Below are 288,358 nucleotides of genomic sequence, written 5' to 3'. Positions count from 1 at the left end.
CAGCAGGTATTTACTGCCCTTGCAACAATCACGATGAGTGCAGTTAAGTGTAATCTCTAGCACACCTGCAGCTAAACAAGCACTCTGTTACGTAACTCTCAGGATGAATCTTTGGGCACTCATTATTTGAATTTGAATGACAACAATCGGCCTGTGATTGCAGGCATGTTGATATGCCGCCTTGCCTGCAGCCTCTCTGGCAGCTTCTCTGTTGTGTTGGTCTCTCTAACACTGGGAACGCAGCCATTTGGGCGCCTCACTTAAGGGTGAGGACCAGTTGCTATGAAGAAATACAACATGATATTCCTAAAGTTGTAGCCACTCTGTCTGTGTCTGACAAAGTGACCTTTGAAAGATTTAAAAATGGTATTTACCTTCATGTCCAATGCTTCCAGGCATACTACTATCCTGTCTGACCTGTAGCACAACCTACAAAACAAACTGCACAAAAACGTATCATTAGGTACAACACACGTTTTTACTACATCCTTAGACTTGCCTTTGCTCCTCTTTCTAATACTGAAGCTGTAGTGCTATTGTGATAGCAAAAGGAAACAGTAGCAATTCATTCACAAATAATGTGATTTGTGGTGGTATTGATGATTTTCATCATTTGAACCCTTTTAAGGATAAAAGTGCCAATCATCAACTGTTCACATGGTGACAGTGACACAGCAGGGTTACTAGTAGCTTGGTATTGTATTATTCAATGTTTAATACAGGTGATTTGTCTGGAAGCGCTCACCAAGTGTTTGAGTTCTGGGGGGCTGAGCGGGGCGCGAGAAAAACACGTAGAGTAACCAATCAAACGAAGAGCGAACTCGACAACAATAGCGCGAGAAGCATAGATCTTTTTGCCTAAACTGAGCCGGCAGAGGGAAATGCTGTGTTGTATGGTTCAGACTTATGATTTTAAAGCCTCTTTTTGTTGTGCTTTCAAAATATCCAGGTCTTTTAAAACAGAGCCGAGCAGCAGCTCCGAACATCTTCTTCGTGGTGGGCACTGTTGTTTGCTTTGGTGCAGGAAATATGACTTTCTTTTTGTACGGCACTGATTGGCTATGTTTCTTTTGAAGTGGGAAAGTGAGCAGAAACTGAGGTATTACCATACCCACTGTTTTACAAAAAGTAAGGAAGTGGGTGTGGCTTATCGCCAGGCTAGGTTACTAGTAACCTGGCAAGAGCCAAATTGATGTGTAGCCCTCCCTCTAACTCGAGTTCTCCACATCAATCTGTGTCTGGCGAATCCTTTCTGAACCAGGGAGGGACATGAACAGAATGCTTGGAGCTGATTGGGTGAAGCGCCTGTCCACCATGATTTGTTTTAGCCAATCACTCAGCAGAGACGCTGCTATGACTACAACAACAAGGCTCCACTGGTGAAAACATCCGCTGGTGAAAACATACGTCTTTACCAAAGACAGTATGAATACTATCCTATCCTATGTAAAAATGTACAAAGCGCCTCTCGCTGTTGCTCTTTCAAAAAGGAAATGCTTGTCACACCAGGATACTCCGCCCTAAACCACAACCCTGCCTCATGATTGGTTCGAACCAGTTCGGGTTGCTTATGAAGGGTAAGGGCTGGAGCAGCACAACCAGGATTTTGGTGTTTGTGAACATCATGAGAATTGTTATTGTGGAACTCAAACAGATTACACTTACATTGCTACTCATATTTGCTGGGCTTATATGATTTGTGCATTGCTTGCAAAATGAATGAATCCACATTATCTAAAAACAAGGTTCCATTGTGAGTTTCCACCCCAACATTTAACAGGTTGGTTGTAAAAAAAAAAAGTTCTTGTAAACATGTTGTAAACACGGGTTCTCTGTCTTGTTTTCAGCAGCCTCGTTAAAACTTGATGTGTGTTTGTGTTGCTTTCCAAATACAGCCTCAGAACATCTCGCGTGACTTACCGTGGCTTACCTCTCTACCGTTCTTCCTTTCCTGCTGCAGCAGCCACGCTGCTGTTTGGAATGTTCAATAATTTTTGGCTGTGTTTTGTAAGGAGCTGGGCGGCGTGAACTCGTAAAGTTTTAAAGTTTGTAAAGTTTAGTAGTGAGGATGCACAGACAACACCGCCACATTTACACACAAACACACCCATCATTGAATGTTATCTTAGACAGAAACAGAAGATTTAAAGGTCCCATGTCATGTTATTTTTCACCCATTTTAAGAACCCAAAAACATAGTATTTGAGGTTTATTTTCCCAAACTCGCCTGTTTTCCAGAGTTTTAGCCTCTGAAAAGTCACTTTCTGAGCAACTCTACACAAACAGTGCCATATGAAATTCGTCATTAAAGTGGGAACGTGTCATCAAATTGTGTTTGGGTTCGCCCTGCAGTAAGAAAGGAGCAAATCACCCTCTAACTAACGATTGAGGGAATGAATGAAAAAAACACTTTGGACATGTGTATGAAGCCCTAATAGCACTTTATGATGTTTAAAGCACAGATAAATCCATTTAGCTTCACATGGGCCCTTTAACTGTAGATATTCACATAGATATAAAAACTCTACTCTAGTATGCAGGCTAGATTCAGAGTCCATATTCCCTTGCAGACATTACACTTCAGTCCCAGCCAAGGACAGCATACCCTGGCTGCGTGATGCAACGACTGGCTGGCTGTCAGCAGTCCTAACAACGGCGTCACTATTCCAAGCCTACGATAAATAAACCATCTGTGTGTCTGTGCACTAGTCTGAGATGTGTTACCATTTTATAAAAAGAAATAAAAACGTCACATATAAATTTGGGTTGAAGCAGGTGTTGATTTTTAATTTTAGCATTATAAGCATGGTCCAACGGGACAGCTTTTTAATGCATCCAAACTGCCCTTCTATAAGGGTCACTAAGTTAGGGCTAAGGGTTTTTTTTTTTTGTAAATACATAAATGTGTCCAGTAATCACAAGGATAAAAATAACTGGAATTTGTGAGAATTATAGTCGGGCGGAAGGAGAAAAAAAAGAGCTTTTTTCCTCCATGTATTCACGTGTCTCTATCCATGTTGATGGAGAGCAACTGTTCTGCTCGATTTAGACGTCTCCCAGCTTTAATGTGCCGTACTGTGATGATTGAAATATCGTCAGGCCTTTTGCAGAGCTGGAGATTAGATACAGATGTGTTGACATTTTGGACAGTAGCCATGCATCTAATAATAGGATTTGAACGCTCAAAGTTAGCGGTTAGCTCTCATGTTGAACAAAGACTCAAATAAATCAAAGTGAGCATATTCAAGAATGTATTTTCTCTGCTATATTAAAAGCGACTTAATTTTTTTAAGCAATGTTTTGGTCTTCAAGTTGAAATTCCTGCCACTACGGTAATTCTGTTTTTACAGGTTCCTCTACATTGCCTATACTAATATCTCTATACACGTGTGCAGGTGGGTGTGAACGATGTTATTTACAGCTTACAGTGTCCTTTATCTAACTGAGAGCCCAGCTCAACTCAACAACAACCAAAATGCAGTTTTAAATAACAATGGTTTTATTTTACTTTAAATATGGAAATACTTATCCTGGGAATGACACTTTCAGCTCAATGGGAGTTTGAAAAAAGTGTAATAATCTTTAATTCTTTAATCTGACAACCCCCCATTCATATTCTCGCGACATCTTGTCACACGATTGGCCTATATTGTCCTTTCTTTACATTTTAGTATTTCTTTTCAGTTTTTCATCAGTTTTGTTGTATTTAAATGAAAGCATGAAGTCATAATTTGAGTCATAGTTAATTAGTTCACAAAAACTATATGACAATAATCATTAGTTGATTAAATTAATATGAGCGCATGTAATGTGTAGATGCTGTAAATGAATGATGTCATGGTAACAGGCTGCACTGCACTGCTCTCTCTCTCCCCCGGGGTGCTAAACCTGCACTGGCATTGGTCAGACTTTTTGCTGCTCAAACTGCTGACACATCACTTTCTACAGCAAGCTTCTATTCATGACTCATGCTTTTTCTCAAACACAACACAGCTCTCTGACCCTCCCTGTCCCCGTCAACCCCGACTCGCACTGCTCTGTGTTTTCCTCTGTTAGCTCAGACTCTGCCTCTTTAACATGAACTCCATTAGGAATAGCATTTTAGCTACACACGCTAATACACAAATCAACTTGTTAACTCTTCTAAATTAATAATCCTTATCGCCCATGTAGGCAATTGTTACTGTATCCCAGAAAAGGGTTAAAGGCTAATGCTAATAATTTTTCTACATTATGTACAAAAAGGAATCACTAATGTTATTCACTAAGAATTCAAGTACAGATAAGATAGGTATAGTATTTCCACATTTGGCGGTTACTGTAGTTAAGTTAATTATCATGAAAACACATCATTAGCAGTAGTAGTTTGCTGGTAGTTAAATAGCTAATATGCTATAGCACCCACTGGAACACATCAAATATTTAAAAACGTCTACAATTCTGTCGATTTTTGGTATAGGCTTCCTTTTTTTGCAAAGCTTTTTCAGTGTTAGCGGTATTGTAGTGGGTAAAGACTTTCTGTCTTATGTTTAAGGCTTCAACAACAAATTGACAATGAATTTCATTATCAATTTGTTGCGTCGTGGGTTTTATGTTACTGATCGTGACTCAGAGCCGTTTTCTTCACCTGCAGTTCTTTGTGTGTGTGTGTACCATGAGTGTTTGTGTGCACGGGCAGTGTTTTTTTGTGCACACCACAAATGTTTGTGTGTGTGCACGCACCACAAGTGTTTGTGTGTGTACGCGCAGTGTTTGTGTGTGTGCGCAGTGTTTGTGTACGGGCATACGAGTGATTGTGTGTTTGTGTGTGTGCGCACACGATTGTGAGTGTGTACGCACGGGTATTTGTTTGTGTGCATGCACAAGTGTTATTGTGTGTGCGCACGAGTATTTGTTTGTGTGCACGCACAAGTGTTATTGTGTGCGCGCACGAGTATTTGTTTGCGTGTGCGCACGAGTATTTGTTTGTGTGCGTGCCCGAGTGTTTGCACGCATGCCGGTGTTTGCGTGTGCACACACCACAAATGTTTGTGTGTGCGCGAACCACAAGTGTTTGTGTGTACACGCAGTGTTTGTGCACCACAAGTGTTTGTGTGTGCGCACAGTGTTTGTGTACGGGCGCACAAGTGATTGTGTGTTTGTGTGTGAGCATGCACAATTGTTAATGTTTGCGCACAAGTAATTGTTTGTGTGTGCGCACAAGTATTTGTTTGCATGTGCACACAAGTATTTGTGTGTGTGCACGAGTGTTTGTGTGTGCACACAAGTGTTTGTGTGCACACGCGTTTGTGCGTGAGAAACACTTTTATATCAGTTTAATCAGCTTAAGTATGGTTTAAATGTGCTTTATAGATAAATTGTTAAAAAAAAAATTTCATTTATAGACAAATTAATCAATTTTGGAAATAATCTGCTCTGCTTATGTTAACTAGTAGACTTATGTTTCATGATCGAGTGGCCATTGTCTAGATTTTCTATTTCTATCTCATATAGTTGTACATTATGAAAAAATGGGAAATGGGAAAATAAGATGTGAATGTATGTGAGAAAAGTATCAAAACAGCGGAATGGAAAAATTGTAACGTTAACAGAAGACTGGTTGGGTTTGGATCTTTGAATCTTTTTTGTCATCTGTATTTCGATTCCACCGAGTCCACCCATTGCAGATACTGTATGTATGTCATTCTGCTTAGATTATTTGCAGATCTCTCTAACCAATATCCAGGAGAGCTATTAAATGTTAAAAATATTTTCCATATGGGATATATTCCATTTCTATGGTTTTTCCACCTTTAACAAAGTTTCATAACATCACAAACAAATTGCTGTCATCAATATACATGCAATAGCCCGCACAAACCTCATGGATGAATTTAAGCATTTTAAGAAGTAGTATTTTAAATGCCTTAATTTTGGAAGTATTATTGTGTTCTTGCCTCATGCAAGTCTGAAAGACGTACAAGTGCGTAACTGTAACTCTTCCAGAATATCAAGTGATGTTCAGCGTGTATCTCAAACCATCTTGTGCAGCACAACTGTTCCTAGTACTCCAGGTTACTGTTTTTATGGCTGCTTTTGGTCAGCCACGTTGATACTTAGAAGGTGTCAAACAATCCATAAAACTGGAATCTCATTCTATAGGTTTCTATAAGGCTACTGCAAGAACGCAGTGGTACAGTCCTACAGTGTGTTGTCCTGAGGCCAGGCCATGTGCCAGAGACGCCAGCTGCAGCATCACATGGCCTCCCATCAGTGGGTTGTGTGTCACCCACGTGGAGTGACTGTCAACTGAGTCATCTGAAGGAATTCCAACAAAAGCTACATTGATTGGAAAACAAACTAATGTCTTGTTTGTTTTTAGCCACGGCTGAGTTTAGAACCACTTGTTATCATGTTCATGTTACTATTAATGCTCCACATACCTCTCTGTTTCCAGGGCGTGCTTTAATCTTCATAAAGATACTCTGAGGTCATTGCTGTCATCTTAGATCTGTGGGTGAAAGGTTAATTGGTACTAGGTCAGAGTTTAGGTGTGACTCCACAGGCGGATGTCATAGCTGTGAGAAAAGCAAAAAGGAACACAAATCTTCGTCTCCATTCATTATATTTTAGACTATTAACAATACTATTAACAAACTATGGCCAATGTCGCTGGAAATACCAAAATATGTAAACTACAGTACGTCGATATCAATGCTTATTTACCTCACTATTACCACATCATTACCACGCCATTTTATACCTCGAATTACAGAAGTAACCACTTTAGTCTTTGAGTTTGAGTAAAAAATAAAGAAAGTACATTGGTTCGTCTCTCTTTTTTACCCAGTCTAGTGTTCGGACAGAAACCAGCTTTCCACTTCTAACCAGAACCCTGGTTAGGCATACTGGCTACACCCATCATCAATGGATGATTGCAATTATGTGTTTAGTCCTCCCAATATTCTATATCATTTATTACTGTGTCTAAAAAAGAGCAGATTCACCAAATAAAATAGTTCAGAAAGCTATCTTCAATCATTTACCATTTTCATATGGCTAGACTGATGGTGACTGATGCATTGCATTATGGGATTGGGAATCCGGTGAAATGTTTGAAGTTACATTTCCGATACTTTGCTCATTCTTATCTTTATTGCGTTTCTTCACCAGACAATGAAGACAGTGATTCTCTTGATGCCATTTTCATTCAGGTTTGTTTATGGTGTCCCATAACATGTACATTTTGGCCGTATTCGGGTGTTTCCGTAGAAAGAACTACTTGATACCCACTATATCCTGCACAGTGTTGGGGGTCTGCCTATGCTTGAACCAGACAGACAAGCATTATCTTGCACACTGCAATCATCATGTGTTTTAGGACTGTCGGAGGAAATTAGAATCTGGGTGTATAAACCAAGCCCAACATGGAGAAAACATGCAAACTCCATGCAGAAATGTCTGAGGTTCTGACAAGAATAGCATACGTGATGACTAAAGTTTTCACACCCATAATCCCTGTGTCGCACCCCATGAATGTTGTGGTTATGATTTTTAAACTTTTGAAATCCACCCTATTTTTTAGTGGAACTGACCAGTACATTGGTTTTTTCAACTGTGTGTTTACTCTGAAGTGAAAGTTGCCAAGGTCAACAGCTCTGCCACAACAAGCACTCAAGCTTGCGGTAATGTGAGCATATGGATTCCTTGCTCAGCCCTACAGATAGTCCGGAATGCTCTATAGCTTCATGGGATCCCCTCAAGTTAAGGGAACACACTATTTTTAGGCGGTGTTGGAGCATAGCTTCTTGAAGAGGTATGATGGATTAAGCTTCCTGTGTGTTCCATACTGCCGGGGAATGTTACTTTGTTAGTTAACAAGACATTGTGGAATGCACAAAGAAATACTTGAACTTCTGTCACAGTTGCAACAAATATATCAGTATATTTTACTTATATTTAATACTGTACATACTGTACCTTCTTGTGACTTTATAGATAGATATATATGACGTGTGACTGACACTCAGTATATGGTTACGTTGAGTAGCTCCACTCCTACAGTCGGTGTGTCAGTGGCAAGCGTCAGGCCTCGGTCTGAGGTCAGTGTGTCCGTGATGCTTCCAGTGGTGTGGCTGTATGCAGTGCAGACATGTAGTGTTGCATTACTCGAATAACTGCCCGCCTGGCAGCGACCTTTAGGGCAACAGCACCAGGCAGATGAGACAGCATCGAGGCTGATTGATGGGGCAGCCAACTGGAGGAGTCAGAGCAGTGGCAGCAGTGATGGGGGTGGGGGGAGGGGGTGTCTGTGCACTGTCTCACAGTGACTGTCTTTATTGCATTACTTATGATTGACTGAATTAGTTCTATTTTCTTCTTACTAAGGGTGTCCAGATCCAATATTGATATCAACAAGGATTATATCGGCCTGCATCTACTAATAAAAGCAAGAAAAGTCTGTGTGCGTGTGTGTGTGTGTGTGTGCGCGTGTGTGTGTGTGTGTGTGTGTGTGTGTGCGTGCGTGCGTGTGTGCGTGCGTGTGTGTGTGTGTGTGTGTGTGTGTGTGTGTGCGCGTGTGTGTGTGTGTGTGTGTGTGTGCGTGTGTGTGTGTGTGTGTGTGTGTGTGTGTGCGTGCGTGTGTGTGTGTGTGTGTTTCCCATTGTTTAAACCATATAAAAAAATGCGCAAAAACACAACAGAAAGATACAAAAATACACACAATGACTCCAAAAAACATACATTACAGAAAAATACACCAGACAAAAAAAATGTAACAAGTGAAAAAAAAAACCAAACACATAGAACCATAGAATTGAACCAGGAAAATCGCACACACTATTTTTACTTTGCACCCACTAATATACACCTTTATAACACTACAGAGTACAGAGTATGTACACCTCTTTGTACATCCAACCTTCAAACACATACTCATTTGGCCATAATTGACAACTCTACTTAAGCTCCCACATGAATGCATACTTCCGACAGGCACTGTACTAGTCTAAATAATAACTAAACTAAATAATTAGGTTTTTTTAGGTTATTTTTCAGGGACTTCTCATTTATTTATTAATGTTTATTCAATTGTAGAATATGCCTAAGTTTAAGTTAAACTAGTGATTATTTTGCACTTTAAAAATATACATATTTTGTTTCTGTTGAATTTATTCAGGGCCTTCTTTAATTTTTGATTAATCTTATTCATTTGTAGAATATTGTTGTTTAAGTTGAAAATGTATGTAACCCATTGGTTTATTTTTCGATTTATTTATTTTTTTCAATTGACTTAAAAATGACTGCAGACATCAGATATATTGTCAAAAGTGAAACTTTATTGCTGTGATTGTCCTCAAGAGTTAAAATGCATAAAATAATCCCAAAATAAAAAGTAAATGAGGCTGTCATTCAACAATTTTAAGCTTTAACCCAGGTTTAAGCAAAAGTGCAACAGCAGCTTCACAGTAGCTTCAATTTTACATACAAACTACATATTTTACAACATATAACATTGCAATAAAAAAATAATAAACTCTTCCCTTAGCATCCCAGCATAGTGCGAATAAGAAATTAAACATGCCTGTGACATTTATTTATTTATTTTTTAACCTAGAATTTGCAAAATAAAAGTCATTTTTATTTACAAATTTGACAAATTGATTAAATTGTTTTTTTTGCCCAGTCCTAAACAAAACTATGCATGATCCATACTGTATCGGATAAATATCGGCCAATACTCAAAACAGCAATAGTGGTATCGTATTGGAAGTAAAAAGTTACCCTGTTTGCTGAGAGTTCAGGAAAAGATATTAAATTTTGAAAGATATGCTCAGACTGGACCTTCAATGTTTTAGGACTTCAATAATTCGTAGTGGTCCTACTTGTTTAGGCAATCATAGCATGTTGATAAGGATGCAGAAACTATTTCTACGAAAAATAGTTGAAAAGAGTAGCAATTAGGATTAAGAACTCTTGGGTCTCAAACTCCTAAACAGGAGATCACAGTCATTCCATTTGGTAAAAAAAAGAAACACAGAAAAACTGTGCTTTTATTTCGTTGGATTCATCATTTATTCAGCAATATTTCACCCATGTAACAATATGTGGCAACATTGTGATGTGTTGTTGTTTTTTCCAAGCAGTTATCCTGTAAACGCCTTCTATATTCTACTGATAGAAATCCTTGGAAAAGGACAATGTATATGATTTATTTATTATTATTTTTTTGCATTGCTTGATGTATTATATCAATTATTATTATAATACGTGATTAGTATTATTATCTCTTGTTCAGATATCCTGAGCACTTACTGTAGTGTGATCTACTCCTTCTCTTTGCTCATCCATGTTTCTCCAACAGGTGCAAACATTCAGCTACACACAGCGGGTCAATGGAGGTGGAACTAAAGTGGTCCTTCTCACATGTTTGCAATCATCCGGCCTCTTTTTTTTTACGAGAACCCAAGACCCTCCTAAATACCTGTTTTTATTGCATTGCATGCTCACAACTACTCTCATTATGGGAAGCTTTAGTGAACCCTCATTTCCTACTCACCTATATTCTATTTTATTTTTTTGTCACTTAATTAAAAAAGATTTTAATTTTAATCTAAAACAAATTTAGAATAAATATTCTGTTTTAAAACCCTTGAAAAGTTGTGTAATAGCATATATTCTTAAATCTAGATCTGTTGAAGGGACATTTTCAAAACCTGCTGTTTATTTATCTTTTTTTTATTATTATAAACTCTAACCAATAAGCTGCTGAATGGACGAGCAACTATTTATTTATTTTTTATCCTGTATGTAGGTTTATTTTGTTTGGTTACAAACAATGTATTTGAGGGACTGATATAAATTGTAATTTACGAATCGATTCAAATACAATGTTTTGTCACTTTCTCCTGTGGGCCTATGTGGATGTTCTAAAGCAGGGGTTCTCAACTGGTCTCACCATGGGACCCACATTTTGCCACGGTCATTAAATCACGACCCCACTTTTTTTTCTTTTTTTTTTTATTCAACCAACCAAATTCAGTTTTTCAAAAATAGCTGTTGAAAACGCACACATATAATCTTTTTTTAAAACATAAATTTATATATATAGCATGAGAGACAAACATTTAGTATTCATTTATTTTGGACCAGCTGTCCGAGACCCACCCAGTACAGGTCCACGACCCACTTTTGGGTCCCGACCCACCAGTTGAGAATCGCTGTTCTACAGCATTGTTTACCAACCTTTTTTAAACCAAGGTAAAAAAAATCCCAAGGCACACCACAAACCATAAATAAATAAACCAAACCAAACCATAAATAAATAAAAATATATTTTAAAAAAATGAAACTTTGTTGCCTATATTAACAATATACAGTCATTCTTATCAAAGTATCTTGAATAGGAATCAAATGAACAGCAACAAAAGTTTTTATTATCATTCCTAATTCTTTCTTTTTTTTTTTTTTTTTCTTTTAAGTAAAAAAGTGCACTTAACAATCTCCAGTCACTTTTATCATAGAGTCTTGAATACAAGTCAAAAAAAAACAAAAACAATGTATTTTATCACCTCATATTTTGCATACTTGATACACAACATGGGAGGGATTAAAAAAACATTGAAAATGATTAGAACTGCAATTGAACTTTATTCTGTTAAATGTAATTTTGTATATACTGTGTGTGTATATATATATATATATATAATTTTATATTGTAATTATATAATATACAGTTATTATTATTATTATTATTATTTTTTATTAATAAACACATTTTTATAATTACATTTTGTTCTTTATTACAAGTGTCAGATGTGAGCCAAAGGCTGTTATGGAGAATGAACGGAATCTATATTTTAACATGAACGATGGGAACTGAACCTTTTTCATTATTTTATTTTTATCGCTGTGTTCCACACAAGCTCCTCATCTATTCGTCCTCAGAGTGAGAGCAGTCCTAAAGCGCGGCAAAGTACACATGCGGTGCTTATAGCGAGCAATAATCACATGGTGTTTTTTATTGTGTATTTTTTAAAAAGATTTTTATGAATATCACAAGTGAAGGTAGATTTATTTGCACTTATCCACAGTGGTGGGGGTCTCCTCTCTGTCTGTGCACTTTGGGACCGGGAGGTGCTCACAGCAACAGCCGCAATGGCACATTTGCAGACAATAGTAAATACGTTTTGAAAAAATTTTTTTTAGAACTATGAGGTGAAATTGAATAATTTCCCACGGCACACATGATGATCTCTCACGGCACAAAAGCGCGCCGCGGCACAGTGGTTGAAAAACTCAGTTCTAAAGGGCCGGATTTTGCCCTCGGGCCTTGAGTTTGACACGTGCCTCATCACCTCACCTTCTACTCTTTCTTGGAGTGTCTTCCTCTGATTCTCTTCATTTTGTTAAGATCACCAAGTCCTGTTTATGTAACCATTGATACCTGATGAAACTGGTCGGACAGCAGAAATGTTTCCTGTGAACACAAAGAGTCTTTTGTTCGTCTGTAGCTCCTGTCAATGAGGAAAAGAAGATCAGTGTCTGCCAGGATTTTGGTAAAAGGTTAAAAAGGTGAAGTGTGCTGATGATAACAATCATGTTCATGACTAATGGGATTGTTCTGTTGTGAGGATTTTCTTTGTTGATCAGGAAGTGTGTCATTGCTTTAAACTTGTCAAACCTCTGTTCTTCACATCTCTGACAGATCCCACTGCATCATATACAATGTTATTGTGTCGTTTGGAATGACAAATCACCCACAGTCATTGTGAATGTGTGGAGGAATTTGGCCTGAAGTACTTGTTCTTGTTCCCTGTGCAGTGTTTCAGCAGCAGGCTGTGCACAGCCCTCTGGAGAAGCAGAAACAGAAGTCGACTGGTGGACCCATTCCCTGTCAGAACTGTGGGAAGCCATGCAAAGGAGAGGCTCTCCGAGTTCAGAACAAACACTTCCACATTAAGTGTTTTGTCTGCAAAGGTAAGAGTGAAAGCACCTGTCTACCCTGCTTATGTTTTACTGTTTTATAGAGTAGCAGTAGTAGTAGTAGTAGAGTAGTACATACTCACCATGCTATTGAGATAAAAAGACTTAAAGTGCTCACTCACACTGGGCAATTTGTTTTTCACCTAAAGTCTGGATTGTTTGGTCGGGCCTCTGATTTTCTATGATCGTGGAGAAAAAAAAATGAATTCTGACATTTTTTTTTTTATCCTCTTTCTCTCTTTATTTAAAATCCGGCCCCAACATGACACAGAAATGCCTCACATGCGTGTTTGGGGACAATATCACCCATTTACACACTATTTTTTCCCTGGAAAAAGGATGACTGATGACAATATCACACATTTCCATGAGATTTGTCTTATTAAACGAGTAGCTCTAGCAGTGTGGCTAGCTTAGCTCTCATGGCGTAATCTTGTGATGTGATTTCAGCATAACCATCAGATTTTGCAAATCATCTGAAGCATAGAAAAGTACAATTAATAACAGTAGTTCACTCTATTAACACTTTTTAGTATGTTTGATACGATTTTAGGAAGTTTAATAGAAGTCATCTAAATAGGCAAAGATGATGAAAAGGAAAAGTGTAACATGACGCAGAAATAGGTGAATCCTGAAAAGGAATTTTGAAACGGCAAATTGGAAGCCCTGGTTTGGCTATTGTGAATGAAACTTTTGGCAAGGCTCGACTGAAAGAGGCAGGTCTGAGTACGGCACCAACGGTCACAACGATTACATCTGCAAAGCTCGAAAACGTGGTCCTTACCTAATACACAATACACCTGGACACTTCTGATTACTCTTAGGGTGCATTCACACCGACGGATCCTATAGCGGTTAAAATTATCTCGGATAGTCTCCCTTGTTTGGGTGAACACGCTAACCATGTCTAGAGTGGATCAGACAGGTGAATTCTAGAACTATTTTTTCTGTCGGTCTTCATGGTGTTCCAATCAAAGCCTAGAGCAATTAGGAGCGCCGTGAACGCAAGCGCTCTCGGAGCGGCTCAAACACAGGAAGTATTGGCAATAATGTTGAGCACACAGCATTGTTGGTGATCAGTAGAGCTGGCGATGACGCAAAACAGGGCTTTAAAACCGCCAATAGCACGATAACCTGTTGCTGCTCCATTGATCCATTGTTGAGAAGCTCTTCTTCAGGTTTCTGTTTTTCTGCCTAGCGAAGTCTCTACTCCAGTATTGGTGCCCTCCAGCGGTTAGCTCATGCAACTGCACCAGAGGGTGTTTGTAGCAGATCAGAAGTTGCGCTTTGAATGCAAGCCGAGCCAAACCAAGGTGATAAAATAATCATCTGTCCATTGCCCATTCGGACTGGGTAGATCCTAAACACCATGAAGGCATTTGTTGAGGAAAACATACAAAAACTGTAAAGATGTCGGTCTATGATTTGTCTTGTGGTCTGCGTAGCCCAATACTGATTAGAATCTTCATTGGCAATATTTGTGACTAAGGGTGGAGACTTGCTTGTGTGTCATATCTTGGAGGGGAGCTCTGAATGTCAAACCTTTGAAATGCAAACGTGCTTGTGTGTGTTTGAGTGTGGGCGTGGGTCTCTGCGCTGAACCTATGCCAACCTTGCAGCACGAGCCTGAGATCAGGCCGCTGTTGTTGTCAACACACACTACTGTTGCAAGGCAACGACCCGGGTCGCTATGGTGTCAGCAGCTTCCTGCACTTTGTCACCTTTTATCTTACACTGACCAGTCGCCTCTCTGTCTGTACATCTCCTCCTCTTCCTTTTCCTTCAGCTCCTCGCTCCATGTCCAGTTTCTGGCTGTGCAGTGAGTGCATTCCTCAGATGATAGCATGAGTCCACATTTGGATGATCACGTGGAGGGTTTGGGTGTTGTTGTTCAAGAAACACATGAACAACTTAAGATAGAAATTTTCAACAATATTAGGCCATTCAATTCTTAATCTAATCCAAAACTAGTCTGAAACCAGTAAACGAGTCAGATCGACACTGACCTCCCTTAATAACATGAAGGCCTTACATTTTCAGCCACCATCATCATGCAGAAATCACATTGCAGCTTTGTCGAGTGGATTGCCAAGATGTTGCAACATCTGTACCTCCTGCACCAGCAAGCTGCAGCCTCCATAAATTAATCAGATGCTAATGCTTCATCGGCTCCAAAGCCATTAATTTGTAATAAGTGGATGATGTCATTCGTCACAAAGAGAGCATGTTTTCCTTCCTGGAATGAGAGAGCTTGGATTCCTTTGCCTGGGAATGCTGGAGGATGTAATCCCAGGCGTTCAGGGTGGCACCAAACTGCTCAAAGCAAAAGTCAGAAAAAGTTCAGAAAATCACTCATGAAATGATTGTCCTATGATATCACCTTTATATGCACAGGATGCACATCTTAAATAATGGGAAGTTAACTAGACAACATAAACTCAGTACTCAGATGGTCCGTGGTTAACATTTCACTGGCAAATACCACAAACAAGCTCTAAAATTCCTGGGAAGTTTAGGCCTCACATTAAAGCTGTTAAAGTAAGTAAAAAGTACACAAAGCTGTTCATAAACCAGGCTCCTTGTTCATAAAAATTGAAGTATGGCTTGATTTAAACCTATTCTGGCAAACAAAATCAAACCACTGATTAAGTCAGATTTTTCTGTGTCAACACGTGGCAAATTGGTCGGCTCCAAAGCAATCCCAGCGTTAGGCTTCATAGCATTCAGGGACACTGATTGCTGTTTATAAAGAAGCTGCTGTCAACACTGGAGTGTGTGGTTAAGGAAATGGGTTTTTATTTTAGCTACCAACTGTAGCTGTCTGTGGTCATCCTGTTATGTCTGCGTCACAGACGTCTTGGGACAGCTGCAGACAAAACGAGCTATCTCAACAACTCCAGCACACCTTTAATCCTAATCTGCACCACGTCTCATGAAAGGCGGACGCGTTATCTAACAGTGTTTACATACAGCAGGGGAGGCTTATGTGAAAATATGCAGACACGCCTAATGTAGGCTGGCTGCATGCGGAGCGATGGACAGTTTAAGAGCAGAAACGGACATGATCTTTTATCTCATGTTTGTTTGTCTTTTCTCATTTAAGAACACTAAGCTTGTTTCTTTACTTGATTGACAGCGAAAAAATGATTTATGATAATATATTGGATCCTGATAGGGGAAGTGACTAACCCTGGTTATCTGTTTATTCTTGTGCTACAATGGTCTGTTTATAATCCCTGTTTACGCCTTCATTGTAGATATAACTCTTTACTGAACAAAAAATCAGTAATAGATATTCCTCTGTATCACCAGGCGGCAGTAGCTGGCACAATATGGTTGAATTGTGAAGTGGGTTTTTTATGATGTATACTTTCAATAGCTGCGTTTTCATTACTGATTTTTGCAAAATAAAAGCGATATTTCTCAACGTTGACGTGGTATAATTGCGCTTTAAACGTGTTTCCATTGAAGGTTGTTTTGGGCCAGAGCCTCGTAACTCCCGTGAAATCTTTTCCTGCAAGACTTTGCTGCAGAAACTCTCCGTATTCCTTTCACGTCTAATGTGGTACTGATAATTATTAAGTATAATGCTAAGAAACGACTTGGTCTCCTCTTCTGTCCGCACGTACCACACCATGTTTTCTCGGAGAGAAGTGGTCATGTGACCATGTACGTCACGTTCTGTGACGTGTATTTGCAGAAAAATTGCGTCAATAGCGCTTTTGCGACACATTTCAATATCGAAACGTCTGAGATTACGCCTCGTGAATGCGTAAAAAGTTATTTGCGATATATTAGTGTTCGTTTTTTTTTTACGAAATGTAGGTGTTTGAATTTGAATTTTTGAATTTTATTTCAGCAGTCTTCACAAACAAAAAAAAGTACAAAACAAACAACACTCAGCTGTGTAATTCTTCAGCCGAATTTGTGTAGGTTGAAGCAAAGCGTACACACCTACCCCATCACTACAAAACAAAGTTTTCTACATAATATCGCACACAAAAAATATTCATATTACATTTCTATTTTCACAATATACATTCAATATATTTTCTGCACAAGTTTTATATATACAGTTTATACATTCACATCAAATATTAATATTATACTATTTCATATTTACGACACAAATTTCATCAATTCAATTTAGAGTGGCAATATATAAATTAACAAAAACCTTTTATTATGTATTAATATATTTTTTACCATTGTATACATATTATATATTATTGCTGTCCTAGGTAAAATTGTTGCTCTTCTTTCTTATACTAACAATATATGATTTATTTAGGCAGTTCCATAATTTAACCCTTGATATTGTTAAGCTCTGTTTCCATTACCAGTTGTTATTGCGCTATTTAGATATTTCGTATTTCCAAAGGTAATGGAAACCAAACTTATTAGAGATGAGTGATATTTTCATCCTATTGATGTTATTGGCTAATATTTGCAATAAAATGTAATATCGGTTGATATCAGTGTTGTGTTTTCCCTATCGATGGACACACCGTTATGCCCTGTTCTGCCTCAAGCCACAACTTATTACATATAATTTGTTTACGGTATTACAAATATATAAGTGTTAGTGCTGCGTACAAGTGCATACTGGCTCCCTTAAAGCGCTGGTTATAATCTTTTTACGCACTAATATAGAGATTGTTGTTTCTTGTTTTATACATATGTAAAAGTTCATGGGCTAAACTCTAAGCTAAAGCTAACTCACCAGCTCACTAGCTATCGTAATCAATCTGCACCACATACACATAGTATTTGTGATATGTTTATTGCATAATATTGAAAAGTTGTTTTACTCTGTGTTGTTACAGCTTCACAGTAAATGTTTGGTCGACTAGTGTGGTAAACATAGCTGTTGTTTGATATATTAAAAACCAATATGGCACTTTTTTCCAGAAACTAAAGTTGAATTTGTATTTTTATTTTGCATTAATATTTATTTGTGGAATACATCCAACACATTAAAAGTATAACACTTTCTGATTCATTTTAATGGGGAGAAATGTGCTATACATGGTTGCAAAAAAAGTAAACTATTAATAACTGGAAATAATATTTTAAGTCAACTAAATGACATTAAGATTTTAGTCGACTAAATTCATTACAGTAATAGTCGACTTAAAGGTGCAGTCTGCAACTCTTATAAAAGTGACTTTTTGCCATATTTACTAAAGCTGTCACTATGTAAGTACAGCTTTACATCAGACTAGGAGTTTGTGTGAAAAAAACAGACTCATTGAATCCCCCCTGCACCGTGACCAGCAAAAAGAACCAATCAGATTCAGGATTGTGGTTGATGGACTGTCTGACAGCTGTTTCTCACAAGCCCCACCCCCTTCCCGGTGCTAGAGTGCCGTCTTTTTTACAGTGTATGGTACATGGAATTAGCGACTTTTCTGCTTGAAAGGTTATTACTGCTGCTTGATTTACATTATGTTTGATTTGTAATTGTTACAACTCTTTGGTGCATGTGTTTGCTCATGTGCGCGCAGCAGCCTCCATGTTGGCTGCTGTAAGTGACACTGTGTTGTTGCTGCTGCTGCTGAGGTGTGTGCGCATTGAGAGAGCGAAGCGCTGCAGTAATATGTTTTTAACAGTGCATGTTATATTACTGTGATGTTGCTGTCGTACTAAAGTTAGCTCCTCTGAAGGAGGGACTTTGGAAAGTTTGGAGGCAGGGCAAGAGAGCAGCGGGGAGGGAGGAGGAGAGAGGGATCTGAGAGTTGTGGACTACACCTTTAAATATAAAACATAAGAATTTATGCATTTTTTTAAAGATTCAATTTCCATTGGTCAACCTAATATAGGACGGTATTAATGTTTGTAAATACACATAGAAAGATTTGATGTGATCAATGTGTAAGTAAGATCACATGATCACATTAGTTCTGATTGGATTTTGTCCCATTTGACAAAATGATTGTGTTGTGTTTATTAGTTGACGAAATTATTGCTTAATGTTTATTAGTCGATGAAATTATAGATATATTTTAATATAGTTTTCATTCACGTGTTATTTAGAATTAGTCATAGACTAGTTAACACTGATTCAGTCCATTAAAATCGACTTCTTTTTGTTTGTTTTTCTGAGATACGCAATAACCATACTATCTCTGAAGTCTGCTCCTACGTCACTGTGCTTTTTATTTGAATAGTTTTAGAGGTTGACCGATTTTCAAAGGCCGATGCAGATGCCGATTTTTTATTTTTTTTTATTTCAGCCGATGGCCGATATCTAAAGCCGATTTTAGAAGCCGATATTTGAGGCCGATATACTTTGATGATGAAAGAAAATTGAAACATTCATATGATATAAATGTATATATTAGAAATTAAATTAAATACACCAGTAGAACTCTTAATATTTATTGAACTTTAAATATACCCGTACACAACCAAGTAAAACAAAAATCCTTATCCTATTAATGATATAATAGGATAAGAATATTTGATCAGACACTATTATGTTATATCCTTATCCTATTATATCGGCTTTTTATTTGTAAGCCTATTGGCTTCTACCTCTTCCATGCACATGCTATTATTATTATTATTATTACCGTACTTATCCATTATTATGAATGGATGTTTTTTATGTTCTTCCTTTTTTCTTTTAATGGCTACTCTAAAGTGCTAAATAAAAACATTTTAATATTGAAAAAAGTCCATATATCAGCCCGGTATATCAGTCGACCTCTAAATAGTTTAGTCTGACTGTCAGCCTTTAACTTTCAAGCTGTGTTCACTGTGATTGCAAATAAGCAATGTTTGCTTCTAAAGCGTAAACATTTGCTGATTGTTCAGTGCTTCCTTCCACAATAAGCTGACAAACCAAAAACCCCTGCAGCATTCAGACAGACGTCGGCATCCAAGCACCTGCTGCCAGTTGTAAACCATGAGAATAGAGAACGTTCCATTACTGTTACCACTGTGTTGTGTAAAGTCACAGCAATGACTCGCTGTGTTTTGACAGGTAGGTTTATGGACTATATTGTTTCTGAGAACCTTCCTCACATGAGTGTTCTTTATCCTGGAAGTAAGGAGATCCTGCTGACCGCATGGAGTGATCTTCACGGCCGGTTCAGCGGGGTTATCATAATAGCAGATGAGTGTGATGTTCTCAGCAGGGCGTTAGCTTTTGGATTGGCTTCTTGGAAGAGCCAGGCTGTTCACAGGCAGTCGTAAATACATCCACCTCACGACTAGACCTCCAGATTTCAATTCATCTGATGGAAATATTGGAACCATTTAACGGCCTTGCAAAAACTATTGATTGGAATTATTGATTGGTGTTATTTAAATAATATCACACTTCAGTGCACTACGCACTATTCTCAGTCATATTTAGTGCGTAGAGGTCCCATTTCGATCGTCTGCACAGATTATGGCCACCAGAAATACCCGGATGTACACAATGGCCCCAAAAAAAAACACCAGAAACTTACATTTATATCTTTATCCCTCCGGCATCCACTGTATTGGCTGTGACCACTCACAATGCATCATGGGGCACTTGAGTGTGCGTAGTGTGCCCACCATGTACACTTCAGGTGAATAGTGCGTATAGTGCGCCATTTCGTACACGTATAAAAAGTATAAACAATCAGGCACCATTTACAGTTTTAGAGATTGGCGAGAAGTTACCAGGGAATGTAAAATAGTCCTGGGACCAGCTTCAAGCTAAAAATCAAACATCCCCTTTTCAAAACAAAGACATCTGTGCTTGTCTTCTAGTAATTTCTAACGTGTAAATCTTGCTCTTGTTTTGAAGTTAACTGGAAGTACTGTCAGTAGGACAATAGAGGATCTCCGGAATGTCGACATAAAATGTGTTTTTGCGAGTTTTATGGATGAAATGAGCACATGTTGATATTCTACTTGGTCACTTTCTCACTTTAACATGTTTTCAGACCTTTCAAAGGTGGAGAATTAATGGAGATATTTTAAACTCCGGGTGCTTCTGCTTTTTGTCGTTGTACCTTCGCAATGCGTCATGGGTCTACTTCCCACCGAAGTGTACTTCGGTGGGAAGTAGACCCTAGTTTGGAGAGGGTAGTGCCGAGGGCTTGTAGTACGTAGTGTGCCATTTCGGACACGGCCACTGTCTTTTAATGTTCAATGTTGTATATATTTTATGTTTTTATTGTACAGCACTTTGGTCAAACCTTGTTTGTGTTTAAACGTGCTTTATAAATAAATTGGATTTGGAAATGTTGCTAACCTAAACTCTAGAATGGCTATTTGCTGGGCACTGATCCCTACTTTAAACAAAATAATAAAATGATTAAAAAGAAATAGTTATTATTGTCTTTAGTCAATTGTTTATTAGTTTAAATACCAAAGGTGTTTCTTTTCTCTGATTTCAGTTACTTCAACTGTTATTACTTATTTTATGATATACAGTATGTGAGGTAAATATGCGTACAATATTGCTAAGCCAGTACATAAATTGGTATATACCTGTATACCTTTTTTGTATACTCACTACCTCCTTTACGTGCTAAAAGCTCATTTGACACACACACACACACACACGCACGCACGCACGCACGCACACACACACACACACACACACACACACACACACACACACACACACACACACACACACACACACACACACACACACACACACACACACACACACACATACACACACACACACATACACCCACCTGTGAAGTCAATGGAAAATAGGAGGAAGGGTCAAGTTCACCTTTGGATCCCTGCTCTAAAACTGCAGCACACACACATCTAAATAAAGCAACCTGATCTATCACACATTCTGTATATTTTATGATGTCATACCATGTCGGTGAACAACATTTTTGAGACGTTAAAGCAGGGATGTGGTTTTGTTTGATGTATTCAGGTTCTCGTTTTTTGTGTGTGTGTGTAGGTATAACACAAAATTGCATAAATCAATTAATCAATCAATCAAGTTTTATAGCACAAAAAGCTTTAAAAACAACGTCCCACACCCACAAGTCCCCATTCACAACAGGGAATAAAAGCAGTGTTAATTAAAGTGACAATAACTATACTATGACAAAAACTATATCAAAATATATGAAATTAAATTATAATTTTGTCACATGGGACAAAATCCAATCAGAACTCATGTGATCATGTGGTGTTACACATTGATCACATTAAATGTGTCTGTGTGTATTTACAAACATTAACACCAGGTTGATCAATACTAATTAGATCTTTAAAAATGCATAAACTATTTTTTTGTATATTTTAGTCAATTTTTCTGTAACAGATTTAGTCGACCACAATCTAATGCTTGACTAAAACTAGACTATATCTGAAGTAGTCCTAATGACTGAATTTTGACTAAAACTAAGTTACATTTTAGTCAAAACACTATGGCTAAAACTGAATACAGATACGAGCAATTTAAGCAACTATAGTCGCTGAAGTGGAGTTCGGTGTGAACGCACCTTTATGACATGCTCATATTCCCCAAACACCTGCTTATCTCACCCATCGGTGTGAAAGAAATCATTTTCTTACGGGTGGTTGCCATGGTAGCTTGTGTTACCTTTGCTCAGTTGATGATGGCTTTTTATTGCGCTTGTACACGTTAGTAACCCAAGGTTTATATACTCAGGGTTGATTGACTCACTTCATACCAGCTGTACTAGAATCAGATACCCAGAGTTTCCCATCGCAGGGGTAAGTTGACTCAGAGTTTATGGATAAACTCAGAGTTTGTTGAACCTCCTTTCTGAAATACCCCTCTGAAGCTGCTCGTCATGTTTATAACCCGCAACAGATCATTCTACGTGCATGCGCACGGATGTGAATACCATCTGATTGAAACGTGCTCAGGCTTAAGAAGACATCGGCTTCATTCGGGTCGGATGGGTTCTTCTTTTTTTTGGCCCGATTAAAGCTCTAATATGTGCACCTTCCGTGTGTGTGTGTGTGTGTGTGTGCATGCGCATCCTCCCCGTGTGTGTGTGCGCGCGTGTCCTCCGCATGTGTGTGTGTTCCAATATCACAATGTATAGTAAAATTTAAATTTGAAAAGCGCATCTTGCAATCGGTCTGTTATTTTTTGTCACTACAGTGTGTGTGAGTATTTATTAGTGGAGGACCTATACCAAGCATGACTAACTACATTCATCATCTCCTTCACCAATTCAACAAATAACTTTTGGCTTTAAAGTAAGGCTGGTTCAAAGATAAACATGAACAAATGAAAACAACTTTAGCTTTACTTCACTAAATTTGGCCCTCTGAGAGTTGTAAATTTCAAAATTTTCTGCGCCAGTGGCACTCACGTGTGCTGCATGCAATCCCCCTATGCTGTGAAAAATTTCAGGTGAGAACCATGCCAACCTAACCCCACTAGATCCTTTCACCTAACCCTAAAAATGCCAACATAGCTCCAAAGATGTCATCATTTAGCAAACGACTTAATGACAGTCCAGTCATTTGGTCTTTTTCAGTCTTGTTATATGGTCTAATTGCTGCAGTGGGACTTACTGTGGGGCAGCCTCTTACAGATAGTTAGAAGAGGTTTCCATTGTAGTTGGTTGTACCAGTGGTAGTTTGGGGTTTGGATCAGGATAGATCGGATCTTTTCTGACTCATTCTGGCTTTATATGTGCTCGTTGCTTCTTTTCTGACCTCTTCATCAATGTATCCTTGCAGTTTTTTTATTCTTGCAGCACACAATAGAGTCATTTGAATCCATTCATGCACATACCTATACTTACTCCATTGCACTTCTTATTGTATTAACCAAAGCAGAACAGGTTCCGTTTTTAAATCCCTGAAGCATTTAGGAAGCAGCTTAAACAACTTACTGAATTCCTCGAGAGCCTCTGGGTACCCTCACATTATGTAAGTTGCTTCATAAAGCATGAGCTAATCCTTCAGTGACGGGAGTAATCAGTTTCCTGTAATGTAATCTTCCTTTCAGCCTTGAAAAACAGTGCAGTCATGTTCCTACTACAGTGTAGCCTTTGTGCCTGGGCCAAACCAGTAACTAGAGATAAACCAGGACTTCTGTTAGTGCCAGTAATAATATGCTGCTTCTTTAAAAGGAGAGAATTTAAAGAAACCACACACAGCCCTGACCTCCTCTGGTCCTCTCTGAGATATCACAGTAAATATGGCCAATAAACAGCGCTATGATCTCATCCAGAGGCTCCAGCTGCAGACACACCCTTGAATTTCAGGGAGACAGAATGGTTTTATGTGATGGAATGGAACCGATGCTTTGCACAGAGGATCCATTCTGACTGGTGTCTTATCTAATAACACTGAAAAGTATGAATAGAATATCCTGAATGTTCTCACTCAATATGCAGCATTGTTGAGAGGTCTGGAACTATGATTATCAGATATTGACAGTAATTTGATTTTTTAAAAAAATGCTAATGTGGTTCATGATTGTATGACTTTAGATCTGAAATTGTATAAACTGCACAAATTGTCCCAAATGCACAGTGGAGTACTGAGACTTCCAGTTTTTTTTTCATTACTATTACATGTATTCCGTTTGGATAAAAATAAAGCACATGTTGGAATACACTTTTTAAGAATGTATTCTTCCTTTCACTAATTTCCCATGGCAAGCTTAGTATGGCAATCAGGGTGACAGTCTCAGTCAACTATATGAGTAAGTAATAATGTCTCATGTAGCAATCTCAATACAAATATGATTATAATAAAACTCAATACAAAAAAACATGATTGTAATATACATTGCAATAAATAAAAGTTAACCTAATGTAACTTTACAATAATAGGCTGTTGTATTCATATAAATCTGATCATGACAATCATATTTTTTTTATCATTGGTTGATTTTTTATCGAATGTTGTCTAATGTGATGTTTTAAGCATTTTTCAACAATCTCTGTGCATGGTTAATCCAGCACGGGTACATCTCAGTATGTAGGTAAACTCAGACTGTGACACTGCCACTCGTTCATGTGAGTGAGGGGCGTGGCTTTAGAGGGAGCACAGAGGGGAGGGGGCGGGCAAAATTGCAGCACTCAGAGGATGCTACTTCCAAAATCATGCTAGTTTTCGAAAATAACCTACCCTGCCTTTAACTTTAAGCAGGTAGATTACAGGTTGCTTATACAATACTTAGATTGGGTTCAAAAACGTCTCAGTCCTCTTGTGATTCAGGAGAATGTGTTGGTGCATTCTGTTTTGAGTTGTATTTGGAATTTGGAACTATTTAAATGACATTTAATTGATAGGCCATTTAACTACTTGGCAACCTCTCCTCGGAACTTCCAGGACCATCTATATATAGCCCATGAATAGAGTTAATTTTAAGGTTCATTGCTGTTTGTTTTTAGGTTTAGAGAGGCAGAAAGATTTAGTTATTTTTTTTATTGACTTCTTTTACCACTTATCTTCAACAGGACTGGTTAATTTGATTTTCACAACCTGTATGCAAACCAATATCCTAACCTGGGCCAAAGATTTAGACAAATAAAACAATAACAAATATTTCATTTCATTTTATAATAATATCCCTGCTGTACATGGTCGAAGAGGTCCTGAAGCGACTGACACGAGATGCTGAGCTGGTTTGATCTCCTTGTGCTAGAGTCAGTGCAAAAGTAGCTTCAGGCAGTGGAACAAATTCCAGATAGCTAAACAGCTAACTTTGGAAACAACGCTGCTATACATGACACTCACTGCAGATGTCTTTTGTCATCCTGAAATGAACAAACATTTGTGTTTAAAACACATGGTATCCTAAGCCTTTATTGAAACATTTCTTCAGTCAGGATCATGGCTAGTTATTTAATCTTGAGTTTAAATGCTATTTGATTTTCAGAGTTAGAACTACTGGGAATTTCTGGGGTTGGCAGGGTATGGTCCTGAAAGAGGAAATATGAAGTGGGCAGCACATACAGCATTCAGAGGACAATAAAAATGGGAAAAGACCAATCCTGATCATTACTATTAGCTCAAATCCAGCCGATCAAGATCAAACCATGTGCTACTTGTGAAAGGCGACACTTTATATCTACGGACCAATCATATGGTACGTGGTTCTTGAGATGGCCACATTTTTCTAATTTCTGTACATTTGACTACCTCATGTATAAAGAGAGCTGTACCGCAAGGGTTCCATTTTTAACTTGTATCAAACAGGGGTTTAATGACTTATAGTATATAAACTATGACAAAATACTGCCTCCAAAGGTATATTTCATCCATCTGTTCATTCAACCTCCAGTCTTCCATTTATTATGTTTACCTCACCAGCCCTCTGCTGGCTCCTGTTCAAGAAACATCGGGAAAGTATATGAGAGCAAATAGCAGCCACTGGAAAGAGTTTGGTTCCCCTCCTGAGGGTAGACTCCTGCTTGCTATGTCTACCATATTTTATTAGCCCGATGTAATGTCTGATGAAGGCTGACAATAAACTGGACAAAGGCTATTCAACATTTCACTGACTCAATGAATAAATAAAAGAAAAGCGTAGGTTGTATTTTAGTCATGAGCAAATCCTGACCAAAGTACTATGAGAAAGGAACACCCAGTACGTGGGTCAGGTTTAAATGGTTCCAGTGCCAGTGGGCATCAGCTCCATCTCCCTCCTGCACCGGTCTGGCCTGGCCTGTGTTTATTGCTCTTCGCTGTCTGCCAACAAAGAGTGCATGAGCTCACACTGCAACCTTAATGAGGGCAGGGAAACCCACTGACACTTTTTTTTGGCTGCTTCACATAATGTTAATCAAGTGAGTAGGTGCAGGATATCTTCAAACTTCACACGTCTCTGTAAGTGTCCTGTGTGGGCGCGTTTGGTCCAAAGTTCACAGAGTGATTCCAACGTAAACGTGTCTCTTGTATCCAGAGTGTTGGAAGAGGTAGAGCAGTAGGAGGGGTTTGTTTTTGCTAAAGTGGTGAAAATGGAAAAATATAAAGCTGCAAGCTTTTCCTTTAAGGCGTGGCAGCTTGGTGATGTCATGCCATTGCTGTGGTTACTTAGTGTAATCACTGAATATTTCTGTCGCGTTCCATTGTAAACCAGACAAACATGTGTGACGTTTCACACCAGTTCTCATGTAACGCTTTTGGCTCTGAGCACTCTAAGTGAAGGTAAACAGGCCGACACGTTGGACTGGATCTACTCACTTTGACCTACGCTGACTTTTTACTCCTGTTCAAACATACACATACAGTACATACAACATTTAGCTCTAACTGTTAATGCCGGATGTGTAGACTTTCCTAGACTTCTGAAAGACAAAAGTATCTCAAATGTGTGAGGTAGTTCCTGCTTGTATTGGATTTATTTTCCCAGCACATCTTACAGATGCCAGATTGGATTAAGATTTGGGAAAATTGGTTGTGAAATCAACGTGTTTCTGCTTTGTGCAAGATATATTATCCTTCTGAAAGAGGCCATTGTCAATGGGGAACATCCACAAGGAAAGCAGAACAAATGGCTTTTGAAAACAAGCTCCTCAGAGGTCTGTTGTTGTGCATTTTTGATAAGAAAATAGAATAGATAATAAAAGGCGAGAGGACTTTATGCTCTGACTCTTTGATATTCAATTCAATTCAACTTTATTTGTATAGCGCAATTTACAACAAAGTCATCTCAATGTGCTTATCAAAATATAAAATTCATTAAAAGACCCAACAAAATTCACATGACAGGTCTTTGAATTATTTATGCTCTTTTCTGGCAATGTCTTCCTATTGGGTGGCCAATGGTTTTTCTTCAGCAGCAATTATGATTGTTTACTAGAGGCATATGCTTACATTCAAAAAAAAAAAAAAAAAAAGAAGTCATTCTCCTCGCTCCATCCTCTTTTTTTTCTTCCAGTGTGTGGATCGGAGCTGGCCCAGGGAGGCTTCTTTGTGCGACAGGGGGAATATATCTGTACTCTGGATTATCAGCGGATGTATGGGACTCGCTGCTTCAGCTGCCAGGACTTCATCGAAGGCGAGGTGGTGTCGGCTTTGGGAAAGACCTACCATCCCCGCTGCTTCGTCTGTGCCTCGTGCAAGTAAGAGCATAAGAATTCAAAAATATTAGTCATAATTCTTGGGATTTTGCCGCTTTTTAAATTGGTTTGTTGCAAAACTAGGACATCCTGTGTTGCAACATCTGTTACGACTGATTTTTTACTTATTTTGTAATTTACTTAAAAAAAAAAATAGACTTGTCTTTACCAATGGATAATCACCCCATCACATTTACGTGGTCAGGGTATCACATGACCATCAAGCACCAACACACAAAGAGAGCAATTTAACTATACATGTGTGATTCTGCACTGTGAGAGAAATTTTACTCATTCTTGCGTGACCACTGAAATATTTTCCCCCCAAAAGTCATTACTTTATTCAGTCATTCCCTTGAATGCTTCATTATGACTATGGCCATATTTCAGCACCTTACTAACTTCAACCAAATACTGATAATGCCTTTCTTCCCCTCTACACTTTTCTTCAATAATTTAGCTTCTGTAAGCTATAGATGGTTTTGGTTTCTGTCTTGCAGGTTAACTGCACAGGACACCAGTTTTTTGCACGGTTAACACATAGCACAATAGACACATTTTCACACCCATTTACTTCCATTGAAAGATGCAAATCTACCCAACATACTGTACATATTTTGGGGCTGTGAGAGACTAGGGACTGTTAATTTCTGTGATCGCAGAAAGTGGACCAAAAAACAGAATTTACTTCCTGAAGTGGACAAGAGAATAATGTTATTCTTATTTATTTTTTTTAAATTATTTTTATTTGTTTTTATTTTTAAATAAAATTGCAATATATGACAAGGAATATACTCATGTGTTTTGTCATTGAGTAAATGTCAATTATTGCTCAAAATGTGACGTAATATGATACAACATGATGGACTTCACCTTCTAAAATGTAAACAGCAATATGACAGACTAAACTGTCACCAAAATGATTGTGACAATGGCCACGTTAACATGGGAGCTTTATTTCCTCTTTAATTCAGAATAAAAGTTAAATCCTCTTTAAACTGACCTTGTAAACACTTAAATATTTTAATGTTTTACTAGTAATGTCGTATTGTTGTTTAATGTCTTTTGTTTTATGGTGTTATGTATTTATTCTCTTCGCTGTAAAGCACTTTGGTATGCTGCTGGCCGCTTTAATGTGCTATATAAACAAAGCTGACATTGAGATTGACTTAATTCCTAATGCAAATTTAATTCCGTATCAAAGTTAAATTCCAAATTAGGGGGATGGTTTATTCCAATATTAATTCCAAATCAAATTATGAATTTTTCTTGTAAACACTTAATTCCGCTTTAAGTTAATTCCGGTCGATCCGCGCATGCGCGACTTGCCGCAATGACGCGTTGGTGACGACATAGTCCAGGATGGCCGTCTAGACTCCAGCCGAGATTATTTATTTAATAAGAGCCTTCAAAGACATGGATATAATGAAAAGAGTGGATGGACGGAAGAATAAACATGCTGACTCTCACACAGATGTATTACACACACACGGACACGCCGACTTATTATATACACACATGGACCTCGGCAAACGGAACAGGCTTCATCAAAAGTTTCACTAATGATGTGTGGATAATTATAAAGTTATTTTTTTTTACTCAACGTCCTGTATAATGAAGGTAGAACAGCTGTAGCATTAAATGCTGGCTTTGATTGGCCAAAGTACGGACTTCTATCTCCCTTCCCGCCGAGCAAAGTGAAGTTATTGTTGAGCTGCTGCTTCAAAACTACAATAGAATTAAAAGTGAAAACAGTTCTCATGTGATCTTGTATGTTGTAGCCGAAAATAAAAGGTTTGTTGTTGCGTGTCACGTCTCGTTTTCCCCCTGTCCAATCAGAAGCCTCCCCAATCCCCAGACATAAAGCGGAATTGAACAAAGCCGAATAAACCGTTTTTTCATGTAAACATCAATTCGGAAATTACTATCTCCATGAAAACATGAAGCCGAACACTTTAATTCTGACTAATTTAATTCAGAATAAGTAATTCCGAATAAAAAAAAACATCATGTAACCGTGGCCAGTATCACGTATTTACTGTACACGCAATTTTCCACCGTAACACAGGTAGCCTAATGTGTAACGAATTTAGCAAATAATTTTATTGCGTGCATTCGGTGCAAATCTAGAGGCCAAATATGAAATGAATAACAATATTTAACCCAATTAACTATATTGAGCATTTTTGGCACAAAATCAGGAAGTTTAAACGCCAGTAAAGACATCTGATCACGGTAAGCAGGTGAAACAGAAACAAGATGGTGTTACGGTGAAATTTACGGTTACCTCATCTTTGACTTGAAAACACACTCTGTGGTGATAAATGATGAAGACCAAACAGGAGAGATGATGAAGTAATAAAACATGATTTAATCTAAAACTAAATAAAAAGGTACAAACGATAGACGAAGCAGTGATCTCCCTCGGCCAAGGGAGAGACGCGAAGACGGCAGGAGAAGAAGAAGAAGAAGAAGGGCCCAAATGTTCCTTTCACCCACATTTATACCCCCCTGACCTCTCCCCTTCCACAGACAACAAAGAAGAGACCGGGGGGGGGGGAAGGTCAGTCTGCCAGAGGGTCCCACCCCCGATGTTGGTTAAGAGAGATTGGGGGTTCGATCCCAGTACGTGACTATGTGTCTTGCATGGCAGTCCTGTCCCACTGGTGTGTGAGTGAGTGTGTATGTATATGTGTATGTGTATATGATGTGTGTGTGTGTGTGTGTGTGTGTGTATATGTGATGTCTGGGGTATTATGGGAGTATGGGCCCACTGACTTTGTAGGAAGAGGAAAAGACATCAGACAGGCGTGGAAAGTTACAAATTGGGGTATTAAGTTGAATGAGATCAAAGAGCAAATATATGAGTATACATAATTAATCAATTTTGCCACCACAATTCCACCCTTTTTGGACAAAGTCCAACACAAAAAAAAGAAGCAAAATTAATTAGTAAAATGTTTAACCTTAGCCAAGCACAGTCCAAACTCATAAAACTTAATGAAACAAAGTTAGTGTAACTTTAGCTCAACCCCTCGTAGTCCGTTGGACAAACAATGGTGACCGGGAAAGGCTTGTGATCGGTATTTCTCCCACGACTTCCTCAAGGCTGCATTTCAATGTTTCAACAGACCATATGCCTAGTAAGAAAGGTCAGCTTTGTGACCCCCTGAGGTTTTCTTTCGATTGCAACTTTCAAAGCAAACAAAAGCTCCTCAAAGCACTGCTCCCGATCGGTGGTGATGTTGGTTTTTCCTCCGTTGGGTCAGTCGCCTCAAGATCAGGGTCGGCTGGTGTTGGCACCTTCCTGCAGTGTGATACGTGAATCCACGTGGCTCGCTCTGGACCTGTTGAGAGTAAGAATCGTGGAGAGTTGTGCACAGTGTTTTATCAAACTGTCGTCCTCAGCCCAGGACGAACCAGAGGGGGATAGACCCACATTGGGTGGCCGCCCAAAAAGGATTTCAAAGGGTGAAAGTTTAGATTTCGGATGGACCTGTTGTCTCATCTGTAGGAGGACAAGCGGTAAAGCTTTGATCCAGTTCAGCCTTCCATGCACTTGTTTAACTTGTTTTTTTTCCAGAGTACCGTTAGCTCTTTCTATGGAATGTCCCACCTAATTTCTCGTGTTTTTGTGTCCAGAAAAAGGAGGTCAGTGATTGGTTTAAAGACGTTTTTGTTTGGTTTGTTTCTGATATTATGTGACTCTGCATTAAAGCCTTGATTGTGGGCGGGGCTCCTGGAGCAGTTAAGACACACCCACTCTATACTCTAAAATCTCCAAAGATCAATCTATGCTATGCTAATTAGCTACTTAATACTCACTATAACTCTTTATTCACTATTCTCTCAATCCAACCTATTGTAGAGTACACACGTGATCTTTTTTTATAGAAGGGGCGGAGCCAACAGTGACGTGTCACAAAATGCCAATAGCAACATAGAAGGCAGTTACTCTGACATTTTTATAACAAAATACGTCAAATTGTGCGACGGCGTATTAGGGTCACATTAAACTAAATTAAAAGTCTGAGCACCACGAGATTAAAGTCGTATCTTAATAAAGTCATAATTTTATTAGATTAAGGTCATAATATTTGAAGATTGAAGTTGTAATATTTCTAGATCTTAATAAAGTTGTAATTTTTTTTTTTTTTTTAGATGAAAGTTGTTTTTGTTTGAGAATATGGTGGTAATTGAATAAGAATATTACTAATAAAATTACGACTTTGATCACGTATTACTCAGATGTATCTCACGTATCAAATGTGGGACTTCTGGTTTAAAAGTATTTAGCTCAGTTTCATTCTTCATGTCAAACATATTTCCTGTAGGATTCTGAGCGTGGAACATCATTTTTAGACAAAAGTTAAAAAAAGTAATAGTTAAAATATAAAATGAAATAAAAAAGTTCTATATTTTATAAAAGGTATTCATTCAAATGAATAATCCCCGCCCCTTGATGATGATGAAAGGGCATGGATGGCTGAGGATGGGCTTTCTGGCTAGTCAATGGTTTCTTTCTGCCTGGGTTGTTTTTAGCACAGATCATACATTTCTGACAAAACTCAGCTGCAAAGGAAGAAAATCACTTTGTGTACCACACTGTCTGAACAGCAGATACCATACCACCCTTTGACACATGGGCTTGACCGTGTGTCAATTTAGCATAAGCAGGGAAAAGAGCAGTCGGTAGGCAAGGTTTTGAACCGGGGCCATACCAAACCCCACTCACCTGGTGACAGTCTGAGGCCTGCCATTTGCGGCGGTCGGCTGGTGTGACAAAGGCGGAGAGTTCGGACAGAGAAGGACATGCAAGTCGGACGGAGAAGTACATGCAAGTCGGACGGAGAAGTGTGGAGTGTGATTACATGTCTTTCCAAGATGAATACATACAATTGGGAGACATGGAGATGTGAGAAAGCTAAATAAGGTTAACCAAATAAATAAACAATGTTATTTATTTATTTAAATTGTTTTATTTTTCTTTGCTATCGCATATTTGTGAAGGAGAAATCGTATTCTGTCCTTTATTTATTCTAAATAATGTTAACACTCCACACCTAATTACATAGCCTAATTATTTTATAGAGCTGAATTTGTCAGTTCATTTATTTCATTATTTTTCCCTCAATTATTATTTGAGATGTAATTTACTTAATTTTGAAGGTCAATTGGTGGCAAAAGTGTCTCCTATTCTGTGTCTGAATCAGAATTAAGCAAGATTATTGGCCCTTTAATGTTAGACAGAATTAAAGTTAAGTTGAGTCGAACAATCATATTGTCTTTTGCTCTCTGCATTTATCCCATTCGTAGGAGTGACGAGCCCTAGCACGGTTTGGAGAGCTTCCCTAAATGCTTGGAAGTTACTTAACTTTAAACTATCTCATTTATATCTATCAATTATTAAGAATTCCAGGAGGACCCTCTTTAAATCTCAGGCGACCCAGATTGGGCCACCAACCCAATGTTGAGAACTTTTATTTTACTCTTAAAAATGTCTAAACCCAGTGAAAGTGTTTTATGGTCTTGCACGCTATGTGTTGGTGGGGGAAGAAAATGGTTGGAGGGTTTTGAGGTATATCATTTTCCTATGATAAAATATAAATCAAAAATCAGAGGGACTCTCCCTTCCCTTTTTACATAAGAATACATTTGGATTCTTAAAATCATATGATAAATATCTTTGGAAAATCACTTATCTGATCATTTTGGATTTGTCTCCGTTTTCCTCTTGTGTCCGCCTGCCTTTGTGCCCTCCAGCCTCCTCGACCTCCTCCTCCTCAGCCATAAGGGTCAAAGCCAGGGTCAACTGTACGCTCCTTTTGGAAATTTGAAGATCTGTCCCCACTTTTGCAGTTGGATTGGAAGTCTCTGTAGTCTCTTTAGTTCTCATCCTTCATCAAAGAAGCAGTGACCAGGCATGACGGCTGGAGGAGGTAGGATCGAAGTCGAAAAGGCGGTGGCATTGTCTGTTCGGAAACACTCAGAAACAGAAAGAGAGGAAAACATTAAGACTTAAATGAATCATTTAAAATATCCCTTTTCTTTAGTTGGATTTGATTCGTCTCCTTTGAGTAAAAAAAACAACACAATAACAACAACTAAGACGAAGACATAGACAAGTGTACACAACATACAACAACAAGAACACTGAACATGAACAGTAAGGTCAAAGTCAGTCATTCCACTGAAAGTGGTATTATATAAAAAATGTCGTTTGGTGTTTTTAAACACCCAGAAAAATACCCTTTAAAACCTGGTAAACTTTTTAGAAGGCCCAAGGCCTAAAACCATAATTCTATTAACGAGCAGCAGTGAGATCTGCACACCCCACTACATAATTGGCAAAAACAGGGAAAAGATCTATTGCATCAAAACTCAGGAGGAAAGGAAGGTGAAACAGAGGAACATGCATAGTCAAACAGCCATTCATCGGACAATCACTCAATGACACGTCCACGGCACATTCGCACTCACAGCAAAGACCCGATCCAAACCTCAAGTTTATCGCATAATTTTGGTTCATATTTAGTTTTCATTTGTTGTATTAACGGGGCGTCCCAGTCCACAGCATCTCTAGCTGGTACCACGCTATGTACTTTACCCATCTTACGTGCTCCGACAATATCTCAATAACTGCTGATCAGACAGACCGCCGAGCGGTAAACCACAAACCTCTCTACCCGAGTCACCGAGAAGGAAGAAATAAAATAAAACAATAATCCCTCCTATTAAATACTCCTTCCCGATAAGCGAGGAGACCTCTCAATAGCCGTAGACTAGAGACAAGCACACCCATACACACCAAACAGCCGCTACCTTTTGAGGAAACAACGACTGCGCTCTCAACAGCTAAAATCAGTAGATGCTCTTAAAAAAAACAAATACGCCGACCCGCCGGAGACAAACACACCCCTCAACAGCTAATATCAGTAATGCTCTTTAAAAGAACAAATACGCCGACACGCCGGAATTAAACACACCCCTCAACAGCTAATATCAGTAATGCTCTTAAAAAGAACAAATACGCCAACACGCCGGAGATAAACACACCCCTCAACAGCTAATATTCCCAAAACGTCAACAAAACAACATCAGAAACAAAGCCAGAGTTCCATACACACCAGATATCTGCCAGAGCACGTAACCGATAAAGAACAGACCCGCGGACTGGAACACCCAAATTTCAACCGCACAGTACAGCAGAGACAATAGTACTCATAGCAACTAATGGGACAGTTTTCTAAAAGTTGGTAGAAAAATTTGGTACCTCCCCTGCTGTCGAGTGGCTTCGGGCCAGCAAGACAGTCCGACGCGGTATGGAGGAGGCGCGCAAAATGACAACGATGAATGTTGAACTAGGCTGTCTGTCGCATGCAGCTTCAAAAGGATAAGGTACAGATTGTTTACGAGGGTATCGGTCAAAAATGTCAAAATGTAAACTTGGTAGAGGCTGCAGTCCTCAATGTCTGTCTCAATTTTCCTGAAATTGAGTAAAAACAAAAGAGTAAAAGAAGAATCGTTCAGAAATAACAAAGAAGAAAAAAAACGTGTGAGCTCAAAAAAAAATCATGGCCAATAAAGAATAAAAAAAAATAAAAACTTCAGCTTCCAAAAGCTGAAGCAACAGAAGACTCTTTCTTCAACGGATGTAACCATATCTTGCATTGTGGGGGCCTCCCTCCAACAAGAAAATAAAAGGAAAGAAAAGCAAACAGAAACAAAACCCAATAAAGAATAAAAAATAAAAACTTCAGCTCCAAAAGCTGAGGCAACAGAAGACTCTTTCTTCAACGGATGTAACCATATCTTGCATTGTGGGGGTCTCCCTTCAACAAGAGGAACTGTTTGCATTAAAACAAAAGGGGCAAAAGGAGATACAGGCCATCCGTGTGTGTGTGTGTGTGTGTGTGTGTGTGTGTGTGTGTGTGTGGTTGTGTGTGTGTGGTTGTGTGTGTGTGTGTGTGGTTGTGTGTGTGGTGTGTGTGACTGTATGTCTGGTCTGTCTGCTTAAAGCTCACCTTCTTTTAAGTGTTTCTCAAAGTGTGTGAGGGAATAAATGAAAACAAAATAATCTAGTGTACAGTCAGAAAATAGAAGAAGCTTGTTGGCTATATGTCAGTTGTCCCCTCCCTATGCCAAAGTTCAAGGCTAAAGTGATATAGCACTACCACCAAAGGCTGTGTTGGACTTCTTCTGGCTTGATATCCACGTGGCTTTTGAAACAGTGTCTTTTTGGTGAAGATGTTCCAGCAGACGTGTGACCAGCCTGCAGTTTCTGTCCATCATTCAGGCAGTATCGTGGCTTTTAGCTCGCAACTCATTGGTGGGTTAGTGTCCCAACTCCGATGCCCACAGGTTCTCAGTCTTTGATGATGGGGCAGGATGTGTTAATCCCAGGCATTAGCATGCGGCCCATTCCATAGACGATGGAGAGTTGAGACTGAGCGAGTTATTTCGTTGCAGCTGAATGTGAGAGTTGAGTCCTTTGATAGTCGATTTCCTTCTGAAGCTTGATCCTTTGAATGATGTTGACATTTCATTAGCATAGGAGTTGGAGATGATTTCATTCATTAAGAGCTTTCATTGAAGATGTCGTTTCTTCAGGGACAACCACCATGCCAACAGAAACTAACAATAAAATAATAAAAATGATAATGATGATAACAGTAATATTAAAAATAAAATGAAATACTGTATTCATCTGTGTGTGTGTGTGTGTGTGTTTGAGTGTGTGTTGCTCATTTTAGGGTGGACCTCAGATATCTCAAGCATGAAATCAAATGAAATAAAAAAATAAATAAAATTAAATAAAATTTAAAAAAATTTAAAAAATTAAAATTAAAAAAAATAAAAAATAATAATAATAATAATATCTGTGTTGTAATGGCACTCACTATTCTGTAGGCTTAATCATGTGTCTTTTCACTAAACTGGCCAATGAGGGGCGCTATCCTTTGAATGTGTGTGTGTGTGTGTGTGTGTGTGTGTGTGTGTGTGTGTGTGTGTGTGTGTGCGTGTGTGTGTGTGTGCGTGCGTGCGTGTGTGCGTGCGTGTCTCTCTCTCTCTGCGCGTGCGTGTGTGTGTGTGTGTGTCCGTGCACGCGTACAACACGCGTTCGCACATTCAGCTGAGAAAAAACCAAAGCGCACAGGAAACACAGCAGCCGACTTGTCCATAATGAAAGCATTAAAGTCTAACAACCAATGGGAAAATAAAAATTAAAACAAAGAGTAAAGTTCACCGAAAGCTTGCCGATTTCCTGATCCGAGTTCACATCAGACCGAGAATGTATATGCGCATTGCATATACTTATTTGTTTATTGGATTTTTTCATCATATTTAGGAACCCATTTTCTATAAATAGTACTAACTTATCCAATAATATCTCACTGATATCTTCATCAGTCTGTTTAATCCCCATTATTAGTGTTATCAGTACAGACCGGGATGTTACGGAAACTTTGGTTGCCCGTCTATTCTATTGTTAGGACCTCACAGGCTGTCCGTGAAAATGCCTGAACAAAATCAAAGCTCGGTACAGAGGTGAACTCGGTATATGGCACCGGGGTGTTTCGGAAACTTTGGTTGCCCGCCTATTCTATGGTCAAGACCTCACAGGCTGTCCGTAGACACGCCTGAACAAAATCAAAGTCCTAGATGCCTGAACAAAAATAACCGGAGCCCGAAGAATAATATAGAGAACTTATAGTATTAAAAAACAAATAACTTCAACCATTTGAGCCTCTCATTACAGTCTTTTTACTGCTTCAAAGCACAGAACAGCTGAAGGAGGAGAGAATCTCCAGAATGATGAAAATACAATACTCGACTGGTTATCCGTCTATCAACACAGAGCGAACATATATATATTCAAAGGCAGATTTACCTTGGGAGTCCGAATTGGTGTGAGGATCAACCGATGGTTCGTGTCCAGTCTCTGTTGAGAGGCAGACCACCGCGGGGCAGACTCGGAGTCCCATACCATTAAAAGCTGGCTTTGGGGTTTTAAGCGCGTCCGCTCTCCGGGTACTGGTCCGCGGTCAAAGCCCCCCAGAGCAGAAGATGGATCCTGTTAACGTGACGCCAATTGTTACGGTGAAATTTACGGTTACCTCATCTTTGACTTGAAAACACACTCTGTGGTGATAAATGATGAAGACCAAACAGGAGAGATGATGAAGTAATAAAACATGATTTAATCTAAAACTAAATAAAAAGGTACAAACGATAGACGAAGCAGTGATCTCCCTCGGCCAAGGGAGAGACGCGAAGACGGCAGGAGAAGAAGAAGAAGAAGAAGGGCCCAAATGTTCCTTTCACCCACATTTATACCCCCCTGACCTCTCCCCTTCCACAGACAACAAAGAAGAGACCGGGGGGGGGGGAAGGTCAGTCTGCCAGAGGGTCCCACCCCCGATGTTGGTTAAGAGAGATTGGGGGTTCGATCCCAGTACGTGACTATGTGTCTTGCATGGCAGTCCTGTCCCACTGGTGTGTGAGTGAGTGTGTATGTATATGTGTATGTGTATATGATGTGTGTGTGTGTGTGTGTGTGTGTGTGTATATGTATATGTGATGTCTGGGGTATTATGGGAGTATGGGCCCACTGACTTTGTAGGAAGAGGAAAAGACATCAGACAGGCGTGGAAAGTTACAAATTGGGGTATTAAGTTGAATGAGATCAAAGAGCAAATATATGAGTATACATAATTAATCAATTTTGCCACCACAATGGAAAAAGGTAAACTGACGCCGAAATGGGTAAACTATGAAATAATCAGAGATTTTAGAAAACCCATAAGTCTCAGAGAAAATATGTAAATTCCACACAAAAATATGTAAATTCCACACAAAACGTTCTCAGTCCCATCCTGGGAGTTAAACATAGTTTTGCTGTCAGGTTGAAATGTCCATTACTTCCATTTCATTTTAAATGTAAAACAGAAACTAATCCACTAATACAGATATTTACTCTGCTTCAAAGGGCTGACTCATTACTTTTCAGCAGTATTTCACCACATGTTGTAATTCATAAGGTAACATGGATGTGTGTGGCCCAGTGAGTTGTCTTTCTGTTAAGTTGGCAGTTGTATCTTTGTTGACGTGTGGCTGGATCACTGTACAAGAACATCATCACAGTCTCATGATGGTCTGAGCTAGTTAGTGGTTAGTTAAGAATTAGTCTCAATGATATAATAACCATAGGCCCATGCAAGCCAATTACCAGTTACTAGTTAATATAGATTTTCCTCAAAATCCATCTTGTCTCTTTTACTTTAGATAAGAAGTGTTGTTTACTTGCTGTCATGATCAGGACTGCTGCAATTGAAGGGTAATGCTATAAATGTAGGAGCCACATGCAGAATGTACAGTCATTCCCACCTGTTGCGAGCCACGTGGATATGCATGTTGGATGCCGTACGTGTTCGACCAGTATTCTAAAGGCCTAGAAAGGTTACGTGTACCTCGTTCAGGGAGGAATGTAGTGGGAGCGGGTAAATATGTGTGTGGCTCTTTGGCCTATCCCCACAGCTACAGTGGAGTGTCTATTTAACCATTGTGTGTGTGCGTGCATGTGTGCGCGTGCATGTGTGTGAGCGTCTAATCACACATTGGCGCACTAGATCAGAACGTTCCCGGGTGGTATTCAGGGTAACTTCTGTTAGCAATTATTAGGAAATGTGACTTGTTGTGAAAGAGAGCGCTGTGTCAATAAATCAGTAATACACTTTGGCTGAAAAGTAGCGTCACGCTCCTGGATTTCCAAAGCTCAAATACAAAGCCAAGAGGAGGTTGCAGAGGTCCAGTGTCCTCTCAGAACACTTTGTATTACAATATGCTCAAAGGTTATTATAGATTTTTGACCAAATGAAACAAAAAATAACTTACATACTGCAGCTTTAATCAGAATCAGAATCAGAAATGTTTTTCATGGCCATGTACAGTTTTAAGGACAGTACAAGGAATTTGTCTTGGTGTGGGCTGAAACCTGGCTGTTACAATAGATTTATGCTAATGCCTGAGATGGATCCCATTCCCAATGCTGTTTTGGAGGCAGATTTTATCACTGACCACCAATGTAACTGTTCCAGGAGCTCCGCCCATAATCAAAGCATATTTAGAATTTTCAGCCAAAACCTTAGGGTTTCACATTTATCGTGATTATGAACAAATAATAACTAATATCAAATATCTGCCTTGCTTATTCATCAACTGACTTCCTTCAAAATTAGTGATCAGTTTTGTGGCAAGCGTGAGAATTTAGACTATGAGGTATTTGCTATTGTTTAATATTGTCATAAGGAAAAAGTGATGGAGTCAGTAAAATCAGATACATTACCAACCATATAAATAATGGTAATGTTTATTCATCTATGTTGTTTTTATTGCATTAGTATAATGAGTTATGCTAATGCTATTTGCTCAAATGTTTTAGTTAGACAGATACTGCCAGTAGCACCCAGCCAGTTTGAGTTTGAAAGCCCCGGTCAAGGTAAACCTACATCCAGGCAAGCAGGAAACAAGGCCTGAGTTTAATTTGATAGTGATGACTACAGTGTTTATAGAAAAGCTGTCACCCAATAGCTGAGAAAACTGTTTAAAGTGGACCCTGTAGACAAGGAAGGTCCTTGTAGGTATAAAAATGGTTTGTTAACACCTGCTCATGGTCCCCTGAGGTTACATATGAGTCATTTCATGTCATTTATTCAACAAATAGCCCACACACTTTGCACTCAATCAATTCTGAAATTGATAGCAATTGTTCCATAATTATTCAATGGGCACACTGTACATTTTTGGTTTGATCAGATGAATAATTTCTGAGATATGGACAATTTAGTGAGGGGGATATGTGTCGATTTTTATGCTTCCTTATTTTTCCTCCATTTTCAGCTTCCAATATTTTAGGAACTACATGATATAGGAAACATAAATTTGATACAGTAATACCAAATGATTATAAGACAGAGCTAGCAAGCTACAATGGCCTCATGTAAAGGATTTTTAATATTTGCGAGTAATACAACAGCCTCAAAGTTGAGTCGCATAAGAAAAATTGTCAGAGTAACCTTTATACTATAAATTAAAACAGAAATCAGATTTTTTTTTTTTACATCCCCACATGCAGTTATGGGCCAATTCGGATTTCAAAAGACTGTCACTCAAATGAGCTGAAGTGTATGGAAAGTTGTTTACTGAAGGCCTAATTTTTTTTTTCCAATTTTGAGGTGCTGGCATGTCCACGAGAAAGGATGTACAGATATTTTTGTATATTCTGAGAGAGTAGGTGAGTTACATCTATTACTACACCAAATTTCATTTTTCTGTGTGATGTCGTTACTGAGATATTGGAATTGGATATAGGACGCACGACAATCAACACATACCCCCCTCACTAAATTGGCCATATCGAAAAAAAAAAAATATGATCAAATTAAAAATGTACAGTGAGCCTATTTAATAATAAAGGAACAATTGGTGAAAATTTCTGAGCTTTTTGAGACCAAAGTTTGTGGGATGTCCTGAAAATGTGTTGAAATGACATGGAATGACCCATAGTTATTGCTTTTTTTTGCAATCTTTCTCGTCAGGTATACAGAGGAGTTTGTGGTAGGACAGCCTTACAGTAATCAGCTTTTTGCTTTTGAACCCACCTACATTTGTCTAATACTGTGTGTGTGCGTGTGTGTTTGTGGTTTGTCTGCAGACAGCCGTTTCCAGCTGGTGATCGAGTGACTTTCAATGGGAAAGAGTGCATCTGCCAGAAGTGTACCGACCCGCTCCCCGCCAACAGCCCTGCACCCATACAGGCTGTCCACAGTCAGTGTCTTCATCCATCTCATACACACATTATTCAATCACCACTATATTAGTGTTTACTTCTGTCTCTAAAAAAAAAATATCCTTACACTAGTGTGTGTGTGCGTGTGCGCAGACTGCTGTGGCTGTGGGAAGGAGTTTAAGAATGAACAGTCTCTTGTCGCTCTGGAGAAACACTGGCACCTTGGCTGCTTCAAGTGTAAAGTCTGCAACAAGGTGCTCAATGCCGAGTACATCAGCAAGTAAGTCACTCCGCCTCCGCTTTTCTCCTTTCACACAATGGAAACTGACCTTTCATTATTCCCCTTTACTACTGGGCTTTGGTTCAGTGCTTTGACACTTAGGGAATTGAGTGTTGCTGCATCAAATAAAGGACTTGCTCTTTACATGGATGTTCTGTTGCTATTGGTATTCAGTTATCAGTAAATGTTTATTATGCTATCAGTTAATCCAGTGTTTCTCAGATGAAAGTGTCTATTTGTACGGTTGCCGTACGGACAACCCCCGGTGCTAAGTACACGTACGTAGCGTCTTAGGGTTAGGGTTAGAATTATGAAACAAAACTGACCAATGAGGGGCACTGCGTACGGATAGAATGTCGGTATATTGATACGGCAACCGTACGGATAGCAACTGCCTTCTCAAATGGGGGTACGTGATGGCACTACAGGGGGTACTATGGAGAGTGAGAGAGGAAAATGAACAAATGAAAGCAATTAGGGCTTGTACTACGAAGCTAGATAATTATACCCTGGATTTATCTCCGTTAGCAGGCTTTACCTAGACAGAAGCTGTCCTACGAATCTCGATGATGATGTCAGAGGAGGAGATCACAGTGTCAGACCAATCACAAACACAGAGAAACTGTGTAGAGCAACTTACTTAATTCTTTAGAAATATGAAAAATTTAAATTCATAATTCAGACCAATAACAACACTGTTGCTGCAGTAAAAGCAGCAAAGAATGAAAGCAGGAATTGATGAGTGTTGATGCTTAAATTAGTGAAATTATAAATGGAGAATAAACAGACACTCTGATCAGTTTCAGTTTCACTTTTACCTTTTCTATGGCTCTGATGCTGCGTTCATACAGCTCAGCCTACATTATAAGGTGGACAATATTTATATTGTATATTACTTTAGTACTCGCTCAGATCCTAGCCCGAAGAAAAACCTGGTCCTGACCAGGTTAGTCGTTCAGCCTAAGCTACCGTGGTGATTTAGCCCCAGAAGATGTTAGCGAGCTTCGTAGGACAACACACACCGATTAAATCCCGAAAGGTAGCGCGATAAGAGGAAATCTGGCTTCGTAGTCTAGGCCATAAAAATATGGGGTTTTAAAATGTTTATTTTTAGTTAAAAGTGATAATTGTACTAAATATTACCAGCAACTCACAAAACAACAACAAAAACACAAAATAAGATAAAAATATACTAAATTGTGAAAAGAACAAACAACAACAAAATACACAAAAGGCACTAAAAATACTATTACTAGCAACACACAAAATGACAACAAAGACACACTGAATGACAGAAAAACACAAAACAACATAAGAAACAACCAAACAACACCAAAAACAGAGAGAATAATTTAAATGATACCAACAACACACATAAATGACAACAAAAACACACAAAATAAGAGAATAATACACAACAAAATACAAAAAATGACACAAAAACAGACAAAATCATGATAGAAATGATCTTGATTAGAACATGAGCTGAATTTACGAGGTCAGTCTTTGTCCCACATCAGGAGGGAAATGACCGGAAATGATAGAAACTGTATAATTAAATCTATTCAGGAGGCACTATTTACAGTTTTATCCCAAATTAGATTTTTTAAAATGTGTATTAACACAAAGGGGGTACCTGGATTAATAAATAAGAGAAAGGGGGTACTTGAGCCAAAAAGTTTGAGAAACACTGAGTTAATCTATCGAGCCCTAGTGTCTCCTACTTTTGTGACATTTGTCTCCCCCTTCTGACCATGCGAGTCATCACAAAAACAAACTCTAATCCTCTTTAAAATAGCAAACGTCATAACTCAGTGTAATGTTTCTGCTTCGTGAGGCTCAGGCTACAGTCAGTGGGCTCCATTAAGCATTTGTGTGCTATGAGGTTACACACTTTTGCTGCATTCCAATGGCTAATCTGGTTTTACTGCCAAACCAGAAATATTATATATCCTATGCAGCTCTAGATGATGAATCTTTGTCTTGTTTCTACTATAAATCACAAGTAATTAAGTTCATTATAGTTCTAAATTAGGACCAGTAGGAAACTTCAGAGATGTTTCAACACCTCTAAGCAAAAACTAACAAGAAGTGCAATTATTTGTATGAAATCACCTCTATTCTGCACAGTAACCTATAGAAATATAGCAAGAATAGTTGCAATGGTTCTCAAACTGTGGTGTGATGTTATGACATTGGGCGCGCAAGAATGCCCCATCCCAACCCCCACAGAATTTAGCATTTATTTCTCAAAACAACAACATTTGGCTCCAAAACTAAGCCCATTTATTGCAATTTAACCATGCAGTGTTAATAAGTGACATTGCCAACAATGAAATAACAATACAGTTAAGTCAACTAACACATAATATATCATTTCTAGGGTGAGCCTATTTGCTATGATAACCTAGAAACCTGTGTGTGTATGTGTTGGAATTAAGTTTTTAGCAGCTGAGAAAATTATTTAATCTCAGGCTTAATAAAGTATTTATATTCTATATCAAAATATTGTGCTGGTGACATCATTAGAATTGTCACAGTGATGATCAGAGACAGTGTTTAAAATCCACAACACTTCAGAGCACAGGCACTGAGACGTACCACAATATTTAATGCTACAATTTCTCAATATTTAATGCCCTTTTTCTCAAATGCAAAGCTTTTAAGGCCTTAAATTTGGCTTCATCAAATGTAATACCTTACCTTTTTAAGGATTTAAAGACCGTCTACCCTGGTTTGTGTGTACACACATGCCGTGCGTGCTTCTGAACACACCGCTTACGTCTCCTCCACTGGCGGACACCGCTGGTACGAGGCTCAGCTGCTACACAGGCAACTGGGTGTAGCTGCTCGAGTTGCCGTATCTACCGGACTATAACTGTTTGATTTACCTAAATCTAAGATTGCCTGGCGGTGGTATACTATTTTAGAGTAATTACACTGCAGGTTCACTGAGAAATTATTAGAACTGACTGAGTAATCTGCTGTTTTATATCCGATGCCGTTTGATTTTTGTTGCTGCAGCCGACAGGCGCGCAGCCAAATACACATGCATATGTCAATATATCGAGGCCGGAAAACTTTTGGGTTTATTTTAATTTATCGTCCGGTGAATTTATTTATTTATTGATTGAGGAATTTTTGTAATTGAGTTAATCGAGTAACTCGATGAATCGTTTCAGTCCTACATCAAGCAGCTTTGGACTACGGCGTCTTTTCTTTGTGGTCATACCTGCCCGTCATTGCCCGATCTCGTCAGATCTCGGAAGCTAAGATCTAAGCTATTTCCAGATGGAGCAGATGATGCAATTGTTTGTCGAAGCGTATAAACACATCGGAAAATCTGTGTTCATGACGCTCGTTTTTTGACAGAATCCCTCGTGCAACTCAAAGACACAGCAGAACACATTTTTTGTGCATGGACATGTTCAGAAATGCTACGTATATGAGCCGTATGTTTCTCAGTAAGTCATGTTTGCTATCCTCTGTGGTGCTCCACATGCTATCAAGAAGATTGTGAGGCGTTCACTTCCGCTTTAGCCTAAAAACAACGAGCCATAACTTATTTTTCAAGCCCCACTGATAACAAATATTTGTTAAAGATTGTACCGGCACTTCATGTTTATGATGACGATTAGCTGAACAAAGCTGACAAAGCTTTAACGCGTTTTTTGTCTACTCTTATTTGTTACAAAATTAGCTTCACAAATTCACGTAAAGTGCTTCAACTGAAACTATTAATGTAGAAAATGTAAGCACATGTTTGAAAATGTGGCCCGTTTGCATTTTAACGTCATGTCTACAATCGCGCAACTAGCTAATGGTGGTAACTGCTTGCATTGTTTTAGCCACCATGTTCACCCATTCATAGTTTAGCTTGCTCTTAAAAATCATGGGTTCTTTATTTCTCACAGGGATGGGATCCCGTACTGTGAGATGGACTACCACGCCATGTTCGGCATCCAGTGTGAAAGCTGCAAGAAGTACATCACAGGAAAAGTCCTGGAGGTAAACATCAGGCTACTTTTACACAAGCTTCTAATGATAGCTTTCACACGTAGCATATTGTTCTTATCCCTCTGTATGGGCCGTCAATTGTGAAGTTACCCATGCTAAAATAAACAGCAGCTTTTTGCAACATTAGCAAAGGAAAAAAAACATTACTTTTGACCAGATTTACAGCAATATTTGTGATATTTACTTTTCTTGTAAAAATATAATGTCAATCTTAAATGATAAATGATAAATGTTAAATATAAATATTAAATCTAAACAAAATCTAAATTTAAAATGTTAAATAGAAATGTCACAGGTGAAACTAAATATTTAGCTAATATGCAAACATATTTATATTTGAGATTTAGATTTAGCATTTAACATTTACTGTAGATATAGATTTAACATTTAGATTTAACATTTAGATTTAAATGTAACACTAGGTTTAGATTTAACATTTAGATTTAGGTTTAACATTTAGATTTAACGTTGACACTATATAAGTGAATATCACAAATTTCACAAATATTGCTGTAAATCTGGTCAAAAGTAACATTAAAAAAAAAATCACATACATTTCTTAAACGTAGTTTGTTGTTAAATATTGCAAAAAGTTGTTGTTTTTTAAGCTTGTGCAACTTTACAGTCGGCGCCCCGTACCCCTATGTCTACTTTTTTTGAATAAAAAAGTAGAATTGTTGCAAATCTGTAATGACAGATGCTTTAGAAGATAAAGACAAACTTAAATAAATGACCGAGTCATAAAGGGCTTTTACTTCGTTACAAACTCCTGTGTGTGAAACCTATAATCCCTTTAAAGTGACTTAATATATGGTCATTCTCTCTGTCAGAAAGGGTTCAAACTCAGGTGGATGTAACTGCTAAACTTTGACAACAAAACAAAAGGAAATTTAGCATCTGCTAAAGTTCAATGGGAGCTAACACAAGTAGCTTTTAAAATCAGTGAGAGGATGGTGGAGCAGTGGTTAACACGCCTGTGTTTGACTCCCAGAGTGAAAACCTGGGACCTTTCTGTGTGCTGTTTGCATGTTCTCCCTGTTCTTGTATAGAACAACTGAATAGGATAGGATACCTGTTGTCTTGTAAACTATATTATGTTCTCAAATCTAAATCTAAATGTTAAATCTAAATATAAAAGTTAAATATAAATATATATGTTAAATATAATTAGAAATGTTAAATATAAATATAAAAGTTAAATATAAATATATATGTTAAATATAAATATAAATGTTAAATATAAATGTTTTATTTTGGTACTTACGGTGAATTTGCATGCTAATTCAATGGCCTCTGTAAGACTAACCTCTAGTGGTAAGTAAATGTATTACATACCAAGATGCTTGTGGATAGCTAAGCTACTAGCATGGCTATGGACAGCAGCAATGTAGAGCACCTTCATACAGCCTCAGACAGAGAAACAATAAAAAAAATATGAAATTCAGCCAAAAATTGCAGAGTTGTGTTCATCCTCTCAACCTCACCCTTCTCATTAAAGTTGTCGCGAGTTGTATTTCACAGTTTCAGGGTGATGAATGAATACGTTGTATTACTGCTATATGTTCAAACAACAAATGTTGGGTAGATTTCGTTTTCCAAAACAAAGAGATTGGTTTCTCACCGAAAATGCCAGTAGGATAATTAATGAAATACAGCTAACAAGTCATAATTCTGAATAAGATGTTTTATTGAGTGCTTACAGATTATTATTATTATTATATATTATTCCATAACAGGATAGGTAAAATTCACAGACAAATTTCACTGTAGAGCTACATTATATACTACGTTACGTAGTGATGTTTTTAAGTGTACAGGAGTAGGGGGTACATGGCTGAAGGGGTACAGGACTGTGAAAAGTTTGGGAATCACTTTATTAGTTGTTTACTGAAATGGACTCGGCTTGTTTTGGTGTCTTCAAAGAAAGATTTGAACCTGTGAATGTTTGCTGTAATCCAGGGCTGTCCTGTTTGTGGTCCGCGGGCCAAAGTTGACCCGCAGGCAATTCGTTTTGGCCCGCTGTCCATATTTGAAATTGTTATTTTTATTTTTTGATATTTTTTAAAATACTAAAAATATTGTGATACAGGACATTGATTTATAAGATGACAATCTAAAGCTGATATCCAGTTACATAATTGTTCTCGAGTTTTAAAGGATTGTTCGAGGCAGGGAAAATGTAGTGTTTTGATCGTGTAGGCAGTGGTGTAAGCACCGTGGTGTCCCATTTTGTTGAATTTATATTCCACTAAATGTCTTTGAAGACATTTTAGATGTTTCATTAATTTTATGCCATGAAACACAATAAAGAAAAGTGTTCTTCGGTTTCAAAACTACTTTAAGTGTTTATTTTGCACGGTTATGTTATTGGCATATTTCATTTCATGCACGGCAACATGAAAGTTTAGTTTTGGCCCGCGGCATTTCACAGCAATTAGTTTTTGGCCCTTCAATGGAAAGAATGTGGGCACCACTGCTGTAATTGTTTGTGTGACTATCACTAATATCTGTGACACACCTAATTGTGAGGTGAATTAGTTGATGATTGTATACTGTATGCATTGTGTGTCTCAGTGTAAAACTGGCGTGTGTGTTGAGGGAGTTTAGTGTCTGAAAGTTGCAAACCACTTATTATTCCAATGTTTTAGATGATCAAAGGTTAAGGAGGTGTGTTTGAAGTGGTTTAGTAAATGATATGGTGGCTTTAAAGCTTTGAACCCTCTTGTAACGGGTCACGACATTTATTCCAACCACGTTACAAACCCACGTCAACCCTGGCTGAAGCTCCTGCTACTTCTCTAAAGTTGATATCTCCACTCTGCATTACTCTTACTTTATGATACTTTTTCCCACCCTACGAGCTCAGATTCAGACAAAGGAAGGATTTGATTGCAGTACTTTCTCCTTTCCGGCGCTCTCATACTTTCCGTGTTTGAATTTGAATCCTGTTCCGGTCTTTTATCTCTGAGCCTCAGTGTTCCTAAATCAACTTCCTCTTTTCTCTCAATCTTTGCCGTTTTATCTGCGTTAGCTCAGTCCACGTTCATTCTTCTGTCACAGTGTTCACACCCTTTTGACATGGTGAACTGTAGCTTTTCCTTCAATGGTATGTGAACATGAAACGTGTTTTTGTCTGGTTGCCTCCACTCTGCGCACTGATGTAAAAGTGAAGGACTATTTGTTCTGGTTATTATGATTCTTCAGTCTAGCTCTAGCTACTCCTGCCATTTTCAACCAATTTCAACAAGTTTGGTCTCAAACTGTTCAAATAATTTCTGGCCTTTATGCTATGTATCCGCTTTTTTCTAACTGTTAAACCTTTTAAACTATTTAACTTTTTTAACTTCTCATTTTCACATTCATTTTCCCTTCCACTCTGTAGAATTCTGACTTCATCACTGTTGAACTTCAGCTGTTAAGCCATCCTTCAACTGATTTCAAACATTCAACTTTAACATGTTCAACTGTCTGTTCACTTTCAGCTAAGACAGCTTTGGAACCTTTTCAACCGATTTCAACTTTTTTCAACTTTTTTTTTTTACTTTTTCAACTAATTTCTGCTCTTTTCAACCTTTTTCAACCAAATTGCTAATATTAAGCTATTGCTAGGTTATTGCTATTGCTAGGTGAATGCTAATTCCAATGCTAGGCTAATGCTAACATTAAGGCTAATGCTAACATTAAGGCTAATGCTAACATTAAGGCTAATGCTAACATTAAGGCTAATGCTAACATTAAGGCTAATGCTATTGCTAGGTTATTGCTAACACTATAGCTAATTCTAACACTTGGCTAGTGCTATTGTTAGGCTATTGCTAACGCTAGGTAATTGATAATGCTAGGCTATTGCTAATGCTAGACTAATACTAACGCTAGGCCAATGCTAAGCTAATGCAGTGTGACGTGGGCCAGCACCTGCATCCTCACTTGCATTTTCTTCAGGAAATGCAAATATTCTAGTTGGGTTTGAATTGACTCCATAAATGGGGAATGAGGGATTTGGGTTGAGAGAAGTGTTCTGTCCTGTCATATGCTATGAAATAAGCTTTACTTTAAAACCTAAGTGGAGATGTTTAAATGCAAAAATAAGTATCTATAAAAGATTTATAACTAATGGTAAAGCTCCCAGATGTGGAGATGACATCAGCTAAGCCCCTTAACTTCAGATATTAAAGTTCAGCTGTGCAGACTTATGTGGAAAAAAGAGAAATGAACAGGAACTATAAACTGTTTCCAAATAGGTTTCATTATAAAAGTTTTCTTTTTGATTATTTTCTGTTTTATTAAAAACTGATTTTTGAAATTCTATAAGTGAAGTAAAATTAAGATTATGTTGCATATAATATGCTTCTTGGTTCTTTTCTCAATTTTATTCTTAAGTGCGAGCAATGGTGCTCTTTTTTTTTTTTTTTAACTCAATAGCTCCTTTCCTTGTTTTATGACTGAAGCACTGTCTGCTGCACAGTGGCTTGTTAATGAAAAGGGATCAGAGACATTTTTAGCCACATTTATTCAACATAATTCATATTTGTGAGTGGAAGGTGAGTGTGAGTAACCATTTTCAATGTGGCGATCTTTTAGTTTCACTTTTGTTCCTTGTAGCCTGGTAGCCTCTTTTCCTTTGATTTACATTTAAACCTTGTGATTTTTGAGATTATATCAGCGGAAAGTGTTAGAAATGTGCTTTTAGTCAAAAATGTGTAGTTTTTTCACCACGCCAGACGTCACTAACCTTCCCAGCCGTCAGATTATTATGTCACCTAGTGGAAGTGCATCTAATTGTCAAAACAAACTTGATGGCCTTTTCCCACCTCCTCTCCTAACGCCTTTCCTTAACCCTGTGACATCATCCACGGAGTGATGGAAAAGTGGATAGGAAAGGAGATAGGAGGGACTATTCGAACGCAGCCACAGACTAGAGTTAACACATGAAACTCGAAGTGAAAACAGAATAAACAAAGACTCAGAAAAATAAAAAAATGACTACAAGGGCTAAACACAACTAAAACCAAATTAAACAGATAATTAACCATTGTCTGTTTTGCATGATTTTGGGAAGTTTAAAAGCCACTAATGACATCTGAGGGGTATTCCAGAAAGAAGGTTCAACAGACCCTGAGTATCCGGGTCTGTTACAGCTGGTATGAAGTGGGTCAATCAACTCTGAGTATGTAAACCTTGGGTTAGTTACGTGCACGAGCGCGATAAAAAGACGTCATAAGTAGAGCAAAGATAACACAAACTACCATGGCAACGAGCTGGAAGAGAGTGATTCATTCACCTCGATGGGTGGAATAAGCAGGTGTTTGTGAAATATGAGCCTGTTATAAATGTGCGTTCACACCCAACGCCAAGCGTCTGTGAAGATTTTTTTGAACATTGTTGCGCATTTTGATCACTTCATCGCTTCAGTGACGAGTGGGGAATAATATGAATAGTGTGTGCGGAGCCGTGGGCAGCACTGAGAGGGCACAGTAAGTTAAAGAATTGTACAGCCCTCCCCCTGCAGTGAAAGGGCTGAAGCCTATAGGCTCTAGAGACAGTAACGGCCACTTGAGGTTGCGTCATTTACATGGATTTTGAATGTAATGTAGTCGCCAGAGTCGTCTGGACTCGTCCTTTCCTGTTGCGCCACCGCTATCACACACTCTTTGTAACATGTACAGTATCTATCTAATTATAACATCAATATTGCTCTTCAAACTAATGCAAATGCCGAGCCTTAAATGTGTATTTCTTTAAATTTACATTTTCCCCATTACATTTGCCACAGGTTTGTATCTAGGAAACTTTACTATAGCCGTCAGTAGGCGTTTTAATGCAGATCAACCTGCATTCAAACATTAAACCTAGAAAGCCAGGGTTTCTTAGACAAAACCTGCCAGTGAGGAGGTTCAGTTCACGGAGAATGTTACCATGGTGACAGACTCAGAGTAGAACTCACCTCGCTTTCAGGGATGGGATACTCTGAGTTTCCCTCTTTTGAACCGGAACACACTCAGAGTTTGAACATAACCTGCCTTCTGGAAAAGGGTCAACTCTGTAATGGAATTGGGGAAATTTTAAATGGGAAAATCAGAACCTCTACTCCAGAAATGGGCAACGTAATACACAAAGTACACAAAAAATTCAGACAGACACAACAACCATTTAAACAAACAAAATGACTACAAAGACACACAACACAACAATACATTACAGAAGAGCTCCAATGAAACACAAACTGTTTCAGGAAAAGACAGAAAACGACAACAAAAATACAGAAAATGACAGAAAAATATGCAAAACATCAAAACCACAGACAAAGACAAAACCCTTTTTCCCTCGTATTAATGCTCTGATTGGTCATTATTCTAAATGCTGACATGAATGTTGATCCTATGACCCTCGGATCAGAAACAATCAGATGTTTGTGCAGCACAATTGTTGAACAGGATAGATGTGTATAACATGGAAAGCATATAATCATGGTTAGATGACAGTGTACAGGCGCCCATTGTTCCCTTTTCAAAATACATCCGTACCTCAGTAGGATTGCATGTGGACAAACATTTTTGAAGATTAACGTAAAGTTAAAGAGTTTGAACCTCTGCCTTTCTTTCAATCAGGCTGGAGAGAAGCACTACCACCCCACATGTGCCCGCTGTGCCCGCTGTGAGCAGATGTTTGCAGAGGGAGAGGAAATGTATCTGCAAGGTGAGATAAGCTTGTACAAATTCTATTGAAGCTTCATCTTTTCCTGCTAAACCGAATGAGATTTTAAGACTATTGAAACATTTTCACATCCTTAACCAACTCACGGACTGAAATGGAGTTCCTCTGGTGCTCTCATTTTCTTAGAAAGACTTTATAGTCCTTTCATTCAACTGTTGCCAACAAGTTATGTTTTTGCATAAGAATTTGAAAGGACAGATGTGATCATTTCTGCCTTTGTATCTTCAGGATCTTCTATCTGGCATCCTCCGTGTAGACAAGCTGCCAAACTGGAGGAGAAGAGTAAGGTGGGTGTAACGATGTGTTCGTACTACTCACAGTGAGTTCTAAGAACACAAATTGTTTAGTACAGTGGTTCTCAAACTTTTTTGGGCTCAAGTTCCCCCTTTCTCTCATTTCTGAATCTCCCCCTTTGTCTGACAACGACATTTTGCTTAGAAAACTATCTAAAAACACTTGTAGAGCATGATGGTGGAATGAACGAGTGATAACAAACATTGTGAAGCATCTCATTTTGTAAATGAGTGAAAAGAAACAGTTTTTAGTGCAGTGGTTCACAACCTTTTTTGGATCGTGACCCCATTTTGATATCAAGAATTTCAGACATTAAAGGACATTTTTTTTCTCAAATTAGTTTTTGATCATGATTGAGCTCAGATACTGATTTATTTTTACTGCATTTTAGTTGAACTAGATTTATATTTCACGAAGTGAAAGTAAAGAAATACAGTTGTTTAAGATTGTGTTGTTTTAATTTTAAAAAAGAATAATCATTAAAAAAATCTATTTTAATTTTTCAGAAATGTCAGGCAACCCCACATGGGGTCCTGACCCCAAGGTTGAAAAACACTGATTTAATGGCTACTGGATAGATTTATTTCTATAATTTTTATCGTTTCCGGTCATACCATGCCTGAAACTATATTTGTTAATTTTCTCTCTCTCTCTCTCTCTCTCTCAAGTACCCCCTGTAGTGCCATTGCGTACCCCTAGGGGTACACGTACCCCCATTTGAAAAACACTGGTTTTGTAGATTTTGAGTTCCTTAAATTTTGTTTATGACCCGTACAGTTTGGCATCCCTAGAATTTTTTGCTTATTTTTAAACTGAGGAGTTGAAAAGCTTAATTTCTGTGTTTTCTTGGATGTGGCAGGTTTGGATTTGTATGGAATAAGTGTAAATTGTACTGGAGTTGAACTCTGTTTCAAATAACTTCTGTTTCAAAATAACTTAATAAACATTGGGCCATGGCCCGGTGGTAAAAAGGTTCGTTACCCAAACAATCTTCCCAGCTCTTTTCCATTCTCCATTTTTCATTCTTTTCCCTTCATCCTTACACCTCTCCTCCCAGAAGCAGGTGCGGATACAGCTCAGTGGTGTCCCTGAGCAGCAGGTGGGTCTCCTGTACTACCTCCCTATTGGTTTGGTCCTCCCGACCCCATATTTCAGCTGCATGGGTTGGTGGTAGCTGTTTGACGCCACGCTGTGGTTTTGTGTAAAGACGCAGTCACACCGATTGGCTGCTTTGCATTCAAAACAAGCTTCTGATGATCAGTCCCAGCTGTTGATGCTGCTGCTGTCTGTGCAATGTGCATGCACTGACCATGACATGACTCGTTGTAACCTTTATTTCAGCAGTGACAGTTGGTATAACATTATGGCATTATCAGAATATTGAATAGTTTTAATGATATTCATCTCATTAACAGTCACTGGATTGGGTGTTTCCTGTGTACAGTATGTACTGTTTACACATAAAGGGATTGGTGTGTGTTCATTTGTTGCATGTGTTAACAAACAAAAAAACGTTGTTTTGGGCAAGAGCCTCGTAACTCAAAAAAAATCTCATCCCGTGAGACTTTGGACGCTAAGAACCTCCTTATAGCGCTCCTTATTCCTTTGTTGTTTCACGTCTAATGTATAGCGGTATGAAATGTCCCGGTCTCCTCTTCTGTTTACGTACCGCGTCATGTTTTCTCAGAGAGCAGTGGTCACGTGACCGTATACGTCACATTCTGAGTGTTTCCACTGCGCTTTTGCGACACATTTCAATATCGGAACATCTGAAATACCTCCTCATGAAAGCGTCAAAACTTTTTAGCGCTATTTGACTTTTGAATTTCAGGTGTTTCCCTTACGGGTTTTTATTGCGCTATTTAGATTTTGCAGATTTCTAAAGGTAATGGAAATGCAGCGAATGTTATAGACATTATAAAAAGAGAAGGAAAATGATACTTTTATGCATTTCATTTTTCCACAAGCTTCAAGCTAATTTTTTAAACTTTAAACCTAAATTCTGACATACAATCAGATGTGTAAAGAGTACTTATATATCCTACTTAAGTGGGAGTACTGTTACTTGATTGAAATTGTACTCAAGTACAAGTAAAAAGTAGCTCAATTAAATAGTACTCAAGGTAATTTTTGGTAATAAATCTTGCAACAGTTCCTTTGCATACAGTAAACATCTCATGTAAATAACCTTAAAGAGAAAAAATCTTGCACAATTGGAACTTCACTTATTTTCCACAAAGGCATCTATACAATAATTTTTTTTTTACATAAAATAACATCAATGAATTCAATTTAAAATTAAAATTAAAATGAGGCTCTAAGTATTGCTAAAGTTATGAACTCTAAAATTCAAAAAACTACAAGTACCCATAAAAGCAACTCAGTTACAATAACGTGAGTACTTGTAATCAGCTACTTTCACCTTTGCATACAATAGATAAAAAAATGAGACATGTTGGTGGGACGATGTATAGTGCAACAAGATATCGCATTTTAAAACGTCACAATATGTATCGTCGAGTGGTATCACAAGTTAGTTTTTATTAAAAAGGTAATTCCCAGAGTAATTAAGTAAATATGTTTTGCAAGCCATTATCGTATTATGAACTCTGTGTATCCCCGTTGTAAATACATCTTCAGGCATAATTGTTAAAATTGTAAACTGGCAGATTAAACCAAATGCATTGATGAAGTAAATTAATCACACATGACACAGCTGAGAAACAGTAAAAAAAAACAGAATCAGTAGATGTAATGAACAGATTCAGCATATATTTTATTCTACTTTATTTCTTATGTGTTCCAGGTGACTCGGACTTCCTCTGAGAGCATCACCTCCGTCCCAGCATCCAGTGCCTCCGGTTCCCCTAGCAGAGTCATCTACGTAAGCCTGCAACTCCTCCATTTACCACCATGGGGCAGCATGTGCATAGAGTGAAACTGGGTGCTTTCTGACTCTTGTAGGCCAAACTCGGAGAGGAGACGCTGGACTACAAGGACCTGGCGGCCCTTCCAAAGACCAAGGCCATCTATAACATCGACAGGCCCGACATGTTGTCCTACTCTCCTTATGTCAGCTACCCATCTGAGGAGAGACACTACACAGAGGTCCATACGTCCACTCATCTGTTTATCCTTATCTCTGCACCTCTATAGACTAGGGGTGTGCATTGCCAGGAATCTGACGTGACAATACAATTCACGATTTGCATGTCACGATACGATATATCCCGATATATCTCAATACTAAGCAACACGATATGCATTAAGATATATCTCGATATCAGTAATTACACATTTTTTTACTTGTAAGAACAAGTAAGTGGTAACTAACTATACTATTCAAGTACCAATATCAAAAACAAGTCATGTTTTACGATTACTTTAGAATCGTTTCTGTTAAGTTCTTTATTTTAAAGTAACCACATACATCTATAAAAGTGTCCAATATGTTTTATAAAAATAAAGTGCAATCAACTTCCAAACTAAAATGCATTGAGGAGTGAGGTGGTTTAACAGGTTGCTATGCAATTAAATGGCTTTTTTGTTAAAAAAAAAAACATGATTTAAAAAATCGATTTGGACATTTTTTGGATAATTGCGCGGCCAAATATTGCGATATATCACGAAAATCGATTTGTCCTTACGACGCGCTTCCCTATAGACATACATACACAGTTACAGAGGGTTGCTTTTTATGTGAATTCCTTTATCTCATTCACATACCAAGTAGGGATTTTATAATTTTTTTCAAATTCTTCCGAGGAGAGTGGAAGCTGTTAGAGCTGCAAAAGGGGGACAAACTTCATATCAAAATATTTGGACTTCCTGTTGGTGAAACTGTTATGTGTCCGAATACTTTTGTTCATACACTGTAAGTTGTCCACTCTGTCACAGTCAGTCAAATTATTTGATGTTGTTCTTGTCTCTGTTAAGGAAGGACTTTGCATATACATTGCTGCAGCACAAATGCAAAGCACATAACTTTAAACTAAAAATGAACTAGTTTGTATGAAAATATTGTGTATAGTATACTGTTTTTGAATCCATCATAAAATTCTTAAATTCTTCCTACTCCTTACAAAGCTACCCTGAAGCAAAAATATATTTATTTAAAAAGATTCAATAATTCTTTAGGCTTTGGTTCCTTTTGCCAAACCCAAAGCTGTTTTCCTTTTCTAAAGCTGCCGGGGACGATTCTTATTTTAATGACAAAGTGCAAGCCTCATAGATCAATACATTTAATTTAATTATTCGCAAAACTGGAGAATTTACTCACAGACAAATGAAATAAAAATCCCTTACGTTATCACGCCAAATATACGATAGGAGGTTAGACTGTGGTGTTACAAGTTACATTTCTAATATTTAAAGGGATCCTCCATTTTTTTTACAAGTTTGGCCTAAAATCTTTGAAATGTACTTATTAGAAGGTAACAGACTAACGAAACACATTAATTTAATTGCCTTTTAAAAATTACACTACTTTACAGTTTTAGAGCCTGTGTTCCGCCATCTTGAAATCGCGCGATTGATGATGTCACACGGCCCCACTGCCTGTAAACATCCCATTGTTTTTTGTTTGGAGTGAAACATTCAGCCTCCTTTTTAGATCATTTAGCAGCTTTTTCAGTCAAAATGACAACTTGTGCTGCTTTCGGTTGCTCTAAATAATCTTTTGTTTAACGAAATAGGATAAAAACAGTTGTGGGGTGACAGTTCCATCTCTTAAAGAAGTTTTTTCACTTCATTCTTTCTGGTGTTTCTTCACCAGACAAGGAAGACTGTGATTCGCTTGACACCATTTTTGTTCTGGTTTGTTCATGGTGTTCCCTGTGTGACATGACGTCATTGCGTAAGACATTACATTTTGGGCCTATTTGGGTGTTTCCGGTGGAACGCCACTAAATCAACATCTGCCATTATTTTTGGCACATATTTCAGTCTTTGAAAACACCAGAAATGCGTTGGGAAGTCACTTTGGGGTCACACTGTCTGAATGAAATACAGGTAGAGTTTTAAAAAGGTTAGGGATCGTCTCCCCCAGCTTGAAGTTCTCCTCTGCCACTGTATTCCCATCATTCCCTCCCTCTCACCGTGGAGTCATTCATCACCTGCCCGTTCATTCCTGTGTGATTTGATCATGGCCTCACAGCCCTGAGCGTGTAATCCGAGGCACACGTCTTCACATCTGCCTGATTCAGCTCATTCACCCAATGGCATCACTCCCTGACTCATTGAACTCATATCCATGCATATATGAGTTGGTCCTAATCATTGGCTTTCTCCCATCTTCATTTGCAGTCCCCCTTGCTGCTTTCTCCTACTCCTACTGAGGTAACGTGAGGCTCCATGTCTCACTGTGTGTGTCTCTTATCCCCTTTGTTTGTGTTTTTGTTGTGTATGTGTGTTGCTGTGCTTGAAAAGTAAATAATTTTAAAGTAAAGTAATGAAACACATCTCTTTCAGCAACTCATAGGGTGCGTCCGAATAGTCCCACCTTTCTCCTTTCCTATCCACTTTTCCTTAACCCCCGAAAGTGTTAAAGTGGCGGCCAAAATAAGGAGCGTTCTAATTCTCTAAAAGCTTTAGCCTAGTAAACACTGATGCATCCTTTAATAAAGGAGACCACATAACGCTGCCCCGCAATTTCTTGCTGCAATAACAGTTAAAGGGACCCGCTCATCCGAGCGTTCGTGGAAACTCACAATGACTGAAAACGGTTGTATGCCTACAATGTTATGTAGAGCTATATCTTGCATAAATGTAAGATATACTTATTTTGGATTAATGTTCATTTCTGAGTGGAAGGTGAGTGTGAGCAACTTTTCTCAATGACATTCTTTTAGTTTCTCTTTTGTTCCTTGTAGCCTGGTAGCCTCTTTTCCTTTGATTTACATTCAAACCTTGTGATATTTGAGATTATATCATTAGTTAGAGGCACAGGGGAAAGTGTTTTAAATATGCTTTTTAGTAGTCCATTTTCGGAAATTTGTAGTTGTATCACCATGGCAGATGTCACTAACCTTCGCTACCATTGGATTATTACGTCACCTAGTGGAAGTGTTTCTGATTGTCAAAACAACGTCATCACCTTTCCCTAACACCTTTAGAAAGTCTCCTAACATCTTTCATTAACCCCTTTAGATGACATCACGGGGTTAAGGAAAAGGAGATAGGAAATGTGATAGGAGGGACTATTCGGATGCAGCCATAGACTAATTAAGAATGTCTGTGAACTTATAGCCTGTAGTATTTATTACTCCATGAAATGGGAGTAATAAAAAGGAAAGGTGCTTCCTCAATTACATACTCTGTCTTTTCTACCAAGGCTGATGGGGAGAAGTCACCGCGTCAACGAAGACCTTCCAGTCCGAGCTCCAACAGCTCCCTGGGTGGCTACGGGCGCTACACCCCCTGTCGTTCGCCTCAGAACTGCAGCAGACCAGGTTTGACCTCCAGCCACGAGATGCATCATATGTTCACCTAAATTATTCCCTGAGCTGACAAAGTATTATCCCTCAACAACGTTACATTCTGTAATTCCTGCTGACAGTACGTGTCCTCAGTGAGCAACGAGGAAGGGGAGAAACAGACATTAGCATTTCACAGATGACTCATAGTTTAGTGTTTGGGAATAATCTCCCACAGGTGACCAAACCCCACACTGGTAATTTAATTTCATGCTCCTCCTTTGTTGATTATATTTTGCTATTCATTTATTTGCAGTGTCATCCAAACAAATAATGTGACATTGCTGTTTCCCAACTCACTGAGTCTTCAAAGGAATGGATGGATGAATTGATGGATGGATGGATGAATAACAATATAGCAATTAATACTATCACTATATCTTGTTGCACAATATATTGTCCTACCGTTAATATTTATTGTAACTGAAGGACAGACGTTCATACAATTGAATTAATTGAGCATGTAAGAATTTTGAATACAACCTGTCTCATGTGATCTGATTGGACATCCAGGACCAGAGATGAACCTTGGTGGTAAACACAGCAGCCAAGCCCATGATTCCAGATCCCTCCCTTTGCCCCCAACCCACATGAGTGGTGTTAAGTACCCCTCCACCTGGGCCAGGGACTCCCTTCCACTATACAATTCAAGTGGGGCAGAAGGTAGTGGTGGGAGTAATGGGAAGTACTCTCCTACACCAGGAGGCGGCAGTGCAGGCTTGACGTTGCACCTGAACCCCACCACCCTTGCCATGCTGCAGCAGCACCATTACATCCCCTTTTTCAGAGGTATCTGAGCACAATCAGGACCAAGACTGAAGTCGACACAGAGAATGGATTGGTTTGCTGCACTCGGTGCTGCCTTAAGGCTCAAGACAGAATAGTTTAACTAGATACAGAACACAAGATCTTGGATCAGAGGCTCACCAAATCTGACCTAGCTTGTTTAAAGAGTAACTCAATCCTGAAGTTTTGGTTGGATGACGTGCATCTAGGCTGGGAATTAAAAATAATTCCTTGATTTGGGCTCCTGGAGCAGTTTAGACATGCGCAGTCTATACTATATAATCTCCAAAGAACATCTATGCTACGCTAACCACCTACTCAATACTTACAATACCTCTCTATTCAAAATTCTCTCAATCCATCCTATCTGGTACTCACCACAGATTGCACAGTCCATAGGTGCTAATTTTTTTTGAAGGGGCGGGGCCAACAGTGGTGGTTAGTGCCATAAAAAGCCACCACAGAAGGCAGTCACTCATTTTAACAACAAATTATGCCAACTTTAAATATTTTGAATAACATTTCAAGAGTCGGACAAGAATCAATCAAAAAACACTACTTCATACGAAATACATTTGTTTTCAGGAGAAAAAAATGGTTTTGGGGTTTGGTTACTCTTTAATGAAACAATGATAATCATCGTTACTGCCCGGCAGCAATAAGCCAGTTCATTCTGTGATTGACTGAGATCTACAGTCCTATGGAATGGAGTGCTGTGAGACAACTGCTGAAATGACTTGGCATGGGTTGTGGTTAATCACCAAATTAATCTGTTGGGAGCTCTCCCTCCGGGTGTTTGGGTCTCTGAGTTCACTGAAGACCTGTGAGCTGTAATGGGAAACAGCACTTCAGTGATGGTGTGCTCTACATTTGGATCTTTTTTCACTGTTTAATCAAGTTCAAATCAACACTATTAAACTAGCGCTACACACATGCCCCTTGCACAGTGTAACCCCTACAGAGGGTCCTTCTCCTTCATCCTTTACCACCTCCCAACCCCCTCACCCCCATACACCCATCAGCATCCACACAGGACCCCCAACCTGACCCTAAACCTAGGACCGCCTTGCATCTCAGTTTACCTCCTCCAAACGGTAAAGACACCACTAGTCTTTCTCTATTCTGTGTATCCCCAGTCGAACACTTGGCAAGTTTTGTAAAGTTTTTGTGGTGGTGTTGTTTATAGAGAGCTTCATGGTACATTAGTGAGACCGTTTAGTTTTCTCATTCTGCCTGCTTTGTTTACCTGTGCTGTGGTTGATGTGCATGGTTGAACTTTATGTGGACTTGATTGTGTGATTATCTTTTTTGAAGAAGGTTAAGTGTGGTTTAATTTTTGTGGCTGCCTTCTGAAATCATTAACCAATGTCAATTATCTTGGATTTATATCTTACCACAATTATGTATCCTAACTAATGCCTTCTCGATTGACATGTTTATTACATTTTTATTGATGTTTTTCTCTATTATTTATGGTCGCGATGCACAATATTGGGTTTTTGACCAATATCTGAAATGCCGATATCTTACACGTCATTTGGCCGAGAACCAAAAATATTATGTAAAACATGTCATATTTATTCATAACAATTGTTCTTAAGCAAAACAATTAAGATACTAAGAACAGTTACTACCTACTGACCTACTTAAATTTTCTATTTGAGTGGGGGGGAAAATAATTTTTACAAGATCCAAGCATTCTATGTCAGAGCTACAGTATATATGATTAAAAAGTTGGCAAATGCAGTGATTTATTATACTTCGTGATTTTTATGTGTCTCTTACCTCCGCTGATTTACAAGCACTCCTGCAATCTGCTCCCCACACACAAGATAGCGGCACTTAGTCACACCTCTCCACGGGGGATGACGCTTCTACTTATATGATGTCTGTGGGTTGGTCAAGGAAGCAAAGCCTGTTGTATTAGTGGTTAAGTACATTGGTGGAATGGCCAATGTCTGGTACTTAAATTTATGTTCTCCAATTTTCCCTCAATGTATTGTAAAGTAGTACTACGTAACCACTACCTAAACCTTGAAGCTGACTAGAAGCGTTATCATAGGCTAAAAACAATCCACGAGGGATCCTTCAGAGCTGTAGACGTACAAAAGTGATCTGGTATGTTAGTCATTTGCCAAAGTTTTCATTTGTAAATTTATCAAGCTCATTCACGAATCCACAACACCATACAACAGTATAAAACAATGTGCAGCTCAGCACAGTTTGGTTTACGAATTCCTGAATAACAGCCTTCAATTTAATCGTAAAAGCAAAAACAGTATATCAAACAAAGGACAGATATCTAAATTTACATAATATTAATAAGTCTATATAAGGCCACTTCCATGCCAGGATAGTTCGGGACTCATCTAACCTGAATTTGGGTCGCTTGGCATTTACAATGCCCTTTTGGAATCACTTCAAATCTGATGCAGTTGCATGTGCTGCTCATTTATGGCTAATAATAAGAAGGAGCCCAGCTGGTTGATTGGCAAGTTCTTAAAACAAAAATCCACCTCCTTCCTTCTTCTTTTTCCCAACAATCTAGAAAGGATCAACAACCTTTCTACAAGCATTTGCAATATAAGTCAACACACATTGCTCCACATCTTTCAAAACAACATTTCCCAACTCTCAATAGTATTGTTTTATAGTTTTACACTGTCTCAGGTTCTTTATGTCACATTTGGTGGATTTCCTATGTTTGTTCTACCTGCAAACTATTTGCACTTGAGTTATTTTCAACCATGCCAAGAACCCCATAGAAGTGGACTAGAGTCTGGTTGCATGTTCACACCTGGCCAAATGAGACGGACTTTTCGAAAAATCAAACCCCGTTGTTAATGTATGCTAAAGTGGGCTTGTGTAAATGCCCTCTTAGTCATTAATAAAGGTGTCTGAAACTTTCAAATTAGAACATGCAAATATCTCAAATCTTGACAAGTTTGTTTAACTGAATTCATGCAAATTGAGGTGAATGAGGCCTAATTTTAGCATTCATACACATTTCTGACTAGAAATAAAAAATGAACTGATGTTTGAGTCTTTTGCAGGTGACTGACACACAGATCAGTGCCGATCTCAACTAGTCTTGAAGAAAAATCCACAGCCTAGCCAGCTAAATCAGCAACACTACACAGCCCAAACTCTTAAAATACAACAAATCAGACTGTTTACAGTAAACAACATTGTAATTTAAGAACAGCGAATGGCTAGCCCATTAAAAAGGGTCAAGAGAGTAAAAACAACTAATGATAGAGACTCTTAGCCTGAAGAAACATTATATTTGTGTACTAGAGGGAGCTCGGGGAACAAATTGCATTCCATGGCTTTGAAATAAGATGATTAAAAGGAAGAGTTAGAGAGGCAAAAACAGCATGAATTTAGCGTGAATCAGAAACAGGCGGTGGAGGGTTTTGGCTGTTTCTCTGTGACAGGGTGGAGAGGCTGAGATGGTACTTCTCTGACAGGGAGATGAAAGAGAGCAAACAGATCGGAGGAATGAAGGCAACCAAACAGACCAAGCTGTAATTTAGGTTTTGGTTGCCAGTGGTAGTGGCAGCAGAACAGTGAGGCCTAGAGGTCTCTGTTTGCATGCAACAGGCTCAGGTTTTATCGAGTAAATAAGGTAAACTGTCGGTATCAAGCCTCACTTTAAGCAGTGCTTAAGTTATTTGCTTTGGTTGTGTTTTCATTAGCATCCATGGTAAGTTCAGGAACTCATTTTTGCTTTGATCTCCTCATTTGTCTTCAAAAAGTCCAAACCTTTTCCCAAAGAATGAAGTCTTCTCACCATGCTGCAATGTGTGTGTGTGTGTGTGTGCGTGCGTGCGTGCGTGCGTGCGTACTGTTAGTGTGATGTGTTACATGTCAGAGTTCATCTCAATTGGGAATCCTGGTCATTTCTATTTTCTCATTATGTGGTGAAAACCGCACACACACTCAAGCAAACACATTTTCTTGGAAAACGTGGTTGTAGAGCGTATATTACTCTCTGGCATCAAACGTGTCAGTGACTCCATCACCCAGCATGCCTGTGATGTAATACAGAGAAACCTTGAATTTAATTTTTGCTTCACGACCAAAACGTCAAAAATAAACATACACAAACTATTGGTGTAACAAAATAGTCAACTCACGATACGATATGAAATACGTTATATGGCTCACGATACAAACACGATGTAAAAAATAAAGAATAAAAAATCACAATGAAGTGTAACAAATGTGTTACAAATCTTTGTTGTAAAAAAACTATTTGACTGCAAAAGCTGATGACATTGGACCTCATTTTTCAACCGTTTGTGCATTCAGATCTGTGCATATTACGCAAGCATCTGTATTAATTAATTCTGACGTGAGCTTATGCTTCGATCAGATCTCACGTCAGGTCTTTCCTCGAGTACGCAAATCCGAGTGTGTGGATTAGCGGTACAGCACAGCAAAATCTGACTGAGACTGAAAATAAAAAATTAAAGGGGCAGAATTCTGAAAAAATGTACTTTATAATGGTTTTGCTACAGTATATACATTCTTTTAACCACATTCAGAGGTCCTGTTTCCTCCCTCCCTTGTTATTCCACGTTTTGTATAGTCAGCTCCAACCGGGCGAGTTGCGTTTTTCTCGTGTTGTGACCTCACATCTTGGAAACTTCTTCTCTGGACAATCCTGGCTCCTCCTACCCTACATAAGAATGTGAGCTCCTCCCTCTCAAACTACCTCAGCTAAAACAAACACTGTGGTTTAATATAGAATATACATTATTCTTTATTGTCATACACGTAAAGCTACATACACAAAAAATGTTCTCCATTTTTTTAGTTTGACAACGTAAAGTTTAATGTGATATTTATTTCTCCAATCGTGCAAACTCAGGTCGATATAAACATCATATCCATGCATCTCTCCAGGATCTCTGCTGTGAAGTTGCTCGCAGTGCACACAGGGGGGCAGATTTCACCTGCTTGGTAGCTGATTCTCTTCCACAGAGCGTTAAAATTAGCTCCAGTTTTCACACGTTCAGAAAGCACATGTTTGTTTTTCTCCATCTCAGTTGTGAAGCTGCCGATTTTCATCTTGGAAATGTTTCTTTTCTTGTTTGACCTCAGTGGGCGGGACCTCTGAAACAGGAGGGCGTAACATGTGAATGACGATTGAATTCAGCTGCTGCATTTATCAACACCCGATCATTTGTACGCTGGGTTTGGTCAAATATGAATGTTTCATGAATCACACGTTGGTCCTGTCGTACGACCAAATGTGCACTCAGATTTGCACCCGTTTTCACGCAAGGTTGATAAATGAGGTCCATTTAACAGTGTTTGCTCAGTCGCTGTTTCAGAGCATCTATCTTGTAAACACTGCAGCGTGTACGCTACTATGGCAAGCAAGAGGGACAAATGTCATTGCGTCCCTTTGCGTTCTTGAAACTTTTTTTACTGGATTTTAATTTGTGAACCATTGAATTTTAGTTACCCATTTTTTTTATATGAGCCTGTTACATTCCTAATGCAAACAATACAAACTAGTATCTCAAAGATGGTGCGGTCGTGATTGTAAATGAAAGTGCCATAAAAAGATAATTCTAATACTGAAGGTTTAGCACTAACACAGCTGTTATAAAAATGCAAACGAACCATATACAGGTTTCTCTTTTAGCAATCTAAATCTATTTTGTATGTTCAACAAATGTAGATCAACCACTACAGTTTTTCTCACACACATGCAAGTGGTTAGTAATGCAGTAAACACATGCAAAATATAAAAAATTTTCAACTCTATGCTGTTATGTTAAATTTTTGGTGCAGTTTGGTTGTTACAATAAGGTTTTTTTTTTTGTTGTTGTTGTGTGTGTTTGTATTGTGTCTAAAATAGGCTATGAAGAGTGTGTCTACATAGCAAGTTACAAAATGTGTGATTGCTTGTGTTAAACTTTACAAAGTCATTTTAAAAGTATTATTGTGAATCTGGGAATATCAGCTGAGATCATAAATGGTCTTGATCATTTGAATAACCTTTCTTTTGAGACATCTATGATGAAAAAATACCCAAAAAATCACAGAAAGCGGGGTAAACTACTTTATACCATCAATGGTAGGTCATTGGGTCACAAGCATGACTAATGCATTCCAGCTTCTAAAGCAGGGGTGGGCAACTCCAGTCCTCAAGGGCCGGATTCCTGAGACTTTTAGATGTGTCCCTGCTCCAACACACCTGGTTGAAACCTATGTGTTGTCATCAAGCTCTGCAGAATCAGAAAACGAGTCATTCATTTAATTCTGGTGTGTTGGAGCAGGGGCACATCTAAAAGTCATAGGAATCCGGCCCCTCGAGGACTGGAGTTGCCCACCCCTGTTCTAAAGCTATGTTATTATGCTTATGATAATGTCGACCTCTGTTTTCTCCTTTACCCTTTCCTTTTCACTCTTCATATCCCATTCATTCCCTCTACTGTTCCCAACTGAAGGCAGTGAAAGTGGACGGAGTACCCCCAGTTTGTCCACCTACTCTGATGGTAAATCCCCCTCCTCTACTTCAACGTACCAGGCAGCCCCCAGGCATTTCCACATACCAGGTAGGTCAGAACTGCACTGCTTGGCTTGCAGTTGAGCTCAGAATATGACGTAACATTTTCACATCCTTTAAAATCTTGGATCATAACAGACGTGGAGAATGATTACAGAGTCTGAATCAAACCAACAAATAAAAGCTACCAGTACGTGTTGCTCAGATACAAATCAGTGTGTCCTCGTATTGCTACTGCTGTTCACCACTGCAACCAGAGAAAACTTCCATAGCTGAATATCAGACATCATTTTATTGGTGGCTTTCAGTAAATGAGCGACAGTCATCAAAGCACAAGTGTTTTTCGATTTTTAATTCAGTCATTACCGTCATAATGCTTTGAGGGCTTGAAGTAAGTTGAAAAATGATACAATCCCTTTGGGTTGACTGAAAAACTTACTGTTCAAGGTTCTTATGAGACTAAGAAAAGGGAATAATCACTGGCAGGTTCATGGTCTTTCAGGTCATTGTGATAACTAGAAGCTTGATTGGATTTAAAGTTTTTCTTGTCCAAGAGGCTTCTGTTGACTTGGAGTCAGAGATGTATACTTTAGTGTTGATAGCTGATAGCTGTAGCCTTGATTAACCTATTGGGTGACTCATTAGCATATTAAAGCTTTGTTGGTATTACTAAACTCAGGTAGATTGGTGGTAAAGGGCCTGGGGCGTGAACAGCTGATTTTTGATTTGAGCTTTTTGCCAATATCGTACAACACTATTTTTCTGATTTCCAATATTAACAGATATGATATATACATCTACCCCCCAGGCCTCGAACTTAATTTTAGGTCACATTATAAACATCTCCATGGGAAAAAAAAAAACCTTATGGTTTGCCTACTTTTAATATGATGCCCCTCTGGATGCTTACCATAAATAAACATCATCTGTGTAAAATAAGAATACTTCCAAAGGTTCCAATGGTTGCTAAGCCACCACTTTAGCTGCGCTTCTGTATTAAGAACCATTCTGCCAGTAATGATCAGTTGGAATTTTTTTCAGTAACTTGGGGAACAACTGTGTTTTCTGTGCTGATTTTATATTATGAGACTTAAAGCCTTTGCATACACTGATCTGACATGAAAACGTACTATTAGGATCAAGGATTTAAGTTTGGATTATTTCAGACAAGAATTGACATTAATCAGAGAAAATGAACTTAATGCAGCATATTGTTCTCATTGACAGTTACTCAGTCACATGCAAGACGAAACAAAGCCTCACTCATGTTTGAAACAAATGAAGTGGAAAAACCACCAACAATTATCCACTTAATGCTTTTCATAGTCTTTGTCCTTTCTGTTTTTCAATGGATGTTGTTCCAGTTGCTGGCAGGCACTGGAACCACCCAGAGCAATGACCCATATCTTTGGCTTTTATTTGTGAGTCATGTTTCTGCTGAGGCTTAATGTGTTGTTTCTGAACACCTCAGTCAGAGCCCATCCCAGAACAACTGCTTTAGGTCACCAATGGGTTCCAGCCTGTGTCCGCCAACAATAAGATTAAGTTTAGCCAGATCTGAAAGAACTGCTTCATTATTGTGATGTTTTCTGATGTTACTGCCTATTTGGAGGGTTTTTTTTTTTTTAATTCCTTACAGATGTGCATTGGAAGACTGAAGGCTGGAACAATGTTTGTTTGTAATAATATTCTCTCAATTGTCCTGCATTTAAAAACTCTTCATTCTCCTTTCAACACTGATCAATTAATGTATATAATATTATCAATGGGTTGCATGCATTCTATTAAACACACTAGAGTTTCTGATATGCAATAATAAAAGTGGCAGATTTTGTTTTGAATCAAGCTTTTTGTTTTCTTTGCTCCCCTGTTTTGCTTCTTTTTATAAAATCCTCATCCGTCGATAACCGCTAACTCATACTTCTCTTTTTCCATCCTCTCTCCTTCCTTCTCTCTCCACATGTCGGCTTCTTCCATTTTATATCCTCAACTCTGTTCCCATCTTCAGAGACTATGGTCAGAGATAATATCTATAGAAAACCCCCAATCTACAGACAGCATGGTACAGTCCTCTTCCTCTTTAACACTGTCTTTTCTGGTCTGGTCTCTGCACGATGTGTTGCATGTCGCCTGTCAGTCATCTTGTTTAGTTCACTTCATAGTACTCATCCTCAAGGGCACCCGGTCACTATCAAGGTGACAAATTTAAAATATCTGCACAAGTATTTTAAACAAGACAACATTGTAATCCAAACAATGAAATGTTAGCTCGGTACTTGGTACCCATGCGTCCTATCTATACTAGCAGGGTACCTCCCCCTCATTGGATTAAAGCTCAAATATATTTAATAAGATGTGCTGTTTCAAACTTTGATAACATTTTGTCCTAAAACTAAAGCAAACCATCTGAAATTATGACAAAAGTACAAAAGCTAAAAGTATGGTATCCTCGAGTGGGGAAAGCATAAACCACATCACTATGGCAACAGCCAATACTAACCCTCACCCTAACCCAGTCTGTTTAAGAAAACACTGTTATGGTATGGACTCTTATTTCTCAGCAATAGCATTTCAAAAGTAAATACCTTTTTTATGTAATTCAAACATTAGCTAAAATGCAAAATTAAATTTACAATCCACTAGCAGAAAAAAAACCCATCTGAACGAGGAATGAGGGCATGAGAGAACTGGGACCATGAGCCTCACAATCCAGGAAATTAGAGAAACACTGAGCACTTCTTAAATAGTGCAGGGAAGATAATCAGGGGAGGAGAAGCACCTGAGTGACGACAACAGGGAAACCTACTCTCACACTCTGCACTAGCACACAGACAAGACAGGGGGAGCCAAAAACACAAAAACTGACAGTAACCCATGAACAGACAAGACACTGGAAGTATTATAGAATAATAACACAATAAATCAGGAGAAACACAGACAAAATATGAACGAAAGAAGAACAAAACCCTCTAACGTAAAAATAGGTCCACCAATAATCAAACCAAGAGGAAGCATTCAGCGCCAACGTTGACTTCAAACATTTATACACTTATTGTTTTAATGTAGCTGAGCAGTCGTATTTAAAACCACATTTTAGACAAACAATGTGTCCCTGAACTTGGTTTATTCGACTTTAATAATAGAAAGAAATCATTGGAATGACTGATTCGTCAGTGCAACACGTTATAGGACTAAACGGTGACGGGGATCCTGATCATGCATGTCTGCATTCATTCCATCAGCTCATGTGTTGGTTTTGTGGTGATGCTGTATGTGTTCACTGTGACTGGTTGGTAACACGAATCACTGTGAGTGCTGGGATAGTTTTGTGTTCACTGTAATGTCACGATAGTTGCCTAATTACCATCTGTGTGTCTAAATATGGGTCTTTATTGTAGTGTACTCATCATTGCTAACTGAAATATTTTACTTAAATAAGGGTGAAACTCTCACAATGGGACATGGGTGCTCAGGAATTGGGTAACCACTTCTGATGCTGTAGCAAAGAGTCACTTCTGTTGATTAAAGCTGCTGGAGACAATCTTTTTTTAATTATTCATATAAAGACATAGTTTAGGCCTCATGGATCAATGAATTGAAGATCATTTGCTTGAAAAAAAAGTTGAAATTTCCAATCTAAAGTTAATTTTAACTATAAACAGTCTCTGTTTGACATTGTCAGAAAAGTTTTGCACATTGCATTGTGGGATGTGGAGTCTGGTAGATGGATGCAGAGACCCGTTTCAACCAGTGTTCATTTTGACAGAAAATATTGGTTTAGTTTTAACCCCTTGTCTTTTGACTAAAATGCAAGTCAGTTACTTAGTTTTAGTCAGAACGATTTCAGTTATAGTCTAGTTTTAGTCAACAAAAAAAGATAAGTGTTTATAAAGTTTTTAAAGATTTTTTCCCCCATTCATAAGTCTGATATTAAGGTAGTTTTGACTGGACATCTTCCAAAAAAGGACCATAGTTCTGATTGGATTACGTGTGAACATTATTGTTATTGTTATTGTCACTTAAAAAAAGTCTTAGTCTACAAAAATTATGACAAAAATGTTTAGCCAACAAAAGGATTCTCTGCGTTTGCTTCAAATAATACTTCCCATCACAATAGTTTTTTTTTTTTGGGCTTACACGGAAAACATCGGAATCTTTGAATGTCATGTAGAGTGAGGTGATATCACGTGTAATAATGGGAGAAAGGTTGAACAAAAATGGTGTAAAGCGGATTACGGTCCACCTCATCTGGCAAAGAAACACAAGAAATCACAGTAATGCTGCGTTCATACCGGATGCGTCATGAAATGTCCGTACGTCCAGATTGCATACATAGTCAATGGATAGGCGCGTCCCAGATGCAAAATCTTTCCTGTGTGGCCCGATTCGTGCGTCAAGAGCGTTGGCCGTGACACGGCCTTTATAACCGGGACCAAACCAGGAAGGATTTGGCGTGGAGGAGAATCAGCGAGGAGGTGGTAGTAGCAGGTAAAAGTTCTCTCTGTAGTTTTCATCTTTGAAAGTCGGCACTGAGCTAGGATAGCATTAGCCGCTAATCACACCGGATTTTTTCATGGTCGTTTATGTTTGTGGGAGGAGAAAAAGGAGCGCAGCTCCTCTCTTCAGCAAGCAGTGAAACTCACCGAGTTGGATGTGTCGCTGGTGGGCGGGGCTACGCTCCAGACGTGCATATGAATGGGGACATTTTTTGATCCTGCGACACATGCGGAACGTTTCGTGCAGCAGACGCGTCCGGTGCCGCAGAAGACGCATTTGGTGTGAACACAGCTTAAAAACACCTGAATGCACCCGTCTACGGGGCTCCACATCCCACAAAGTAATGCATGAAACTTTTTCCTGACAACACCAATAAGAATGTTTAAAATGGAGATCAAAGCAAAGATTTTACCGACAATTTCAACCTTTTTTCAAGTATATTATTTTTTGATTTATTGATCTATTAGACCAACATTACGTTTTTATACAATAAAAAAAAATATAATCTCCAGCAGCTTTAAATAAAGTTCATCAGCTGCAAATAGATGTACAAATGAATGTTGGCCTTGTTCACACTCTTTAAACATGCTACACATATACTGTTGGAGTTTGGTTCTTTGGTGGAGCTTTAGGAAACATCAAACACCCAACATCAAGATTTATCAGCTTTTTGGTCATAATTGCCTAAATCTGAATAAAGGTAAAGAGAGATGATACATATACATTTCAAAAGATATGACAGGGAATAAATGAGACAACATAGATTTTGTAATTTTTTTTTAAACCATCAAACATTCAATTAAATTATTGTAGCATTGATATTGATGATATATTTCAATCCAAATAAAATATTAATAATATCTGAATAAAACAGATTGGAAACCTGCAGAGACCATGTTGACATCTTGGAATCTGTATCAACATTAGTTATTATTCATATCAACTACAATTGGAGTTAGATTTATATTATGTTATGTTGATACTTTTACTCAATGGCATTTCAAACCTTTATTATGAAGGTCTCAGAAGAACTCAATGTCAGAAAACCTCCTGTGCTGTTTGTTTCTCCTTTCTTAGGTATAAATCATTTACACCTCATCTGACGTCTGTAATTGTTCATCGATAGGTTTGGTGACAGCATCTTAAAGTCACAAAAAATGTTGAACTAATTTACTAAAAAGTGTACAAATGCAAATCTTATTGACCCTCATCTCACTAAGATTTTTAGTTTTTAACCATCTAATGGCGCATTTCCACTGGCAGTATCGGCTCTCCTCGGCTCAGCTCTACTCTCTTTTTGCGCGTTTCCACTGGGAGAAAGTACCTCCTCCCTGGTACCTGGTGCTGCTTTTTTAGTACTTCCTTCATTGAGGTTCCAAAAATAGCAGCCCTGGTCTGAAAATGTGAGGTAGGCTCAAAGCAGACACTGATTTGGTCTGAGAATCATCACAGCGTAGAGTCATCAAGTCAGCATTTGGCCACCAATGATTTCTGTTGATGATCTTGCGCGGATGGCAGCAAAAAAGTGCAATCAGTGGTGTCTGGCAGTTTCACGTATCAGATTGGTGCTCAATGGAAACGCTCCGCAAAAACAGTATGGGGTCCCGAAAGTGAGGAGTGTGGCGCCGTGTAGAGCCGATACCGCCAATGGTTCATGTAGTACTTAGTTTGTCATGGCTAGGTATTACAATTCAGGTTGGTACGTGTTCACTTCTCCACTGGCCAAACTTCCACAGGTTAGCGTGTAGCTCTTTGTGTCAAAGTTCCTGTACTGTCTGTTTGCAGCTGATGCTTTACACTGCTGTGTTGGGTAGAGGAGCTAAGGGCTATCTGAACCAGCTCTAAAAACTCACACATCCTTTAACATCTGACTGTTTTGCAGCTTCTAGAACATCCTGGCAGGATGGGGAGGATAGCAAGGTGGGTCAGAGTGAACCAAACATTTCGCCTCAAGGCATTTCTGAAACATTAGTAATGCTCCACATCCATGAACTAATTTACTAACTTCCACTTTGCCGCCATCCATCACTTCTTTGCACCTTTCTGTCCACCCACGGCTCTACAGAGAACCAGCTGGATGATCCTCAAGAGTGAGATCGATGGTCAAATGGGAGCTGAAGATCTGGATCCACGGAAGTCTACATGCAGTCTTCCTACAGACACCTCGCAGCCCAGTGAGTCACCACCATCATCTATTAATATAACTATGGAAAGCCGTTTGAGCATAAATGTGATATCAGTGATATGAACCATATTTAAGCGCTACTTGTGCTCAAATTGTGACTGTTTTTGTTTACTCGTACACAGATACACTTTACTAGTGAAGCAAATAGTGTCACTAGTTCTACTAGTACTCAGAGGTGAAAGTAACGGATTACTAGTACTCACATTACTGTGATTGAGTAGGTTTTATGGATACGTTTTAAAAGAAGTAATTTCAGAATCAGAATCAGAATCAGAATCATCTTTATTGGCCAAGTGTATGTTGTACACACGAGGAATTTGACTCGGTCAACTGTGTTCTCTCCAATAGTGAAACATTCAATAATAAACAATCAACTAGAAGAGATGATAATAAGTATAAACATAAGTATAAATATAAACAGTAGTTAGACTAGAATGTGCAAATAACAAGATGATGATAATAATAATAATAATAATAATAATAATAATAATAGTATAAAAAAAATAAACAAATACAAAATAAAAATTAAAAAAAAATAAGATAAAAGAAGGAAAAAAAATAATAGAAAAGAAAGATAATAATAAAATATAATAATAATAAAGGAAAATAGTGCAGTAGAGCATTGATAAGTAGTGCAGTAGAACATTTAAATTAAAGGTATGTACATGAACATTCTCAGTGACAGATTGATCCAGGGTTGTTATGTTTGGTTCCAGGGTTTTTCCACAGAAACAGGACTGACACTCTTTGACTGTTTAGTGTTGATCAGAGTGACAGCCTGGGGGAAGAAACTGTTTTTATGGCGGGTTGTTTTGGCGTACAGTGATCTGTAGCGTCTGCCAGAGGGGAGGAGTTTAAACAGATTGTGTGCAGGGTGGGAGGGGTCTGCAGTGATGCTACCTGCCCGTTTCCTGACCCTGGACAGGTATAAGACTTGGATGGAGGGCAGATCAACACCAATGATCTTTTCTGCAGTCCTGACTATCCTTTGTAGTCTGTGTCTGTCTAGTTTGGTTGAAGATCCAAACCAGACAGTGATGGAGGTGCACAGAACAGATTGAATGATGGAGGTGTAGAACATGATCAGCAGCTCCTGGGGCAGGTTGAACTTCCTCAGCTGACGCAGGAAGTACATCCTCTGCTGTGCCTTTTTCCTGGTTGAGTCTATGTGGGAGGTCCACTTCAGGTCCTGTGAGATTGTGGATCCCAAGAACCTGAAGGAGTCCACGGTAGCCAATTCCCTATTTAAAATGGTAAGGGGGGGGAGTGGGGGGGGATTTCTTCTGAAGTCCACTGTCATCTCCACGGTCTTGAACGGGTTCAGTTCCAGATGGTTCTGACTGCACCAAAGAGCCAGCTGTTCCACCTCCCGTCTGAAGGCAAACTCGTCCCCGTCCCGGATGAGACCGATGACGGTGGTGTCATCTGCAAACTTCAGGAGTTTCACAGAGGGGTCCCCTGAGGTGCAGTCATTGGTGTAGAGGGAGAATAGCAGTGGGGAGAGAACACACCCCTGGGGGGCGCCAGTGCTGAGTGACCGGGTGCCAGATGTGATGCTTCCCAGCCTTACTGGCTGCTTCCTGTCAGTCAGGAAGTTGGTGATCCACTGACAGGTGGAGGCCGGCACTGTGAGCTGGGTGAGTTTCTGGTGAAGGATGTCCGGGATGATGGTGTTGAATGCAGAGCTGAAATCCACAAACAGGATCCTAGCGTAGGTCCCTGGGGAGTCGAGGTGGTGCAGGATGTAGTTCAGTCCAATGTTGACTGCATCCTCGACAGACCTGTTTGCCCGATAGGCAAACTGCAGGGGGTCCAGCAGGGGTCCTGTGATGTCCTTCAGATGGCTCAGTACCAGCCTCTCAAAGGACTTCATGACTACAGACGTCAGAGCAATGGGTCGATAGTCATTAAGTCCTGTGATGGCAGGTTTCTTGGGGACTGGGATGATGCTGGAACTTTTGAAGCAGGAAGGTACTTCACACAGCTCCAGTGATGTGTTGAAGATCCGTGTGAAGATGGGAGCCAGCTGCTCAGCACAGGCTTTCAGGCAGGAGGGAGATACTCCGTCTGGTCCTGGAGCCTTTTTGATCTTTTGTTTTTTGAATAGCTGGCACACATCTCTTTCATTGATCTTCAGGGCAGGTGGGGGGACAGAGGGAGAGGTAGGGGGGGAAGTAGGGGGAGCAGGAAGGGCAGAGTCCAGGTGATGGGCTGATGCTAATGAGCTGGGGGGTGGGTGTGAAAACCTGCAGTAGAAGCTGTTCAGGTCTCTAGCTAGTCTTTTGTTACCAGTAGGGTGGGGGGAGGGTTTCCTATAGTTGGTAACTTCATGCAGGCTTTTCCACACTGCAGAGGGATCTTTGTTTGAGAAGCTTTGTTTTAGCTTCTCAGTGTAGGACCTCTTGGCTACTTTGATCTCCCTGGATAGTGTGTACTTGGCTTGCCTGAACAGGTCCCTATCCCCACTCCTGTAGGCTTCCTCCTTAGCCTGACGTAGCATCCTAAGTTGAGGTGTGAACCAGGGTTTGTTGTTGTATGTGCAGAAAGTCTTGGTCTGCACACACATGTCCTCACAGAAGCTGATGTATGATGTTACAGTGTCAGTCAGTTCATCTAGGTTGTCTGATGCAGCTTCAAAAACACTCCAATCAGTGCAGTCAAAGCAGTCCTGTAACTCCTGCTTTGACTCCTCTGTCCACCTCTTTACAGTCCTTACTACAGGTTTAGCAGATTTAAACTTCTGCCTGTAGGTCGGGATGAGGTGAATCAGACAGTGATCAGAGAGCCCCAAAGCTGCACGGGGAACAGAGTGATATGAATCCTTTATTGCAGTGTAGCAGTGGTCCAGTGTGTTAGCACCCCTGGTGGGGCACTTTATATGTTGTCTGTATTTAGGGAGTTCGTGGGTTAGATTTGCTCTGTTAAAATTGTTACATTTCTACACCCAACCGTTACTGAGTAAATTATTATATTTTGTGATTTTCATGGTCTCTCATTAAACGTAATTTATATGTTTTTAGTCGTGACATTTCTGGTCAATGTCCAGCCACTTTCTTAGGTTCAGGTTGTGGTTTCTACCTATTATGTTGTTACCTACATGTAGGGCTGGGCAAAGAACTGATTTACGTGATTTATCGAATTTGTAGATAAAAACGATTTTTTTATTTTAAATTTTGAAATTTAAATTTTTTTTCCCATCACAGTTTTTTTCTGACTTTTTCGCATTCCATGCTTGTGGGTTACCGTAGCGCGATGTGAGTTTAGGCTCTTTGTTTAGGCTATATGTGTGCCACATGCATGTTCAAATTTTTATTTGCACTATGCTGAGATGCTAAGATAAGAGTTATTGTTTTTTTTAATTGTAATGTTATAAAATATGTTGTTATCAGGAAATTTAAGCTACTGTGAAGTTGCTGTTGCATTTTTGCTTAAACCTGGGTTAAAGCTTGAAATTGTTGAATGGGATTGTTGTCTGAGTTTTAACTCTTGAGGACATTCACAGCAATAAAGTCGCACTTTTGACAATATATCTGACGTCTGCAGTCATTTTTAAGTGCTTTGAAGAAGAAAAAAACATGAAAATCAAATCAGAACTCTAAAAAATTGGAGAATTTTTTTTAGGCAAAATTGCCCAGCCCTACCCTAAATGTAGCTATATTTACAGCCTGAGATTTTTTTTTATTTTAAATTGAATTAATTGGTGTTATTTTATTTTTAAAAAAGAATTGTACATTTTGACAAACCTTGTATTTTATACAGATGCCTTTGTGGAAAATAAATTAAATTCCAATTGTGCAAAAATTAATCTCCTACATTTTAAGTTTATACATGAGATGTTTACTATATGCAAGGGAACCGTGGCAAGATTTATTACCAAAAATAAATGTGGGGGGTGAAAATAACTAGTAACTATTACATTGAGTACTACTTAACTTAGCTACTTTTTACTTGTACTTACATATTTTATGTATGAATTACTTGCACTTTTTCTTGAGTACAATTTCAATCAAGTAACAGTACTTCTACTTGAGTAGGATACATCAGTATTCCTTACACCTCTGCTAGTACGCCCCATATGCTAAATAATAAAGGGGCGGGGAAAAGAAAACTCAGGCTTACCAAAAGCTTTTGAAAATATTACAGCCAATCAGGGAGCTGAATTTCAATATTATCCCTCCCACTTCATTTGCATTAGGTCTACTCATACTGCTAGTGAATATTTTGGCTTTACTAGTACTACTAGTAGACTAAAAACACTCTACTTGTACTACTAGTGAATATTTTGAGTGTACTAATGCTACGAGTAAACAAAATTTTGGTTTTACTAGCAAATGTTTTTGCCGTACTATTGTGCGAGTAGACCTTACTAGTAAATCTACTAGTAGACTATTTTGAGTGCACTAGTATTAGTGAAGCTTTGAGTTTTTACTAGTAGCCTATTTTAAATCTACTAGTACTACTAGTAACACAAAATTGTCTGCTAGTACATGTAGTCCCACTTTCAGTATTTGTAGAGCTTAATTAAGGTTAATTTCACAGATATCAAACGCTTTTCCATATATAGCAAATAAGCAACGTGAAAAAAAAAAACAGTAAATCATGTGCTTTCTGTCCCAGACTTTGCCTACAATAAGTCTGCATCTTTACCCGGCTATGGAAGGAATGGCATCTATAAGGTGAACCATCAAGTTTTGAAAAAAAAAAAGGTGACGTAACTAGATTATGGGCTGAGACTTTTGTGTCTTAAGTATTGTGGTGTGTGTTGTAGGCTGCTGAGATGGTCGAGAATGAGGTGGATCAGGACTCACACAGCTGGGGAGGCATGAGAGGTGAGAATGACTACAACTCCATTCATAAATTGGCCAGTAGACGTCGTAGCTTAGCACTCGAGAGTATTTTACCGTGTTGTATAACGCACAGACAACATAGACTATAGTCGATTGCTAAGATAAAGAAGAACAAAGTAAATAATAGTAGCAATTTCTTTTTTTAAATTTTAATAAGTTTTTTTTTGCCATTTGTTATCATTATCTATAAAGTGTAACATTGATCAACATAATCCAAACTGTATTCCAAGTTCCAGCGGACTAATCATTTTTTACTCTCTTGTTTTTCTCCTCAGAGTACAAGGTAAGAGTTACTTTATCATTTCATATTTGTGGCATTTGTGTTTGAATGGAAGAACTTAATGTTTTTGTACAAATGTTTTTTGCTGTGAATCAGACCTACCCGTATGAAATGTTGGCGGTGACGCACAGAGTGAAAGTCAAGCTTCCCAGAGACGTGGATCGCACCAGACTGGAGGTAAGCTTTGAATTTTGACTTACTTTTGACATAGGTTGACATAGGTTCATGTAAATACATTTTAATGCAAATACCATGAGACAAACTGAAAACACCTTTGACACATTCCATATTTGTAGGTAGAGTAATACTCCATGGATGGATGGTGTAGGAAATGCACAGTAGTTTGCATTAAACAATTACAGTCCTTTTTCAAGTGTTTGATAGTATTTATTACCTTCAGGCGATCAGGTCAGACTCTAGAATCTGTTGTATTTGGGGATTTTCCTTAAATCTAATTTCCTTATTTTAAACATTCAGTAATAACATGTATTATTGTTCAGCTGTATAAAGCATTCTCCGAGCTTGTATGTACACAGAAAAATACTGCACAAACAAAACATTACATGTTTGATAATGAGTAGAAAATAGTATACGCTTAAAAGCACCTTTACGTAATGTTAAAAATTAAAATGTAGTATTTCAGATATGTAAATAGTCTCACACCCTCTGTCCATGCACTTCTTTAAGTAATGTGGAAAGACAATCAGCAGAAGAGCCACACCTGAGTGGAAACAGGAGGAAGGGGATCCTTATCACTTTCTCACAATTACTGACAAGACAGAAACAGGGAATAAACCAATCAGTTTCAGTTCTCGTACGTGATGCTGATATCCCTGATAATCAGCACTTCCTTGATTTAAGTGGGGAGAGGGGTAATTACATCATCAGGGTCTTTAGGTGGGCCCCCTCCTTCACCGATATTTTGTTGATAGGCCCAATGCATACCTCCAGAGGGTTCAACAGCAACACCTGTTGTCCCAGGTGAGCCCCCTTCTGCTTTTACCCCTCTTTACTGTTCTTTGCAGCCTAGTTGGGGTCCTTTCTCCTTATCCAAATCCGCCTGCTAGTTTGCTCTGCTACCTCTGACAATGATCTGGTGGCTTTCCTGAGGGCCTTTTCCGCAAACTCCTCCCCTTCAGGAGCTTTGCAATGGATGTGGCCACAAATCCGCTGCACCCAACCGGGAGCACCTGTGTATATGCCAGTCTTGTAGTTGTGCCTTAAAAGCTAAATAAGTGTACAGCTTTTTTCGTTCGCACACTTCACTCACTATGTCCTCCCATGGTACGGTTAGCTACACGATGAACAGGGATTTCTGAGCTTGACCACAAAGTAAGATCTGGCCTGAGATTGGTGTTCAAGATCTCAGGTGGAAACTTAATTTGCTGATCAAGATCAATCTGCATTTTTCAGTCCCTTGTGACTGCTATCCACTCTTGCTGCTGGTTTAACTGGGCCCTGTCCTACTCTCACGAATGGGGTAGTGGATGGATATCTGGATGTTGGGTGAGGGAGGGCATTGGTGGACGTTTGTTTTCCTTCCAGAATGATTGCCAGTTGGTGTAAGACTTGTAACGGCCTTGGGACAGACTGGTTTTTCAACCGGTGAAGATGTGCCTGAGATTTGCTGGGATTTGGCAGAGAAGGCATGCTGGATCTTCTCCAAACCAGTGATTAAGATTCTTTTGTGTATGAAGAACATCGTAGGTCTTTCCAAGTGAGCTTACGGTACTCCAGGTTTTCCTAGGCAGTCCATTGACCTTGTTTGGCTTGTGGCACAGTGCCGGACCTCAGTAACTACCAGCTTTCTCCTCCCTGCAGGGGTTGCCTTGTGCCATGTAGGTCGACTTGTCCCGAGTCCAAACCCACCTCTCCCTTGTTGCACCTGTCCCACTATGTCTCCATGCCTGAGAGCAGATTATACTTGCGATACAGCCTCAGCTGGGGTCCACGTCTTCCCAGTTGTCTGTCTGGGAGAAGCTGTTTGTATGGCTGCATCTTGAAACTCTGCCAGGGTCATGTTCAGCCTCAATTTGGTGCACTTGTATTCTTCAGTGAGGCTAGAGACCGGCAGTTCCAGAGCACCGTGTCCATACAGCCCAATGTTACTGAGGCAACTCGGGAGTCCCAGACACTTCTTGATGTATGCAGCCACTGTTCTCTCCAATTTCTAAACTTTGGAGATTTGGGACTCGTACATATTAAAAGGCCACATCAGGCAGGGGAGCAACCCAAACTGCAGACACTACAGTTTCAACTTGCGGAAGTGGAATCTTGTCAATACTGACCAGGCCTTTGATGGATTCTTCCCTCTGTTGGTTGTATTGCTTTGAGGCTTGCATTGTACCACCACCCTAGGCTCTTGACTGGCAGCTCTGATACAAGTGGAATGTGTGTTTCATTGATGTGGAACTTCTGGTGGATAAGCTTTCTTTTAATGATGGATATGCTCCTGGATTTGCTGGGTTTCAACTTCATTATTGCACATGCAATGTTGGAATGAACCATCTCCAACAAGCGTTTTGTACAGGTCAGAGTGGTCATGTCGTCTATATAGGCGCGAATCAGAGGTAGCTGCTGTCAAGCCTGCTAACGCTCTCCTCTGACTAGCCCATCTAGATGCCCTAATGATCACTTTCATTGCCATGGTAAAGGCCAGAGGGGATATGGTGCACCCTGCCATAATGCCCACTTCCAATAATTGTCATGATGTTATGTATTCCATAATTGTTATGCAGGATTGCAAACATATTATTAATATAACCAATAATAATAAATAACAACAACCAAACCAATTCACAAGACTAACAAAAGGGAAGGAAATTCCAACTCAAGAAAGATCCTACCGGGTTTTAAACGCATTCCCATTACCATTAAATTATAATAATTTATTGCAACACCAAATAAATAACATCCTCAAAAGTATGTCCCTGACATATATCTGTATCTACTAGGGGTGTAACGATACACAAAAATCATCGTTCGATACGGACCTCGGTTTTGAGGTCACGGTTCGATTCATTTTCGATACAGTATGGAACAAAATATAAAACATACATTTGCTTGTTGTTTATTCGAAACTTTGGTAAACCAACAATGTATTTAACATTATGCAGAATATGAAAATAAAGTTTAAAAAAAAATACAATACTTGTAAAGTGCTGCCTGGTAATAATATTCTCAAACAAAAAATACATTAATAATTATAGAAATAAGCTCACAACTTGTTAACAGCTTTTAACAAACAAAAAGTACAGCACAATCCAGCATGTAGCCCTTTACTTGTCCCACATTGTCTGCAGTAAGTACAGATCTGCTGGCAGTTACAAATGCAAAAAATACATTTGCTTGTTCATTCAAAACTTTAGTAAACCAACAATGTATTTGACATTATACAGAATATGAAAATAAAGTAAAAAAAATAAAATAAAATACTACTGTTGTAAAGTGCTGCCTGGTAATAATAGTATTCTCAAAAAAAAAAAAAATTAAAAATATCTCCGCCTTTTATTTTGTGTGTATATGTATGTGTGTATATATATATATTTATTTTTTATATATATATATATATATATATATATATATATATATATATATATATATTCTTTATGTTATTGTTATCATTGTTAGGTATTATCATTATCGTATTTAATTACTGTAAGTATGTTTTTCATTGCTTTTTGTGCCAATTTAATTTAAAGGGGTCGCTACAGAAAAATTTTGAGAACCACTGGACTATGACATGCAAGCAATTCACATTTTTACTCATTGGATGGTGCTGCAGTCACGTTCCTTAAATTCAAATTAAAAAGTAGCGACTTATAATGTGGAAGATAATGTTTGTTAATACCATAAAATAAAGTTTTGTGTAGCTGTTTGGGTTCTTCTTCTTGTTTGTGTATAGATGTACCCTATAAATACTGTAAGTAGAAACATACCGTGGTACAACCGATGTGTACTTTTGAGTTGTGCTTTGATTTTAAGGTGGTATATTTTTAGTTTTATGGTGGTATCTTTTTGGTTTTAAGGTGGTATCTCTAGTTTTAGGGTGGTATCTCTTTGGTTTTAAGGTGGTATCTCTAGTTTTATGGTGGTATGTTTTTGGTGTAAAGATGGTATCTCTAGTTTTATGGTGGTATCTCTTTGGTTTTAAGGTGGTATCTCTAGTTTTATGGTGGTATCTCTTTGGTGTTTAGGTGGTATCTCTAGTTTTATGGTGGTATCGCTTTGGTTTTAAGGTGGTATCTCTAGTTTTAGGGTGCTATCTATTTGGTTTTAAAGTGGTATTTGTAGTTTTAAGGTGGTATCTATTTGGTTTTAAGGTGGTATCTCTTTAGTTGTAAGGTGATATCTCTTTAGTTTTAAGGTGGCATCTCTTTGGTTTTAAGGTGGTATCTATTTAGCTTTAAGGTGGTATCTCTAGTTTTAAGGTGGTATCTCTTTACTTGTTAGGTGTTATCTCTTCGGTTTTAAGGTGGTATCTTTTTGTTTTAAGGTGCTATCTATTTGGTTTTAAGGTGGTGTCTCTTTGGTTTTAAGGTGGTATCTCTGGTTTTAAGGTGGTATGTCTTTAGTTTTACGGTGGTATCTCTTTAGTTTTAAGATGGTATCTCTTTGGTTTTAAGGTGGTATCTATTTGGTTTTAAGGTGGTATCGCTTTGGTTTTAAGGTGGTATCTAATTAGTTTTAAGGTGGTATCTCTTTAATTGCATTTTTTCACGGGGATTACTAGAAAACACCCTGGCGGAGGTCCCTCATCAATATCTAAGCTGTGGGGTGTTGTAGTGACCACACTGTGTCCTGAAGATGACAGCAGTACATCTTTAGATGAGAGATTAGCCACTGATGCTACCCAGCAAAAGAGGAAGAAACAGGAACGAGTGAGATTATGGCGCTACAGAGTGATATTGTGACGTATCCAGCAGCTTACAGCTCCACATACTAACACAGAACATGTATGGACATGAGTATATTATTGATAATGTTGAGATGGTGAGATAAAACCATCAACTAACCGGGCCAAACGGGAGGGGGGTACAAAATACCCTCAGCCTGTGAGCCAGATAGCAAAATAATAGGTGACATCTAGGAGGTAGCAGCGCAACTTTGGATGAGAGATCATCAATGCTCAGTAGAGCTAAGAGGGAGAGAGGAAAGGCCTTTACAAGACAGAAAATGGCACTACGTATGAGAGTTGACGTTCCCAGCAGCGCACACTCGACCAGAGCATGTGTGGAACTCATGGATAGTGTGGCGATGGTGAGATAAAACAATCAAAAAAAAAACGGGGAACGCAGTGACACTCTGCATGTCCGGGAAGTAGAGGAAGTTGCGTGTGTGCAGCCTGATGGGAGAGAAACTTGGAGGAATGCCAAAATTCAACTCTGACCCAGATAGCAAAATAATAACAATTTTGCCATCAAAAGCCTGGTCTCAGTATTTTTTTTTTTTGTTTTGTATAAGGAAACAATGTTCAGATGTTAGAGTTGTCACTAAGGCAAAAAAAATAGCTTTATAGTCACTGACTTGCTTTTAAGGTGGTATCTCTTTGGTTTTAAGGTGGTATCTATTTAGTTTTAAGGTGGCATTGCTTTGGTTTTAAGGGGGTATCTCTTTGGTTTTAAGGTGGTATCTCTTTGGTTTAAAGGTGGTATCTCTTTGGTTTAAAGGTGGTATCTATTTGGTTTTAAGGTGGTATCGCTTTGGTTTAAAGGTGGTATCTATTTGGTTTTAAGGTGCTATCTATTTGGTTTTAAGGTGGTATCTCTTTGGTTTAAAGATGGTATCTATTTGGTTTAAAGGTGGTCTCTATTTGGTTTTAAGGTGGTATCTATTTGGTTTTAAGGTGGTCTCTATTTGGTTTTAAGGTGGTATCTATTTGGTTTTAAGGTGCTATTGCTTTGCTTTCAAGGGGGTATCTCTGTGGTTCCAAGGCGGTATCTCTTTGTAAGCAATGGTGAGAATTAATTACACATGGTTTAACCTTAGCTGAACACTTTCGAATAAATGGCTTTATGTAGTTATGTTCCTAAAGTCAGTTATTTGTGCGTAGAAATGGGAATACATATGGATGGCTGTTCATCATAGGAATGGGATCCACACAAGGTTCCTGCTGCTTAACAGAAGGTTTTCCTTGCCGCCATGATGAATTCATGTTGGGTGTGGGATACATATGTATGTGTATATACGTATATATGCATATGTGTGTATCCATAAAATGAAGAGTCCGTCCTTAAGACTGCTCTACTGTAAAGTGCCTTGAGATACCATTGGTTATGATTTGGCGCTATACAAATAAAGATTGATTGACATATTATTGTGTTATACTAAGTTATTCCTCTCAATAAGTGATGGCACACAAAAGGTAAAATCAACTCTCCACATTTCGCTTCATGTTGTCTCTAAAGCCTCTCCCCATGATAGGACTCCCCAGGCGTGGTTTGGGTGTTGAAGTGTCAGTGGTGTCACTGGTCCTTATAATACTGGAGTCTATGTAGCTCAGGGAGAAACATTCACCCTAGCTGACCCAAAATGCAGCTGGCTCTCCAACCTAATCTGTCACTCAAAGTGCCAATACTCGGCGTCAGGGTTCGATTCATAGAAACCCTTCTGTGCTTGAAATGTAGGACAGCTTACAGCTTCACGGTTATTCTTTATATTGTGTTTTTTTACGATAGCTCAGAATGAAAGAACCTCTCTAAAGGGAGAGTTAATTTTGGTCAGTGGTATTTGAATGAGTGCAGATGCAGGTCTGTTGTAGGTATCATCCTCTCAATGTAATCATGGGTGCTTTGGGACTTTCCTAACAGCAGAGAAATATCTGACCTCAAATACTCTGTTTCCTTTTTTCATGCATCGGCACTAGGATATTGTGAAATATTATGACACAATGTAAATAAAGCTGATCCAGATGTTTTGATTCTTTTTATATTGAATTTAGGTCCCACAGACCCTCTTAACAAGCAAAGAGTCAAGGGAAATCTGGACGTTGTTGTCAGTCGACAACATTGCACACTACTTATTTTTCTCTGTCATGGCTCTTGGCTTGGCTTCTCACACTGACTTCACATCTTTGGCACAATAAAGGAAATGCAAGCCTTCATCACTGCCTCACACCAACAAGGCAATACCTCTCATCTTTTTAAATAAAGTTATGCTTGGCAAGCTACGGACTCACATGTGCCATCTTTGTTATAACAGTCTCAGCAAAGTTTCCCAGAGAGGGAGCTGTTTTACAAAATTTCACAATAAGAGAGTGCTGTAGTTTCACAACTGTTGCTTAGTTTGATTCTATGAGCTTGAAACCTAGAGATACATAGAATAAAAGCAATCCAAACATTATAAAAGAAACCTTATGTACCTTATTGTCCACTACCAATGAGACTTGGTTTCCCATTGCCTATTTTTACTGTATTAGTGGCAATAAAGCCCTCTTCCATCATGTACTGTAGAAAACCACAAGGATTCTTAGGCTTTTCTTGAGGCTTATTACTGTATTGAGGGAAACAAAACAATATCTGGTTACATACAGTATCTTTTTGTCCTCTCCAGTAGGAATAATTAAATAGTGTCCAACATGGCTCAAGTTTCAAATGAACTTTTGCCAAGAACTTTTTTTTCTGTCTAGATGCCCAAAACAGCCATGTGTGCTTGGAGCCGAACCACATTAATCTAATCGTCATATGTGACGCAACATGAGAAAAGCAGGAACAAGTCACCCAGGGGGCGTTTTGAGTTATTTTCAGGTTCTGAAATGATGCCACACACACAGAAATCAAAGAATATTTGAATAAGTTATGACCTTTTGACCTTTAGTACATAAGAGAGAATTTCTTCCTCAAAGATTATGAAGTTTTTCTCACCTCTTGGAGCAGCCAGCTGAGGGGCAGTAACAATAGCTATGCATTTGCATTACTTTGAATTAACCCAACCCCCCCCCCAGCAATTGCTGTCAATAGCTCTTTCAATAATGCAATTCATAACTACAATTATTACCTTTGTCTTCAGTTTAAGGTTGAATCAAAGTGCAACGTTCATTCAGAAACACAGTTTGATTTAAAAACACACTTCCTGAAGCAGCAATAGTCTGACTCAATCAGAATAGATGCTTAAGTAGCCATGTGATTTACTTCAACATGTAGTTTATTGACTGAAAACAATAACAACAGTGTGTGAATAGCCAAAGACAATTGCTATATAATCAGCTGTTGGAATGCCACACCCCCAAACAAGGAAGCCACTCGGCACTAAAACAAGCCCTTTTCAAAGGCAAAGGTTTGTAAAAAACAACAACAAAAGAAGAAAATCAGTATTTTCTCAGAAAAGGAAGGTCTTTGTGTTTTTTCTCAGTTTCTCTCATGCCGACTTGTTCCTGGTTTTCTCATGGCACTTCACATATTTTATAAAGTGTGGTATTAAGCCTACGATAACAAATCATCAGGCATCCATAGAAAAACAGCACATTCCTCCTTTTACTGTGTCCCATCAAAACAATGGATTGGGATGTTTTTCTTCATGCTGCAAAGCGATCTCTCCACATTCCTTCTTCTGATAGTTATCATAGGCAGCAGGTGATTGGCTGTATTAGCGCTGCAGCCCTTTGATTTACTGCCACTCTGCTGCACACCAGGCAAGAAAGATTACAACACACAACTGCGTTCTTTGCCCTGAGCATAAATCTGCATAATGCATGTTTTAGTTTTAAAACAGTGAGTGCTGCAGTGCGAGTTTAGATGGTATTTTTTGTTTTTTGTTTGACTTGGACCAAGTTGAAAAAGCACATTTGGATTTAGTGTGTAATATTCAAAACAGAAGAAAATGCGTCAACAGCTCATGTGTTGAACACAAACATCAGATATGGGAATGTGAATGTGATGCTCCTCCTCTTCAACTAGGAAGGGAATCGAACCAGGAGTCAGACATCTGCCTCCAAGCGCTCCTGGTTATTTTCAAGAACAATGTCATGGGTTACATGTGCATAGTAGTTGCTAGACAAGAAGGTGGAAATATAGCCATCAACAGGCTACGGGCAGATACAGTTTCACCCTAAAAAGTTTAAGTAATGCAGTTCGCCTTACTTTCTGTGTAGCCAATCAGTGGGGGCTGGAGGCGGGACATTGCTACACAGACAAGAGTGGTGACTTCAGGCAGAGTGACACAGCTGTATAAATGCCACAGGAGTGTGTTTTAGTTTATTGGCTATTGGTGTATAAAACAGCTGATACTGATTATTATGAAAATGCAGAATTTCACAGATTATTGGTTGATCCTTAATCAAAAGTGTTACAGATTAAAAGTCATATATGCAAAGGACTTTAACTTTTTTTACTTTGTCAGAAGGTCCAATAAAGATTCAGTTTCAATTTTAAAAGAATTAGAATTATTTCATGGTTAAGGCGTTAGAAGGCTAAAAAAAAACCCAACACATTTAATTTTATGTTTTAGACCAGTCATAGGCAACTGGAGACCCTCGGACTAATTTTGTGCGGCCCCCAAATTAAAATTGTAATTCATGAAGTTGGAAGTTATATGAATCCCAATATAATACAAAAAACAACAGCAACATGCACAGAATGTCAGACAATCACATTTTTGTGGTCCTGACTGTGATAGAAGTGGCCATTTTCTGTTTTAGAAGGTTCATCTTTAATGTTTTGCAGCTTTAAAGCAGTGCTTTTTATTATTAATAATAATGATTTTAGAATGCTGCTTTTGATTTTACTGTTAACTCTTTAACTACAAAAACAACACTGAGACCGGGCTTTTAATGGCATTATTATTTTGCTATCTAGGTCAGAGTTAAATGGTTTGCTTACTGTATTTTGGCCTTCCTCCAAGTATCTCCCCCTTCATTTTCCACACACGTAACTTCCTCTTTCTCCCGACACGCAGAGACGACCCGTTTAGCCCATTTCGTTGATCGTTTTCTCTCACCATCACGACACTCTCAATAGTCCACTTAGTTCCACACATGCTCTGGTCGAGTATGAGCTGCTGTGAGCTTCATCATCAACTCTCGTAGCGCCATTTTCTGTCTCGTAAACTCCTTTCCTCTCCCTCTGAGCTCTGCCCATCACGGGTGATCTCACATCCAAAGGTGCGCTGCTGCCACCTTCAGGGCACAGTTGGTTACTGCATCACATTACAGCTTAGATATTGATGAGGGACCTCCGCCAGGGTGTTTTTTTAGTAATCTCCGTAAGAAAATCTAAATGAAGTAATATTACGTCAATGGCACTGAGCGTATGGATTTGAAATGACGTAATATTATGTCAGTGGCACTGAAAGTTGTCTGAACTAACAGTTTAGTGGCTGTTTGTTTTTCTTTCTCAGAGACATCTGTCACCTGAGGACTTCCAGCAGGTTTTGGGGATGACCCTGGAGCAGTTCGACCGCTTGCCTCTCTGGAAAAGGAACGACATGAAGAAGAAGGCGCGCCTTTTTTAAACAGCAATTCAAGCAACATCTCAACAAGCATCATGAATGGAAGCAAAGTCTATATATGCATCGCCATGAAAACCCCACTCTCCACCTATAACAGCGCCAAGCCTGCCGCCTGTGAAGCCCATGGAGAGGCGCTCCGTGCGACGACATTTCCACGACGCCGAGGCCGCGTTTGAGCTTTTCGTGCACACTGTGTCTGAATGTGTTGACTGGTGACCTTCGGGGGCAAGACGAGTAGCTGCGTTTTGCATGGCCTGTGTTGATGCTACCCGGCTCCCATGTGGTGTCTGCATCTGCCCCTACCCTGTTTTTAAACAATCATCGTGCTGCTTTCCTACAATGACAAAAAAAAAACGAAAAAAAACTTATTTTCTTCCAGGTTTTATGCTCCTGATCTTTACTCGTGACGTTTGATTTTCTTCTTGCTTCTGGTTTTTTGTCCTGTCTTTGTCGGTTTTCGTACATCACATCAACCGTTACAATGCAAGCCTATTCATTTGCAGAGTGTGAACGTGTCAGGTCCAAAGACAGGGATAGGTTCAGCTTCACAACATATTTATAGTTTTTCTTTTCAGTTCAGGTTCCTTCACTCATCGTATCATTGGCCTGCCAGTTTTGATAAGAGCACCCTGATATGTTTCAACGCGGCTTGGTCTTACGCAAGCCTCCTGTAATTCAGCACTGATAGAACAGCTGGAGGGCTAAACACCTCACATAACCTGTGATGGAGGAGGACAGAAAGCGTGTGCTTTCAGGAAAAACTATTTTTATAAGCTATTTTTGACTCGTTTGACAGAATTCTTGAACTAATCATGGGACAGAGCAGACAGGACTTTAGTTACACAACACATAACAGCTTCCTTTAAAAGTCAATACTCCAAATGTGCGATATCTTCTCATATTGAACGATCTGTGATATTTTTGTTGTTTGAAAGCCTTTGAGTTATTTAGCCATCAGATTTGCTTTATTTTGACGTTAAATTGATCAACTTGCCAACTAACCAGATGTACATGTGCATATATGAGATATATGTGTCTGCATAGGGCCATGGTGTATAACCCCGTATAGGCATGCATGAGGTTGGGGCATGAGAGGGTGTGTTCATTGAACTCATTTAGAAATGTAATGAAAACATTATCCTTCATGTATTTGGAGTGAGTGATTCTGGTCAGCTGCCTCCCTTTGCTCGTTATGTATTTATTTAAAATGCTATACAAAGTTTTATTTTGAAATCCCATGGCTGTAGTGTCCAATTAAATCATAGAGTGATTTTATGTTGAAGGGCAACATAACATTTTTTTGAGTTGACCCTGATTGTCAAAGCGATTTAATCTTGTAAGTGACTCACTAACTGTTATAAGTTGTCATGTCGTCTTTCTAATAATCATCTGCTATTAAAGCGCTTAAGCCAAACTGTGTCCTTGTTTTGAGTACATTTGTCACAAGAATGTTACAAAGCTTTCGGGTTTTTATTGACAAAAGGTTGGGAAGTTTGGGATCTAGTATAGCTCAACATGACAGAAATGTACACTAACTCAACTCCAGCTCCCATCCATAAGCACATAGTTTGTAAATGTGGTGTCTAATGGATGGAAACCTTGGATACTGCATCAGTGACGCTAACAGACTCGAAAACTGCTCCAAATCTGCAAACCACTTTCAAAAATGTCGGTATTTACAAAGTCTGGTTTTAGCATTCTTAGATTAGACTTGGGCTGCGTCCGAATAGTCCCTCCTATCTCCTTTCCTATCCACTGTTCCTTGAGCCCCGGAAGTGTTTAAGTGTTGGCCATGATAAAGAGCATTCATATTCTCTTTAAGCTCAGGAAAAGAGGCTCAATGCTTCCGTTTTTTACCTTCTTTAGCCTAGAAAACACTGATGCATCCTTTACCAAAGGAGACGAGATAATGCTGACCCATAATTCCGTGTCGTGACAACATTTAAAGGGAAATGCACGCTCTAGTGCTCATGGAAACTCACGATAAGTAACGGAAATCGTGTAAGTTACCAAAGCAATAATATGCCTTGAACAACTTCAAAAATATAGAAAATATATCTAAAACCCATGTTTTTTTGTATGTGAGACATATTATCAGATTATAGCTGACATTAAACAGACACTGTGGTTCAAGAAAAGGGATCAGAGACATTTTTAGCCACATTATGTTTTATTCATATTTCTGAGTGGAAGGTGAGTGTGAGCAACCATTCTCAATGTGACGTTCTCTTAGTTTCACTTTTGCCTCTTTTCCTTTGATTTACATTCAAACCTTGTGATTTTTTTAGATTATATCAGCGGAAAGTGTTTTAAATGAGCTTATTAGTCCATTTTCGTAAATTTGTAGCAGACGTCACTAACCTTCGCGGCCGTCAGATTATGACGTCACCTAGTTGAAGTGCGTCTGATTGTCAAAACAAACGTGATGCCCTTTCCCTATCTCCTCTCCTTTCACCTTTCAGTTACTTACATTCAGATTGCAGGCAAATGCAACCTGTAACTGATCTGTTAAAGACAGTTTGAACAGCACAAATCAGATTTTTTCAAATACAACCCAGGCCACTTTCATATGTGGTCCTAAATCTAATATGGATCTGATATTTTGCAATGCTACTCCTGTCTGAACGGCCAGGTAGCATGTATCCAACTCTTACATCTTTGAAATTCTATAAGTCTGCGTCCCAGGAGGAACGGTAGGAAAAACAGTGGAATGGAAAGTGGACAGTAGCTGAGTTTCCATTACCCTTAGAGAAGCGCAAAATCTAAATAGCACAATAAAAAATTGTATTGGAAACACCTGAATTTTGAAAAAAAAAAACACTCAAATATTGCTAAATAGTTTTTTATGCCTTCATGAGGAGGTGTTTCAGTCGTTTCGATATTAAAATGTGTCGCAAAAGCACTATGGAAACACCTTTTCTGCAAATTCAGGTCACAGGACGTGACGTACATGGTCACATGACCACATCTCTTCGAGTAAACATGACATGGTATGTGTAAACAGAAGAGGAGACCGGGACATGTCTTAGCATTATACTTTAAAATGATTACTGCCACATTAGACATGAAACAACAAAGAAACACAGAGTGTTATAAAGAGGTTTGTAGCATCCGTCTTTCTGGAGCAAAGTCTCGCGGGATGAGATATCCCGGGAGTTGCGAGGCTCCAGCCCAAAACAACCTTCAATGGAATCACCTTCAAAGCGCAATTATTCTTTGTTGACATGTAGAAATATCGCTTTTATTTTGCAAAAATCTGTAATTGAAACCAAGGTAGTGAGGTCTTTGAATGAATAAATCTTAGCAGCAAGACTCGATGCCTCCATAGTTACTTCCGTAAACTGCTGCTTGCTGCTACGTATTACCTCGGGATCTTTTTTGCACATGTGGGTCTATTCAGGTGTAATATGTATGAACAAGCATCAAAATAATCAGATTTCTCAAAAAAAAAATCTAAATTTTGCATGAAGACCTTTTTTTGAAAGTAGCCTTTGATCTCTGCTCGTGTGTGTGGATCCTTTCATCATAGTATCATATATAATTCAAAGTGATTGGAAAAATATAGTACACTTCCTGATGATAAGTTACAGTTGACTCCTGACAAAACTGTATTGTGTTTTTTTTTTTAGAATGACATAAAAACAATAGTTTAGTGTTAGCAAGCTACATATATCTAAAGTCTTTAATTATATCAAATGTGGGAATAAATTGCAGCGTTTTTGGTACATCCATCCAGTACACATACCATTTCCTGGTCTTGGTGAGACTTAAATTGAACCATGTGAAGCGTTTCAACTCGAACTCCGGCTTCATTTCAATTGAGCTCCAGTCAAGCACTCAAAGCTGGCAGAGAGCAGAGCTTTGGGTCCATTAGATGTTATCACTGCTGAACTAAATCCACAACAACAGTGTCTCCTTTTAGCAGTGTATAAAGGTAATAACAAGAGACAGCTGTCAGTGGGCTGAGTCAGATCACATGGTTTCAATCCTGGAGGAGAAGCAGCAGAATTGCATCATTGTCTTTATTCGGGATCAGCCTAAAATGTAATCATTTTGTAAAACTGTCAGATCACAGAAGTCTCCACATTATGATAGACTTTAAAATGAGCATTAACAGAGCCGCATGTGTCAGAGAGAGATAACAGCACGGAAATATTCGTCTTGAATGGTCATCATTGTATGACATCATCCCAATTATATTGGTCTTTTGTGTCGGGTACTTGCTGCTTTTCACCTACTCCTCCTCTAGTATTCCTAATATACGTAATACTTTTAAACATACTTCACAGACATCTGGATGAAACATTGAATGGTAGTGTATTCTTATGTCTCCACAACAATGCTTTGTTGAAGTAGTTACATTCCTGCTTGCTTGAAACACCCATTTGGGACAAGTTCTCCAATTCTTAGCAGCTGTTATGGGGGCTGTAGAGTCTTTACAACACAAACATGTTCGTCCTTCCAAATTTATTGCAGGAATCTGAGGCTTTACATTAAAACTGTAAAACATTGTTCAACTCTACATTGTAGCTCTGCATCTTGGGCTCCTTGTCTTTAAATCTTGTTGTTTTGCACTTCCAAGCCTTCACACGCCTTATGTTGCAAATCTTTAAGAACACAATAAAACTGTAAAAAATGAATGCAAAAGAGAAAAAAGTCAAACAGCATTGCGTAAACAAACATGTGTTTCTCAACAGCTATATTGAATTGGGCTCTAGCTGTGGAAGACGTTTCTTGAGTCTATCAAGTACCTATCGAGTCCTTGTGACACTGTGAGGGTCTTCTTTGGCTTAAAAAAATATTGAACTTTTAAACCTAAACTTCTTAATGATCTTATTTAAAAAGCAGTTATACTTCAATAAACATTAATATTTGAAAAAAAAAAAAAAAAAAAAAAAAAAAGCAGCTATACAAAGTCTTACATGCAAAGTTATATAAAGACAAAGGCAAGGCCTCTATGATTAGATTTTGACCAAAACAACATTGTATTTCAATCAAAACACTATGGCTCATGGCTGTGTTGGAAATGGCACACTCTGTACTCTGCACTACAAACTCAATGAGCATATACTGTCTACTAGTGATGTGTTCAAGACCACACTATTCGAGACCAAGACTTGCCCGAGACCAGAATGCACCGAGACCAAGACAAGACAAAGACTTTCGGGAGCCGAGACCGAGTCAAGACCAAGACCATAAACATTTTTTTTTTTTTTCAATTTAAAAAAATACATAAATAAATAAAATTATGACAAGGTTCAACAGTTAAATAACAATCTCTCTTTAATTTTAGTTTATTTTAAATACATTTGACGGACAAAAAAGGTGCCTGCAAAAAATTAACTAAAATATTAAAACTACTACTGCTACTGATAAATTCACAATTATTCTACATATTTGAAAACAAGATTTTTATGTCAGCTGAATGTACATCAAGTGTTTTAAAGTATTTCTGCCAAGAAATAATAATTCTTGATTCTGATTCTTTGAGTTGTGCAGGTCAACAGGTCACAGAGTTCACAAGATAATTTTTTAGTTTGAAAAAGGCTTTAAACAGGCATTTTTTATTCATTCACTTAGTTGATATAGTTTAATCTGGTTGCTGTAATGTAACTAGGATATTCAATTAACAAAGGTTTCCAACTGTAACTGTAAAAGTGAAACTTTCTGAATAAAACTACAAACAAGTTGTCAGCAGTGTAAAAAACATAGAGCTACAGATAGATGTGAAACTAAATAAAACAAACTCAAACCTTGGAACAGTCATGGGACAAATTAATCAATAGTTATTGTTGAGAATTATTATTATTATTCTGGATACAGTGGAAACAAAAACTATAAAAAAATAATTATATTGTGAACCTGTTTATATTGTAGGGAACATATTATATACAAAAATGTAATATGCCACACAAAAAAACACCACTTTAAAAAGAAAATAGACTAATATAAGACCTCTTTACAGTTATTTTAGTCATTCTGTGCTAGTGCAACTCTGCGGCGATGACGCACTGGTGACGACATAATCCAAGATGGCGGCGGCCCGGACTACAGCCGACACTATTTAAGAAGAGCCTTAAAAGACATGGATATAATGAAAAGAGTGGATGGACAGAGGCATGAACATGTTGACTTTCACACGGACACACACGGACTTATTAAACACACACGGACCTCAGTACACACGGTAAACGGAACAGGCTTCACCGGTCGGCTGGCACTAGGACCCAGAAGCAGAGTAAGTGCGTCCCCTGTCCAGCCTTCACAGTCTGTAATATCACAAGTTTATTATTTTACCTGTTGTTAGAGCTACTGTCTTTACCAGGGAGATAATATTTATTACTGGTGATTGTTTTCTGGAGTTTTACTGGGATTTTTACCGGTGATTAGTGCATATCTCCTTCTGCTCCGCGGTCCAAACTGACAACATAGCCAGACATTGCCACACACACACACACACACACACACACAGTCACAGTCACATTAAGGAAGGTTCTGGTCATTATACTGGGTGGATTAAAGAATGAATAAAATATGTTTTATCCCGTTCTTCTCCGTGTCATTATCCCATTATAAAATAGTTTAAAAATAGCAGGAATTAGTGCTGGTCTCGAGCGGTCTTGAGGGAAAATCCCGAGTCCGAGACAAGACCGAGACCTTTAAAATTTAGTCTCAAGACCAAGACCGGTCTCGACTACCACAACACTACTGTCTACTACATACTAAAAGTATGGTTAGGATAAGGGTTGAGCATCATTTGGATTTTGACAATTCTGATTCCGATTCTCAATTTTGATTCCTGTCCTAATCGATTCTCGATTCTGATTCTTTGAGTTGTGCAGGTAAACAGGTCACAGATTTCACAGGAGAATTTTTTTCATGTGAAAAAGCCTTTACACAGGCCATGAGTGTGAATGAGCTGATATGTAAAGCACTTTGTGACCTCTGTCTGTGAAAGATGCTACATAAATAAACATCATTTACTTAGTTGATACAGTTTAATTTGGTTGCTATACTGTAACTAGGGTATTCAACTACAAAGGTCCCCACTGTAACTGTAAAACTGAAACTTGCTGAAATAAAACTACAAACAAGTTGGCAGCAGTCTAAAAAACAAAGCGCTACAGCCCAGATAGATGTGAAACGATCTAAAACAAACTCAAACCCTGGAGCGGTCATGTGACAAATCAATCAAAAGTTCTTGTTGAAAAAGATTAAGTTAATTTTGATCGTTCTGCGCGTGCACGACTTACGGCGATGATAAAAACACAATCCAAGATGGCGACACCAGCTAAGAATATTTAATAAGAGCCTTAAAAGACATGGATATCATGAAAAGAGTGGATGGACAGAGGCATAAACATGCACACTTTCACTTTTTTACTTTGCATTTTTCCTCTGTTTATATCACATGAATGCAGTCATTTTTAATTGCAAATTGTGGAAAGAACTCTACATTTTTCCACAAATATTGCAATTTCCGACTATCAATTCTTCTAAATTACACAAAAATAGGTAGAAAAATCTTTTCTTTCTTTTTTAAAGTGAATTGAACTGATATTAAAAACTAGGGCACAATCATGTTAAAGTTGTTCTTTTTTTTAACACCTAAAATCTACAGCCCACTTGAGGTCAAACTGGTCCATATTTGGCCCCTGAATTAAAGTTTGACAACCGTGACAGAGCCACAGTGAAGAATCGGAACAAAAAGTAAGAAATAAAATACTAATAAAAAATACATTATTACAATAATAGTACATAAAAGCAAGGGAGGGCTCCCAGTTTCCCACTAAAAGATGATACAGTAAAAAGGAAAACTGACTGTAAATAGATCAATTGATCATTTAAGAAAAAAACTGAATGATAAATTCAGTAACTTGAAAAAATAAAAATAAAAATAAAAAATTCGAAAAAAATATTATCAATCAACATTTTTTTTTAAAATATAAACAAATCAAGAATGATAAAGCATGAATCAGGCTTTTGTTCTGTGTTATTGTCAGTAATGATTCCGAAGTACAAATACTTTGTTACTGTACTTAAGTAGTTTTTTCTGGTATCAGTACTTTACTTGAGTAATTATTTTTTGGTGACTTTTTACTTTTACTCGTTACTTTTTTCAACAAATATCTCTACTTTCCACTCCTTACATTTTAAAAATAAGCTTGTTAATTTTAAAACCTTCAAAGATGACGTTATGACATAAAAAGTCATAAATATTTTGGTGGTTTGAGCTTTCTTCTGTAAGGCATGTCCCTAAGTTTTATTTAAGTTATTTTTAAATGGTAAACTCAAAGCTGCTCTGGCTTTAATTCAGCATTTGAAATTTTTTTTTTCTTAAAACATTTTATTTACAAATTGTATTTATTATGGGTGCTAAATTCCTCAGGTGTTCAAAGGTAGCAGATTTTATTTATTTCCATGTACCAGTATTCTATAAGTTCTTAATATATAAATAATAAATATATGGAATTTGCTGGTTTGAATAAACCCTGTCTTATTGTTGAAGTGACACTTGTTTTACTTTTTACTTTTAGTAGCATGTACTTTTTTACTTTTACTCAAGTAAGGGAGCAACTTCAATTCTTTTACTTTTACCAGAGTCATTTATTCAAGTATCTATACTTTTACTTGAGTACTGAAGACTAGTACTTTTGCCACCTCTGGTTATTGTCTAGGTAAGGTTAACAACATCAGGCTTTCAGACTGAGAGCAGCACATGCCCCACCCACATTTAGGAAGCCTCTGATTGGCTAGCAGAGTCGTCAATCAGGGCTGTGGTCTGACAGTCGCAGAGGCCCAGTGTCTATTGTCAGTGGCCAGGATTAGATGAAACACTGAAACATGGAGCAGGAGACAGCAGACAAAGGTAGGCTGATCTGATCATCACTGCTTTCACACGTGCTCGTGGGCTTCCTGCTGTGTTTGCTCTGGTTTGTGCATGTGTGCTTTTTATTCTGATCACCCATAAGTGATGTGTGTGTGTGTGTGTGTGTGTGTGTGCGTGTGTGCGTGTAGGGGTTTTATATGCTCAAACACGACACGTATGTCATTCAAGTTGACATTCAAAAAGAAGCAAATCTCATGATTGAGTTGGTTATATTCTATTTTATTATTTTATTTTTACTATATTATTGTAGTGAGGTGAGTGCCATGTCAGTGTGTGACCTTTAATTGTGACCTTTTTTTAATCCTGGTGTAATGATAGAATTAATGGTGCTGGTAAATCAGTGTTTGCTGCTAACTGTCAGCTTTATATGTGTGTAAGTCAGTAAGAATCACAGCAGTCCATGAGATACAAAGGACCATGTGCTGAGCGAGGAGGATGGTGAAAGGAGGAGGAGGAGGAGGGATGAAGGTGGGTGTGTGTGTGCGATGCCCCAGGCTGGTGACTGCAGGCTGGTCCCAGCATCAGCCCCTCCCCTCCCTATCCTCTGGGTTTAATGCAACAGACTGTGGATGGAGGAGGAGGAAGATGCTCCAGCAGCTCATTAAAGTGTGACTAATCTTATTAAATACAACAGACAGACAATGCATGAGAGGCTGGAGCAGATCTTTGAATTAAAAGACCAATAAGCATTGGAAATGACTTCTTATTTACGTCAGTGTAGCTGAGGGCCGAGGTGTCAAACATGTTTTAGTTCAGGGGCCAAATCCAGAGCAGTTTGATTTGATGATTTTATGAAGGAAAATGAATCATTTCAACATTATTGTATGGGGCAGTGATTGTAAAGTCCAGCATGCTAACATAAACAGCAACTTTTTCACAACATTTAGCAACAAACCCCATTTAAAAAATGTATGTGAATTTTTTTTGTTACTTTTGACCAGATTTACAGCAATATTTGTGAAATTTGTGATTTTTTTTCTTGTAAAAATATAAATGTTGATGTTAAATCTATGTGAAATGCTAAATCTAAACACTAAATTGGTATATTAGCTAAATATTTGGTTTCACCTGTGACATTTAGATTTAACGTTTAACATTTAGATTTAGATTTAACATTTAACATTAAGATTTAGATTTAACATTTAGATTTAGATTTAACATTTAGATTCAGATTTAACATTAAGATTTAGATTTAACATTTAGATTCAGATTTAACATTTAGATTCAGATTTAACATTTAGATTTAACATTTAACATTTAGATTGATATTATATTTTTACAAGAAAAAAACATCACAAATTCACATACATTTTTTAAGCATGGTTTGTTGCTAAATGTTGCAAAAACTTTACTTTACAATCAGCACCCCATATTATTGTGCCCTAGTTTGCACTTCTGCGTATACATGAAATATGTAAGAAACCGACAATATCCAACAATAAGTGCTAGATATCAGTCCCAACATGATCCTCGCTTTAAATTTCCTAGATTTTGTGACCAATTTGTAATTAATTAAGGGAAATATTATGTCATAATTTAAGACAAATTAAAGGATTTCGTAAGAATTTTGAGTTTTTTCAACTTTTTAATAATAAAAATTACTGCGATCATGCAATATAAGCACCGGGAAAACTGTGACCTTCTGCCAATATTGTTGAGTTTAATTTACACGTTTTTCATGTTTAAAATGTTAACTTTTGCAACAATATAATGAAATATAATGCTTTGTTTTTATTTCTGCAAACCAGCTCTCGTGTTCAAAACTGCAAAATAACAATTATGGCTGCAAAGGGGTGGTACATTTTCAGGAACGTTTCCACATTAACTTAAGCTCAGGAATTTTTAGAATATTAAAATTATTTCTTGAAATGAACCAAAATAAGTAACTGTATATCCAAAGAAAAATAGCAGCCATTTTAAATGACACATTTAAAAAAAATCAGTGTATTAAAGCAGGGGTTCTCAACTGGTCTCACCCTGGGACCCACATTTTTCCACGGCCATTAAATCGCGACCCACGTTTTTCAAAAATAGCTGTTGAAAACACATATTCTCTTTTTTTTTTTTTTTTACATAAATCTATATATTTTCCTCTGCGACATGCACTTCACAGCATGTCTATCAAAAGAAAAGTTTCTTTCAAAATAAAAGACAAGTCCAACATGAGAAACTTGAAGTATTTATTTATTTTTGACCAGCTGTTTGCGACCCACTCAGTATAGGTTCGCGACCAACTTTTGGTTCCCGACCCATCAGTTGAAAATCACTGTATTAGAGTTCTGGAAATTTTAAAAGTTGGAAACTTTCCATGGGAATTATTGGGTATTTTTTTTCCCAAATTTCAGGTTGGCCCTTAACAGGGATGTTAAATATTTTGTGAAAATATATTTTACTATCATCTAAAATATCAGCATCAGTTATTTAAAAGTTACTCCCATTTACAGGTTACTTCCAATATATAATTTCCAAGAAAAGTTTAAATAGTATTTTTAAACATTCCTGAAGTTCCCAAGCTTAAGTTCTGGTGGAAATACCAGAAATTTTCCTTATCAAAGCAATCCTAATAATAAAGAATTGAAGGTAAAGGTAATAGTCTCTCTAAGCTGTTCCAAACAAACAAACAAAACTGGTAAATCACGTTAAGAATGAGCTTGAAAAATTATATGCATTGACGCCACATCCCACATGCACAAAACTTTTCCGACAATATCAATAAGAGAGTGTTGACAGTGGAGATGAAAACAAACTTCAATTTCAACCTTTTATATCATTTTTAGAGAAAATGCTCTTTGATTTACTGATCTATGAGGCCATCACTATGTCTTTATCTGATCAAAAATGATAATCCCGAGCAGCTTTAAGACATTACCACTACTTTTTTTGGAGTTTTTTTTAAATAACTACTTGTCTTACTACTTTTTGATGAACGATGTGATCCTTTCTCTGGTGGTTGAAGAGCTCTTTGTAGTTGTATAACGTATTGTTTTCTATTTTTAACGTTTCCTTTGCTATGCTGACAGGATGTCCTCAGTCACTTCTAAAGTGAGAGTCTTTTACAACAGGTAGTGATTGCCAGGAAGGGAACAATAGGGAGACAAAACGTGTACACCCTGCACGAGTGTACGTGACAGAACTGACCTTGAGGTTAGAGGTTGAATATTACCAGAGATGCACATAGCAGTGACTTTTCTGCTCTGGTGCTTCTAGCGTTGTAGCTTGGCACTCACGATTTCCATAACCCAGGTTAATGAGGAACACATTCGATGGATTGTGGATAACGTGACATTTTACTTTAATTTCAACTGAAAATGAAAGGAAGCAGCAAAGCTACATGTCTGTTCTTTAATGCAACATTGAATAAACGCATTTTTTTTTTTTTTATGAAATGACTGAAAACTAACTGTACAAATACCTGAAAACTAGGGATGTAACGATTAATCGTAAGGCAGTTAAAAATCGATTCATAGGTATCACGAGTGACATCGATACTTTGAAAATTGAATCGTCTTTCTGGCCGCCTTCTACTCTTAAACATATTCATAAATGATTCCTTACCCCTTTAGCACCGAAAGAATATTTGTAATATTATGTGAATATCTGTAAAAGTCACGTTTTTCTATTAGTTCTGTCTGCTAGCATAGCATCTCTTCTTCACTGTTAGATTAGCTGCATGCCAACCGACCACTGGGTTACCAGCGCCCTCTGCTGGTCCAAACAAATATCTGCCGTAAATCAGTGCAATGAGTCCAATTGCTAAGGCACAAAATACATTTTCAGTTGCACTTTTAAAAATAAAAAGAACTTTTATGCAGTTTTGCATTGTTTACTATAGGACCAGAATTTAAATTAATAAGCTTCTTCTTCGTTTGTATTATTCCTTTATTTATTTCATTCAAGATTTATTTTTAGTTAAATTGCATCGTTTTGAATAGTTTATCAAGGGATTCTTTTGACAATTAAAAATAAAAGGAAAATAATACAGTATTTTTTTCCCAAAAAAAATAAAGGAATATTTTTCAGTCATCATTTGACTACAGTCCCATTTTGTAAAATAAATCGTGAGAGAATCGTATCGTGAACCCAGTATCGTGAATCAAATCGTATTGGGAGTTGAGTGAATTGTTACATCCCTACTGAAAACCCAATGTTACAGTTACTTTTTTCCTACAGAAAATCGTCATCATCATTCTCCTTCTGACTGTTTTCATTTGTTTGTAAAACAGTAGAAGAAGCTAATGGTAACACTTTTTAGTTTTATACATAAGGCTAACATTACGCTATCATTATCTGTCATTAGCATGATTAAGGTGTCATGAAGGCTGTCATTAAGTGTTGTTCGCTAAATAATGACACCTTTTTGCTAAATTATCACACCTTTGTAGCTATGTTGGCATTTTTTGGGTTAGATGGAGGGATCTAGTGGGTAGGGTTAGGGTTAAGGGTTGGGGTTAATACGCCGATCGCAATCTACCGGACATTTTGTGTGGGCTGCTAGGCCTTATAAATGAATAATAATATACATATAACAGAAAAGAAACCTAACAATTCAGCTTCTGACATCAATTTGACCTCTAATGATAAGTAGAAGAAGAGCCTCCACCAGCCCCAAAGCTGCTCACAACGACCCAATCAGGTCCATTTATTAACAACATCTTCAGACAACCTATGAGTGTGGAAGCCAATGCAGTTCTACTAAAGAACAAAGTGAGCTACAACTACTGAAACACTCTGGGGTAGATTCACTAAGATCTGAAATAAATGGGTGGTAAGTCAGTTGCTTCCCTAAATCCTTTAGTGACGCATTTTCCTCACCTGCTGCGCGGAATTCACTAAGATTGCAGCAATGATTAGTGCCCGCGCAGAACTGGTGAAGACCGCCCTTATTTAAATGAGCGTTTTGTATGTGTTGTGTTGAACATGAAGGGTGAACATGAGCATGATGAATTACAGCAGATAGATAAATTGACAATATTCTTTATTCATCCTGCAGCGGAGAAATGTGCGTGCGTGCGGCTGATTGTGTGCGTGTGTGAGACAGTGACCCGCAAGAAGAGAGATGGACACACATCCAACTTTTTCTCTTTCTCTCTCTCACCTACTCACACACACACACACACACACACACACACACACACACACACACACACACACACACACACACACACACACACACACACACACACACACACACACACACACACACACACACAACTGGAGCCTTTTTTTTTTCTATCTCTGCTGTGTTTTCTGTCCACATCTACTGCAGTGATGATCTCTGCGTGTGTGTTTGCACCTGCTTTTCAGTTTTACTATTTTCTGGTATTAAAACTATAACCGCAAACAGTTCCAGATTTCTTGAATCACATTATGCTCCCCCTGCAAAAATGTATTTATATATATATATATATATATATATTTAGTGTTACTGTTTCAATATTATTTTTGTATTTTAATACAAACAAATGGAACAAACTGCAGCAGAGCTAGCAGAGCTGAAGTCAGCATCCAACGTAAACATTTTTAAATCCAAGTTAAAGGCATTTTAATGTTTTTACTGCTAATTTAATGTTCTTATTGATTTTTAAACTGTTAAATGTTTTCTGATGCACTTTTTCCTCATGTAAAGCACATTGAGTAGCTTTGTGTATAAAATGCACTATACAAAGGACACCTAATGATATACAACACTTAATGACAGCCATCATGACACCTTAATGCTAATGACAGGTGTCATGTCATAATAATCACAGTGTAATGTCAGCCTTTATGAAAGCGTCTTTCTTCCTGGTTCAGCCTGTGATTCGCGCTTTACATTATTTGAACTACTTTCTGGTGCTCTCTGCTATTAGCATGCTTATCAAAAGATGGATGACTAAAGTTTTTAGTATTTTGTTCACAAAAGTTGGATTATTAGGGTTTATATTGTTGTCGAACCTTTCCATGTAATCCCCAAAACAAACTTTCATCATTTTGCCGTAACTTTCAGTTCCTGAAAAAAAATGTTTTTGGCGTGAATGTGTAGGTTTAAGTCCACAATACTATGAACTACAAATCCAGTAACTGGGGGGTAAATTATTTCAATTGCTAAAATTGTCAAACAATGTATTTTTAAGCAGCGTGACTTGTACTTTAAAGTAAAATAAGGTTACTGCACTTTTATTTTTTTAAAATTTGTGTTTACAATGGGACTTTTTGTGAGGGGACAAGACCCCTGCATATCCCCTGGGATTTACGCCCCTGCCCCCTTTGTCCAACTACAACATTTTGCTCAGAATAGTGTGAAAAAACAACAATAGAGCACAATAATGAAATAAAAGAGTGATGATGCTAATTTTAAAGAATCTCATTTCATAAATAAGTGGAATGAGAGATTTACTCCTATAGTTTTTATCATTTCCAGTCATCTCCCACCTGGTGGGGGACCGACTGACCCCTGTGTTTTTAGTTTATGTTTTAGTCAAAATCATTTTCATCATCATCTTTATAATTTTTATCATTTTTAACTAAAATAAACATTATAAAAACCCATATTTTGAATGCTTTCATTTGTTAATTTCCCCTTAAGTACCCCCTGTAGCGCCATTGCATGCCCCCATTTGAGAAATACTGATCTACAGGACTCCACATCCCACAATGCAATGCACGAGACTTTTCTGACAATGTCAACAAACAGAGTGTTTACAGTGGAGATCAAAACAAAATTTTGTATTTTTTTCCAACTGCTGGTAGTTGGAGAAAAACAAACAAACAAACTCTCGAGCAGCAATTTAAATGGCTCTATTTATTTTGAGCAAATGATCTTCGATTTATTGATCTACGACGCTTTCACTATGTCTTTATCTGATTAAAAAACGTATTGTATCCCTAGCAGCTTTAAGGACAGCACTTTATGGGATAATAATGTCAGGATCAGTAATAATGCGTGATTGTGATGCGTTATTCTAGCAGTTTGTTTGGCTCCTGTATGTAGGGAAGGAACTTTATGAGGTTGTAAATATAGTGAGAAGAACTCGAAATATAAATGGGAATTCCACGTTTGTTGTTTAAGGGGATTTAACGAGCAGTTCTTAGGCTGATGGAGTGCTTCAAATTACAGTGAGTATGAACGTTTAGTGAGTTTAGATATTTAGGCTCTGCCTAAGGTGATGAAAAGTGTGCGTGTGTGTGCGTGTGACTGGGGTTCTCCATTAACATGTCACTTACCATTCAGACTGAGCTGCAGGGCAGGTAGAAGAAAAGCATTAATCCCAACATAAAGAGGAGTGCAGTGAGTCACTGTCTCAGGGGCTGTGTGTGTCTGTGCATGTGTGTGTGTACGTGTGTGTGTGCATCTTTACATGTCTGTGTCTTTTTTGCCACGTTGCTACACTGCAAATCCCTTGTCTCAGACTTCATCCTCTGCTCTGTAAAGAAGTCTGGCCTTTTATTCCACATACAGTATATCCTGAAAGATATTTATTATCTTTGTTGTTATTATTGTTAGTATTATTAGAATTATTATTATCAACATTATCAATGATGTTACTAATCAATTATTGTATATGTTACACACATTGTGGTTGGCGCGAATCTCAAGACGGTCTATTTATTTAATTATGTTTTTTTTTCTTTTGCCCCCATGGCATGAATCTCAAACTCTCCCTATGATATAAAAATGTTTTACCTTCCCACACAGATTGTTGTTCTCTGATTGGCTCAATTGACATCATGTCGCAACACATCACACCAGTTTGCCTGGATCTTTTTTTTTTTTCTTTTATCCCAGAGCTCTTTGTTCATTTGTGTGCAGGACAATACTTATGTCATGTGTAGTTCTGTTAAATGTCCAACTGACGGAGCAGAACCATGATATACATGGTGTCATCTTATATTCCACAGACTCTAGACTCTGTCTCATGCACAGATGGTGAGGCACGCTCTCACATGATTTGTTTTCCAATGTGCTCTGTCTCTTTTTCCTCATGCAAATCTATTTACACACACTCTGCCCCCCAAACCCACACACACACTCACTGCAACTATGATTTTATTTGCCAATTAGTCACCGACTTGATTAGTTGACAGTTCATATCATGAACAACATTATTTCTCCCTGGATTTTTGAAAAAAATGCATCCTTTTAATGGTAGTTGAGAAAAAAAAAAAGATTTATTTAATTTAATAATAAATACAAATGATGGATTCCTCTTTTCAAAATATGAACACGTCATCTGAAATATAGCTGCAATAGATAAAAAATAATTGTATTCCCTCGTAGAAATTAATGAAAGGCCGATACATGCTTAAGAATGATTCAAATCAGCCATTTTTAATAGTTTAAATGCTATCACCAGCTTATGATTTATTAAACCGTCTTAAGGCAATATGATCAAAATGTGGGTCTGATCATTACATGTGAAACATTAAATAATGCTAAATACAAGCAGATTTCTGCTTCCCGCTAAAACTTAATACAATTTTTATATGAAGTTATGGTATACATACATATTTAATCAACTTGCTTCATAGCAACAAAAATATAAATTAAATTAAATTCCATCTCTGCATACATGAACAAACCAAATAAATGACCTCAAAGGTTGGACCATCCAGAGTAATTTATTAGTTGGAGTCATTGGAAATGGGAATAATCCATGCTCCACACAGGCTTACTTGTAGTACTAGTGATACTTTTTACTTTACTCAAGTAAAGAAAACAAAGTCAAGTATTAGTAGAGCTTAACTATGGTCGATATCACTGATATCAAATGTATACTTAAACCGATTTCTAAAAAAGGGTGCAAACTTTAGCTTGTACTTAAGCCACATGTCTGACTGTTCCTTCTGAAAGTAGGTCTATGTGTTCTTCACCATGACAGTTTAATATGAACAGTACGGTTATTTATTTATATTATTTGCACATACATATAAAATATGTATCATGAGAGATTTGATGTAAAGTAAAGTAAAAATGAATGCGCTAAGTCAGAATGGAAACACAAGGGGATAATGCAGCCTCACCATGACATTATTGGACTTCACTGAAGAAGTACTTGGTCAGCGAATAGAATGTGTTTAACAAAAGAAACAAGAAGAAAAAGTCAAACAGAAAAAGGAAATAAAACCACATCAGAATGCGAGAAAGTGTAAACTTTTCCATAAGTGACACAGGACAAGTTAATTACATTAATCAGATAAGTTTTAGGTGTCTGTTATTTTGTATCAGACCAGCATACATGTTATAAATAGATAAGAAATAGCACACACATACATTTCAATTATCTCATTTGGTACAGACTGTTTGTTAAAGGTCCCATGTCATGCTATTTTTCACCCATCTCCATTTGTTCTAAGAGCTCTAAAAACATAGTATTTGAGGTTTATTTTCACAAACTCACCTGTTTTCCAGAGTTTTAGCCTCTGAAAAGTCACTTTCTGAGCAACTCTACACAAACAGGCTGATTTGAGTGAGTAGGCGTGTCTATAGACGGGACACTTACTTCCTCCTCGCTGCACGGTGACGTAGGGCCAAAGGACGGCCCGCCCTCCTCCCACCCAATCCGTAGCCGAGCTCATGCTGCTTTATAAACACGAGACAGAGTGTGGGGGCACTGAAATGCTCAACTTCAAGGGCGTGTCTGTTTACATGTCAATCACGATAGAGAGCTTCCTGGAGGCGTGGCTTCTCCAGCTCAGTGCCGCGTCAAACTCGTCATCAAAGTGGGAACGCGTCATCAAATTGGAGCGAGGTGTTTGGGCTCACCCTGCAGTAAGAAAGGAGCAAATCACCCTCTAACTAACGATTGAGGGAGTCAATGAAATAAACACTTTGGGCATGTGTATGAAGCCCTAATAGCACTTTTATCATGTGCAAATGTACAGAAAAGTTGATTTAGCTTAACATGGGCCCTTTAATAGTGCCTTCCGTGTTGTATAAGAGTGAAAGCTGGAATCATCAGAGAAATACAGTTTGAAGTGGTTTGGGATAACAATTTCTAGATAATCTAATTTGTAGATAAATGTACAAATTTGGAGAATATTAATGTTGCATATGTGTAATAGTTTCAATTTGAATTTGTTGCTTGTGTAACTAATCTTTTTTGGATTAAATGTAGTCAATGGATGCTAGATGAGGGGGATGCTGACCCACACTATATTACAATATAGTAATTTACATTCATTTGAGTAAAATAATTCAAGATTTAGGGAGCAATAATAGCTTCAATTATGTGACTCATCCGCAACCACATTAGTCATCAACTGTTTTCATTCTCAACCATGTTGAATACTTGTTGCAACAACACACTCATGCGTGCGCAAACACAAACACACACACATACACATACACACACTCATGCACTCAAACAGATGTTCCCCTTCCTGCTATGGAACAAGAACTAGCCATATTAGTAGGAGAAAACAAGGCCATCACCTGGAGCTCATAGAGCCCCGACATTCATTACAATCCAGTTTGGACTTGTTAAATGCCACCACACAGGGTCCCTGAATGCTTCACTGCAAGACACAAAACAGCACCTGTTTCCCTTCACCTCCAACAGAAAGTGGGACAGCTCTGACTCCTTATGCTGCCTTTGTTAACTCAGAGTTTTGTGAGTTTTTTGTAGAATCTTCAGATTGCGACAATCTTGGCTTACAATTATCACTGACAAACAGTGTTCAAAAGCAGTTTGAGCCATGTTTAATATTATATGGCAAACGTGACAATATTAGCATTAGCTCTTGGTCTAAATCTAAAACATTTAAATCTGGGGGAACTGATAATGTTTTTCTTAAAAACACAGTGTAGGCTTCATAAATCAAAGATAATTTCAAATAAAAGCTGGTAATGGAAACACCTGACTTTCGAAAAAAAAAAACACTCAAATATTGCTAAAATGTTTTGACGTTATCATAAGGAGGAATTTCAGACGTTTCGATATTGCAAGGTGTCAAAAAAACTATGGAAACTCTTTTTCTGCAAATATATATCACAAAATGTGACGTACATGGTCATGACCACTGCTCTCCGAGAAGACATGATGCGATACATGTAGACAGAGGAGGAGACCAGGACATTTCATAGCATTATACTTTAAAATTATTACTGCCACATTAGACGTGAAACAACAAAGGAATACGGAGAATTAAAAGGAGGTTTGGAGCGTCCGTCTTTCTGCAGCAAAGTCTCGCGGGATGAGATTTTACGAGAATTACGAGGCTCCTGCCCAAAACAACGTTCAATGGAAACACCCCAGATAGCACACATACATCTCACCGACGTCGGCGCGATGAATGAAGTTGCATCAGCGAGACGTATTATGCAGAGCGTTGGGCAGACGTTGCGGAGACATCGGCATTTGGACGATGGATTAAAAATGCTCAGCGCGGCCTCTCTACAGCTTATATTAACCTTTATTTAGCTCGGATCATTCAATTAGTATAAATATCTAAATATCCATAGTCCAGTATTTACTTAAATCTGATAGAAATATCAGAATATCACAACAAAAACAACAACAAAAAAACAATATACTACCACTAAATAGCTTTTTATGTTTGGACAATAAAAAGAGTCATGATGATAAATGTATTTTCAGCAGCATAGCCAAAGAGCCCCAGCACAAAAACAGCTTAATGGAAGTGACATTTTATAGTTCTACAATTTTATAGGTGGTATCACCGATTTGGGTGGAAAAAACACACAAAATGATGTATTAGGACTAGAATGCTGACGCACAATCTGAGGCCGACATCGGCGAGACGTATGCGTGCTATCTGAGACGTTCAAAGCACAATTATTTGTCGACTTTATACATTGTTTGAGGTGGGTGTACTCTCACTTTGGAAGGTTCGTTGGGGGCAAACACAAGAAATCAGAGAATGGATTAAAACCACTTCTGTTTGTCTGTCTACAGGACTCCACATCCCACAATGCACAAAACTTTTCCAACAATGTCAGTAAACCGAGTGTTTGAAGTGGAGATAAAAACAAACTTTTTAGTGGGAATTTCAGCCTTTTATACTTTTTTGGAACAAATGAGATTTATGGATCTATGAAGCTGACCATATAGATTAATCATGACAAAACATCATCGTCCCGACCAGCTTTAAACATCTCCGCCTATTTAATGCACCAAAAAGCTGGAGCTGTGCAACCACCTGCCAAAAAATGTGTGGGTCATTCGCTAGCTTTTATTGATGATTATAAACTTTTTTGAAGTAAGCACTTGTCTGTTTACTTTATTCTCTAAAAATGGAGAGCACATGAGTTCAGAAAACAAACTTTTTCAGCACATTGGGTCTCGTAGCCCTTAATCTATAAATCAGACTCATTACAAGGTAAAAGGGTGGATGCTATTTTATTATTTATTCAAGCCTTTTTTCCTTGTGTTTGCCCACTCTTCCTGGGCTCATTTTGGTGGTAAACCCTTCATAAACACACTGGTTTCCTGCCAACATGCCGTCATGTCCTGTAAGAGGAGCTACAGACTTAACCAGACCTGATCAGCAATAACCACAGTTTATTAAAAAGCCCCCCAGGTTCTAGACAGCAGGAAAAGCTGCCAATCCCCCACAGAGAGAGGATAGACAAGCTCGAAAGGCATTCAGAGGAGTTTTACACACAAACACATACAGCACAAATCCAAGCTTGTTCCAATCCCCTTTGCATTCCTTCACACCAGACTACAAATGGGACAAGACAAGCTGAGGCTCTCCTCAGGCTGAGGCTAGGACTGGATGGTATGCGATGAGGCTGCTACACGGTGTGGTCAAAGTCCCATTCTACACAGGAATGACGAGTCAGGGATTCTCAAAGTGCCGACGCACAGGCCTCAACAACCTGTGGAAGCGCATCGCCTAATTTTACAATCCTATTCTGTCAATGTGCTCTCCAGCTGTTCATTGTGAAAGGTGCAGCTTCAACGCTTGCATGGAGTCCCTGTGTCTCTCTGGCTTTTTATTACCTTCTATACTTTCCCTTCAATTTAATCATTTTTTTCCTTCATTTTTCTTTCTTCGTTCTTATCACTGAACGGTTTGAACCCAATAAGATGCAGGTGACCCGTAAGAGTCACTTCCTGCTGTGTTACGTCTCATTAAACTTCCCCTGACCTCACAGTAAACAACCCCATTCCCTACAGTTCGATCGTCAATTCTTGCCCCCAGACCTAACCCAGTTTCTGATGAATAAAGCTACAAACAACAACACAAGTAACTCGAGGCATTTATTATACAATAAGATTGATGGTAATGGTCTTGCAATAACAATACGATATTATACTTTTGGAAAGGGAAAAAAGACAAATAAATTGGAAAAATAACAATGCTTTTATTTGACTTTAATGCTAAACGTACTTATTTTGGGTATGACCTTTTCAACTCGATAGAAGTACATATATGAAAAAATAATAAACCATAACAATCTGGATCGTGTAGATTTTTAGGAAAAAAATTGGATCCCGCCCCTGTGATACCACTCGTACCCTCTTGTTACATTAAATGTAGTTCCACTTTTAATTTTCACTCAAAAACTTCAACTTGATGGTTCTAGGCTGGCTTTGCATGTCCATTCCTGCCAGTGAATTTAGAGCGCCAGTTGTAAAAATATACATATATATATATATATTTGTTTTCAAACCCACTAAAAAAAAAAGTGTTATAGAATATGAAATAATAAAACAAAACAAAACAACACCTCTACACACCTCCAGTCACATGCCAGTACAGTGAACATATAGATGACACATAGAACATAGAGAACATAGAGATGGACGATATAATTGGTTATTATTATCGGTTCACATCTGCATTGGTTTCAGGTATCGGCAAAAAGGTAATATCAAACATTGCCAATACTGTAGATACACTGTTGCGCATACCCACAATATTCAGAATGTCACACGGCCTGAAACATCTTAAATGTACCCCGACTCATTGAAATAGTTGAAGGACTATCAGATTATTCAAATGTATCCATTTCGTATCCAACTATTGTGCATTCAGGTGCAGGTGCATTCTACCTAAGCAGAATTGGTGCTTATATGAGGATCATACACGCTGTTTGAGAGGGGGCGGGGGGGGGCAAGGCCCCCACTAGTGATGAAAAGTTTAAATTTAAGTTTTTTCTAAATTCATTTGAATGTACAAAAACACAGTGAGTAGGAAATGATCAAAACGGCGATATAAAATTAAAAGCTTTACAAAATGAAACCGGGTAAAATAGTTTTAAAGGACCAGCAGCCGATGAGATTTGACCCTCCTGCTTCCCGTAGCAGCTCAGAGCTTTGTTTACAACATGGCAGACACCGCGGGTGCTCCGTACACTCATAAGTCGACTGGAACAGAGAATGAGCAAACCCTGCGATCATTGCGCGCTAGTCTAGATATGAAGTGGTAGATTGAGCGGTCGCTGTTCCAATCTACTTGCCAGCCGCCCCCGTGACAAAATTGGCATCCACCGGCCGTGGGAGAATGTAGACATTCAGCGAAGGTGGAATTACGTTGTTAGTGACTTTTAGTGCCGTAATCTACGTTGTTGGACATTGAAATGCTTTTAATCCTTTTATACTATCTTACCTGATGCATAACTTAGTGATTTACAACTGACAAGTCTATCCCTCCCATATTAAAGCACATGTATTCAGTGTTGTATTATATATAATGTAGAACTTCATAAATAATAACATATCGTACATTTGTTTTCATTCCTTATTTGTGAAGCGAAACTCGACACGTTCCATATGTTTTATTTATTTATTTGTTTAATTTGTTTTACAAGCCAACCTAAATGCATTGTTGACCAAAAGCCAGGGTGGAGGCCACGTCTTTGACTGTCATATGCAGAGTGTGTGGAAAGAAGTATCAGGTCCTCAGCAAAGACGAGCCTGTCCCAGTGGGATCGAGGTGTAAATAAGAAACGTGTGTGAGGGATCGTCCAAGGTCACGTCCTGACCTCTGTCAGTGCACAGCCCTTTAAAGTTCAGAGACAAAACGTGCCACCGCAAACTGGTCCACTACAGTGAAACAGATGTTACAGAGATAATATGTGGCAGATCATAGGCGTAGGTATCATTTCTTTGAGTGTTCAAAAAGAGGATGAAAATACCAAGCCATCGGTAAACAATATTTTTTTCTTTTACAATCCCAACGGACTGCAGAAAAAAAAAAGCAAACGGAGCTTTTTGTTGCATTTTGGTAATTACCTCATTTGTTCAATGGGTTCCCAGTTTATTATGATATGAAGCAAAGCCTGCAATCCCACAGTGTTGTCCATGACGTGCACAGGAGAAAGATGAGGAAGCCCAGACCTAAAGGATTGAGTGGGCATTGACTAGACCTCAGACTTTTGTTCTGTCTTCCTGAAATCAACACACAGTGGCCACGTTTACATGGGAACATTAACTGAAATTAAAAGTTAAATCCTCTTTAAACTGACCTTGTAAACATTTAATTCCGTATGCAAATTAGGTGACTGGTTTATTCCTCGAACAAGCTCCACTAATGAGGCGCAGATCATTAAAAAGTTAATTTTTCACTCAACGTCCTGTATAGTGGAAGTAGAGCAGCTGTTGCATTAACAGCTGACTTTGATTGACCAAAGTATCCATCTTCCTTCTCTGCTACTCTATCTCCTTTCTCCTGCTCAGTGGACGAAAGTGAAACCGTGTGTTGTTGTTGAGCTACTGCTTCAAAACTACAATCAAAATATGAGCGAAAACAGTTTTATCATGTGGTATCATGTTGTAGCTGAAAAGAAGGGGTTTGTTGTGTGTTTTTTCCCATTAGATGTGATATGTCACGTTCGGCCCCTGTCCAATCAGAACCCTTCCCAACCCACAGACCTAAAGCAGAATTCAAATAAAGCCGAATAAACCTGTTTTCCATGTAAACCTCAATTCAGAATTACTAGTTCCATGTAAACACAAAGGAGAACATTTAAAAAAAAAAAACATCATGTAACCATGGCCAATGAGGAACAAAAAATGAAAAAAAGTTAAAGATTTAAAACAGCAGTTGAGTAAATAGTGCAAAAAATAAGTGTTTAGGAGGGTATTAAATAATGAAACACAGATCACATTTTGGGCATCAATATTTTCAGCAAAGCTGAACTTAAAAAAAAATATGGGCCAGTGACAGACTAACTGAGCTGTATGGATTTCTACAACTGCAAAGTATTTAAAAACTGTCTTTGTTGTATTATTTTTTTACATACAGTATGACACTAAACTCTCTTTTTTCTCAGACCTGTATTATGTTATGGGTTTGCTATTATTTTCAGTATTTATCCTGGCTTTGTCAAGTTCTGAAACAGCCTCTTATATGTCATGGAAATGCCCATGTCATTTCAGAGTCTGATATCAATTAATACCAATATACACAGACTTTTTTCTCCTCCCCAACTTATTTCATGTTATGTAACTACAATCCACAACTTATTTAAATCAGTCATCAAGTGTCATCAAACCGGTCGCCATCTTCGAGGTACTCAGCAGGTAAAGAAAGCAGATCCCAAACGTCAAACGAAAGGAAATGGTGGATTTTTGCCGTGTTTTTGGCTGTACCAAACCGTGAAAAATGTTTAGAGTTCTACGAGGCAAAAGGCAAAAATCTGGACGACATTTGAATTTGCTCGGCTCATTACTTGTCAGGTAAGTGAATTGTTGATAGCAGCGGCTCTTAACTAATTTTCTAGAGTGATGATAAAAATAATATAATTCATATCATGGCATTATTGACTTAATATAATCACATTTAATAGCCTGCTACAGTAGCAACACAGTTCCTAAAATGTAGAGCTAATATTTGCTGTATTTGTTTGTATTCCAGGTAAAAGGTCTGACCTTTATCCAAAGGATGACCCAGATTGGGTTAGGGTTAAAACCAGCTAGGATACATTATAGACGGAAGACTCTCTGGGTCGTCATTGATCCAAGACGAGGGAGCCGACTCGTATGGATCTGCATCACCAATAAACCATAACTTTTCCAAATATGGTGCCCTTTTCCTGTGTGCCTTTGCATACTTTCTATGGTTTCGAACATTTATCCATCCCAGTGTTTACCTCCGAGTGCCTCCAATATGGCCGTGCATCCGGGTTACTGCCCTGACCCTCTATCGATGGACTGATGTTATCGGACATCCCAACCATTCATAGACATTTAGCGTGGAAACAAAGTGATATTATACATCATAGTTCACTTAGTCAGTGTAACATTGTGTTAAATATGAAAAAAACATCGCTAAGCTGCCAATAACTATGGACTAGTGGAGAGTTATCAGAGCAATGATCGCTACTGTTAGCATCTCAGTTAGCGAACATGGCTATTCAATGTTTTTTCTTTCCTGTGTGATTATTTTCACTTTTCAATAAAGTGTCTATTTGTACGGTTACCAAAGTACAAGTATGTGGCGTCTTAGTAACCCTAAGACGCCATGTACTTGTAAGGGTTAGGGTTAGGTTATAACCCTATATCGCAACAATTTTTAGGTTTAGGGTTAGATTTAATCTTAATCATGCAACCTAAACTGGCCAATGACTGACCTATCACGTGGCGTTAACTGGCCAAATAGCGGCGCCGCGTACGGATAGATAGTCATTATATTGATACAGCAACTATACAGATAGCCACTGCCTATTTTTTTTATCAAAAATCTTTTATCTTTTGGGTCAAAATGAACGGAACAAAATGTCACACAGACACTTTTAATAACACCCAGTGTCACAATATCAACCTGGTACATTGCTACTTTAGGTATGTTTTCCCTTTTTTTTAAATTTTTTACTTTGAGTCAATTATTGTGAGTGAGTTAGTCCCTGAAATCTCTGGTGTGTTTACATTCTGTTCATTATTTCTACACATTACTTTCAAAGGCTTGCAAGGTTGAAATTCAGTTTCACACACAGTTTCCTTATTATTATTCTAACCCACTTCACACTGCCCTCTGTGTGTTAATATGAGACTCCCCTCACCACAAATATCCTGATAATAAGTATGTGACACTCCCTCATTAAACAAACAAATAACTTGTGGGGAAAAGCAGGAAAAATAAACCAAGCAGTGCATGCCACTCTAGTATTCCTACTTGACCTTTTGAAACTGTGTTTTTGGTACATAGCTGTGTAATTAGGAGTGTGTATGGATGGGTGTGTCTTTTGCTGCCACACTGAACCTTGTATGCAGTGGAATCACTGAGCACACAGCAGCTCCACATCTGTAACAGGAGGCTAAATGGAAAGCAGAGCACCACTCAAACAAGGTTTCACTGTTTTCAGACGTGCGCGCGCACACACACACGCACACACAAGCTACAAAGATACCATGCATATACAGGATGCTTGTTCCCCATTCAGGTGGAGGGAGGCGCAACTGTAGAAATACATCTCCTTATGATGTTTCATTAAAAAAAAACTAAGAAACAAGAGCAATCGGAGAGGGTAAACCTCCACCAACACCAAGTATCCTCTTTTCCAGATAGTGGCAGTTATCTTGATCACTTTAAAGGCTTAGAGAAAATTTTTGTCCCTATTAATAATGATACTTTATGTCCAAATGTATGGGCACCCCCATTTTTTGAAAGAATTGTGATGAAATACACAATCAAGATCCGATCCGGATAAAATTCTGCACTACTGAGGAACAAACTCGACATAACTGAGTCAAATTTCATAAATCAATCTTTTACAAACTGAGATATGAAATCTTGAAATGTCACTAATAATTACAGATATTGATTTGAAAATTTTTGAAACTGATCCAGAATCAGTATATTGATGATGTTACGGAATATTCCATGGTGTGGCACATCAGACAAGGAACCAGACAAGGAAGACATTCGTGATTTGTTTGACACCAGTTTTGTTAGTTTGTTCCTGGGATTACCCTTGATATCTCACTCTATGAGACATTACATTTTGTCTGGATTCAGAACGCCAAAGTAAACATCCCCCATTGTTTTGCCGCGACTTTCAAACACCAGAAATGTGATGGGAAGTCACCTTGGCATAGTTTTTGGGGGCAAACAGAAGAAATCAAGGGAAGAATGATGTAAGAACACAAAGTCTTTACAGAGGAAAGCAAAGCAAATGACACCTATACTATGTCAAATCCAACAAAGTGCAAATACAAAGTCCTAAAAGTACTTATTAGAAATTCAACAAGGAAAAAAACAAGACTGAAAACCAAAACAATATCATGCACCCCTTTAGATAACTAAGAAAGACAATCAAGGGATGAAGCACACCAGGGTGGAAAGAGGAGAGAGTCTATTCACTCTCTGCACACATACTGTATATACTGACAGGACAGGGTATGTGCACACATATATACTGACAGGACAGGGTATGTGGAAAAAAACCCCAGGAAATTACGTCTCAAAGTCAAAGACATAACATGGACATAACACAGTGGGCCTGTACTACAAAGCTGGATTTCTTCTTATTGCAATAACTTCCGGGATTTATTCCATGTGTACTGTAGTATGACCCTAGTCAAAGGTATAGAGTAAGATTTTCCCGAAGTTTAGAAAAGAAACACCCTCTCCACTTTTTGATAAAATGCACATGTGCAACACTCTACCTGCTCCCAAAAGGGAACGTCTATTAAACGAGTGGGAGAGAGTGTGCACGAGCGCAGTTTTCCTCGTGCACAGCTCTGTTTACAATGGCAAGCTTCAAGAAATGCCTGAAACCATAGCTCACGAGACGCATAAACACTTGTAAAGGTGCGTTCACACTGAACGCGACTGTAGTGACTGCAGTCACTACAGTCGCCCACGATTTTTATTTATTTTTTTTATTTATTCAGTTCATTTTTTTTTGTCCTTTTTCATGCCGGAAAGGGCGACGGAAAAAAGCATTATGCTTATCCAGATCCGTCCCCTAATTTGAACACAGATAATTTTACATCCAACCTCGTTTCTTCCTTTTTTTTTTTTTTTTTTTTGTCCTTTTTTATGTGATGTATTCTCATGTGCAGTCATTGTTCCTGTTGTTACTCCTCTTCACTGTCCTTTTTCTCCGTATCTCCTCGGGCTTTCTTTTCCAGTCGTTGTTTACGTCCGTTGAGAAAATTTTGTCAATGGCGCTCAATGACCAGTTGATGAGTTCCATGTCGTCGCTGTAGAGTTCAATGAAGAGTTGACTTGAGATCTGTATGCATGTAGAAATGTACTCCTCGTTTTCCAATTTTTATGCCGATGAGTCGCGATGAGTCGCTTGAACATAGTGGCACTTTATGGTCACTCCATCACTTCATCGCTATGTGTGTGTGTGTGTTTGCCGCTGACAGGGGAGAGAGAGGGTTGATCACTTCTTCTTCGGCTGTATCATAGACAGCATCACTTTTATGTTTTAAATGATCAACTTAAAGAGTTACTAAAAGATGACTTCACGTAGAATGTAGTCTTATTCAAGAAGTTGAGAACTGGCCATTAAAGTGTTCTGCTTCGTGTTTACATGGAAATAATTATTCCCGAATTGAGGTTTCCATAGAAAACCGCTTTATTTGGTTTTATTTAATTTTGCTTTAGGTCTTGGGGTTGGGAAGGCTCTGATTGGACAGGGGACGAACGTGATGTATCATGACCCAAATTAACTTAAAGAGGAATTTAGCAAGTTAAGTGTTTACAAGAAAAGAAATTATCTAATCCGGAATAAAAATTGGAATACACCAGCCATCTATTTCAGATTTAGGTTCAATTCTAAATTAAATTAGCATTAGGAATTAAGTGTTTACATGGTGAGTTTAAAGAGGAATTAACTTTTATTCTGCTTTAAAGAGAAATTAAAGCTCCCATGTAAACGTGGCCACGTGGGAGGGGCTGCTGCCTCGGCCCTACAGACAGTGACGGTCGGGGGAGTTGTAGCTTGAAGTCGCTTAAAAAGTTCATATATTTCAACTTTGAGCGACGAGGTCAGGCTTGACTAGTCGCTCAAATCACGCAAGAGGGGAGATAACTTGAGGTTCACTATAAACACTGACAAACAAGAAAAAAAACCTCTAGGATTAGAGCAACACAAGACCAACAAACATGATAACTGACAAAGAACCCACACGTGTTTGAACTCATAACCTTCAATTAACAGGACCATAACAAACCAATGTGCTGTACAAACAACAAGGACTACTTAAGGAAAATAACACATAACCCACCCACAAACCCCAGATGTTGACAGTTGTTCTTTCGACGTTAGCCAAGGATAAAGCTTCGTTCTTTAGACGACTTTGCTGCGTCTTTGCTAAAATGTCATATATAAAAGTTGTGATAAAATCCATGTCACGTTATTTCAGTTTTGCATGTAGCGTGCACATGATTTAGGCCGTGACGAAGTTATAATCAATTTCTTATTACTTCCTCATCCTCAATCCTCTTTGTTTTTCATTACACCGTAAATCCATTTCTCACTTTGTGGATTTATTGCAGTTTTACTCTTTGAAAAATATGTCATTTCTCACTAGATAGGACAATAAATAATGATGCAGATTGTTTTTACAAGAGCTCGGTCTACATCTAACGTCACTAGGAAGGAAAGCCTGATGATAACCAGGCCAACATCCCCTAAATCAGTCAACTTTTTGTCATCTTCAGCACTAGTTAGCATATAATTTACAAACCCTCTACATTTGTCAGTAATATTATTTTACACTTCCTATATAGTCTACAATAGCTGACCTTGAATCCATAACAAATGGGTTCAGTGGAACGACATTTTTTACAGTATATATATATATATACATGTGTATTTTTTTTACCGTTAAAGCCTTATTGGCCTAACATTAACTAAATGATCAAGAGTTAAACATTTCCACCATCAAACAGTAGCCTATGGGTTGCCAACTTTGCACTTCAATTTTAATTTCATTTATTTGGTAGGGACAATTTACATAAATCGACGTAACAGTACATAAATGCTGTATGCTAGTTTTTCATCTATAGTTCCCCTAGAGTTCAAACATAGAGTACAAAATTACAATACAATTCAATAAAAACAAAAACAAACAATAAAATATACATACAGACAGCTACGTAGAGCAGGATTACATGCAGCATATAATGTCCAACAAACCAAAAGTTGTAATATCTAGGTATGGCAAATGAGGGTTAAAAAGAGGTTATTTTTCAATTTCCGATAGCCTACAGTACCTATAAGTTTGAAAGTGTCAGCATTTTGTACTTTTCATAGCCCAAATCGCTAAACATTGCTATTTCCTAACCGCTGTAAGGCAGGAGGACGCCACACCCCTTCTCAAAAGCACATTGCTGCTCTGCTTCTGTTCCCATAGCGTGTTTTTATGTGTTTGCGCATGCACAGTCAGTTCCCCAAAAGGAAAACCATTTACAAAAAAAGGCATCTCTTTACGCTGCCTTTGGACGTAACCGCACTATGCTAAATGCCATACGTAAGTTCACAGTGCATTAGTGAATTGATTTCATGTGACCGTTGCTGCTACGTTCTCTAGCTAAAAGCAGGATAACACTACAGGCAGGATGACAGCGCTAGAGACGATAAAGAAACTTTTTTTTGAGGAAAAACAACAGCTTTTAAAAGATGGGAGACCAACACCTGAACTACAAGACCTTCAGCAAAGGTAAGGTCAGAATATTGTTGGTATTTTCTACAGTGAATGGAAGGATTGGCTTTGTGGATGAGCCTCACTGAGGCTGTTCCAAGTTGTTGTTGTAATTTTCTCCGTGTTTCTTTGTTTCCAACACAAACAACAGATACGCTGTCGTGTCATGAGATATATCTTGTTGGGAGAGTATGGAGGTTATATTAAATAATTGTTTATGTTTCTTTAATTGTGTTTTATGATGTTGAATTTGTTAGATGGCTAAATGCTTGTTCATGTGGATCTTGTTGGGTTTTTTGTTTCTTATTATGAATTTCATATTTTGATAAGCACATTGAAATTACTTTGTTGTATATAAAGTTGAATTGAATTGAATTGAATTGAATTAACACTTGCCAGCAGAAACATATGAAATTGTCATTGGTGTTGACATTGGTGGTCTCGATTCGGAACGCCCTGCCTACCCAGTCCTAGTGCACGTCACTGCCAATAACATACTGTAGTATTTGAGGTATTTTCCCACACATGCCTATTTCCTCGAGTTTTAGCCCCCTGAAAAGTTACTTTCAGAGCTCTCCTAAAAACAGGCTGTTTTGGGGTCTTCATGCATATGCATGAGTACGGTGTCTGTTGACGGCAACTTCATGCCTCCATTGCGAATGTGTTTTGCTATCCACACACACTTGTTATTGTTTTCAGCCAAAAAACTGCACATTACAGTAAAACACATGGATATTTAAGCGGCTATTGTGATTGTGAGTCCGACAAACGCTTCTCCACGGTGTGTGTTTATCACATCATTAGCGGAGTCTGTCATTTGTTTCAAACATTCACCAAGCTGCTACGTAGCTTTCTTCTCCTCCTCACCTCTTCTAACCACAGAAATAGTCCATTTAAAGTAATAATAATTTGTTTTGTCTGAGCGCTGCGTCAAATTGGGTCACAAACACGTTAGACCATCCCATAAAGGCGATACGAGGCAGTATAACGGCTACAAAAACTGAAACTGATTGTGAGCCCCCGTGCTGCTCTTCGCATTATCTATTTACTGGATTATCTACTGTATTTACTGAACGTAACAATATTATCTGTGGATAAAGGGACTAAGGGTTAAGGGAGCGCTACACTGTGGCTGCCCTCTGCGCCTCAGGGAGGAGTTAAATGCAGAGAACAAATATTGTGTATGTAGCTTTACATATATGACATTAAAGTATTATGTATATTCTATGTTAAAACGCAGTGTTTGTTTTAGCTGTGAGGTTGTTTGAGAGGGAGGAGCTCACATTCTTATGTTGGGTAGGAGTGGCCAGGATTATCAGAAGGAGTTTCCACTTTATGACTCATAATGGGGGAAATTCCAACTCGCCTGTTTGAAGCTGACTTTTTTCAAAATGTGGATTAACAAAGGAGGGAGGAAAAATAACTTTTTCAACTTTGGCCCTCTGAATGAGGCTAAATGGATGTATATCACTGTAGCAAATCCATTATAAAGTGATTTTTTTTTTCATAATACTGCCCCTTTCAGTCTACTGAAACTAGACTACAAAAAATGACCAAATTAAAAAAAAAAAGTGAAACTAAATAATATTAATTAAAAAAATATGAATTAGTCTACATTTAACTGTCAAAACAAAAACATATTACACTTCTAGTGACAATACGATGTAACAGTATTAGAATGATGACGACAAACTTGCGAAATTTGTTGTTAACAGGGGCTAGCAACTAAAGTACTCACAAATAAAAACACAAAGAACCAAACCATCTAAGCTTGAAACGTGTGGAGAGATCATTCAAGACTTTAGAGAAAATCAACCAACCAAAAAACACGCACTGCTCAAATGCACCTTCAATAGTGAGAGAAGGCAATCAAGGAGATGGCCTTTACCTGTGAGAGAACAGAGTCAGCAAATCTAACCTAAGCATGTTTTCTACACAAAAACAGGACAGCGGGTTTCAAACACAAGAAGGACAAAATGCATCAGAAATGAAGACAAATGAAAAAGTCATGACCATATTTACAAGACAAAACCAAATTAACTCCTCAACTAGAAATACTGAACACCAAAAATGCCTAAAGATCTTAGGTCAGGATGTCCTTAAGGTTTCTGACATCCGTATGCATGAAGTACACCCTGTACATCCGTTATTTACTTTGAAAGCTGGCACCAGGAAATGTTGCTGGCTAACAATATTTTGGCTGTGATGAGGAATTTGCTTTCATATTTACAAGGATGTGGCCACTGTGGTTATTTTAGCTTTAATCTGGGGTATCTGAAGAAAAACATTGCTCTCAAGTCAAGTGGACCATGAATGCCTTTGCAAGTATAGTTTGTATTGTAAAAATGTTAGCTACGACTTTAAAAAGAAAAATCTTCTACCTGTTAGGATCCAAGATGAGCAATTTCTATTGCAAAAATGTGATTGTTTTTGATCTGAAGGCCACATTATCCACATTCATGTCAGCATTTAGAAAAATGATCAATCAGAGCAGTGGTTTCGTCATGTTTGTATAGTTTTGTAGTTATTTTGTATATCTCTCTGTCATTCTCTGTATTTGTATTGTTGTTTTGTGTTTTCAATAATTTTTGTGTATTTCTGTTGAAATTGTATGTGTTCTTCTATTATCGTTGAGTATTTTAGTAATCTAATTGTATGTTTATGGAGTAGTTTTGCACATTTTGTGTTTTTTTCGGTAATTTTCTGTTTTTAGGTTCCTTTTGTGTATTCAGCTGTTGTTCTGTGAACTTCTCTGTCATTTTGTGTGTTTTGTTGTCCTCTGTGTATTTTTTGGTCATCTTGAGTATTTTTGTTTTTGTTTTGCATATTTTTTCTGTTATTTTTGTAGTGGCCATGCATGTTTTTGTTGTAATTTTGTTTACCTTTGTTGTCCTTCCGTGTCCTTGTATTTTGTGGTAATTTTGTGCTTTTAAATGGGGGTGTCACAAGATTAGACTGAGGGTCACCAGTTGAGTAGGTCTGCATTAGATGTGCATTGATTAATAGGTTAAACCCTGATGAGAGGAAGCTGAATAAAGCTTCAATGTGATGTCTATGTTAAAAAGATACATTAAACATTATATCAAATATTTAAAAGTTGTGCCCAACCATAAGTTCTCTGACCTAAATCAGTTGAATGTTAATTTCATTATATAATACATATTAATTTGGTTGTGGGAGCAGCACTGGTATATAGAGGTGTTACTACATTGGAAAGGAAAGTGGTTGTGCGCACTTTCACTGAAGTATAATCTTAACCCAGTTTAACTGCTGAAATAAATGCTTTTGGACTTAAAAAATCACACTTCTCAAATGTAAAAAACAACTGTAATGTTAGTGCAGGTACAAAAAGTTGTAGAAAATAGGTCATACAGTGACAAAAGTATTTGTATGACTAAATTTGAAGTATTTTCAATAAGTGCATTACTTATTAAAATTAAATATTTGGCTAATGCTGTTGGTATTTTTGTCCCCGTGTGTGGTGGCGGCACATACACAAAGAAAGAGCTTATTTTTGTCTAACTAAGATAACAAGGCAGCAGAAGCTGCAGTGGCTAGGCAAGATAACCAAATGGGAAAGCCCCGGCAGTGCAGATGAATTAAACTGCAAAATGGGTTAAACAGTGAAGAATCAGTGAAGCACCTACATCTAATTAGTGTGAACAGATCTGTTATAACAGGGGTTTTCAACTTTTTCAGGCTGCGACCCCCAAAATAAAGGTGCCAGAAACTGGGGATCCCCACTATACCTGAAGGTGGTTGAACACAGACATGAACATTGAATAACAGTCATGTGGAAACAGGTCTATCTATAAGGGGGAATAAAGGGGAGAGATTTTTGAGTCCCATCCATAAAGTCAGCAAAATGATGGTCCATTGTTCTATGAATCTGTGATAACCATATTTATTTATTCATCTGAATAATATCCACTGTCATCCAGGAAGTTCATTATTACTTGGGTCATAGTATATAATCATCTTAAAGATGTAAATCCTTGTTTTGATCAGAAATAAAATGTGTTAAAAAGTGACCAAAAATGGTGGAAAAGGTGGTGAAATGGGATTATAAAAACAACAGAAATTGGTTCAAGGTGGCCAATTAGAGTGGGCAAAAACGGACAGAAAAAGTGGTAAAAAAAAAAGGTTCGAAGTCTCATTGTTGGCTGAAAAGTGGCAGAAATGGAGGGAGTGCGGGTTGGGGTAATGTAATTTAAAAAATAGGAACAAATAGCTTAAACTGGCACATAATGGGCATGACAAACTGTGAATGTGGTTAAATTGGCAAAAAAATAAATAAATACCCATGAAATATGGTGAAAAGAGGTTAAAACTTTAAAGTGACAAAAATGGGTCAACATATGCAACATTCGGTGGGTAAAAGTAGTGGAAAGGGTTTAAAAGTGCCAAAAATGCATTAAAAGGACACAAAATATGGACAGGAAAAGTGATGAAAATAGGTTACAATATGGCAAGTTTTGTGTAGTTGCAGAAAAAGGGTCAAAATAAGGAAAAATTCACTCAAATTGTTAAAAAAAATATACATTCTTAGTTTCTTGAAGGCATATGGCAATCCCCTCCCAGTGTCTTTCGACTCCAAGGTTGAGAACTCCTGAGTTATAATATTGGTGGGGGAAAAAAACATATCGGTGCTTCACTAGTTTAGAGGTTTAGAAATGCGTCATGTACTTTCACTTGATCTTCTGCTCAATGGATCTGGAACCACATCCAATCGTCCCTTCAACTATTGGGTCCTATATTCTTGCATGAATTCAAAACCCTTTTAAATATAAACAGAAATGTGCACCAACCACAATGAAAGCTCAGGTCTTAGGAAGCTAGGATAAGGCCTTTTAATAACTGATTTTAACGAAGGGAAAATTGGGAAATGTCATTTAGAAGCAGAAATGTACAGTATGTTCATTACATGGCTTTGAAGCACTTGGCTCTCATTCAAGAATTTAAAATATCTACAGGATACAAATGACTTTAAATCACACATTATGGAAAAATATGTAATACATTTGACATTTTTACCCATTTTTGGCCAACCCTGACTTGTTCATGAGTTGAACATAGCGCATCAGATGTAAATGGCGGTAATCTTTGCCAAATAGTGGGAGCAGTGTACGCCAGACCAAATCAGGCCATATCACTTAAACCTCAGTGTTTAATAACTCAAGGAAGACTGTTTTCCTGGTAAATCTTTTTTTTCCCATCTACAAAGAAGGGGGTTGGTAATTTCCCCATTGAATAAAGGCTTGTTTTAATATCTACATTTTGTTTAATCCATTTTTTATTAACAGGGATTTACATTTTGCCTTGCAGCTTGAGAACATAGGCTATTCTTTTAGCCAAGAAACTTCAAACCTCCTATTGCACAATATATTGTGTTTGTTTTACAAAATGAAAAAAAAAAAAGTCCAGTTAAAAGGCAATCCCAAGGATTTATGGCTCCATCGTGCCTCCATCCTTCATTTCATTCACCCATCGCTCAACCATCTGGGTCCTCAGAGGTCACTGTGCGTGTCTGTGAGTGCACGTGTGTTTGGATTTACTCCATTAATATGTTTGAGCAAGTGGTGAAACAGCCTGTGACGAAGGGAAATAGTGGGCAGAGGATGCTGACTCATGCTGAGCAGACTCACACCAAGGACAGACAGTCCAAAAGTGCACAATTCTGATGAATGGTGAAGTAAAAGTATATATTTCAGATCTGTTCCCAACAAAAGAAAAGAGGATCATTTTGAAGATTTTGAGGGATTCATAAAGAAACCTGTCATTTTCGCCATTTTCAAACAATAATTAACAACCCTTAAATAGTCACACTAGAATAAAACAAAAAAAACACCTCGAACTTCTAAATTGCTGTTGCTGTTACTGTATTAGGAATAAAAGTAGGTTAAATATATTCACCTGTGAAGTGCAAATGCCCGAGCGAGGACTTACTCCGTGAGTTTCCTCTTGGAAGTCAGGTGATAGGAAGAAATATTTAAAGAGGGGCTAAAGAGAAGCTAGGGGTCAAAGGTCGCTTGAAGTGAGTGTCTAAGGAGCTGTTTGGAGAAAAGAAAGGACAATTTGAAGATGATCTTGGGACGCCAAAAGCAACTTTACCGATTTAGCCGCGACTTTGGAGTCTGATCATTGTTGAATAAAGAGTAAGGTTATTTTGGGAGGATTTTGTACAAAAATGAAGTATTTGTTTTTGAGGACTAGGGACATCGGTGATGAGGGATACTTTAAATCAACAAGGGTCAAAGCGTAAAAGCTAGCATTGTGCCTAGTGTTTTTAAAGCATGCAACTGTGAGGGTTAGAAATGAAGGCCATTATGTGGCAGAGGGTTGTTGTTAAAAACAGGGAAAGTCCCAGTGGAAAGAGTGAAGACTGGAGGCAGGGAGCCAGTTTGCCTCCAGACTGAACATCTCCACTGCTTTGAACTATGTGTTGAAAATGTTGCGTCTGGATGCTTTTTATCGACTACTGTTCAGCTTTTAACTCACCTATTATGTTGTGATGCTTTCTGCAAATGGATTTTAGACTTTTTAACCTCCAGACGATAGAGGATTAAGATCAACACCTGTGTCTCTCAAAGACATGTGAACCTTTGAATTTTATATCGCTGTTTTTATTATCTTCTCGTTACTGTGTTTTTTGGCACTTAAAATATTTGTATATTGTAGAAGTTATATTAAAAATTGGGAGAACTAATTAAAACTTTTGACTACTAGGAGGGGCAATGCCCCCCCCCCCCCCCCCCCCCCCCCCGCGCAAACTCTGCTAGTTATGTCTCTGATGAACTTAGAGAACTAAAGTGTACCTGTGAATATGTTATGACTTATTCCGATAATCTGATTATTAAGTGTGACTATGACATAATCTTTGGTATTATTAGAAATAATGATGAATTGCACCGCAGATTAGAGATGAACAATTTTGTACGTGAAATATTTCATAAATATAGGAATGCTTGTCTCTATCAAAGATCAGGAAGTAAAAACAGTAGACAGTTTTAAGTTTTTAGGTGTGACTCTCTCTAAAATTAAAAATTAAAAAAAAATTGAAAAAATTAAATTGCATTAGCCTGCGTTCAACCCATAGAGGGCAGTCACTGACATTTTACAACTAAAAACGCTAAATTTAAATACTAAAATGTGAAGAACGGGTCTATGATAAATAAACTACATTACGTCATACCTAATTAAATATTCAGCAGAAAAAAAGTGGTTTTAGGTAAGGATGCACCGATCGATTGGCATTAATTTCCTTTATTTTGGGGGATCGGCGATCGGACAATCCTTGCATGAGAAGCCGAACTATTCTACCTCTGTGAAGTTCTTAAAATCCGACTTGAAGTCATAGCCGCTGCCACTCTTTCTGCTGTGAGATGACTGACAGGCCCCGCCCACCAGGTCATGTGTGCATGTGCGCGCGTGCCTGCGACACGGGATAATAACAACACCCGGAGCACGGTTAGCCTAGCATGTCCGCAGTTCAGCAGTTTTACACAAAAAAGAAAGCAAAGGATTGCAATTTGTGATTTGTAGAAAGCGGAAATAAGTCTTGGTGGGGTAGCAAACAAAACGCAACCACATTCACCATAAGACACCATCACATCGCTGAGTATGCAGCATTTGAAGCTAGCAATCAAGCTAAAGCTAGCGGGAGCAAAGATGCACTTTATTATTTTTGTAGAATGTTTGACTTTTGGGAGCTTTTATCGTGTAAGCTGTTGGAAGTTATTTTTAGTTTGATATTTTTACATTTAGAGATCCACAAAGCTGCGGCATTTGGGCAGTTGTTCTGTGTTTATAAAATGTGAAAAATAAAAGACTATCGGAACTGATGTAATTTGGTATTTTCAGCAATGTTGTAAACTTTAATATATATTTGAGATAGCTACCTCACGTGCAGTTAAAACAACAACTTTGTATTGTTTCATATATATTGTTCAATGTTTTACAGTAAAATAAGATTGAAACGTTCAAAGTGTCTGCTGTCAGTTATTAGAAAAAATTGAGATCGGCCAAAATCGGAATCGGCAGGTCAAGCTTTTTAAAAACACTTTAGGGATATGATATACAGCGCATTTGCAATGGTGAGTTGTTGTTTGTCCCAACCAGTTGAGGTTTTTTCTTTAAATTTCCTGTATGCTACATGCTACTTGCTAATTCGTGTGTGATTACCACGTAGCTAGTGTGAAAGCGTGCTTTGGAAAACAGCAAAGGTGCATATTTAAGAAACAGTGTGCGCTTCTTCATCGATGGATTTCATTTCATAGCCTGGTCTAATTACATATTTGTATTCAGTAAATTAAAAAATAACACCAGACAAAACCTCTGCCTGGGCTTTTTATCATTTTACCACTGCATTAATCCTGTCAACAGATGTTACCGATATCTAAATTTTGATTATTTTACCACAATTTAACCCAAAATGCTAAAGTTAGCTGATGATTTTGTGCTGTACTTCAACAGTAATGGTGGTCTGGTTACTTCTTTGTTTAGGTTTGTTTGAAAACATCACGGTATCTCTCTCCAGTGGACAGAACCGTGTAGTTTGGTGTCGGCACTGTCAATAGAAAAGAGTTATAACTTTCTGAGTTGACCAAATAAAAGGAATCCAGAATAGAAGAACATTTAGCGTCTTTCTTTGGAAGCAACAACATCTGCTAGAAATTATGGTTTATTACTTAACATCTTTTTCATGTCACACTGCGACAATGCAAGTATTGTAGGTACAAACCACCCCATATTTTCTAAAGTTTTTCTCAATTTGTGTCATGGCTGGTTTATTAGGGGCTTATGGTGGTTTCTGAAGCCAGACCAGCCAAAAACTGTGAGTATAAATGGCATTAATGAGGACAGAAATCAGTCTAATGTCACAGATTGGATTTTGCTTTGGCTTATACTAATTTGGTTTGATGTATTTTCAGTAGTTTTCCTCTTTTTCTTGTGTTTCTCTCTCTGTCCATGTCTCTCTAACATTTTGTTGACCTGCATACTGTGACGTTCGTGTGAAGGAATAGTAAATATACTCTCTTAAATCTAGATCAATAATCAATCCTTCAATTAGATCCATCATTGCCAGTTTTAACAGATATTGCAGTTTACGCGTATGATCCAGATACGTTTTCATTAAGCACAGACAGGCAGCAGTTGTGATTTTAAGTCCATTTAATGACAAAAACAAAAGGCCACAATGTGCAAAACCAGGATGGGTAAAATTTCAAATTAAATGAAATAATTAAACTTAAAAAAATTACATTAAAAGAACAAAGAAAGGTTCAAACATAAACTGACAATAATCCAGCAGAGACATAACAGAGCACAATGCACCAACAAGTGCACCTTAAATAGTTCGGGGAAGGTAATCAGGAGATAAGGAACACCCGAGTGGAGACAGGAGGGAGGCGACTACATACACTCGCTTACCTAAATATACTAACAAGACAGGAGGTGTTGAAACAAACAAGAATCCATTCCCTACATAGCAGAAACAATATAAAATCATAATGAAATACCAATACAAGATTAACTAAAGCAAATAATAGTCCAACTGAAAAAGACCCAATGATCATAAACTAAACAAATCAAAAAGCAAAGGGTTGCTACAGGAAACCTAACAGAATGTGCCATTAAACAGAGTGAACAGTAACAAGAAATCTAAACACAAACGCAACCCACCAACCCCAAGATCAATATAAAGGATAGAACTAGAGATTTCCTGATATCAGATACTGCCCAACACTTATTTTCTTATTTGCAATATTAAACAATTCCGTTATATACATAGACTTCTTCCCCCACCAACTTAATTTTAAGTCACATATATAATTAAACTACAATGTTACTGCAAGCCTAATTTTAATGTGATGCCCTAGGTTCCCAAAGTGGGGTACGGGTACCCCCAAGGGTACAAAAATTGTCATGGGGGTATGTGGATAAAAATGAAAAACACTGACAACATTCGAAACTAACATATAAATAGAGCAGTTAATGCTAATGTTAGGTTAAAGCTAATGCTAGGTGAATGCTAATACTAGTTTAATGCTATTGCTAGGTTGCTCTTAATGCTAGGCAAATGTTATTGTCATGTTAATGTTAAATGCAAGGTTAATGCTATTGCTAGGGTATTGCTATTGCTAGGTTAATGCTAGGCTAATACTTGGCTAATGCTAGGCTAATGCCAGGTTAAAGCTAATACTAGGTCAATATTAATGCTAGGCTAATGTTAATGTTGACACTATGTTAATGCTATTGTCTGGTTATTGCTGATGCTAGATAATGCTAATGCTAGCTAATGCCAATGATAAGCTAATGCAGTGTGACGCGGGCCAATTGCAATGCAAATATTGTAGTTATAATAATAATAATTATTATTATTATTACTATATATTATTCCTTAACAGGATAGGTAAAATTCACTGTTGGGCTACATTACATATGACATTACATTATTATGTTGCAGTGTACAGGAGTAGGGGGTACATGGCTTCAGGTTAAATGTCTGAAGGGGTACGGGACTGTGAAAAGTTTGGGAACCACTGCCCTAATGGATATATTTTACATTAAATATAATTTGTGAAAATGTAAAGAACAGGTTGTTACACAATATTTTTTTTCATTTTTTTGTTTAATTGTGATGTATTATTTCATTCTTTACACTAAGACCCTTGCATTTGTTCTGTACCTTGTTTGTAGGTCTAATGGACAGGAGGGCTTTTACAAAAAGGGTTTTTGAGTCTTCTTCTTCTTCTTCTTCTTCTTCTTCTTCTTCTTCTTCTTCTTCTTCTTCTTCTTCTTCTTCTTCTTCTTCTTCTTCTTCTTCTTCTTCTTCTTCTTCTTCTTCTTCTTCTTCTTCTTCTTCTTCTTCTTCTTCTTCTTAAAACATTCTTCCCTTTCACCATGTTGGAAATTATCCCTTAAATTTTGCCCCTTTGATGGATCCGGTACTAGATTCATGACACCTCAAACTCACCTGGTAATTACAACCAGTTTGCACTGAGGCCTGTCGTTGGCTGTCGGCCCAGCGTGCAGGTAACGCTCTGTGCATTATTCTGACCGTAGATAGTGGATCAGGGATCAAATTTCATAAATTCCCGTAAAATTAAAGACTTAGGAAGGCAGAATCATGATTAATGTAAGATGAGCGTGCTTAGAGGAAAATATGCTGCATAAATTACCTCTGCTTTAGAGGCTTTGCTCGACCCGTCAAAAGCACTAAGTTTAAAATCCAGGACAAATGTCTTTTAAAGGCCCTATTGATTTACTGTTTGAATGGTTATTTATGATTGTCCTCCACTTGTGTTGAGTCTCGTATGGACTGCTGACCTGTCCAGGGTGTACTCTATACCTTTAGTCCAAACCACAGTGTGATGCATACACACATAGGTCTATATGGGGAAGAAGAAAGATAGATTCTGGTGAGGAAGATACCGATGATGAGCTTTCCAGACGCGGACATTAGAGCTTGCTCACTTTTCAGTGATGACGCACAACCGCTGGAGATTTAGCGCAGCTGGATGTCAGCATCTTAGCTCCTCTTTTTTTTGAGAAACGAAGAGCTTATGTGAGTGATGTACGCTGATTTCATTCCCTCTGCTCATGTAAAGTCAACCCTGATTTAGCCTATGTCTGCTTCTGAGCCTTACACAAAACTCATACTAATATAAAACATCTGGACGCCTACATACGTATTTTAAGACACATAACTGCCTCCAAATGAAACAAACATACTTTGAATTTTACGTTACCTCAACCTCACCCAATCAAAAAATTAGGATCAGACATGGCAATGTACCATCTTTGCAAGAATGCAAAGATGGCACCGAAGCAGAAAAGTTTCTTTGAGAATTGTTTTTCATTTATTCTCATTGTGATTTCTTGTGTTGCTTCGTCAGATGAGGAGGATAGTGAATTGCTTGATGCGGGTCAGAGCAGAGTAACCCACACATTCCGCATCCAGACTGCGTTTGTTTTGTCCACCTTGGATATGCTACTCTTAGATTTACATACAAAGTATCCTGTCTGATCTCACTCTCCCTCTGAAACCAGTACGTGAGGCAGACCCTGCACAGTCACAGATGTCCGTACGGACTCAAAGTGGACCTCCGTAAGTCTGTTCCAGCTGAATATGTTTCTGCCTTTAGACTGTTTCTTCTCCACATTGGTTTTCCTTTTTTGGCGGGCTGTGTCGCGTAACCGTGCCTCACGCTGCAATGGGCCTCTAGTAACAGCACAAACTAGCTTGTGGAGCATTGATTGGGGTTAAGATTATTAAAATCAGTGTTTGTTTGTAGAGCTGTGTTCAAGCGACTCAAAAAATAAGCGGTCACATAAACAAAAGTGTAGTAATTACAGTGATGCCCGTGCTATTAAACATTTTTTTCTGTTTTTAATCATATCAAATGAAAAGCATTTACATGGATCATGTAAAATATTGACAATGATAGTTAGAACATGACTAATTAAATCATCTCTCCTAGTTATTAGGGCCCGAGCAACAACAGTACTTATGACCCTATTGTAATGCAACTCGTTTTCATTATTATTATTATTATGTGTGTGCCACGTCCCAACATGCGTGTGGTTGCAAGGGCCCGTTCAACGCTGCTTGCTGCTTTAATTCTTTTTGTTTCTTTTAAATGTTTTACAAATCATTTTGTGCATCTTGGGTAAGGTTGTATAATCGAAGAGTTAGTAAAAAGAAGAAATAAACTGTACAGTTATAGTCACGCCTTTTTATAGCAGCTAGTTTATATATAATCTACTCCTCATTAGTGAGTGAATTAATTTTGTTCCAACCTTTAGTGTTATCAATAATACTAAATCCTCAGGGGGTCATTATGGTTAAAATCCACAATTCTTCTTTTTTCTTCTGAATTGGGGATTTAATGTTTAGGCTAAATTAATAGCTTGCGAGCTCGTAGTGTCAGGCCCATAATCTTCAGTGTGTGTTTAACGGAGATTTTTCACCTTTATGTACTGTAACTGTATCATGTTTTTTTATTGTTTTGTTTTTTTGCAATGTGTGTTTGTTGTCCTATTCCACTGAGCTTCTATCTTGTTGTATTGGAGACAACGTGAAAATGAAGCTGGTGGGGTTTTGGCTGGTTTTTTATTCTCCTGTGTAGCATAACAACACGGAGATCATCCATCATCTCCTGTATTTCCAGCTAGTGTAGGGTGTGCAGGAATGCATACAAATACTCAAACTACTCATCTTTTCATACCTTAAGCTGTTGTTTTGATGACAGTGTCCTTGTGCAAAGGTTGTCATGCACACAATGTAGCACAATGTCTAATTGATTTGATTATCATCTGAATATAATCCCAGAACAATAACCAAACTCTCCCAGGGGTGGAGTGGAGTTCATGCATATCTGGCTAATGTGATGGATTGACCCGTGCAGAGAAACACCCAAGTTATTACAGTCTGACTCGGACATTTAATCACAGTCCAATCATTGATGTCACTGCTGACTTTCAGAGCGCAGAGCCAAACTGACATCAGTCTGAGACTTAGTTCAACTATCTGGAACAGGAAAGACATTAGGAATATAACACAAGGTGTGCGTTACACTGTGGCCCCTTTCATCGCTCATCATTTCAACACATGCTCTGCAGTCATATCACACCCTGATAAGAGTCTCAAAGCTTCAGTAAAATCCTCCCCTGGAGCTTTTCTCTTTAGCTAACTAATCTGAAAGCCATCAGGTCTGCAGTTACTGGTGCTGGAGGGTGAGATGTGAGTAGTGTTGTAGTACTTCAAACTGGTCTTTGTCTCAAGAGCATTTTTATTTTGCCTTATCTGGGTCTTGAACTGGCCAGACTCTGGAATTTCTGTCAAAACCAGCACTGATTTTTAACTTCATTAACACTAGAAGTCCCACAGAGGTGTCAAATGAACTTTTTACCTATAAAACCCAGAGAGGTGTCATTTGACCCAAAGAGAACACAAAAATTATTTATTTTTAATGACAGTGTGGTGTGAGAAATGTGCAAAAGAACAACTGTGATTTGTTTTCAATGGTTTTTATTTAGAAGAATCTCCTTCATCCTCTTATTGAGACTCGTGACATACTTGGCACTGCCACGGTATCTCTCTCCTACATTTGCCACATGTGTATTTGTGGCAATGAACACATCGCACAGTTGCGCGATTGCTCTTGCAGCAATGGTTGATCTGACACTTAGCCCTTTTCCCAGGGCCAGGTGTAGGCGGTTGTTGTTGGCGCAGTTGCTCTTTGAGTGCCTTCTTTTCACTCACATGAGAGTTAGCCAACTCTCTTGCTAGCTGAACCAGGAAGTCCACCCGTCTCTCCTGCACCCCGGTGCATGCTTGATAAAGCAGATGTGCATTGAGTGCCGCCATGTCGATCATGTTGTAGAACACGGCGACTGGCCATCGCCGTGTTCCTGTGCGCACACTGTACTCCCGCACCATCTGGTCCATCACATCCACTCCGCACTTTGTGGTGTTGTATTGGGTGATGGTGTTTGGCTTCCTTTTGATGGTTTCCTCAGTCTCAACCACGCTGTGCATGCTGCTGAGAATGTAGACGGTCTTTTTTCGTTTGGGCGCATACACCGTCAGCGTGGCACCAGTGGTGGAAAACACCTAAAAAAGAAGAAATTGTTGTTATTATAGCGGTTTTAAACACAATGACACACTCAGAGGTGTTGATGGAATAAAAAAGACCAACAACATACCTGAGTGGTGAATTCCTTGCGGTCCATCTTTCTAGTTGACTGAGGAATTTCCCGGCGAATCTTGTTGACTGTCCCGAGGATGGTGGTTTTCCGGCTGAGCAGTCGTCGTGCAAGTGTCAGTGATGTAAAGAAATTGTCCGTGGTGACCGTCCTGCCTTTGTCCATAAATGGTTCCATCAGCTTCATCACCACACTCTCAGAAAGTCTCTCCTCACTGGGACGACTGGGGTCCTTTCCAAGATATGGGAGGACATTGCAGATGTACTTTGTTTTCAAATCACAAGCCACCCAAAACTTTATGCCAAATTTGTCGGGTTTTGTTGCAATGTACTGCAGGAAACAGCAGCGAGTCTTCGATGGGAAAAGCTGTTCATCAATTGTGATGTGTCGACCAGGGTTGTAGCATGTGATGCAGTTGGTAACAAACGATCCCCACACATCCGAAATTGCAGCAAACTTATCTGTCTGCACTCGCTCACTGCGCGTAAACATGTCATCAAATCGTAGGTGACGCATGATGTCTTGGAAACGGTTTCGTGACATAATTCCAGTGATAAGTGGGTTTCCCAGGCATGCTGACCAGCTGTCACGCAGAGATGGAACCTTGGTCACCCCCCTCAAAATAATAACAGAAATAAATGCCATTAGTTCATGGAGGATCATGAACCAGTCCGTCTGCTCCGTTTGCCGTGCATGCTGAATAGTCCATTCTTGAATGGGACGGAGCATGCCAACAGTAATGAAACAGAGGAAGCTCTGAAGGCGACTCCTGATTCTTCTTCTGGCCTTTGCTGTTGGCTCTCCATCTGCAGCGTACGGTTCCATTGGAGTGAAACGGAGAATTGTACCCACATGTTCTTCATGCCACACTGTGCCCTCTTTCGCCGTCTCTGTGGGCTCACTCTCCAACCGAGCTCTCTTTTCCAGATGAGGAGCAGTCGCGTCATCTGCAATGTGAACAAATTCAAATTATTCTTTTCTTCGGTTTTAAATAAAAATAAAGTCAGGAAATGAAAATAGGATGTTTGGGAAATCTAACCTGAAGACAGCTCAGAGTCCGAATCCGAATTTGGCTGAAGGTTTATGTCCTCCCCATCTGAGTCACAAGGGTTTGCATTGTTCAGGATCAATTCCAACGCTTCTTGAGTGGTAAACCTTCTCTGCATTTTGAGTAGAATAAGTGTGGAGTGTCAGCAGGTGGAAGCAGCCAGCTATTTATTCCCCACAGCACAAAAGGCTGCATGACAACATGGTATTCCAGTGGTGTCCAATTCCGGTCCTCGAGGGCCGCTAATCAGCACACCTTATTCAAATGATCATCCAGCTCTGCAGAAGCCTGATAATCATTTGAATCAGGTGTGTTGGAAGAGGTGACTCTGTTTCTTTCAATGTTTGTAGTCTGTGTTTGTTCTCCCCCAGCATCAAGCAGAACGAGTTAATAAACGGGGCATTGTGACTTTAGCTTCCAGGGCACTTCCCCCTAACATTCCAGACTTCCATTGTTAGAGTCAGGCTCTCCCCCCTGCTGATTTCTCAGGTGATTCATTTACAAATGAATAGAGGCAAATTGTAGCCATCAGAGTCGTCAGTTTGGTCCTAGAGTTCATTTGACCCTGCTCTGGGACTTCTGGGGGGATATAGAAATCCCTGGGACTTCTAGTGTTAAAGTAGTAATAATGAAAAGCAACATAAACTGTTCCCCATTAATTAAGGTTGCATTTTGACCTCAGACATTTAGCGTAGCCCTGATAGACTGGCGTCCTGTCCAGGGGGGTTTGCACCTCCTTACACCCTATGTCTTCTGGGATAGGCCCCAGCATCCCCTATGACCCTGTACAGGAGAAGAAGATGAGACCACATATTTAGCATTAGTTCACAGATTGTTCTGCCTACTTGGAAATCTGTTCTTATGTGTCAGACATCATTCCATCTTCTTTCTAGTCAGAAATACCTCTGAACACTTATTTTGGGGCAGGCCTCATTCACCTGACAAATAAACATCATTTCAGATAATAGAAATAATTCTGGACTTATCAGTAGCTTTTAAATCCAAGGATTTATTGTTTGCAAGAATTTAGTTGAACATGTTTGTGAAGATTTAAGATTTTTGCATGTGCAGAGACCTTGTTTTTGTCCGTCAAATGTAAAAGAAAACTAAAATTAAAGAGCGAATGCTCTGTAACTGTTGAACCTTGTTTTTTAAAAAGGATTTTCATGGTCTCAAGGTTCACCGAACGCAACTTCAGCCACTACAGTTGCTTAAATCGCCCATGATGAGTCGCTTGAACATAGTCACGCTTTTGGCTCGCTTCATCTACCGTAAGTGACACAGGGAGAACCTCATTGCCGATTGGATGTCGCTACACAGCGTCAGTCAAAGTCGCTTGAAAAGTAAAACATTTTCAACTTTGAGCGACTTCTCGTGACTCAGATTGTGCGATTGAGTTGCTGGAATTGCGTGAGTCGCTTAGCTTAAAGGGAGGTTGCTGGACATCTTGTCCTTTACATTTTGAATGTAATCTAGTCACCAGAGTCATTCTGGCATTCTGGTCTTGGACAGTGTGGTCTTGTAAACAACACTAGATGTGAGGAAACAGTTTTGACCAGTACATCAAAACTTCACCTTCTCAGAGTTTTAGTCCTGTTGAAAAGTAAACAGGGAATAATTGGTTTTTGAGTTCAGACTCACTTGTCATTTGATCAAAAAGTATGTCTAATGCAATCATCTATGACTAAAGTCTTTCGACATGTGGATGTGCACACACAGTACTGTATGTTGTGTATTCATTTCTATGTTTTCACCCAAAAACCCTACACAATCGCGTCAACTGCACAATGCTACAGGACAACTGTAAGTCCAAAAAGGCGCACGGTGGCTTAGTGGTTAGCGTGTCAGCCTCACAGCAAGAAAGTCTTGGGTTCAAGCCCTAGGGTGGACACTTGGGTTCTTTCTGTGTGGAGTTTGCGTGGTCTCCCTGTGCTGCGTGGGTTTCCTCTGGGTACTCTGGCTTCCTCCTGAAATCCAAAAACATGACTGTAAGGTTGATTGTAGTCTCTAGATTCCCTGTAGGAGAGAATGTGAATGTAATGTAATGTAATTGTGTGTGTATGATGGACTGGTGCCCTGTCTAGGGTGTACCCTAGCCTTGTGCCCAGCATGAGCTGGAGATAGGCACCGGTAGACCCCTGTGACCCTGAAAAACTGGAACAAGTGGGTCTGAAAATGGATGGATGTAAGTCCAAAAACAACCCCTAAACTACCTTTATATCATTCATCCTTCTGCTAAAAAAGCAAAAATTCTTAATCCTTAATTGATCGCAACAAAAGGGTACACAAAGACAGTTCATGAGTCCATCTCAACATGAATGGATTTTCTGCAGAACATGATCATTTAAAGACATTCCGTTATTTGGATACATTCGAAACACCTTTGTTTTATCTGTGGTTCTTTTTCTGAAAGGTGAGCCATGACGTTATTCCTTCACTCCACACAGTTCCCTCCCTCGGTCTCATGTTGCTGGCTGAAAAAGTGCAGCTCTAGAAAAAAGCCTTTGTATAGTTGTCTGACTCCTCCTACTGCCATCCTGATGGCAGATGGGATATTGAACCCTCTTTCGTCCCTGGGGATACGGGGAAAGATTTCGCAGCCTATGGTAATGGCTGTTATTAGGAACAAGAAGCACCCCCCCCCCCCCACACACACACACACACACACACTCTCAAATGTTGATTTCCTGCTTTTATAGTATGGTGCTTAAAATCTACAAACTGAAGTTGCTTAATCTCTGTCATGCACAATTGCTTCCCACCAATAATGAGAATATGACAAGCTGAAGGAGCAAGAGGTATCATATTATACTGTAAGGGTGTAACAATTCATCCATTAGATCAATGAATAGATTTATACTCCAATGATCCAACTACATTGATCTGTGCTTGGCAAGTTGGCCTTCTGGATGACATGAATCAATCTAGAATCGTTTTAAAAGGTAATCAATCGATTGTATCAATACAAGGAAATAACACATTGGATTTAAACAAATCGGAGAAGCCAGCTACCGAGAAATGGATCAATCCACCTTTGTGGTCCAGTGTTTGGAAACACTTTGGCTTCTAAAGGAGTCGCTCACTGTGTCCACTGTAGACCTCCAGGCCCTTCTGGCAGCGTTCACGACAGCAGCAGCAGCAGCACGTGTAGCATTAGCTCGTTAGCATTAGCCTGGCAGAAAGCATCATGATAACCATCAAAAAACATGCCGAAAAGTCAGGTAAACCTTATGTGTATTTTTATTGAAAATGTATTGAGTATTTAAAATGAGAGCAGAAAAGGTTAACATCGGGTTAATTTAAAATGAAGTGTTGGTTGGACTTTATTCAAATAAAATGTGAATACAATTACCGTTGAATGTTGTTTACTTGTTTGTTTATGTCCATAATAAATGCATAAACGATTCCCTTACAAGAAACAGCAGGAATCTATGAAACCTCACTTGTGCTGTACAGTATCCAGGTATTTATTTCACTCACACTGATTGAATTGTTATTTTGGCTAAAAAGTTACTGAATGGATTTCACGTCACTGAATCAGATTGAATCATTCTAATTGAACCAATATCGTCCTTGCATCGAATTGCCAACAGAGAATTTTGATTCTAATTGAATCGTTGCTAAAACAAATTGTTACACCTCTGTTATGCTGCTTTTCATACCATTTCAAATAGGTCCCAGAAGCCAACAAATTTGTATTTGAAGTGTATTGCCACAAACGTATCTGTTGTCCTGAATTTCAGCAATCAAAAAGTTGCTCTCATTAGCTCCCCTCAGAATAAGCTGTTTCTGAGTCTACTTCTGGATATGCAAATGAGCGGTGTCTGGCCACACCCCGGTACCAAGTCTGCGTTCACACATTTTATGTTGAATGTCTCCTGATATTATTTACGCTTGAGTGTTAATGGACACAACGTTTAGTAGCAGTAACTAAGCAGTGTTAGCTTCCGTGCTAACGTTACACTGATATTTTAACAGCTTTCAGCTTATCATGCTAGTTAGGCTTATGCAGTGAAAGAAACACAAAATGATATAAACTTACATTATTTTATATTGTGCATTGTTGGATTGTCAGTGCTTGATTTTTTTTTATCATATTTTAAATTGATTTCTTCTTTTAAGCATTAATATTAATGTCTACATTTGCAAGGTTTTAATTTTAGTGAGGATGCTACACACAAGAATTTTCATTTCAGTGCATCCCTAGTAAAAAGATCTGTGATTGGCTGAAAAGGAGTGTCACGCTCCTGGATTTCTGAAGCTTGAATACAGAGCCAAGAGAGGGAGCAGAGGTCCACTGTCCTGGATTTTTGACCAAATGAAGCCAAAAAAAAACGTACATACTGCAGCTTTAATTTTGGGGGCCACGCAAAATCAGTGGCCTAATTCTACTATATGAAGTTTGCATGTTCTATCCATAGTTCTGAGTTTCCTCTGCGTACTCTGGCTGTTACACAATGCAAAAAACATCAGTACTTGTTTGATTTTAGTCTAAAGTTGCCTGCGGAGGTGAATAATTGCGCGTTTCTATAGGGAGTGTAATTTGGTGACAGTGGGCGTTACAAAGGATAGAAAGGCAGATCGTGTTGCCTGAGAGTGTCAGACTGTGACAGGTGAAAAAGAAATGGTCAGACATAGAAGCGGAGGAGAAAATGTGTACCACTCTCCATAAAAAGAGAGTCTGTGCAACAGGTGGTGGAAAGAGCGCACTGGAGCTCAGCCTCACAGACAAAAAGCTGGAACATCATTGGGGAACATCTCGCGCATGCCACTCACTCCCTGGGGCGTCGGTATAATTTTTTCCTCCTTTGTTTTTGTAAATATATCCTTCGTATGATGTGTTGTGAAATGTGCAATGTTCGATTATTTCACACATATGTGTCATTCATCCTTCTCCTGTTGGGGGCGGAGTTTCAAGTTTCTCATTATTTTGTGCGTACAGCAGGGTAAGAGCTGCCGTGGAGGTGTGCACATTATCTCTCGCCAAGTTTGTTTTATTATAAGTCCCAATTGTTGCTTATTAGTGGCGTACGCTTTCTTTTGTGCATATGCAGCGTTTATAAATGAGGCCCCTGGTCTGAAAATGTGATGTAGGCTCAAAGCAGACGCGGATTCATCAACTCACGCACAAAGAGGAAGCATTTGGCCGTCATTGATTTTTGTTGGTGGTCTTGTGAGGATGGCAGCAAAAAAGTGCAATCTGTGGAGTCTGGCAGTTTTGTGTGTTAGGTTGGTGCTCAGTGGAAACTCTCCGGAAAAGCCCATGGGCCGTGGCAAAACGTATCCATAGACTTCCACTCTATGCATACGCAGCGCCCCTCTATGGCCAGTTTAGGTCACGTAATAGGCGCACCACGTGACTTAAAATGCCGTCAGTTAGCCTATGTTTATTTTTAGCTACCCCGCTAACCCTTTTATTTTAGCCATAACTTTAACCCTATCCCTAACCCTAACCCAGGAATTACCCTAAAATGTTTATTTTTTTGTATATGTATTTTTTAAGAAAGTGTCTGAATAACATTAAACGTAACCATAGCCCCCAGGACTATAGATACATTTCCGGAGCTTTTCTATATAAGCGCAATGTGCCTGTGTTAATACCATGCCGGGAAAGATGAGTGGTTTAGGGAGCTGCACTCACCGCTAATGTGGGTTTTGCCGAGTTCGAATTCCACATTTGCCTTTTATTTTTATTTTTATTTTTTTCATTTTAACATATTTATTTGCTCGTTTTCGGCAAATTCCACCCCTTTAGAAATATATTTCCGACAAAAATAAATATTTTAGTGTTAGAGTTAGGGATAGAGTTACAGTTAGGGTTAGGGCTAAAATAAAAGGATTTGCGGGGTAGCTAAAAAAAATAAATATAAATAAATACAAATTACGGAACTTTAAGTCATGTGGTGCACCTATCACGTGACCTAACCTGGCCACTCAAACTGAGGGGCGCTGCGTATCCATAGAGTAGCAATCTACGGATACCTTTAACGTACCCGTAGCCACGCCCTAATAATAATGATAAATATAAAGGATGAGGGATAAACAAAGGATAGATAGAGAATAAAGGAGAAATATGATAAATAATTGTAAATATATATACAGTGCAGCAGGTAATATTGTCTTCGGGGGTTTGATCCTGGTCTGGCGTTTTACCCACATTGCCTCGTATGAATGGGTATTTAAAAAAGTGCTATATAAATCCAAACTATTATTATCAATATATAAATATTCGTTTGTCTGTGGCCAGTGTTCATTTTGTTGACTAAAAATGTCCGTCATAGTTTGTGCTAAAGAGATAAACGGGGATTAAATAAACGAAAGGGGGGAAAATGGAAGTATTTCAATGAAGAGAGGGTAATGGGTAGAATTTTCCGACGGTAAGTCAACGCAGCTGAAGTGTCCACTTTGTGTGAGAGGAGGGGGGTGGGGGTGGGGGGTCATGAGGGAGGAGAGAAGGAGGGAGAGGGAGTGGAGAAGCTGTAAAGCTGGAGAAAGTCGGTAGAAGTGTCCTGAGTGAGAGAGAGAAGCCCAACGTGGACCGTGTGGATATATATACATATTTTTTTATTTTTATTTTTACTGCTTTTCACCGTCGCTGCGCCGCCCACGCGCCTGCTCCTGTGTGCGTGGTGGCGCGTGTTGGATGAGCTGCGTTGACGATGAGGAGCGAACCCGTCCTGTTCGCTTCCAGCAGGGGTGAGTGTCTGCACCGGCCCGGGACACTAGGAATCACTGCGGCCTTTGAACGCAGCACACATCAAAGAAACAACGTTGCCTCGTCATCAAACGTTTAAGCGTTTTGTTCACGAGCGCGTTCTCAACGGTACTTTCCAAAGCTCCGTTATAGCGGGTTACGACCACAGCTCACGGCGAGGTTTTCTCCTCCTACTCGTGATTTATTTTAACTCTTTATGTCAAACTTGTTGGATCATGGGACCCCTTACAGGGGAGAACATTTTTCAAGAACCACCCCTTCATAAAATTCACATTTGTGGCCATAAATGCCATATGCAGTGTTCCCATATACCCCTTATCCCTTATTTCATATTGTGCAAGTTTGCCTTATTTAATGTTATGTATTGTTTATTCGTGTCCTGTCCAGCTTTAACCTTAGATTTAAGCATTTTTTTTTTAATCTGTTTTTGATGTTTTGGTCATTTTGCATTTGGAACCTCACGTTTTGATGTATTTTAAAGAGTTGTGCCACATTTTTTTTTTCTTTGGAAAATATTTGCATGAAAAAATTTGCCCCATAACTTCATAAATGAAATTGTCAAATGAGATGTGTACCCCTAAGGCACATGTGTCAAACTTATAGCCCGGGGGCCAAATCTGGCCCTTTGCCTTTGGGGCATTCAATTCAGCCCGCACGAGAAAGTAAAACTTACAGAGAAAACATGAATTATTGCTATTTTTTAATGTTAAACTGTTGAAAAAAAAAAACTATACATTCTTACAAAATCCTGTTTGTGAACTACAAATTCGACTGTAATCACTCACCACACATGAATAAAAAAGATGATCACAAAATATTCTTACAAAATCCTTACATTTTCCTCAAATTATGACATAATATTTATAATTTAAGTTTTTATGTTACTTTTGACAAGATTTACAGCAATGTTTGTGAAATTTGTCATGTTTTTTTTTCTCATTAAAATATAATGTCAATGTTAAACCTAAATGGTACAATTAAATATTCAGTAAATGGTAAATCTACATTCTAAATGTTAAATCTAAATGGTAAATGTTTAATCTAAATCTCAATGTTAAAAGTTTAATCTAAATCTAAATGTTAAATCTAAATGCCACAGGTGAAACTAAATATTTGGCTAATATGCTAATTTAGCATTTAACATTTACATTTAGATTTAAAATTTTAGTATTTAGATTTAATGTTGACATTATATTTTTACAAGGAGAAAAAAAATCACAAATTTTACAAGTATTGCTGTAAATCTGGTCAAAAGTAACATACAAAAATTCACACGTTATTAAATGTGGTTTGTTGCTAAATGTTGCAAAAAGTTGCTGTTTATGTTAGCATGCTCAACTTTACAATCACCGCCCCATACAATAATGTTGAAATGACTTGTTTTTTTTCGCATTAAAATCTGTGGCCCACTTCAGATCAAACTGCTCCGTATTCGGCCCCTGAATGAAAGTGAGTTTGACACCCCTGTCCTAGGGGTACCTGTACCCCTGTTTGGGAACCACTGCCAGAAAGGAATGCTTTATTTGGTGAACATTTCAACTTAAATATTCCAGATCTTTGTAGTAGAAATGAACTTAAAGAGTACCTGTACTAGACTTGTATATTGGAAAATGTGTTTAATGTACTTTTTTTGCATGATTTTATACCCATTGAGGCAGGCATCATACTTCACATGGCTTACAGCAGAGATAAGCAACCTTTATCACAGTGGGGGCCACAAAAAAGTGACCATCTGATCCGATGGCCAGACTATCAACATTCATGTCAGCATTTAGAATAATCTGAACGATGATACAGGAAAGAACAAGGGGTTTTTGTCATTGTTTGTTGTCTTTTTGTGTGGTTTTGTAGTTGTTATGTGACATTGTAGTCTTTTTTTGTGTTTCTGGAGTCATTTTGTTGATTTTTCTTTCCTTCTGGGAATTTTTTGTCATTTCTTGTGTTTTTGAGTCACTGTGTTTTTGTTATTTTTTTTCATTTTTGTGTATTTTTCTGTCATTTTCCAAATTTTTGTTGTGGATTTGGAGCCTTTTTCTGTATTTTTCTTTTTGTTATGTGTATTGTTCTGTCATTGTGTGTATTTTACGAGTCATTTTTTTGCATTCTGGAGTTATTTTGTGTACTATGTTGTAGAGGTATCTGGTACTGTAGTTCTCAGAAGGCTTGGTGACAGTGTCTATAATGAATGTAGCACCACTACTTTCCAATTGATCATCTAAGAATGTGGCTTCCATGTGTGTTAGACATGCACACCTTCTGTGAGAGACTCTTCAGGACTTCCAACTGGAATTGATCTTCATGTGATCTGGTCTCGTGATATTGCATTCTTCCATGCTGTTTGTGTGAATAGCTGAGAAGGAACATGTTTTCGACTTGCCAGTGTTTGTCCATCGTCAAAGCACTCTATATCAATATTATTGTGCAGCTTTCTTCTGTACACAACGCCTTTGGTTCTGGTCAGTGCACGCTCTTATTGTGTAGTTCAAAAGGATGGTTGGGGGTATTGCAGACTTGAGTATTGGCCTGATACGCTGTCAATGCGAATCATACATACTTTTATGACTTATTTCGTAGTGTGGAATGTTAGAAAAGACTTGATCAAGTGATGTTACTCAAACTGAGAACAATAGTCAGCAACAGTAGGGATGAGAAAAACTGACCCATTTATTATTAACCAATTGGTTACATAAAATTTAACCTTCAACACAATATCTATGGTATTCTACAATTGAATAAATATAATAAAATATATATCGGAGATTTTAGATGCAGTCCGATAAAATCCGATATTCATTTTCTGGCTGATATCGAACCGATATCCGATATCAATGTCGGATCGGGACACCTCTAGATACGATCATCATATCATATAATGCTTCCACCTCCGAGTATCATCAGCCCATTGGTATTATTTTAGCAGTCCCTTTTGCACTATGAAACCTCAACTAACACCAACATAGGGCCTCCAATTTTCCGTGATCATGGATAACGGACGGATATCGCGGAATAATGGTAACTTCCTGAAACAGAAACAGTAATATGAATGGAATATACTCTCACCTACTTATTTTGTGAGAGGATATCACATATTTTCACCACGTTTCCCTATTAAACCTTTGGTTAAATGTGTAACTATTAAGCGTTTGGAAGATGTAAATAAACAGACTTTTCATTCAGGGTGTGAAAAAAGATTAATTCTTTATATACTGTAAATGACTTGTGACGCGCATTGTTTTTTGGGAGCTATAATTCATATAATGTTTCTAAAACTTAGTTATTGTTTTTGAAGAAGGAAAATGAGGAAATTAAAATCACAATCGCAATATATATTGAATGATCGGCACCCAAGTATTGTGATCAAATCAAATCGGGACAAAATCCTAGATCATCCCAGCCCTAGTTTTAATAAGCAGTGCAAAATCTCGCATCATGAAATTGTGAGACTTTACAAATGTTCTTATTCATCCCCATTAGGCATTTTTAGCAACTAATAAAGGAAAGCCGATAATATGGAAATATTACTAAAATAGTTACTCTGGAATGGAAAAAAAACATGGAAATTGGTATACCTTGAAATTAAATTGGGGAAATTTTTAAAATCGATATTTGAAAGTCCTCACAAGATTTTATATATCATAAGATTTTGTGCTATACTGTATATTAAAAGTTTATTCAACGCAGTTGCTACACATTGAACCACTTGTTTCACGGGGAAAATATGGTGAAAGTGCGTACTTATCTTTTCCATGCTATATAACTAAATCTTTTTCAAGATGTTCATTAGATAATTATTACTATCCATTTGTGTTGTGTATTCCTGCCCGGTTCTCAGTGCTGATTTTTAGGCTTTATACAATCAGGATGTGTGGGCCCAACCACGATCACAGATTAGCTAGTTTAAATAAACCGATTACTGAAAAATGCAGGTAAAATATTATCTAAATGCATTAGTTTAAAAACGATATGCAGGCTATAAACAAAACTAGAAATCTCTTAGACATATTGATGGCTTTGAACATTTCTACGTATATTTGCTGCAGTGAACTGTGCAGCAGCTAAATTAAAATCAGGACTGGGCACTATACCCGGTTCATACCGAATACCGGTAGATATTTTCGTTCCGATAAGAATTTTTTGTATACCGCCGTAGCGGTGTATTTGATTACACAACTTTTGGAACGCTACCCTGCGCCTCATTTCAGACCGGACCCTTTTCAATGTTGCACTTCTAAATAGGAAGGTAAACAGTCACGCTCTGGTGTTAGTTGTGGTGTAAATCATACGTGTAAATGGATCAGAAAGACACAATTGAAAGCTCTGAAGCTGCATGTGTCTGCGTGCGCATGCCTCTGCTACAGGAGAACAACACTCACGGACACGGAGGCACGGTTAGCTTAGCATGTCGGCAGCTCGGCGACATGCACAAAAAAAGAGAGCAAAGGATCCCAATTTGTAATTCTTATAACACGGAAATAATTCCTGGTGGAGCTGCAAACAAAACGCTACCTTTTTCACCATAAGAAACTACCACTAGGAATGCGCGATATTTTATCGCTTATGATTTATCGTCAAAAACATTCTCACCGGTAAGAATTTGTCATCCCTCGATATAAACTATAAATTCCCATGTCTGAAATTAGCGAGGGCCACGGGCCATTTGTCCCTCACTTTAGCCAAGAATGCCCCAAAAAAAAACGCGTTCCACGGGACAAAACTGTCAACAACTTATTATTCTCTGGAGCAGAACGTTGTTTACGAAAGCTCTGCACGGTGTGCAGAGATGAACCTGTAGCATGGATTATGAACTGGAAACTCAACTAAAGCTAACTATGCTAAGCTAACACACCGACACACTGACTGAGGTAAGAGCTAATGCTAACCACTCCATATAAAGAATAATAGACCAAGTAAAAAGAACAGGTCTTACTGTCATAAAGCCACAGAGAGCCATTGATTTGTTTATGGTCAGATTTAACACTTGTATGGAAGAATAAAATCCAAACATGTCACATGTTGTGTGAAATAAATATTAACATAATAACTAATGTCACTATTCATTCATCCCAATTTGTGAAACACAATATTTGTTAATTATATTTCATCAGCAGTAAAAACACTGTTGAAGTTATTTGTGCTTTTTTTTTTAAAATTTTTTTTTAATAATTTTATTTCAAGTGAGGAAATAAATGAATTACATACAATAACACTAATAATAATCCACATACACAAATATATTCCATAAATTATCAGCTCATGAGCTGTTTGAGTCAGCATTTATTGTAGCCTTTTTAAACGTGTCTAGTGTTGATGTATTCACATTTATTTGTGTTTATAAGGAACCTGTTTACTCTAAGTTGTGAATTTTTGTACATTTTTTTAAAATGTATTTATAGTTTTTATTTATCGTGATTTTATCGTTATCGTGATTAATACTAGAAATTATTGGGATTAATTTTTTTGTCAATATCGCCCTTCCCTAACCACCACACCACTGAGTATGTAGCATTTAAAGCTAGAAATCAAGCTAATGCTAAAGCTAAGCTAGCGCGGCGAAGAGCCATTGGGCTGCTGTTGCAAACTTGTATTACTAATGTGGAATTATTCTACAATATTTACTCATCATGACAGTAAATAGACCATCATAAATCAATCTACTGCAGTAATTCCTCTCTAAACCAGTAGAAAATGCTGTGAACACCTGATTATGTATGGAAAAAAAAAAATACCGTGAGACCGTTAGAATTTTGAAAAATACAGTGATATACATTTTTGGTCATACCATGCTGTGATCAGTTTCCTTTATAGCACACAATCTATTCAAGTAGACCTATTTACCACACACACACACACACACACACACACACACACACTGGGATGAGAGCACTTGTTTCGCTGTAGCATTTTCCTGCTGACGCGGTCAGCGTATTATAGTGTATGAATGAATGAATGAATTAATATGACTTAACCTGTCCGTGCTTACGGAGACAGTCTTCATCAGCTGACTGTAGATCAGTCCGTCAGATGTAAATCTATATTTTTCCTAAAGGACGTCAGTCGTAAATGACAGGATTGCATTTACCCATCAATAATCTTTATTTCCTAAATGCAGCTGTCAGATCTGCATCAACCAGGATCTTCTAACAATGGGCAGGATGTTTTCTAAGATAACTAATTGGCCAGAAGGCGGGGCCTTAGTACTCGCTAAGATCCTAACCAGAGCATAACCTGGTGCCGACCAGGCTAAGTTGTTCAGCATGTTACCATTTTGATTTAGCTCCGTAAGACATTAGCTAGCTTCGTAGTCCAGCACACACTGATTAAATCCCTGAAGTTAGCACGATAAGAGCTAATCTCACTTCGTAAAATACCCCCTAAAGGTTTATTTATGCTTACGCATAGTAATGATTAGATCAGGTCATATTGTTGACGCAGAAACATAAATCCCACTCAAGAGTGAACTTTTCATTGTTTTCACTCTGTGCTCCATTTCACCCTCTGCAGAAGACGCTTTAATGCTCAGATATGTTGAGATACATCCACAGCGCAGACACTGCGCACTGGTCGCTGTGTTTGCTATCGTTATCGCATCCTGTATCGGCCGGATTGTTTTGGTGGCCAAATTTTTGGTGCATCACGAGTAAGTAGGGGGGGGAACCTCTGGGTACCTCAAGATACGATACGCGATACAAAGCTCACGATATTTCATGATATGACAATACTGCGATTATTGATATATTGGTCAGAAATAAATCTATGGTAATCTATGACATAAGAAAAAAAACATTAAGTGAAAATTTTTATTTTTTATTTTATATCTCTGAAAGACAATAAATTGAAAAAGTGTCCTATGAACAGTGAGACTATTTTAGTTCTGTAAATAAGTGTCAACATACCAATGTAAATGAATAAGTATCTCCAATAGTGCTTTCTGTAAACAAAACATAGGGTCTTTCTTACCAGTGACACGTTAGTTATAGTGCAATATTCCAGTAAACAATATATTGGTTCCTTTAACAAACAGTGACACAATTTCTGTGCAACATTGCAATGAACAAGCAAAAATGTCCTTTGAGGCAAAGGACCTACCTGCACATTTTAGTGAAAAAGAAGGAAAAGGTTTTGAATATAATAAAATAAATCTTAAATCCAATAAAATCAATATTCACAATCTTCAGAAATTAAAGTGCATTTTGTATAAACAGATTTCAGATTGATGTAACAAAAACTTTTCTTTTGTTGTAAACTTTTCTGCAAAACGGAGTCGCTGGACAGATCCATGCCCACTCCCCATGTTAAATGTGCATGTTTTTCTTAAGAAAGAGCAGCTGGTCAGCATGTTCAGGAGTGAGCACACATCTTTGAGCGCTGATGATGTCTCCCGCAGTTGAAAACACCCTTTCAGCTGCTACACTAGTGCTGGAAATACACAAATACATTTGTGCTAGCTTGGACAGAAGAGGGTAGACATGGGCTTGACTTTTCCACCATAGCAGCCGATCCTCAGTCAGTGGAAGAGACGGAGCATCTTGGTATTGTTTCATTTCTCTCTCCACAAGGGCTCTGTTTGATTCTGACTGATTCTTGAAGGTCTGACTCAGCAGGTCCACGAGTGCAGACTTTCTCTTCTTTGCGTTCTGTGCAACGAGGTCACAGTCCGCCTTGTCTTTTTCACCATTAGTGTGAGGCATCTCCTCAGAATCCTCCAGTAGTTGCTGCCCAAGTGCTTGTGCACCCTCCTTCAATTCTACGGCTTTTGACAGTAGCTTGGCGTAAGTGACTTGCACTTCTTAAGGTGACCCAGTGATGTAAATTGTGGGTCAAGGGCTGATGAGATGCGCAGCAGATCCTTTTCTTCCAAAGATTGATATCTCTTGAGGAGATCCTGGTCAATGGCACCTTTAATGTCTCGAGCCAGAGGTGAATCTTCAGCAGTTGAGCTTGAAGTGGGGCATTGATGGAAATGGTGGGACTCTTTTCCTCACACATGATGTTTGTTGCCACAAACATGGGTTTGAGCGCTTCCACCATTTCTTCTGCATTTGAGATGTCAGATTCTGTCCGTGAGCAGTCGGTTACATTCTTTCTCACCTTAAAAACACAACCGTAAAAAAAAACCATGAGAATACAAACACTTTACTATATTTTTTTCAGCAATTGACTTGGAGTTGCATGAGATGTATGAGTTGAATGTGTGTTGTTGAATAGTATTTGTTAGGATTCAGTTTCATCAATATTTATTCATTTTAACATATGTAATGTAGATTATAATGTTTCTGACAATTATTGTATGTGCATAACTCCACAAATGGATAAATGGTAATATAACAAAAATGTCTTACCTCAGGTGATAGGAGAACAACGCAGATGGCTGGCTGACTATCTCATAGGCACTATTCCAACAAACAGGCATGTTCGTGATGAGCTCGTGTGGGGGGAGGCCAAGGAGTGTCTGGTTCCTGTTGAGTGCTTGAGCGCCTATTGTGCTTCTGTGAAAGTGTTTTAAGTCCTTCTAATCTTAGCAAGAAGCCTGGCTACAGTGTTTACCTTCACAGCGTGTTGTGATGCAAGATTTACCACGTGGGCAAAACAGCGTACATGCTGGTTACCGGTTAGGTTCATAGCTACAGTCATATTTGACGCATTATCTGTAATGACCATATCTGTCAATCTTCCACTTGTCCACTGCTTTCTGAAGTACTTCTGCAATGTGGGCGCCAGTGTGAGTTTCTTGCATCTCACGGGTTTGAAGGACATAAGATTTGATTTCCCAATAGCAAAGACTGCGTGGCCCTTGAGGTCCAACTATCGCAGGTAAGTCTCACTCTTTCTACTGACTCGAGGGCATTCATTACCTCAGTCTTGGTCTCCTCGTACAACGCTGGGATTTTCTTTTCTGTGAAATATTCTTGTCTGGGTATGTTATAGCGGGGCTCAAAAACCTGCATCATAAAGCGAAACACATCATTCTCAACTACGCTGTACGATTGGTGATCTTTGCAGATATACACGGAGATGCCGTGTGTGATGGCCTTTGCCCTTGGAGAGTTAAAGGGGAGTTTTGTTTGAAATAGAGCCTCCATGCTGGTCTGTGCAGGGTTGCTAACAGCCACGACTTTTGGGCTCACTAGCTCCAGATGGTGGCGTAGCAAGTGGCTGTGCATGTTCGTGGTGTTGCCACTATAACTTATTTTACTGTTCTTGCAAACAGTAAAGTCCTTCTCCAGCTTTGTTCCATTCTCATTACTGTAAAACCCGAAATGACGCCACACTTTTCACTTAAATGCTGCTGGTCCTTCGTTCATCTTTTTTTCTCTCATTCAACTCCGTCATTTTCTCTCCCACTGTTTGTCTTCTTCGCTGGGGATTTTCGCCCGCTTGAATGCCGCTACTGTGACGCGTGCCCCTGGTGGACATCCAAGTAATTGCTCTAAGTTATGAAGAATGAAGCCGTTTATTGAGGCCGTATATTAAATAAAAGTATCGATACTTAGCGAGAGCAAATCGATAATCGATCATGCAAGAAAATATTGCGATATGGAGATATTGTCACACTCCTACAAGTAAGGGTGTAAGAAAAAATTGATTCAGGGTTATATCTCAATATTTCCAAATTGATTTTTTAAATCATGTTTTTTAACCAAAAAACCATTTAATTGCGCTAACATGTATAGCACGTACACTCCCAGTCACTAGGTGTCAGTGAACCACATCAGACCTTGATAAACTACCTCACTCCTCAATGCATTTTAGCTTGGAAGTTGATTTCACTTTGTTTTCATAAAACATACTGGGCACTTTTATAGATGTACTTTAAAAAAAAATGAGAAGAATTTTAGGACTTAACAGAATTAGCAAAAGTTTAACTTTTTTGGAAAAATGTAATTTGACAGTTTGAGAAACTTACCACTTGTTTTTGATATTTGTTCTTGAATTACAGTTAGTTACCATTTAGCTGTTCTCGCAAGTTTAAAAAAAATAAAATAAATTGTATTTCATACCATTTTGTACTTGTATTGGTGAAATAATTATTGATATTGCAATGTATATCATATTGTTCAGTAGTGGGATATATCATGTTGTGATATGGAAATCATGAATCGTATCATATTGTCAGATTCATGGCAATCTAATCACTAGTTTTCATAGAGTCGGACACATGATACCTGTCACAGAGTTCTTCTTTTGTTGTTGGCGTCAGCTACGGCCCACAACGCGACGAGTCTTGTTGCACACTTGCGGCATCAGTTCAAAATATAAAATAAAAATACAATAATATGACATGGAAATGTAAGACTTTAATGAAATTTGAAATGTGCTTAGAGTGAGTACTTTCACTGGACATTTTGACAGGAGAGGTTAAAAATTCCAATAGTTTGTCACTCTGATTGGTCACCCGGGGGCCACGTGCAGCCCTCTGTCTAATTTTGAGTGGCTCCAAAAGTTAACTCACAGAATGACTCAAAAAAACCCTGAAAATGACAGAAAACAAAAAAAGACGACTCCAAAAATTCATCAAAATATCAGAAAAATATACAAAAATTACAACATAAACACAAAAAGGGACAAAGAACGCACAGTGAGAGCATGATATACAAAAGGATACCAAAAACACACAAACAACAACATAAAAACACATCAAATGAGAAAAAAATACACAAAATGACAACAAAAACATACAATGACGATGTTGTTCTAAATGGTGACTCAAGATTGTGGATTCAACTTTAGATTCTAAATGCTGATTTGAAGTCTCATAATGTGACTCTCAGATCAGACAAGCAAACATTATTGTGGCCCACACTTTGATAAAAGTTGCCCATCCCTGGATGATATTAATTAATTATAACCAGGCCTGACCCTGCTCACCTTCCAAAATCAGATGAGATAAGCCTTTTTTTCTTGTTTACTAGCAGTGTGGTTTCTTATTGCCACAGCAAGGGAAGGCATCCAGGTGTGTGAAAAACACATGCTTCACTGAAACAAAAATATGAGCTAACATGATGATCTCCAGCAAATATCTGTGCTCACATTGTTACAAATGTTGTGCTGCTTTACTTTCCTTTTTTTTTTTTTGCAAATGGTAGTTTTCTTTACAACATTGGGTGTACAGACACTATATGCAGAGCAATCAGAAAGATCGATCTGCATTCAAATGCCTACTGCCATCTTTTGTAAAGTTGCCTGGATACAAACCTGTAGCGAATGTAAAGTAGGGCCCTATAAAATCTGTTTTATTTTTTCAAATTCTGTGTTTTCCACTTTCATTTTTTTTTAAATTCATCTTTTACATCTTTTTTTTCAGAAAATATTACTTTTTAACTTCTGTAAAAAAAACAAACAAAATAAATACTAATCAAAAAAATTATGACATCATTCCAGACCGTAATGATTAGACAAAAACAAATGGACACAAGGATGTATCAGTTATTTCACCACTAGGGTCCAGACATTTTACAGTATTAGAAGCTATCAATTTATCATGAACCTATGATGTTTAAGACTCTACAATCTCTGGCATCTGTGGTCTCAACCACAACAACAGACAACTTTATCCACGGATCTTCTGTAGCACTGATAAGATGTTCACGAGAAGCAGGCGGAGCTTCACAGACACTTAAAAGTTAAGCGGGCACTCGTGGGCGCGGTATTTAGGGGAGTGATGACTTACATAGTTTTTTTGCCAGTTTAGACAGCGTTTCTGGTTGTTTAGACAGTGGTTGAAGCGGGAGGTAGCAAGTATAGTTGCTGAAGTTGCGTTGAGTGTGAACACCATTATAACAGGCTCATATTCCCCAAAATCCTGCTTATTCCACCCATTGGGATGAAATAAATTGCTCTCTTCCGGCTCATTGCCATGGTAGCTCGTGTTATCTTTGCTTCATTGATGATGGCTTTTTAGCCATCGTGCACGAGAGTAATTTAGGGTTTACATACTCAAAGTTGATTGACCCACTTCATACCAGCTGTAATAGAACCGGATATTGAGAATTTCCCATCGCGAGGTATATTGACTCAGAGTTTATGGATAGACTCAGAGTTTGTTGAACCTCCTTTTTGGAATACCTTTCAGATGTAAGTTTGCTCTTATTTGGTAAAGCCAGGTTGAAGTCAACACTTCTCATTGGTGCTGCTTTTACTTCCTTCGGGGCATTAGACTGTCCAGTTTTGGGGTAGCTTCAGAGTTCAACTGTGGGTTCCTCTAACATGATCCTGGAATGATAACATGCTTGCTCTGTATCTGTAATTCCTGCTGCCTGTGGCTGTGAACGTTCCAACAATAACAGCACCCATGCCAGCAGCTGCAGTGTATCGGATGACCTGGTGGTGCAGCTCCACCCGGCATTTGCTCTGTTTCATACAGACATCATTGTGTGAAGGGGCTGTAATCACATCCCAGCAGCAGACAGGCATGTGGTGCAGGAGATGATGTTTGGGTTAGGGATTTGGTTTGACCAGCGTGGGTTTGGGACAGCAGTATGCAGGTATGTATCGCTTGTTTAGCCACATTCCCTCCCAGTCATAAAGTAGCCGTTACAGGAAGTCAGGAGAGTGTGTTTAAGGTCAGAAGCTATAACCACTTTGTGCTTTATTGGTAGTTGTCTACATGGAAATCACTGAGGCCTTGAAGTTATGGCTTTAAGCGTCCTTGGGCTCACTGTGTATCCCTGCAGAGTCCAACATTGTTTTAACCAGTTCCATGCTCCAAAAAAGGCTCCTGTGTGCCTGTGGAGGACTTTATAGGCTGGAAAAATCACTTAACAAATGCTTTTACAGGACCCAGGAGCCAGGACCATATAATGATAAATAGAATCTGTTCCATTGCATCACAGTGTTGCATTTGTAATATTTCTGAGGTTGGTGGTATCATAGTACAGTTAAATTTAGAGTTTGGGTTAAAAAGTGATAAGGAATGACAGTTGGATTATAATAACCCCACAATTTGCTTTCAAATACCAAAGGGAATTCATTCTTCTTTTCACTTCTTGTCATTCAAAAAGGACTATAAGATTAAGTTTTCAGGGCTCACCAGAACTCATCATTATATCTTTTATTGTTCATTTTTCCCACCACAGCAATCTCCTAATGGTGTGCAGATACGGAAACATTCTCTCACCCAGCCAACTCAAGGTTTCCAAGTTGAAGATACCGATCTCCGACTTCAAAGCGTTCCAAATGCAGCACATCTTAAGTCTCAAAAACATGTCTTGCAATGATAGTACTTAGAATAAACACATACATGTTGGTGTGATTAACACTATGATTATTCAGAAATGAATATATATAGTTTATATAGTTTTCAAGTTCTTGTTCTGAATGAGGAATTGTCTGCCCTGAGAAAGGTGCCATCGAATGGGTAGATCTGCGGACACAGTCTGTAAAAAAAATTATTCAATTCAACTCTGTTTATGTAGCGCCAAATACGAGTCATCACATAGCACTCATCACATAATATAGTTATGTTTTATTGAAAAAACCCAACACATCCACATCCTTAAGAAAATATATTTTTAATAATATAACGATGTTGAGCTTTGTTTTGTGTTTTTTGCGATCAAGGAATATTGGACCCCCTTCCGGCCTACCTGTTCCTATCTGTTTACTCCACTCCAAGACCTTATAGGGCTTTTTCATGCTAATTTTTTCCAGCTTTTAACCTTGTTACATTGTTAATTCCTTATTAAAAGCACCCCCAAAGTATTATTGTGTGTCTTTCCTGCATCTCTGAGCAATCCTCACTAATCCTGCTCTCTGACCTGCTGCTCCGAAAAGGAAATCGCCTTGATGATCACTGATCTCCCTTGCAAGAGCGAGGCATGAAGTCAGCGTCTACAGACACGCCCACTCATGAATATGCATAAGTAGGCCCCAAACCAGCCCGTTTTTAGAACTGCTCAGAAAGTGACTTTTCAGAGGGCTAAAACTCTGGAAAACGGGTGAGTTTGGGAAAATAAACCTCAAATACTATGTTGTTGGGTTTCCTAGAACAAATAGAGATAGGTGAAAAATAGCATAATACTGTACCTTTAAATACTTCAATTTAGTAAATTCACTACTTGTTGTAAATGTGCATTTGTGCGAAAGGCTAATGACTCTGTCCTTTCTCTTTCCAGGCTGGAGCCTGACTCACCATAGATATTTTTAAACCCAGGTGTCTGTTGACCTAAACTGAGCACACAACAAAGTAGCAAAGGCAAAAGACATTAAAGCCTTTGAACTAACCTTTGAGTTCTCTCGCTGACTTCGTGCCATGTTCTACAGAAATAAATGATGCAAGTGTTAGGGTGTTAATCACCCTAGTTTTCCTTGCTGAAAATTTGTGTTGACAAGCTTTTTCATGGAGAATATTTGATGTGGGCTGCATTATTTTATGGGGTCGCCGTTCTGGCCCACTTGGTTCATTTGGTTCTACTTTAGAGGTAGGGGTGGTTTCCATGTGCTCTTTATTCGCCCCAATGATGATGGAAGTTTAAAAGCTTTCATCTGTCAGATGTTTAAGCCTCGTCTACTTTGGTGGTGTAAGAAGAGGGGGAGGGGGGGAAAAGCCCAGGAGTGCGGTAAGAGAAATGAGTTTGTAATCTCTCCCTCCTTTCCTCCAAAGCCGGTCTGTCAGTAAGCTGGCATGCTGTAGGAGAGGCTTTAATTTGGGGCTGTCTAATCATAACCCTCCCGGCCTTCCCCATGTCGATATCCATCTGGAAAAACATGGAGAAAAATGCAGGAATCTCGTGCCAAATGCTGAGTTAGAAGATCCAGATGCAAAATAGCATGGATTCATGTGGCTCAGATACCACTGGCAAACAGCCTGCTGATTCAACCTAGTCAGAGTCTTCACCTGAACTAAATATTGTGAAACTAACATGTGTAGTGGTGACTAGTCAGTTTTGGCATTGATGGTTACTATGGTGCTTGAGCTCCATTAATTAGGAGAGGTTTCTTAAATTAAGTGTTGTTTTTTGACAAGAACCCAAAGGAATTATGAGGCCATAGCTGCACTACTGTTGTGCCATGGTTAAGGAATGAAGGCGATGAAAGTCTAACTAACTGGATTATTGTAGTGTTTGTAAATTAAGAATGTTCACATACTGGTATTCTTTGGGCTTTCAGTTAATACAGTCAATACCAAGCAGAGATCATAACAGATTTGCCTGAATACTTGCTTGTGTCATCTGTCTTTGTAACTCTTTCCATTTTGTTTCCTATTCTAAACTACTGCTGCCTTGTGGAAAAATGCACGCGAATCAGATCTTTTTTTTGGTCATCCATTGTTTTTGCTTGAGTAAACAATAGCAGCTGTGATAGATTTTCAAATTGGGCGTGACTTTCTTTTGGGCTGTCCAGATTTGATATTGATAACTGATACTGGTCCAGTATCAGCAAAAAAGAAAAAGAAAAAAGAAATAATGAATTTTATCGGCCTGCATCTAAAATCTCTGATACGAGCACTCTGATACAAGAAGTTCATTCCAGGCTCCGCTCCAGCACTTCTAATGATGGCCAGTTTTTCTCATACCTACTGTTGAAGACTATTTGTTCTCTGTTTCAGTAATATCACTAAATCAAGCATTATCTACAGTCAACACTGCAAAATAAGTAATAAAAGTATTTATGATTAGTGCTGATACCGTATCGTGTTAACACCGATCGAACAATACTCAAGTAATCGGTATTGAAAAAGTTGTACTGGGTCACCCCTACGTTCCTTTCTTTAAACAATTGAATATTTGGGGAAAGGGAAATCGTGCTTAGACAAACCTGGTTGGTTTTCTTGGTTATTCAGTTTATAAGGTTAAACCAAATGATGTAAGAGTGGATTATCTCAGTACCACGCTATCTAGCCAATCCCAACTTTACCCAAATATCTTTTCTAGCACTTTCCTCACTAAAACACTAAAATCGTTGTCTTTTCCTGAGAGAGCAACAGTTTTTGCATATGCATATGACTAAAGGTTAAGTTCACTTGTGTTTCACAGATGTAGAATGTTTAGTTTACTTTTCATATTAAATGTGTTTCCATTCATTCTTCCTAAAAATCTTGGGTGATATGTATGGTAGAGTTCATATTAATTTCTTCATATCTCCTATGTAAACGTTCTGTACAATGGGAAAGTTGTTTCTCACGCTTAGGCAAGTTCCCCTTTAGTCTAATCAAGGAAACCACACATCCTTCACACCAGAAGATAAAACTCTGAGCTTCAGCTTCTCCACACCCCCTCTCCCTTTACTTGGCTTGTGGTGTTTAGTTGAACACCCTCTAATCATCCTTTAAAAGAGATACCAAAGGATGTACAGTATGATTACTCTTTATGAATGTTATCAGTCTTTAGCTCATTTTTAGACCCCTCTTTTCTTTTCTCATACAGTATCTTCTGTAAACCTCTATCAGTCTTTTCTCCCTCCTTCTGTCAGATCAGGCATTCTGCGCATGTATTTTTGTGGTTTGGGACACATCTGCTAAGTGGGCAAACCACCTGTACTGTCCGATAGCAATCAGCTCTACTCTGTGATGTTCTCTTGGCATGCCCTGATGGAACGAAGAATACACAGCAAACCTCATAATTACAGAGCTGAGAAATAGAGAGAGCGAGACAGCTTGTCTTTCATCATAAACTAATGCTGCAACGCTTGTCCTCTCATCTGCTAAGAACTCTCCCTCTTGTCTGGTGAGCATCCAAGTCAACACATATTCTTTACCAAGTAGAGAGCACTGTCAGTAATGTACTACTTTCACCATTTTGCCTATTAGTACAGAGCAAATGTACCACGACAAAAACATGAATGGCTGCCAGCTTTTGTCAAAATTTTTGTCAACTTAACTTGGTCACCTGACTAAAATCCACATAGACAACATGCAAGCAAAACTAGACTAAAATGTTCTCAACAAATATTCACAACTCATACCGTCCAAATAGTCTAACCTCAACAGGTTAAATGCACTGAAGTGATGAAAAATGATTGATTGAAACTAAAATAGGGCTGCTTTAACACCAGGATAGATCAGGACTATTCTTGGGTGCCGATTTGATTTAAATTGTCATTCTGATTTCACAAGTATTGCCATTCTACATATTACCATTTATCGATTCCGATACCGATTATCACCATTTTATTTTCCTTATCCAAACACATAAGTTGAATCCTACATGTCTAGAAATATGTCACAGTTCCAAAAAAAACAATGCACATCACATCACATTCAGTCATTCACTGATTTATTATTATTTATTCACTGATTTATTATTATTTCAATTGAAATAAATAACAAAATAAAACCTTCAAACGTGCAAACGTGCACAAAACAACACATTTGTACAGAACTTTTTGAAGTTAGTCAACTGAAACTTTTAATGTTCATCAAGCGCGTGCTTGGGTGTGACAAGGTTTTTGTTAAGGAACATGCTCAGTAGTTAGGCTGCTTCACTGAGCAGTCACAATATCTCCAACGGAATAAAACACACGTTCAGCAGAAACGCTTGTCCCTGGTATGCATAAGTACTGCTTCGCCAGCTTTGCAAGAAGAGGTGTAGTTGGTTCTCTATTCCCTCATGTGGTGCACCATCGCAGCGATCCTCCTGGTCCAGCCTTGCCACTTTTTCCTATAATGAATACAACACAGTGATGGGGAAAAATATATTAACACACAAATTAAATGTTTCACCTTTGACAGCTTCAAACTTATTTGATTATTATTGATTTTTTGATTTAGTAAGGTTATATTGCAACACAAGCACAGACAAACAACATACACACACACACACAATTAAAGTTAGTGCTATCATAAGTATATTATTTATCCTGTTGTTCGAGATGCTCATTTCCATTGGTGTCTTACTTGCTTTTGTCCTGATGGTGAGGGACAAAATGAGCAGTAAGGTTCGTTGTGTTACCACAATACGCTACTTGTCCAGGCTCGAGAAAAAGCATGTCCATACTTTAGTTTTAAATCGCACAGGTTCAAGTTGTTGGTTTGTCCGCCATCTTTTTCCGTCAAAGGGTAATCTCAGCTGCTGCAAGTCTTCCTCGAGTTTGCAATCACTTGTTGGTGCATTACCACCACGCAGTGGTTGTCCACAAAAATGTGAAAAATACAATAAAAAAATCAATCCTGAGAAGCAGAATGGATTTTTTTAAAATCTACACCCAAAAAAATCTCAATAAATTGTAAAATCTATTTTTTTTTCCCACCCTTGCCGTTTAATGTTTCTTTACCTAAACAGGAGTGTAAGAGAAGGCTATTTTCCATGCCGAACATGAAGACAACATTACATGTGGGCGACCGTGGCTCAGGTGGTAGTGGGTCGTCTTCTGATCGAGAGGTTGGGGGTTCGATCCCAGTACCTGACTATGTGTCGAAGTGTCCTTGGGCCAGACACTGAACCCTAAGTTGCTCCCAGTGGTCGACTAGCGCATTGCATGGCAGTCCTGTCCCACTGGTGTGTGAATGTGAGAGTGATTGGGTGAATGAGCTGTTATGTAAAGCGCTTTGAGACTGCTTCAGTGTGGTGATAAAGCGCTATATAAAATCAAGTCCATTTACCATTACATGCATAAGTGTGTAATGATGTCAGTAGCTCTAAGTTCAGCGAGCATAGCTGATAGAAAGCGGTCGAACGTATAGATGCACAAAATGTGATGCAGTTTACGCTCGCTGCAATATTTGTGACTGAACTTGCAACTCCAGCAGTTGGAATTCTTCATACAGTATCTGGGGAAGAACCAGTATAAACACAAGGCTGAAGCCGTTCAAGCCTCGTCTACTCCTTCAGAGCGAGCTTTTCCCACAACAGGAACACAGTCAGTGTGGATTTGGAGCAGGCCCAGACAAAGTTAACATTTTAGTGTTAAACAGTAAATGTAGTTCATCGTACCTTCATTTTTAGTTTGTAATAGTACAATTTGTAAAATGTACTGTTATATGATTTTTCCAGAGAGAAAAGGAATCTGTCCATAATTAAAAAGAAACACTGCATAATTGCAGTTAGGGGTTTTCATGTTAAAGAAACAACTGCAATGTTACATTACAAACAGTTGGGTGTTATTTTGATAGATTTGTTGAAGTTTATATATTGAGAACCAAATATGTAAAAGAAAATAGATTATATTGTCAGACAATTTATATATTATTGATTTATTAACACACATATACTCACACAACAGTACAGAAAATAGTTACTGCTGAGTACTGATACTGGCTACCTTTGCCATATAGGTTCAAATGTGAAAAATACCCAACCCTAGTTGCATGAGATGCTGGTTTTTGGGTGCTGCTACTCGAGTACAGCACTACAAAACAAAGGAGAAGAAGAAGCCCTGCTCATCGATGGGCCAGAACCAAAACTTGGAAATCTACTCTCTTTCACAACAAGAATGGAACATTTTCTCAAACATCTGCAATAATATCTTCTGATGATATCGATATGTTAACAAGATCCATAATGCTCCATGTCTGGCAATGCATCATTTTTGAACCATTAGATAGCTTCTTCCTACCCACAATGTTGTACACTCTTCATCATATTTGGGTCACTTCCTGTTTGTTTGAAGTCTTGGGCATTTGTGTTCTGACTACAAATGATTTTTTCTCGAGTTTGTTTACAACCATGCAAAGACCTTGTCTGGAAGAGGACTAGTTGAGTCTGCTTCTTTGATCCAAACCTAAGTCTGGTTGCGTGTTTACATTGTGCCAAAGGCAAATAACAAGTAAGACTAATAAGTCTTGATGTCCCGCCGAAACAGCTTCACTTCCTCCCACTGCCTCTTCCAGTCTACCAGAAGCCACGCCTCTACTTTTCGGCATACACATTGCGGAACATAACAAGGTCGCATCGGGTCGCATTGATATAGGTCTATGGGTTAGGTAAGACCCAAAATCATATTTACCTGTTTGCTGTTGTGACGCGCAGCCGTGTTTCCGTGCACAGTTCCACATTCACTTTGATTGACAGTCTCAAAAACAGGAAGTCAAAGCCTATTGGCTGGGTGCTCTCGGTGATTGTTTCTATTTGTACAAGGGTCTACAGGCCAAAGAAGGGACTTATATACATTAAGGTATATGAATGACCATGGGCAGTAGACCATAGTAAAAGACTAGTTAGGTATTTTTTCACATTTCAAAAGAATCATACATAAACATAGATTTCTCAGAAACTCTGGATATCAGCTTGTTTTTTTAATTCCATTTAGATTAAAGAGAAATTCAAATCAGTCAGTATTCCAATTTTTCTTAGTGTTTCTTTGAACTGTAGCATTTTTTGTAAATAATCATGTGTATTGAGACCAGATAATGGGTGTGCTGGGTTCAGCTGGCTGATTAGTGGCAGCTAGTAAACACGACTAGAGTAGACCAGAAAACCAACATCAGTTAACAACCACTGTCTTACTGTAATAGCCAACCCACAGTGCAGCGGAGTTTCCCAGAAGCTTGAGTGATGTGTGAAGGTTATTGGCTGTTTAACTCATTAAGTCACTCAGACTTCTTCTATTAACATGTTGGCTGAAGGTTAGGAGTCTACAAATTGTTGTCCTCTCTAGGAGATGTCCACTGGAATTATACGGAATGGAAAAATACTGAAATAATTTTCTTCTGAGTTTCGACTTTTAAAACAAAGTCAGAAAATGTTTTTTCATTTTTTTTCTAGATGCTGAATGCGAAAGTGATTTAGTTATGACTTTATGTGTCTGTTTTAATACAAACACATGCAAGGTGTGTTCATTTCTGGTATGGTACTAAAAGGCCAACAATATGATGTGGCTCTTAGATTAACAATTAACAAATTGTGTGGTCACACACAGCTTCTACTCCATGATTGAATGGGTGAACAGACCGGTTTCCGTGTTGACGGCCTGACGTCATCGTCAACAAAGACTCTGATTGGCTTTCGTCATGCGAAACAGTCGCAGGAGTTCAAAATTTTCAACTCTTGCGGATATGCGTAGCCCACACACTTGATGTGCGAATCGGACCGCACTGCCGCCCTGGAAAGATTTCACATCTGGGATGCATCTATCATTGACTTTGTATGTAAGCTGGACGTACGGACATTTTGTGACGCATCCGGTGTGAACGCAGCATAAGAGTGCACGGAAAATGTCGCCTGGCAGTAAGCCACACCCACTTTCTTACTTTTTGTAAGAAAGAGGGTGTGGTAATGCAGCAACAAAGCAACAAATTGCTATACTTTTTGTTTTTTTGATATTTTGTTTATGTGCTACAGCGGGTTCTCCTGCCTACCCACACATTACTGAGTGCTCTACACCATCTTTGACACTTTCTATGTTTAGTCTGAGCCAAGAGCGTTTGTCTTTACAGCGCACCTGAATCATTGTCATCATGTCACGGAGGGGGCGTATAAAGTTATTAGCAACTATCATATTACTATTAGGGATGTCCTGATTGGATATTGATATCGGATATTGGTCCGATATCAGCCTGAAAACGAATATCGGATTAAAATGTCCAATTTTTTATTTTCTATTTTTTCAATTCATTTTTTCATTTATTTTATTCAATCGTAGAATACTGTAGATATTAGATTGAGGGTTAAAATGTATGTAACCAATTGGTTAATAATAAATAGGTCAGTTTTTTCATACCTACTGTTGCTGACTAATGTTCTCTGTTTGAGTAACATCACTTGATCAAAAGTAATAAAAGTATGTATGATTCATGCTGATATCGGATCAATACCGGTATCGGCCGACACGAAAGGCTGCAATATTGGTATCATATCGAAAATGATAAAGTTGTATCGGGATATCCCTAATTACTATCAACATTTCAGTTGACATCCTCCTGAAGCAGACAAGTCTCCCAATCTATATTAACAGGCTTTGTTACCACTTAGAAGCGTTAATAGCTGTTATCTTATTTAGCCTTGGGTCACCTGTAGGTTCAGCTAGCTAGCTGATGTAGCAGTTTGTTTTATTAAGATCCCCATTAGCTGTGGTAACGCTCTTATAGCTTAAGGAGGATACAAACATTATAATAAAGGAAACTTACCCAGCAGTGCAGGATAAGGTAGAGATCATAGGGTTTTTCTTCTTTCATCCTTGGCCAGTATGCTTTCGCTTTAATAGTTGTAATGTCCCCTTTGTTATTTATTTTAATATGTTGAATAGGGATGTAACGATTAATCGTATGGCAGTTAAAAATCGATTCATAGGTATCACTGTTCACATCGATGCTCTGAAAACTGAATCGCAGTACTTTTTTTAATCAGCAGTGGGCGCTATATCTATTTATCCTTCTCCTGTCCAGAAGTGTAGACAGCGGGCGGAATCTGCTACTACTCTCTTTCTGGCCGCCTTCTACTCTTAAACTTGTTCATAAATGATTCCTTACTCCTAGAATATCTCTAATATTACGTGAGGATCTGTAAAATTCACATTTTTCTATTAGCTCTGTCTGCTAGCGTGTAGGATATCTTCTTCACTGCTAGAATATCTGCATGCCAACCGACCACTGGGTTACCAGTGCCCTCTGCTGGTCCAAACAAATATCTGACATAAATATAGTGAAATGACTGGTTTTTTTTTAAGTCCAATTGTTAAGGCACAAAATACATTTTCAGTTGCACTTTTAAAAAGAAAAAGAACTATTATGCAGTTTTGCATTGTTTACTATAGAACCAGAATTTAAATTAATAGCCTTCTTCTTCATTTGTATTATTCCTTTATTTATTTCATTCAAGATTTATTTTTAGTTAAATTGCATTGTTTTGCAATAGTTTATCAAGGGATTCTTTTGACAATGAAAAATAAAAGGAAAATAATACTGGACTTTCTAGTTTTTTCCCTCATTTGTCTACAGTCCCATTTTGTAAAATAAATCGTGAGAGAATCGTATCGTGAACCCAGTATCATGAATCGAATCGTATCGGGAGTTGAGTGAATCGTTACATCTCTAATGATGAATATATCCCTCCACAGCATAATGTAACCCCCTTTTGCCTGGATCTGAAGGATATTGCACAGGTATCGCTCCAAAAAGAGTCACTAACACGCACCGGTAGACTTCTCCCAGCCATTACAGACGAGACCAACTCAGGAACATGACGAACATCCGAAAAGTAAATAAGGGGGGCGGGGCTTTTGTGAAAGGTCAGTTCTTCCGCCAAACAGTAGATCCAACCATACAGTAGATCCAAAAATATGGCCACCCCCATTTTTTTTTTTTTTCGAAAAAAGGCAATGTAATGTGCAATTTGGATCTGATCCAGATGAAACTCTGTGGGGTTATTGAGGAACCAACCTGACTTGACTGAGGAAAATTTCATAACATTTTGCCAATAATGAGAGCTTGGAATTTTTTACCCATAGAATCAGTATATTGATCCAGATTTTCCATTGTGTAAGGTCTGCTTTTGGTTGAAATCCATTAAGTACTTTTCACGTGATCTTGCTACCAGACACACAAACAAACGTCTGTGAAAAACTGACCTTAGCGGAGGTAATTACCCCTAAAAGATTGTAAGTGTGGTAGAGATCTATGACAGTGATGAAGACGATGACATACTTGTGATAATAGTAACTTCATCACATTTTCTATAGAAGAACCAAACTCTGAAAGAAAAAGTCAATTTATGTGAATGCTTTGGCAATTGTACACCCTCCGTATTTGTAGCTTGCCAAATATTTTCAACTCTCTGTCTCTTTCTGTGTCTGTGTGTGTGTCTGTGTCTCTATGTGTCTGTGTAATTGCAAGCAGATCCTGACATGAAAACTTTTCAAATGCTAATAAGCACACACCAAGGGTGTGAAGCCATAGTTGTGGGCGACCGTGGATCAGGTGAATCGAGAGTTTGGGGTTCGATCCCAGTATTTGACTATGTGTCGAAGTGTCCTTGGGCAAGACACGGAACCCTAAGTTGCTCCCAGTGGTCGACTAGCGCCTTGCATGGCAGTCCTGTCCCACTGGTGTGTGAATGTGAGAGTGATTGGGTGAATGAGCTGATATGTAAAGCGCTTTGAGACTGCTTCAGTGTGGTGATAAAGCGCTATATAAAATCAAGTCCATTTACCATTTACCAAGTCCATTGTTAAGTTAATACGAACTCCTCTTACACGCATACACAGACGCACACACAGCAGAAGTGTGTCTGTCAGTGTTACCCTAGTAACAACAGCTGGATTCTGGGAATAAAAACCAACCGCCCCCTAACGTGCATAAGCATTCCTGCAAAAACAGAGGAGCCGTGGGGTCTGAGTTTTGCGTGACCCAAATATAACCCTATGGGCTACACACACATGCATAAACACACACACATTTCACCCAGGAAAACCCTCTTTGTTCCTTTGTGGGGGAATTGTGTATGCGTGTGAGTGTCGGTGCGTGTGTGTGGTGATGATTTGTTGTGCTTGGAAAAAGCTCCTATCATCTGTCATGCAGGCCTGGTGTTGACACAGCAGCTGTGGTTGGAGGCACACTGACACAGCTCTGAAATCATGCTCATCGAGATAACTGAAGCCAAACACATGTCAGGCTGCTGACCGCAGTGTCATTTCAAAATAAAAGGGTTTTAATATTTTTACCAGTGTATGTATAGCATGAGATAGAGGACGATGAAGTGTGGCTGGGGTTGAATGACAGGCAGGAAAATGTAAAAAAAAAGTTTTCTTCAAAGGGTGTGGGAGGATTTTTTTCTTCCTGCTGGCGTCAGGAAAAAAAAAAAAAAAATAAAGGTTGATTCCCTTCATCACGTTTTAGTGATGTGAAGTAGGGATGGGCGATTTTATCGCGGTAACGATAACAATTACGATACATAAAATTAATACATAAATAAAACTATTTCCAACTTAAACAGGTTCCTTGCAAACACAACTTAAATTGAATACATCAACACTAGAATTTGTTTCAGTCATAAAAGGCTAAAATAGCCGTAGATTTAAAGAGCTGTTCTTCATGGGCTGATATTTTATTAAATATATTTGTGCATGTGGGTCACTCTACTAGTGTTATTATATGCTATTCATTTATGACCTCATTTACGATTAAATTATTTTCTTAAAAAAAGCAAAAATAACTCCAATTGTGTTTTTACTCTAATATAAACCACTTCTGCTGAATCTTCTTTATTTTATATTTGATAATGAGTTACATAAGGTTATAGTTGATAAATATCTCTGATTCCCTATAAATAAACAGATCAGGCTAATGATTTAATCAATAATCTACCTAGAGCAGTACTAACAGCATATTTTGGTGTAATAATCACAATAGTTATATTACTGTCTAATGGGGCCAGCTTTGTCTTGTGAACACATGAAATATAATGAAAAAATATTGCGTTTCACAAGTCGGGATGGATAAATACAGTGACGTTAGCATAAAACTAACATTTATTTCACAAAACGTGTGACATGTTAGCTTTTAGCCTTCCATACAAGTTTTAAATCTTACCATAAGCAAATTTGTGGTAAGCTGTGTACTTTTTACGTGGTCTCTTCTTTTTATGAAGTTGTTGGCGTTGGTGCTTAATCCAGTCTGTGTTTCAGTGGGTTAGCTTAGCATGCTTTAGTTGAGTTTGTTGGGTGTGAGTCTGGTCTTAACCAAGTTGCGGCCCGTGAAGCATCGCTGCATGGCAGCTTCAGGTCGGCTGTAAACAGTGCTGTGTGTGTTTGTAAGGGGCGGGAGCAGCTGTGGCGTGCACCGCGGCGCTCCCGAGAACAGCGCTCCAGAGAATAATAAGTTGTGGGGGCAATTTTGGCCCATAGAACAAGGTTTTTACGGGCATTCTTGGCTAAATTAAGCGCCAAATGGCCCGTGGCCCCTGCTAATTTCTGACACTGCAAGCACTTACCGATATCATTTGAGTGTGTTGCGCACTTACATATGTTTCTACATATGTCACGGCAGGTGTTTCCTCCTTGTTGAGTCAACGCGCTGCCGTCCGGTCACACACGGGATGAAGGACGAGGGTAACGGGGAACAGCTACCTTCAACAAACGAATGCGTGTCTTCACTGCCTTGCACTTTTGAAACTCGGAGGAGCCACTTGCGATAGTTATTCTCCGGCGACGCCATCTTTGTTTTGGTTGGACGCCTTATTAGTGCGCGTATTTTGCATCAACGTGTTTTTTGCATCGACGTCGTCGATGACAACGGCGCTTTGTCCCGGCCCTAATCGTGGGATAACATATTCTTACAGGTTGGAATGTTTTTGCTATGTGTCGTAAACATATCGCACATTGTCGAAGTGAAGCCACTTCAAGTGTTTTAATGACATGCATGCCATGGTGGCTGTACAGAAATGCTTGTGGTGCTTCATGCTTTGTGAAGTTGTAAAAGTTTTGTGGTGTTATATAAAACTAGTTACAGTAATCAGTTAAAGTGGTGCTTTACAGCTGTGATTACCAACAAGGGATGCTCGTACCCCTGGAGATTTGTAAGTCGAATGCACAAGGACTTTACATACCTTACTCATTCCACAAAGTTGAACAACAATCAAAGTTAAATGTGGCTAAAAGTTTATTGACATTGTTGGAAAAGTTTTGGACATTGCATTGTGGGATGTGGAGTCCTGTTTGACATATGCATAGAAGTGTTTTTACTTCATTTTTACTGTGATTTCTTGTGTTTCTTCGCCAGTCAAGGAGGACAGTGTTGTCTTGACACCATTTTTGTTCTAGTTTGTTACCGGTATTCTCCTTTATATCTCCTCACTCCGCAAGAAATTTATTTCCGGCCGAATTTGGATCTTATCTTAATAAACATTTGTTTTGCCATACCTTTCAAAGTCTGTGAAAACACAAGAAATGTGTTGGGAAGTAACTTTGACTGAGTTTTTGGGGGCAAACTTTATAAATTGGTTATATTATGGTATCTGAGTGATGGCACTCTTGTCTTATTTACTTACTTGACCCATGATGACACTTTAACTTCCACAACCATATTTAATGGTCTGAAAAAATTGGATAGACAAATATCTCTCTCAACTTTGCGTATAACAGATGATTTTTTTTTGCCGTGAGTGAAGCGTAATGTTTCGTTCTTCAGGATTGTATAAGTCAGGGGAGTTCAAACCTGGTTCTGGAGTGTCACTACTAGTCCAGAGCTCGTTGGCAGCACTCCTCACAATGCCATCTCTTCAATTAGGCTGTTATCTTCTCCAAAGATACATTTTCTCACCTCTGAGATTATTACATTGTTCCCAAAAAATAATGATATGCTTGCCGGGCTTTGTTGTCTTTGCTAATGCGAGTTCAAGCAAATGTCCATGTGCTGTTTGATGACGTCCCACTTCGACCCGATTGAACTATATTAGGGAAGTTTGGCACATTTTGTTCTTTTTGGGCCAAAAGTATATCCAGTGCCATGTTAAAATGTTTAATAAATGTTAAATTGTTAACAAGATGGTTTGATATGCTTATTGTGTGAGTAGTTGCTTTAATAAAGTAATGTTAAAGGTCCAACAAACTCATCCGTTAGTAACTCCATAAGTTGACCATTTATACCGTAAAAGCGGCGCTGTTTATGTCACCCTGCTGTGCACACACACACACACACACACACGTGTCACTGGAGCGATGAAGTGATGGAGTGACCAAAAAAAGCACCACTGTGTTCAAGCGACTCATCACGGGCAATTGAAGTGACTGAATGTGACTGTAGCGACTGCAATGTGAACCCACATTTAGTGTGTATTGGGCGGTCGTAAAGCAGGACGTGTTGTCGCGAGAACAGAGCTGCGAGACTGCCACCGGGTCGGAGACGGGGAATTTTGCAAGTGCTGTTTTCTGGCCAGAGACAGCAGGGGGGAGATGAAAGACCCCCCATTCACCCCATAAACACTTGTATTGCCCTCACAGGGGCTTCAAGAAGGATTTATTAAGGGGAAAAAGTTACTTAGTTCTGCTTTAACAAGATGGTTTGATATTTGCTTATTGTGTGATTAGTTGCATTAATGAATTAATGGTAGATAAAATTTATTTTAGACTAATCAAAAAATTAACCGTTAGATTAGTCAAATAATTGAAAAAAAAAACAAACAAACATACAAATGTAAAAAACACACCAAACATCCAACAGATCACAGATTCTGACAACTGGTCTGTTTCTAACGTGCTAGCTACCAACACTCAGTGACTGGCTCATATTAAACCCTAACCCAGTCCAGCTGGTGAAGTGCTGCTGGTTTCTCCATCTCATGGATTGAAGGAACCTACCTCTTGTTCTTGTTCTGCTTTGTGGGCGTCACTGCTTATCAGAGCACGTATGGCAGCACATGCATGCGTTTAATACATCACAGCTGTGTACTGTTGGAACAAAGAGCACTTTGTTGTTTTTACACTCATTAGGTGTTGTATAACATGACATTTAATGGCTAGGTTGTTCAGTCATAATCTGCAGGTCTCGTGTAAAGGGACTGGATTTGTAGAATTAAAGATTAAGATTACTTTGTTGAGTCTAAATGAGGTACATGTAGATAGGGCTGCATTCGATTTATGATTTTTTTAAAAAAATATTTTGTACATTTAAATGCGTATGCGTTTTATTTAAAATTCTGTTTTCCACATTAATTTTTTTTATTTTTTAGAAATATTAATAATTTTATTCAGAAAATATTCATTTTTACCTCATGTGAAGAAACAAAATAAATACTAAGAAATAAAAAACCCCATAATTAAAGAAAAATCTATGTCAAAAATAAAGTAGTATACAATTAAAAGGTATATATAAGTTGTAGTGGCATGGATTATTCTGACTGCTCCTTTTTAATTATCTATGTCACCCAATTTCCCCTCAGGGATCAATGGTTTACTGAATCTGATGGGGTTTATTGATTAATGTTTTGATCAACTTAATTTAAATCAACCAAATTTAAATGATCCTGATGACATCGTTCCAGACCGTAATGATGAAACAAAAATAAATGGACGCAAGGATGCATCAGTTATTTCACCACCAGGGGCCAGAATATTTGACAGTATTAGAAGTTATCATTAATCTACGATGTTTCAGACTCTACAATTCCTGGTATCGATGGTTCACAACAACCAAACAACTTCATCCACAGACCTTCTGTAGCTCTGATTAGATGTTGTTTAAACGCTCTGAGCAGGTGAAGCTGAATAAAGCTGACTCATGTTTTCACGGAGCGCTGCAACGCTACATGAGAAACGGACGGACGTTCACAGACATGTTAAAGTTAAGCGGGCACTGGTCGGCTCTGATTTAGGGATCAGTGATGATTTGCATAGTTTTTTTGGCAGTTTAGATGGTGCTCAGTGCTGTTTAGTCCTTTTCCTCACGGTGACAGCGTTTCAACCCGATTCTGTCCATCTCCGCGTTCAACGGTAGATTGCGTTTTTATTTGTCGATTCCGTGATTCCGTTATCGTGCACTTTATAGGGCCCTAGTGTAGTTGTTGCTAGCGCACTCAGAGACTTCGCTGCAGCGCATATAAGCTTGTGTCCTGTAACCACCTCTGATTGGTCAGCAGTCCAGGAAGGCGGTTCTTGGCATTTCTGATTGGTGAGCATAAATACTGTATCACTTAGATGATGGAGATGGAAGAAAAAAAAACCTCTGCATCTGAGGTTAGGTTATCGCAGTATTGAAAACCTCTATATCAATGCAATTAAGGTTATTCGTTCAGCATTATATTGTAGGAGTATTTTCAAATCCAGATTTTGTCGTTAAAGGTTCAAAAAGGTAAAAGTGGGTCAGACGACGAAAGAGTTATTGAATGTTAAAATCCGATACTTGTAAGAATTTTGGAATATATCTTTTTAGACTTTATTTTATTTATATTTTAATGCTGTAGTAAATTGAAGCTGCTTTTATTCAGGTTGTAACAGTGTATACAATTAGAAATAAAAAGGATTTAAAGCTTCAGATATGTGATGATAGGTTACATTTTATATATCTTGTCAGCATGTATTAATGTCAGCATTTAGAATAATGAATAATCTATTTTTGGAGGAATTTTGTATGTTTTTGTTGCCATTTGTATATTTTTCTCTTTTTTTCTGTTGTTTTTGTTGTCATCTTTGTCTATTTTGCTGTTATTCTGTATATTTTACCCTCGTTATATGTATTTTTGTTATCAGGTTGTATATTTGTCCCTCTAATTGTATGGCTTTATTGACATTTTGTGCATTTTTGGAGATACTCTGTGCATTTTCTTTGGGGGCTGCACCGCAACTTTAGTTGGACCCATTCTGCTGAAAAATAAACATCATGAAAATCAATTTTAAAAAGAACAAACGCTCTTTCTAAAGTAAACGCGCACACACATCCTGGATAATAATCTGTCTTTCCTCACCCCCACTTGCCCTCTTCAATCTGCTGCTGCTTTCTTGCACGACTTCCTCATTTGCGATACCATCCGCTGTTTACTAAAAGCTAAATACAATCAGTTTGACAGAGCTCCTTCTTATCTGGTATCAGTACAAAGCATCTTATTTCATCAGCCTGTCCTGCTGTTATTTCATTACAGCCTCTTGTTTTGATTACGTGATGATGAATGGATGTATACATTTTTGGGTGAGAAGGTGTCTTGGCATGCTCTGGGCTCATAACTCTGTCAGGATGTGTTCGCCTGCATCTCTGTCACTGAGCCAGAGCATGACTAATCGCAGTAGTTCTCTATTCCTCTGCATGACTGCAGTTTTATATCCTGCATCACTCAGCATTTCTCATTGCTCAGTTTCACAGTCATTCACTCACTTTATTTAATTACAGACTCCAATCAACTTTTACATACATGTTTTAGAATAGGGGAACGTACTAGTGGAAATCATAGAGAACGGTGCACGCAGAGCATGTGTTGGAGAGTTTTTGGTTTGGTTTTTTTTTCTATTTTTTGTCAGGTCTTTTTTACTTTGGTGACTGTAAAAAATAACTGAACATTTGCTTGGCTGTTTAAAGCGTAAGTACACTAGAGCTGCAACTAACGATTATTTCTGGAGCCGACTCATCTATTGATTATTTTTTCGATTAGTCGACGAGTCACGAGTATTTTTCTGTTTTGAAACACATATTTTGGACTTCTTAAATCCTTCCGCCTGTGAACGTGCCCCTGTTGTAATGTGACAGCATGTCTTACAGAGAGGAATTAAAACAATGAAACAAAACATGTATTTGTACTGTATTTGTTATATTTAACAGTAGGAATGTGCGATATTTTATCGTTTATGATTTATCGTCCAAAACATTCTTACCGGTGTCATCCCTCGATATAAACGATAAATTCCCATGTCTGAAATTAGCGAGGGCCACGGGCCATTTGTCCCTCAATTTAGCCAAGAATGCATGAACTGGAAACTCAACTAAAGCTAAATATGCTAAGCTAACACACGACACACTGACTGAGCTAAGTGCTAACGCTAACCACTCCATATAAGGAATAATAGACTAAGTAAAAAGAACATGTCTTACTGTCATAAAGCCACAGAGAGCCACAGATTTGTTTATGGTCAGATTTAACACTTGTATGGAAGAATAAAATCCAAACATGTCACATGTTGTGTGAAATAAATATTAACATAATAACTAATGTCACTATTCATTCATCCAAATTTGTGAAACTCAATATTTGTTCATTATATTTCATCAGCAGTAAAAACACTATTGAAGTTATTTGTGCTTATAATGTGCTTTTTTTTTTAAAATAATTTTATTTCAAGTGAGAAAATAAATGAATTACATACAATAACACTAATAATAATCCACATACACAAATATATTCCATAAAATTTCAGCTCATGAGCTGTTTGAGTCAGCATTTATTGTAGCCTTTTTAAACGTGTCTAGTGTTGATGTATTCACATTTATTTGTGTTTGTAAGGAACCTGTTTACACTAAGTTGTGAATTTTTTTATTTATAGTTTTTTATTTATCGTGATTTTTATCGTTGTCGTGATAAATACCAGAAATTATCAGGATTTTTTTTTTTTTTTTTTTTGGTCAATATCGCCCATCCCTATTTAACACATAAAATATAATTGAAATCACAATAAAATCAATAATACATTAAATATCAGAAACTTAAAGTGTAGGTTGTCTTGAACAAAATAGTTATAGTAAACAAAGAGAGTAAATAAGTAACTTTAAAAAGCTGGAGCTAACCTGTCTGCAGGTATGAGGTTTAAACCAATCAAGCTTCTTTAGTGTTTTCCTCGCTTGCTATTCTTCTTCACTGTTTACTTGCACAAAGTCAGTGGGGCGACACTGCCCCTAGCAGTCAATGTAAGGAACTGCAACAGAAAGAAAGCAGGAGCAGGCGCGGGATTGATTTTATCATTAATTTACAGGATTAAACAACGCATCGACGCTATAAAATCTGCGTTGATGAATTTTTGTAGTAAACATTATCGATTAGGTCGACTAATCAACGCAGCCTTAAAGTACACCGCCAGATTTTTGTTGACCTGCCACAAGGCGGAAATTCAAAAAATGCCTTAATTATGGGCGTGGCTCCTAGAGTAGTTAAGACTCACCCAGTCACAGCAGCCCCGCCCCCACAGCTCTGCACAGTTCCACATGGAGTTGTCAATCAATTCTCACAGGGTTTTGAAAGGAGGAAACGAGTCCCTCCTCACATCTTTTATAGGAGGGGCGGGGCCAACAGTAAAGGTTAGTGACGTCACTGATCTAATCACAGCCAATAGCAAAATTCAATTGAAATAGCCGGCGTTCAACCCATAGAGGGCATTCACTGACGTTTTACCACTAAAAACGCCAAATTGAAATACAAGTTTAAGAGTAGAAGGCGGCCAGAAAGAAAGTAGTAGGAGATTCTGCTGCCGCCAACACTTCCAGACAAGAGGATTCATATATAGCCCTCTGCTGTTTAAAAAAAGTACTGCGATTCAATTTTCAGTGTATCAATGTGAATCGTGATACCTATGAATTGATTTTTAACTGCCTTTGCCTTGCGTTACATCCCTACCTAATAAGCAGCAGCAGAAAAAAGTGGTTTCAGAATGTAATATTTACACTTTAATGTTGCTTATTTCATTTTCCAAATAAAAGTATGTAAAGAACATCTAAAAAGATGGAGCATAAACACATAAAGCCGAAATAGAAAATATCAGGGGGTCATTTGATTCCTTTTGGGGGATAGGGAACCCTGTGTATCCTCTCACATGCCCCACAAGTTTTTTTTGACACAGGGTTTGCGTGTCACCTCAAAACAGGTTGTGATTATCCCATTATCCCACAAAAGTAACACTTTTCTTTTCACAATTTAATGCAGTGGTAAATCAAAGTTTATCAAACAATACTTTTACTGTAGATGAAGGCAAACAAATCTAAACAAAGTTAGGGTGACTCAACTTATGATAAAACAAATGACAATATATTTAAACAAAGAAAATTTGTTTTCATACTGAATCAAAAATAAATCTAACTTTGCTGTTTAAATAAACATTGCCAATCTTTCTGTTGTAGAGGAACTGAAGAGAATTCATAGGCACTTCACCGATATTGCAGCCTTGTGTTTTACCAATATCGATCTGTTATGATATCAGCTCAAATCATACATGCAAAACATACCTTACTTATTTCCAGAGGTGAAAGTAGTGGATTACAAGTACTCACATTGCTGTAATTGAGTTGCTTTTATGAATACTTGTACTTTTTTGAGTATATTTCTCTTTACTTAAGTACATTTTAAAATAACTAAAGTAATTAGTTACATTTCTTCACCCAACCGTTACTGAGTAAATTATATATTTTTTGTGATTATTTCTTTATTATTTATATATGAGGTGTTTACTGTATGCAAGGGAAATGTGGCAAGATTTATTACCCAAAAAAAAGTAACTTAGTAACTTTTACTTTGAGTACTATTTAGTTGAGCTACTTTTTACTTGTACTTGAGTATTTTATGTATGACTTACTTACAACTAACAGTACTTCTACTTGAGTAGAATATATCAGTATTCTTTACACCTCTGCTTATTTCGTAGTGTGGAATGTAGGGCTTCACATGCATGTTTGGTGATGATATGGCACATTACACACTATTTTTCACTGGAAAACAGGTGAAGCAATATAAAATGTAGGTTAAAAAGGACAAATATGTCCTATTCCGCCCTTAATCCCACTCATAATCTTGTGCTACATGTTAGCGCTGGGACAATACCATTTTGTCAAGATTCAATTTTAATCCCGATTCTTGGGTGCCGATTCGATTTAAATTGTGAATCTGATTTTACAAGTATTGCGATTCTACAGTGACAATTATCACCAATTTTTTTTTCAAATTTGTACGCCCTGGAATCGAACAAAACCCAAAGTATGCCCACACTTTAGATTAAAATCGCAACGGTGCGGGTTTAATCTCAGGTGTCTCTTTGTCTGCCAAAAGGGAAATCACAGCTGCTGCTAGTAGTCCTCGTGTGTGCAATCACCTATTGGGTAGGGCTGGGAACGATTCATCTAGCGATTATTTTTCCAGTTCGATTTGATTATCTCCCCATTGATTTACATATCCAAAATGAATAAAAAAAACTTGAATTCCTTAACATTGCAATATAGGTGTACTGCTGAACTCATAATTCCAATTTCATTTTTTGGCGCGTGCAGCTGCTGTTGCCACTGATGTCACGACGGCTGTTTCCTCCTTGTCCCGTTGACGCGCTGCCGCCCGGTCACACCCGGGATAAAGGACGAGGGTTACGGGGAACAGCTACCTACAACGAACGAGTGCGTGTCTTCACTGCCTTCCACTTTTAAAACTCGCGTTAGCTATTTCCGGCGCCGCCATCTTTGTTTTGGTCGGACGACGCATCGGCGCGCACATTTTGCGTCTGAAGTGTGTTTTTAATGTGTTGTGATGAACAAGCCATTCACATTAGTTTGACTGCATTCGAATCTGAAAAGGCTCTGGCTCAAAGACAGGTTTAGCTGATGATGTATTAGTCCAAATGGTGATAAGTTTACCTGGTGACACGTCACAACAGGATCGTCTCCATCACACGGCTGCGCGGGATTTCATGCAAAACTTGAGTGTTTCGCCGATTGGTTGTAATCAAAGGTTTCACAAATGTTTATCACACATTTCCATGGTATTTATTTTTTGTTAAACAGTGTGGCTAACGACGCCAGAGTAATCTCGCGTGATTTCAACGTAACCCTCTGATTTTTGTAAATTCTCAGAAGTATATAAAATCTAGAATTATTACCAGTAGTTCAATCTAATGACTCAATTTAGCATGTTTGGTAGGATTTTTGGGACGTGCGATAGCCAGTAAAGATGAAAAAACATCACGGAAAAGTGTAATGTGACGCAGAAATGGAATTTGGAAAGTTTTGAAACGGAAAATTGGAAACTCTAGGAATGTTGGAGAAGGCCAAAGAGAGAACAGTAGAAAAACTGACCCATTTATGATACATACATTTTAACTCCAAACTTAATAATAGTCTTCAATTGAATACAATAAATAAAGAATACAATAAAAGACCCTGAAAAATAACCTCAATAATTTAAATAAAAACTATTATTATTAGTTATGTAGAGGGGATTATTGGCCGATACTCTATTCATAGTCCTCATACCACATCTATGAAAACCAGTCTCGGCTTTGCCTTCTGAATACTCTCCTGACTAAAGGCTACTGTCTTTGTGCGTCTTTGTGTCGAGCAGCAATGGAGGAGCTGTTGTGTGAGCTTCCTCTATTCCTGGACCTGCTGGACAGGGAGTACCTGAGCGCTGGGGTCCGGGAGAAGAAGACACACCTCTCCAGTATCCTGCACAGAGTGCTCGCTAACAAAGGTGAGCTTTTTGCACGTTTTGAAAACTCTTCTGAATTGAAGCTGGGCGATATGGACCAAAACTCATATCTCAATATTTTTTTCTCAAAATGGTGATATGCCATATGAATCTCAATATTTTAAATTCAAATTAAGTCTGACCACAATGAAAATTGTGGGTTAAATTTGCTGATCCAACATTTTTTCTGTAAGGGACAGCATGTGTGAGTAAGTTCTGTCGTGTGGCTTGTTTAGGGGAAGGTCTGGGTTAGGATGCACTCGGAAACCATCGAACTGTGCTTCTGAGGCTTAAAGCAGCCTCTCATAAATCAAGTGTTTTGATGCAAAATAAGCTATAAAAACATATGTACAGTACATGTAGGTGATATTGTAATTCTCGATATCGCCAAAAAAGACAACTCATTATATCTTGAATATTGATATATAGCTCAGCCCTATTCTGAATCTTTTCACAGCTGGAAAAAAAAGGACGGCCAGAGGCATTATTTAAAATGTCAGTCTTTAATCCCTTTAAACCCAGAGAAGTATTTAGAAATAGGTGAAAAAGCACACCTTAAGTCCACTGCTGAGTGTGCCTCGCCCTGGTCGTTCCTTTGGCCTTCGTTCGACTTGCATTGAATAATATGGTGTTCTACGCTCTCTACCTACCACAGAACCATCATTCAAGTCAGAGATCCACAGTGGTCTGCCAGCTCCTCCCCAGATGCCTCTCCCAGAGATACCTCACCCCTGGCTGGTGAGTCCTCCATGCTTATCCCAACACAGGCTTTTTATTGCATTTTATTTGTAGCCGATGTGAAATGGAACTGATCAGGATGTGAATGTGAGTGTATGGGAGGTTAATTGAGGTAAACACGTGGCCTAACTCGTGTTTCATGCTTTGACTGAACGGAGGTGTGTTTCCAGATGGCAAACGTCTTGTTCCACTGCTGTTTTTAGTTCCAGTCTCTTTAAAGAGAAACTAAACCCCAAACTTGCTTTTTTCTGCTAAATACACATACAGTATATTTTGGGTATTAAGTAGTGCTGTTGAAGTATCCTAGTCCAACTTTGAACATTTTAGTATAAATATTTTAATTTTGCGTATTTAGTTGTAAAATGTCAGAGTCACTGGCCTCTAAGGGTTGAATTTTGCTATTGGCTGAGTTTCCTCCAATCACAGCCCCCAATGAGCATTGATTGACAGCCTCAATGAGGAAGTCCACTGCTGCTGTGTGAAGCTGCTCACTGTAGCTGTGATGTTTTTGTCTCTGTGCTTCTATAAAGAGCAGTTTCTGGTCTAATCAGAGGGTTCATCAAGCTATTTGTGTATGTACAGGCACATAGTGTGTGTGTCCACGTCTGTCTCTGTGTGTGCGCGAACGTGCTTCTCATTGCTGTGTGTGTGTGTGTGTGTGTGTGTGTGTGTGTGTGTGTGTGTGTGTGTGTGTGTGTGTGTGTGTGTGTGTGTGTGTGTGTGTGTGTGTGTGTGTGTGTGTGTGTGTGTGTGTGTGTGTGTGTGTGTGTGTGTGTGCGTGCGTGCGTGCGTGCGTGCGTGCGTGCGTGCGTGCGTGCGTGCGTGCGTGCGTGCGTGCGTGCGTGCGTGCGTGCGTGCGTGCGTGCGTGCGTGCGTGCGTGCGTGCGTGCGTGTTGTGAGGCTCATGGCTGGAGAAGAGCAGGGACTGTTTTTGAGTAATATAGCATCTGTGGGGCTGTGTATTATAAGAAGTAGTTGAGCAGGCAGCGTTCTGTCACTGCCAGCACTGACTGGCTGCCTGAGTGGGCGTGTCTGCTTCAGGAATAAGGCCCATTTTGAATTTCCCCCCAGTCTTAAAAGAGTTGTTCCTCTTTAAAGAGTTACTAAACCCCTGCTTTCTGCTGACCTGCCAAGAGGGGGGACAAAAACTGCCTTGATTATGGATGTTACTCCTGAAGCAGTAACACACGCCCAGGCAGGCAGCGCACAGCAGTGACAGGTGAGGTGTGTCACTACAATCACACATACACAATCACACAAGTTCACCCATGCACACACAACCCCACAGACACTATATCACTCACGGGCAGCCCCTGCTCTCCATGAGCCCCAGAACGGCACCTCACGCACACTCACACAAACCAGGAAGATGCGCACACAGCAACAAAAAGTACACGCACGTTCGCGACATGCAGAGACAGACGGGGATACGCACACAATGTGTCTGTACACACACATAGCTCGATGCACCCTCGCACGGAGCAAGCTGCTCAGCTTCCCAGTGAGCATTGTCGGGCTGTGATTGGAGGAAACCCTCCTCCCTCCTCTCAGCTTTTATAGGAGGGGCGGTGCCAACAGTGAAAGTTGATGACTCTCGATGGACACGATAATCCAATAAAATTGTAATAGCCGGCGTTCAACTCTGAGAGGGCAGTCACACATTTTAGAACTAAATACGCAAAATTAAAATACATTTACTAAAATGTTCAAAGTTGGACTAGGATCAATCAACAGTACAGGGGTTATGGTACTCTTTAAAGAGTTGTCCACATCAAAATGTATACTTTGGTAATTGCCATGGTAACACTGACAGAACTTCATTATGATGCAATACAAATTCAGTTGCTTTCTTTGGCTGAAGTGAGAAAGAGATCTGAGTCCAAAAAGCTTAGGGTGTCCCAATCCAAATTAAAATCTAATATTTTTAACATCTGTAAAATGTCCTGTCCAATTAGCACTCATTTTCTTTGACAGACAGACAGACAGATTGATGGATTGCTCTAATAGCTTGTTCTTTTCTGCTTTACATCAGCAACAAGCTGTTTCTGCTTTCATTTATAATCAGAAACTAATTTGGAAGGAGTAGGGAATGTTTCCTCATCATTATGTATTACCAGAACAGCTGTTTAATGCGCTTCCAGAACTGAGGTTTCCAATGTCATAGGTTACAATTTTCCTCTGATCAGTGGATTTCCACAGATTTTATTTTGTGAATCGTCTAAATCCATTTAGAAAATGTTAGGGGTGGGAGGATGTGAGGTACCTTACTTTTATTGGTGAAATTGAAGTTTTCTCATGTCAAATCCTTCTTGAATTTAGTTTTCCACCAACAGCAGGAAAGCTTAGCCCATTTCTTAACAACTCAGAGATTGGATGAAAATGAAATGATTTTGACCAATGACAATGCTTGTAGCATTTCACCTCACAAATTCATGGTGGCGTGGTATCGTTTTTCAGCAAAAATATGAGGTTTTTCTCAAAAGATCAGGAGAAGAGGTGTAATCAAGCCAAAGAATTAGACCCGGCCCAAGCCCCACAGAATACAGCCTGAACCCAGATGAAGCCCGTCTCTCTTTTTAAGCCCGATCCTGTTGCAGCCCGACACTATTCAAATCCCTGTGCGCACATGTAGAATGATCCGAGGCCAGTTTCTTTAATAGCTCAGCTTTATTTACTCTAACTATAAATATGACCAGCAGCTTCCAGTGCCGCTACACAGTACGAACCCGTTTACTTCTGCCGTAAAGTATGTTGTTTTTGTGTTTTTTTTTTTTTTTTTTTTGAACAAAAGTTTTTATTCATATTTCACGCATTACAAATTATCGTCACTCATGTCATAACATTTATAAAGCTGTAGTGTAGTATCCGTTTAACAAACAAACAAAACACACTCTACGGCAGACGGTCGTTTAGGCAGTGCAAAATATGCGGTAATACAAAAGATAACAATAATCATAGTTGTAGTGATGAAGTATGGTCATCGCACTTATACAAGAGTCAAGCATTGGTATGATGGAACCGAAACATTTATGTCAGTCCAAAATAAGTAATAGCTGGATTCCACCTTTTCTTGAATAAGTCCATAGTCAAATTGCGGCTTGCTGTTATTTTTTCCATTGTGTACACTTTCATGAGTCTCTGTTTCCATTGATCCACTGTAGGGGGCAAAGGTTTCAACCAAGACACTGTAATCATCTTCTTAGCCACCAACACCAGTATTTTAAACAAGTACATATTTGGTTTATTTAAGTAATCAGGGGGGAGCAGCCCGAAGACAAAAGTCAGCGGGTCACTTTCAAAGTGAGTGTGTAAAAGATTTGAAATTTCATTCCTAATTTCCTCCCAGAATTTTTTTAATTGAGGGCAATCCCAGAAAATGTGTGTGTGGTCTCCAACCTGACCACAGAGTCTCCAGCATTGGTCTGTTGTTTTCTTATCGAACTTGGAAATTAAAAAAGGAGTTTTAAAATATCTAGTATTTAATTTCCAAGAAAATTCTTTCCAAGTTGGACTGCTGGTCAGTTTGTGCCCACTTTCACATACTTGTTCCCAGATTTGATCTTCAATCACAATGTTCATCTCCAGCTCCCATCTTCCCTTCGCCTCCAGAGATCCCCCCCCCCCTGCAAACATTTATATAGATTTGACACCACCCCTTCACATTTTTGTTTCTTATGAAGATTAATTAGAAATCCTTCTAGTTCAGAACGCTGCATTTTGAGGGAGAACCACTCTATGTGTGACTTCAAGAAACTTCTCAACTGCAGAAACCTATAAAAATCTGTTGAATTCAGCCCAAATCTTTCTTGTAACTGGTTAAAAGATAATAGAATTTCCCCCTCAAACAGATCATTTATCAGTAAAAGCCCTTTATTCGCCCATTCTCTGAATCTAAAATCCATTTTTCCTGGTTTAAAATCTATATCTGTAATATCTGTAATCCTCATTGCCTTAGACACGGAAAAAGGAGCCTTGATTTTTTTCCATATGTTGGTCAAAATTTTAAGTGTACATTTCATCCAAACATTTGAGAGTTTATTCTTATTCTCCTTGGAGCACCATGGCAGAGCCTGAAGGGGAATTTCAGGGCATGAACTCTGCTCCAGTGTCAACCATGTTGTTTCTTCATTTTGTCTCTGCCACTCCACTACCCCGCGCAGCTGTGCTGCCCAGTAATATAGTTTTAAATTAGGTAAGTTGAGGCCTCCGAATGTTTTAGAGTTGGTCAGTTGTGTGAATTTGATTCTTGGTTTTTTTTTTTTTGCCAAATAAAATTAGAAATAATTTTTTGTAATTTCTTAAAAGCAGTTGCTGGGATCCAGATAGGAAGTGACAAAAACAAATTTAACAGCCTGGGGAGAATATTCATTCGTATAGTATCAACTCTCCCAAGAAGAGAGAGCGGCAATATCTCCCATCTAAATTCTCACAAATTTTGTCTATTAATTTTTCAAAATTTGCTTTATACAGCCGAGAGGTGTCAGCCGTGATCAAAATACCCAAGTATCGAAAACCCTGTGACCAATTGAATTGAACTGTGTTGGATAGCTTTGGAGGCCAGCAGCCCTTACTCATCATCGCTTCAGATTTAGTTTCATTTATTTTATAGCCCGAAACATCGCTGTAGGCCTTCAAGCACCTCATGACTTCAGGTATGGAAGTAGCCGGCTCTTTAATATACAGGATGACGTCGTCTGCATACAGCGATAGCTTGTGAGTCCTGACTTTATCTGATATACCTAATATTAATGGGTTAGTCCCAATACATTCAGCCAGAGGTTCAATACAAATAGCAAACAGGATTGGTGACAGTCCACAACCCTGACGGGTGCCTCTTTGTAAAGGGAAACCATCTGAAATATAGCCATTTACACGTACCTTGGAAATGGGATTTGTATACGCGTCAAACCAATCATTAAATCTATTATCAAAACCCATCTTCGATAGGTTTCTGTGTTTTTTTTAAATAATCATTTATTCATGTGCCAGAGGCAAACCTTTGATTCACCTCCTCAGCATTCATTTGTGCGTCCTCCTCGCATTAATCAAAAACACATCACCTGACCGTTCATTTAGGGCTCTATTCTCCCATGCGCGTAAGTCAAAAAAAGCAGCGCCGTTACGCTGTTTCTGGCTGTGCCCTATTCTCCCCCTGTACTTAAGTCGGTCACTGCGTGCCTTGATCCAAGTTACACACTCTGGTTGGATCAGCCTTACACACTTTCTCCCATCTGCTTAAGTTCTTTTCCTCTTACGCGCTTCTGAACCTGGAATAAGTGCAGCGCCCCGATAAGGTGAAACATTGAATTGCACTAGAAGTATGGACTTAGTTACATTTTAAGCCACAAGCATTGTATTAAAAAAAGAGACTTCCAGAAAGAACCTATACCTGTCGCGTTGTCACGGGGGTGGTGGGGGCGGGGTGGCTACAGGTCAATAGATTGACCATCAGCATTTCTAATATGTTCACATTTACCAGTTGTAGACAATAAAAAATGTGTTACATTGAATGATATTTTATCTGTGTTGTCCACTCCTTTTCCTGGGGGGAAAACAGTGGACAACACTGTGTATAACGTGAAGCCATAGTTTGATAACATTCACATGACATTGGGAAAACTCCATTGTTCCCTGATTTCTACAAAAAAAAAAAGACATCATGGCCCAGTCCCTGGCTTCAGACCGTGCACATGACATGAGAACTGACATGAGAACTGTTTTCACCTTTATTTTGATTGTAGTTTTGAAGCAGCAGCTCAACAATAACACACTTTTGTTCACGGAGCGGAAAGGAGATATGAACTAATCACCGGTAAATAAAGCCCAGTAAAACTCCAGAAAACAATAACCAGGAGTGAGTATTTGCTCCCTGGTAAAGATAGTAGCTCTAACAACAGCTACAATGATGAACGTGGTGATATTACAGCCTGTGCAGCAGTATGGGGATGCATTAACTCCGTCTCCGGGTCTTAGTATCACCGATGAAGCCAGCTCCGTTTGCTGATCTCCGTGTGCGTGTGTCCGTGTTAATTTCCACACGTTTATGCCTATTATTATCGGCGATAACACTGAAGACCTCACATGAGAACTGTTTTTACTTTTTCTTTGATTGTAGTTTTAAAACAGCAGCTCGACAATAATACACGTTTTCAGTTTGGGACGTGGAGCGGAAGAGAGATATGAACTAATCACTGGTAAAAAGCCCAGTAAACCTCTGGAAAACAGTCACCAGGAATACATATTTGCTCCCTGGTAAAGATAGTAGCTCTAAGAACAGGTAAAATGATAAACTGGTGATATTACAGCCTGTGCATGCAGTACAGGAATGCATTTACTCCGCCTCCGGGTCCTAGTGCTAGCTGTACGGTGAAGCCTGTTCCGTTTACCGAGGTCCTTGTGAAAGTCTGCATGTTTATGCCTCCATCCATCCACTCTTTTCATTATATCTATGTCTTTTAAGGCTCTTATTAAATAGTCTAGGCTGGAGTCCGGGCCGCCACCATCTTGGATCATGTGGTCACCAGCGCGTGACCACATCGCCACAAGTCGCACAATGCACAAAATTACTGGAATTAACTTAATGCTGCTTTAAATGTTGTTAACTGTTTACAAGAAAGAGTAATTATCTAATTCAGAATTAAAAAAGGAATAAACCAGCCACCTAATTCGGAATTAACTTTAATTCGGAATTAAATTAGCATTAGGAATTATGTGTTTACAAGGTTAAAGAGGAATTATCTTTTATTCCACTTTAAAGAGGAATTAAAGCTCCCATGTAAACGTGGCCACTGTGTAGGCTAAATGCAGAGTTGTAGCAGTGAGGTAGAGCTATTGAAAGAGTTGGTCAGCGTTTGTGCTTTTTCTCCAGCTCTTTTAGTGCGGCAGCATCTGGTCTGAAATGACCATTGATCACATTTCCACAGTGGCCCTGGATTTTCTTTTTAGACTCAGAGGAAAGGATAACTCTCTCTGTCTCTCTCTGCTGTCAATTCCTCTGAATAGATTTGTGGTTAACAAACAATGGCAGTGTAGAGCGTAGTGGACAACGAAGACCGAGTGCGAATGGTAAAGAGTTTACATTTTGTGCCATTAAAGGACTTTTTAACCCAAAACAAACAAATGTACAAATGAAGTAACATTTCATATTTGAGGTATCATTACATTTGTAAAATGCAATAGACAGACAGGAAGAAGAAGAGATGCCTTGGCCACAGTCTGCCTGTGATCAGTCGTGCCAAACCAGCACTCTGCAAAGACTGAGAGCCTGTGGCTTCCACCTCCGTCTGCCCCGAAGCCTGTGGCAGCTTTTTGATTACTCCCTCTTATATAAGAATCATTACTGTGTGGAAGCTCTTTTAAAATGCAGCAGCCAGTAAATGTGAAGTGAGATTACAGCTTTTCATTTACACTCAATAGAGTTATTCAAAATATGTCATGAGATTTGGTCCTAAATACAATGTTCTGCTTAAACAGTGAAGTCTAAGGTTCACGTAACAAAACTCCACCAAATATCAAACATTTCTTTACAAATTACAATCTACATGAATAAATGCTGATTAAGATTGCGTGGAATGTGGACAGCAGAATTATATTTGTTAGACTGCCCAACTATGAAGCACGACAATATGGTGACAGATTTCAGACCCTGAGCTAGCATAAAAAGTAGCTGGATTAGCTATTGAGCGCTGTCACTTTTACAGCACTACATTTAAAGCTATTAGACACACTTTATGCACTGTAGCCTAATATGGTGGAGTTGGATGTAGTAACTTTCGAGTTTTGTAATTGATATCTGAGCACTAGAAGCCCATTCCCTTGTTTTAACACTTTATCAAACATAGATTTTCATATAGAAACTATCAACTTTTGCATTTGACCTCAGTATTTGTAAGCTAAAACGTTTGTAGAAGCTTAAGGCGGGCATACACTGTGTGATTTTTGGCCCATTTTGAGCTGAATCGTGTGTCGTGCATTGTTTAGTATACATGAGGTCACGAGAAGCGATTAACGCCTCACGACCAGCTCCCAATCAGCAATCGTATGGTCGTAAGAAAGTCAAACATGTTTGAAATCCAGTCGCTCCTCATGAGGGTATCGCACAGTTGAAGCAGGGCCACGGACCGCCTTACCTCAAACTCTCACACTGCGCATGTGTGAACACCGTAGGGCTGCTGTAAAATTGACGGACTGTACTGCCCATGTCTACAGTGTGAAAACATGAATCGTGAGCTGCGCACATTCAGACAGCAATTGAGTCGCTCAATTTGAGCGAAAAATTGCATGGTGTCTGCCTGCCTTTCGTGAGCAGAAATAGTTATTTTGAACCTGCACCAAGGAGGTAATATTTTACTTTAAGCTGATATCTGGAGATTCTGAGAAAGGTATCGATGCCCCACCCTAAACAGCCTCACTTCCTCCCACTGCCTCTCCCAATCTACTTTTCTGCACGCACATTGCGGAACATAACAAGGTCGCATTGGGTCGCATTGATTTAGGTCTATGGGTCAGGTAAGAGACAAAATCACATTTACCCATTTGCTGTTGTGACGCTCGGCCTTGTTTCCGTGCACAGTTCCACATTCACTTTGATTGACAGTCTCAAAAAGGCAAAGTCGAAGCCTATTGGCTGGATGCACTCGGCGATTGTTTCCATTTGTATAGGGGTCTATAGAACGAAGGAGGGACTTATATACATTAATGTATATGAATGACCACCAGCAGTAGACCATACTAAAAGACTAGTTAGTAGAGATGTAACGATTCACTCAACTCCGGATACGATTCGATTCACGATACTGGGTTCACGATACTGGATTCTCTCACGATTTATTTTAGAAAATGGGACTGTACATAAATGACTGAAAGATATTCCTTTATTTTTTGGGAAAATACTGTACTATTTTCCTTTTATTTTTCATTGTCAAAAGAATCCCTTGATAAACTATTCAAAACAATGCAATTTAACTAAAAATAAATCTGGAATGAAATAAATAGAGGAATAATACAAATGAAGAAGCCTATTAATTTAAATTCTGGTTCTATAGTAAACAATACAAAACTGCATAATAGTTCTTTTTCTTTTTAAAAGTGCAACTGAAAATGTATTTTGTGCCTTAACAATTGGACTTAAAAAAAAAAAAACAGTTTGTTTGAACCAGCAGAGGGCGCTGGTAACCCAGTGGTCGGTTGGCATGCAGATATTTTGCAGTGAAGAAGAGATGCTATGCTAGCAGACAGAGCTAATAGAAAAACGTGACTTTTACAGATATTCACGTAATAATACAGATATTATTTCAGTGCTAAAGGGGTAAGGAATCATTTATGAACATGTTTAAGAGTAGAAGGCGGCCAGAAAGAAAGTAGTAGCAGATTCTCCCTGCCGCCAACACTTCTGGATAGCGCCCTCTGCTGTTTAAAAAAAGTACTGCGATTCAATTTTCACAGCATCGATGTGAACCGTGAAACCTATTAATCAATTTTTAACTGCTTTATGATTAATCGTTACATCCCTACTAGTTAGGTATTTTTCCGCATTTCAAAAGAATCATACGTAAACATAGATTTCTCAGAAACAATGGATATCAGCTTTAAAGGAACTTTTTAAATAAAGATAGACCCCAATGAAGATTCCACAATTTTTTTTTTAATTCTGCATCACTTTGAAAAAAAAAAAATCTTATCATTGTCTAAATTTCTAAAATTTCCTATCTCTGTTCGTAAGGGATGTATCTTTTTGAAATCTGACTTAGATATGTTGGATTTGTTCTTCAATTACCCCACCAAGTTCAACCCAGATCGGATCTGGATTGCACGTTATATTTTGGACCTACTGTATGGTTATTAATGTGGATAGACATTTCTTCCAAGCCTTCAAAGTGGGATGATCAGGATCACTGATCTAGATAACTGACCACACCTGGCAAAGAGGATATTGGGTGCTAGGTGGAGTTACTTTAGCACTCTCTGAGTGCTCTTTATTGTTGGGTTCTGCTACAGTTCTGATAGCAACTTCCGTATGATAGCAGAAGTATCCATTGATGGGGTCACAACACTAGTTCTTTAAAACCTGATTAAGTTTTCAAAATTACAGCAATGTTAAATCTATAGGCCTATTACTTTTTCCAGAAAGTTGACATTCTAACAAGTTCTACTATTAACAGTTACCAAAGCAGAGATGTTTGCTCAGGGTCCAAGTTTAGTCTAGTCTAGTGTAATCTTGAGGCAAGCCACTAAGACTAAAATTATTACCTATAAATGCGCTATTGCTTACATGTTTTAACTTTTTAGTTTTTTTGTGCGATGGACTACGAGCACATTATCTCACAGCAAGAAGTGAATAGATCCTTCTTTCCTGAGAAACTCTTCCTTTAAGCCTCTTTTTATTTGTGGATAATGGGGAACTAACAGAATGATATGAGCGACAGTTTGCAGATTAATGGTACATTACTGTGATTTACAGTTGTGTTTTACCTACAGTATTGTAAACCAAAAATACACGTGACTGGAAAATTAGAAATAGCACTAAATTCCACAGAAAATATCTTTCTTTATCAAAATGATCTACTGGGCCAGATTGACAGGAATTTTCAAAAGTATCCCAGAGGCCATGAATAGGTTAGATAAATTGCCAAATAATTCATAAACGTGGCAATGAGAGGGTTGTGTAGTTGTCTGTGTGCTTTGTCATTAATGATTAATTACACACATGTATCAAATACTCTCACAAAGCAGCAGAATCTTTGCTTGTCATTTTGATCGTATCCTCTCCACCCAGATCATAAATCTCTACAATTATCAGAGGAAGGATCGAGTACATTAGAACATGCACACAAATAAGTGTCTGTCTTTAATTACAACGTAATCGCCGCAAAGCATGGAAACGTCCCACTGAAGTCTAGCTGCATTTAAACGGTCCTTCTCTGTCACGGTCTTGATGATTGAGGATCTCTGTTGTTGAGCTTGCTGCACACCATGAGCGCTGTCCATTCTGTTCAAACAAAGGTTCTCTGAGAATACTGAACAACTGTTTCCATTACCTTATGGTCTCAACTTAGTGGCAGTGGTGGCTTAATGGATAAATAAGCAAGGCCCATAATCTCAATGCTCACACTGTGGCTGCCCACTATGTACAAGTGTATATATTTACCGATTAATTTCCGTTTCATCAGATTTCTCTAATCAGATGTCAATACTGGGTTTGAAATGTCTCGAAGTCATGCAAAACATGCTCAATAAGGTTAACTGAGTTAACTGTAGCAATGAATTCCCTATTTCTGAAATGCAGTAGCGCGATGACATTTCACGAGATTTTGACGTTTGTGCAATTGCTAAAGTTGCTACACATCAGGCCACACTTCACAGTGGAAAATTACCTGTAAATGCATAATATTGTCCTAAAATGTCATTGAGGGTTTAGTCCAAGTCATATAGCTATTTTCATTTCAAGAGGTGAACTTTGTCATATTGTGTCATAATTTGTTATATTACGTCAAATGTGTTAATGCAAGATGTTTGGCCAATACATGCACGAGAGGGTATAATCATATTGAAATTTCCACTTCATTTTGCAGTTCAAAATCAATAATTAAAAACAAATAATAACAAGAGCACACAGAGTGCAAACCTCCGCCAAGCGCCGAATAGTTTCTTTGCCAGATATTAGCAATTGTCTGGATGAGTGATCCTGATCATGGTATCATGATCATTTCACTTTAAAGGCTTGGAAGACATTTCACAACATAGTAGGTAAAAATGTCCAAAAATTGCGATGAAATGCACAATCCAGATCTAATCTCTACGAAACTCAATGGAGTAATTGAGGAAACAACTCGACATAACTGTCATATTTCATCAAGATCGGTCAATTATGAACCAAAAATTTCGTATTTTCTGTCCTGAAATTGTTCGTAGGCCCCACACCTGTAACCAATGTTGGCGTCAATTATAATTATGCTTTCAGTTATCTATGTTCAATTATAATTCAATTATGATTGCAGTAGCAGACATTTTTCCCCAATTACAATGAAGTTACAATTATTTTTTATCCCCTGAAAGTCAATTACATTCTCAATTACTAAAGTTCAATTACAATTATTAGTAATTTGGTCGGTTTTGACCCATATCTTAAATCCGCTTTAAAATACACTAAAAACAATTATCTACCATCTTATTTGTTTCTAATTTAATAATTGTTAACTACAAATGTGTAAGCCATAGAACTGTAACACGGTTTCTCAGTTTTGCGTTTAATTAGATGATAATTGACAGTGTTTTATAAAATGTCCATGCCAAAAGTCAATTACAATTAAATTATGATTACAACAGCAACATATTTTACAATTATACTTGCACAATAATTGTAATAAATTATCAATAATGCAATTATAATTAAAATTGACCCCAACCCTGCCTGTAACTATTCATTTTGTCACCGTGCATTTCTACAAAAGAGCCTGATAATGAAGAATGGTTAATGAAAACAAGCAGATTGGGTCTATCAGGATACCTCTAATATAGATAATTTTTGGTGATTTCTTTTTGTGACTGCGGTGTAGGTGGATGGTAATGCAGATTAAGGTGTTATGCTGGTATGGATCTTGTGACCCTGATCATAGATCAAATATTAAATGAGCCAAAAGAAGAAGAATATTGAATGTATCCTAGATCCTGATTGTCCATACATCAGACACTGCGAAGCAAAAAGGTGAAGCTGCCTGTTCTAGGACTCTGGTAGGCCTGTAGTAGAGACTGATCATCTGTTGCAGGTCTCCATAGCAGAGCATGGACTGGTCGCCCTACATGTGGAAACACAAATGATTTCCATCTGTGTTGATGTTGGCACACAAATGCCTCGCTACACCACACCCACCCCCTCCTCCATCATCCTCACACCCTTGCCCACTACGCTGCATCCACACGTCCATCCCATCAAGAGAGTGCTGTAAAATCAGAGCACGCCTTGCATTTGTTTGCTTTTTCTTCTGATGCTTACAGAAGTGTGTGCACGTGATTACTGCACTGTACACACTGACTGGGTGGTGTTAGCCATAGCAGTCTGGGTCTGGATCGGAATTTCCGCCCCTTTTCATTTGGATTCAGACTGTCGCCCTCCTACCACGACTACTTTAGAGGATAGATATTTGGCTCAACTCAACTCTTGTATTCAAATGGAACCATTGCTGTTGGTGCCTGTCTATATGGCTATATGTCCCCTCTTTTGTTTAGCTATGAAGGGAACTTTTTTTTTGTTGAGCTGGACCCAGCATTTTATTTTCCCCACTTTAATGTAAGAAATGATTTGCATTAGTGGCCAAAGAACATTGGCTGAAACCAAATGTCTTCAGATCTAAAGGGGGAAAAACACTGCTGTGGGTAAATGTGTTTTAGGTAGTAAATGTGTATGCAGCAGAAATTTGGCTAGCAGTCACCCCCATTTTAGTTGCTTTTGGACGTCACCAGTTGAGATTTGCCTGCAGGAGCTCTTTGAGCTTTGGTCTCCACTTGGGTTCAATAAAGCTGTTTTCACTTTTGCCATAATTCCTCCACGGGGTTTCCCTGCTTTGTGGTTTTACCAACCACTGCAAAGCAAATGAGTGACATCAGCACGGTTGTGTCATTGCTCAACAGGAAATGAGGTTGTTTAACAGATCAGAGAGGAAGGCGCCACACTTTGTCACTGTGGTAATCAAACAAGTAACTGAGTGGAGGTTGTTTAAGTCCCAACTTAGAGTGTTAATCATAAGAGTTAGAATGCTTTCACAACACACAAATGCTATTTGGAAAAAGTTCCTGCTGAGAGACTGCAGCACGGATGGAAAACCAATTTCACTAGTTTTTCCTACTTCTTCTACGTTGGACAGGGTTTTTCAATGCCAAGATTTCTTCTGACACATATACTGTGATGGAAGTGACTTAATAAAGCACTAATGGAAAGCTGTGCCATCTGGAGAAGGAGGATAGTTTATTTTAAAAACCAACTAAATTCTAAGGCCGCGTGAACACTTTTTAGACACCCTCACCACTCAGTTAATGGAATTTAGATTCTTTGATGTCAATAGAAACATATGGTAGTAATTTTTACTGAAATGTATGTTGTAATTAATTCTAGGCAATGATTAAAATGTATAATCTAATTAATTGCATCATTTTTTGGGTGGTGAACTCACATTTACTTTTGTCATTTCCTGAAAAAGCAAAACTAAATTCAAAGGTAGTGTATTATCAAAAGTATGCAAATTATCCTGCAATATTATTTCAAATGTAATGACTTGTGGTTGCGCAAAGTTAAAGCTATTAAGATACTTTATAAAGTAAGCAAGAGTGTAGTAGTACAGTTGTCTGACTTTGTTCATTTGTCACTCATGGACCTATTCATTTTGCAGCTGAACCCTGTCATCTTGTCCAGTGTGCATTGGCCACTCTCTGCTTGGTCTAGTGAAGTGTCCAAAGGACAGCTGTCTGTGCTAGCTGCTACATGTTTAGCATTGAGGTGGAAAAGCTGTACTGGAAAGCGGGAGGAGGAAGCGCTTTGGTGATTAGCAAACTCTTTCTTGCTCAATTTGCACACAACTGAGCTTTTGTTTTCTATCCGGTGTGTCTTTTTTAAAAAAAAATAAAATCAACGCACGCAAAGCACAAAGGCTACGTCTGAATAGTCCCTCCTATATCCTTTCCTATTCACTTTTCCTTAACCCCGTGGATGACGTCACTGGGTTAATGAAAAGTGTTAAAAGACTTCCTAAAGGAGTTAGGGAAAGGCCATCATATTGTTTTGACAATCAGACGCACTTCCACTAGGTGACGTAATAATCCGACGGCGGCGAAGGTTAGTGACATCTGCCGTGGTGAGAAAACTACAAATTTCTGAAAATGGACGACTAAAAGCGCATTTATAACACTTTCCCCTGTGACTCTAACCGCTGATATAATCTCAAATATCACAAGGTTTGAATGTAAGTCAAAAAGGAAAAAAGGCTACCAGGTTACGAGGAACAAAAGTGAAACTAAAAGAATGTCACATTGAGAAAAGTTGCTCACCTTCCACTCAGAAATCAACATTAATCCAAAATATGTATGATTTTATGAAATTGTTATATTTATGCAAGATATAGGCCTACATGACGTAGGCACACAAATGTACAACCGCACAAAGCATTCCTAGGTGAATGAAATATGTTGAATAAAACATAATGTGGCTAAAAATGTCTAATATCTTTTTCTTGAATTACATTGTGCTGTTTTATGTCAGTTATAATCTGATAATATGGCTTGCATATTATAAGATATGGGTTTTAGATTATTTACAGTTGTTCAAAGCATATTATTGCATTGGGGTTAAGGAAAAGTGGATAGGAAAGGAGATAGGAGGGAATTTTGGGACGCACCCAAAGACTTCTACTCAGGTTCTACCATTGTAGCTGGCGCATCAGTATTATGGGTATACCGGGAACTCGTGCAATGAGAAAGGTTCCCTGACCTAAGACACTAGGAACACAGAAATGCTAATCCAAAACCACGAGGAGAAACTGCAAATACAACCCACCATCAAACACTTATTGCACATTCGTACATACACTTACACACTGACAAGACAAGGGGTGCACAACTAAAGAACGAATTCTAAAACCACAGTCGGGATGACAAAACAGATTCCCAATAAAAGTACACTGACCAAATCAATACACAAGACTGACGAAAGCAAAGGGAATGTCAACTCAAGGACCCCTTTCAGGGAATGAACTCACAAGCCAAATTTTAAATTAATGGCACCAATAAAAATACAGAACATAACCATCCATCCATCCATTTTCAGACCCAGTTATTCCTGTTTGTCAGGGTCGCGGGGGTCTGCCGGTGCCAATCTCCGACTCTCATTGGGCGCTGGGCGGGGGTACACCCTGGACAGGGCGCCAGTCCATCGCAGGGCCAGAACATAACCATGTGGACTAAACACAAAACATCCCAATATACAGATTCTGACCAGTTTCAAAAATAGAATAATCACTAGGTACCATGATCAGGATCACTGATCCAGATAACTGCCACTTCTAGCAAAGGGGATATTTGGTGATCTGGTTTTCAATGTGATGACACGTCTAAAAGGAGGTTTGTATGTGATTGTTTGATTGTAAGTGTCTGATTCGAAAGTCTAATTTTTAAATTTTTCTTCTTTACTGACCAACGACACTTGTTTTTTTTATTTCTGGATTTTGTGGGTCGAGGGTTTAGCCAGTGTCACTTGCAAAAATTCTTCCTCACTCTGCTGGCTCACACTCACCTTTCTGTTTTTAATCATTTCTCATTATTACATGTTTGATCTGTTTTATTTTACTTAACATTGTAGCACTTTGAGGTTTTCTTCAAAATGTAAAGTATGTTACACATAAATATTATTATAAAGAATATCAGAAAATAAGGACACTTACCCCCCATTTAATTATTTGCTTGTGTGTTTACTTGAACACCGTACATGAATTTTTAAATTAAAAATCTCTGCTATAGATATGTGTCTATAGATAAGAGGTATATTTTTTATTTAATAATGTAACACGTGGTTTTGGGCTTTTAAAGGGAACAAACCAAAGTATTTATTATCTAACCACAACAACGTTGTTCTTTGCTTATAATATTGATATTAATAATAGTAATAATAATTAATTCATCTTCCTCACCTGCTTATGAATGAATATCAGGCTCCAAGGAGGAGAAAAAGAACGAATTAACCTACATGACATATGTACAAACATGAAAACATTTTTATTTTTACAATGCAGTTTTTTAAATGAAAAATTAAGCAAATTATATAAAAACAATTGATTGGCTGTTGGAAAGCGAGGCCTCTCACTGTTCTCTAACGCTGCAGATTAACAGTTCCCTTGCTTATACTGGTTTCATTCACACCCCCATTATTACGTGTGAAAAAAGTCAGAAAACACTCAACGCAGTTTAGTTCTCCACTCTTTAATTTCTGAGCCCAGCTGCTGAGCTGGCATTTCCGTCTATAACTGGCCTCCAGTGAAAGCACCTGTCCCACAAAAACACACACTGAACAAGGCCATTGGAGAAAAGTGCTGAAGAGGAAGTAATGAATTAAGTTACTGAATATGAAGTTGGGGAAATGTCTTGTTTCTTTAGTGGTAAGACAAGCATGGGTTGTCCATATATAAACAGAGGTGGAACATTATGGGAACATGGTTGGCAAGAACCAAGGTTAGATCGGTCAAGTGAACCATTATGTATAGTGTTAGATTGTTCTCGTTCACCTAACCACTAACGGAAATGAGTAATGAGTCCCTCACGTGCTTCACCTTTACCTTGTTCTGCTCATTGCTTTTTCTGCTGAATAGCATATAGACATTGTTTGATTTGAGTTATCATGCATTAAAAATAAGCAGCTCTGTACCTCTGTATTTGGAGCAATTTTATAAATGCATTGTGAACGCAAATCAAGCTAATTCAAGATCATAAAATTATCAGCTCTTCTCCGCCCATCCGACCCAAATCTGGGACTATATCTATGTATAAGCAGCCTAAGGGTAAAAACATTGTTGAACTTTGAATAATGACTCAAATATAGCATATTGGAGTCAGGAGTTGGCGAACATAATGTGGAGTCAATCTGACTAGATTCGAGCCAGATGCAGAGCCATTCAACCATTAGGATGTTTCTTTGAAAATACAATGCGCTGATAAACTTCTGAGTTGTTTTCCATCCAGCTGGAAGAGTAACAATGTCTGCTGATATTTGACAAAATGATCATGTGGTATTGACTCTACCCGAGTGGTTTTTCTTACCAAAATTGCCTCTTTGAATTCCTCACCAGTAGTGCATTTGAATGCTGATGGCGGTTTCTCCAGAGGTTGATTCCTCCCATTGCTTGTTATGTTGATCCACACTTAGCTTTGTCAAACAATGTGTCACTGAGTTTGTTTACTTTGACTCTTGCATGAGTTTGCTTAACTCACTCAGTGCCATTGACGAGATATCTCGTCATTTCAAATCTAAACGCTCAGCACCATTGACGAGAAACTCGTCATTTGCGTTTTTTCACGGGGATTACTAGAAAACACCCTGGCGGAGGTCCCTCATCAATATCTAAGCTGTGGGGTGTTGTAGTGACCAACTGTGTCCAGAAGATGGCAGCAGTGCACCTTTAGATGAGAGATTAGCCACTGATGCTACCCAGCAAAGGAGGAAGAAGCAGGAAAAGAAGTGCGATAATGGCGCTATGAAGTGATATTGTGACGTATAGAGCAGCTCACAGCACCACATACTAACACAGAACATGTGTGGACCTGAGTGGATTATTGATAATGTTGTGATCATGAGATAAAACCATCAACTAACCGGGCCAAACGGGTCATCCCTGCGTGTCGGGGGGAGGAGGGGAGGAGGGTGGTGTGGAGGTGGGTACAAAATACCCCCAGCCTGTGAGCCAGATAGCAAAATAATAGGTGACATGTAGGAGGTAGCAGCGCACCTTTGGATGTGAGATCATCCATGCTCATCCGAGCTCAGAGGGAGAGAGGAAAGGAGTTTACGAGACAGCAAATGGCGCTACGTGCAGAGCTGACGTTCCCAGCAGCGCACAGCAGCGCACACAATAATAATAATTTTGCCATCAAAAGCCCTCTGTGTGTTTTTTTCTTTTAGTTTTATATAAGGAAACGATGTTCAGATGTTTGAGTTGTCACTAAAGCAAAAAAAAAGCTTTAAAGTCACTGACTGGGTTTTTTTTACAAAAAGGCTTTTTTCTCAGCTTTTTGCTCTGAAACTGAAGATTTGTGTAAAACTTGCTCTATTCAACGGCTGATTACAAACGAGCCAGAAACAATTTAGAAACAAAGTAGAGGCTTCAATCTAGGCTAGGCTAGAATCTGGTGTCAGACAGCGGCTGGCAGTGAGGGGGGTAGAAAATCTGAGAATGGCTGGCACTGAATGAGTTAATAATTACTAATCAAAAAGTACCTTAATATGTACTTTTGGACCAGAAGAACTCAGAATATCTATGTAGAAGACTACAATACTTACACCTAATGTTCCGCAAGTGTTTAAAATAGTGGCAGCATGACTGCCCGAGAAGAGATAGTCTAAACATCCGTCTGAAGCTCTAACAATCAACTCGATGCACACAGTTGGAGATAGATTACTTCATAGACAGATTAATGGTAGCTTCAACATTCTCAACACCATCATTTTTTCTAAAATAAGTATAATCCATAGGACTTCTGTCAAAAGAGTCCACGAAATGCAAGTTCAATACAAGGCTTTGGTTTCTCTGTGCATCTCTAAATTGTAGATTTGTGGAGTGATTAGTTACAAATATGGCCTTCAAGAGCATTGAATCCAGCCTGCAGGAGAAAGTTAAAAATGGCAGGGCAAACATTAATGCTTGTGTAAATTAATGTTCAACATTACATGAACTGCAATCTTTTTATGACAGAAATGCATGTTTTGTTATTGCAATTAAATAAATGATTTTTTTTTTTCCCTCTTTGCTCTCAGAGGACACTTTTTTCCTTCGATCCCTCCTTTTTCCCTGCTTGCTGCTCTTTATCTTGTTTATGTCTGGTCTTAATCTACAAGAGCCTTTATCTGCATCCCGATCCTAAATCTAAATCATTGAATTGATCAGCTGGTCTTTCTACGCTATTGGTCAGATTTTTCAACGAGGAGGTCGGATAGTGGGAGAGCCCATATATTTTGAGTACGTGGATGACGTCTACAGACCAGATTGGAATTATGATAACAGGTCTTCTGCTGTTTGGAACTGGCATTTTCCTGATTTATCGCAAAATTTAGGTTACGTTGGCAGCATTATTGGAAGCTGCTAGTCAGCCGAACTCTCAGAACTCTCAGATGGATTCCACCGTGTGAGAGGAATGGAGAGTTTGTGTCAAGGGTAATGGCCACATTATTATTGGATTATTGGAATGACCTGGAACAATAGAGCTGCAGTCAGTGTTGTGTCTAGCCATCTGAAAACAACTTATCTTATCTCATTCAGCCCCTGAGATGAAAAGCCTGTTGTCAAGGTCTGTTTTTTTCCCACACTCTTACATGGATGGATGGATGTTGATTTGACGCTCTGACCTTTGCCTTACTTTCCATGAACACCTGGGGTCTGGCTCGGCTAACAAACTCTCAAGGTCATCTCTACAGTAACGCCATCCCACGTCATCGGCTTTTGAGACGAATTGTGACAGACTGTAGCAGTCTCAGAAAACAGGCTTACGCCACTTGTCACTGACTCCTACATTACATACACAACCCGTTTCTTCACCGTCTCCTCTGGCCTCCTCCCTCCCTGCAGATGGCAGCAGGAGGTGAGCCGTAAGGGCAGCGCCATCCTGTGGCTGACCTGTCAACTACCCATCCTAAGACCCATCCCCTGTGCCGTGCAACATGCATTTCACAGAATGCCTGTCAAAAATGTTTCTTTCAAATTAAGAGACAAGGTGCTGTTGTATTGAATTATTCAATTCAACTTTCAATTCAACTTTATTTGTATAGTGCAATTTACAGCTAAGTCATCTCAATGTGCTTATCAAAATATAAATTTCATAATAAGAAAGAAAAAAACCCAACAAGATCCACATGAACAAGCATTTAGTGACAGTGGGAAGAAACAACTCCCTTTTAACAGGAAGAAATCTCCAGCAGAACCAGGTTCAGAGGTGGCAGCATCTGCCTCGACTGGTTGGGGTTAGTGGACAGAAGGACCAACAGAACAGGATAGAGAGATAGAACATCAATGTGTCCCAGACTAGTGAGCCTTGAACCACAGATCAGGAACTGCCACCATCCGCTTCACGACACCTGAAATAGAGCGGAGAGAGAAGGGCGAGGAGAAGGCACTGACTGCAGAAAAACATGATACATTATTATCAAGTCAGCCTGCCTTGGGCCTCACTCCCAGTGGCCTAGTCAACACTTATTATAAAGGTGACGAATCTCTTCCCGTTTATTGGTAAGCTAACAGCGACTCCAAGGTCTGTAAATGTGACCGTTCACAAGACGAGCCGATATCCGCTCTAGCGGTTAGATTATGTTATGATTCAGTCTTGTTTATGCAGACTTTAAATCATAACAGCTACATCAGAAAATGAATCTCTTCCCGTTTATATGAAATTTACCAGCGGTTCCAAGGACTGTAAAATGCGACCGTTTACGGATGAGCCCATGTCCGCTCTAGCAGTTAAGTTAATGCTATTATATGGTATACGCTTCAGCATATAAATAGGTTTTGAGTTTAGCTTTAAAGGTGGAGGGGTAGCAGCCTTGCGTACTGAGACTGGAAGCTGGTTCCAAACGTGAGGGGCCTGATAGCTGAAAGCTCTTCTTCCTGTTCTACTTCTAGACACACTAGGAACTTCCAGAAGGCCAGCAAATTAAGAGTGGAGTGTTCTGCCTGGACGATAGGGCACTAACAGGTCTCTAAGATATACAGGAGCTTAATCATGTAGAGCTTTGTATGCTAACAGGAGGATTTTAAACTCTATTCTAGATTTTACAGAAAGCCAATGAAGGGAAGCCAATACTGGAGAAATATGCTCTCTCCTGTTTGTTCCAGTTAGTGTTCTGGCTGCAGCATTCTGAACTAACTGGAGATTTTTTAGAAGTTATTGGGACATTCTGAAAGTAGAGAGTTACAGTAATCTAGTCTAGATGTAACAAATGCATGGATTAGTTTTTCAGCATCACTCTGGGCCAAGATATTCTTGATTTTAGAGAGATTACGGAGGTGGAAGAAAGCTGTCCATGTGATTTGATTAATATGAGCGTTAAAGGATAAGTCAGTATCAAAGATAACACCTAAGTTTTTTACTGTGGTGCTGGGTGACAGAGTAATGCCATCCATAGATGCTATTTGCTCTGATAATTTCTCTCTGAGGTGTTTTGGACCAAATAAAAACACTTTGGTTTTATCCTGGTTAAGAAGGAGAAAATTACGGCCCATCCAGGATGCGTTGTCTTTAAGACAAGCCTGGAGTTTTAATAACTGATGAGTTTCATCTGATTTTATTGACAAATAGAGCTGTGTATCATCCGCATAGCAATGGGAATTTATGTCATGTTCTCTGATAATGTTGCCTAATGGAAGCATATGTAATGTAAAGAGTATTGGTCCCAAAATTGAACCTTGTGGAACTCCATGATTAACTCTGGCATGCACTGAGGATAGATTATTAACATGAACAGAGTGGGTTCTGTCTGATAGGTAGGATTTAAACCAACCCTCTTTAATCTCTGCAGTAATAATTGATGATCCACTGATCGAAAGCTGCACTGAGATCTAAGAGCACCAGAAATGAGACCAATCCTCTGTCTGAGGTTATGAGAAGATCATTTGTTACTTTTACTAAGGCAGTCTCTGTGCTGTGATGGGCTCTAAAGCCAGACTGAAAGCTCTCGTATAAATTGTTCTTAAGTAGGTGATCATATAGTGCTACATTATGTTGTGTTTGTTGGTTTTTGTTGCAAACATTGCATGATCTTAAACTCTGCCCCTCTCTACAAGGGCATAGTTTGGTTTTGCCTTTTTTAATTCTTCTTACCCATTGTTCCATATTTCTCATCTAAGAAACGGAGCACCGCCCTGCTGCTGGCTGCTCCACAGTTCTCCCGTTCCTGTCCCCCCATGTTATATGTGATAGTTTTTTCCTGTCACTTTTCCCAAATTCTCTAATCTTATTTAACTTATTCAATAATATTTTCCTATCTTAACAAAAAAATTGTCACAAAATTGAGGAAATTTAAGTGAAGATACTGCAGGGACTGATAGCTGTCCCTTATTGCTTACAAAGTGCATATATAATTTATACAAGGAAGTGCAAACTAGATTACATTCATGTTGAAATTGCTCGTTTGCTCTAATCTGTGGCTTACTTGAGATGGAACTGGTCTATATTTGGTCCCTGAACTAAAAGGAGTTTGACACTCCTGATTTTTAAAGGTATCGATTATCGAGGAAATAAGATAAAACAGAATAATGTGCCAATTTACAAAATCTTCACTAAATTTTGGGATTATAGACTTTCAAGTTGGCTCAGTTGCAGCAATTTTTTTTTATTTGCATTTCTGAATCTTATCCTAATGGAAGGACTTTCCTGTGTCCACTTAGTTTCTCCATCCCAATGTCCCACTGGAACCGTAGCACAAACCTATCTCTAAATCCAATCCTCCCACTCAGGTCAGAAAAGGAGACTTGGCATAAATGTTTCCTTGTGCGTTTCACTCCAGTGCTGGAGAAGGCAGACAAACCTCCCACTAGAAGTATCCAAACCAAGGTCAGGACTCTTTTACCACCAACTAATTACACATTATGACTGTGGAATTCGGGCGGTTCTGATCTGCATCCATGAAAATGACCTGTACAAGCTGCACTCTTCAGTGGGAGTAGATTGATTCTGGTCTGGAAGGAACCATATGTGGCACCAAGACAAGACAGAAGAACATTATGTGCATGGATGAGGAGTTTTTTTTTACAAAATGACAACAGTCAGCACATCGACTAAACTAGACATTGCTGTGGATAATTGGCTGATAGGAATATTTGTGTTGACTGATCTGGCATTGTCAGATCAAAAATCATAAGGAAGCATTGGCACATAGGGGTGGGGGAAAAAATCAGTTCACATAAGAATTGTGATTCCAATCATCCACAATTATAAATCGATTTATAAACTTCAAAAATCGTTTTTTTAAAATTATTAATTAATTTATTTATTTTTTACTAGTGTTGCAGTGGAAAGAGTATTCTCCATTGTTGGAGATATTGTGAGAGCACAGCGAAGCAATCTCAGTCCAGAACACGTAGATGAGCTTCGTTTTCTGCAAAAGAACCTAGATGTTCCTGATGGACAGCAATCCCACATCTCAACTCAACTCAACTTTATTTATATAGCGCAAAATTACAACAAAGTCATCTCAGTGCACTTAACAAAATATAAAGTCCATAGTAAGAAAAAGAACCCAACAAGATACACATGAACAAGCATTTAGCAACAGTGGGAAGAAAAAAATTCCCTCTATTTTTTAGGAAGAAATCTCCAGCAGAACCAGGTTAAGAGGTGGCAGCCATCCGCTTCCACTGGTTGGGGTTAGTGAACAGAAGGGCAATCAGGATAGGATAGAAGGATAGTCCATCCAAGTGTCCCAGACTAGTTGAGCCGCAAACCATCGATCAATCCATCCGAGTGTCCCAGAATACCTGAGTTGCGAACCAGCGATCAGTCCATCCAATTGTCCCAGACTAGTTGAGCCGCAAACCATTGTTCAGTCCATCTGAGTGTACCAGCTGCGAAACATATGGTCTGTGATTGTGACCAAAACAACGAGACCAAGTCCGTTTTAGGTTATTGCTATTATACGGTATACGCTTTAGCAAATAAGTAGGGTTTGAGTTTACTTTTAAAGGTGGAGAGACTAGCAGCTTCCCGTGCCAAGACTGGGAGCTGGTTCCAAAGGCGAGGAGCCTGGTAGCTGAATGCTCTACCTCCTGTTCTACTTCTGGACACTTTAGGAACTTCAAGAAGACCAGCAGACTGAGAGCGGAGTGTTCTGCCTGGATGATAGGGCACTAACAGGTCTCTAAGATATACAGGATCTTGATCATGTAGAGGTTTGTAGGATAACTAGACGATTCTAAACACTATTCTAGATTTTACAGGAAGCCAATGAAGGGAAGCCAATACTGGAGAAATATGCTATCTTCTGTTAGTGTTCTAGCTGCAGCATTCTAAATTCGTCGTTGAGATTTGTTTAATATGAGAGTTAAAAGATGTCAGTATAAAAAATAACGCCTACATTTTTTACTGTGGTGTTGGGTAACAGAGTAAGGTTATCCAGAGACACTTTTTGCTCTGATAATTTCTCTCTAAGGTGTTTTGGACCAAATAAAATCATTAAAAGTTATGGCTCACCCAGGATGTGACATCTTTAAAATGGGACTGGAGTTTTAATGACTGATAAGTTTAGTCTGATTTCATTGAAAGATAAAGCTGTATATCATCCGCATAGCAATGGAAATGTATATTATGTTCTCTGATAATGTTACCTAGTGGAAGCATATATAATGTAAATAGTATTGGTCCCAAAATTGAACCTTGTGGAACTCCATGAATAACTCTGGTGTGTGCTGAGAAGAGATTATTAACATGAACAAAGTGGGTTCTGTCTGATAGGTAGGATTTAAACCAATCCCAAAAACGCTTTCCAGTCTCTGCAGCAGTAGATGATGATCCACTGTATCGAAAGCTGCACTGAGATCTAAGAGCACCTGAACTGAGACCAACCCTCTGTCTGTGGCTATGAGATCATTTGTTGCTTTTACTACGGCAGTCTCTGTGCGGTGATGGGCTCTAAAGTTAGACTGACAATTATGGACTGTGTAATCCTACACACCAAGCCCAAGATGTGTCCACCGTTGTTATGTGATTTGTACAATTTTATTTTTGAAATATCAAAGAAATTTTTATGTTATGGATCTTTGTTATGGATCTTTGCATATTGATACTTATCTCTATCTTTTGCTTTTCATATTTTTAATTGTTGCTATTTTCAACCTAATCTTTAAAGACTGCTTCAGATCTTGCTGCAGAACAAAGATAGTAGGGAAGGTAGTTATTTTATGATAAAGTTTTATGTTCTCAAGCTGTTTTTATGAGAAACAAAAAATAAATAAAAAAATGTGTTTGTATGTTGTTTGGTTTGTTATTTCCGTAAATCTTGGAGTCGTCCCACAGCAGAACAATGGGCTTACGTTCTCTGTGGTATTCTGAATTCTGCTATTTGAAGAGGAAAAAAACGTAATCTTCTCGTTTATTATTCATTATTTAGTGGTGACAGATTTCTAAGGGAAGTGTTTGTGTTGTGTGCAGAGCCGCAGTAACTGTATCAGCAGTCTTTTTTTTAACAAAATGACCATAATTTTTGTCATATGCCATTGTCTTTATTTTAACCTGTGTGTCTGTGTGTAGAGGACGGGGTTTGTAAACAGTGGGCGATTTTAACCTTGTAAAAACACTTTGAGATGCATTTATTGTAAGATAACCAAGTTCACAATCAGGTCTACCTTTCTATCTTGGTATTGTTCTGTATTGTTTGACCAACCAACCTGAGTGCTTTCCTCCCTCATTTCCTAGAGCCGCCTTTTCTTTTCTTTTTTGTCTTTGTAGGCCTCTCAGGGAGGAGAATGCTGGCAGCTTTAGAGTTTAGCATCTTCTTGCCAAGAAATGAGTTCACCAAGTTGCTGTTTCCCCTTAAGGCAATGCAATACAAATTTCTGCCCGCAGCTTGACTTTTAAACAAAAACTAGGATAGAGTGAGGGAAGGGTTCAGATGAAACTTCGCTCTGTAGCTTTGGGTGCTTTTGTTTCAATATTTTTTTTTTTTTTTTTAAACAATGGCAATGCTTGAGGATGGCTCCGTAGACTGTGCAGGTAGAAAAACATGTTTTCATGATCTGTTATAAGCAGTACAATATATTCATTATACCAGGGCTATTTAACCCTTGACCTGATAAGCTGCAATTCTGCATTTACATGCTTCCCATCAGGACTTGACATGTCTTTCTCCATCAAAATGCATTTTGTAATAAAGTAAGGGTCCCTAATACGTTGATTGACAAAGGCTTTAGGTCTCGATAGTGGCTCTGTTTCACTTTCCATCCTACTGCCATTATTTTGTCTGTACTTCTCCTCTTTGTCACTTTGTTCCACTTAGTTTTTATATGTTCCCCTTGATGTGTTAAATTAAATGTATACCTCTCTCATTTTTATTTTATACCTGTGGTTCTCAAACATTATTTGTCCAATTTACCCCCTCGAAATGTAAGGAGCTGTCCTAAATAACTGTAAATAGGAAATAATGTAAAAAAATGACCTCACATTTTTTTTCTCACTGTCTTTCCATTTTTAATACATTGATTCTCATTTGGTCCCCATTTGGGACTCACCACCACTCTTAAAACAAGCAATGACCCAATTCAAGGAAAACTTTCTAATTCTCAAAGCTATTCAATTAAAGATTTGTGCAGTTTACAGAAGAGATGATCAATGCTTTACCCTCTGGTGAATTTTGAATGAAAGTAAGAGAAAACTTAATCTTAGATCACAAGGTGAGCACTTTTGATCCACATATTTATAATACTTTTAACACGGTGTTAAAAGAAATATAATTTCTAACTGGTTAGCAAGTAAATGTGGAAAAACGTTTGTACAAAATTAGAAAAATCTATTGTTGTGAGTCTGAAAAGATAGCACAACTTAAAATTGATTGGATTGATTGATTGATTGATTGATTGATTGATTGATTGATTGATTGGACAAATACTCATAATTTGCTTAAAACCCTCCGATGATGAAGTTGAAAACATCTGGTTTATTACAACTTCAGAGAATCAGATCAAATTTTATCATTGGTTTGTGGAAAATTTGCCTAGCCAACACATATCTTGTTTAAACTAAGCTAATAACAAAAAAACAAAAAAAAAAACAGAAGTGGAACACACCAGATATATTTAGAAAATAATCGACAAATGTCTCCAAGTACCCCCTGTAATCTGCACAAGTACTCCTACGAGTACACGTTCCTCTGGTTGTGAAATTTCATACGTTCCAAATCTATTCATCAATTCTCATACTCTGGATTCCCTTTCCTTAGTCTGGACACAGCTTGGCGTCATTGTCTTGCTAGTATCTCAACCAAAGACCAATCAGATTGAGTGAGGTTTCACTTAGAGAATGTGGTAGATGCTGTAGATGGTTTCCCTAAGTGTGGCCTCATACCACATTGTAATCACCATTATGCTTCACTGTGGGCATTACACTAAGATGCTGACCAAAGAGTTCACATTTGTATTTGTCTTCTTTCAGTTCAACAACATTCTTGCGTCCTGAAGCATTTGTTTGCTGGCCTCAATGTTTCATTGGGAGTAGATTTTCTTAGCTTTAATCACAGTTTGACACATTAGTCATCTGCTCGCGGTCTTTCTGAAGAACTTTGTCTGGCTCGTCTCCAGGAGCATTCAGCTCTTCTGTCTCTCTTGAATCTTTCGAGTTGCCTCAGTTATCTAATGTTTCCAGTCACATTTGGCATGTATTGTACGCACATGGTTCTGCAAAGGAATCTAGTGTTTTGTATGATGCAGATATCTGTTAAACTGCAAACACATTTGATTTAAACAATGACAAACTAAAGAAGAGTAAGATCATTTCCTAAAACATCCTAGAATGACGTTGTTTTTATAAATGTGGGCCCTGGGGTGAAAAGAAGGAAGGTCTAGATCAGGTACTTTATCATAGCACTTGGAAGGTCTTACAAATCCAATCAGTGCTGTCTTCCTTAGCTTCTCTTTCCGGCCTTTGGATTTCAGAAGCTTCTCATTTTTTTTGTTTGTCATGTTGTTGTATTTTGCTGCTTCAGAAATATTTTCATATAAAAACAACATACTCAGTGCTAGAATATGAATTATTCATAGTTTAGTAACTTTGAGGGATTGGTATTTAAAAAACAAACAAAAAATAGAGCAGTTGTAAAAGTAGGTCACAGCTTTGGTTAAAGCTTCGTTTTGGTATCCATGTCGTTTTCTTCTCATTTAACCTGACAAGTTGAATCAAGTCAAGACTGCACCTCAAAATGTCAGCACTGATCATCGAGCAGAAACATAAATCCCTCTGACCCTCCTACAGAAAGCTGGAATGAGAGAGCAAACCAAAGCAATCAAACTATCCTGACTTAATGTTTAGTGTCCTTCATTGGTGACTGGGGTGGAGATACTTGTCACTGATGTGGAAACTTGTGTTCTGTCTGCAGTCTCCAACCAACGGCCCTCCTCCATTGCCCAGCTCATCACTGCCAGAAGGTTATTATGAGGAGGCGGTGCCTCTGAGTCCCGGGAAGGCTCCAGAATACATCACATCCAGTAAGTAGAAGGCTTCTCTGCAGGAGGGCGAGTGAAAACAAGTGTTTCCAAACAAACCCTTTGTGTTTGTCCAAATTCCTTTTCAAACAACACTTTTTTTATTCTGCTCAAATGATGCAACAACAAGAAAAAAAAAAATAAGGTGCCGTTCAATCTGGCATTTTTTGTGAAATTTGGAATAAGTTCGTTTAAAGAGCTGTGAAATAAACACCCTAATGATGATGATTTTTCTTCTTCCCATTTTAGATGCATTCTACCCTTCATCCAAAAATCCTCTATAGATAGGTCAGAGTAACACCTTGTTTAGTGTTAACTTTTAAGCCCTAGTATGTAGTGATATCTAGCATTAGACCAGGAGCTCCATGTCATGGAAGGATTGTATACAAGTAGGGATGTTAGCTTTTTGCTGATATACGATATTCCAATATTGTACAATACAAATGTTCTAATTTCAGATATTAACTGGAACCGATGTATACACAGACCTCCTTCCCACCAACCTAATTTTCGATCACACTATCTATATCTCTATGGAAATGACACAAATATGCCTACTTTTAATTTGATTCCCTAATGGATAGGGATGCAACAATATCACAAACTCACGGTATTAAGGCCACAGTATGGTATTGCGGTATTGTCGCCCAAAAAAAGATGACTTGGAAAAATGCCATAGTTTGGAAAACTAAGTGCCAGGAATGTTAAGGATAAACAACACATACAGATTATTTAGCTAAAGTGCAAAAAATCTAATCGAGTCACGAACACAGGTATAGAAACAGTCTAGTATCAATATATATAATAATGAAAAAAAAAAAATAGCCATAGAAATCAAAGTAGTTCAAACTTCTTTATTCTGTTTAGCTTCATTTTAAGTTTTTCGAGAGAAAGATGAACAAGTCAACATTTGAGGTTAGGAGTGATCTCTGAGCATTTAAAGTATCCACTAACCTTATAAAGCCCTAGTTGTCGACATGTATTTATGTATTTATTTGACAGGGACAATGCAATTCAACATACAGTAGATAAAAAATGTGCAGCTGATGTGATGCACATAAAAGTTTAAAGCTAGCGCTAGTTTACAACTTCTGTCCCTGGTTGGGCCTTTCTACATTACAGTGGAATACAGTCAATACAATAAAACTCACCCACCCACAATATAATTGTTATAAAACAATTCTTGCGCGTGCACACACAGCTATTTACAAATGGCCGACTTTTGAGTTTATTTCAGCCAAGACTATTGCAACAACACATCTATAGTCGGGTAAAACGAACCTGTCTCACAACGGTCTAATGCCACAACAGCAACAACTGAAAATGTTGTTAGCTGCGCGACGTCTCTTGTTATTTCTTGAGCTGAGGAACCATGGTTGTAAATGCTTCCTTTAGAGTTTTATGAGCAGGCTGGAATGTTTGTTTGACAGAATCCTTAAATTTTCGGGATGCCGGTGTAGTGAAAAATAATCCTATGCGTGAAAGCCTCCTACAGGCGCATGCGCATAATAGCGTAGTAAATATTTACACATATACGTACAATATTTTGCTACCTTAATTTTTCCTACTAGATAAACCTTAATTCTAACCCTAACCCTAAAAATTAAAGGAAAGATTATTGCCTTTTTTTCAAAATGACGAACGCACATGCGCAGTTTGCCAGGTATGCTTGCCCACTGCCTACCGTAGGAAACTTTCACGGTAGGTTTATTCTACACTACACCGGGTTGTTAAGTGGCTGCTCATGTAGCTCGTATTTCCGGACAAGTAGCGCACTGTACACTAGCAGTATTTACATATTGTCCACCTCTTCTCCTTTATGGTTTTGTTGATGCGGTGAAACCAAAATGTTTCCACACCTCTGACTTGTAGCCGCTGCATCATCCACAAGTTCTACAAACTCCACCGTTTCTCGCTCTGCTGGCTGCCACCATCCACCATGTTTCCTTTCTCCTCTGAGCTCCCACTGTCACACCATGCCATTGGCTCAACAGCCTGTAACCTATGACGACACCCCAAAGCATTATCGGACTTGTAGTTTACTCTGAAACGGTCCGCTACAACGACGCAAAACTTCAATTTTAAACGCAACGTCTCATTATTTTACCCTGTGACATAACCACGACGATATCGAGGAACTTGTGATACTGCGGTATCGTGATACCGTCAATACCGTGACATTCCTACTCATGGATGTATTCCACAAATAGCCATTATTAGTGCAAAATAACAATACTTTTTCAATGTTAGTTATGGAAAAAGGGACATTAGTTTTTAATATGTTGTCTCAAGGAACAGTACATATCGGTTTTTTAATATCGGTGGAAAAACCGATAACGATATCAACCGATATCACCTTCCATGATTCATATAATATATATTATATACTATAATATTGCTAGACTGATCATATCCTCCACTAAGTGAAGTTGCTAAGCAGCACAGTGGACAAACAATGTAGAGATTGGAAAAGCCTAAAAAGGTCAAGTGAAGTATTTGAATAACAGGAGTTTTGTTCATCATGCATAATAATTTGCTTTAAGCAGAGGTGCAAAATTCCAGGGGGTATAGGTTGTGTGTCCCCTTCTGTAAAGCTGTAAATACGTTTTGAAGTTGACTGTACAAGTTATGCCACTTATAAACACATTTTTAACTATTGAAAGGTTGTGTATCTTTTAGTTATGCTATCTATTGTGATTACAAAATGTATAGCATCGTTTTTTATGCCCCCTGGAATTACTCAGTGAAAATTTACTGTTTACTGTCTATAACAACAATGAAAAAAATTTTCAACCATGACTGTAAGGCTTTTCAACTTTTTACCTCTGTCATGAAACTATATGTTTGTAAAACTTTCACTGGTACCTCCTTCTCTCAGATTATGACTCAGACGCCATGAGCAGCTCTTATGAGTCGTACGATGAGGAGGAAGAGGATGGCAAGGGCCAGAAGATGCGTCATCAGTGGCCCTCTGAGGAGGCATCAATGGACCTGGTAAAGGACGCCCGGATTTGTGCCTTCCTGTTGCGCAAGAAACGCTTTGGCCAGTGGACTAAACTCCTCTGTGTCATCAAAGACAACAAACTATTGGTGAGGGATGTGAGCACGTACAGTGTGCAAGTAGAAACCATTAAACCCTCCAGACATTAACTTGAACCATTCTCTTATCCTCAAGTGTTACAAATCCTCCAAAGACCACACCCCACAGATGGAGCTGACTCTGTCCGGATGCAGTATCACTCACGTCCCCAAAGATGGAAAGAAGAAGAAGCACGAGCTGAAAATCGTCCACCAAGGAGCGGATGCACTCGTGCTGGCCGTTCAAAGCAAAGAACAAGCTGAGGAGTGGCTTAAGGTAACACCGTATTATACCCACACTCCCTTTTATTCAGCAACATCTAAGATATTTGTGTTCTCTGTTTGCCAACATGTTAGACCTTTCTGTGCCGCTGTAGCACATGTTTTCCCTTTGGTTTGACCTTTCTCATTTTCACCTCACTAAGAAAACATGTAGTGGTTTAGAACTGAAAGCTCTAATTTTATAAAGGAGGTGTAGCAAACATCCTTCAGAAGTGACGTCACTATAGACTTGATTGCCGAAAAGTAGGTGGAATTTAACACTGTGTACGCTTGTCTAACAGAAAGCAGAGACTTGCTACAGAGCTGTCACATACAGTGAAGGGTGCAAAATGCCAGCAATTGCTGTGATTGCATTCATGATTACAGAACAGTTCAGCTCAGGAGAAAATGCAGATTGTTGGAATGTTCTTGTATCCTGTGATGTTCACTTTGTGGTCACTAGAAAACATTTAGTCCTTTTTTCTGGATATTGTCTGAATAGTTTGTTTTGAGGACGTATTTCTGCTGGCTTCTGTCTAACGTGAATATGTTTGGTTTGTAGTCCTCTCTCTGGCACATTCCTTCTCTGCTGCACCTCCCTGTCTTCTGTTTCACTCTGATCTCTGCCTCTGGCAGAAGAAGAAGTCTACGAAACAAAACTGACCCCACTGAGTTTTAATGAGCTCTGGTGCTTTTTGCCTTTTAGCTCTGCAGTCTGGTGTGTGTTGAAAGCACCTCAGGCCACTCAGGGTTTCAGTCAGAGGAGGAAATGATGGGCCTCGTCTGCTCTTTGGTCTGAGAAGAATGCCTAGAGCTTGAACTCTTCCCTCGAGACTCACATGGAATTTCTTGTTTGTTCACCCTTTCCATTGTAATCTATTTCAGGATTTCTTCCTGTGTTCGTATGGCAGTATTCTTGTAATCAATTGTGCCCTCCAGCCCTTGCTAACCCAGCCTCTCTTTGCTGCCTGTCTGAGGAGGTTTTATTTGGACTTTTCCTTCCATTAGTTTCTTTTTGTCTGTTTAAGGGTGAATTACTCTACGTTAGACACTAGTTTTAGTGTTTGCTTTTCTTTAAAAACAAAAATTAAAAGTTTTTTCTCTTATGTTTGTAAAGCTTAAAATCATTTACTTGTTTTTCTTCTTGTGATTGGATTACCCGTTTCATGTGGTAATTAGTTTATGTTTATTGATTCTGTGCAGCTGTAGCACAAATTCTGTAAGCACGTGCAACCAGACCTGTGAAAATATACAAATCCCTGCGCCACCCAAACAACTGGAACAACTACACTAACTATTGCTTAGAGGGCTTCGTCGAATGCCTAGTTTGTGCCAAGTTTGTCTCTGTAGAGTTTGGCCTGCTGTTACTGTTACCTCTGATTTTTAGTGAAAATAGAAAATGGACTGAAATGACAAAATGATCTTCCTTAAGCAGAAAGAGATAAACAAGACAAAAAATAGAGTTAAATTAGTAACAAATGTTTGGAAGACATAAACTTTTCTTATATTGTGCAAAATCTTGAAGCTACGAAATCCCACAAGATTTGGCGTAATGATCAAAAAATACAATTGTCTCCTGTAAAATGCCATTGTTCTTTTGCTCTTGTTTTTTGACGCTTTTAAATATATTTCATATTTTCATTGTATTTCCTTTTCCGACTGCGACTGTTATCCTCGTATTATGTGAACTATACCTGGCAATAGAGTTTTGATTAATTTATCCCTAATATTGAGTACTTTTGGCACGAGCCGATAAAATAAAAATAATACACAAATGGGTACTCTGAAATGGAAAACAATGGAAATCCGCAAATCCTGAAATGGAATTTGGGAAATTTGCAATGTCAGACAATTTGTCACAGAACTCAGAATGGGTCACAACAGTTTGATTGAAGATCGATAGTTGCAAGTTGCATTTAACTCATTCAGTGCCAGCCATTTTCAGAATTTTTACCCCCTCAGTGCCAGCCATTTTAGAGCATTTTGACTGATTTTAATGACCCATAGAATATTTTGTCCTATGACATTCTGAAATATGACACCGGATTCTGAAAGATTAAAGTCACTACTTTTATCAGAAAAAAATTGTTTGTAGCTTGTTTCGTTCTTATGTAATCAGCAGTTGAATAGAGCAAGTTTTTCACAAATCGCCAGTTTCAGAGCAAAAAGCTGAGAAAACAGGCTTTTTCGGAAAAAAAATCTTTCAGTAACTTTGAAGCATTTATTTTTTTTTTTTGCTGTATTGAAAACTATAACATCTGAACATTGGTTTCCTTCTAAAAAAACTAAACAAAAAAAACATTACAACATTAAGACAAGGTTTTTAAAAAAAATTATTATTATTTTGCTATCTGGCTCACAGTTGAATGTTTTACTTACTGTATTTTGTATCTCTTCCCCCGTCAATCACGCAGACGTAACTTCCTCTTCCTCCCGACATGCGGAGATGACCAGTTTAGCCCGGTTAGTTAATGGTTTTATCTCACGATCACAACATCATCAATAATCCACTCAGGTCCACACATGTTCTGTGTTAGTGTGTGGTGCTGTGAGCTGCTGGATACTTCACAATATCACTTCATAGCGCCATAATCTCCCTCGTTCCTGCTTCTCCCTCCTTAGCTGATGGTAGCATCAGTGGCTAATCTGTCATCCAAAGGTGTGCTGCTGCCACCTTCAGGGCACCAGTTGGTTACTACATCAACAGAGAAGCCTTATATTCACAGTAGTACTCCGTCACAGTGTATCCTGGCAACTACCGTAAAAAAACGCACTGAGCGTTTGGATTTGAAATGACGTAATATTATGTCATTGGCACTGAGTGAGTTGGTTCACTTTTAGTGTTTTTTGGTTCTCTGTGCGTGCAATGGCATGGTGATGATGTTTGCACCATGTGACCATCCCCTTACAATGGCAACATACCAGTGTCAAAGGGTTCTTGTTGGTCTGATGTTAAAGGGAGGTGGTAAGGGGTCAAAGTTCCGTGCTTCAGCACAGTATGGAACAGCTGGCCCAAATGAATGTGCACTGGATATGTAAAAATGGTTAGTACGTTGGGGGCAATAATTATTTTTTTTTTACAACACCGATCGTTTAAGTATCATGGATCAATAAATCAAAGGCATTTTTTTCGGAAAATGAGAGGACTTACTCACAAAGGTTAAGGATGTCGCTAGCAAGTTTGTTAATGACTCCACCTTCAACAACAGGTTTGTTGCCAAATGGTCATGTGACTTGAACTTTGGAAAAGTTTTCAATGTGGGATTTGGAGTCCCGTAGAAGAATGCAAAGCACAGAAGCGGAAAAGTTTTTTAAAGGTCCAGTATTATGCTATTTTTCACCCATTGTTCTAAGAACCCCAACAACATATTATTTGAGGTATATTTTCCCAAACTCGCCTGTTTTGCAGAGTTTTAGCCCTCTGAAAAGTCACTTTCATGGCCACTTCTAAAAACAGGCCATTTTTGGGCCTTCATGCATATGCATGAGTAGGCGTTTCAGTAAACGCAGGCTCCATATTTTCTTTTGCTATCCACACACTCTTGTTGTTTTTAGCCAAAAAAACTGCACATTATTTACAATATACAGTATATACTGTATATATTTAAGGGGCTATTGTGATTGTGAGTCCAACAAATGCTGCTTTAGCGTGTGCGTTTATCACAGCAGCAGCAGTAAATCATTTACAGTCACTTACTTCTTCTCCTCACCTCTTCTGACCAAAGGAATAGACTATTTAAGATGATAGACATTTGTTTTGTCCTATCTCTGCGTTGCATTGGGCCACAAACACATCAGATTATCCCATAAAGGCGATACAAGGTGCTAAAAGTGAAACTGATTGTGAGCGCTCACGCTAATAACCTTCCTTCACCATGTTTGTTTTACCTGTGAGGGAGGAGCTTACATTCTTATAGGGTAGGAGGAGCCAGGATTGTCAGGAGGAGGAGTGTCCCCCCTTATGAGTCATAAGGGGGCAAAAATCCAACTCACCCATTTGGAGCTGACTTTTTGCAAATGTGTGAGAAAGGAAACAGAACTTTTTCAACTTCGGCCCTCTGAATGAGGCTAAAGAAATGTATATCACTGTAGCAAAATCATTATAAAGTGTTTTTTTCATAATACTGCCCCTTTAAGAAGTATTTTGACTTTATTCTTACTTTGAATTCATGAGTTTCCTCGTCAGACAAGGAGGACATTGATTTGCTCATTGGCATTTTTGTTCTGCTTTGTTTATCGTCTTCACCGTGATGACGTCACTCCGATTTTGGCCATTTTCATGTGTTTGCGTGAAAGACCAAAATATCAACACCTATTATTTTGTTTTGGTTTCCATAAAAACAGCAAAAAAGTCACTTTGGCAATGGCATCAGTAGTTGATGTGAACAACTTTTGGATGAAATACAGTTTAAAAAAGGTTAGGGATCATCCCTAGCAGCTTTAAACCAACATCCTCTTTACCTACATAGAGCAATTCAAATTCAAACACCCATCAATGAAGTCTGTCTCATTCCAGGCACGGTTGCCAAAGAAAACAAACCTGCAAAATACTCTCCCAATGAAACGTTGTCAGTATCATCAACCTCCACTGCACCTTAACTACCTATTTACTCAAATATAGAGCTGCAACTAACGATTCGTTTTGTAGTCGACGAATTTATTGATTATTTTTTCGATTAGTCGACGAGTCGCAATTATTTTTCTGTTTTGAAACACATGTTTTAGGCTGCTTTTTTAGCGCACCTGCTTAAATCCTTCCACCTGTAAACATGTCCCTGTTGTACTGTGACATAAAACATGTAGTTGTTATATTTAACACATAAAATATTATTGAAATCACAATAAAATCATGAATAATTGAATATCACAAACTTAAAGTGTAGGTTGTCTTGAACATAGTAGTTACATTAATAAGTAACTTTAAAAGTTAGTGGGGTGACGCTGCTCCTAGCAGTCAATGTAAGGTACTGCAGCTGAAAGGAAGCAGGAAGCGGGCTGGATTTTATCATTAATTTACAAGATTAAACAACACATAAACGCTATAAAACCCACGTCCACTAATTCTTGTAGTGGACATTATCGATTATGTCGACTAATCATTGCAACCTTAATCAAATATGATCCCAATCTTAGTAATTTATGATCTCTCTACTAAGGATATTTAGGTTTTGAGATTTTTAGCAAATACAATGCGTGGCCATGCCCCAGCAGAGGCTGTGTGAGGTAATAAGAGGCAGAAAAAACGAAAAGAATGAGAAAAGCACTGAGAGGGGAAAGCTGGGAGAGTACCTGGTGGTTTCCAAAGCCTTCTACTTACTGTAATGGTTCTCCCAGACATAGTCTGCTAATGATGCGTTCATGGAATACACATGTCTATTCTGTGTCCTGACTTTATTCACGTAAGCCTGCCTTGTGCTTTTGCTTAAAAAAGTCTATGGCTCTATACTTTCCATTCTGTCCTTCTTTTTCTTTACTCACCGTAGCAATGGGACGACAGTTTCTCATCTCTTTGATTGACTTTTTTTAGTTCAGCCATCGGTTCATCAATACTATTAAGACCTCAGAGACGTTGTACTTATACCAACATCAGCAATCTAGGCATGCCACAGAATGCATATAGTGTAGTTAGATCTGTATTTCACCATTCCATCTTTAAGCTCGCCGCACACAGAGCAGATTCTGTCAGACTGAACAGTCATTTTTTGTCCGCTGCAGCCATTTTCAATTCCCAGATTCACAAAGAGGATAAGAATGTTTAAGATTTATTTCAACTAGTATCCCACGTGATTTCTACCAGCAGTTTTTTGGTACCGCATGCAGTCTGTTGTTTTTTCAGCTCTTAAAAAGCTGCTTACTTTAGTTTAGTTTTGCAGTGGTCCAAGTAGTATCCAAATAAGCTGGTGACGGACTATCGACTGTGTTCCTGGTGCGAGGCAAACAATAGATGACTTTTACAAAACTTTTTCCATGTTTTAATACGTTGCGCTACCACACACGGAAGTTGATCCCGAGAAACGAGAGGCACCAGTAGATGCATAACACCAACTCCAAATGTTATTGTGATTTATTAACTCTTCAATTCACCAGCACACTAGTCATGTGACTTTGTGTGTTTCTTCTATTGGCCAGCGAGCTATTCTACAACATTAATCTGTATGGAGTCTTTCTACACCACTGCAAAAAGCCAGGATCAGTCATAAAATATCTTTTTTTTTTTCATTTCATTGTTATCATAGCCAGGATCACTCTGGACTTGATCTGGGACAAATAAATCCTATTCTCCTACATCACTCATAGGGCGGACCTGGATGAATTTTCTATCCCTGCTTTTTGGAAAGGTCTTTGACACTCCATAGCAACAATAACATATTAATTTGTGCATTAGGTAGTTTAAAAAGTAACCAAACATTGAGGGTTTGACTGATGTACATCTAAGCTGGAAATAAAAGAAAATGCCTTGATTGTGGGCGGGGCTCTTGGAACAGTTAAGACATGCCCAGTCTATACTATAAACAATTTATGCTAACTAGCTACTCAATACTCACTATTCCTCTCTATTCACAATTCTCTCAATCCAATCACATCACCACAGATTGCAGTCTACAGGTGCTAGTTTTTAAAGGAGGGGCGGGGCCAACAGTGGCGATTAGTGACGTAAGAAGCCACCAAAATGACACAAACCACCATTCTCAGCCAATATCAAAAATAGATCGTAATAGCCGTGTTTCAACCCATAGAGGGCAGTCACTTTTACAGTTTTACAACAAAATATAGCAAATTGAAATGCTTGGACTAACATGTGGAGAGTTAGAAAAGAATCAATTCATACTACTACTTTATACCAAATACATTTGTTTTCAGCAAAATAAAGTGGTTTGATAGTTACTCTTTAATAAAGAAGTGCTGGGACAAACACCCAGCTCTTTAAACAATGTAGAGAGGGCAACACATACAAACCACAATAAGGTATGAAGTTTACCAGAAGCATTCTACTGCAAAAAAATAAAATATACAGTATATAAAATAAAATAACAGCTCCAAACTAACGTTGTCATGATGTGGGACTGTTTTAGGATATTGGCTGGAAATCATTTACTGTTAATCAATTTCTTTATGAACACGATGGCAGGAAAAATTATTCTCATCACAATAAAAGGGCTGTAAATCCTCTAGTGCTTTTGATTTAATACAGACCCAGTACAACCCATTCATGTGGAAACCTTTACCAGTTCACTCCATTTGCTTTGTTTTCCTCTATTCTTATACCAACGTCAAATGCTTTCATTTATGTTGCAGTCATGCTACAATGTGCTCCATTAAAGGTAGAGATTTAGCATCCAAATCTACCAACTAGTCCTCACCACCTTCTACCGCCTGATTTGTAGTACATCCTGTGAACTGCGGAGGAGCCTCGCCTGGCAACCCAGCTCTGTAATGGAAGATAGACATGATGTTGCCATCTGTCCTTTTCTCCAGCCCGTGAGCCACTCCATTAGCCAAAGCCATGGAGCCACAGCCTGTTATTTCCCCCCACAAAACCCAATTATTCTCCTCCCCAGCCAAAACCAATGTGATAGTTCTGACTGTGTGTGTGCGTGTGCGTGTGTGTGAGTGGTGGATGCATTCACTGGCTTGTTTTCCTAAAAACAATCAACACACATCCCCTACATGTTCCAGACGTGATGTTGGAGTTGCCAGGTCTAAAGTCCAACAAGGTCAATGTAATGCAGACTGGCGCCAGGTCCAGTGCCCTGCAGATGTCATTCACCCGAACTGAACCTTGTTTCATGGAGTCCATGGAATGCCTAATGTGTGTGGCAGATCCACCCACATCACGCTGTGCAGTAATCGTCAACACACGCAGGGGTGGACTGGGACAACAATTCTGCCCTTGGCACGTTGTGTCCACACCAGCCCACTACATTATCAGTGGACATTAAGTAGAAGTCCACAAATCTCACGGCATCTTTTCCCATGCAAACTACAAAGCAGAGTCCTTGATATTCCTTAATAACGGTTAACAAATAAAGCACATAGCTCAACAGCTATAGCAATCAATCAATCTTTATGCATTATGATGTCAGATCACAACAGAAGTGATCATGACGAGGGATGAGACGAGACTAACGGTCAAGGTGTTTCTAGCTTTGTGGGGGCCCAATGCAGGATGCTGTTTGCAGTTGTTTTTGACACTTTTATCCAATTTGTGTCTTTTACCATTTGTTGTCACTTTTTATCCAAATGAAATAAAGATCTTTCTTTTCCTAAATACACTGTTGGTCTACCTTTTGTCATTCCATACCACCCGTTTCCTCTTTCTTGCGCATATTTTTGCCACTTTTGGACCATTTTATGCCACTTTTTTTCTGACTTTAATTACTCATCGCTGGTCACAGACTTTTTCACCATCGGCTTCCGATGCTGAGCCAGCCCCTTGTCCATTTTATCCTGACTAGGTAAAGTTAGCAGACGGTTTGCCCTTGTCTGGCTCTTGTAGTGATTGACAGCTCTGTCAGGGCTCTCTGAGCCTGTTAGCCAATGATTGATTGACAATGACAAACAATGGACCCATAATATTGTTGATGGCCACTGGCAACACACTGCCAGCCAATGATGAGTGGCTAGCCGGCCCAATCGGAGGGAATTTAGAAAAGGAAGAAACTTGCACCGCCCCACATAAGCCGTCTCATGGGTCACATGTCAAAATAATCATAAAAATAAAACGTAGTGCACTGGACCAGCCCACTTTGCATTGCCCGGTGTGCCAGATGGCCAATCCACCCCTGACCACAAGGCTACACTCGTTCTACTGCGTGCTGATCCCTTTGTTGCATTCAGTAGCACGTCGGTGGGTTGTGTGAGGGCTTTGAGTTCACTGTACATGTGGCCCACATTAATACAGGCATGCTCATCTTACACAAGGAATGGGTTGCTTAATCATGTGGTAAGTATAAAAAAAAGAAGAAGCTGCTGATTGGACCATGCCACATTATCATAGAACGTCCATAATCTAGGTCAGTGTTTCTCAAATGGGGGTAAGAGATGGCACTACAGAGAGAGAGAGAGACTCCATGTTGGGTCCCCTGGAGTTTAAATGGGGTCGAGTGTTATTTAAATAGATTTTGGACATTTTTTGATTATTATTATTACTGAGGTTTTTTTTATTTTTTTATTTATTTATTTTTTTTAATTAAACAACATACAATCTCGTATTTACGGAATAGGATTAGGGCCACTGTGGAAAAAAGAGGACTGGAAAAAAAGTTGAGACCAAAAAAATAAAAAAATAATATTTAAAAAAATATATATATATTAATAAGATCACAATTGTGATGTGTTTTTCTTCCGTTACTGGCTCTGTTTTTTTTTCTTTGTTTTTTTTTTAAGTAGCTCTGTTTTTTTTTCTCCAGTGGCCCTAATCCTCATCTGTATCATATTTCTATACTTTCACTTTGTGAAATATTAATCTAGTTAAACTAAAATGCAGTAAAAAAAAAAAAAAAATAAATAAATAAATAAAAATTCTGAGCTGAAACATGATCAAAAACTAATTCTACAAAAAAATGTCTTTGGGTTCGCCAAAAATTCTTGATTTCAAATTAAGAAAAGTTTGGAAACCACTGCACTAAATACTGATTCTTTCCACTTATTTACCAAATGAGATTCTTTAAAATGTTTATCACTCGTTCATTCCATCATTATACTCTTGTGGTTTTTAAATAGTTTTCAAAGTAAAAGATTTTGGTCGGACAAAGGTAGTAGTTGAATGCAGAAATAAGAGAATTGGGGTACTTGAGCCTAAAAAGTTTGAGAACCACTATTCTAAGTTATGCATAGCAGCGGAAAAACGAGTTCACGCTCAGTTTCATTGTGTTCCACAGGTCATGAGAGAAGTGTGCGTCAACGGGAGCTTTGACAGCGATGGAGCAAGATCAGGATCACCAGTTCACAAGCCTGAGCTGGAAAAGGTAACACAAGCACTAGAAACAGTCTGAAAGGTCTGATACATTAATAACATGGTGCAGTGGGGGAATCTTCAACATGTTCAAGGCAAAAACAAACCCTCATTGTTGTGTATTTGTGTGTGGAAAAAAAACGCTACATCAGAGGATTTTTATTGACCCAACTCCTTAAACTTGGCACCGTGGAATCTAATTATTTATCCATAACGGCTAACAGATGTGCTTTAAGTTGTGTTTTTTACTGTTCAATTAGACAGCTGCATCTGTGTGTTCATTCTGACTCTCGACAACAAGTTGTGTTCACTTTCTCTCACCTTTTGCACACCCACTCACTCCTGCAAGAAGGCGTCGTGTGACAGGCCGAGCTCAGACGGAGAAGCTGCCCATGAGAACGGACACAGCGACTGGAAGGACCAAGGTGAGAGCTAGAGAAAAACGTGACCTACCTTACAGAGGAAATGGAAAGGTTTTCTGTGAGAGATGAGAATATGATGATCTATGACCAAGTGAGGTTAACTTTGAAGCTTTTGCAGGTCTGTGAACAGGGATTCTTTTGAATAATAGTCAAACCTTCAAAAACCAACATCCACAACGTGCTCACTTTACTGAAACAACAATAAGAGTCATCGAACGATGGGTGTATTTTACATTCAGCATCAATGTCTATTGTCTTGTCTATGGAAAACCATTTGAGCATGGATTTAACATTAATGATATCAATCATAGTGAAGCTCTACTCAAATTTGGAATGTGCGAGTATACTTTTCTAGTACAGCAAATAATGTAACTTGTACTACTAGTAGTAAGGCTTATATGCTAATAAGGGGGTGGGGAAAAGCTAATTCAGGTTTGCTACTGGGATTCGAAAATATTACAACCAATCAGGGAGCTGAATCTGGTTATACCCCCCCCTACTTTAATTACATAGGTCTACCAGTGCTACTAGCGAATCTTTTGGCTTTACTAGTACTACGAGTAGACTACAAACAGTGTACTTCAGCTACTAGTGAGATGGTGAGATTTTGAGTGTAGTAATAGTACTAGTAAAGAAAACTTACTATTTAAGTAAAATTGTCTAGTAGACAGTTTTATATTAGTACTAGTAAAAGTTTGAGTTTGAAATAGTAACATGTTTTTTGTTGTTTTGTGTGTTTTTGTTGGGGTTTTTGGAGTCATTTGGGGTATTATTTATTTTTTTGCCATTTTGTGAGTACATTTTAACCCATGTCTGTACCACAGCATACGTTCAGAGATTTCTGTATTTTTATTTTTATTTTATTTTTGGGGTTGGGGGCAGGCGATGCATGCCTCAGTTTGGTAAGTTTTTTTATTTTTATGCCTAATCAGTGTATTGCTAACATGGAATATTTCAGTTCCTGAGAATGGTTAACATTTATGTCTATCACGTTATAATGAACGGCCTTTGTGTTTCACCGTAGCAGTCGATGTCATTAAGCAAAATTAAAATGATAAATACCAGTTTAAATGAATGAGTTTAGTTCCTATTTTAGTTCAGCCAGTATTATTCCTCTGAGATTTCTCATTATACTTCTCTTATACTAGGTCAATTATTTGCATCTGAAGCTTAGATTTACGTCTTTGGGTTTTGCCTCTGTTTACATTGTTTTTTATTTTTTCCAGCATGGATTTAAAAACATATTTTCCGCAAGCAGCATGTTTCTTAAAGGAGCATAGGGCAGGATTTGAGAAAAAATTAACATTAATTTTAAGTTTTTATAATGTTAATTGATGATGAAGCGCTCTAAACCAAAGAGAATGAGTTCACACGTATTTCTACCTCTTGCCTTGAAAAGATTGCATGATACATTTTGTACTGCTGTTCTGGGCGTAAATTTCCAACGCAGTTCTGCGGACGTGAAGTCAAATGACGCTGATGGTGACGTCAAATGACACTGGTGCGCGTTTTCAACAGCTTGGAGAGGTGGCTCGCTACCGGAAATAAAAAAGAATGAGAAGAAAACGGCTTGGAGAATGCATTTTCTCAACCAAGTCCTTCCCAACTGTGAAAACCTAATTTTTTTCTCAAATAAATGACATATTTAGGTTTGTTTTAGTGGTAGGCACCGATTTTATTAACTAACAACTGTTAACGTCAACATCAGATCAGCACACAGGTAACAAGAGAAACTGAAACACAAACAGGGGCGTAGTGCACGCAAGAGACTCATTTAAATTATTTAGATAATCCATGTATTAAAGATAAGGATATTCCATGTTATTGTGCAGAAAAGGAATGTTTCAACAGTGGATTTTTTCTTCAGGGCTACAGCAGCTGCGACAGAGGCCTAGAGTCATGTCATTCCATGTCTTCTGTGTGAAACTACAGAAGGATGGTGAAACTGAGTCAGCTCCAGGATTAAAACTGGTGATGACTTCTCCATGGGTGACCAAGCAGACATCTGCCGTCCTAAATGACCTGTTACTGAGACAGACACTAATGTCCGGATCATCAGCTTAAACATTTTCATTGCCTGACTAATACTATGTAGGTCCTGTGGAAGCATTGACTGCACAGGACCTGGAAGTTGTGAAATGGGACTGGTTTCTAGATGCTGGATTGGAAAAATGAAATGGGTTGTTGTTTTATTTTACCCATTCCTAAACCATTTCTGCTACATGAAAGTAGGGTTGCTAAGTGATCATTTCCTGGAATTTTGGGACTATTTAAATATATAAACTTTTCATGAGAAATATTTATTAGAATCAATGGGAAATTGGGAGTAAATTTTAAATAACCGATGCTGATCAACTATGTTTAACATCTCGTATCAAGAGGCAACCTTCAATTTGGGAAATTTCCCATTAAGTCCCAAGAAAGGTTTGCTTTGCAAGCCAAGTTAATATGTTATGTTTTAACATCTGTCAAGGAGGTAATATTTTCACCAGCTTTTAATTAATTTATATGTTTATCTGTTAGCAGGATTAAAGCTGCAGTATGTAAGTTTTTTTTTTGCATCATTTGGTCAAAAATCCATAGTCATCTTCAAGCATTTTGAAATCCAAAGTGTTCTGAGTGGACAGCGAATCTCTTCTCCTTCTCCTTGCGCTGTAAATGAGCTTTAGAAATACAGGAGCGTGACGCTGGACTTCAGCCAATCAGAGATCTTTCTACCAACAGTGTGATCCCTTGAGCTGTTTTAAGCATTGCTATTGGCTGCTCGAGCTGCTCGTCAAAAGTCTATCAGCATTCATGATCTGAGAGTAGTGAAAGTTTTGACACAGCAGTTACACGGCAAAGCAAGAGGAATAAGGAAGGCCGAGGTGGAGAAGAAACAGTCTAAAGGCTCAGACGTGCTCAGGATTAACAGACTTAACTGACTCGGTGTGTGGGGGACAGCACGCAATCAGCTTTCAGTGCGTGCGCAGTCTACCACACATAGCGAGTCGGAGAGAGAGAGTGGTAACAGATGGGATAAATAGCTTGTAAAGCTAAGAGAAACATTATCTAAGGTGGAGAGAACAGATGCAATTCATTTGCAGTCTGGATGTGGAGTGTGTCTGCGCTGATCTGGTGTGAGGAGCGGCTGTGGCTGTGAGCCTCTTACTGTCCTCACAGCAGCGAGTGACTCTAAATGTCTCTAAAACATCAGAAAACTCTCCAATAACACAAGATAACATTCCTACATTTGTCACTCGTCTTTAATAAAAATAAAAAAAAAGTTGGTAAGTTTCACGGTGTGCGCGTTTGCGTAAGTTTCGTTCAGGAGGGGAGGGGGGAGTGTGGAGCTTCTCACAATTTTACAAAATGCAGATTTAAGTCAAAAGTACTACCGGTGAATTGATTTTGACAAAAGTTTACCCAAAGATGGACCTTACACCACAGAAGATTCCATTACTTTTTGGAGGCGGATCCGGATCAATATAGTGACTCTGGAAAAATCCCTATCTCTCATCATTGACGAAATTTCAGAAATTTGATTCTCGGTTCGTAATTGACCGAACTTTATGATATTCCGTATCTGAATTGCCCATTTCATTGTAATTAAAAAAAAAAAAAATGGGGGTGCCTATTCATTTGGACCTACTGTAAGGTGTGCTTCCATGTTATCATGATCAGGATCACTGATCCAGATGACGCCCAATATCTGACAGGATATTTGGCGCTTGGCGGAGGTTTGCGCTCTTACTCAGTTGTATTGTTTTAAAGGGATGCTAATTTTTATGTTTGGATATGATCTCCAGTTAATTCCAGTAAATAATTCCCATGAAAAGTTTATATTTTTGAATGTTCCCAAAATCCCAGAATTTCCTTAAGTTCCTGTGGAAATTTAGCAGATATTTTCCGCCCCATTGCAACCCTATATGGAAGGTAGGTTTATCCTGCTGAATAAGGAAATACTCTTTTCAAATAAATACTACGTTAGTGCTACTTGTTTAAGTTCCTCGATAGAATTTTATCGAAGCATCAGGCTTCTTCTGCTGGCTTGGCGACCACACAGATCCAACATTGTCAGAGTAAGCAGCTGCATTCTTTCCAAGGCTGGTGACAAAAAAAGCGCTGATTTCCTGGAATCAAACGTACCTGCTCAGACGTTTCTTGTCTAAAGAGGAAAATAATTATAGTGCCTACATATTAGAAAGATTCAAATGGCTTTTACATCTGTGTGCAGATGAAGAAATGAGGTGCAGATGGCTTTCTTTTTAATTGTGGCGGTCGCTGCGGTCACTGTCACTTTGTGTCAGAGAGACAAATGTGGAAACAGAAGCTGATTAACACAAAGGAAAATTGAATACAGACAGTCTGTCGACTGCATCGGTGTCTGATCCTGTAAAGCTGAGAGGGTGTGTGTGTGTGCGTGTGCGTGTGTTTGTGCAGTGCAGTGCTTGTGTGTAACTGTGTGCACACGTGCATCCAGGACCTGTCCAGACATTAAGGATGACATCAGCAAAGGAGAATGCTTTATATTCTTTCCCTCTCTGCTGCTTTTGGCCTCACTGTCTGGCAGCTGAGTAGACAGGCTTGCGTTTAGACACACACGCCCACACTGAGGCACATTTTTGTCTTTTGTATTTATATCATTTTGTATTTTCCCACAAACAAACAGGTTAGCCATGTTTGTATTATGTTTGTTGACATCTAAGAATAGAGATATTTAATTGTAGTTCTAGAGAATAAAGATGGTTGTCCTCCTTGTTTTCAGGCAAAGGAAAGAAAAACTCCAAGTCAGAGCAGAAGTCAGCGACTGTTGGAAAGGGAGCTGGTAAGAAGATCACCAAGATCATTGGGCTGGGCAAGAAGAAGCCATCCACAGATGAGCAGACTTCATCAGCTGAAGAAGACGTCCCCACGTGTGGTAAGAGAGTAGGGAGTGTCTCACGATTCGATTTCGATTCTTAGGGTCACGATTCGATTCAAAATCGATTCAAACGATTCTCGATTCAAAAATTGATAGAATGCATTGTGTGCTAAGGCAAATTATGGCATCAAAACAATACAATTTGTATAAGATCATTTTAAATAAATATCTAATCACACAAAGGCAAACTTAAGACAAAAGGTAACATTTATTCATGCTAAACAAATAAAAACTTACTTACTGTACAAGAAATAACTTGCATAAATAAAATTACCTAAATAAAAGCTTAGGCCAGCTGCCCCTTTCTTCCAGAAGTAAGTATAAACTCTCAGTGACTATAAAGTGTTTAGGAACAACAGAAACTACAATCACAGATGAGAGGCACTTTAGGGATGATCTACTAAGATCTCAAGTGAAGGGCACGAAATCTCTGCCGTTTTTGAACAAAATGTTTCCGTGCTGTGTGACATGAATTTGTGTGGAACTGCTAGGAACGCATTGCACACACACGTTTTTTCAACGGGACTCATCACCTTCACATAACCCGCACAACCATACCTCAAACCCGTAATAAGATGTAATAAGATGTAATTGCATGGAATAACGTCCAATCGAAACACGCAAGTATGAAAGTCACGGTTCTGACACTGATGATTTTCTGCACCAAAACTTTTAAAAACCCACAAAATCACTATAGAACCCCCTCGACTAATTACATTTTAGTTTCCTAAATATTCTAAATATGTTTGAAAACTGCTTCATGGATTTCACACTTTTTGCCACTTTTTGTTCCTATAAGATAAGATAATGGGAAATGTTGTTGTTACAGCAGAAATAAATATACAGAAAAATGGAAAAAAAAGATTTAAGAACCCCTGTAAAAACAAGAGCAACATAACTATATAACCACATTTCACACATATATTGATCCGTAAATATATATAGATAGCCCATAGGGTCTTCTACCACATAGTTAGACCTGAACCAGCCAGTTAGCTCCTGTCCTTTTCTTACAACTACGTTTTTTAGTTCAATATAACCCCAATTTATGTACAAACTTCAGGTTTATGGCCTGCGTTCTTGAAGATTGTTTTTTTTTTTTTCTTTTTTGCAAAGTATTTGTACTTGTATGATGTAGTATTTTTACTGAATCCATTTGTCATCTAAACAGACTCATGGTGTGGCAGACTGCAGTGTACCGTCATCCCACACTACAACACTTAACATGTGCAAGCTATTCCAATGACGAAATGACAAAAATAGGTCACTCTCAAGTTTTAGTATTGTAAAACTCTGTGAAACATAAAACAGCAGGATGGATGCCAGTTTGTAACTTTAACACAAAATGAATGTAGTTGGTCATGATCAACAAAATCTGAAAGCGATTTTCCTCCATTTTTTAAAAATCTAATTTGAGACTTCAAGACTGCTGGGAAAGTTGTAAAACATTACCCAATTTTATAAGCTCACTGGTTTTAATCAAAATAATATATATGACCCACATATAGTCATTTTAGGTGAAAACTAAGATATTTGAGGAAACGAGTATTTTTGACAGTGTGATAAGTTGACTGTATTTGTGTCGACTGTCAGGCTACCTGAATGTGCTCTCCAACAACCGCTGGCGCGAACGTTGGTGTCGGCTGAAAGACAACCAGCTGCTACTCCACAAGGACCGTGATGACCTGAAGAGCCACATCGCTTCGCTGCCTCTCCGAGGCTGTGAGGTCAACCCGGGTCTGGACCAAAAACACCCCTTTGCCTTCCGCTTGCTTCGTAATGGCCAAGAGGTGGCTGTGTTGGAGGTGAGTCGTTAGCCTTGAGCTTTATGACACTTCATGGTTGAGTAAAAACTCAACTCGCTGAATGAAAACACACACACACACACACACACATGCTAGCCAAAGACTGCTCGCCATCTTTTTCCTCCTACCTTTGGTTTCCCTTTCAAGCAGAGAAGCATCTCCCCCACCAGTACGTTTCATGATATTTGTGTACATGTTCGTTTTCCATTAGCTCTCATTTTCTATTCTCACAAATGTATACCTCTTCTGAAGATGCAGATTTTCCTCTCTGCTCTCTGAAACCAAGTCATGAGGTCAGTCATCCCAGCATCAATCACTGAACACAGGAAAAACCCAACCTACAGTACTTGAGCAGCAAGGAAAGAGCAAAGCAAAGGAAGAAAACTATTACTATTTTATGGGTGGTTTTCTACCATAGAATGTCATAGTCAAGTCCTCTAAACACAACACAGACAAAGGATGAAGTGGAGGGACTAATGTATCACACGTTTTCCATAGGAGGCTAAAGACAGTGTCACCAAACACTAATAAAAAGACCAAAGCATCCATCAAAAATAATTCCTGGAAGACAACAATGGCTGATACTGACCAATCAGTGCGCTACTGCATCCTACATTACGTTTTGTTACCTGCTCGGTCCTGGATTTTTAAATGAAAATCATCATTTTCATGAGCGGCAATCAATATAAATGTCCCTGTTAAAGACTGGAAAGTACGCTAGTCTCGTAGAGCTGTGCTAGTAAAGCATTGTGGAAATGTGCCATATTAAGCTATTAACATTCAGTGCAGATGAGTCTTATTCCACCAGTAGATTTTCCACTATATATATATATATATATATATATATATATATATATATATATATATATGAACAAAACAGAACCTGGTGCTGGTTTCATTAACATATTGATAATCTTGTCCACGCACAGACAGCAGCAATTGCCAGCCGGCAACTGCCCCCCCATTCATTTTATTCCTTCTCTTCCACTTATGGACAATCATATTTTATTTATTTATTTATTTATTCAGTGTATTTTCAACATGGTTACATTCACTTTCACATTTACAATTTTTTTTTTTTTTTTTTTTTTTTTTGTACATGCCGAAAAAGGAGACAAGAGAAGCAGTTTGCTTATCTAAGTCCCATCCCCTGTTTTGAACACAGAAAATTTACATCAAAGCTTGTCTCTCTGGTCAAGCATTCTTAGGTTGTTCTGAACACAATATCATTTCATTTTTTATTTTTTTTGTCCTTTTTTGTGTAGGATTTATTCTTATCTGTAGTCAGTGTTGTCTTTTTTTATTCCTCCTTCTCTCTATCATTGTTCGTGTCGGCCTTGTTCCCTGCGGATTTCATTCCCAGACGTTGTTTGCGTTCCTCCAGTTCAAAAGAAAAGTTAATCTTCTTTCGAAGTACCTTGATATCTTCAGAAAGTTTTCTTAGCATACGAAGGATTAGAAAGGCACCTTGTTGCTAGTCAAGCTTGTAGCTTGTTTTGTCTCTACATCAAGGTTATTCCAGCTATTGATAGCTGTATTTTCCAATGTTAGATTTTACCCTTTCTTGTATAAACACATTTACTATGTCTTAGTTCATAAGTCGTTTGTTTGTATGTGAAACGTTTTTGTATTGAGTATGAATTGATAATCATACTCAAATACAGCGCATCATGTCAACTTGGCACATTTTTGGCCAACTCATTACTACTCTCCAGGTACAAACGTAGCAGTTCTGTGTATCTGGTTTTGGCCCTTTGAATAACTGAGGTTAATCTGAGGTAAGGTTGTTTTAAATGCCCATGATCGCTTCTCATTGTGATGCTGCCCATTCCTTTCCTTCAGGCCTCCTCCTCAGAGAGTATGGGCCGCTGGTTGGGAGTTTTATTGGCTGAGACTGGCTCCACCACCGACCCTGCCACTCTACACTATGACTACATTGATGTAGAGACCACAGCTAACGTCATCCAGTTGGCCAAGCAGTCATTTTGGTGAGTGGAACCCCTTGTGGTTTTTCCATCTAAATACCCAAACTGCAAAGTTTTTCACTGCTCATTGTCACCACAGCGGGAAGATCATTTCTTTACTTGTGGAATTGTTTGTCATCTATATGTTGAAGTAGGGCTGGGCGATATATCGAATATACTCGATATATCGCAGTTTGTAGTCTGTGCGGTGTTGAAAATGACCATACCGTTAAACTCGCTGACTTTTTTTTTTTTTTTTTTTTTTTTTTAAATATCTTAGTGGCATTATGCACAAAACGTGCACTTAAATTTAGTGTTGTTTTGAAATGTCATCTTAATGACAACATGCACAAAAGGGCACTATTTGTTTTAAAATATTGTAGTGGCATTATGTACAAAAAGTGCACTTTAATTTTGTGTTTTGAAATGCCATGTGAGTTGCATCCTGCACTAATGTCTTGTTTTGAAATGTCTCTGTGACAATTTTGCACAGAACGTGCACTTTCTGTTGACAATTTTATGTTTGAGCCACTCACTGTTTAATAAATACAGTTATGTCAACTTTGACTTAGTTGTGATATCCCCTTTTTTGCATGAAAGTTTAAAATTGGCATATATTAATGCAGTATGATCAAGAATGTTTTAATGTAGACATATAGAATCATCATACTGGTGTGATTTTGTGCATCAAAGTGTTAATTCAAGGGTAATGCAAAATATCGAGATATATATCGTGTATCGTGACATGGCCTAAAAATATCGCGGTATTTATAAAAGGCCATATCGCCCAGCCCTATGTTGAAGTTGCTTGTGATGAAAAGTCTTTCTGAGATAAAGCCATAGCGAAGATTGTTTGCTTGAGGAAAAAACACTGAACAAAAATATAAACGCAACACTTTTGTTTTCGCTCCGATTTTTCTAAAACAGATCTAAAACATTTTCTATATACATTAAAGACCTATTTCTCTCACATATTGTTCACAAATCTGTCTAAATCTGTGCTAGTGAGCACTTCTTGATTAGGTTGTTGATTGTGGCCTGTGGAATGTTGTCCACTCCTCTTCAATGGCTGTGCGAAGTTGCTGGATTTTGGCAGAGACTGTAACACGCTGTTGTATACGCCGATCCAGAGCATCCTAAACATGCTCAATGGGTGACATGTCCGGTGTGTATGCTGGCCATTCAAGAACTGGGATGTTTTCAGCTTCCAGTAATTGTGTACAGATCTTTGCAACATGGACCGTAAATGGTAAATGGACTTGATTTATATAGCTTTATCACCACACTGAAACAGTCTCAAAGCGCTTTACATATCAGCTCATTCACTCTCACATTCACACACCAGTGGGACAGGACTGCCATGCAAGGCGCTAGTCGACCACTGGGAGCAACTTGGGGTTCAGTGTCTTGCCCAAGGACACTTCGACACATAGTCAGGTACTGGGATCGAACCCCCAACCTCTCGATCAGAAGACGACCCACTACCACCTGAGCCATGGTCGACCGTGCATTATCATGCTGCAACATGAGGTGATGGTTGCGGATTAATGGCACAACAATGGGCCTCAGGATCTCGTCACAGTATCTCTGTGGATTCAAAATGCCATTAATAAAATGCACCTATGTTTGTTGTACATAACATATGCCTGCCCATACCATAACCCCACCGCCACCATGGGCCCCTCCATCCACAACGTTGACATCAGCAAACCGCTCACTCACACGACGCCACACACGCTGTCTGCTATCTGCCCTGAACAGTGAAAACCTGGATTCATCCATGAAGAGAACACCTCTCCAACGTGCCAGACGCCATCGAATGTGAGCATTTTCCCATTCACGTCGGTTACGACGACAAACTGCAGTCAGGTTGAGACCCTGATGAGGACGACAAGCATGCAGATGAGTTTCTCTGAGACGGTTTCTGACAGTTTATGCAAACCAATTGTTGCAGCAGCTGTCTGGGTGGCTGGTCTCAGACGATCATGGAGGTGAACATGCTGGATGTGGTGGTCCTGGGCTGGTGTGGTTACACATGGTCAGCTGTTGTGAGGCCGGTTGGATGTACTGCCAAATTCTCTGAAATCCCTTTGGAGACGACTAATGGTCGAGAAATGAACATTCTATTCACGGGCAACAGCTCTGGTGGACATTCCTGCAGTCAGCATGCTAATTGCATCTGTGGCATTGTGCTGTGTGATTAAACTGAACTTTTTAGAGTGGCCTTTTATTGTGGCCAGGCTTAGGCACACCTGTGCAATACTCATGCTGTCTAATCAGCATCTTGATATGCCACACCTGGAAGGTGGGATGGATTTTGTCTGCAAAGGAGAAGTGCTCACTAACACAGATTTAGACAGATTTGTGAACAATATTTGTGAGAAATAGGTCTTTTGTGTTTATAGAAAATGTTTTAAATCTTTGAGTTCAGCTCATGAAAAATCAGAACAAAAACAAGTGTTGCGTTTTTTTTTTTGTTCAGTGCATGTAACGTCCACCCCTGAAAGTTTGCTTTGACCTGCATTGCAAACAATTGGTTTTATTGACATGTCAAAGTTTTGTGCATTGCATTGTGGGATGTGGACTCCCGTAGATGGAAGCATAGAAGTGTTTTAACTTCATTTTTACTGAGAGCTCTGCTAAAGTGACTTCACAACACATCTCTTGTGTTTTCATCGACCTAAAGTTCCAACTTAACAATAACAGATGTTTATTTTGAGGCTTCCACGGAAAGATCCAAATCCAGCCGAAATTAAATGTCTTGTGGTGTAAAGTGATATCACGGGGAATACCAGGAACAAACTAGAACAAAAATGATGTCAAGTGTCTGACAAAGAAACACAAGATATCACAGTAACAATGAAGTAAAAACACTTCTATGCATCCATTTACGGGACTCCACAGCCCACAATGCAATGGGCAAACGTTTTCTGACATTGTCAACAAACCAATTGTTTACGATGGAGATCAAAACAAACTTTTATATCTTGTTATCGAGCAAATAATGTTTTGATTTATGAGACCTACACTATGTCTTTCTCTGGAAAAAGAATTCTCGCCCCGATCAGCTTTAAGATCCATTAAATGTTAATTTTCAGGAAAAATCAGAGAGTATCTAATGATTAATGTGGGTATTTGCACTTCAGCTTCACCAGTAAACGAGCCGTGTCCCCCAACCCATACCTGGACAACCCCGTCAACGGCTACTCCTGCCCCACTGGGATGGCTCTGCACTATGATGATGTCCCTATAAATGGAATGGTGAGGAAACATATTTTACCAGTACGACTTAATGCAACTTTGTTGTTTTTCTGGTCAAAGCAGATACCTTGACACCTTTTCTATATCGTCTATGTTTTATTGGACTTCATCATATGTTGAGGATTTAAAGAGAATTCTCAGGAAGAACACGGGGAAACATTTGGGTAACCAACGTCAGCTTCCAGCCAAGTTATCTGCAGAGCAAGACAATTAGAATAAGAACAATTATGAGGGCTTTTAATGTTTGATTTCAAAATGCTGGTGCACCCTACCTACTTTTGGTTGCTTTATACAATTTTGCAACTGAAATATTGAGGCATACCAATTCCAAGGTATATCCAAATGCTCTGGACTTTTGAAATTTTATTTTGAATTTAAATAAAACTTTGGTAAAGATGGGTGTGTCATAGGGCAGAAGATTAAAAATGTTAGAATATATTTACTTTACATTTCTGCATGTGACACAGTATCATTCAGTAACACTTAAATATGATTCTGAAATTTGAGGATTCATTTTAAAGGTCCTTGTCCTTGCGTGAGCCTTATGTTGATGTTCAAACAAATGCACCTAAATAAGATCAAAGCCCTACATCCATCCCTGTCCACATTGGCCATCAGGTCGTAGACCAATACGTAGAGACAAATAAACACCTTCCCACACCCATTCACACCTACAGTCATGTTAGAGACTCCTGCTAAGATAGTGTACATGTTTTTGGACTGTGGGAGGAAACTTGCGTACCCAAAGCAGGCCTCTTTTATTATTTTCTTTATCTTTAACAGAGCCCACACATGAAAATTAAAAAACAGGCATGTGTGAGATCTGATTATTGAACACAACACACACACACACAGAACCATTGTGTCCCAACACCCGTCTTCCTCCAGGCTTGACATCAAACAAGATCTAACAACGTGATCTAATGTGGCATTCCAAGAAACTAAAACATTTTCCAACCTCCTACTTGAAAAAGTGGCTTGAACGCCACCTGAAGTCGGAGCTTCTACTCAGTGAAGTCTGGGAAACAAATCTAATATTATAGCCGTTCGCCACGGTTGAGATATTTACTGAAACTGAACTCAGTTAAACGCAGGGATCGAAATTTTCAACTTTTAGAAATGTAGGAATTTTTAAAACGTTAGAAATTACGATCTCAGTCAGCTCAATTTTTGATTGGCTACATTCAGTTCCACGTCAGAAACACGGTGTCATGAGTCTGAGGCGTCGGCCTTTCACTAACACTTGAAGAGTTTTGGTCTTAAATATTGAAGAAGATAAATATTTACTGATTGTAGGGCCCTATCATTTCCAAACCGCGGACGGAATCGACCAATGAAAACAGAATCCACTCGTGAACACAAAACTTGACAGAATGTGGATGAAATGCTGTCATCGTGAAGCAAAGAACGTTTCTTACGGGGGAAATGTTTCCGGGGACCTCTTATTCCGGTGCACCGCCCGCCTCCCTCCCTTCCTGGCCATTTCATTTCATGTGAAAGTAGCCATCTCAAACACCACCTAAACTGCCAAAAAAAAACTATGCAACTCATCACTCACTCCAAAATACAGAGCCGACCAGTTCCTGCTTAACTTTAATGTGTCTGTGAAGTTCCGCCCATTTCTCGTCAAGCGCTCCAGGGCGCTTCTTGAAAACAGGAGCAGCTTTAATCAGCTTCACCTGCTCAGAGCTTTTGAGCAACATCTCATCAGATCTGATGAAAGTTGTGTTGTTGTGGACGAGACCATCAATGCCAGGGATTGTAGAGTCTTAAACATCATAGGTTAATGATAAATTGATAGCTTCTAATATTGTAAAATATTCTTGCCTCCAGTGGTGGAACAAGGGATGCATCCTTGCATTCATTTGTTTAACATTATTGTGGAAAACACGAAATTTGGAGAAAAAAAAATAAAATAGGTTTTATAGGGCCCTACGATTGTCGCCTCAGCTGGTTTTCAAGCTGATTATCAGAACAAATTCACTCTTAACACACCTCAGAACACAGGATAATCTTTTCATACATGAAATAATCTGACGTTTGCTGTCTTCGGTCTGGAAGAGGGGAAACAGTCCTATTATGTCTGTGTAATACTTGAAGGGAAAAATCAGACCGTTCTTGCTGTGAGGCACAGGTAATAATTAATAAACAAGTGCTCAATCCGAAAGCCAATCCACAATATTATTTTATATATCTGTGTCAAAAAAGATGACCTCAAGTTCTGTGGCCTCTGATCAAGGGAATTGTCCTTTTAATGAATGAATGTCAGTGAATTAAAGAAACAAACAAAAGGATGGGTAAACAGAGTTAGTGGGTATATCTATTAAGCCTAAGGTGGGCAACTTCTATCGCAGCGGGGGCCACAAAAATGTGTTTATTTTAATAAAAGTCCATATTATCAACATTCATGTCAGCATTTAGAATAATGACCAATCTAAGCATCATCAGGAAAGAACAAATAGTTTTTATAGTGATTTTGTGTGTTTTTCTGTCGTTCTGCATGTTTGTTGTTTTTATTTGTTTGAGTGATTTTGTTTGTTTAGTTCATTTTTTTAGTAGTAATTCCATGTATTTTTCATTGTATTCTTGCTTTGTGTATTTTTCTGTCATTTTGTACATTTACTTCGGAGGTCACATGAAATTAGACCTAGGGCCGCATGTGGCCCCCGGGCCGCCAGTTGGCCATGTGTGTTTTAAGCTATGCAACAACTTGATTTATAATAATACTACATTTTCTTTTCAGAAGCGTTTTAAACCAACACAAGCGTGACATTACGTGATGTCATCAGTTAACCTGAATGTCTTCATTTTGCAGGTTATACTGTAGATATACTGTATAGATGTATGCTACTAACATTCTCCTATTATTTCTTCTTCTGCATTTTGACATTTTCCTTTGCATTTAAATTACAACCCCCTCTATTATTTAATATCTTTCTTTCCCCACCGCCTTGCTCTTCCCTCTGCCTACCTATGCATGCTCTGCTCTAACCCTAAGGAGCCCGAGGTGCACTACTCCTCTCCCAGCACGGGAGGGCGCCAGCTGAAAGCCAACGCACACAATGAGGCTGCTGACCTCTATGAAAATATGCCTACGCCCAAGCTGGTTGAGCGCTATCCCCCTAAGAAATGCTCCTCTCCTTCTCCTCCTGGTCACTACAAAGCGCCTGCTTCTAAAATCTCCTCTAAGTTCCTCACTGCTGATGCTAAAGCTAAAGGTCCTGCTGAGGTGACTCTCTGCTCTTTAACACTTTCCTCTCCCTGCACACTTACCACATTAATAACAGTCACTAATACAGTTTGAGTGAGTTCCTGTATATGCATATGTTTTTTTTTAAAGTGTTATGAAAACCATGTAACTTTAAGAGAAGGGGGTCAAAAATTTGGGTTTTCTTGCATTGCAGTGTTACACTTAAGACTTCCAGGCAGAAACACCTGAAAAGAAAAAAACGCCTCAAGACGATGACAGCGACAGAATCCCAATCCCTTATTAGAATAATGTAGAAGATCCAAATGTCATGTATAATTTTAGTACAATGACATATTTTGTAACATTTTATTACAGTTAGAATTAGAATTATGTTTTGGACAATACATATAATCTGAAGTTCAAGTTATGGTGCAGCGAATCTGTATTTAGTTTTAGTATTTTGACTTCGTTTTAGTCAAACTTTAGTTATCAGTCTAATTTTAGTAAACTAATCCTGTTATAGATATAGTCAACTAAAATATACAGAATGTGTCTTTTTAAAGATTCAATTAGCATTGATCAACCTGATATTGGATGGTATTAATGTTTGTAAATACAGATCGCAGTCATTGCGTAAGACGTTATGATCACTAGCATTCGGATTGGATTTGGTCCCATGGGACAAAATTATATAGTTTAGTAGTTATTATTTGATAAAGAATGTCAGTATTATTTTTTTTTAATACTAACCGTATCTTATGGGGGATTGTGAAACTGTCTCGTTCATTAAAATCTACTGTGTTATGCTTTACAAAACGATTTCCTCATTCTTCTGATTCTGCTTAGAGCTACTTTTTTAACTGTTGTCTGTTACTGTGTTTCTTGAAATGAAAATAATGCTTGACATGGAAAAAAGTCACAGTGGGATTCAAACCCCTGCTGCCCCTGTTAAAGACGGAAGCCTTGACCGCTGCACTAACTCAAGTCATGTAAAATGATGTGGTACAGCTAATAATAAAGGGTTGGTTGGGATTAGGGCTGGGGGGAATGTTAAGGGTTTAGGGTTACCATTAGGGAAATAAGCTCCTATTTAAACACATCTGTTTGAAATTCCTTCCAGGCGGCATGATAACAATTTGTTTCTAGAAGCATGAAAAATATAAGGAAATCGTGATGGCATGCACGGAATAATAGATTAATTCATTTACATCACAGGTTCATGATCCCCCGTGCAACTGGCCTTGCTTTAACAAGTAGTGTTTGCCACATGCGGGACCACCCACTCTCTTCCATTAATGTCTGCACTCTGTTCATCTTTTGCTTTATGTTCAGACCCTATTAGAGCTGTACAAGTTTTACACCGTTGCATCTCGGGCTGGGCGATATGGACCAAAGCTCATATCTCAATATTAGTACTCAAAATGGTGATATAAAATATATATCTCAATATTTTTGACTCGAAGTCTTACCTGTAAGATCATTCTAGGTTAAATTTGCTGCTGAAAAATACCAAGCAGGCACATTCATTAACAAACTACTGTACAAAATGTGCCACTCTCGGCTTTTTCTCCTCTAAGGGACAGCACGTGTGAGTGAGTTCTGTTGTGTGGCTTGTTTAGGGGAAGGTCTGGGTTAGGACGCACTAAATCCATCCAACTGAGCTTTTTTTAATGCAGTACTGTAGAACTAATGAAAGCAGCGACTCCTAAAACGAGTGTTTAAATTCAAAATAAGCTATACAACATATACAGTATCTCACAAATATGGGAAAATTGTAAAGGAAACTGTTTAACTGTGTGAATAATATTACATACAGTACTTGTATGATGTGATTTGCACTGTGTGATTGTATCTCGATATAGGCAATATTGGCATTTTCTATATCGCCAAAATAGAAAACTCAATATATCACGATATATTGCCCAGCGCTAATTGCAACCTTCCTGTGTAAGTTGTGCGTGTAGTTTATTCTTTTACGACCCCGCTCTTGGTGCCACCAGTCGTTCCATTCACCACATGGTGTCCAACAAGGCACTGCCTCCACCCCACCACCTCTTTGATGTGTGTGCTGTGTGTGGTGTGCCCAGGGGGTGTCAACATTGCCTCCGAGACCACAAAGTACCAAAGCACTGCAAGGAGCAGGTTCTGGGTCAGTGTGGTGTAGTACTAGCTGGGCTGCTTCCTGCTCACTGCGTGGAGTGAAGTATGATTGAGCCCTTTAAAGCTGCTGGAGACAATAACTTTGGATCAGATAAAGACAATAGCTGGGTTTCCATTACAGATGTTTGCAAAATAAAAACGATATTTCTAAATGTCGACAAAGTATACTTGCGCTTTGAATGTGTTTCTGTTTAAGTTAGTTTTGGGCAGGAGCCTTGTAACTCCTGTGAAATCTCATCCCGTGAGATTTTGCTGCAGAAAGACGGACGCTCCAAACCTCCTTATAACACGCTGCATTCCTTTGTTGCTTCACCTCTAATGTGGCAGTAATAATTTTTAAGTGTAATGCTAAGAAATGTCTGTCCACACGTACCGTGTCATGTTTACTCGGAGAGAAGTGGTCATGTGACCAGGCACGTCATATCCTGTGACATGTATTTGCGGAAAAGGTGTTTCCATAGTTCCAAGTGGGACACATTTCAATATCGAAACATCTGAAATTCTTCCTCATGAAAGCGTAAAAACCTTTTAGCGACATTTGAGTGTTTTTCGTAATTCAGGTGTTTCCATTACCAGTTTTTATTTGATATTTAGATTTTGCGTATTTCCAAGGGACATGGAAACGCAGCTACTGCTCGTATGGATCAATAAATGGAAGATAATTTGCTTGAAGAAAAATAATATAGAAGGTTCAAATTGCTGCTCAAAAGTGTGTTTTCATCTCCACTGTAAACACTCTGTCTCACATTGTGGGATGTGGAGTCCCTTAGAAAGATGCATTAGAAGTGTTTTTACTTCATTTCTCTCACATTTGATCTTAAGAGTCCTTACTTGCCCTCTCTTTTGGTGGACTTTAACAGAGCCAACAGTAAAATAACTCTCCAAGACTGTGAAATATGAGGAATGTACAGCACATGAATCAGAAAGGCCAGTAGCATTGTCCTAGATACCCTCCACCCAGGCGACAAATTTTCCCTCGACCTTGGTGTCGTACTCAAGACCTCACTGTCCGGGACGAAGAAGTCAAGACGAAGATGAGACCAAGACCACAAAAGTCCGTTTTGAAAACCTTGACAAGGTTAAACAGATCAAGCGCATTCGTTTTTTAATTCTAGTTTCATTTTAAATACATTTGACAGACAAAAACAATGAGTCTGCAACTCTTTCAAAGCACAACAAGCAAACACCTCAAATCTTGACAAGTGCAGAAACATTTTTAAATATCTGAAAAAAAGATGTTCATTTGTCAGGTGAATGAGGCCTAAAGTAACTGCTCAGAGCTATTTCTGTCTAGATGTAAAATGGACTGATGTCCCAGTTTTTTCAGGAAATTTCCAAGGAGGCAGAACAAACAGTGAGCTAACGCTAAATGTGGAATCTGGAGACCAGCCAGTCCAAGACGAGACCAAGACCTTCAAAATGTGGTCTGGAGGCTGGTCTTGAGTATTTCAACATTACTCTACCTTCAGGTCAAAATCCCTAACTGCGAATCTGCTGCTCGGCACTTTACTGCTTAAAAGTGCACTTCATAAAACCCTTGAATTTAAAAAGTGTTATACTCTGTATTCTGGAATATTGTTTTCTACAAGGCCTTTTTTGATTAGACACTAGAAGGAGTTCTTGTATCTAGCTAATCATGATGTGTGAATTTTGTGTATAGCTCACATTTGATCATTTCTGGACTTGTGGTTCATTTTGGTCGGGTTTAAACGCTGCATGTTACGTCTATATATTATAGTATGCATGATGTTAGTATTACTCACACCTATAACAAAGCTTTTTCTTTGTGATGCTCTGTTTAGTTTAAAGGTAAGAAAGGAGCAACAAGCAATGGACTGTTTAAGCAGAAGTCAGCACCAAAGAATCAGCCAAAGAAAAATGGGCTTAGTGGACTCAATGGGACCAGTGCAACTGCCTCTCTGAAACGTAACAATTCCAGTAAGTGAGAAATCATCAAAGGTTCACACGTTCTTAAATCACAGTTGTTTCTGTGTGCCTCATTATGCTCTATAAATCTGTATTATCCATCTAGGGTTAGAGATGGACGATATTATAGACCCACAGATATCAACGGACACTATTTGCCACATGTAATATCGGTCCACATCGGTTTTGGTTTTCCCACAGATATTGAAAAACCAATATGTGCTGCTCTGCCTCAAGCTTTGTGTTACTGAATGTGCTCTGTTGATGGTGTTACCGTGGTAACTAGTGGTTAGAAAAATATCATTTGGGTATCCTGACCCGACCCTTCAATACGGGAAATTAGACACACGACTCATCAGATCTATTAAAAATGTCTTGTTAACCTCCATTCTGTGAGCTAAAGCATTTTTACATGGTAATATAGATCTTTTTTCCCAGTTTCATATTTATTTCTAGCTCATGGACTAAACGCTAAGGTAATGTTAAATTGCTAGCTATCTTAATCAATCTGCACCTCATTTACTATGTAAGAGATGTTATTTGTGATATGTTTGTTGCACAATATTGAGATTTTATTTTGTATTGTTACAGTTTCACAGTAAACATTGTCAAAGGCACTTTGTTGTCAAGTTCTTAGAACTGATTAACAGCTTGGATATTTAGTCTGGACAACTACTGAGGCCGAAAAAGTTGTTGTTAAAAACCAATACTGCACTTTTTCTTTACTGAAGTTGAACAAGTATACTTATTTTATTTATCCTTAGTTTATTTGTGGAGAACATCTCGGGTGGGACCACTTTGAAAACCTTTACAACCCCACCGGACCCGCTCACGGGGGCAGCTCCCCCAGCTCCGTGGGGGTCTAAATGTTGTACAGAATGAATGAAATCACACATTCTATACCTCTCTGTAATCCTGAGAAACTCAGCTAAAACTGTAGCTAACCCAAATTCAGAACAAAAGACCACAGCACACACACCTGGCCATTATGTTCAAAGAGGGAAAGGTCGACAACTTTGCAAACTCGGCTTTTCCCACTGCTGTGAGTCACAAAATAAACACAGCTTTATTGCAAGACACTACGTGAAACTACAGACAGAGCCTAATCTACTGATATACAGGTCGGGTATGCTACATTTCAAACAGCGTCACAAAATCTGAAAATACACAGCGGCAAAAGTCAGTACCTTTGTTGTTTCTAATCAAATGTTGCTCCGGTGTGCATAAAACTCTATATTTTGATAAATTGTTGCAGATAGATCTCGCCATTACAAACACCCAGGCATTTCTCAGTCAAGAAATCCGTCCAATGAGCTCACAGCGCTTGTGCGTAAAACGGCAGGTCTCTTCGGTCTGAAAGCCTATTTGTTTGGCACTGTACTTTCCGAGGCGCATTGAATGCCTCACCACGTAACGTCAAAAGAACTGCTGTGCACTGCTCAGTCTTGTGTGCCCAGAGTTGCTAACAGATGCGGAAGACTCCTTTTGTGTGAGTTCTATGGACATTTAACCGCACCGTTCTACGTACTACACATATCTGAATGTTCAGTGTTTACAACCTGTTGCAAGACATTAAAGGCTGATTAAAAGCCAGGATCTTTCCATGTTCTTGTCCCTAAAGAGCAGTTAAACATTCTTTGCACCTCCTTTATCCTTGGGAGGGAAAAATAGCATTACGCATGGCACAGCACAAACTTTGAAAAAAAAACTATTGTTTATTATTATCACCAAATTTACTTCAGTTTATGTCCATACATTAGTTCAATTATTATTATTTCTGGCTTTGTAGCCTTCCCTATTGAGAAATGGCTTTATGTTTGATGTCAATCTCTGGAGGGTTTTTAGGCAGACTACAGATTTTTGTATTTAAAACACGATTGTCACTCAGTATCATATATTTCCAAAATTCCACATCATCTGCAACCATTAATTAAAAAAAATAGCCATGTAGAAGCTTTGAAAAAGTAATTTTTTGTGGGCCTGGGATTTTCGGAGAAAAGAGGCTTGTGGTTAACATGTTGTTTTAACTTGTTATGTATATTATGTGAACTAAAATTAGGTTTGGCGGGGGGAGGCTGTGTTTATATATTGGTATCGGTTAGTATCGGAAATACTAATAACGAACATCTATATCTAGGTTAGATTGTAGGTGCTCACACCCTCTATTTTCATCTTGTCTCATTCAAGCAGATGCAGAACAGTGTAAATACGGGAAGAATCGAGTGGAAGCCGATGCCAAACGACTGCAGGCTAAAGAGGATGAGCTGATGAAGAAGAAGCAAGACATCAGGAACCATCTGACCCAGCTAAAGAAAGAAAGGAGCAGTCTGCGCTCTGCAGTGGAGGCAGCTACTGGTAAGAAAGCAAACAACCTCTTCTTTCCACATCAGGCATAAATGGGTTAGAGAGGTGCTTTCTACACTTTGTTCCATCAGGTAAAAGATCCCAAGCCTCGCTGTCGGAGCGACTGAAGAAGGTGGAGGACGAGTGCAGGAAGAAGGAGGAGGAGCGGGTAAACCTCGAGCTGGAGCTGACAGAAGTGAAGGAAAGCCTGAAGAAGGCTCTGAGCGGAGGAGTCACTTTAGGTCTCACCATCGAACCCAAAAACGGCTCTGCTGGTCTTCAGGTCAGTTATGAGTACACAAATGGTTTTAACAAAGCCAACCTAAAGCCCTCACACCTGAGCTTGGGTCATTGATTGTCTGTGATTGCAGAAAACGGACAGAAAACGGAATTTATGTTCTGTCACGTAAAAGGTAGTCTGACACATTTTGTGACAATATCACATATTTACAGACTATTTTTCTCCAGAAAATGAGATAAACCAACAAATACTGTATGTCCAATTCTGCCCATAATCCCGTTCAAAGTGTCGTACAGCTAGTGATCATGTTATTCTGTGACTCAAAAATGAATGCAGAGCTTCATCTGTGTTTCTAATGTAGGGATGGGAATCAAAAATTGTTTTTTTCTGAGAACCGGTTCCCAGTAATCCAATTCCTAGGAATTGTTTGTTTGCTTGCCTGTCAATTTCACTTATTGGTTCCTCTTACGTCGCAAGTACGTGATGACATCACGTTTTCACGGAATGCCGCTCCGAGAAACGGACGGAGATTCACAAACATCGTAAAGTTTAACGAGCACGGTGGCTCTGTGTTTAGGAGTCGTTGATGATTTGTGTAGTTTTTGGCAGTTTAGACGGTGTTTCGGGTGATTTAGGCGGTGTTTGAAGCAGCCAGGACGGGAGGAAGGCGGGCGGTGCACGTAATCAGTCTTCCCATTAAAAAAAAAAATGTTCCGGTGACAGCGTTTCATGTCGATTTTGTCCATTTCTGCGTTTAACAGTGAATTACGTTTTCAACGGTCGATTCCGTTTGCGATTCCGTCATCGTGGATTTTATAGGGCTCTACATAGTCCAAAGAGTGGATCAAGAAGTCCAACTATATAGAAGCCTTCCTCCCATCCCAACCAAAGACAGCACTGCCCTCTGGTGGTGGATGAAGAGGGACACATTGCCAATGGTGTCAGCTTTAGCTGAGAAATGTCTCTGTGTCCAAGCATCCTCAACTCCATCTGAAAGGGTGTTCTCCACAGCTGGAGACTTCCTCAGTCCACAACGATCTCGTATCCTTCCTGACAAGGCAAACATGCTCATTTTTTCTGCACAAAAACAGTTAATCTACCACAGTTGATAAGTGCAGCTGTACTCTTGGTTAATATGTTATTTCTTTAAGAGAAGAATTATTTGTTTCATGTCTGAATTAGTTTTGGATCAAGTTGTTCAAGTTCACTGTAAATATTCTCAAAAGTTTGTAGCCAAAGTGTCATATATTGTATATATTATTATCCAGTGAAAACAATCTATACCTGGTGGATTAAAAGAGCTGATATCCCTGCAGGAAATTAAAGAGACAAAGATAAGATAATAAAGAGTTAAAGCAAACAAATCCATTTGTATTATTTACAAATTGTTTCCCTCAGCCAATGAGAATCAATAAGAGAATCTGTAAGGAATCGAATCGGTAAGCAGCATCGATAATGGAATCGGAATCACTAAATTCTTATTAATTGCCATCCTATTTTAATGTGTTGTGAAGATCAAGCGGTTCAGATTATTATGACTGCATTCAAATCTGTTAAAGCTCTGGTACAAAGACAGGTTAAGATGATAATGTATTAGCTGAACTGGTCATCGTTCTACCCGGTGACACGTCACAGCAGAAGCATCACACCTCCGATCAAGCAGCTGTGTGGGATTTCCTGCAAAACATTAGGGTTATTCGCCTGTTGGTGATAATCACAGGTTGCACAAATAATGTTTTGGGACAACATCACACAGTTCAGTGGTATTTTTCCAGTTTAACTGAGGATCAAAAGCCCATCTAAAACATATAAAATGTAAAATGAATAACAGTAATTGAATCTATTAGCCCTTATTTAGCATGTTTGGTAAGATTTAGGGAAGTCAGTAAAGTAATCTAAACAGGGTAAGACGATGAAACGGAAAATCTGTGCCTCTACTAATCATCCCTGTCAGTAGTGAATAAGACTGGGTTTAAAAATTGATTAATCGATTTGAATCGATCCTCCTTTGTATACCCCGATATCGATTCATAAAACCCTTGAATCGAACCTTTTAATACGTCTTGCTGCCTTTAGATTAGTAGTGCCGTTAGGGGGGCGGGGGTGGGGAGGGCACAAACCGCAGCTCTACCCAAAAGGTATTGTAAGGACGTGATTTGAGCTGTTATCACAGTTTTACAGGTTTTAATGGAAGTCGTAGTAACCTGTAGACAATAGTCGATGCTAGGAACAAAGAACCGTCTCACGCCGTCATTCACTCACACTTCCCCGTGGGAACGGAATGTGTTGACACACTGTTACTCTTTCCCCGCTTATGCCCGCCCACTCCCCAGCCTTCCAGCCAATCAACACTCAGAACACATGTAAACAAGACGCACATTGGCACATTGGCAGAGAAAGCCGCATGTAAACATGATGCCATGGGAAATCATGGTTGTTCCCTGCGCTCCAGCTGCAAATGATGAGCAAAAAAAAATTTGATAAAAGAATTTTTCTTGAAGATTGTTGTCGACATGAATTTAAAAGTATTTTCTTACATTTATCAAAGACCTGGCTTATTTGATACATTAAGACAATTCAGAATCGTTTTAATTTCTGTTTGCTTTTATTTATATTTATTTATTTATTTTTATGGTTGTGTCTTTTATTATACAGTTAGATTTGTTGTGTAGCCACTGGAAACGTTTGTGAGACTCAAAGGAATGAGAATGTTTTGAGTTTACAATGTGTCTGTTGCCACTTTAGTTACACAGCCTGCCTTGTGCTTTGAATTGATTTAAGTCATTGCACTTTTGTTCTGCTCAGGTCATGTCAAATAAAATGTACACGATTAATGCAGCATGAGGTTCATTTATTGATGTAAATGTTCATATTTTTACTGATGCACCAAGATAAAGCTGTAGTTTCTACTATTTGCATCATTAGTTCTAATAAGAATGTCTTCCATATCCAAGTGAAATTGGTGCTGCGTGATATCCTTAACTGAATCAAAAATCAATCAAAAATAAATCGTAAATTGAATAGAGAATCGAGAATTGTCAATCGAATCAAATCGATTTGGGAAATTTGAATCGATACCCAGCCCTAGCAGTGAATACAAACATACCTGAACTTGTCAATCTGGGATTTGTGAAACTTTCTGATTCCACCAAATCCTTAAGATCTGCTGTAGTTTGGCAATAAAGCCTGAAGCGTTCACACACTTTTTATTCACAAAAAGTCCAATGACAGTATCTTGTTTATTTCTCGGGCCATTACTTCCTGATCATGGGTGCACATTCCTCTGTAATAAAGGGGGAAATACAAATATAGCAGCAGGCGTAGTTAGATAAAACCAACCCCACACCTCTGTGTATTACTGTACAAGTTATTGTTAGTTCAGTGTGTTGCATGTCTTCGAACACTAATTTTTTCTCTTTTTTAATAATAATACATTTTATTTATAATGCATTTCGATTTAAAGCAAATCTCAAAGTATAACAAATGGGTGCATAGGTGTAAAAAATGTAAAATTTCATCATGTCTGTGTTACAGTCACCAGCAACACTGCGGCGTACACAGGACTCCTCCCCTTTCACCAGCTGTGACACCAGTGACACTGAGTCCTGTTCTCTACCCGTTAACAGCGCCTCACTGCTGCGCCGACAGCAGAGCGGCAAAAAGCCCTCACCTGTCAGGGGACACGTCCTCAGGAAGGCCAAGGTTCAAGCGTTTTTATTTACATTTGGTTCACTGAACATCACTGCTGAGAATCACTGGTTGTGTTCCATCAGAGATCATCATGTGTGCTGTGTGAAACTGTTGTATTTAATTTAGGTTTATACACATTAGCTGCAACACATTAGCTGCAACACATTAGCTGCAACACAACACATTAGCCTCAACACAACACATTAGCTGCAACACATTAGCCTCAACACAACACATTAGCCTCAACACAACACATTAGCCTCAACACAACACATTAGCCTCAACATAACACATTAGCCACAACACAATGCATTAGCCTCAACATAACACATTAGCCACAACACAATGCATTAGCCTCAACATAACACATTAGCCACAACACAATGCATTAGCCACAACACAACCCATTAGCCACAACATAACACATTAGCCAAAAAAAACACTTTAGCCACAACACAATGCATTAGCCATAACACAATGCATTAGCCACAACACAATGCATTAGCCACAACACAACCCATTAGCCACAACACAATGCATTAGCCACAACACAACCCATTAGCCAAAAAAAACGCTTTAGCCACAACACAATGCATTAGCCACAACACAATGCATTAGCCACAACACAATGCATTAGCCACAACACAATGCATTAGCCACAACACAACACATTAGCCACAACACAACACAATAGCCTCAACATAACACATTAGCCACAACACAATGCATTAGCCTCAACATAACACATTAGCCACAACACAATGCATTAGCCTCAACATAACACATTAGCCACAACACAATGCATTAGCCACAACACAACCCATTAGCCACAACATAACACATTAGCCAAAAAAAACACTTTAGCCACAACACAATGCATTAGCCATAACACAGTGCATTAGCCACAACACAATGCATTAGCCACAACACAACCCATTAGCCAAAAAAAACGCTTTAGCCACAACACAATGCATTAGCCACAACACAATGCATTAGCCACAACACAATGCATTAGCCACAACACAATGCATTAGCCACAACACAATGCATTAGCCGCAACACAATGCATTAGCCGCAACACAATGCATTAGCCGCAACACAATGCATTAGCCACAACACAATGCATTAGCCACAACACAATGCATTAGCCACAACACAATGCATTAGCCACAACACAGTGCATTAGCCACAATGCAACACATTAGCCACAACACAATGCGTTAGCCAAAAACAACGCATTAGCCACAACACAATGCGTTAGCCAAAAACAACGCATTAGCCACAACACAATGCATTAGCCAAAAACAACGCATTAGCCACAACACAACGCATTAGCCAGATACAACGCATTAGCCAGATACAACGCATTAGCCAGATACAACGCATTAGCCAGAAACAACGCATTAGCCACAACACAACGCATTAGCCAAAAACAACGCATTAGCCACAACACAATGCATTAGCCAAAAACAACGCATTAGCCACAACGCATTAGCCACAACACAACGCATTAGCCAGAAACAACGCATTAGCCAGAAACAACGCATTAGCCAGAAACAACGCATTAGCCAGAAACAACGCATTAGCCACAACACAACGCATTAGCCACAACACAATGCATTAGCCAAAAACAACACTTTAGCCACAACACAACGCACAGAGTGAGGAGTTTAGCAAACAATATTGTCTGTCCATATTAAGAGAAATGTTCAAAGCCAGAGAAAACATGTCTCCACATTGTCTGCAGCCTCACCTTTTAAAGGTGACTGTCACATATTGTAATCAGCTGTACTCACCAAAATGACTAAATGAGCCTTTGTTTTCTGCAGGAATGGGAGCAGAAGAGCGGCACATAAACCCACGCTGCGTTTCTGAAGAAAATCTGTATATATTTATTTAAAACTCATCCCACACGGAGCGAGATGAGCGGAGCATTGACAAGGTCCAGTAACAGGTTTTCAGCAGACTAAAGGCACACGTGGAAGACCTCAGAAACATCAACACCAAACATCACACACTGTCACCGTGCTATCAGGCAAAAACAGACTTTTTCACTCGTAAAAAAAAAAGTCAGACCAAGTATTTATTTGTAAATGTCTAAAGTAAATACACGCTTCCCTTTTCTTTATTTATGTTGATATATTTAAAGTATCTGTGTCTTATGTGTAGCTTTCCATACAATCCCATTTTCTACATTGTATCTAATGGTTAAAGTTTGTAACACACACCAACACTGCTTGAAAGTAGCACACATTCCCCTTAGTGAAAGTGTTGACTAGTTTGGTAATGGGCGTGGGGCTCAGTTTATGAGATTCAAGGTTTATTGTGACATTTATCTGTTAACCCTCCAGAGGAAAAACATCCGACATCTCAGCCACACACTGCATCATAGGGTATAGTCGAAGGTGAAAACCCGCCAATGGTACGTAATATGGATGATTTTAAACTCTGAAAAGGGCTACATTTAAAATAAGTTTTGGCCACACTTTACTCTAAGTTTTATACATCAGGATGACACTACGCTGTCATTATCTGTCATTAGCATGAACAAGGTGTCATGAAGTGTTGCTCTCTAAGTTATGACACATTTGGAGCTATGTTGACATTTTGGATTAGGTGGTGAGATCTAGTTAGGTTAGGTAGGGTTAAGGTTAAGGAACTAGTAACACGTTGGTGTCCAAAAGTGTCCCATTGTTCTTCAATTTAGCTATTGGCTGATTATGTTGGCATGTGACGTTTTTGTGGATTCTTACGTCACGAAAAACCACCACTGTTAACCCCGCCCCTCCTATAAAAACTAGCAGCTGTGCACTCTGCAATCTGTGGCGAGTAGGTTGAATTGAGATGATGTGAATACAGAGGTTTAATGAGTTGCTAGTTAGCATAGCATAGATTGTTCTTATAGTATAGTCAATAGTATAGACTAAGTGCCCATGACCAAACATTTTTTTTAATTTGAGGTGTTTTTAGCCAAAACCTCTGGGTTTGGTTAATAGTGTATAACTGAATTGAATCCATCTGTAGCAGACTGGTGAGCAGGTAAACGTTGAAGACGCAGCACACAGATGTGTTGAAGGTTTTCTGGCTCTTTATTGCTCAGTATTTATTCATAGCTCTGTTAGCTCGACGCAGCTAACGGACTCAGTAGCTCAGAGTTAGACCTGAGTCTCTCTGCTGACAATCAAACACACACGTCACACCATCATACATTGAATTCATTTTTTGCCCACATTTGATGCGTTTCTTTCGCCTGGGAAAACAATCCAATATAAACTGTGGATGACAGATTCATCTCCAAGTAGCGTAAATACACTTGAGTGCTGAACATTAATGGTGTTTGTTTTAACGACTAAAAAGCATCTGGCACAATGTAAACACAACGCTGTAATGGGTTGAAATGTTGGTTTGCTCTATTAAGTCAGGACATTAGGCTGCTTTAACCTCGGCTCTTCATTAGTTATTGACAATTGCATTATTTGGAAATAGTCCTAAATACTTGGTGGCTCCTTGTTTGAGAATGTGGTTTCAGATGTGATGAATGATAAAAACAAGTTAGTTTGTGACGCATTCTACCATAGAAATCAACAGGAGAGAGGACATGACCACCGTGAGAACGCTTTGGCTGCCGTTTTACTCACGACACTCAGCAGCTAGCTTCTGCTCACGTTAATAATCATGACAACAATGAAATCTATCACATTAAAGACCCATTTTTTGATGTTTAACAATATGTACGACAGTGTGTTAGTCAATAAAAGATGAGTGGCAAATAGTTCCTATTGTGGACATGTAGCATCAGAAAAACTACAACTGGCTAAAGCTTTCTTATTCATGAAGTCCAGCTTGTTTACTGAAGCCTGTGTGTGCACGTGTGTGTGTGCACGTGTGTGTGTGCACGTGTGTGTGTTTTCCAATGTCTCGGCACATTCCAAACCTTTTATCCATACACTGACTAATGTTTCAATGCTGTGTGTTCTGCTAAATTCAAGACTGTGATTTAGATTGTTCAACATAAAAAATACACTTGCATGCACACAAACACACACATACATACGAGTCATTCTAATATGTTACAAGGTGCTTTTTTAAAAAAGAAAAAAAAAATAGCTTTACACTCCACTGCAAAAGCGTTTTTGTTTTTTTTTTATTAAGCATGTTTTTGTCCCCTGCAGCTTTAAAGTGTGAAGGCAACATTTGGTGGGAAACTCAAACATTTGGATTTAAAAAAACAAACCCTTTCATAATCTCACTGACCTTTAACAGTCAGTTTGACTGAAATATAGGACAAAGTTTGCCCATTATCAGTTCTATAGTTTTGTTTTCATAAAGGGTCAAATCTGATTTGGGTTTTTTTTTTCAGGGATGTTTGGAAACTCGAGCTGTAACTCACAACCAGCTACTCTTACTGCTTTTATCTTTTGTTTTGTTTTTGATGAAAAAAATCAGAATAAACAAAATCAGAACCCTTTTTTAAAAAAGGGGACAGAATCCCACTTTATTTTTTTCCCATATTTATTAAATAACCTTAATTTAAATAAAATAGTTTTCAAACGTGGCATTGTTTTATATTTATGTCCATTTTTCGAATAAAAGATTGGGATTTTGTCTTGTCACCATATTTCACAACTCCCACTAATGCTGTAAATACAAGTTTCAAGTTGGTTTATGTTTTATTAAAGTACATATTTTACAAAATGTCTCATTGGCAGTTTCCACTAAGTTAATGTAAGCATTAAAAACAACTCTGTAAAAGTCATGCTTGTTCGTCTCAGTCGTTCCTTTGCCACTGACTGGTGTATAAAGGTGCTTTTGCATGCACACTGTTTGCTACGCCATGTTTCCCTGTCATGTAAATACATTTTGTCTGTTAATTCACAATTCTGCCTGTCACAGTGTATTATTACCAGAAGATTATTTCAGTGTAGACTGAACAGGATGTATGATGTTAGTTCATGTGAACCTGCTCTACATTGCATTGTGGGAGGGGGCGGGGCTATAGACTCATACATCACTGTTTCGTTTTTGCATCTTAAATATTTTCTACTTTTATATATTTCAGACACTCTTCAACTCGGAGACACACGTTTGTACATGAATAAATAAATCTCTTGCAAACGTCTCGGCTGGTTTGTTGTGGACTATCATGAATCATGAAACCCCAAAACCACTTTTTTCTCCTGCAAACAAATGTTTTTGGGTATGAAGTAGGGGTGTCCCTATCGGATATTGGTCCGATATTAACCTGAAAACTAATATCGGATTAAATTTTTCAGATTTTTCGATTTATTTATTTTTTATTTTTTAGAATTCATTTTTTATTTATTTTATTCAATTGTAGAATACTGTATATATTATGTTGAAGGTGAAAAATGATGTAACCAATTGGTTAATAATACATCTGTCACTTTTCTCTCATCCCTACTGTTGCTGACTATTGTTCTCCGTTGGAGTGACATCACTTGATCAAGTCTTTTCTAACATTCCACACTAAAAAATAAGGTATTTTTTTTATTAAAGAAAAGAGAGAGAGAGAGAAGAAAGTATGTATGAAAGAAGCCAGGCATAACGAGCCGTTCACTGAGAGCAGCAGTAAAAAGGAAAAACGTGCTGAGCTCAGCGATAGCGCTTACAGGCTCATCAGAATCAGAATGGAGGGACCAGATCTGATGGACTATGATGCCAGGCCAGATGTTCAGCTGTGGTTCTCCCAGAGCAGGGTTCTGCAACTTGTGGCTCTGGGGCCTAATGTGGCCCTTTGACTCTTTTGCAATGGCTACCTATAGCTTTAAAAAAAAGAAACAATTGAAATGAGGAGTTATTATTTTTTACAGAGGCTATTAATGATTAATAAAATCAAAATATAACAATTTGTTAACCTAAAATAAATCACGTTGTGGAATGACTCAGCACCTTCCTACTTCACCTCCTGCAACATCTATAGACTAAAACTAGGAGAAGAGATCACATTACTCCTGTATTAGCCTCTCTGCATTGGCTTCCCATAAAATATAGAATAGAATTCAAGATTCTTCTTCTCACTTATAAAGCCCTAAATGGACAGGCACCAGTCTATCTCAAGGAGCTTGTAGTGCCATACAATCCCCCCAGAACACTACGCTCTCAAAATGCTGGACTACTCGTTGTTCCATTCATCTCTAAAAGTAGTATAGGAGGAAGAGCTTTCAGTTATCAGGCCCCACTTCTCTGGAACCATCTACCAACCACGGTTCGGGGGGCAGACACCCTCTCTACCTTTAAGGTTAGGCTCAAAACATTCCTCTTTGATAAAGCTTTTAGTTAGGAACCAGCTCATAGCTCATAATTAAGATGCAATAGGCATAGACTGCCGGGGGGGGGGGGGTCTGGCATGCTCGGTTGGAGAGAGGTTGGAGAGGGCGTTAAGAGAGAGGTCATTTAGGTTAGAGAGGGACCGGAGAGGGTCCCATTCCTCTCTCAAACACTCCCTCTATGTCTGCTTCTTCCCTTGTGTGTTTGCTCCTGTACTCCTTCTGGCTTTTGTCTTGCAGGTCCGTGGGATCCTTAGTGTGGAGTTACAGAGACTCAGCGGCTCTGTCTCCACCCTTTTCTCTGCACACACCCAACACAGCATAACGTGGATGGCTGTTCATCATAGGAATGGGATCCACACAAGGTTCCTGCTGCTTAACAGAAGGTTTTCCTTGCCGCCATGATGAATTCATGTTGGGTGTGGGATACATATGTATGTGTATATACGTATATATGCATATGTGTGTATCCATAAAATGAAGAGTCCGTCCTTAAGACTGCTCTACTGTAAAGTGCCTTGAGATACCATTGGTTATGATTTGGCGCTATACAAATAAAGATTGATTGATTGATTGATTGATAGACCATCAACTTTCCTGCACCTGTGACTAACCTTAAGTTTTAAATCCCTGGTAAAATAACTAAACCAACAAACTAACCTCAACGTCCCTGACATCCCACCTTCAAACACAACCTCATTTGGCCATCCATGAAAAAGCTACTGCTCCTCCCACTTTTATATAGCAAATTAGCAATCCATACTTCCTACGGGCACTGCACTAGTAATGAAAGAGCATTAGCATCCTACCCAAAAAGAACAAAAGCTATAATGAGATGGGTTTAAGAACAGCATGGTGACAGAGACATGTCTATATCTGTACATCTTCAACAACATCCTGGAGCGTACATTGTCCATTTATGGCATTGGCTGATGTTGCATGATGATCAGTTGTAATATGCACCTCAAAGATTCTCATGGAATTTGGATTTGATACAAGTTTTAAAAAATTTAATTGATTTATTAAATAAATGTATACAAGTTCAAATGGTCCACCAAACTGACTTACAGTTATTATGGCAGTTCACAACTACAGCTGAATCATCAGTTTACACCTCAGAAAGATTTGGATCCCATTCAATTGTATTGTCTGCATCTGCACCAAAAGCGTTGAGAATACAGGTTATTTCATTACTTTAAGAACTAACCTACTACTAAGAATAAAAATGTGTTTCCACCATAATGGCTATCACTATCGTTTTATTGCAAATTATTGCGAAATAATGCAATAATTAATTTTCTCGTGATGTCCCCTGGCGGGCTACGTTTTATCTAGGAGCCTTTGAAACAATAAAATCGCATTTAGCAGACCTGCATATGTGCATATAATATTTTGTTATGAGCTTCAGCATCCTCTGACACTGCCGCTGCCTTTGTAACGCGGGGGTCTCTGGGAAATGTAGTCTTGAGTGAAAAGAAGAAGAAAAAAAAAGATTTTAAACAGTTGAATACTTGTCTTAACATTTTTTTTCACAATATACTCCTGATATATAACTAGGTCATTGCGTTACATCGAGAATAAAAATAAAAATAGTAAACGCAAAAGCAGTCTGTTTTGATTTACGTCTTCTACGTCATATTCGTGCGACACCTGACGCACATGTGTGTCGCTGCTCGTGCTGAACCTCTCTGCTTTTTAATTAGTTTGTAACCTGTATCATTTGTAACTCTGTCAGTATGGAAACCACAGAGTCACATGGTGATAGTTTAGGATTAGAGGTTTTAATTCCAGAAGCCGGGAAGGAGGCGCCATGCTGTCCTCACGGTACGTGTTTTTACCACATGGTTATTTTTTACCCTACTCAGCAGCTCTATGCAGAGCTCTGTTGGAAAATTCTAGTTTTTAGCAATATATTGCGTTTGGTTTAAATATAGTTAAAAAAAAAAAACAAAAAAAAAAACAATTTAATATGAATATGTGATTTAGTTTTACAAATGCGGCATATAAGTATAACGAAAATTAGTGTGTATTTCAGTTCAAAGTCTGAAAAAACGAGTTTTATTGTGCGTGTGTGGCACGCACTATGTGAAATAATTTGACACATTAAACCACAGCATTCTTTTATCCAAATTAACCGGTCATAATCTCTGAGCAGGTGCATTAAATGGGTTAAATCATACTTGAATGATAGAAAACACTGCACAGGAATCAAGAGCACTATGTCCTCTTATCTCAATCAGGGTTCCACAAGGTTCCATCTTAGGGCCCCTCTTGTTCAATGTTACTGTTAATAATAATGACCTTCCGGCTTCCGTAGGTCTGCCCGGAAGTAATCACCCAGATGTACTCAGACGATGCAGTTACTGTATATATGTCATGTCTGACATTAATGTGAATAAAATTGTCAACATGTATTTCCCTGTAAGGAATAGTTTAACTTTTAAAGGTAGATAAATTGCAAATTTTGGTCTGTTATTATTTAGGTGTCGAGTTGAACAGAATACTGTTGTTTAAAAAGCATATATCTAAAATGATTAACACTGTATAATTTAATTTGTATCAGTTCATATTTAATGGGCACCGAATGAGTACAGACGCAGCTAAAAGTTTTATGCATTCAATTATATTTTCACATTTACTTATTGTATTACCACCTGGTCACTGTCAGCAAGTTCAGCAATGCAACCTTTTAGATGAATGTAGCACTTAGTGGCAGTTTTAAGTGAATCAGATGTGTAACTATTAATCATTAATGAATGGATAATGTAATGTTGTATTTTGTCTATTGTGGAGGAGCTTTCTCCTCTGGTGATTGGCTGTTGTCACTTTGCTTCTGCCCAAGGATGGAAATGAGCATGTAGCTCTCTGTAGTCTGTGCTATACTTATGTTGTCCTTTGCTTCTAGGTCCAACCCTGCTGTTTGAGAAGCTCAGCAAAGGAGGAGAAGCACCTCGCAGGTTCTACGCCTGCTCTGCCTGTCGGGACAGAAAGGACTGCAACTTCTTCCAGTGGGAAGATGAGAAGGTTTTTTTCTCTCCTTGTTCATCCATTCTGTTGTTATGAGTCACGACTAGGGCTGAACAATTTTGGAAAATAATATAATTGCGATTTTTTTTTTTTCCTCAATATTGCAATTGCAATTTAATTTGCAATGTTTTTTTTTTTTTTTTTCAAGGTCCTCTTCTCATGTATTTTTCAATAAATCAATGTAATGTGTTCTAATAAACAATATGATATGTATTATACATAAATTGTTCTTTCGTTTAGGCTAGGCTTATGTCAATATATAGGAAAATGAAGCATGAATCAATATTAAAGACAGTTTATTTATAACTTAAATACATTCACCACAACGTAACAAAATTCTACCAAACAGAATTAAAAACTAAAGTGCAGGAAAAATAAGGAGAACAAACAAGTGCTTAAACAAATAGCACATTTTAAGGTAAATCATTCCCAATACAAAACACTAAACAAAATATTCTGTGGTGTGATTCGCAAAACTATATCCATAGACTTTAGCCATGACTGTACACTGACCCAAAACTTAGCCACATGTGGACAAAAATAAAACAGATTAATCAGCCACTGCTTGTTGCAGAAAAACTTAATATTGACACTAAACAAACATTTAGCAAATATCATATCTCGACACACCCACTCTTGAATATGCATAACTAGGATGCAAATCAGCCTGTTTGTGTAGAGTTGCTTAGAAAGTGACTTTTCAGAGGCTAAAACTCTGGAAAACAGGCGAGTTTGGGAAAATAAACCTCAAATACTATGTTTTTGAGGTTTTTAGAACAAATGGAGATGGGTGAAAAATAGCATGACATGGGACCTTTAAAGAACAACCTCCCATTTATTAAATTCCATGTTCGTTCCTGTTGTGTGCCAAAAAAATTGTCATGGTAAGCTTCCAACTTTTAAATTAACACAAATTAACTGTCAAAATTGATCATGCCTTTATAATGATGCTGATCTTTAATCTTTTTTTTAAATGTCTTGTAAATGTGAGAAATATCACAGCAGGACATGAAGGAGATTTACATTTTAGACATAAATCTGGGTATTTCTGAGAGTGACACTCATTTCATACAATTTAAGTGTATCTGTCAATTGTTCTTAATGCAGCATTGTGTTTGACCTGCTTTGTTTGGAAGGTGTCAGAAGAAAGACTGAAGGCCAGAAAGTCTGAGAACCAGTTAAAGCGAGTTGGTTTCACACAGCAGCAGCAGTGTAACAGGTGAGTAACTCTCAGGTTCAACCTCCTGGTATATGCACGCGTTAACGCAACATGTATCACATTAATGGAGAAATGCATGACTATCATACAGGACACACAAGTGTTTGGAACAATTTAGGGCAGGGATGGACAACTTTTAATCACAGTGGGGGCCACAAAACTGTGATTGCCTGAGCAGAGGACCACAATCAGCGTTTAGAATAATGACCAATCAGAGCATTAATGCAGGAAAGAACAACGAGTTTTGTAGTCATTGGCTCATCAATTCTGGCGTGAGCGTACACTACGATCAGATTTCATGTCAGGTCTGAGCTCGTTTATGCAAATCTGTGTGCGGATTATCGGCTTAGCACAGCAAAATTTGACTGTGTCTGAAAATAAAGAATTAAACAAACCTCAGCTGTCATTGAAGCATAAGCAGACACACATTCAGAACAAATTAAAACAGATTATTGAAACAAATTAAACAAAATGAAATGATTAAAAAAATAAACCACACACACATTGTTACTGCTACCACTTTTTTGGATTTCCTTTCGTGGGATACAGTATAAACCTGCTGGTAAACTCTGCTACCGAGCAGGAGCGCAGAGGTTCACCCAGTGCGCATTCTTTGCTTTGAGAATGAGGTCCTGTTTCCTCCATACAGCACGTCACTGGGAGCTATACGAAGGAACTAGGACCTCATTCATGCTTTTGAATGTAAATAGTTCCGTAAACTTTTACAAATGTGATGCAGTAATTGGTAGAGGTGGGAGGAAAAAATCTATTCTTAGATGCATCGAGATTCGGAGGTGGACGATTCTGAATCGATTCTTTAATTTCCTGTAATCAAAAATCTAAATTTTAGCGGACGTTTAAAAGTCTGAACAAAAAGGCAGCGGAACTGTGGCGTGAAGGACGTTTCCAGAGGGACACTTTAAAGAGAGCACCACAACAAGGATGCATGGACTTGCGGGAGTTAAGACTAGCCCCGTGCAGCTTAAAATCTGATGTTTCTTTAATGTCCACAGCGGAAATGAACTGGACAAGAGCCACGCTGTAATGTAAGCTCTGTTACACAAAATGTAAGTATTTTGGGAACACAACAAACATGAGAAGCCCTATAGCACGCTAACCAGAGAATAATCGAACAAGTCACAACAAAGTTTACACCCTCTTCGGAAAAGGTGAAGTGGATTAACAAGTCGATTTTAACATTTATTGATAAGGATTTACGTCCTTACTCGGTTGTGGAAAACCAGGGCTTTCGTGCGCTGCTGCATACTTTGGAGCCGAGATATACCATGTCTTCTTGACGGTACGTTACTGATACGTTCATCCAGAAGCTTTACAACCAACCAAAACAGAAGTCATAGCATCGCTGCAGAAAGCGGGTAGGATAGCAGTGACATGTGATGCGTGGAGAGACTCAAGGTAGGAAATAGAAAGGGTGCGGAAGAATAGATTATTTTACAGTGAAGTTGTATTAAGTTGTGCTTATTATGTTGTGTAATCAACCCAGTATGGTGACAAGTGTGAAGCTTAGCTATAAAGTTGGTGGCTGTGGACAGGGGGAATGAGTGAGTGATAGTACCTAAAGCAGGTATTTGGGATTAACGTGTCTAAAGTTAAACCAAACGTGCACTCAGATTCACAGCCGTTTTTACGCAAGGTTAATGAATGAAGGCCATTTTGTGTATTTTTGTTGTCATTTTGTGTATTTTAGTCGTTTTTTTTTTTTTTTTTTTTTGGTATTAGCTGGTAATTCTGCGCTTTAACATTGTGGGCCTCACAAGATTATGCGGCCCTCGGTTTAATTTCTAAAGAAGTTGCTAAATATCAAAAAGTAGAAAGAAGTGTAACAAAACAACTATGAGGTTTGTAAGTCTCTGGAATGTATTCTCACACACAGAAACACATGAATGTTGAGTAAAAGTTGAAATAGTATCGACAGAACAAGCATGAGATCAGCTGTTTGTGTGACTGGGTCAATGTGGCGTTATAATAGAAATCATAAATGCTGACTGCGGGTGGTTCTTTTCATTTGTGGCCCTCAGGTTTGTAAAGTTTGCATCCCTTGCTGTGCACGAGAAGCGGTTCTGTCAGGACTGTCAGCTGCTGCTGCTTCCTGCAGAACACGGCGCTCACTCCGCCCACAGCTGCGCGGCAGTCAGCACAGCCCAGCTGAGGAGGCCCAGCACGCTGCTGCGCCCGCTGGAGAACAAGAAGAGCTACGCCCAGTACCTGTTCACTGAACGCAGCGCACACTTCTTGCTGGACACCGTCACTGCTCTGGGATACAACATGGTGCTGTGTGTGGGCACGCCCAGGTAAGACAGTGTTCATCATGAGAGTAATAAGTAATTCATTATTTACATGCTCTGACACCTGGTATTGAGTCATAAACCATTTGATTAGTAGAAGACCGCCTCTACCGTTTATTAGTACATCTCAAAATGTAATGGTTTTTACTGATTTGTGTTCTGTAGCGTTGTGCTATCATCAGTCATTGTTGGTTTCAGACTGCACGAGTTCATCAAGCTGCGAAATCTGGAGGAGAAACAACCTTTGATAAAGAGTCTGCTGCTGGACATAGACTACAGGTAGGAGGCCAGTGCTGTAACAGGAAACCAGTTACAGAGAATAGTCTGAGTCTGTGCATGTTCATAGTGATGATAAGATGGTGATGGTTCTGCTGTAATTGTTGCATTCTTTGTTGGTCTTTTTTTTTTTTTTTTTTTGGCCAAAAATACTTGAATTTTCAGACCTGTTTTGTATGCTGCAATTAATGTGTAAACCAAAGGAAATAAGTGAATATTAACAGGAAATAACAAAGAAATAACAAATATTGAGAAAATACCTACTGCATTCAAGTATCTTATATCACTGAAGATTTCTTGAAATCCACTTTTATTTGAACATTAGAAAGAAACTCTTCACATTAATTAGAAAAAGAATAACACACGAACAAACTTATTTAAACCTAAACCTCAACATTTTGGCTGGATTACTATTATGGTCAGGGTTCTCACCAGGAACTGCAAAATTATGAAATGTAAAACCCTCTAAAACACAATTTCCTGCATTTTGAGGGTCAAATTTTGTAAAGTAAAGCGAAAGTTTTTATTTATTTATTTATTTTTTAAATCTTTGTTACAGCCTTACTTTAAAGCCAAACATTTGTTTCAATTTTAGTTTTGGTATTATGTGGGACCCACATTAATATTGGACAACTCAAACATTTTATATTTTTCTATTGTTTTATTTAGTTGATTGTTTTTGTTTGGATTCTAACTGTACTGATTAAAAAAACAACAGAAAACATCACAGCATAGGGGATCTGAATCACAGCGCTTGAGAGAACCCTGATGTAAAAGGATTACTATTGTCTCATTGCATCATCAGTAAGGAAGAATGGAAATTAAAAAAGCCTTGAATATGGGCGGGGCTCCTGTAGCAGTTTAGACACGCCCAGTCTATACTATAGATTATACTATAAGAACAATCAATGCTATGCTAACTAGCTACTCAATACTCACTATTTCTCTTTATTCACAATTCTCTCAATCCAACAACTCACCACTGATTGCAGAGACGACGGGTGCTAGTTTTCATAGGAGGGGCGGGGCCAACAATGGTGGTTCTTGACTTGAGAAGCCACAAAAATCTCACAAACCACCATTCTCAACAAATATCAAAATTCAATAGTAATAGCAGAGCTTCAACTAAGGGTGTAAGAAAAAATCGATTTGGCGATATATTGCAATATTTGCGCATATGAATAGCACGTAAACGCCGGTCACTAGGTCAGACCTCGTTAAACTACTCAATGCATTTTAACTTGGAAGTTGATTGCACTTTTTCACAAAACATACTGGGCACATTTAGAGATGTGGTTCCTTTTTTTTATAAAAAGAATTTAAAAAACGCAACAGAATCAGAATCTATTGTAGAAGCAAAATTTATACTTTTTTAAAAAATATAATTTAAAAATATAAATTTGTTAAACATACCACTTGTGTTTTATATTTATAGCATAGCGTGCCTGTTAGTTCCTTTTTTTCAGAGGCAAACCCTTAAAATAACACCTTTATTAACAGAGGTGTAGAGAACAATATCAAAATGTATAAAACAAATTATGTGGATTTGTGCACATTTTAAAAACAACTTCAGCTGACCAAAGTGCTGTACAGTTTTTTTATTATTATTACAATTACCTAGCAATTATTTATTTATTTATTATTGACAGATGTGAATTGATCAGATACATAATATATAAACCGTTGCCACTACTAGCACGCACATACACGCTGTAATGATGGCCTTCTGAGGACTGTCCCTTTAAGGGAGCCATGGTAACGTGTGGTCAGAGTTGAGTCAGACATGCCTACTTCCTGATTTGAAGTGGACGGAGTTTTGTTACTTTTCTGTTATCGCCCCGTCTGAAACGACATATAAGCAGTGTTTAAGCTTCCCCTGCATACAATAAATGTGCAATGTGACGTAACGAGTTGTTTTGAGTCCTGTTTATAACGTTATTGACCCGCGGAGACCTCTGGATCTTTACAGCGCGCACACTCCCGCACACAGTGTTTTACTGAGCATTATGCCTGTCATAGACTTTCTTATTATGGAGACCATGTCCTTAACAATATGGTAGGCTTCTGCCTTGGTAATCTCGCCCCACTTTCATAAGGCAACAGCACGAGTCATTGAAGCTTTCAGCTGGTTTGTTTCAGCTGTGATCAGAGGGGCAGAGTGACAGAGGGGCGGGGCAAGATTGAGAGAGACAGAGGAGAAAAAGGCATACTGGAGGCTCTACTGAAGAAACTTTTAATGTTACGTGAATTATATCAATATTACGATATAGTCCTATGCTATATCTCCTAGATAAATATATCGATATTTATTAAAAATTTGATATATCGCCCAGCCTTAATTCATGGCAATGTACACCCCTAGTTTCAACCCATAGAGGGCAGTCACGCCTACGTTTTACAACAAAATGCACCAAATAATAATAATGCATTGGATTTTATATAGCGCTTTATCAGAGACACTCAAAGCGCTTTACATTGATGTGCATTATTCTTTCACTCCACAATTAGTGGTGGTAAGCTACTATTGTAGCCACAGCTGCCCTGGGGCAGACTAACAGGAGTGAGGCTGCCATCAGTCCCTCCGACCATCATCAGCACTCACTCACACACCACATTCATACTCAGCAATGTCGGTGATGTGTCTTGCCCAAGGACACAACAACAACCTCTAACCTTTCGGTTATTGGACTACCCACTCTACCACTGAGCCGTACTTTGAAGTGTTTTTGGGGTTTTGTTACTCTTTAATGTTAAAATGTTTTTTCAAAGTCTTAACTGCAGTTTAAGTGGGAGAAAAATCTGTTTTCCCTGTTGACCAGTATCAGCAGTACAAATCATATCGGGCCGCATCTGTGTGTTCGCTGCTTAGTTCTTTCTTCGATACACTGATGTCATTGACTCTGGTAATTGTGCAGTTCCCTTGAATTCCTTGCGGTTGCGTGTATCCATCATGGAGAGTTGAGTTGACAGAACTCTATGTGGTTTGGCCAGATCTGTTTCTCTGGTGGTTTCAGGAAGCACACAGCAGGGTACAAGGGCTCCATGAACTGGTGATGTACTCTGTCAAACACCGGCATCACAGCCGCCGAGAACTTCTGCAGGACCAACATGCTATCTGCATCGTAAAACGTCAGCTGACCCTTCTCATAGTTCACAAACACGCCCACTCGTCCCAGCAGGCCGGACGCCATACCCTGGCAGGCCACGTGCCGATCGTTGTGCCACGCTGACAGATTCCCATCACGGAGCTCGACACACCAAGAGTTTCTGTTACGGCCAAGTTTGGCACCTTTGTCTCGGCCTTTGCGTTCCATGCGGGCATAGGCCACGCCCACAGCCCAGGAGGAGCAGCAGCTAACGTCCACTTCCCAGTAACTCTGGCCCATGGTGACTGGGCGGGAGCCAAGAGCACAGCACACTTTATCGAACTGCAGAGGGGACTCGGCTATCGAAGAAGCTGAACTGGAAAAGGACAAGCCCCGCCCCTCTGAGGTCACCGTGATCTGATTATGGCAAGTTTGCTTGTCAATCAGAATAGAGGCAAAATCTGGAATGAAAAGAGAGATGTAAGAGTTTGTCTTAGCCACCATAGTCATTCCTATAGTTCAGGGGTGTCAAACTCAAGAGCTGTGGGTCTAGTTTGGCCCACAGGAAGATTTTGCTCAAAGTGAAAGTTACATTAAAAACATTAGTCCTAAAGTGTCACTCATTTTATCTTGGGGTGGTTACACTTCACCCTGCTTAGGAGCTGCCCCTGACCCGAATATGACAACCGGCAGGAGATTGATGGATGCTACAAGATAAATGTAGAAATGGTTGGCGAGTACATGGAGGAGACGTCTTGAGTGGCCTTTGGACAGATTTTCACTACATAGCTTCACGCATATTTTTTTTCCTGCATTCTCAAAGTACTATTAGACCAGATACCTGTTTTTTGAAGTATGTATTGGGTGTTTGGTGGTGCTCTATAGTCACAGGGATACAAGCACACCTTTCCCTCCACAACCCACTGCATTGCTTCCTGTTTGTGCTACTTTACTACACTAGCATTCCAAGTTTTGACATAGCTGAAGTTATCCATTAAAGGAGTACCTGATAACATAATGTGCAAACAGTAATTGTCCTAAATCAGGGGTCTGCAACCTGCGGCTCTAGAGCCTCATCTGGCTCTTTGACTCTTTTCCAATGGCTCCCTATAGCTTAAAAAAAATAAAATAATGAATTGTTATTTCTGACAGAGGGTATTGATGAATAATGACATGAACTTCAAACAAAATTATGATAAAATAGAACAATTTGTTAACCTAAACATAAATCACATTGTACAATAACTCTACCAGCTTCCTACTTCACCTCCTTGCACCTGTGGCTAACCTTAAGTTTTAAGTCCCTAGTAAGATAACTAACAAAAAGATTGTTTTGGAAAAAAGAGATTGTATTTATGCTGGGAAAGATTTATTTAACTGCCAACATGCAGGCTTAATATGCATGCTTAATATGTTGCAAGAAATTAGCATTTTAGCATGTGTCAGACGACATGATCGTGTTATCAAATTCAAGTAATTTTTTGTAGCCCTTCAAATCCATTAACTCGTAAAATTATTAGATATTGTTTTAACTATATAATTGTATAAACTGTATTTTTTTTAAATTGTGAAAATATTTATTCGGCTCTGGGAGGATTTCAATCCAGGTGAGATTAGACAAAATGGCTCATTTGAGAATAAAGGTTGCAGACCCCTGCCCTAAACCAAACATGTAGATTACACACTGGTTTAAGAAAGCACTGTGTTCTCCAACAGACAACCTTATTTTTTGCATTATTGCTGCATTGGTTTAACCTTTGCCTATGACCCAACAATTTTTGGGCCCAACATTCTCACTTTGCCCAATGTGACCCACTATTGTACTAATTATATTGGGGTGCCATTCTTGGTACATTTACTGTGACTGTGAACTTGAGAAAGCAGCCGCTCTAAGGGCCTTCCTTCAGAATGCTCTACGTACCCAGCAATAGGGTCTTCCTCTGCAGCTGGGCCTTCAAGGTTTTGGAGATGGAGGACAGTGTTTTCAGCAGTTTTTCAAATCTCTCCTTATTCAGCTTGATTTCCTGCTCGGACTCGTGTGGCTTCTTTGGACTGGGTTGGGGATTCATCAGATTAAAAAGCTGTACAGGCTCTGAAAACTTGGCCCTTTACAATGAAGAGTCTTACCTTATATTCTCACAGTTCACCTTTAGAAAAGACAAAACATAAAGGACGCGTTTAGGCCTTACATGTTGAATGGCACTTATCAAATGTTAGTGGATCCAACCTTCTGCTCTACTGCTGATTGAGGGCTGTTCTTCAAGTTTCTGTCGATGCAGGTGATGCTTTTGCAGACTTGGTCCTGGTGCTGCTCCCAGTCTTTCAGAACGTGGTCTAGCTTTGTCCTGGTCAGCCTCAGGTCTAGCTCCAGAGATTCCAAGACCTGACACTCATCCTGTTTTAGAACCGAATGCATGTTCTCGAAATGCTCTCGAGCTTGCTGCTTCATCATCTCTGTGCTTCTCTGCAGACAGGAACCATAGCTAGCATAAGAACATTGCTGTGGGGTCATTAGCAAGTGTGGTCCTAGAGTTTGTTTAAATGCACTGACCGAAAGGTCGGCTTTACGCTTCTTCAGTGACCGAATGTGGGCCCCTGTCCTTGACTTCTCCACCTGCAGCTCCTCCAGCTTTTGACGGAGCTGCTCCTAGAAAGGAAAGCACTTTGCAATTCCAGGATTGATTGCTTACATTTGAATCAGTCTGTCAGTAACACAGATCATGTTCTTAGCTTAGCACCCATAGACAATGTGAGCTGGTCCATGTGATCCCATCCAAAGGCTGAACCTGCTGGATTTTCTTTATTTTCTTTGTATTTTTAGGACCCATTTATTGAAAACAAGTGTGAGAACCTGTTGAATGATGTCGGCTCAGTTGTTTAAGTTTGTTTTGGGTATTTTTAGGTTTGGCTACCCATAGCATGAGTAGAATACTGTTCTGTCTACTTTTTAAGCCAACGGTACCAACATTCCGAATGAGAATAGACAGATGTGGCTTGAACAAATCAGATTTAAGTAGGTTGGCACATACCATAACTCCTGGATTAGAAATCGCTACTTTTGTTATTTGCTTTGGAAAAAAAATGTAAAAGGTTGAAATTCCTGCTCGAAAGTTCATTTTGATCTCCATTGTAAACAGTATTTATTTCTATTTTCATGAAAGTTTTCTGCATTGCATTGTGGGATGTGGAGTCCCGTAGACAGATGCATAGAAGAGTTTTTACTTCATTCTTATCATGATTTCTTGTGTCTCTTTGCCAGACAAGGTGGACACTGATTGGATTAGCTCCATTTTTGTTCTAGTTTGTTCCCAGTATTCCTCATGATATCAGCTCACTCCTTTAAAATTCAATTTCGGCTGGAATCGGATCTTTCCATGTAAGCCCCAGAATAACATCGGTCATTGTTTTGCCGAAACTTTCAGTCTGTGAAAACATCAGAAATGTGTTGGGAAGTTACATTGGCAGAGTTTTGGGGGGATATACAATAAATCACGGTAAGAATGAAGTCAAAACACTTATGCATCCATTCAGATATCCCACAATGCAACATGCAAAACCTTTCTGAAATCTCCACTGTTCACAGTGGAGATCTAAATAGACTTTCGAGCAGCAATTCAACTTTTTACAACTTATTTCAAGCAATCTTTGATTTATTGTTCTTTGGTTGAAAATGTTTTGTCCCAAGCAGCTTTTAATTCATCAGAATAAATGAAACAAAAACTTGAGCCAACTCTGCTAGAAGTCAAATATAGCCACAGATGTATTTTAAGTGTTTTTTGGTAATGTTTGGATCATATTATCACCTCACACAAAATGTTTACAACCCCATTGGTAGGTTTACCTGAGTGGGCGGGGCAGCTTTCGGCACTCCCCTCTGCAGTTTGGGTGATCGTGGAAAAGGTTGAACCACCCTTTGGTCGGTTGAGTCCAGCGGTGTGAAGCTCAGCCCGTCCTGCAGTAAACTCTGCATTCCTGTAGAGAGGACTCCAGGATCTGATTGGAGCTCTGCTGATCCTCCATTACCCTGAAATAATCTGTCCTTTTCTGCCATTCTTTAAACCTGAGTGGCACGAGAAACAAACATCAAACATTGATGAACTCAAATCCTGCACTAAGCTATATCTCATAGAATGTCTGGTGCTCGTTTTCAGCTGCTTAATCCTGTAAAGCCTGAATCATTCAATCATTGACAGAAAATTCCAATGTTTTAAAACTAGAGCCTTTGTTGGTCCCTATGAACAACCAAAAACAGAAAAGAATTCAGATTTAAATTTCCATTTGAGTTTTAATTTGTATCATATTTGACACATTTGGTCTCAATGCTTTAATATTGTTTGTTTTTTATTAACAAAAACCATAATGTCTACAAATTGGTAATGACATACTATTATTTTGATGCAACAGTGAGATATCCACCAATGGAACTGGCACAGTGAAGTCTATAATAAAACATTTCACTTCTTTTTCCTGATTTTGTGGATCACAAACTTTTTATTTGCATTGTTGTGAAAACAGTTCCTGTCCTTGTTCAAATAGAGATTTACTCAGCATTTCTCACATCACACATGGGAAAAGTGGCCTGCACAGTGCTCACATCTGTCATTTATTTAGTTTACATGAAAGATAAAATGTACTTTTTTGTTGCTCGATGATATGTAAAATGCAGGAAATGCAATTAAATGACAATTGACTGATTTAGAGTTACATGACCCCATAGATCCACAGCACCATTTTTAACATGGTTTTACTAAAACAGAGATTATGAAATGTAAACTAATATCACACTGTATCAACCCAGCAACTCTTCCTATGAATGTTTCTGTGAGAATTTGGATGTTTTTCTTATCTTAATTTTTTCCAAAATTGGAAAATGTTTTCCTCTAAAACCACCTGTGCTTCTTTCCTCATAAATGACAAGCTAGTAAAGTTGCTGGAAAGGCCTCTGCTAAACTAATCACTGCCCCATGGTGGTGTATCCTTGTATTGCATGTATATAATCGTATACATTGGTTTTTTTAAGGAAAAAAAATCACACTGATCATCTACAGAGTTCCAAAAAGAATGTATCAAATATGATACATTTGGCGCTATAGGCCTAATTTACCGTCATGTTTACTGTTTGATCCACTTTAGAGCGAACTGCCTGATCTCCTGTTCTGACTCCTCCTGTCTTTGTTTAAAGCAGCCCCAGCTGAACTAAAATCTATTCTTTAAGTAAGTTCTTACCTGTGCTGTGTCTCTGCTGAGTGTCAGTGAAGAATGTGCAGCCTGTGAGGGTGTGTTCCTATGTGACAAGCTTTAGCCTGCTGCACACACACATGACCGTAACCTGGATACTCCACCTCAGGCTTCACTCTGTTTGCTAATCGTGTGTGCGTGTACGTGTGCGCGTTCAATAAGTCCAAACTTGCTTCTCATCACCTCCACAAATAGCTGTAAAACTGATCATGTTTGTGTTGCAGGTATGCCCAGTTCTACAAGCAGGAGGAGTTCTGTCATTACAACATGTTCAATCATCACTTCTTTAACGGAGAGGTGAGAGTTTAGTTGTGCTCCCTGCTCTGTGTGTGCGGGTAACCCACTTTCAGCTTTACACAATGATAATGTGTGTTTGATCAGAGCTCCAGTGCTGTGCTGCAGGCCTTCCTCACCGAGTCCCAGGAGGAGCGAGTGGTGATGGTGGCCGACCCTCCGTTTGGGGGCCTGGTGAAGCCTCTGGCCCACAGCTTCACTCTGATGTCACAGACATGGAGGAAGCTGCAGAGCCCTGGTCAGTCTCACACTGAGATGTTATTACTTATAGGTCAAGGGCATCACAATCCTCCATCAGGGTCAAAGTGCAGAGAGAACTTTATAGTTGGGGCCTAAATATTCCACTCAGATTACTGTAATAATGTTGCTTTTCATGGGAATTTTAATTTTAAATAACTGTATCCCATCCAAACATGAATTATTACCATCCATTTAAAATAATACAACTTTTTTTTTCAAAGTTGGAAACTTTCCATGAGAATAAATAGGGAATTTTCCAAATTATAGTTGGGAAATATATATTTTACCATATTCTAAAATATCACCACTGCTTTTTTAAAAGTTACTCCCAATTTCCCGTTAATTCCAATAAATAATTTTAAGTTTATGTGGAAATTTACTGGAAATGCTCCGCCCCTTTGTAACCCTGTGAATGTGATCATCGTGTTTGTGCAGCTTTGAGCTGATTGCGTAATCTTTGAGCGCTCCTTATTCTGACCAATCTGCTATGCTTTAATGAACTACTTTGTGTGTTTTTTTTTTTTGTAAACCAGCTGATTTCTAATTACAGTCAGCATTCTTTGTTTATGTTCAGCCAAACTTTTGAATTGAGGTGTGCGATCAAAGCATTTATCAAGGCTTGTGTGTGTGTGTGCGTGTGCAGACAGTGATGCTGACATGCCCATGATTTGGATATTCCCTTATTTCTTTGAGCCTCGCATCCTGGAGTGTTTCCCCTCGTTTGCCATGTTGGACTACCAGGTACATCCGTTAACAATCACTTACTGCTTTCACTGTGCTGACAGGACATCTTTGACACCTTTTGTTAAGTAGAGGTTTCTTTTATTTAAACAAGTTTTTTCAGGACATTTTTATCTCCCGTCCTGCTTCGACTGTCAACTGCCAGTCTTTGAGATTAATTTTGTCTTCTTTTTGAACAGCATTATGTTTACAACAGGAGTGCACACACTTTCTTGGCTCGTCAGCTACTTTTTACCACTGACAGCTCTTCACGATCTCCTGTGTTTTGGGGTGTTAATTGTAAATAATTAGATAATAATTACACTATTACAATTATTATTATTACTATTACATTATTCAAGAATTATTCAATATTTGTATGATATTAAGGCATGGCACATTTATTTGTACACCGCATTTCATACACAAAGCAACTCAATGTGCTTTACATGATTTAAAAAGTGCATCAGAAAACATCCAACATTTTTAAAAAATCAATAAAAACAGTAAATCAGCAGGAAAAACATAAAAAATCTCCCTCTCAGTCATAAGCAGTAGAGAAAAAGAAACGCCTTTAACTTGGATTTAAAACTGTTTTAAAGAGTTGACTTCAGCTCTGCTGCAGTTTGTTCCACTTCTTTGTTTTAAAATGCAAAATAATATTGAAACAGTAACATTTACAGTTAACACTGAGTTTGATTAAAATATATATAAAAAATATGCAATGAAGAAAACAATTTTGAAAAGGCAGCTGATCACTTCATCAAAGACCCACAATAATAATAATAAGAGTGTTTCAGTGTTTGTAGCTCACTTTGTTCTTTAGAAGAACTTCAATAGCTTCCAATTTATTTATAAAACACATTTGTGCTCTACAATAAAATGTAAAATATATACAATAAATACAACATGGAACATTAAAAAACAATATTTGTTAAAAATACCCACACACACGTAGGTTGTCTGAAGATGCTGATAATAAATGTACCTGGACAGGTCGATGTGATTGGCTTTAGGGCTGGAGGAGGGTCTTCTTCAACTTATAATTAGAGGTTGGAAAATAACACATTGCTGTGCTAGCGCCCCCTCAAACTGAGGTCAAAAGCTGAATTGTTAGGTTTCATTTCTGGTATATGTGACCGTGCTGCTCTCATTCATTTGAGGCCTTGAGGCCCATGTACGCGATCGACGTATTGTGCACCCCAACATACTGTTCAAAAAGAAGAAACAATGGCCCTTATTTACCAACCTTGCATGAAAATGGGTGCAAATCTGAGTGCACATTATGTATTTTATGACTGGAGTTCTGCCAGTCTTCATCAGAGACTGGCAGATGAAACAGTCGAGACATGTTGGGAGATAAAAATTTCCTGACAAACCTTGTCTTAATAAACGAATCCTCAACAAAATTAATCTCGCTGCAACTTTGACACCTTCTGAGTGCTTTCTGGGTATAAAAAGCTTCAAGACAAACTGTAACCCAAATCAATTCAACACTTACACCAATAAATGGTGCCAGCTTTAAATGCAGCCTATGGTGACTTTCTCTTTGTCCTGTAGACGCTACAGGACTGTTGACATGTGATAGCTGCTATGTGTTCTTCTGTGAGCAGGTGGACTATGACAACCATCCTTTGTATAAACATGGGAAAACAGGCAGGAAGCAGTCACCTGTCCGACTCTTCACCAACATTTCAGCCAAAGACTTCATCCTGCCCAAAGACGAGGGTTACAGGTACCAACTGGCTTTAAACCACAATTCATTCTGAGGATCAAAGATTCATACATTAAACAAAGTTTTGTAGAGAAATTGGAGATATTGTTACTTAACTCATGGGCGTGTTAGAGATGGAGACAACGTATAAAATAAATCAGAAAAACAAAACAACCACACTGTTTATTTTGATTTGGTTTTAAAACGGAATAAACAAAGAATGAAGGGTACACGGATTCCTAATGCTGTATAAACACAGCCACAAAAACAAAGTTAGCTCGCTAACATACCTTATGAAGTGGGTCAGTCAAACAAAAAAACACACCGTTTATTTGTTATTTTCCTCAATAAGTGTGGAAGGGAGATGGAGAGTTAAAGGGTACAGCTTTTCTCAGAAACTGTTTAAGATAGAATAACCAACTTTGAAATGAGAAATGCGCAATTATTTTTTCCGGAGTTATTGCCCTTGTTGTGTTTTTTGGACTCTGTTTGAGGTTTCTTCAAGGGTGACGGCTTTTATTAGAAATCGTTTAAGATACGATAACCAAATTAGGTGTGTGGCTTCAGGGTATCAATACCTTGATGGAGTTCGAAAATGAGTTGTTGCCCTTGTTCTGTTTTTCTTTACTATGTTCGAGATATCTTCAAAGGGGGACAGTTTTTCTTAGAAACCATTTCAGATAGTTAGTAATTTTATAATCTGATGTGATAATATGTTATGTTTACATCTAAGTTCTTAGATTTAGGACATTTAGGAAAAAGTTGTGAGTTATAAGGACAACCAATCTGGTGGGAGATGTTGATGACTGTTTTCTTGAACAACCAAAGAACAAAGGGTACACGGATTGTTGAAGCAGTCCTTGAGGTGTGAAGTAACGTTTGGCATTCTGTGTTTGTTCCTGCAGATTGTGCTCAGTGTGTGAGAGATATGTTTGGTCCCTGAACAAACACTGCAATAAATGCAACCTCTGCCCGTCCAAGGTAAACACGCTGTGCTTCATACTTGGACACATTAAAAACTGGTCAGTTCTGACACTTTTTCATTAAAGAAACGTTATTTTTCAGGACGGTCGTGAATGGAAACACTGTTCATTGTGTGAGAAATGCGTGAAGCCCTGTAGGTGGTTTTCTTTGAGCAGCTGATTTTATTTTGTGTTTCTCTTGATAACTGCATGTGTTTGTGGGCTCAGCCTGGAAGCACTGCACTACCTGTGAGCGCTGCTGCCTCCCTGAACACCCGTGTAGCCAAAGTGACGAGACGCCGGGCTGCTTCACCTGTGGTAGCCTTAAGCACAAACGTAGAGCGTGTCCTTTAAGGACCCAGAGGTACACACACACACACACACACACACACCTATGTCCCCTCCTGCTTCACTGTTCAACTGTGCTCCATCCGCTTAGAGCTGGACAATATATCGACATTCAAGATTTATCAAGTTTTCTATTTTGGCGATATAGAAAATTACAATATCGCCTTTGTCGATATACACATATATATATATATATATATATATATATATATATATATATATATATATATAATGATGGTCCATTGTTCTATGAATCTGGGATAACCACATTTATTTATTTATTTATCTGAATAATATCCTCTGGTATAGTATTATTTGTGCCATAGTATTTCGTTATCTAAAAGATGTAAATCTTTGTTTTAATCTGAAATAAAAAGGATCAAAAAGTGGTGAAATTGGATTTTAAAAACCACAGAAATTGGTTAAAAGTTCAGAATCAGAAATGTTTTAATGGCCAAGTACAGTTTTTAGGACAGTACAAGGAATTTGTCTTGGTAGTCGGTGCATGAAACAAAAAACAAAGAAACAGCCCAGCAACAATAATAATAATGATAAATATAAAGGATGAGGGATAAATAAAGGATAGATAGAGAATAAAGGCTAAATATATATATATATATATATATATACAGTGCAGCAGGTAATGTCTTCATGGAGGTGGTGATCGGTGGGAGGGGGTTCAGTGGGTGACTGGGGGTGTGTTCATGTGGATGGTGGCAGAGGGAAAGAAGCTGTTTTTGTGTCTGGAGGTTCTGGTCCTGATGGACTGAAACCTCCTTCCAGAAGGGAGAGATTGAAACAGTTTATGACCGGGGTGGGAGGGGTCGGCCACAATCTTTCCTGCACGCCTCAGAATCCTGGAGGCGTACAGGTCCTGGAGGGAGGGTAGATTGCAGCCGATGACCTTCTCTGCAGAGTGGATGATACGCTGCAGTCTGGCCTTGTCCTTGGCCGTAGCTGCAGCGTACCAGATGGTGATGGAGGAGCAGAGGATGGACTGGATGATGGAGCTGTAGAAGTTCACTATCATCTTTGTTGGCAGACTGAACTTCTTCAGCTGACGCAGAAAGTTCATCCTCTACTGAGCTTTTTTGATAAGGGAGCTGATGTTCAGCTCCCACTTGAGGTCCTGGGTGATGATGGTCCCCAGGAAGCAGAAGTACTCCACAGAGCTCACTGTAGAGTCTCCCAGGGTGAGGGGGGTGAGGGGGGCTGGGTTCTTCCTGAAGTCTGCTATCATCTCCACTGTCTTTAAAGCATTGAGCTCCAGGTTGTTCTGGCTGCACCAGGACACCAGCCGGTCTGTCTCCCACCTGTAGTCAGACTCGTCTCCATCAGAGATGAGACCGATGATGGTCGTGTCGTCTACAAACTTCAGGAGTTTAACTGACTGGTGAGAGGAGGTGCAGCTGTTGGTGTACAGGGAGAAGTCTGTGATCCACCTTCAGGTGGAGTCTGGCACGTTCAGCTGGGAAAGCTTGTCCTGAAGGAGAGCTGGGATTATAGTGTTGAAAGCAGAGCTGAAGTCCACAAACAGGATCCTGGCGTAGGAGCCTGGGGAGTCCAGGTGCTGGAGGATGAAGTGGAGAGCCAGGTTTACAGCATCGTCTACAGACCTGTTGGATCTATAGGCAAACTGCAGGGGGTCCAGGTGGGGGTCGGTGATGTCCTTGATGTGGGAGAGCATGAGCAAGTTGCAAATTAGAGTGGCCAAAAATGGACAGAAAAAGTGGTAAAAAGGTCAATGTTGGCTTTAAAGTGGCAGAAATGCAGGGGGGGAGCGGAGGGGGGGGTAATGTAATATGAAAAGAAGGAACAATTAGTTTAAACTGGTTCATGTTTTGATCAGAAATAACAATGGTTTAAAAGTGACCAAAATTGTGTTAAGTTGTAAATTAGAGTGGCCAAAAAGTGGCAGAAAAAAGTAGAAAGAATTTGTTTAATCTTGCAAATAATGACAAATCATGAATATGGTTAAATTGGCAAAAAAATAAGCATTAAAAATGGTGAAAAGAGGTTAAAAGAATGACAGTAATGGGTCAACATGTGTGACATTAGGTGTAAAAAGTGGTGGATAGGGTTTAAAAGTGCTGAAAATGTCTTGAAGGTGTAATAAAATGTGCAGAAAAGGCATTGAGATTTGATGGAGAACTGGCAGAAATTGGAGTAATGTAGCAAAAATGCGTTAAAAGGATCAAAAATATGACAAGAAAAAGTGATTAAAACAGGTTAAAATATGGCAGGTTCGGTGGAGTTGCAGAAAAAGGGTAAAATAAGCAAAGATGGGCTCAAATTAATAAAAAAATTATATATATATTCTTAGTTTCTTGAAGGCATATGGCAATCCCCTCCCAGTGTGTTGCAACCCCAAATGGGGTCCTGACCCCACGGTTGAGAACTACTGCCCCAAACAAGCCTCACTCTCACTTCTCCTTTATTGGAGAAAACGCCTAAAGTGGCACATTTTGTGCAGCTGTTTGTTAATAAATGTGTCTGTGTGGTATTTAACCCTGAATTGTCTTTCTGCTCAGACTTCATTTGAATAAAAACCATCCAGATTTATATCGTACATCGAAGTTTTGAGAACAAATATTGAGATATGAGTTTTGGTGCATATCACCCAGCCCTACATCAGCTCATGTTTCCATGTTTCACTCAGCAGTCGCCAGCTCAGAGCCAAGCCTGGGATGAGGAAGACTCCCAGTCCAGCTGTGTTGAAGCAGAAAACCAAGAGGAAGTCTGGTGCTGCTCGCAGAGCAAAGAAAGCAGCAGCAGCACAATCTCACTGAACTCACTGTTTGAATAGTTTGTGTAATAAAACTAAAACGTTGTCACTGATGATCAGACTCAGAGATTTCATTCACCATTAATGTACACAAGTCACGCAAATGGTTTGATGCTCCACGGCCCAGATTTTCAAAAATGATAAACTCAGATTCTGGATAACGGGTTGGATCAAATCTGAAAAATGGGTTTTTCAAAAGAAAAAATGGATTACGTAATCGGATTAGATCATCTAATCCAATCTTGGTTTTGATCCATATAAAAAAAAAAAAATAGGATTAAACTGATCCAAACAGAAGGGAGGATTCAGTGTGGATTTCAGGCCCAAAATGTATTGAAACTTTAAAAGTGTATGAAATAATACCATATTTGGATCATGCAGAATAGCCTACCACAGAGGTGAGCAACCTTTACCACAGCGTGGCCACAAATACATATTGTCTTATCATTTTCAATATTCATGTCAGCATTTAGAATAATGACGTGAGCATTAATACAGGGAAGAACCATTTATTGTTCTGGTTTTGTTTATTTTTCTCTCATGTTGCACTTTCTGTTGTTAGTGCATTTTTACTGTTTCTTTGTGTTTTTTTCAAGTCATTTTGCATATTTTCATCTCATTTAGTTTTTGTTGTTTTGTGTGTTATGAGTCAATTTGTGTATTTTTGTTGTCACTGTGATTTTGGAGACATTTTTTGTGTATTCGTTTTTTATGTTTTAGTAGTCGTTATTTAATTCTTTAATGTCATTTTGTGCAATTTTTTTGGGGGTCGCTCAAAATTAGAGCGAGGGCTACATGTGGCCCCCGGGCCGCCTGTTGCATGTCTGGCTTACAAGATATTCAATTTATTCATGAGGTTTTAGTTTGATTTGTTCATCCGTCAGGCTACAGTGATTACGTTGGCTATAACATAGCTGTTAATATTGACCACAAATAATACATTTAATTCTGTCACTAATTGACGTACAGTCATCACAATCAAAAACCTGAAACAAATCCATATGAGAAATGGTGTCCAACTATTGCATCCCTTGCCGGAGGGTCTCCAAATATGGGGCGTCGATTGTAAAGTTGCGCATACTAAAATAAACGGCAACTTTTTGCAGCAAACCACATTTAAAAACATGTTATTTTTGACCAGATTTACAGTAATATTTGTGATATTTAGTTTTCTCGTAAAAATAAACAAATCTAAATGTTAAATATTAATTAAAATATTTAGCTTTGCCCGTAACATTTAGATTTAACTTTTATATTTAACATTTAGATTAAAGATTTACATTTAATATGTATATTTAACATTTAGATTTAATATCATACATTTAGATTTAATATTATACATTTAGATGTATTTATTTTTACAAGAAAAGTGAATATCACAAATATTGATGTTAATCTGGTTTAAAAAAAAAATAATTTTAAACGTGGTTTGTTGCAAAAAGTTGCTGTTTATTTTTGCAAGCGCAACTTTACAAACGTTGCCCCCTAGTCAGGGTCTCCAAGGGCTTGAAACAAAGATGAGCACTGGTTATTCAGATTTGATTATCCTGTAAAGGAGCAGATTGATCCAATCCGATGTTGCTGTGAAAAACTGGCTCAAAAGTAAACTGGATTACCAGATCCGGATCAATTTTATCTGGATTAAACCTTTTGGAATAACCAGGCCCTGGTCTTTTATCACATTATGAGAGAATATACAGCCCCCCTCCACCTGGTGGCGCTGTTGTATGAGTTATTATTTAGTATGTTTTTCTTACTGGTTCAGGACATTCTGGGAGCCATTTGTACAGGAATTTGATCCTCGTGTGCCTCCAGTAATAAACAGTGACAGACTGATTTACAGGACTTCCTTCCTGAATGCTACACTCTACCATATATGTTTACTGGGATGATGGGACTGGTATGAGGCTCCCACTGCTGCTTTCACTGATGTTTACCCAGTGTGACCAGTGAGAGCAACCAGATACAGGAACACTGGATATATACAGCATGACTTATTTTACACTTTGTCTTTAGGGCTCCTTTACTGTGCTGCTATGTAATGAAAACACAATGAGTACAATAACATTTCCAGTGGAACTTAAAGTAAGAAGGCTTTACTGAAATGGTCCTCAGGCAAACTACAAATATAATACATGTCATTTATGTGGAAAAAATAGTTTTTTTTTTTGTGTATAAGGCCAAGTAAAAATGTGATATCTATTAAGTTAAGATGGAACCTATAAGACAGGTAACACTAGTTACTAACATATTGGCTCTTATTTAGTCTTTAATAAGTACTTATTCTGCATGGCCTTACAGTAAGCCATTAAGTAAGAGTTTTTCCTCATAATTATCAGTTATTAGTCATAAGTATATAAGTTGTTGTATATGAATTCTGATCTCAATATGCTTTATAAGGTGGTAGTACTACAAGAATAGTTAATGACACCTAATGAATATGATCTGTTCTTACTGTTAATAGTGTCCAAATAATTCTGAATTAAGCCTTTGTTACTTAGAATATGTTTCTCATACTAAAGTGACATCATCATTACTAGTTCACTAGTAGTTGTTCACCTATTCACCAACACATGTTCCCTAAACTAAAGTTGCCTCCTTTTCACACATAGTTATTATATAATAGCACATAACTACTGAAATGAACAAGTGATGGGTTACACCTTTAATAAAAAATGGATCAATCTATGGATTCCATCTCATTAGTTAAATGATGTGTTAAAGTATGTAAGACATCAACAACATTAGGGCTGGGATAAAGCATTATTTTTTTAAACGATTAATCTAGCGATTCATTTTTCCAGTTCGAGTATATTCGGTTATCGATTATCTCCCACTGAATTGACGAAAAGTAATTTATACATGTTGATTTACATATCTAAAATGAAAAAAAAAAGACACAAATTCTTTAACATTGCAATTGGTTTATTGCTTTTCAACTAAAAATTCCAAAATAAAGTTCAACTACGAATATAAAAGTACAAAATAATGCATTCAGAGTCAGCTGTAACATGCAATAAAAAAAACAAAAGGCAGTGGGAGTCGGCAGCTTGTCATAGTGTCCTTCCTGAAACAACAGATGTTAAGATTTATGTTGAAAACACATGCAAAATGCATCTTTTAATTCTTCATTCACATGAAAATAACAACAACTTCAAATAATACACTCACACGTCGACGCGTTGTCCCGGCTCTAAACAACATCCAAATAATAAGTGACATTGATCAGTCCCTGCAGGAGCTTCACATACATTTACTTGATTTGGTTTGTTTATTTGTTCAATGGTTGCTAATATTCCTGGATATATATATTTGATATATATATATATCAAAATTCTAGTACATGTAAGAACAGAAAAAAATCAAAGACAGTTAAAAACATATGGAAACATTACATAAAAAGGTACATCAATTACACCAACAAATAAATTAAGACATGACATGTACATTAAGATGGGTAAAAATATGATTTTAAAGCATTTTTGAATATGCGTAAAGCTGGGAAATTTGTTCTATAAGTGAAAAGCTCTATTTAGAAAAACACACATTTGTAAATATCCCCAAATTTCAATTTAATTTGCAGAAATTCTGCAGAATAATTTGAGGGAAAATTGCAGGAGTTTGAAAAAAATTGAGAGTTATCTCAACAATTTAAGATTAAAAGTGACCGCAGTCATATGATAAACGCATGGAGAAACCCATGTGTGTTTGGAGGGGCTGACATAGCTACAACTGAGATAATTGGTTAGATTTATGTGTTCTTTGTCCTGTGGGCCAAATTTGATCCTCTAAAGGGCCGGATTTGGCCCCGGGACCTTGAATTAAATACGTTGGTTAAGTTAACATTTTAAAACACACAATAACACTGTGTGTTACAGTGAGGCTCAGTCATGACTGAAAGATTAGAATGTGATCATTTTATTTTAATTAATGGGAAGTAAATGGAAGATTTCAAACATTTATCAACAGATTCTTCCCGATTTATTAAATGCAAAATCAGATTTGATCATTTTTTAAAAAGTGTTGCGGTGCATAAGTGCATTGAGATGATAAAGCTTTCTGAATCATTACATGTGAAGTTGTCAACATGTGGGTTGGGATCCTAATGTGGGTCGCAGGCTTTTAACGAACCCAAACCAGGAAAATATATTGCACTTTAATGTTGACATTTTTTGATAGTTTTTTCATGCTGCACATTAATTCAGTTATAAATAGTTCTAATAATCCTGAATCGCTTTTCTATCACTTCTGTATGATTGCGTCATTTTAAAGGTGAAGTGCATCTTTTTTCTAATGATTGTTATATTGTTATAATACAGAGATAATAGTGTTAGTATTAGTGCGCAAAGTATCAATATGCACCAGCTCATCATACTGCATTTACCTAGATGTATATTTGAGAAAGTGAAAAAATAGAAATACAATTTGCACTGCACTGTATATTTCTGTGATATTAAGTATTGTTTTTTAATTGTGCAAAATAGATAATGAAAAAACCTCTTTTTTTTAATTCTAAAAATTAAAAAATGATTTTATTTTATTATTATTAAACATTCCTGGTAATCCCATTTTTTTTCTAGGCGACCTCACATGGGGTCACAACCCCAAGGTTGAAAAACCCAGCGTTAACCCAATATTTGCTGAAAATGAAAACCTATTGAATGTTTCATATTTTATAATTTGAAAAATGAACGTGACCTGTAAAAAATCGATTATGATTGACAGACAACACAATAGCGTCTTAGTAAATCAGGGCCATTGTGTAATGCAGGGGAGGTCATGAAAAGATGAGGAACACCTGACTGGAGATAGGAGGGAGGAGTCTACACACACACTCTCACACACATACAAACAGGAATCCATGGCCTACAGAAAAAGAGCTATAGGAACAAACAAATGATTAAATTAACTAGTATTATGAAACAGTTTATACAGTAACTACTCCTTTAATCAAAGCTTCTTGAGGCTTTTTTAGCGTTAGCTCCAGGCTTCATTAACTGTGTCACAAACTGATTTTATTAAAGACATGCAGCAGGAGAAGTAGTTTTTTTTTTTCTTCTTTTTTTTTTTTTTTTTTTTTTTTACAATCACACTGTGGTTTAGAATTTATCAAAATGTCATGGAAATTATTGAGTGCAGTTGTGATGTAAAGCAGTGAAGTATGAAGTCAGATATTTCCTCTGAAGTGCAGCCAAGTGGAAGTGTTAAGCAGCAAAAAATGGAAACACTCCGTCTCTACTGAGTCGAGCCTTTAACAGGCGTGTGCTGTTTGAACGCTGCAAAAGCCTGCTTTTGTTGTTTTTTAATCAACTGAAAAATAAACACTTTAACACTCACAAAGTGGACTGTTGACCTCTTATTCTTTGCACGTCAATACGTATAAGCAGGAACATCAAAGATGAGTATAATGTTTTAAATAGGCATCATTTTCATTTCAAATTTACAACCCATTTTATACTTTAGTTACAGTAAGTTACACATTATGACAAAAAAAAAAAAAGCTGCCATTAAACATTTTTGATGATTTAGAATACTTCACAACAGGAGTTTCAAACTTGTTTTAGTTCAGTAGCCAAAATCAGACCAGTTTGCTCTCATGCAAGACACAACTAAGCTGGGAAAATGAGTAATTTCAACATGAATGTTCCCAAAATTTGCAATTCCATGTATAAATGATCCTCACTTTAAATTTCCTCAATTTTGTGACCAATTTCTGTTTAATTTGGGGAAACCTTTTGAAATAATGGAGTTATTTCAACAATTTGCTTTTAAAAATGGCTGCCATCATGTGATATGAGCGTGAAAAAACTGCGAGCCCCGGCAAATATTGTGGAGTTTCAATGAATTTAGATGCTGAGCGCTTCTTTCGCTCTCAATGTGCACACACCTCAGCAGCAGCAGCAACAACAGTGTCACATACAGCAGCCCACACGGAGGCTGCTGCGCGCACATGAACAACACATGCACTACAGAGTTCTAGTGTAATAATTACAAATCAAAAATAATGTAAATCAAGCAGCAGTAATTACCTTTCAAGCAGAAAAGTTGCTAATTCCATCTTCTACTCCTCCAGACCATACACTGTAAAAAAGATTTCGCTGGGAAAACAAGTAATTTCAACATGAATGTTCCCCAAATTAGCAATTCCATGTGTAAATGATTAAACAATTTTTATTTAATTTGGGGAAACGTTTTGAAATAGAGTTATTTCAACAATTTGCTTTTAAAAATGGCTGCCATCATGTGATATGAGCGTGAAAAAACTACGAACCCCGGCAAATATTGTGGAGTTTCAATGAATTTAAATGCTGAGCGCTTCTTTCGCTCTCAATGTGCACACACCTCAGCAGCAGCAGCAACAACAGTGTCACATACAGCAGCCCACACGGAGGCTGCTGCGCGCACATGAACAACACATGCACTACAGAGTTCTAGTGTAATAATTACAAATCAAAAATAATGTAAATCAAGCAGCAGTAATTACCTTTCAAGCAGAAAAGTTGCTAATTCCATCTTCTACTCCTCCAGACCATACACTGTAAAAAAGATTTCGCTGGGAAAACAAGTAATTTCAACATGAATGTTCCCCAAATTAGCAATTCCATGTGTAAATGATTAAACAATTTTTATTTAATTTGGGGAAACGTTTTGAAATAATTGAGTTATTTCAACAATTTGCTTTTAAAAATGGCTGCCATCATGTGATATGAGCGTGACAAAACTGCTAGCCTCAGCAAATATTGTGGAGTTTCATTGAATTTAAACAACTGAATTAGATTTTATTTATTTATTTATTTAATTTTTTTTATTACACAATAATTTGTGTTTTCTTAGTCTTTTTACTTTCTCCTGTTGGCCGTATTGGATGCCCTAGGGTCAAATTTGTGCAAGTTAATTACATTTATCATAATATCTATATATCTATATATCTATATATATATATATATATATATACGTTACATGCATTGATTGAATAAACTGTTATCCAAAAGCATCCCCGGCTTCTTACTCAGCTGTATTGAGGAGGTGGGTTAGAAACAAGGTGAGCGATTATGATTGGCTAAGGTGGCATCATGTTTCATAGTAGCCAATCAGAGCCAGTGTTTTTACACATGTGCCAGCACACGCACACACACACACACACTGCAGATTGAATGAAACATGGTGAGCGTGGAGCAATCTGAAGTTGTCATTTTTAAGGTGTCGATACAAACACTACTTTAAATTAATTGTGGTCAAAGGCAAGAACGTGTATGTGAAGTGTTCATTATATCCAGGAGTGAAGACTTTGTCGACATCCGTTGTAAGCAACTCAAATTTAATGAAGCACCTCACGACACACGCATCTAAAAAATCTGAATTATTTGACATACAGCAACTTTTTTTTAATTTTATTTATTTATTTATTTATTTTAACAGTAACGCAAATAGTTACTTTCCTTGGTAATGAGTTACTTTTATTATAGAGTAATTCAGTTACTAACTCAATTATGTTTTGGAACAAGTAGTGAGTAACTATAACTAATTACTTTTTTAAAGTAACGTTCCCAACACTGGTTACCAGACACACAACAGTGAACTGTCAGATTCCAACCAACCACTCTGCTTGTGGTCTTAAAAAGACACGTTGACTGAAGGCAGTTTTTGCCACTAAAACCACGGCACTCCCAAGGCAGGAGTTTACTCACTCAAAACTGACGAGACAATACCAGACTACACATTTACTATTCTAATTTTTTTTTACTGAAGTTGCAAAGATGGTTGTAAAATCCCTTGTATTGCCCCATTTAAATTTCAACAGTGTTTGCTATTAAATATTTTGCAGCTGAAAGGAAGTGAGCTGAAAGAGCTGCTTCTCCATTTCCATCTTGTTAGAACCTCCATCTGAACCATTGCTGGCATTTTTAGAGCTGAGGCTTTTTGTCTGCCTTTAATCTTAGTACAAAGACCTCGTCCGCCCTCACGAAACAGCAGGTGTCCGCACACACACACACACACACACACACACACACACACACACACACACACACACACACACACACACACGGCCAACTGAATCACACGAGATTGAAGGTAGTTAAAGTTAGAAAAAGGTTTAAAATATACAACAGTCACAAATGAAGAACATTGTTAAAGACTTAGCTATTTGTTTCCTTGTACAGCCATCCACAGATCCAAGCAGCACACAATGCTAATGTAGGCTATATGGTGTTTCAGTGAAACATACATAATAAAAGAGATGGATGCTTCCTGGATATCCACATAAAATGAATTCCTGCTATTCTTTATAACCAGCCCAGTCTCACAAAGGTTGTGACAATGACACAAACGGGCTTTAATTCACTATTCTCATAGTTTTCGTGCTGGAGTGAACGATATTAATCTTTTCGTGCAGCGTGATATGTTTTTTGTTCATGCTGCACGTCCCTAAATGTCATTGTGCTTCCTTGACGCATTTTAATGGGAGTTATCTTCTTAACCATAACCATACGAAATAACTTCCAATCGAAACACAATGGCCCTCATTCATAAACACATAATAAACACAGACAAGAGACGGGACAACGTTTAGTCATTTTTAAAGCGTTTCCATTTATTTATTTTATTTATTTATTCAGTTTATTTCCGACATGGTTACATTAACTTTTTTTTTACATTTTTTTTTTTTTGTACATGCCGAAAAAGGAGACAAGAGAAGCAGTTTGATTATCTGGGTCCCGTCCCCTGTTTTACCATCGCAAATTTACATGGGTTTACATGTCTCTCTGGTCAAACATTCTTGAGTTGTTCTGAACAGTACTTTTTTGTGTATTCTCATCTGTAGTCAGTGTTATCTTGTTTTTATTCCTCCTCCTCTCTATCGTTGTTCGTGTTGGCCTTGTTCCCTGCCAGACGTTGTTAGCATTCCTCCAGTTCAAGAATAGTTTCTCTTTCGAAGGTGTTTGGAAGGTTTTTCCCTTTTCATCCATAATGTCACCACTCGGGAACGTCTCTTTTGGACACACAAGTTTGCAGCTTGTTTTGTCTCTACATCAAGGTTAATCCAGCTGTTGTTAGTTCTATTGGCAGTGTTGTATTTTCCACTGTTAGATTTAACTTGTATAAACACATTATTATATCTTAGTTCATAAGCAAGGTAGTAATTTCATTGTACAGGAAAATGTGTTTCTAACTGCACATATGACAATAAACACTTTGAATTTAAATTTAATGTAATCCTTAATCACCCCACCACCTAGCAATTGAAATGAATAAATAGACCTTTTTTACTCTTGGTTTCCACATTTAATTCAGTCTCCGTAAAATAATCACAGTCTGAGTTTTGTTTCATTGTTTATATAGATCTGGGTCTATATCCATGATTACCATCAGTAATGTTGTTGTTTAGGTGGATCCTTCGTATTTTCTCAAGTCTTCCATCGTTTTGATGAGGATTGGTTTTCCGTTCTCTTCTCCCAGTGGTGTGGTGTAAATCCTGCAGTTCCTTGTAGAATCTTTCCTCCTTTTTTTATTTGGCGTGCCTTCCATGCGATGCTTGCATTTTTTTTGGTCAGGCTTTCATTAATAAAAACCTTCGTTTCCTTCAGCTTTCTTCCTTGCTTCAGTAGTTCTCCTTTGAATTTCTTATTCGTGAAGGTTATTTTTACAGGTCTGTTATCATTTTTCTTTGGCAGGAGATGGCAGGAGTTGATGTTGTCAGGGTTCAGGACAATGTCCTTCGACTCCAGGTAGTCAATGACCTGTTGTTCAATCGATTTTGTTTCTTCGTCACTCGCGTAACTCCTGGGTTTTATCTTTAGGCCTGTGATGATGACATCTTTCTCTCTTTCCTTTTGTTCCAACTCTTCAACCCTGGCGTTCAACAATTTTATCTCTTCAGCATTTCTTTCATTCTTTTCTTTCAGTACCTTTGCTTCGCTTTGTAGGTTTTCCAGTGAGTTTTCCAGCGTCTTTTCCAACGACTTTATCTCGGCAGATAGGTTTCGTAGACCCTCGCATATCATCTCCTTGACCTCTTCCAAACCCGAATTGGGTTCTGAAGGGCCTCCCTGCGGTTTTTTCACCATTTTCCTTCAGTCTTGGGCCCAATTTTTCAGGCTGTTCAGCTGTAGCCAGCTGTAGCCAGCTGTAGCCAAGGTCGTGTTATCGGAGCGAATGAAAACACGTCTGCTCTCTGACCAGAGAGTTATTTTGAGCCATTGATCCATTGATTGTTAATTTCTTTTATTGTGATATGTATTGCCTAAAGCATGCGGACTGAGACCGATATAAACCACTTGTGTCTCCAGGGTCTCTGTTGTGAAGTCGCACGCAGCGCACACAGGGGGGCAGACGTCACCTGCGCAGTAACTGATTTTCATCCACAGAGCGTTCAAATACGCTCCTTTAATTCCAGGTTTCACACTGTCGTAAAGGGAGTGGTGGCCTAGTGGTTAAGGAAATGGGCTTGTAATTGGTGGGTCAATGGTTCGAATCTCGGAGGAAATGGGTAAAAGTGAGAGAAGAATTTAACTACGGTGAGTTATAAAGGTTACATTTGTACTCTAGGATTGGTCAAGTATGAACAAATTTAAACTATTATATTTCGTGACCGTGACCTAAAAAGCTTGTGTGTGATTCCAGAGTTTATTTGGATTTGTCTGATTTTATCTCAAAGTGTGTTTCTGTTTTTGTGTGAGCCTGACTGTGCTAAGTAGGTAGAGAATGGTGATTCCCAAGTCTCAGCTAATGGGCCTGAGGTTCTAGGTTTAATTCCAGTGAGGAATGATCTGGAAGTGTCTAAAAGAATGCATGTTATGTTGATTGCGGTCTCTGAGTTACTCTAAGATTAAATGTGTTGGTCTTTTGACTGACTGGTGTCCAGTCCACTCTGTACTTACTTGTGAGTGGGGAGAGTCAATAGCAGATTCCAATGAAGGAAACAGTGTCTGAAGCAAGATTTGAAACACCAACCTTTTTGAACTACTGGCAGAAATTCTGTTTATTCTTGTGTTATTATTTCATGTTTCCATGGAAGCAAATGTAAATGTGTTTTGTGTTTACATCCTTTGAGCCATTCCTTTAATCAACACTAAAGTAAACCATGGATGAAACAGTGGGTTTGCTTTGAGAAGAGCACCTTTGAACTAAAATCAAAGTCGAAGGTGAATAAATGTGTGGAGTAGGCTAGGTCTGCTCTCTAATGATGCCTACAGCATCAATCAAAGCAGTGAAACTGACACGATACGCATTGGTTTGGTTGGAGGTTCATTCACATATTCACATTGTGGATAGTCTTATGTTGTCATGCTTTCTTAGCTCACAAGTTCAACAAAGAGATACTTGTTGAACCTATGACAATGTATAGGGTTTTGATTATTTCAAAATGATTTCACTGAAATAAAAAAACAGTAATATTCTCGGTTTTGACAGTAGACGGTAGTAGGGAGGTCCACGTGCGGGATTAGCTTAGATTCTTTGACTGCTAAAATTTAGCTTGATAAAACATAGGTAGGACAGCAGGGGACGTAAGATGCTTACGCGCTTCAGATCTCCATCCAATCCATATCTTGTGCCTATTTTTTTATGTATTTGTATTTCATCCAAATGTTCTCTTTCACTACTGATGCCAGTGTAAACCCAAAAACTCTGCCAAATGGACAGTTCTACTGTTTTTATGGATTGGAGGTTGTTGGCAAAACAATGGCAAATGTTGATATTTTGGCTTTACACGGAAACACCTGAATACGGTTTAAATCGGAGCGGCTGCATACCACAGAAAACACCACAGACAAACCCAAACAAAAAAGGCATCGGGCGAATCACTGTCCTCCTTTGTTCGGCAAAGGCACATGAAAAATCATGGTAAGAATGAAGTAAAAACTCTTCTTCAAGAAACTTTTCGCCTCGAAGTCTTTGCATTTGCCAGTGGGACTCCAAATCCCACAATGCAATGTGTGAAACTTCAAGTTATAGTTGCATGACCATTATACAACAAACCAATTGTTTGTAGTGGAGTCCATATCAAATTTGTGAGCAGCAACTTCAACCTTTGTGAGTAAAATATCTTGTTTTTTGTAAGAAATGCCTTGGATTTAGTGATCTATGAGATCTACATTGTATTTACAGTATCTGTTATAAGAAGAAAAAAGTTAGTTATTGTCCAAAGCAGATTTAAGCTCTTGAGCTAAGAAACAAATGGAAAGTCAAGAATATTAAGCAAGGACTGGAAAATGTCTAACAGGAGTGAAGGAAAAGCTGTTATATCCAGT

General features: G+C 38.5%; 4 protein-coding genes across 19 annotated transcripts in view; 3 read left to right on the top strand and 1 right to left on the bottom strand.

Moving 5' to 3' along the window:
* Positions 1-90,531, top strand: part of ablim2 (actin binding LIM protein family, member 2) — a 118,678-nt gene extending 28,147 nt beyond the window's left edge. For 2 of the 11 annotated variants that reach the window (XM_028475125.1, XM_028475124.1), the window contains exons 2-23: positions 12,802-12,957; positions 27,806-27,989; positions 41,701-41,813; positions 41,929-42,055; positions 45,970-46,063; positions 52,681-52,768; positions 53,015-53,073; positions 54,138-54,179; positions 55,887-55,964; positions 56,045-56,188; positions 58,385-58,417; positions 59,412-59,529; positions 60,067-60,342; positions 66,807-66,914; positions 68,874-68,927; positions 73,245-73,282; positions 73,428-73,536; positions 78,165-78,223; positions 78,316-78,376; positions 78,670-78,677; positions 78,771-78,851; positions 89,007-90,531. In XM_028475125.1, the coding sequence (XP_028330926.1) occupies positions 12,802-12,957; positions 27,806-27,989; positions 41,701-41,813; positions 41,929-42,055; positions 45,970-46,063; positions 52,681-52,768; positions 53,015-53,073; positions 54,138-54,179; positions 55,887-55,964; positions 56,045-56,188; positions 58,385-58,417; positions 59,412-59,529; positions 60,067-60,342; positions 66,807-66,914; positions 68,874-68,927; positions 73,245-73,282; positions 73,428-73,536; positions 78,165-78,223; positions 78,316-78,376; positions 78,670-78,677; positions 78,771-78,851; positions 89,007-89,120 (2,144 nt within the window). In that variant the 3' untranslated portion in view covers positions 89,121-90,531. The remainder of the gene's footprint in view (positions 1-12,801; positions 12,958-27,805; positions 27,990-41,700; positions 41,814-41,928; positions 42,056-45,969; positions 46,064-52,680; positions 52,769-53,014; positions 53,074-54,137; positions 54,180-55,886; positions 55,965-56,044; positions 56,189-58,384; positions 58,418-59,411; positions 59,530-60,066; positions 60,343-66,806; positions 66,915-68,873; positions 68,928-73,244; positions 73,283-73,427; positions 73,537-78,164; positions 78,224-78,315; positions 78,377-78,669; positions 78,678-78,770; positions 78,852-89,006) is intronic. The other 9 variants (XM_028475126.1, XM_028475128.1, XM_028475127.1 and 6 more) reach the window with 9 other exon arrangements.
* Positions 90,532-97,897: 7,366 nt separating this feature from the next.
* afap1 (actin filament associated protein 1) lies at positions 97,898-252,720 on the top strand. 5 transcript variants are annotated; one of them, XM_028475013.1, is made up of 18 exons: positions 97,898-97,986; positions 178,621-178,749; positions 179,402-179,484; positions 208,301-208,409; positions 211,285-211,496; positions 211,582-211,761; positions 221,627-221,713; positions 222,050-222,125; positions 226,870-227,022; positions 228,619-228,830; positions 230,673-230,818; positions 233,941-234,055; positions 237,054-237,284; positions 241,208-241,343; positions 243,519-243,686; positions 243,767-243,957; positions 247,450-247,617; positions 249,435-252,720. In XM_028475013.1, exons 1-18 carry the CDS (start codon positions 97,962-97,964, stop codon positions 249,459-249,461), a joined length of 2,448 nt encoding a protein of 815 aa, XP_028330814.1. In that variant the 5' UTR covers positions 97,898-97,961; the 3' UTR covers positions 249,462-252,720. The 5 variants fall into 5 exon arrangements, with proteins under 5 accessions (XP_028330814.1, XP_028330813.1, XP_028330812.1 ...); XM_028475012.1 differs by lacking the exon at positions 97,898-97,986 and adding an exon at positions 142,799-143,010 and having other exon boundaries at positions 222,053-222,125; XM_028475011.1 differs by lacking the exon at positions 97,898-97,986 and adding an exon at positions 142,799-143,010 and having other exon boundaries at positions 243,522-243,686.
* A 2,825-nt stretch (positions 252,721-255,545) lies between these two features.
* On the top strand, positions 255,546-276,161 carry zcchc4 (zinc finger, CCHC domain containing 4). 2 transcript variants are annotated; one of them, XM_028474789.1, is made up of 13 exons: positions 255,546-255,716; positions 256,798-256,916; positions 258,056-258,138; positions 260,178-260,450; positions 260,643-260,723; positions 269,269-269,341; positions 269,426-269,576; positions 270,222-270,319; positions 271,912-272,033; positions 272,918-272,993; positions 273,078-273,129; positions 273,203-273,338; positions 275,985-276,161. In XM_028474789.1, exons 1-13 carry the CDS (start codon positions 255,629-255,631, stop codon positions 276,109-276,111), a joined length of 1,479 nt encoding a protein of 492 aa, XP_028330590.1. In that variant the 5' UTR covers positions 255,546-255,628; the 3' UTR covers positions 276,112-276,161. The 2 variants fall into 2 exon arrangements, with proteins under 2 accessions (XP_028330590.1, XP_028330589.1); XM_028474788.1 differs by having other exon boundaries at positions 275,982-276,161.
* On the bottom strand, positions 263,152-269,164 carry LOC114480556 (E3 ubiquitin-protein ligase TRIM62). Its single transcript, XM_028474790.1, has 7 exons — positions 269,033-269,164; positions 267,648-267,866; positions 266,358-266,453; positions 266,034-266,270; positions 265,934-265,953; positions 265,728-265,858; positions 263,152-264,267 (listed from the first exon to the last, which is right to left on the bottom strand). The coding sequence occupies exons 2-7, from the start codon at positions 267,855-267,857 to the stop codon at positions 263,669-263,671; spliced, it is 1,293 nt and encodes a 430-aa protein (XP_028330591.1). The 5' UTR covers positions 267,858-267,866; positions 269,033-269,164; the 3' UTR covers positions 263,152-263,668.
* Positions 276,162-288,358: the final 12,197 nt, after the last annotated feature.

Source organism: Gouania willdenowi, chromosome 18 (genome assembly GCF_900634775.1).
Source record: "Gouania willdenowi chromosome 18, fGouWil2.1, whole genome shotgun sequence".
NCBI lineage: Eukaryota > Metazoa > Chordata > Actinopteri > Blenniiformes > Gobiesocidae > Gouania > Gouania willdenowi.
Note: the sequence above shows the minus strand (reverse complement) of the source record. Positions and strands in the feature narration are given on the sequence as shown.

Bases quoted from the DNA above. Each gene is read 5' to 3' on its own strand.
- afap1 (XM_028475010.1), top strand. From the start codon at position 142,974: ATGAGGAGCGAACCCGTCCTGTTCGCTTCCAGCAGGG. The intron at 222,126-226,869 runs GTGAGAGCTAGA...CCTTGTTTTCAG, and splicing joins CAGCGACTGGAAGGACCAAG to GCAAAGGAAAGAAAAACTCC. The intron at 234,056-237,053 runs GTGAGGAAACAT...TCTAACCCTAAG, and splicing joins ATGTCCCTATAAATGGAATG to GAGCCCGAGGTGCACTACTC.
- LOC114480556 (XM_028474790.1), bottom strand. From the start codon at position 267,857: ATGGCAGAAAAGGACAGATTATTTCAGGGTAATGGAGGATCAGCAGAG. The intron at 266,454-267,647 runs GTAAACCTACCA...TTTCCTTTCTAG, and splicing joins AAGCTGCCCCGCCCACTCAG to GAGCAGCTCCGTCAAAAGCT. The intron at 265,954-266,033 runs GTTGGATCCACT...TCTTTTCTAAAG, and splicing joins AATCAGCAGTAGAGCAGAAG to GTGAACTGTGAGAATATAAG.
- zcchc4 (XM_028474788.1), top strand. From the start codon at position 255,629: ATGGAAACCACAGAGTCACATGGTGATAGTTTAGGATTAGAGGTTTTA. The intron at 256,917-258,055 runs GTTTTTTTCTCT...TTTGTTTGGAAG, and splicing joins TCCAGTGGGAAGATGAGAAG to GTGTCAGAAGAAAGACTGAA. The intron at 272,994-273,077 runs GTAAACACGCTG...GTTATTTTTCAG, and splicing joins GCAACCTCTGCCCGTCCAAG to GACGGTCGTGAATGGAAACA.